Source organism: Glycine soja, chromosome 10 (genome assembly GCF_004193775.1).
Source record: "Glycine soja cultivar W05 chromosome 10, ASM419377v2, whole genome shotgun sequence".
In the NCBI taxonomy this organism is placed as follows: domain Eukaryota; kingdom Viridiplantae; phylum Streptophyta; class Magnoliopsida; order Fabales; family Fabaceae; genus Glycine; species Glycine soja.
In genome coordinates, this window is record NC_041011.1 from 2,707,204 (window position 1) to 2,995,561 (window position 288,358).

At 32.7% G+C, this 288,358-nt stretch overlaps 23 protein-coding genes, 1 long non-coding RNA gene and 2 pseudogenes across 32 annotated transcripts; 16 read left to right on the top strand and 10 right to left on the bottom strand.

Moving 5' to 3' along the window:
- The first annotated feature begins 4,603 nt into the window (after positions 1-4,603).
- On the top strand, positions 4,604-22,970 carry LOC114372363 (protein SPIRRIG-like). The gene is made up of 19 exons (XM_028329874.1): positions 4,604-5,582; positions 6,570-6,639; positions 6,747-6,832; positions 7,571-7,706; positions 7,799-7,855; positions 8,172-8,348; positions 8,679-8,870; positions 9,005-9,070; positions 10,191-10,305; positions 10,476-11,644; positions 11,842-12,541; positions 12,619-12,721; positions 12,819-13,930; positions 14,034-15,681; positions 15,844-18,900; positions 19,271-19,579; positions 19,927-20,233; positions 20,337-20,483; positions 21,147-22,970. Exons 1-19 carry the CDS (start codon positions 5,386-5,388, stop codon positions 22,323-22,325), a joined length of 10,827 nt encoding a protein of 3,608 aa, XP_028185675.1. The 5' UTR covers positions 4,604-5,385; the 3' UTR covers positions 22,326-22,970.
- Positions 22,971-23,793: 823 nt separating this feature from the next.
- Positions 23,794-29,103, top strand: LOC114371195. 2 transcript variants are annotated; one of them, XM_028328634.1, is made up of 3 exons: positions 23,794-27,577; positions 27,795-28,468; positions 28,786-29,103. In XM_028328634.1, exon 1 carries the CDS (start codon positions 24,640-24,642, stop codon positions 27,322-27,324), a length of 2,685 nt encoding a protein of 894 aa, XP_028184435.1. In that variant the 5' UTR covers positions 23,794-24,639; the 3' UTR covers positions 27,325-27,577; positions 27,795-28,468; positions 28,786-29,103. The 2 variants fall into 2 exon arrangements, with proteins under 2 accessions (XP_028184435.1, XP_028184434.1); XM_028328633.1 differs by lacking the exon at positions 28,786-29,103 and adding an exon at positions 28,539-28,559.
- A 5,303-nt stretch (positions 29,104-34,406) lies between these two features.
- LOC114370708 lies at positions 34,407-35,916 on the top strand. Its single transcript, XR_003657907.1, has 2 exons — positions 34,407-35,339; positions 35,539-35,916. It is a non-coding gene; the product is annotated as an uncharacterized LOC114370708 (long non-coding RNA).
- Positions 35,917-39,181: 3,265 nt separating this feature from the next.
- Positions 39,182-40,344, bottom strand: LOC114370188 (annotated as a pseudogene).
- Positions 40,345-44,852: 4,508 nt separating this feature from the next.
- Positions 44,853-48,088, bottom strand: LOC114371939 (2-methyl-6-phytyl-1,4-hydroquinone methyltransferase, chloroplastic-like). Its single transcript, XM_028329268.1, has 3 exons — positions 47,240-48,088; positions 46,599-46,905; positions 44,853-45,365 (listed from the first exon to the last, which is right to left on the bottom strand). The coding sequence occupies exons 1-3, from the start codon at positions 47,803-47,805 to the stop codon at positions 45,210-45,212; spliced, it is 1,029 nt and encodes a 342-aa protein (XP_028185069.1). The 5' UTR covers positions 47,806-48,088; the 3' UTR covers positions 44,853-45,209.
- A 2,004-nt stretch (positions 48,089-50,092) lies between these two features.
- On the top strand, positions 50,093-52,670 carry LOC114369766 (annotated as a pseudogene).
- A 2,341-nt stretch (positions 52,671-55,011) lies between these two features.
- On the top strand, positions 55,012-60,776 carry LOC114372346 (guanine nucleotide-binding protein subunit gamma 2-like). The gene is made up of 4 exons (XM_028329849.1): positions 55,012-55,484; positions 59,643-59,695; positions 59,982-60,026; positions 60,129-60,776. Exons 1-4 carry the CDS (start codon positions 55,338-55,340, stop codon positions 60,211-60,213), a joined length of 330 nt encoding a protein of 109 aa, XP_028185650.1. The 5' UTR covers positions 55,012-55,337; the 3' UTR covers positions 60,214-60,776.
- A 17,199-nt stretch (positions 60,777-77,975) lies between these two features.
- On the top strand, positions 77,976-81,219 carry LOC114372122 (protein LONGIFOLIA 1-like). 2 transcript variants are annotated; one of them, XM_028329535.1, is made up of 4 exons: positions 77,976-78,272; positions 78,358-79,569; positions 79,686-79,878; positions 80,396-81,219. In XM_028329535.1, exons 1-4 carry the CDS (start codon positions 78,129-78,131, stop codon positions 80,977-80,979), a joined length of 2,133 nt encoding a protein of 710 aa, XP_028185336.1. In that variant the 5' UTR covers positions 77,976-78,128; the 3' UTR covers positions 80,980-81,219. The 2 variants fall into 2 exon arrangements, with proteins under 2 accessions (XP_028185336.1, XP_028185338.1); XM_028329537.1 differs by having other exon boundaries at positions 78,358-79,566.
- Positions 81,220-101,284: 20,065 nt separating this feature from the next.
- Positions 101,285-103,049, bottom strand: LOC114369984 (histone H2A variant 1). Its single transcript, XM_028327264.1, has 3 exons — positions 102,891-103,049; positions 102,554-102,674; positions 101,285-101,875 (listed from the first exon to the last, which is right to left on the bottom strand). Exons 2-3 carry the CDS (start codon positions 102,665-102,667, stop codon positions 101,579-101,581), a joined length of 411 nt encoding a protein of 136 aa, XP_028183065.1. The 5' UTR covers positions 102,668-102,674; positions 102,891-103,049; the 3' UTR covers positions 101,285-101,578.
- An 8,772-nt stretch (positions 103,050-111,821) lies between these two features.
- Positions 111,822-113,933, top strand: LOC114372386. Its single transcript, XM_028329904.1, has 3 exons — positions 111,822-112,856; positions 112,951-113,143; positions 113,250-113,933. Exons 1-3 carry the CDS (start codon positions 112,470-112,472, stop codon positions 113,738-113,740), a joined length of 1,071 nt encoding a protein of 356 aa, XP_028185705.1. The 5' UTR covers positions 111,822-112,469; the 3' UTR covers positions 113,741-113,933.
- Positions 113,934-121,884: 7,951 nt separating this feature from the next.
- LOC114372197 (guanylate-binding protein 4-like) lies at positions 121,885-132,711 on the top strand. Of its 2 annotated transcripts, XM_028329647.1 has the most exons (17): positions 121,885-122,160; positions 122,998-123,100; positions 124,452-124,521; positions 124,628-124,666; positions 124,759-124,876; positions 124,965-125,022; positions 126,071-126,135; positions 126,325-126,331; positions 126,458-126,518; positions 128,071-128,130; positions 128,245-128,264; positions 128,362-128,427; positions 129,310-129,477; positions 130,102-130,359; positions 130,903-131,115; positions 131,485-131,756; positions 132,154-132,711. In XM_028329647.1, the coding sequence occupies exons 1-17, from the start codon at positions 122,069-122,071 to the stop codon at positions 132,287-132,289; spliced, it is 1,806 nt and encodes a 601-aa protein (XP_028185448.1). In that variant the 5' UTR covers positions 121,885-122,068; the 3' UTR covers positions 132,290-132,711. The 2 variants fall into 2 exon arrangements, with proteins under 2 accessions (XP_028185448.1, XP_028185449.1); XM_028329648.1 differs by lacking the exons at positions 121,885-122,160; positions 124,452-124,521.
- Positions 132,712-133,542: 831 nt separating this feature from the next.
- LOC114369974 (sec-independent protein translocase protein TatB-like) lies at positions 133,543-137,098 on the top strand. 4 transcript variants are annotated; one of them, XM_028327254.1, is made up of 8 exons: positions 133,543-133,712; positions 134,734-134,842; positions 134,943-135,064; positions 135,504-135,639; positions 135,753-135,811; positions 135,896-136,091; positions 136,645-136,753; positions 136,871-137,098. In XM_028327254.1, exons 2-7 carry the CDS (start codon positions 134,782-134,784, stop codon positions 136,743-136,745), a joined length of 675 nt encoding a protein of 224 aa, XP_028183055.1. In that variant the 5' UTR covers positions 133,543-133,712; positions 134,734-134,781; the 3' UTR covers positions 136,746-136,753; positions 136,871-137,098. The 4 variants fall into 4 exon arrangements, with proteins under 4 accessions (XP_028183055.1, XP_028183054.1, XP_028183053.1 ...); XM_028327253.1 differs by having other exon boundaries at positions 136,876-137,098; XM_028327252.1 differs by adding an exon at positions 134,406-134,581 and having other exon boundaries at positions 136,645-137,069.
- A 2,029-nt stretch (positions 137,099-139,127) lies between these two features.
- On the top strand, positions 139,128-143,905 carry LOC114372100 (transcription factor UNE12-like). The gene is made up of 6 exons (XM_028329506.1): positions 139,128-139,594; positions 140,778-140,897; positions 141,028-141,093; positions 142,345-142,410; positions 142,993-143,070; positions 143,149-143,905. Exons 1-6 carry the CDS (start codon positions 139,316-139,318, stop codon positions 143,374-143,376), a joined length of 837 nt encoding a protein of 278 aa, XP_028185307.1. The 5' UTR covers positions 139,128-139,315; the 3' UTR covers positions 143,377-143,905.
- Positions 143,906-146,453: 2,548 nt separating this feature from the next.
- LOC114372360 (protein OSB2, chloroplastic-like) lies at positions 146,454-149,077 on the top strand. Its single transcript, XM_028329868.1, has 4 exons — positions 146,454-147,088; positions 147,332-147,425; positions 147,508-147,611; positions 148,713-149,077. Exons 1-4 carry the CDS (start codon positions 146,597-146,599, stop codon positions 148,899-148,901), a joined length of 879 nt encoding a protein of 292 aa, XP_028185669.1. The 5' UTR covers positions 146,454-146,596; the 3' UTR covers positions 148,902-149,077.
- A 4,497-nt stretch (positions 149,078-153,574) lies between these two features.
- LOC114369691 (auxin-induced protein 22D-like) lies at positions 153,575-155,337 on the bottom strand. Its single transcript, XM_028326936.1, has 4 exons — positions 154,974-155,337; positions 154,471-154,676; positions 154,248-154,347; positions 153,575-154,125 (listed from the first exon to the last, which is right to left on the bottom strand). The coding sequence occupies exons 1-4, from the start codon at positions 155,186-155,188 to the stop codon at positions 154,053-154,055; spliced, it is 594 nt and encodes a 197-aa protein (XP_028182737.1). The 5' UTR covers positions 155,189-155,337; the 3' UTR covers positions 153,575-154,052.
- A 14,602-nt stretch (positions 155,338-169,939) lies between these two features.
- On the top strand, positions 169,940-173,095 carry LOC114369225 (auxin-induced protein AUX28-like). Its single transcript, XM_028326419.1, has 5 exons — positions 169,940-170,397; positions 171,323-171,549; positions 171,791-171,926; positions 172,444-172,505; positions 172,747-173,095. The coding sequence occupies exons 1-5, from the start codon at positions 170,114-170,116 to the stop codon at positions 172,782-172,784; spliced, it is 747 nt and encodes a 248-aa protein (XP_028182220.1). The 5' UTR covers positions 169,940-170,113; the 3' UTR covers positions 172,785-173,095.
- A 4,424-nt stretch (positions 173,096-177,519) lies between these two features.
- Positions 177,520-182,073, bottom strand: LOC114370162 (F-box/LRR-repeat protein 17-like). The gene is made up of 11 exons (XM_028327447.1): positions 181,435-182,073; positions 180,991-181,092; positions 180,154-180,298; positions 179,849-180,033; positions 179,312-179,416; positions 178,992-179,089; positions 178,690-178,907; positions 178,531-178,597; positions 178,329-178,414; positions 178,023-178,124; positions 177,520-177,754 (listed from the first exon to the last, which is right to left on the bottom strand). The coding sequence occupies exons 1-11, from the start codon at positions 182,037-182,039 to the stop codon at positions 177,689-177,691; spliced, it is 1,779 nt and encodes a 592-aa protein (XP_028183248.1). The 5' UTR covers positions 182,040-182,073; the 3' UTR covers positions 177,520-177,688.
- Positions 182,074-191,967: 9,894 nt separating this feature from the next.
- On the bottom strand, positions 191,968-197,479 carry LOC114372423 (glutathione reductase, chloroplastic-like). Its single transcript, XM_028329962.1, has 11 exons — positions 197,079-197,479; positions 196,237-196,462; positions 195,847-196,125; positions 195,585-195,761; positions 195,020-195,073; positions 194,782-194,930; positions 194,247-194,310; positions 193,969-194,139; positions 193,741-193,878; positions 193,237-193,333; positions 191,968-192,349 (listed from the first exon to the last, which is right to left on the bottom strand). The coding sequence occupies exons 1-10, from the start codon at positions 197,414-197,416 to the stop codon at positions 193,292-193,294; spliced, it is 1,638 nt and encodes a 545-aa protein (XP_028185763.1). The 5' UTR covers positions 197,417-197,479; the 3' UTR covers positions 191,968-192,349; positions 193,237-193,291.
- A 1,367-nt stretch (positions 197,480-198,846) lies between these two features.
- On the bottom strand, positions 198,847-200,146 carry LOC114372425 (photosystem II reaction center W protein, chloroplastic-like). The gene is made up of 2 exons (XM_028329963.1): positions 199,929-200,146; positions 198,847-199,311 (listed from the first exon to the last, which is right to left on the bottom strand). Exons 1-2 carry the CDS (start codon positions 200,020-200,022, stop codon positions 198,995-198,997), a joined length of 411 nt encoding a protein of 136 aa, XP_028185764.1. The 5' UTR covers positions 200,023-200,146; the 3' UTR covers positions 198,847-198,994.
- Positions 200,147-200,802: 656 nt separating this feature from the next.
- Positions 200,803-206,046, bottom strand: LOC114372474 (probable galacturonosyltransferase 6). 3 transcript variants are annotated; one of them, XM_028330040.1, is made up of 8 exons: positions 205,673-206,046; positions 205,533-205,567; positions 204,933-204,974; positions 204,658-204,805; positions 204,264-204,552; positions 203,083-203,440; positions 202,328-202,843; positions 200,803-201,960 (listed from the first exon to the last, which is right to left on the bottom strand). In XM_028330040.1, the coding sequence occupies exons 1-8, from the start codon at positions 205,782-205,784 to the stop codon at positions 201,697-201,699; spliced, it is 1,764 nt and encodes a 587-aa protein (XP_028185841.1). In that variant the 5' UTR covers positions 205,785-206,046; the 3' UTR covers positions 200,803-201,696. The 3 variants fall into 3 exon arrangements, with proteins under 3 accessions (XP_028185841.1, XP_028185842.1, XP_028185840.1); XM_028330041.1 differs by having other exon boundaries at positions 204,264-204,546; positions 204,658-204,811; XM_028330039.1 differs by having other exon boundaries at positions 204,658-204,811.
- Positions 206,047-209,333: 3,287 nt separating this feature from the next.
- LOC114369276 (E3 ubiquitin protein ligase DRIP2-like) lies at positions 209,334-215,247 on the top strand. Its single transcript, XM_028326471.1, has 8 exons — positions 209,334-209,548; positions 209,660-209,856; positions 210,540-210,639; positions 211,942-212,272; positions 212,426-212,868; positions 212,999-213,049; positions 214,073-214,145; positions 214,723-215,247. Exons 2-8 carry the CDS (start codon positions 209,739-209,741, stop codon positions 214,894-214,896), a joined length of 1,290 nt encoding a protein of 429 aa, XP_028182272.1. The 5' UTR covers positions 209,334-209,548; positions 209,660-209,738; the 3' UTR covers positions 214,897-215,247.
- A 1,858-nt stretch (positions 215,248-217,105) lies between these two features.
- On the bottom strand, positions 217,106-218,756 carry LOC114370340 (PRA1 family protein F4-like). Its single transcript, XM_028327653.1, has one exon. The coding sequence runs from the start codon at positions 218,583-218,585 to the stop codon at positions 218,031-218,033; it is 555 nt and encodes a 184-aa protein (XP_028183454.1). The 5' UTR covers positions 218,586-218,756; the 3' UTR covers positions 217,106-218,030.
- Positions 218,757-220,006: 1,250 nt separating this feature from the next.
- LOC114370959 (GABA transporter 1-like) lies at positions 220,007-223,854 on the bottom strand. The gene is made up of 7 exons (XM_028328359.1): positions 223,688-223,854; positions 223,004-223,126; positions 222,231-222,325; positions 221,863-222,049; positions 221,602-221,732; positions 221,116-221,331; positions 220,007-220,704 (listed from the first exon to the last, which is right to left on the bottom strand). The coding sequence occupies exons 1-7, from the start codon at positions 223,806-223,808 to the stop codon at positions 220,306-220,308; spliced, it is 1,272 nt and encodes a 423-aa protein (XP_028184160.1). The 5' UTR covers positions 223,809-223,854; the 3' UTR covers positions 220,007-220,305.
- A 3,146-nt stretch (positions 223,855-227,000) lies between these two features.
- LOC114370251 (signal recognition particle 9 kDa protein) lies at positions 227,001-239,988 on the top strand. Its single transcript, XM_028327550.1, has 4 exons — positions 227,001-227,203; positions 227,386-227,454; positions 239,260-239,353; positions 239,715-239,988. The coding sequence occupies exons 1-4, from the start codon at positions 227,132-227,134 to the stop codon at positions 239,789-239,791; spliced, it is 312 nt and encodes a 103-aa protein (XP_028183351.1). The 5' UTR covers positions 227,001-227,131; the 3' UTR covers positions 239,792-239,988.
- A 17,723-nt stretch (positions 239,989-257,711) lies between these two features.
- Positions 257,712-260,497, top strand: LOC114371999 (probable WRKY transcription factor 21). Its single transcript, XM_028329360.1, has 3 exons — positions 257,712-259,131; positions 259,218-259,343; positions 260,027-260,497. Exons 1-3 carry the CDS (start codon positions 258,224-258,226, stop codon positions 260,169-260,171), a joined length of 1,179 nt encoding a protein of 392 aa, XP_028185161.1. The 5' UTR covers positions 257,712-258,223; the 3' UTR covers positions 260,172-260,497.
- A 16,855-nt stretch (positions 260,498-277,352) lies between these two features.
- On the top strand, positions 277,353-278,813 carry LOC114369643 (histone H1-like). The gene is made up of 2 exons (XM_028326876.1): positions 277,353-277,642; positions 277,760-278,813. The coding sequence occupies exons 1-2, from the start codon at positions 277,463-277,465 to the stop codon at positions 278,471-278,473; spliced, it is 894 nt and encodes a 297-aa protein (XP_028182677.1). The 5' UTR covers positions 277,353-277,462; the 3' UTR covers positions 278,474-278,813.
- Positions 278,814-288,358: the final 9,545 nt, after the last annotated feature.

Consider the following 288,358-nt stretch of genomic DNA (forward strand, 5'->3'; position numbering starts at 1 on the left):
CCTCCTTTTATTCCTTTTTGGTTATTTGGTAGTTTTGGCTCCATCTTCATTGGGTTTATGGGTTTTCCTTCTGGTGTTTTAATTGTTTGGTTGCAATTTAAAATGAGATTGATGCATAAATATGTTAAATTCAAAATGATATAACAATAAATGGGGTCATAAAAAAGATCTATATTAAAATGTTAAAATAAATATAACATGTGAACTTGTCTATACATAAAAAACTTAATCTTATTAATAACTTCTATTATAGAAAATAAGAAGATCTATATTAAAATATTAAAATGAATGTAACATGTAAATTTGTCTATACGTAAAAAATTTAATCTTATTAGTAACTTCTATTATAGAAAATTCATTCTTAGATAGTCAGATAAACTATGATCGGATGTTTTATATATACATAAAATTGTGGAGGGAATTTCACAGTCTTGAGAGTTAAAACGATTTGGACAAATCAAGACACTGATCTCCCTGTAGAATATATTGTATGCACATTCTCAAATCTTACGGACTTAACACGTTTTCACTAGGTCAAATTCCTTTAGATTGATCGAATACTTTTTTACGCTTGCTTTCGGCATATTATTTATCTAGACTTATGATAAATCTCATCCTATATTCTACAGAAGATAAATAGGGAAAATAGAGAAAAAGAGAATTTTAAAAAAATAATAATTATGTATATTCATTTCGAGAGGATTAATTTATTTATAAATATAAAGATAATTGAACTGTTATAGAAGATAAATACAAATAAAAATAAATATAAATAACACGAATGATTGCAAGTTTTTTAGTCTTTAAAATTTAAATATGAATTTTTAAACAAAACAACTAAAATAGATTTAAAATAAACACTTGACAATAAGCATACTGATAACCTCTTCACATGGAATCACTGCCCCTCTCAGCTTTCTCATCTCCTGTTGGCTGATTCCACGGGTGTTATTCATATTAGGAGTTAGTTATGTTTCTATTTTTATTTTTGGATGTATAAAAAAAGATTTAAAATCATTTTTAACTTAATTTTAAAATATTTTTTTAACTCATTTCTAAAGCATAAAATTATATTTTATTTTTAATTATAAAAACAAGTAATTGATGATTCAATATAAATACATAATTATTATTGTCATCATTATCAACTATCAATGTTTTAATCACAGTTATCATTGTCAAATTTATCTTTATTTTAATGTTGTGACTATTATTTTTTCTCTTCATTGATTAGGACAGGCTAAAATCTCTAAAACCAAAAACCATGATAGAAGATTAGAAGTGAGAGATATTCATGTTTAGAGTTTAATGTGTCTTAATTTGGATTGCTAATGAAAGAAGTCACTTGGAAAAAATATTTTTTACCTTAAAAATATTTTCAAAACTCAAACCATTTCAATGCAAAAAGGCATATAAATGCCTCATAATAGAGTTCCACATCCCAAGGTTGTCACCACTGTACCTACCTATTATTTGTCGAACACACAAATAAAATATAATATAAAAAAATGGAAGGACGAGATTGGGAGAGGTGGAACCCAAACTTAAGATGAAGAGAGATTTAAGAAGACTATAATTAAATATGGCTATCTACACAATCCCATAACATTTTAACTCTTTATAAATAACGGTAGCAATGCAATCCCACAAAAAAAAAAATTAAATATGAACGATATGCCTATCTACACACATATTACCTTTATTATAAATATGGCTAACAAAAGAAATCATATTTCTAGTAAGCTCTACATTTTTTTCGTTTGTTATAGATATGTCATGGTATGATAAGGTCAAGTTCAAAAGTTGCCACCACTAAGGCAAAATCACATTCAAGCTAGAGCATGTGAACGGATGCATGTTCCAATCATGGGGGCAAATGCCCCCCTAGGTAAATTTTTTACTTGAATATTTTAAAAAAATTATTATTTTTGTCCCATAAAAAATAGGTTTTGTCTCAAGATATTTTAAAAAAATAAAATAATGTAAAAAATAAAAGAAAAAATAATTTACTATTAATTTTACTCACTTTATATTTTTAAATTTGTAGAAACTTAAGTATTTTATTATTTTATCATAAAACTGTATATTTTGTAAAAGCTTATATAATTTTTGGCAATAAAAATATTATGGACTGTTTTCTTTATCCCAGGGAAGACATTTTCTAGATCCGTCATTGAGCTAGAGGTACCGCCACTCTCTCGAAGCTATCTCGGTAGCCTTCGTTGCTCCAAAAAGTTAAGCATAAAGTACTCAAACCAAACCAACATAGTTAAATACAATCAATTCAAAAAATGGCTTTACCCTAAATGCAAGCCATGAACACTCCTACCTTTCAACTTACTATTTTATATGACACATTATAATTTAAATTGTTTACTATACATTCTAAATATAATTTACATATTCAATTTAAAATTATGAACTATAATTGCAATATAAGTATATATTTAAACTTTTATTTATTGTGGATTTCAATTATATAAAGCTAAATATTTATCTTGTGTTAAACAAACTAAAATATTCAGTCATTCAAAATTTCCCTGAACCAAAGTAAACTAACAGGCCCGTTTGTTTAAAGCTTATTGTTTTAAATTTTTAATAAAATAAACATTGTTTTGTTTTTTAGTTATTTGTCTAAACTTTTTTTTTTTTGGTTTTTTAAGAAGGAAATATTATCTTCTTAAAAAACAATGTTTTTAAAGCACTCTTTTAAAATTTTAACAAACTAACCCAATATAACATTCATAACTCCAACTATTCATCTAAAAAAAGTGTTCAACTATTAAATCAAGAGATATATATTATCTTAATGGTCATGTATACCAATTTTAAAATAAACTAATCATTTGAAAATATGTAATATAGCTCAAGTTATACATTTGTATTTACTTAATATTTTGAAAAGTATCCACATATAAAACCAATTAAAGAAAGTCAAGAAACATTATTTTTTTAAGAAAATTGAATCATATAACGTGGTAATTTTAGCATTGGTTGTTTATTTAAAAGGTTAGATTTTTTTTTTCTCTCTCTCAAGTGGCATGCATCCATTCAACATTGAAATATGTACAATACACCTAATAAATTGGAAGAGAAATCAAAGGAAATGAAGGATATTTCTTGGGTCTGGAATCTTAAGTTACCATAAAATATCCTTCATTTTATTTGGCTCACCATCCACGGTAGACAAGTGTGACAACCATAACTGGTCGACGACCAACATATATAAAGACTTCAAATGGAGTTTTATTCACAATGACTTGTTGGACCTTATGGAAGGCGAGAAATGCATTTATTTTTAACGACGAACCTGGAGTTTGTGGAACATCACCAGCCAAATTCAAACCCTTCATTTGGACATCAAGGTTGTTTGTCATCAATCCTTGCAGTAGCAGAATGTTCGATTTGTTAGCTGGGAACCTCCAATATTTCTAGTTATTAATTTGAACATTTATGCCTACTCATTTTTTGCAATGCTTCATGGTCTTCAAAAGGCATGGAACGACGACTACACAATCATTGTCTATGAAATTGATTCTAAGATGACCTCGAAGCAGGTCAACAACAATTTGGAAGTTTTTCATCCTTGGACTGGAATGTCTGCTTGCAACATACTCTAAGGGAAACTAGTTTTTGTGCAGATTGACTTACTAAATACGGGATCAATCATGAATTCATGATGATGATTTTCTTTCTCGGATGCATTGTCCTTTTAAAGTTTTTTGACGTATAAAAAAAAACTATAACGATTCATGTCAACTTTGGTTGTACATCCAAATGGCATGGGGATAATTCATGAGAGAAAAAAACAAACAACTTCTGATCGTGTATACAAAATTTAAATAGAAATGCAAAAATAAGGACTTGTAGTCTGATAATTAAATTAAAATAAATAAATAAAGACTTAGAGCTAATTGTTGTTCCAACCACAATTATTAATTCAAGTTTGATAGAAGATAGAACTTCCATTTTGAAAATACAAAAGAAGAAACGCAGAACATATACATACTTATTTTTTTATATAATGCAACAGGATTTTTTTGACTTGGCTGAGTTACAAGTCACAACTAAAGGGACAAACAAAAACAATAAAAATGTGAACGGGCAACAACTCTACGATCTTTCATTGTAAATTAGCATTTCTCCAACGCTAAGGAACCTAGCTAGGCTACGTAGTGATATATATTTGTCTTGGTCATTAAGAAAGGTAATGCAATACCTCAACGTGAAATGCCTCTCAAATATTCTTAAAATCCATTTTCATTACATACTATATTTTATTTGCCGAAGATTCATTTGATTATATTATACGATAAGGTATGGCCACATGGGAGGAGGAAAACGAACCAAAAATAGCAAACACCGAAATCAAATAAAATAAAACGAAACAAGAGGTGATCGGTCTGAATAGATTCCATTTCCTTAAATAATTAATAAAATTTTATGATCGAGATTAATCGTCAATAAAATTAATAATAATAAAAAAAATTAAGATAAAACGATTAATGAATTAAATAATTATCAAGATGTCCCATGTCTCAACCAAATGTCAAAAGAAGCATATCTAAAAGGAGGTATGATGATGAAATTGAATTCAACCCCATAAAGCAGACCAAACCGCATGAAGAAGACGGTGGAGAGAGGGAGAATGGGAGCGAGGAGGCTTTCACGTATTGCCCTTCAATCACGGCGTTCCACGTGGACCCTTCCCATTCGTGGACCCCACATGACGTGGTCGAGGTGTGTGTGCGCGAAAACTGAGAACTCACAGATTAGACTATATATCACCAAAACACACAGAGCAAGAGAGAGAAGAGAGAAGAAAGACTTGTTTATTGATCCAACAAAGCCGTCCAAAAGAGGCACACAAACGCAGAAATAGAGAAACGCGATTTTCAAATTATTATTATTATTTTTTCCGACTTTGCATTTTGCAACCTAAGCTCGCATTTATTTTTCTTTTTTTTTTTCCTCTCCAAAGCACTCATCGTTTTGTTCTTGTTGTTTCATTAGCTGCCTCCGCTTTCTAGGGCTGCAAACCACCGAAACATTTTCCGAAAAATTAGACAAAGCTAGATTGATCGAACTAAATTCAAATAAAAAAATATAAAAAATAAGGAAAAGTTCGGAAACGCGGAGAAGAAGAACTGAATTGACAAATCCAAAACCTACGAATCGCAATCCGGTAGATCTTGGTGCCATTTTTGATCGCATTTGCTTGCTGCAGCTGGTGGAATTGCAGATTGTTTTGTTTTGTTTCTTCTCTCGTTTCGTTGATTGGTTTTTGAATGGTGTTTTGGTTTTTCCCTTTTCGGAGGGAAATCGGCAAGAGGTAGTTGGTGGTGGATCTGGTGAATGTTCATCGGATGAGAGAGAGGTGTTCATATGTTTCAAGGATCGAAAGGGAAAAAAACGATGAAATGGGTTACATTGCTTAAGGACTTCAAAGAGAAGGTTGGCCTCACTCAATCGCCACCCTCTGCTTCTGCTCCTCCTTCTTCTTTTTCTCCTCCTTCCTCTTCTTCCCGCGACAACAACAATGCCTTTCCAGCTTCGCAATCCTCTGCTTCGTCCCCTACCAGGTACGCTCCCTGATATGTTTCTATATATATATATATATATATATTATTTTCTCTTTTGGGTTTATGCAACACTTAGTTCTGTGGTTAAGTTTGAGCAATATGAAAAATTAATATTCCAGTGGGATGATTTGAGTGTTTTGTTGCATTGGCTTTGATTTTGCTTGTATAAAAAAAAAACTAGAAGATAGAGAGAGGTAGGTGGTTGTAGTTTCTGTCTTTTCAACTGTGGATAGATGGAAATTTGGAATAAATTTTGGTTAAACGCAAAGTGTAGAGTTAGGTGGAGTTGCAAGATCCTATTAGTTTCTGTTTGCTACTATTCCTTTCCCAATCTGTGTGTGCTTTTCGTATCTTATCAATCACGATGTAGACTTTGTGGTGGATTTGCCCGGGATAGTTGTGTTTTGGTTGTGCACGAGATTGCCGTTATTTTCATGATGATGAGTTTTAACTTGTCCGCACGGTTGTTTAATTTATTAGCCTTTGTGGGAGTGTGCAACTTGCTTCATCTAAATACTTAATATATTAACTGCATGAGGGGTCATCTCTGCATCATGGGTAGCTCAGTTACGGAATGAGGGTTTGAATTTTCGGCAAGTTGGCTTTTCTGCTTATTTATTTGCAGCTGCCAAAACGGTCATATTTATTGATTGGAAGATTTAAGACTAGTAAATGGTTTAAAAAATGATTAAAAAACATCAGTTCTTAATTTCACACAATCCATTTATGTAAGCTGATGCATGATTCTGTTGTCACATGGCAGCATTGACAGATTTCTGAACATTTCTTGCATTGGATTAGTGTTTGGTATAATATTAGTTATACTGCATATTGAAATCATTTTATTTAATGCATCTAATTTCAAGTTCTAACGTGTTTCATAATTGGTGATAAGTGATAACTGATTTTCATAGATTGTTTTTTGTTATGACATGCCCTTGTTATGATGTTAGACGGGGATTATGACCTTTTATATCTTTAAATCAGGGACAAACATGAACTGGAATTGGACTTCAAGAAATTCTGGGAAGAGTTTCGGTCATCCAGCTCTGAGAAGGTTCTTGTCATTGCTTAGTTTCTTTTGATGGTCTCATGCAAATTTGTCATTTTGTGGTTGATGATGGTAAATCAGGAGTTTGCTTATGCTTTCTCATTTCCTTGCAGGCAAAAGAAGCGGCCTTGAATTTGAGTATAGATGCCTTTTGTAGATTAGTGAAGCAGCATGCTAATGTAGCTCAGTTAGTTACCATGTAAAGAAACACTTTCTCCTTAGCTTCATTGCACTGCTACCCATAACTTAATTTAAATGAACATTATTGTTGTGATTGAGTGGTAGGAAGAAATGTTTCGTCCTAAAGTAATAGAATTATTGGTTTTGTAGAATGATAACCCTAGCCGACCTCACCTAGTGGGATAAAGCTTTGTTGTTGTTTTTGTTGTAGAATTATAACCCTGGCCTACATCACACTGTCAGTTAGAAGTTGCAACATGCTTTTGTCTGTATTTACTTTGGTTGTCTATGGTGCAGTAATGCTACTCATGCTTAACTGTTATGTTCTAGTGATTTGGTATAAATAAGCATTGATGTAAGTGAAATGATGATATGTAAGATTTTTGTAACTTGAGTGGGCTTGAAGGTGAAGTGCTCTTGGTGATCAAGTGAACTTTCAATATCTGGTTGATCCACTTTATGGGTCAAAAGACTAAAAACATTTTATAAAAATATGGATGTTTTTTATTTTTGGTTGAAAGTGAAAAATTGTCTCATTCTGCCATGAGCAGATTTATAGATACTATTATCATAAAATTAACTTGAGAGTTGAGAGCTGGTTCGTGTCTTCCCATTTTCTTTCTGAAGATTTTCAAAAATATAGATTGCATCTTTCCTGCTTAGATATATATTCTATTCTTAAAAATGTTAAAATATGTTATTCATCTTGGTGATTGGAGTTTATTAACTGACTTCGGGTAATATTGATGGGGAACAGGTTAGTTGAAACCCATATATTCTCTTTTGTTGTCGGAAGAGCATTTGTAACAGATATAGAAAAGTTAAAAATCAGCAGCAAAACAAGATCTTTGGATGTTGCTCAAGTTTTAAAGTTTTTCTCGGAAGTCACAAAGGTTTGTCTTAGTCATTTCTTTATGAGTTTTGTTTCCTGCTTTAGTGCTTTTCTATTTGTTTTTAATGTTTCCAGAGATTTCCTTCTATGCAGGATGGAATCAGTCCAGGAGCAAATTTATTAACTTCAGTGGAAATCCTTGTCTCTGGGGTATGCTTCTTAAAACGTTTTTGAGCCAAGTCACTGTTAGGAGTTATAGAATACATGTTACTTTATTACATAAAAATATGCAATTGTGTTCCCATCTAATATCTGTTCTTTGCATTGATGGAAATGTTAGTGTAATTAATATTGGTGATCATGCTATTAGTCATTAGTGTTTAATTGTGTTAGGTTTGTTGTTTAGTGTGGTAAGCTGGTTGGTGTTACTTTGAAACCCGTTGTATTTGTATAATTGTATATTGTACATTCCTAAATTTTCTCATGAGCTTTAAGCAGTAGTTTTTATGTGTATATTTTTTTGCAGCCTATTGACAAGCAATCTCTACTTGACTCTGGGATATTTTGCTGTCTCATTCAAGTTCTCAATGCCCTTCTCGATCCTGATGTAACCATTCAAAGGCCAAATAGTACTACTGATCATGAAGATAACATTGTATTACAAAAAGATTATGATGAAGTTGGGCAAAACCGCCGGCTTGAGGTTCTGTTCTCTGCATGATATACATGCCTTCGATATCTATTTTTATGTTTTAACACATGTTTGACAAACAATTTTGTTTTAGAGAGTTCCCCCCTCCCTGTTTATGACAACCTAAAGCTTAGCTGGCAGGTTTTTGATAAATTGAATTTATTAGTATTTAATTGTAGACTTTAATTCTAATTGTTGTTTTTTAAAGCTCTATATTTCCTTAGTCAAAACCATTTCTATAGAGCATAAGCCATAAAAAAATGACTTGGTAATGAGTAAATAATTGGGATAATCTAAGATAACTTTGTGCATTTTAAAGTTTGAACTATTTTGCTTACGCAGGTGGAGGGAAGTGTTGTGCATATCATGAAAGCTCTAGCAAGCCATTCATCAGCAGCACAGAGTTTGATAGAGGATGATTCACTTCAGTTGCTTTTTCAAATGGTTGCCAAGGGATCTTTGATTGTTTTCTCTCGTTATAAGGAAGGACTTGTTCCATTGCACAGCATACAACTTCACAGACATGCTATGCAGGTAAACTGTGGTACATTTGTCTGCAGTGAAATTAGTATTGAAAATGATGTAAATATTGCATATGATAATTAGCTTGAGCTGATATTATTCTTCTGATGGTTGAATATTTATATTTTTGCTGCTTATAATTCTAGATACTTGGGCTTCTTTTGGTAAATGACAATGGAAGCACAGCCAAATACATCCGCAAGCATCATTTGGTATGTAATTTAACTTTCAAATCTTAATACTTTTTGTTTGTCAAATAAGTTGTCTCACAGAACTGGTGTTGTATTTCTTGTTTATATATTATTATCAAGCAGTTTATGTTCATCTTTATCACTTTGATAGCATATGTCAATGTTCAACAGCATCTGTGGGCTAGTTTGAAATGATACACTATTATGTTATGCAACTTATGTTTCCTAGAAAAAGAAGCTTAAATTATATTATTTTGCTTTCAGGCTTTGGTTCAAGGGGTGGGTTGGTGTGGTTTTAGCATTTATTGTGACAAAAGGATCCCCTTTCGGTCTCTTCTCTTTCAATCTCATGTAAAATGAATAGAAAACTAGTTTGCTATGCTCTCAGATGTTCTACTCTTTATGAGAAAAAAATGTATTCTGTAATAGAAATGCAAATCTGTTATTCAATGGCAAAATATTCATAAGGTCACGTCAGGCTCTTCCTTGCAAAGCTTTAGGGAAGTGCAAGGGAAAAAAATCTTATAAACATTAGGCAGAGGTGCTAACAATTTAGCTTGGGGGAGAAACTGTAAACAAATATAGAGTAGTTGGATTTATAGGAACAGTCCATACTGTTCTTGAATGGTTGATTTGGTTTTCTTGATCAGTTTGAATATTCATAAAAAGAAGACAAGGCAATTCGCCTATTTATATTGAATTAGTTGTGCATTTGCTGTGAAATATGGAACTAACCAGTTTAGAACTTGTAGAAAGATATCTTTACCAATCAACTGTCCAACACTATATTTTAACATAAATCTATCAATCTTTACATAATCATCATAAAGTCATAAAACACTACTGAAATTTTCTTTTGTTTAACAAAAGACTGTTCTGAAAGTTGTCATTTAGTTCATGAAATTGTTGTGGCGTGCTCAAGTCACATATTAATAAAATAGAAAAATTATTAAATAATCATGTCTTATTGTTGATTGTGTTGGATGATGCTTGAGGTCACTTACCAATTATGAAATTAGTGCATGCAGCTTTGGTGCAGTATCATTTTTGAACAATATTGCACTAATGTTGATCCATATTGTTCATAGTATTCAGTTTATGTTTTTGAAATTAATCCTGTGAATATTTTCCCCCCATGCAGATAAAAGTTCTTCTATTGTCTGTGAAAGATTTTGATCCTGATTGTGGAGATGCTGCCTTTACCGTAGGCATTGTTGACTTGTTACTCAAGTGTGTAGAATTGTCATATAGAGCTGGTAATTTTCTAATGTGTTATCAGAACAGGAATGAATGAGGTTCCCATAAATGTAACAGTATCATTGTCTAAAATCTGGTTGAATATGTTTCTTTTACCATGGGTGCTGCTAGTTATTTTTTAAAGGTTGCTAGTGTTTGATAGTTCTGATTTCTTATATTGATTCTGCAGAAGCGGCTTGTGTGAGACTTCGAGAAGATATACATAATGCCCATGGATATCAATTCCTTGTTCAATTTGCACTAACTCTGTCCAATATGTCAAAAAATCAGGGCTTTCAATCTACACGTTCTGATACATTTGATGACCAAGATATTGCTTCTGATGGATCCGAAAATAGCAGAGGACAAAATTCCAATGAGCAAGAACATTCCTCCATTCAGTATCTTTCACCCACATTATCTAGGTTGCTAGATGTTCTTGTTAGTCTAGCTCAAACTGGACCAAATGAGTCTCCACGTACTTATGGAGGTAAGGGTTCTAAATCTACTCAGAACAAGGGTGGTGGTCATAGCAAAAGTCGTACCTTATCTTCTGATTGGCTTGGTGATGAATTATGGGAGAAGGAAAATGATAAAATTAAAGACCTTGAAGCAGTCCAGATGTTACAAGATATTCTCATCAAAGCTAATAGCTGGAAGTTGCAGGCTGAAGTATTAAATAGACTGTTTAAAATTTTTTCAGGCCACATAGAGAATTATAGGCTGTGTCAGCAATTACGAACTGTTCCACTTTTAATCCTAAATATGGCTGGTTTTCCTTCTCATTTGCAAGAGATAATCTTGAAAATTCTTGAGTATGCTGTGACTGTTGTAAATTGTGTTCCTGAGCAAGAACTACTTTCACTTTGCTGTTTGTTGCAGCAACCAATAACATCAGCATTGAAGCAGACGATTCTTTCTTTCTTTGTAAAACTTTTGTCCTTTGACCAACAGTACAAGAAAGTTCTACGAGAAGTTGGTGTTTTGGAAGTTATGTTAGATGATCTGAAACAACACAGGATTTTGGGTCCGGATCAACTGACTGTTAACTCGGACCAGTTGGAGAGGAAAAATAGCTCAAACAATTTCAAGAAACGCCTGGACAATAGGGATGTTATTATTACTTCACCCAAGCTTATGGAATCTGGTTCAGGGAAGTTCCCTATTTTTGATGTTGAAGATACAATTGCTATTGCCTGGGACTGCATGGTATCTTTATTGAAGAAAGCTGAGGTTAATCAAGCTTCATTCCGCTCAGCTAGTGGTGTGACTGTGATGTTGCCTTTTCTGGTGTCTGATGTACATCGTTCAGGGGTCCTTAGGATACTATCATGTCTTATAATTGAAGATACCTCACAGGTTTGTTGATATTCTCCCAAAATTTTCTGTTTTTTATTTTCTGACTGGGTTTGTGCATTTATTTGCTCATAAAAGTGTTATTAATCAAAAAACAATAATTCTTGAATGTCTGGGGATGAATCCTTCCTACACAATTATTCATGCTGTTGTTTCACTTGAAATCATCATGATGACTATCTGATTGTAACTTTTACCAGGCTCATCCTGAAGAATTAGGTGTGGTGGTTGAAATTTTGAAAAGTGGAATGGTTACCAGTGCTTCAGGATCCCAATACCGGCTTACCCTTGATGCAAAATGTGACACTATGGGAGCACTGTGGCGGATCCTGGGAGTTAATAATTCTGCGCAGAAGGTTTTTGGTGAAGCCACTGGTTTTTCTCTTTTACTTACAACACTCCATGGCTTCCAAAGTGATGGTGGGAACTCGGATCAATCTTTATTGAATGCTTATATTAAGGTGTTTACGTACTTGTTGCGTGTTGTAACTGCTGGAGTATCTGACAATGCTGTTAATAGAATGAAGTTGCATGCAATTATATCATCACAAACTTTCTTTGATCTTCTTAGCGAGTCTGGCTTATTGTGTGCGGATCATGAAAAACAAGTCATCCAGTTGATGTTGGAACTTGCCCTTGAAATAGTGATTCCGCCTTTCTTAGCATCTGAGGGTTTGACAAAATCAAATGCAATTGAGAATGAGTCATCTCATAATCTTTTATTGGCTCCATCAGGTCCAATTAATCCTGATAAAGAGCGGGTTTACAATGCTGGTGCTATTAGAGTACTGATCCGTTCATTATTGCTTTTTACTCCTATGGTGCAGTTAAAACTTTTAGACTTGATTGAAAAGTTGGCCCGTGCTGGTCCCTTTAATCAGGAAAGCCTCACGTCTGTAGGTATGTACTAACATTGTTGTTACTTGCTACTCTTTAATGCTCAATTGATTTTTTAATAATTTTTTTGCTATATATAGGTTGTGTGGAACTTTTGCTGGAAACAATCCACCCTTTTCTTCTGGGTTCATCTTCGTTACTCTCTTATGCATTGAAAATTGTGGAGGTCCTTGGTTCTTACAGGTATGGTGTATATTCTTACTGCCGTTGTGCTAAAGTTATTGCATTTTAATCTACTTTTCTATTTATATTTGAATAACAATATGTTTCTGTTGATTAGGCTATCTGCATCTGAACTTCGTATGCTCATTAGATATGTTCTGCAAATGAGGATGAAAAATTCAGGTCATATAATTGTTGAAATGATGGAAAAATTAATTCTGATGGGAGATATGGCCTTAGAAAATATTTCTCTGGCACCATTTGTGGAGATGGATATGAGTAAGATTGGGCATGCTGGCATTCAGGTTTCCTTGGGTGAAAGATCATGGCCTCCCGCGGCTGGTTATTCATTTGTTTGTTGGTTCCAGTTCCGTAATTTTTTAAAATCACAATCAAAAGACACTGACGCTTCAAAATTTGCCTCTTCCAAGAAGCGCTCTGGTTCAAGTGGATTGCATGAGCGACATATCTTAAGAATTTTTTCTGTTGGTGCTACTAACAATGATAATGCAACCTATGCAGAACTTTATCTCCAAGAGGATGGTGTTCTAACCCTTGCAACCAGCAACTCTTCCTCCTTATCATTTTCTGGTGTAGAACTTGAAGAAGGAAGGTGGCATCACCTTGCAGTCATTCACAGCAAACCAAATGCTCTTGCTGGGCTGTTCCAAGCTAGTTTTGCATATGTTTATCTAAATGGAAAGCTAAGACACACTGGGAAATTAGGATATTCACCATGCCCACCTGGTAAACAATTGCAGGTCACTATTGGGACATCAGTTGGAAATGCTAGAGTTAGTGATTTGACGTGGAAACTACGCTCTTGCTATCTTTTTGAGGAAGTGCTTTCACCAGGCTGTATTTGTTTTATGTACATACTTGGTAGAGGATACAGGGGGCTCTTCCAGGACACAGACCTTCTGCAATTTGTACCTAACCAGGCCTGTGGTGGTGGTAGTATGGCCATATTAGATTCTTTAGATGCTGATCTGACTTTGTCTGCTAATGGTCCGAGACTGGATGCTACAAGCAAGCAGGGAGATCTAAAAGCAGATGGGAGTGGAATTGTCTGGGATTTGGAGAGACTTGGAAACCTTTCTTTACAGCTTTCAGGAAAGAAACTTATTTTTGCATTTGATGGAACTTCTACAGAATTTATTCAATCGTCAGGTAGCTTTTCAATGCTTAATCTGGTTGATCCTATGTCGGCTGCTGCCTCTCCTATTGGAGGTGTGTAACTAAATTTATAAATTATAAAGTTAAATGTTTTGTTCCTTTCTCTTATTGGAGTTGTTTCTTCAATCTCAGTTTTATTTTCATTTTGGGGGTGCAGGTATTCCACGTTTTGGACGTCTCTGTGGAGATATTTATATCTGTAAGCAAGGTGTGATTGGAGAGACTATCCGCCCTATTGGTGGGTTGGAACTTGTACTTGCTCTTGTTGAAGCAGCAGAAACTAGGGATATGCTGCATATGGCCCTTACTCTACTTGCCTGTGCGCTTCATCAAAATCCTCAGAATCTTAAGGACATGCAAATTTATAGGGGCTACCATCTGCTTGCGCTTTTTCTGCGTCGTAGAATGTCATTATTTGATATGCAATCTCTTGAGATCTTCTTTCAGATTGCTGCTTGTGAAGCTTCTTTTTCTGAACCGAAGAAGTTGGAGAGTAGCCAGACTACTTTATCTCCTTCATCTCTGCTGGAAACCAGTCTTGAGGATCATTTTTTGTCAAAGTTTCACGATGAGAATTCTTCACTTGGATCTCATGGGGACATGGATGATTTTTCTGTACAAAAAGATTCATTTAGTCACATTTCAGAGCTGGAAAATACTGATGTTGCTGCTGAAACTTCAAATTGCATTGTCTTGTCAAATGCAGACATGGTTGAACATGTCTTATTGGATTGGACATTGTGGGTAACTGCCCCAGTTTCAATCCAAATTGCATTACTTGGATTCCTTGAAAATTTAGTGTCCATGCATTGGTACAGAAATCATAATCTTACAATTTTGCGTCGAATTAACCTTGTTCAACATTTACTAGTGACCTTGCAAAGGGGTGATGTTGAAGTTCCTGTCCTAGAAAAGTTGGTTGTACTGCTTGGGGTCATTTTGGAAGATGGGTTTCTATCTTCGGAGCTTGAGAATGTGGTTAGATTTGTGATTATGACATTTGATCCCCCGGGGTTGGTTCCACAGCGTCCAATTATGAGAGAATCAATGGGTAAACATGTAATTGTCAGAAATATGTTGCTAGAGATGTTTATTGATCTACAAGTCACTATTAAATCAGAAGAGTTGCTTGAGCTGTGGCACAAAGTTGTCTCCTCTAAGTTAATTACATATTTTCTTGATGAAGCAGTTCATCCCACAAGTATGAGATGGGTCATGACTCTACTTGGTGTGTGTCTTACTTCTTCTCCAACGTTTGCACTTAAATTTCGCACCGGTGGAGGTTATCTAGGTTTAGTTCGGGTGCTACCCAGTTTCTATGATTCCCCAGACATCTATTATATTTTATTTTGTTTGATATTTGGCAAGCCAGTTTACCCAAGGTTACCTGAGGTCCGCATGTTGGACTTTCATGCCCTTATGCCAAGTGATGGGAGTTATACAGAACTGAAGTTTGTAGAGTTGTTGGATTCTGTAATTGCCATGGCAAAAACTACTTTTGATAGAATAAGCATGCAGGCAATGCTTGCCCACCAAACCGGTAATCTTTCCCAGGTTGGGGCAAGCCTCGTGGCTGAGCTTGTAGAGGGAAATTCAGATATGGCTGGTGAGCTTCAGGGGGAAGCTCTGATGCACAAGACATATGCTGCTCGCCTTATGGGTGGAGAGGCATCAGCCCCTGCTGCTGCAACTTCAGTTCTAAGATTTATGGTTGATTTGGCTAAGATGTGTCCCACTTTTACTGCTGTTTGTAGACGTGCAGAATTTCTTGAAAGCTGCATTGACCTATATTTTTCTTGTGTGAGGTTTGTTATGAGATAACCTCTCTGTATCTTTTATTCTTATTGCATCATTTAGTATTTTTCTAATTTTTTGTCCTACCAATAATCATTGGTTGACTACTTACCTGATCATCAGTCCAACTGAAATGAGTCCTTTTTATTGAACTTAACCTTTTGTGCTTGCAGGGCTGCACATGCTGTTAAAATGGCTAAAGATCTCTCCGCAGTTACGGAAGAGAAAACCTTGAATGATTGTGAAGATACATGCAGTTCCCAAAATACATTTTCTAGCTTGCCTCTGGATCAGGACCAGTCTGTCAAAACCTCTATCAGTGTTGGAAGCTTTCCTCAAGGGCAGGTAAGTACAAGTTCTGATGATATGGCTGCACCACCGAACTCTATGGCTGGTGAGAGACCTCAGAATAATCTTAGTGTATCTGAGCTGGAGTCAAATAAATCTGTCCGCGAAGAAATACAAACTGTTCAGAGCTTGGATGGTGATAATGCTGATCAAGGTTCTGTTGCTTCCAGTGCACATGAATTCAGCTTTCACAGTATCAAAGGCAATTTGGACATTCTCCCACCAACAGATTCCCAGAGTTCAGCATCTTTTGCTGCACTGGATTCTCCTGTATTTTCAGAAAAGTCCAGTTCTATAGTTCCCCTTACACATTCTTCGTCCCCTGTTGTTGCATTAGCATCTTGGCTGGGAAGTGCAAACCATAATGAAGCAAAATCTCCCTTAACTGCCACTCCTTCTTTTGATTCTTCCATGTCTGCTGCGGAGTTTGATACATCTTCAAATCTAAAGTCTAGTTCTCAAGGGCCATCTTCTACAAATGCTTACTTCACTGTAACCTCAAAGCTGCTTTTGGACGTAGATGATTCTGGATATGGCGGTGGTCCATGTTCTGCTGGAGCTACTGCCATGTTAGATTTCATTGCAGAAGTCCTTTCTGATTTTGTGACGGAGCAGGTTAAAGCATCACAGCTCGTAGAGAACATCTTGGAAAGTGTTCATCTATATGTTGATGGTGAGTCTGTGTTAGTTTTCCAAGGTCTATGCCTCAGTAGATTTATAAACTTCCTTGAAAGACGACTGCTACGTGATGATGAAGAAGATGAGAAAAAATTGGATAAGATTCGCTGGTCCACAAATTTGGATGCTTTGTGTTGGATGATAGTGGATCGGGTATACATGGGTGCTTTTCCTCAGCCTTCAGGGGTACTGAAAACTCTTGAGTTCTTGTTATCAATGTTGCAATTGGCAAACAAAGATGGTAGAATTGAAGAAGCTGCTCCTGGTGGAAAGAGGCTCTTATCAATTTCAAGAGGAAATAAGCAGCTAGAGGCTTATATCCATTCGATTCTTAAAAACACTAATCGAATGATATTATATTGCTTCCTCCCATCATTCTTAGTCAGTATAGGGGAAGATGATCTTCTTTTGCGGTTGGGTTTGCTTAATGAACCTATAAAGAAATTGTCCTCTACTTCCTCTCAAGATGATTCAGGAATTGACATAAGTACAGTCTTGCAATTATTGGTTGCTCATAGAAGAATTATATTCTGTCCCAGCAACATCGATACAGATCTTAATTGCTGTCTATGTGTGAATTTGATATCTCTTCTCTGTGATAAAAGACAAAATGTACAAAATATTACCATTGATGTGTTCAAGTATCTTCTGGTACATAGGAGAGCCGCATTGGAAGACTTGCTTGTTTCTAGACCTAATCAAGGGCAGCAACTTGATGTGCTCCATGGTGGTTTTGATAAATTATTGACTAGAAGTTTATCTGAGTTTTTTGAATGGTATCAAAATATTGAACAGGTTGTGAATAAGGTATTGGAGCAGTGTGCTGGCATTATGTGGGTGCAGTATATTGCAGGATCAGCAAAGTTTCCAGGAGTAAGAATCAAAGGCATGGAAGGTCGTCGGAAGAAAGAAATGGGACGGAAATCTCGAGAAGCTGCAAAATTGGATTTAAGACACTGGGAGCAGGTAAATGAGCGAAGATATGCACTGGATTTAGTTCGTGATGCAATGTCCACTGAGTTGAGAGTTGTTAGGCAAGATAAGTATGGATGGATTCTACATGCTGAGAGTGAGTGGCAATGTCATCTACAGCAACTTGTGCATGAACGAGGGATATTCCCACTAAGTAAATCCTCTTTCACAGAAGAGCCTGAATGGCAACTTTGTCCCATTGAAGGTCCGTATCGAATGCGGAAAAAACTTGAATGCTGCAAACTTAAAATTGATACCATACAAAATATTCTTGATGGACATTTTGAATTAGAGAAACCAGAGTTGTCTAAAGTAAAATTTGAAAATGGTCCTGATTCATCAGAGTCAAAACCTTATTTTCAACTTTTGACTGATGGTGGCAAGCAGAATGGTTCTGATGGCGAGCCCTTTGATGAACCTTTCTTTGAAAAGTTGGATAGCGTCAAAGATGCTTTTTCTGCTAAGAATGAGTGGAATGATGACAAGGCAAGTAGCATAAATGAAGCAAGTCTCCATTCTGCACTTGAACTTGGTGCCAAGTCTAGTGCAGTATCTGTCCCAATAGAAGAAAGCACACACGGAAGATCTGAAATGGGATCCCCAAGGCAATCTTCTTCATTGAAAATTGATGATGTTAAGATTGCTGATGATAAATCTGATAAAGAACTGCATGACAATGGTGAATACTTGATCAGACCTTTTCTGGAACCATTTGAGAAAATACGATTTAAATACAACTGTGAAAGAGTTATAAGTCTTGACAAACATGATGGCATATTCCTGATAGGTGAATTCTCTTTGTATGTGATTGAAAACTTCTATATTGATGATTCTGGTTGCTTTTGTGAGAAGGAATGTGAAGATGAGCTTTCAGTTATTGATCAGGCTTTGGGTGTTAAGAAAGATTTTACTGGCAGTGTGGATTTTCAATCCAAATCAACTTTGTCATGGAGCACACCAGCTAAATCATTGGTTGGGGGAAGGGCGTGGGCCTATAGTGGTGGTGCATGGGGTAAGGAGAAAGTACATAGCATTGGAAACTTACCTCATCCTTGGCGCATGTGGAAGCTTGATAGTGTTCATGAGATTTTGAAGCGTGATTATCAGCTTCGTCCTGTTGCTGTTGAAATATTTAGCATGGATGGATGTAATGATCTCTTGGTTTTCCACAAAAAAGAGAGAGAAGAAGTTTTTAAAAATCTAGTTGCCATAAATCTTCCTCGGAATAGCATGTAAGAATTATCTCCTTGGCTTTATTAATTTGTTTGATACTGGCTTTTGTCACTTTTTTTTTGTGTTTTTCATATTTTTAACATATCTAGCAATTGCAAGTAGCATATCTTTTGATATTGTTGCTAGTTTTTTACCTTAGCATTTATGCTGCAATATTGATGATGAGTTCTAGCATAAAAAAACCAAAGGACTTGAAATCTACTCACTCTGGTGCTGTTCTTTTTAAGTTGTTTAGTGTTGTACCATAGATTTGAGCTTTGCTTTTACGTTTTCTAAATTTGATTCTCATACCACTTTTCTTTGGTGTGTGGGCACATGTCTTCCCCTGTTTCATATGTTTTTGAATGTACTTTGTCTGCTTTGTATCAGGCTGGACACAACTATTTCAGGATCATCAAAACAAGAAAGCAATGAGGGTAGCCGTCTTTTCAAGATAATGGCAAAATCCTTTTCAAAAAGATGGCAGAATGGAGAAATAAGCAATTTCCAGTACCTCATGCATCTAAACACCTTGGCAGGACGTGGATATAGTGATCTCACCCAATATCCTGTCTTTCCATGGGTCCTTGCAGATTATGAGAGTGAAAATCTTGATTTGTCCAACCCAAAAACATTTCGTAGGCTTGATAAACCAATGGGTTGCCAGACTCCTGAAGGTGAAGATGAGTTTAGAAAAAGGTTGGTCTCTTTTGGTGCTGTATGATTTTGTCGTATGTTGCAATTTTTCTTTGATTATATATGGCGTGTTGTTTGCAGTGATGCATTACCTAGGGATTATTTGCTAAATGTTTTGCTGGGTTTCAAGAAGAACACAGACAGATTTATATGCATTAAAAAAGAACTAGAAATATGGGACTTATGCTAGAATTGTGTAATAACCAGGAAGGAAACATAAGAACGATCTTTACATTTGAAATTTTTTTTATCTATAATTTATACACTTATCTCTAAACTAAGATATTATAATAACTAAATTATAGTTTCTTCTCCTTCTGATGCACATTAACTTTATCATTCTTTATTAGATATGAGAGCTGGGATGATCCGGAGGTCCCAAAGTTTCACTATGGATCTCATTATTCTAGTGCTGGAATTGTCCTATTCTATCTTCTCCGCCTACCCCCATTCAGTACAGAGAATCAAAAACTTCAGGGTGGCCAGTTTGACCATGCTGATCGCCTTTTCAATAGCATAAAGGATACTTGGCTTAGTGCTGCTGGGAAGGGAAACACATCTGATGTGAAGGAATTGATTCCAGAATTTTTCTACATGCCCGAGTTCTTGGAGAATCAATTCAATCTTGACTTGGGAGAGAAACAGTCTGGCGAGAAGGTTATCCTATCGCAAATCTATACTTTTCTATTTTTAAATTCTCCAAGAACCAACTATGCAGGTGAAGTGACTAGTAAATTTAATTATTATGGTGTTTCTTCAGGTTGGGGATGTTGTCCTACCTCTATGGGCCAAAGGTAGTGCTCGAGAGTTCATCAGTAAGCATAGGGAAGCTCTTGAATCAGATTATGTCTCAGAAAATTTGCATCACTGGATAGACCTCATTTTTGGATATAAGCAAAGAGGGAAGGTGGGTGTCTTGTTTTGCTGTATAAATACTAGTCTCTCTATGATTATTTGGCTGTTCTTGTAATTTTTTAATAATGTTATTACATTGTTAATTTTTTTTCTTCTTTCATTTCTATTGTTGAAGGTTTTGCTCTACAATCTAATGTCACTTTCTTTAGTTGTTTACATGCATTTATGTATGTGGAAAAGTCTGATCTGGTTAATCGTAGGGCGTGGCCATTATGGACTCCCATGATGAAAGATGTTTTTATGCTTCATTTTATTATGAAATGTAGGGGAAAATAATATTTTTATGTCTAGCACTGCACAACCTTCTGTATAATCCCAAGTCCTATTTGCATCCATTCTGTTGATTGTCTTGATATGCAATATTAGAATAGTGAGTTGCATTAATTTCTGGCATTTAATTTTGTGCAATCTTATGCATTTGACACTTGATTTAACAACCATGATTTTTTAGTGATCACCAATCTTGTATTGCTTGATGATAAATTAAAATCCTTGGCCAAAACTTGGGGAAATTTCATCATGTGCCTTTTGGCATAGATTGATGACAGTTAAACTGTGATGTCTTTTGATGATTAAGTCAATAAATATGTTCTGAACAACTGTGCTAAATACACTTTTGTTCCTGATATCATTTTTTTTCCTGTACAATGGACAGGCTGCTGAGGAATCAGTTAATGTGTTCTATCATTATACATATGAAGGGAGTGTAGACATAGACTCGGTTACAGATCCTGCAATGAAAGCATCCATTTTAGCACAAATTAATCATTTTGGGCAGACACCTAAACAACTATTCCTCAAGCCCCATGTGAAAAGACGAACTGACAGAAAACTTCCTCCCCATCCCCTTAAGCATTCCAGTCATCTTGCTGCACATGAGATTCGCAAAAGTTCTTCACCTATCACTCAAATTGTCACTCTTAATGATAAAATTCTCATAGCTGGAACTAACAATTTGCTAAAACCAAGAACATATACCAAATATGTGGCTTGGGGTTTTCCTGATCATAGCTTGAGATTTATTAGCTACGAACAAGATAAACTTCTTTCAACACATGAAAATTTACATGGAGGCAATCAAATTCAGTGCGCTAGTGTTAGTCATGATGGTCATATTCTGGTTACAGGGGCTGATGATGGGCTAGTTAATGTATGGAGAGTTAGCAAGTTTGGGCCCCGTGCCTTACGTCGCTTGAAGTTGGAGAAGCCACTTTGTGGTCACACAGGCAAAATTACATGCCTTCAGGTTAGCCAGCCTTACATGCTTATTGTGAGTGGATCAGATGATTGCACGGTCATTATATGGGATCTCAGCTCCATGGCATTTGTACGGCAGCTCCCAGAATTTCCAGCACCAGTTTCAGCAATTTATGTTAATGACTTGACCGGAGAGATTGTTACAGCAGCTGGTATTCTTCTGGCTGTTTGGAGTATAAATGGGGATTGCCTGGCAATGATCAAAGCATCACAACTGCCATCAGATTCCATTCTCTCTGTGACAAGCAGTACGTTTTCTGATTGGTTGGACACAAAGTGGTATGCAACAGGTCATCAGAGTGGAGCTGTCAAGGTGTGGCAGATGATTCACTGCTCCAACCCAGATAACTCCCTTAGCAAATCAGGTTTTGGTGGGTCGGGAGGTTTAAATCTTGGTGGATTAGAACCAGAATACAAGTTGGTCCTACGCAAAGTGCTAAAGTTTCATAAGCATTCGGTTACTGCCCTTCACCTCACAACTGACCTGAAACAGTTATTGAGTGGGGATTCAGGCGGGCATTTGCTTTCCTGGACACTGCCTGAAGAGAGTCTGCGAGGTTCATTAAATCAGGGGTGAGACTGGTAAAAGATGGTTCGTTCTGCTGACTTCAGCTTTTGGCCAGCCTTTAATTTGTTGAATCCTACCATTGGCTTGAGTGGATCTCAATTGTTGAAAGATGGATTCATGTTCATAATTCGAGAGAATTGCAAAAGAATGCTGGCCAGATTGAAACAGAGCAAGCAAGGTTGCAAAAGAAAAGATGGTATCACAGCGTATAGAGGGCTATGAAACTATATGCGTGTAAGAGTACAATATATTCACTAGGTGGGTGAAGAAGCATCTGTCAAGTAAGATGGATTTTAGGTGGAAGAGGAGAAAGCAAATGTTGCCCGCGGTTTTGTATTTTGGGTGACTGGCGGAGAATATTTTGATTTTGCCAGAGAAGTCTACTGTTTTTTCTTTGATGTAAATATGTGATTTTAGTGTGTAATTAAGGTGTATAGTAAAAGGGTAGTCATGAAATGGATTGTGATTGCAATGATAGGCCCAATGTGAGGTATGATCGTGGCATTAGTGCAATCCTTTATCTGGAATTCTTTTTACATGTTGACATTGGGGCATTTCTTTTATTGAGCCCCTGAAAGAAAACAAGGACACTAAGAAGGTCATTGCCTGTGATTTGTACATTTTTTTTTTATAAATATTCCTCCCATTTAGTTATTTGCTTGTTGGCTCGCTTTTCACGTTTGCAGCTGCATAGTTTGGTTCAGCGTATGGAAAATTCACGCCAAATGAGATTTGTGAGAGTAGCTTATGTGAATTTTTACTTTTACGTGAGTTAAGGACGTGTAGCCAAACACAATTATGGCGTTTGTAATCGTAATTTCAAGAGTTGCATACTTTCTCAGATGCCACTCTGATCTCCTCATGTTAGAGGCATTTGACGTACATCATACTGATACACTGTAACAATAACATTATAGTATAAATTAAATATAAACAATTAATATTACTCACTTTAGAGGAGTTGAATCACATAAATCTTGGAGGTCTTCGATTAAGCAAGGAAAATTAAGTTTTTTATTTTTTAAATAAGTCTAACATCTAACAAAATTATTATGTTTTTTTTAATATTATATTAACGTACAATTAATAAATTGTGTATGTTCTCAATTCTATTCTCCAAATAAATATAAAAAATTGTTAATGCAAGGTGGTACAAGTTGTTAAGAATTCACAACCATCTTTCATCTTTCTGTTGGAGGTGGATCGTGTTCCCCTGACTTCACTTCCTGCTTGGTGGACCATCTTTTTCTTGCAGATCCCTTAGTACCCATGGACTAGTTGAATAATGGCAAGTTGACAAAAACTATTTGTGATTCGTAGGAATTTTTTAAGTGAGTCTCTATTGACAATCTCAATATGTCATTTGTGTCTTGTCCAATAATATTGGATGTGTTCCTCATTCTACCATAGTTGTAGATCACATTTCCCTAATGCCCATTTTCCCTGCTTGAAGTTGGTGGGCAACCCTCTCCTAAAGATCTCATGACGCCTAAGGGTTAATTAAATAGTTGCTATTAGGTCGAATTACTTGCAATTCAAACTTGTATAATGATTCTCTAGGTTGACCTTTGTTGGCAGTCTCATCATGTCATTGACATCTTGTGTGATTGTGTGATAGTATTGAGGTGTCTTTCAGTTCTATAAGTTTTTTTTTTTAAATATACATATACTGATTCGCAATTTTATATAGCACTACGTAGGGAAAAAAAAAATCTTTATTTATCACTTCAATTTGGTGTTCCGGTGTTCCCTGTTCCGCGTCTTATGTTGTTGGATTGCATGAGATCTTTGTTTAGGTGCGGCACAGTGCACCTTCACGCATGCACCATCACCATGTCCACTTCAATCCTCGCACCTCTTCCTCTCAATCCCATCTCCGTCAACCCCCTCAATCAAGGAACACTTAAACCCGCTTTTCAATCCTCAACCCTCCTTTCCGCTCACCCACTCGCAACCCCCTCTCGTCTCGAACACGCGCATTCTCTCCTCCTCGACCTCTGCGCCGCCGAGAAAGCCCTCCCACAAGGCCAACAGTTGCATGCCCGTTTGCTAAAATCTCACCTTTCGGTGTTTCTGGCCACCAAGCTCGTGCACAAGTAAGGAAAGTGTGGCTCTTTGCGCGATGCAGTGAAGGTGTTCGGTGAAATGACTGAAAGAACTATTGAATAAGTAAAGGTTACCCTAACATTTCTCACATATTAAAAAAATTCTAAAGCAGCAGTGCAGAGCGCGTGTCCTAGGTTGGCCATGGAGTGAGCCAACTCCGCCGCAGTGATAAAGCCGTGGTGGTGGAACATTCGGAGGTGCCGCCTCAGCGATTGCAATGGAACTCTCAGAAGAATGGAAGTCATTCTTCCCAACAGGAGCATCCACAGTATCCCCACTTCTTCTGTCCCGTTCCCATTCTCTCCCTCTCGGCCCCCTCCTCTTCAACCCTAACCCTAATTCCCTCTCCGTTCTCTTCTCTTCCCCCTCTCTCGTACCCTGTCTCCATCTCCCTCCCCATCTCTTTCCCTCCCGCTTCCTCCTCACTTCCCACCCTCACTCCATTCTCCCCTCCACCGCTTCCTCCGTCGCCTCCCTCTTCTCTTTCCCCAATCAAAACGACGCCGCTTCCCTCTTCCTCCGCAACCGCCTCCACCTCCTCTATTACCCTAACCGTCCAAACGCCGTCGTTTTCTTCCCCACTGGCGCCAACGACGACAAACTCGGCTTCTTCATTCTCGCCGTCAAGGATTCGCGCTTGGACATTCTGCTTGACTCCAACGGCGATGTTTTTCGTGCTTCCACCGGCTCCGCGCACCGCATCTTGAACATTTCGGTGAACCCCGTTGCTGATTCTGGTCTCTTCAATGAATCTCATGTTATCGGGTATCTGTTGGCTTCCGCTCTCTATTCCGTTCACTGGTTCGCTGTGAAGCACAATTCCGTTTTGGATAGACCTAGTGTGTTTTATTTGGGTGGTAAAACGTTTAAGACTTGCCCTGTGGTTCATGCTTGTTGGAGTCCTCATATATTGGAAGAGAGTCTAGTTTTGTTGGAAAATGGACAGTTGTTCTTGTTTGATTTGGAATCTCATGACACTACGGGTGCTGCATTCAAGGGGACTAGGTTGAAAGTACCATGGAATGACTTGGGTTTTTCGGTAAACAACACGGTGTGGTTGAGTTGTGAGTTTAGTTGGCACCCCAGGGTTTTTGTTGTTGCGCGTTCTGACGCTGTTTTCTTAGTTGATTTCAGGCTGAAGGAGTGTAGTGTGAGTTGCTTGATGAAGATTGAGACGCTGCGAATGTATGCTCCGGGTGGAAATGAGCGGTTTCTTGCATTATCAAGGGTTGGTCCTGACGATTTTTACTTTGCTGTGGCTTCTACCAGTCTGTTGCTTCTCTGTGACATGAGGAAGCCTTTGGTGCCAGTGTTGCAGTGGATGCATGGGATTGAAGGACCTTGCTTCATGTCTGTATTGAGCTTGTCTAATTTGAGGTCCCACTCGAGGGATGATGCTTTTAAGTTGGCTTCTGAATCTGGGTTCTGTATTGTGTTGGGATCATTTTGGAATTGTGAGTTCAATATCTTCTGCTATGGCTCTATATTGCCGTTTCGTAAAGGATCTGTTACTTCGAAGATTAATCCAAACATCTGTGCTTGGGAGCTTCCATTTGAAATCAAATTATCTGGTCATGAGTGTCATTGTGGGAGTTGTCTCTTAAGGAAAGAGTTCTCAAAAGATGCTCTTCCTGAGTGGGTTGATTGGCAGCTAAAGAAAGAGATAGTTTTGGGATTTGGGGTTTTAAGCAATGACCTTGCTGCATTACTGTGTGAACCGGATGAAAATGGGGGTTTTACACTCATAAGGCTAATGTCATCAGGAAGGTTTGAATTGCAGAGATATCATGCCTCTTGGACGCAGGCTAGAAACATGAAAGATTTCCATGATCAAGTGTTTTGTTTGGACAGACACTTACTGTATCCCGAGAGTGATGAGAAATACAAATTTCGGAAATATTTTCACTACTTAAAATTAGATTTCCTTTATGAATATGCAGGGGGTGATCTTTCTCGATTTCTGGTTAAAAAACTAGAAAAGAACTGTATGGATGCTCAGGACGAGGAGCCCTTTTGTGATGAAGTGCATGAGTTATTGTGTGAGAAATTAAATGCTTGTGGGTTTGGCCAATCAAGATCATATCCAGCAGTTACTTCTGTTTTTAATGATGTCAAGCTACCAGCAAGCTTACATGAGGTTGCTTTGAGAAGATTGTGGGTTGACTTACCTATGGAACTATTACAGTTGGCGTTTTTGAGTTATGCTGAATGTCATAAAGTAGTTGGAGACCTGGACCAAAATAAGATAGCTTTGGAATTTTTAGCTGTTCCTGACCTTCCTCAATTGCCTCCATTCTTTTTAAGGAAATCATCACCCCACGGCAATGAAGACATTGTGGGCCCAGTTATTCCTTTTCCTGTTCTACTTGTGCTTAATGAATTTCGCAATGGGTACTCAAATTTGGAAGGAGACGCATTTTCAGTAGAAGCAGAGCTTGGCCTCAAATACAAAGAAGTTATGCAGGTGGCTGGTGAGATCGCTGTTTCAGCTTATGGCCCTGCACACCTTGATGATCATGCAGTCTCCCTTGCTGAAGATGGAGAGGAAACCTGGGTTGGTTCTTCAAAACCAAAATCTTTTTTGTTATACCATCCAATTGCATTCAACTCATCTGCCACAGACCTTGTACGGGAAAAGTCTGTTTATAGCAATACAATTTATGATACATTCATTTCTCATGTTCCAGAGAAGAAGTCCAATGAGAAGACTGAGTCTGTTGGACAAGAGATATTTGATGATCTTTGCCCTGTTGAGTTGAGGTTTGCTGCTCCTGTGAATAAGCTTGAACCTCAAGGTTTAAAGGCATGCAATCTATTGAAGAGACAGATGTTGAAATGGCAAAACAATTTTGATTCATATAAGGAATTCTGTATTCAATCTAGATTTGAAAAAAGTACTTAACCGTTGATCTCTCCTTTATTGAAAAAAGTAGTTATGGGTTTTGGTTCTGGGAAGCTCCCTATTTATGAAGTTGGAGCTACAATTGATATTGCCTTGGACTCCTGCATGGTATCTTTGAAAAAAGTTGAGGCTAATCAAGCTTCAATTTGCTCAGCTAGTGGTGTGACTATGATATTCCCTTTTCTGGTGTCTGATGTAAATCGTTCAGGGTTCCTCAGGATCTTGTCATGTCCTATAACTGAAGATACCTCAGGTTTTTTGACATTCTCTCAACATTTTTCTGATTTTTAATTTTTGACTGAGTTTGTGCAATAATTGGCTCATAATATGTGTGTTATTAATCAGAAAATGATAATTCTTTAATGCCCTGAATTTCTTGGGATGCATCCTGCCTACAAAATTACTCGTGCTGTTGTTTCACTTAAAATCTTCATGATGATTATCTAACTATTAATTGTAACTTTTACCAGGCTCATCCTGAAGAATTAGGTGTGTTGGTTGAAATTTTGTAAAGTGGAATGGTTACCAGTGCCTCAGGATCCCAATATTGACTTTCTTTGATACAAAATGTGACATTATGGAAATATTGGCAGATCCTGGGAGTTAATAATTCTGCCCAGAAGGTTTTTGGTGAAGTCACCAGTTTTTCTCTTTTGCTTACAACACTTCACGGACTCCAAAGTGATAGTGGGGACTTGGACCAATCTTCATTGAATGTTTGCATTAAGGTGTTTACGTGCCTGATGCATGTTGTAACTGCTGGAGTATCTGACAATGCTATTAATACAATGAAGTTGCATGCAATTATATCATCACAGACTTTGATCTTCTTTTTGAGTCTGGCTTTTTGTGTGTGGAGAATGAAAAACAAGCCGTGCAGTTGATGTTGGAAGTTGGAACTTGCCCTTGAAGTAGTGGTTCCGCCTTAGCATCAGACAATTGAGAATGAGTCATCTCAATCTTTTATTGACTAAATCAAGTCCAATTAATCCTGATAAAGAGCGTGTTTACAATGCTGGTGCTGTTAAGAGTTCTGATTCGTTCATTATTGCTTTTTGCTTGTATGGTGCAGTTAAAACTTTTAGACTTGATTGAAAAGTTTGCTATGCTGGTCCGTTCAATCAGGAAAGCCTCATGTCAGTAGGTATGTACAAAATTGTTTGTTGTTATTTGCTATTTTTTAATGCTCACTTGATTTGTTCTGCTATCTATAGGTTGTGTGGAACTTTTGCTGGGAAAAAATCTACCCTTTTCTTCTGGCTTTGTCTTTACTTTCTTATGCATTGAAAATTGTGGAAATCCTTGGTTCTTACAGGTAGGGTGCATATTCTTTATTGCCATCGCGCAAAAGTTATTGCATTTAATCTGGTTGAATATATTTCTTTTTACCATGGGTTGAGCAAGTTAATTTTTATTGTTGCCAGTGTTGGATAGTTTTGATTTCTTATGTTGATTCTGCAGAGGCTGCTAATGTCCATGAATATCGATTCATAGTTCAATATCACAAAAATGTCAGGGCTTTCAATCTACTCATTCTGATACGTTGGATGTCCAAGACCTAGAAGCAATTTTGGAAAGTGTTTGAAGAATATCCATTTTTTTAATTAAATTTGACTAAATGTAATTAGAATTCAGTATTGAGATGAAAATTTAACTCTAATTAAATGGAATTAATTAGATTACTGGATTCATTCCGTATAATGAAACACGGTGTAACTTGTTTAAAAAGAAAGTGCCAATTTATTTGTATATTTGAATTAAACATAAGAGTTTAATGGTCATGATAATGTACACTCACATCCAATCATGCTTCATTCTCGGTATGACTGTTGTAACAATTAATAAATTATCATACATGATAGTTTATAATTGAATGATAGGGTAAAATAATTTTATATTATTAACAATATTTTTTTTAAATTTTTTTTAGGATATATATATTAAATAAGGGGACTAAATCACATTTTATCAAAAGTTTATTTGTATATTTTAGAATTATATTCGTGGAAACCTTTGTTACACGTTTTGGAATTAAACCATAGATATTCATTTGTTACACATTCTAAAATCAAACTTAAGACTTTTGAAATTTTAAATTTTGAAATAGTGAAACCAAACTTGCCTTTGAGGATGCTTTTAACGGCCAATATTGGTTGTAGTTAGTTTCTGTTAATGTAGACATTCGAATCTATGATCCCTCCCCTCTTTTTTCTCTTCATTGTCAAGCCAACTCTCATAACCCTTGTGCATGAGGATATTATTGAAAGAAAACTTCATTAATGGTCTTGAGAGAAGAGAAATAGAGTGAATGAAAATAAAATTGATGAGAGGGAATAGATGAGAAATAAAGTATAAATGAAGTTGTTTGGTTGAAATGAAATAGAGAAAAGATGATGAAAAAAATGGAGACCAGTGAAAATATGTGAAAAATAATACTGAGCAGGTCTCATATTTTGAAATCATTTTCACTCTAATCTTTTATACCAAAGAAAGCAAATAATTTCTCCCCCTCCCCTCATTCAATTTCTTCTCCCAAAAAAGAACTGGGGAGGGAATGCGGATAGCAATATAGGTAGTACAAAAAAGAATAATAAACTTGTATTCATGTTTTTCTTTATAGAAGTATGGGCTAAGATCCAAGGAAAAAATAACATAAGGAGACAAATCTTGGGAGAAAGGCCCATTACTATCACGGACTAGAAGACTACTACGATCAATCCACTCCGGTCTGTGAATTATTAAGAGTGCGTTTGGATAGAGAATTTTAACTGAGGAAAATAATTTATGAATTTTTGTAATTTAGAATTTATTGTTTGGATGCTTTTAATGAAGAATTTAAAATTTTGAAATTTTAAAACAGAATTTTAAACAACTAAAAATTTGGAATTTCAATTTTCTTCTAAAATGTGAGAAATTGAAATTCTTTTTCTACCGTCTCAGCTCCTAACACATCGATTTGGTGTGAGTATAGAGAAACACGTATAACTAACACATCAACCATATTTTCTTTTTTTTTATTTATTTATTTCATTCTCATAATTTTAATTTTTTTATCCAAACACAAAATTTTGAAAATAAAAAAATTTCAATTGAAGTATTTAAAATTCTTAGAATTTAAAATTTTTTAAAATTTTAAATTTCTCCATCCAAACACATTCTAAAATAAATTACACTAAACATTCTTAATATTTCATGAAATCACACAAATATTTTCTATTCTTTTCAACCATTACAGTAACCTCCTTAAATATGGAGTGTTAATGTAATATATAAGGGAGCCTTGGTCTAATGTTTTAAGAGGATTAGTTTAGAAATAGAGAAAAAATGACGTTATATATAATTTGAAAAGGCTCACTACAAGTATAATTTGCTCTTTTTTTAATAATTGTAGTCCTTTTGTCATGATAAAGGCTTACGTTGTTATGCGTGATATCAACTAACCATCTCTCTTCTTACAAAAAAAAAAAAACTAACCATCTCTCTACATCATAACCCATAATTCTGGAAGCAGCATGATTTACAGTAGCATCCCCGTTGATAATATGAAGCAATGCAATGGATAATCATTTTATATATTTGACTGTACTATTGTGCAACAATTCAAGTTTATTGTTTGTTGCACTTAAAAAAATACATTAGAATTTCCGCTAGTTGTGTTATTTTGGTGTGACAACATTGGACATTCGGAGTATTTAGCTGTTTTCATATTTGTGTGAACATCTCATATAAAATTGGGATCTCGAACGCAACCAACTGGAAAATTAATTGGATTGTCCATATGTTACAGGTCTATGAAGCTATACCCAGAGCTTGATCAGAGTTCACAGAACTTAGCTGTCACAAAAACAACTCTTTATCTTTATCACGCATGCAATGGCTCAGCTGTGAAATATGCCCTCACCAATTCGCGAAAGGATTCATACCTTAATTCCTCTACGGTTATAGCCTCTTTCTTTTAATAGAAAAGCATTAAATAAATACAAGAATTATCATTATCATGATAGTTTTTTTTTTCTTTTTTAATTTCCACGGGTATCTTTATCTTTCTTAGCAGATATCTGAACCGTGATTCACCGTATCTTGAACTTAAAGGAGTAGACGCGTGTTTGAATTAGCATTAGGTTCAGTTGAAGGCTAATTAATCTTTTGTGGGTGTAATTTTTAGTTAAGCGTATAATGAAAAGTGTAATTTAAGAAGTAGAAAAAAATTTAAGTAAATCCAACACTCTTTGGGGTTTTGACCATTAGGGCGCAATTTTTTTTTTCTAATTTATTAAATGGGACAGTTTTTTAATTACTTAGCATATCAGGGTAAGTCATATGTACAATTAAGACTTAAGATATAAAAGTTGTATGAATTTTGATACTTCTGTTTTTTTTTTAAAGGAAATCATATTCATGATCATGAATTTAGTTTTTTTTTTTTTAGGTTATGACTTTGAAGTTATATGATGGCCTACGAGTTCAAAGACGTGTATTTCCTTAAACTTCAAAGTTATCTTGTTTATCTTTTGTAATTATTTGTAATTTATTTATTTTCTATATTTAGTTTTTGATATTATTAATTATTATTTGCAAGAGAACTAAAAAAAGATGTAAACAGAATACTTAAATTAAAAAAAATGTAATGCACATTTTTTTAAATATTAAAAATGAAATGATGTTCTATAATGAGTTTTTTTAGATATTTGTCATGATTTTTCATGTAATTGTACTTGATTTATAGGCTATTTTTATAAAAATATTTATTGTATAGAACTGAAGAATATTATTGTAGCAATTGTCCATATAATTAAATTAATCATTAATATTGTGTGTATTTTCTATTTTTATGTTTGTGGATAATTTGTATTGTTCCGTTCATTTTAATATATTATGCTATTTTTATTTTAAGAAGTTTTTTCTTAAAAAAATTATTTTCTTATTTAAATTATTTAAATAAATGTTTTTATTTTTTCAGAATTGTCAAAATTAGATTAGTTAATAATAATGATCATTCACGACTTTAAGTCACAAGATTATTAGCTACTTTAAAATTATGTAGTCCTATATAATTTTATTATATTTAATTTTAAAAAATAAATAAGAATTAGTAAAATAAGAAAAATTATAAAATAGTTTACGACTTTATTAAAAAAATATTCTAAAAATCTTATAACTTTTGTATCTGAAACGTAATCTTTCATGTAACTTATCTTGGTAAATAATTTAAAAACTACCTTCATTTCTTAAATTAGAAAAAAAATTGCCCATAATGATGAAAAGGCCACGCTCTTTGGTACTATTTGCATGATAAAATGTTATTCTTTCTATTTCAAATTAATCGATTTTTAGGATTTTTTTAATATTGATTGATATATTACAACTTTATTTCAATTTTACCCTCAAATAAATAGTACAGTATTGTCTTGACTTGAGGCACTTAATAATATATTTATAGAAATTAATAAAGAAAGTAAGAATATTTTAGTTGAATAATTTTAATAACTATGTTATCTATTATTTTCAAAATTTGTGAAAAATTTAAAATGAAGAGAATAATTACAATTACAAAATGAATAACTATACGGTAATATAATAAGGAAATTCAATATTCTCGTTTCAAGAGAGAAAATGTTAGCCTTGTTGAAAATGAAGATGGTCAGATTTTACATCAATCTATATTTTGAAACGTAACGTGACCATATAATATTTCGTGTGGACTTTTTGTGTGAAAATTCTGTCTTCATTTGTATAGATTTCCTTCAAAATGTTAATCATATTTTTTATGAAAATTATACAAATTATTATAAATTTAATATTATTAATTATTTTTTAGTTTTGATCTTAATAAGAGATTATGAGTGTCATTTGTATAAATTTCCTTGAAAATACTGATTTCGCTAATGATTTGCGAATAATATTGTAGTCCAATGGAATTATTGTAGAATTATTAAAACATTCTCATGTATACTATATGTAAGACAATAAATAATAATTTAAGAGTGTTCTTGATTGAACTGATTTTTTTAGTATTTTTATTTAATATAAAAATTATCTAAAAAGTATTTTAAGGATAAATTATAAATATCAGCCATAATAAATTTAAAATTAATGGTGTCAATTTACAAAAGAAACAAAATTTAACAATTAATTAAAAAAATTAAGATTTAGAATATCTATTTTTAAAAAAGAGTAAAATTTAGAGGGGCCTAATACCCTTTACTCTAAAAAAAATATGAACAAAGTTACTATAGAATAATTAACAAATCAATAGGTTGTGTTATGGTTGATGTCTGGTTGACGAGGAGCAATGGATTGAAATCAAAAGGGTGGAGTGAGGAGTGAGCACAGTGTGATGATCGTACTAAAGGGAGAGGGATAAGTGTATTAATTTGTTGCTTTTCTCGATTGCTGGGAAGTGGAAACTGAAAAACAAGGATTGAATTGAAGTAACCCGAAACATGAATTGACAGCTGAGGTTGATCACACTACACTTGTGCAATAAACAGCCGGAGAGAGAAAGAAAGGAACAACCACATCCAAACCCAGCCAAATTTTTTGCATAGAAATTCTAAACCCACCCTCTCTTCTTTTGTTCCGCACCCCAATAATTGTAGTAGTCTAGTGTGTAGGGGCTCTGCCTTTTTGTCTCCAGCCACAACTATCAACAGTCAATTTATTTAGTCTCAATGAATGCGACCTTATTTATATTATACTACTATCTTCTCTTCTCTTTCTCATAATATATAAGGTGCTTAGCTTAGCACCTAACACACATGATATGTTGCAACATGTTGATATACAGTGAGATGATTAATTTCATTTATTTTATACATGAAAATATAAAATTTTAATTGATATAATATGAGACACACATAAAAGAAAAATGTTAGCGGTATTTTAATTTTTTTAAAAAATTCTCTTTATAAATGATTAAACTTTATAAAAAATTATCATTTTTATAATTTTATTTTTTATTGATGATTCTCTTCCATTATTTATATTAAAAGAAAAATAAAATCCTATTAAAATTAATGATTTTTAAGTAATTATAAAAAAGATTTGAGAGAGGGTATTAGAAAAAATACCACAACATTTCATAAAATATAATGCAGCAGAGGAAGAAAAGGCTGAGAGAGTCAGGATCCCTCCACTGCCATGCCGCCCTAGTAGCTAAGTAGCCATGGCTCTATATCTATCTATCATTTTTCTGACCCCAATAGCTAACCAAGACAACTCATCATGCATGTTCCCTTTCAATACTTTCTTAGCTGTGCTGTGCTCTCTCTTCATTTCACTGTGCATCTTTTAATTCACTGTTACACAAGATGGGTTATGTCTCTCAACACCTTCCCCCAACCTTTTCTCCTTTACATTTTTCAGTTTTCACTTTTTCCATATATACTCTACTGCACCACCATGTGGTTTTTGACATTACTGAGTTTAGTTTAGTTTTTTCCTGTCTAGCCCTTAGTTTATGTCCCTTTGTGTGTCTATATTTCTTCCAGCTATTCATCTCTTTGTTTTCTGCATTACAAGTTTGGAATGAAACCAATCTTGTCCTTTCACCCTCTCTTGGGTTTTCCTTCCCCTCCTCTTAATTCTCCTCCATAGCTTATTTTAACTGCATGGCTCAAGGTGTTTGTACTGCAGTACTACAGTGCATTTTCAAATGCTCAAAGTGTTTGATCTACATTCCTCAGTTTGTCTTTTGTGGTTTCCATGTGTTTCTTTTTTGTGTACAACTATATGTAAGTGGTGAACTCGGAGATTACAATGTTTTTGTGGTGAAAAAAGGGTCACAAGGGAAAAAGTGAAGCTGCCAGCATGATCTAGCTTTGGTTAGTGGGAGCCAGAGAGTGCTAACCCTCACTAGGTCATGCTGTGCTAGCCTCACTCCTTCCTATTTGGAGACCGATATATTCCTATCAAAATCTCAGACCTAAACAATTACACAAACCTAGCTATCTACCTAAAAGTAAAAGGTGAGTATGTCTGTAAAGCACTTATTTCACCGTGTTTGGAAGTACAAGGTGAGTATATCTGTAAAACACTTATTTCACCGTTTCTATTTTGTCAGGCACGCCCCATATAACTTTCTCTTTCACTTGCTTCTTTTTTTCCTTTGTATGTCTTCTAATCTTTCCGTTGATTTTAATGATGATTGGTTTGCTCCGCCATCACTACTAATATTGGTTTGGGAACCCTTTGGATTTATGGTTCCAACCACAGATGAAATGTGTGTAGCTGTTTGAAGTACCCCAAAACATGGAGCTGGAGATCTGCACAAGCTTTAGATATTAGCAAGGGTGGCGGTTGTATTGCGGTTTCATTGTGCTTTTTGATATCGCTGGAAATCACAGAAAAAATTGATTCCAATTGCGGTCGCCAACAGTTAAAACCTTGTATATTAGCTAGGGACTTGACACTAGAGGATGTTCTTTTCGTAACGGTTTTGTTGTGCTTATAAACAATGTCAACTGCGTTTAGCAGCTTCATGACATCCTTGAACATCTGAAAGTATAACTGCATAAATAGTATTGTTTTGTAATAATAGAGAATAGAACTTGCATGTTGATTTGCAATTTAGATTTACATTCATGGCTTTTATTTGTACTCTTATTTTAATGCATTGTTACCACTTCCTTACGTTGAAACGTTATGAACATTGTTACCTCACTTCGTACATAACCGTTAAATCTTGATGCTGCAACCATGTGATGTGAATTGTGCAGAATTTCTGTCTAGTGCATGACAAGTTAAGCGATTTGAGGCGTGCATGGCATAAACAATATTTTGTTGTTTCTGTATGGTGGGGGTTGATTTGTGGTTGTCGGTGCACCATGTTTGGAAGTACAATTTCCACTGGAGAATACGCGTTATCTTTTGTGTGTGAGTGATTCTAACAGTGTACAAGGGGGGCCTCAACGGACCTTATGATTAATATTATTAAATTGTATTCTATTCATAAATTACGCAGTTTTTTCTTTATCGGAATGAGCTAGAATTATTCTGGCCACATTGTCTTTTTTTATTCATCTTTGGCTACAATATTTTGTTTTATCTACGAGTTTGTGTTTGGATAGAAAATTTTGAGAAAAAATTTTAATTGAAAAAAGTAATTTATTAGAGAATTTAAATTTTTATAATTTAGAATTTATTATTTAAATGCTTTTTTATTAAAAATTTAAAATTTTGGAATTTTAAAATAAAATTTTAAATAATTAAAAATTTAAAATTTCAATTTTTTTTTAAACGGTGAGAAATTGGAATTTTTTTTTACATTATTCTTCAAAGAATATGAATTTTTAAAATATCTATCTAGTGTGAGCATAGAGAGAGGAATACATATAATTAGTATATTAATCATTTTTTTTTTATCTTCATAATTTTAATTTTTTTTATCTAAATATAAAATTTTGAAAATAAAAAAATTATAATTAAAATATTTGAAATAATTATAATTTAAAATTTATCAGAATTTTAAATTTCTCGATTCGATCCAAACACAAGGAAATTAAGTATCAAGAATTATATAACAATTTTCGCCATTTGTTCAAATAATGGAGTTAGATTTCCTTGGTCTCTTGCCACAATGTCTAAGATCGTGACAAACCAAAAAGTAAAATTAACATTGAATTAAACTTGAACAGTGTGCTCCTATATTCACTCGGTAATATATTTTATTTTTAAAGTTGTTATACAAATACAATAATTTATATAATTTATAGCATATCATTACTTTTTATGTCTACTTCATTCTCTTTATCATTATGAGATGTATATATCAATGATGTACGTGCATGAGAGATTAGACAAAAAAACAATTATACAAATAATACTTTTTATATTATACTAAATTATTATTATATTTTTATGGTGTTCAATTTGGATTTATATTTAAATTAATATAGTGTTACTGTGTTAGCTAATAATAAAAAAAAAAATAAACTCGCTCGAACGCGTCATAGGTTAGCAGTGATTAAATAAATTCAACTTTCAACTTTACTGGTGATAAGTGAAATTTGAATCCGTAAAAGTAAGTTCACCCAAAATAAACCAGTCTTTTTCTTATTTTTATTCTGTAAAAATAATCCAGTCTATTTTCTAATTTCCGCCCATTCATATAATTGACATACAGTTGATGGGATGATTAAAAAACAAGAAAAAGAAGAAAAGATCACGATTAAATCTTCTATTAATAAAAAATAACAAAACTAAAAAATATTTTTTAATAAAAAAATATGATAACATTTAATTCAATAACGAGTGTTACTGGGCATCATGGGCAATTGGGCATGAATATACTATAGAACTATTAAAATCAAGAGTAAATTAGTAATACGCTCTGGAGTTTCTTGAAATTACACGTAATACTCTTCATTTTTTTACATGAACCTTTTTAATTATTTGAAAATTATTAAAATATATCTTTAGAAGAGGTTTTTGTAATGATAAAAATAAAAGAGTCTATTTGTAATTTCAAAAAATCTCAAGAGTGTTGTTATAAGTTTAGTCTAAAATCAATGTCCTCTTAGAGATGATGTTCTTAGAATGTCTTCAGACTGTCAGAGACCGCTTATGCGGGTTCTGTTTATGTATATTGTTCTACCACAACTTGTGCAATATATATATATATATATATATATATATATATTTGCTGATAAAAAAATTAATGTCTTCTTTTATAACTCTAGGTTAAATAATTTGTTTGTCATCGAGAATCAAGGTGAAACAACACATGTCAATACTATTTCTATTGAATCAACACATGACAAAAAAGAATGTAATGAATCTATTTATAGTAATTTATTAGTGGTGCATAATTTAGTGATCTTTTTGCAGTAAAAAAAAATGTGATCTTTTCATCTCATTATGTCATAGGTAAAAAAAAGAATTCAACTATTAACATACAAAAATAAACTAGGCAGTAAATTTAGCTATTCGACTTCCACAAATTTTTTACTTTGTATAGAGAATAACTATTGCACAATTGATGAAACTTGAAACATATGATGAGGGTAAACCAAATCGTAGGCACTAACCTTTTTGCACGAAATATGACTATTCACTACTATATATTTTGACTTTTGCTAACATTCACTAACGTGGTAAAATACTACTATTTTTTTATAACATTTCCAACATAAATGTTACTAATTTTTGAATTATTTATTTTTAACTTTTTAAAAATGTTAAGTTTTAATCTTTGTCCAACATATGACGTGAAAACCTTAGGTCACGTCTGGATCCATATAACATGTAAGTAGATAACATGAAATTTTTGTCGTTCGTTGAAGTTAACGGTGTAAATGAAAATAAACACACAAGAGATATTTCCATAAAATGAAAGACCAAAATAGACCATTTAAATTTAAGGGATTATACAAAATCAAAGTTTAGCATATATTTAAAATATTAAAAATATATTTTGAGCCAACTACACAAGATTATTTCAAGTTAATAATAATTGGTTTAAGGTTTAATTCCTATCGCTTCTAGCATGTTTTCTAACACATGTTGACCGCACTTGACATGATTTAAAGTTTTGATTCTCCAAGTATTACAATCATGATTGATAAAAAATTTAAATAAATCACATTAATATATATGTTAGACAATACATTAATTATCACTTCATCATTCAATATTACATAAATTATACAATTATGATAAATATACAAACGGCACGTGGTTAGATGACGGAGTCAAGGCTGAAAGAGGAAGGGAATAAACATTTCCACAGTATTGTCATAATAATACAAAAGAAGAGAATGGTTTAAAGAAAAAGTCAATGGATCAATATAATTAATAAAAAAAGAAAAGTCAATGTGTCACTTTGTCCTCGGAGACTTCCAAATTGAAATGAGATGGATCAATTTAACGTCATAAACCTCAGAAATTTTTCATAGCTATCTCGACCATCTCCATCCAAATCTGCTTCTCTAATCATTTGTTCAACTTCTTCGTCTGTTAGCCTCTCTCCCAATTTCACCATTACTTGTCTCAGCTATAAAAAAAAGTCTCATTTTAGTCATTTTTTATAAGACAAATGTTAACAACGAGAACACTGATTAATTAAGAAAATAGAAATAGATTTTTGTTAAGATGAGTAAAATTATGTTATTCATAAATTTTTTTCCCTCTTATATGATTTTTACAATAAATAATCCTTAATCAGTGTCTTAATTAAGGAACTCTGGTTAGCCGACCCATTATATAAAGCAGGGTTATTTTAGTACGCATGCATGGAAGGTGCAGAAATGCAGATTGAGCTGCATGGCAAGGTTGTTTACCTCAGTTGCTGATATATATCCATCATTATCCCTGTCAAATACTTTGAACGAGTCTTTTAGCTCCTCAGTCAGATTTTCCTAACAAAATTGACAATTAATATATATCATGACCTTTGCTTAAGCAGTTATATATATTATCAATATAAATAGTGACAAATTTTCCTCAGTCATGTTTTTAATAATGACAATTAAATTGACACTTAATATCACGACATTTTATATCAAATTAACAACTAATAATGGCAGATTTTCCTCAGTAAGATTATCCCCCTCCCCACCCCACCCTTCCTTTCTTTCAAGTTTTTGACAGATTTCTATTTGTTACCTTTATTGTCCTTCCCATAATTTTCAAAAAGTCTTCAAAATTTACACTCAGGCTATTTCCATTAATGTCGACTTCACTAATCATTTCTTGAATTTTTTTCTTTTGTTGCGTTTCCTTCTAATGATCGGACAATGGATATCAGTTCGTCCACCGTAATGAAACCTAAACATCATCACAAACATTTTCAAAAGAAGTTAGTTAACTATATAAAAATGCCCTTTATAAATTAACCATCAAATGACATTAAACAATATATATCAACATTTATATATATATATATATATATATATATATATATATATATATATATATATAGGTTAATAATGTGCAGAAGAGCACACCGTGGGAGTCCTTGTCAACAACGTCAAAGGCTTCATGGAATATAGCCATTTGATCTTCTGTCCATGCATTTGCCATTGTATATATTTTGCTGAGCAGCTAGCTAGCCTCAACTGAAGTGGAAATTAACCACAAAACTCTAATAGTGTAAATTTGGTTATTGCAAATATGGAGAGCAATTTTAATTTTGTCTTGTAATGCTATGTTCCTTGAGTTTCACTTTGCTTTTATAGATGTGTTGTGGGGGCAACTTTTATAGATGAGTTTCACTTTGCTTTAAAGCACGTTCGCTAGAATTTCTAAGTATATTCAAACTGGAATTTTTCCAGAAGGGTGCACAGGATTCGACTATTGAATGTAAGAATTCGTCATGAAGTTTTTACGAACTTCAATTCTTTCTTGTACCAACTCCCAACTATAAAAGTAATCATATATGGTTGCACGCATGCAAGGAATGGTATCGGTGAGAATTTGAGCAACTTCTAATGAATATCAACAAAATTTATCAGCAATAAGTAAACCTCTTTTGTCCCCAAATGAATCAATATTTAGATTTGGGCAATTAGCCAAGAAAGAAAGTATTAATCTCCGGTGTACGTACGCACGTGCATACACGTTATTTCATTCGTATATAAGATTTTGGGCAATTACGCAATTTTCTTATATTTTATAATTAAGATTTTAAAATATTTTTTAAGTAAGAACTAATTGATGTTTTTTTTTTGTTTTATAACCTAATCATCATTAGAATTAATATTAAAATAACATTCTTGCCTTATTATATATATTAAGAGTAAGAATATTCTATTTAATTAAATGCAAGTAAAGAGTTAGTAGATACATTTGTTATTAGACATTAAAGTAGTTACTAAATTACATTAATATTTCATATTCACGTAAATGGAATTGGCATTATACTTTAATCTAAAATCTTAAACTTAAGTTTATAGATCTTGTATTTAATTATATGATGTTCAATTTTCTTATTTCTATATAATATGAGATTTCATTTCACACTTATAATTTAATAATAATAAAATTTTCATTATATCAAAATATGATGTAATATTTTTAAACAAATAAGGTGATTAGTGTTTTTCAAACAATTATAAGATACAGTGACTAGTATTTAGTAGGGATGAAAAAAAAAAGAAGTTTGTACAATCTCACATAACTTCATGAGTATCAATATATTTTGCTCAAATAGTTTAGTTAGTCCTGATAAAATTTGCGTAAAATCAGCATAAAACCAAACAAGTTTAATTTTAAATTGGGTAAACTAGCATAGTTGATGACAATCTAGTTAAATACGTTTAATATTTTCTATTATTTAATAAAAAATATCATTATTGGGATATTTCCAAACATTAGGTTAATAAAATTTATCTAGAAGACTAAATCCTCACCTTAAATAGACCTTTATTAATGGAATTTAATTTTTAACTTTATAAAGTTACGTTTCTTCAAAAAAAACTTTATAAAGTTATGTATATTTTGTTATTTTTTTTATTTAATGAAACTTAATGTTGACCCTTCTTTTGAAGTTACAAAAACTTAATGTTGAACCTTGAGTGAAATTGACTTTCAGCAATTTAATAACCAAATTGATTTTTAAACCTCAGTATAGAATATAGATACTAAAGTTGTTAATTATGCAACTTCAAATATCAGTCTTTCTCTGTCTTGGACCCTCTCCCTAAATTTCTTAGCACAAAAAAAAAATATGAGTCTTTTTCTTAAATATAGATACGAGTACAAGAACCCCTGATATCCATTCACACCTCCCACATCATCTTTCTCTACATTCTAGCTTTATAATGAATTTGTTTATATTTGTCCAAACTTAATTGCTTGCTCTTTTTTTAAGACTTGTGTATACTTTTATATAATATGAATATTATATATTTTTTTCTTTAATATAGGTTAATGAATTATATTAAAATTACAATTAACATTATTTAATTATTACAATTCAATACAATTAAACTATTTAATCTATGATCAATGCTTTTACTGACTCAATAACTTATTCAATTTAAGAACTTTAGTATATACGGATACCCATTAATACAAGTATGGATACTAAAATTATTACCCACGCAAGTTTTGAAACAATCTTTTTCTTAAATATAGGTATAATTTGAAGTATTACGTGGATAAAACTTGTTGAACAAAAATCAGTCCGATCCAACGGTGAATGAATCTACAGTTGTAATCTGAAAAACGTTGTATGGTGGGTATGCAAAAATCAAAATAATTTTCCATGTTCTTTCTTGATTTGTAACTGTTTACCCTCTCAAATGAGTCTCTCTCCTTAATCTTTCTCTACTTAAATAAGTAAGATAAAATGGACTTTTTCATTTCGACCTTTACTCCATAGGAAGGGAAAAAAAAACCCAACAAATATCTTGTTCAAACCTTTCACATTATCACCCCTGCATGCTAGGTTTACAATAAGTTTGTATACAACTTGTCCAAACATAATTGCTTGCTTTTTTGTTCATATTTATCATAAAGTCCTTAAATCAAATAGTGACGTGAATCCTTTTTTAACATGAAATAATCTTTATTAAGAATGGGTTTTGGAATTTGTAAAAACTAAAAAGTATCCATATGACACGATCTAAATTTTAAACTTGATGACAAAGATAATAAATTTGACTGAAGTTTTTTCCTTAAATAAAACAGGCCATTACTTTTTGTACACCTTTTTGTTTTGTAAGCATATCCTTTTTTTCCTTGTCAAATTTTATTAAGAACATTTTTATATACATAGTTGGATTCATCGTTCTAAAATTAAATTCCAGATATATTTATTTTTACATAATTCCGGAAACTATTTTCTAAACGTGTGAACTCTAAAACTTATTTTCATAAGAACATCAAAATGCATGTGCACATGGATTTGTACTTGCAGAAGGATTTATTGGCATTTATGTATTGTCTTTTCGTCGTTGTTTTCATATATGAACATCGACATCAAAATGTATGAGCCCATTTATTTCCACGTGATTTGCAATACTACGTCAGGTTTTGTTCTTACGTATCCTTATTTATAATGTCGTTACAATAATTTTTGAAACAGATAAAATTTCAATACTTCCAAAATGTAATTTCCATCACTATTCTAAGGAATTTCCAGAACCTAAATTCTGAAATTGTAAAAAATTTATATACTTCCAAAAACTAAATTCCAAAACAATAAAATCGAAGTCTTGTATAAAGGCGTAACTAGAACTAGTTGAAAACAGTGCCTTAACTATTTTTTTTATACTCCAATTTTGAATTGAAAGTAAAAAAAATAATTAAGAGATGTAAATAACTAGCATATTTAAGGAATTATCTTTTATAATAATCATCTGGTCAGAGGCAGTTCTTAGAATTAGTTAAAGGATAAAACAATAAAAAAATGTGTACACAAAATATAAGTATTATCTTTATTACTACTAGATGAGAAAGAGACACTTAGTGCCTCAATCTGTATTTTTTAAAATAAAAATAAAAAAAAGAAAAGTAGTTGAAGAATAGAATAACAGTTATATTTTGGATGTTTATGAAAAAAATGAAAGCAATTATATATATTGAAGAATAATTTAGAAATAAGAAATGGGTACACAAAATGGATAATTATTTTATTAATAATTAATAATTATAAATTACTTATTAGTATAGATAAAATTTACCAAAAACAAAAGAGCGTGCAAGAGGGCTCTTGCTAAATACACCTCCATGTTTGTGAAGTAAGCCCATTTCTACTCTTATTACCAATTATACCCTCTTAACTCGATTTCGATGCATCCCCACAACTGTGTTCTTCCTTTAAACCACTTTTTCACCTCTTTCTTTCATTGAACCCCCATTTTTGTTCTTCCTTGACACTCATCTTCAGACACAAGCTACTCGACCCCCTCATGTGCGTCGCTCGAAAATTCGCCATCATCAGCAAGACCTATGTCCTCGATGACTACATTGTCTTGGCGAAGATCCTCGACCTCGCCGTGGGCCTATAGGAGGTTTGAGAGAGTGGATGCACAACAGTGCCGTCATTGAAGAAGGGTTTGGTGTGGGGCGTGAGCAACAGTCGGGTTTGGGCTCAAAATCCCCAACTCGCAAAAAACTGACCACTACAAATACGACCCATCTCTAATTGTTTAGCCTTCAGATTATGGCGGGTCAGTTGAGTCGATTTCGAATGAGAATGAGTGGGTTTTGTCTAGGTTTGCTTCTTGTTTACAACTTTTTGAGGGGTCTCTTCAACATTTACTTTTACGATGCCATCGAATTAGAATGAAAGTGTATAATTGGTAATAAGAGAAGAAAGGGGGGTTTACTTAACAAACAGGGAGGTTTATTTAGCAAGAGCCAAGAGAGGGTGCAATAATTGGGCCAATAAAATACTTAGATAGGCCTGGCCCATGCCTACTTGGTTAGGTTTGTTCATGTTGCAAAGATGGTGAGTTACCCTGCTCTCTGTATTGCTCTCTGTTTTATCTCACTCAACTGGAGAAGCATAACTAATGTCAAATTATCATGCTTTCAGATTCTATTAGAGCAATATCTTCCTTAATATACTCTCCTTAAAAAGGTTAACATAAACAGACATATTGCATTAGTATCAGTTGGAAAAAAGAAAGGGATGTTAACCTCTAAACGACATTAACATCCTTATATAATCATTACATAAAACAATGTTGGAATAATTGACCTCTTAAGACTGCTGATGGACAGAACAAAATGACAAGTGGACGTGTACAATATGGTTGCATTCGGGCTTCCCGCCCAAAATTATCATAGCTTGCAAGAGCAGCCAGCAAATTTGAGCTCAGTTACGTAATAAACTACTTGACATTTGATCAAATTTCTCTTAATTGAGAGTACATTTGATGAAACTTTGAAAAAGATACTGATAAAGTATCAAAAGGATCACTAACTACTAATATCTCTTAGATTGGCTGACCTTTGGGAACAACTTGATCTTTGAGCCACATGTAAATTGGAACCAACACAAACCATGTGGCTGCCAAGGCACCCAAAACGAAGCGCAGTGCAAACACAAAAGGATTAACGGGCTTTTCAACATCTTCTTCCTTTGGACCAAGCTGCAGAAAATTGTAGAAACCAAAGTCAATCAGCATAATTTTCAAATTCAAGGGAATAATAATGTGAACTTTTTTAAAACAATTCACATATTCAATAAAACCTTAAATCCTATGACATTATGATGAATAGAAACATTTTGCAGTGAAGCAAGAAAACAGTGATTGGCATGGGCAGCAGTAGAAATGTTGGTGCTTTATTGGAAATCCAGACTCAACCAAAGTATTCACAGCATTCACTCAAAGAACCTAAAAGATAACAATCAGTTGAAACCCAGTACATTTGCTTGCCTATGTACAATAATTTAGTAAGCAAAAACTGTATTGTATCTTTGAACTTCAATTTATTCAAAGAATGAAAAACTTTACAAGTTGAAATGAAAGTGTGAAACTAGACCTAACCATGCATGTAAATCAAAATTGAAAGTAACCAGTAAAATCAACCTCATTACTTTGTTCATCAAGCTCTGTACAGTTATTTTGTTTTTACTTATAAATTTGGTTTATTGACACTTCTAAACAGTCAACCGTTTCCATGTTATACATCTTTTCCATACTACCAGTATACGACCCGGTCATCATCAAGCACAAGTGCACTGCAGCCGAGACAACTATCAAATATACTCATGATATTTAAGAGACATTTTTTTAAAAAGAAACCTCACTGTCACCTATACACTACAGCACAGCATGAAATGAATTTTTATCTTCAATTTCAAGATACTATATTCATTTGGCAGACATGTTAAGAAAGACTCATTCTAACCACAGAAAGTAGTACTTTGTTCATAAGTGCTTGCTACATATACTTTAAAAACCATCACAATAGAGTTGCAATGACTTTGCAAGATTAAGCTACGCCTAATCGAATTTGGATCATCTATTTTCCTGGAGACATTAAAGTTTCATTTAGAAAGACAAAAACAAGTTTGTGCCAGTGTCCAAAAATAAACTTGGGATCTAAATCATAAAAAATGGGATACACCCACATAAAAAATGGGATGTGCCAGTGTCCAATTAGGTGTCAACTTTGTTCGTGTTCAGTAAATCATAAAATGGTGGGATGTATCATTGCAAAAACAGACACACACCATCAAGGAGAGAGATAACTGATACGCTCACATAAAACCTGCCTATGATTCAAGTTAAAAAAATAATAACATCCCCCAAATAAAACAAGGGAAAACAAACATACAACCAAATATAGATAGATTAAGAAGCTGAGACGACAAATACCTGCAAAGGAGAATCTCCAGATGCAGGCTTAACACCGGTCACTGAACAACCCATAATCAAGCCATGTCGGCGAACACCACGGTACCATTTTGGGCCAATCCTTTTTAGTTGGACGTCCTTAAACCCTGCCTTCTGAAACCACTCAATATACTCTTCCTCCTTGGGGAAAAGCATCCAAACATCCGCAAAGAAACGTGACAACCAAAATGTAGGGTAGACCGGACCAATTAGACATGCCTTGGCTCCAAGTTTCAAAACCCTGTAAGCTTCCTTGATGCCACGCTGTGGATCCGGCCAGTATTCAATACTGAGAAACAAAAGCACACCATAATCACCTACTTAAAAGCAACCCATCGAGAAGTAAAGAATCATGTCTGGGATGTTGAAACTACAATTGTTAACTTCTTAAAATCACATCCGAAACATGGAAAATCACATGTGACATGTGCAATTAAACACACTATATACATCAATACACACATAAATGGCCAAAATGCAAAGTAACTACAAATTTATGTCACTGAATAAATTGAACACCTGAATAACAACAATGCAACTAAAACACAGCAATGCAAACTTGCCATCACATTCACACAATATCATCATCATGTAAGGACAGATGAAACAGCATAGAGCTGTACCTTCCCGCGGATACATATCTATCGGCATAATCGGTTCGAAAGGGGAGATCCTCGGCATCCCCTTCGATTATTTTGCATTCCTTGAGTGGTTCCTTCTGCTTGGCCTTAGCAAGCTGGTGGGGTGACTGGTCAAGAATGGTGACATTCTTGGCATCCACATGCTTGACAATACCAAGAGTGGTGAAACCGGTGCCGCCGCCGACATCGACGACAATCATGTTCCTGTCATTGAGATCAGCGGGTTCAAGGGCATCATCCCTCATGTCCTCGGTCCAATGGCCAGGGTTAATGACATGGTCATACACAATTGAGAGAAACCTATAGAACCAAAACGCCTCTTTTTTGTGCTGAATGAACCTTGGCTGCGAGGTTGGCCTCGAAGCAGAGACACTACACTTGGGTACTACTAAGCTCCTAAAGTTGGGAACTTTAGCACTAGTGGTGGCAACAAAACTCACTCTTGGAAAATTCTTACCGTGCAAATCTGAACCAGTGAAACCTAAGCCGTTTCCGGTTAGGGTTCTGAGAGTGAGCTTTTCAGTTCCACTGAGCATTACTGAAGCCATTGAATTGAATCAATCTACAAAAAAACCCACAGATAGGTTAGTTCAATTGAAGTGAAGTTTAATCCTGCAAGGAGTGTTGTTTTGTTATCCTGAAAATGAAAAGGGAAAAGTGGTGAAGGAAAGGACGAAACAAAAGAGACGAAGGAAATAGGCGAGTGGTGAATGAAAAGGGAAAAGTGTTGTTTTGTTATCCTGATTGAACGCCGTGGCGGTTGAATTGGGTGTCGTTCACAAAAATTTGCGATTTATTTCTCACCACTCGCCTATTTTCCATCATTAGGAAAGTGTGTTGGAGATTAGCTATTAGTTTGTCTTAAAATCCTCACAGAACATATTTTACAATATTATTTGTTATTTTAAATTTTGAAAGTTTAAAATTATCATAAATTCTATTATTTCTAAACAATTAACTTCGTTTGTCACTATGGAAAAAATGATGAGACGTTTCTAAAAATAAATTGAATGAAAAATATGATATATTTTATTATATTTATTAAAATTATTTAGATTTAAGTACATATTTTATTATCTAAGTTTTTTCATGCATTCTGTTATCATTTTTTTTAATTTTATACATTTTTATCATCACGTTCATAACAATATGATATTTTATAAAAATTGATGACAAAAATTATGTCATTTTTTTTATTTTTTTTATAGATAAGTTATCATTGGTAAAATACAAAAATAAAATAGAAAACATTATCATGTAATGTAATGCGTGAAAACAAAAATTGAGTAATCAAATTTACAAAATGAAGATACTTGATGATAAAATTTGTAATTAAATCAATTATTTATTTGCTTAATGCAATAGGGCATGTAATTTTTTAAAATGAAATTAGGTGTATTTTTATGAGATATAATTTACATCTTAAAATTAGATAGACAAAATGTTCACTTAATTTGCTGAAAATTATAATACTAGCTAAAACAAATTTTTTTATTTCACATTTGATTTTAAAAAATATATGAGACAATATAAATTAATCAAATGAAAACATAACAAAATCTCAATTTTTTATTACTCAGGTAAAAAAAACACACACATACTTTCACTTTTGAATCATTGCATCGAATTATTATTATTATTATTATTATTATTATTATTATTATTATTATTATTATTATTATTATTATTATTATTATCTGTTAGTTACAACATCTTAATCTCTAATATAATAATTTTATTGTATCATATATTTTTTCCGTTCATATGAAAGACACATTACGCCAACCGGCTCACCTTGTCAATCACAAATTCCAATCATATACTTTATATAATATTATAATATTAGAATATGGAGCTAACGACACAAATACATATCAAGACAGAGTTTATTAGTTTTATTAAAAAAATTAGTTAAAAAATTTGAACCGATTATCCCTTAACTTTTTTCATTTTCTCAAATACTGAATCAATCTTTTACAAGAATATATATATATATAAGAAATGAGTCGCCTACCATCAAACCTGTTGCCAGTTGATGGAAGCCCGGAGTGGATGAACAGGGGTGACAACACGTGGCAGCTGACGTCAGCTACTCTGGTGGGCCTGCAGAGCGTTCCGGGCTTGGTCATCCTCTACGGCAGCATAGTGAAGAAGAAATTAATGGGCTTTGAACTCTGCCTTCATGGCCCTGTACGCTTTTGCGGCGGTTCTTGTTTTCTGGGTGGGGTGGTGCTACAAAATGTCATTCGGCGAGAGGATCCTTCCATTTCTGGGGCAGCCAAACACGGCCTTGGACAGGGAATTCGTTTTTCGCCAAGCTTTTGCAGGGGAATTTCCCAACGCCACCATGGTGTACTTTCAGTTGGTTTTTGCTGCCATCAGGTTGATTCTCATGGCAGGGGCATAGCTTGCATGTAGGGATGGTAATAAGCCCAGTGGCTTTTCAAAAAGTCTTTGGTTAGACCTATTTAAGATTTGACTTAAGGTTAAAGTCAAATTATAAAAAAACCTTGTTTAAGTTTGACAAGTCAACTTATTTAAGTAGTAATAATAATAATAATAATAATATTATTATTATTATTATTTATACAATTTTTATGACATTATGAATGACAGGGTGAAGTGGCATAAATTGTTTAAAAAATTCACTTGTATGTGACAAAAAAATTTTAAAAAGAAAGAATCAAGTTAAAAGGATAAAGCAACCAGATTAATACTTTAAAAAAAAAATGTTTTGTAAAGACATTCAGACAATTTAAATATTTTTATTTGACTATATTAATATAAATCATCTCTAATTCATATATTTTTTAATATTAGGTTCTTTTTTTCATTTTCTTTTCATATACTTTATGTTTTAACAACTTAAATTCAATATGATTTTGTTTATCAATTATTTTTGAATTTGTACATTACTTATACGAAATTTTATAAGTTTTTTTTTTAGTTAGTATTTCACTAGGTTTTAAAAAATTAATTGATCAAAGACATCTTTAAACATACTTTCAAATAGGCTCATATGCCAAACCAAACTTTTATGTAAGTTATCTTTAAGAAAAGTCTTAAGAAAAAAAAGCTTATTACAATGAGTCAAGTTTAAGCCCTTGCATGTTCAACTTAAGCCTTCAATATATGGAGCACTCATGGATGGTTGTTCAAGTCGGGCCTCATTGATTACTCCGGTGGCTTTGTTATTCATCTTTCTTCTGGGGTTGCTGGTTTCGTCGCAGCATGTTTGCTATATAGTTTCTAATTATTTTGCATTATCTTTCATGCATATGATCTCCCTAATCAGTGTAATTTACTTTATTTTTTGAGAATACATGCAAGTATAGGGTGTTTGAAAATCACATGGATGCACTTATATGATATAGAGTTTTTCTTTTTTATCAATAAATATTAGTTTATTAATTTTATTAAAAATGTCAATGAAGAAATTATAATCCTACAAAACTATTCACCGATACAGATTTGTTAGGAATGAAAACTTTGTCACTTTTAATAATTCTAGCGGGTTTAATGAGTAGTTGCACTTTCTTATTTTTTAAAATTTATTAAATTTGTAAATAAAATTTTATATTTTCATATGATTTTATTTTTTATAATTTATCCTTACTTACTGATTTAGGGTTTTTATCCGCCACAGTCAAATAGGGATTACTTCTTGCAGATGTAAAAAAAGGGTGTTTTGAAGAGTTGTACCAAATTTATACAAGTTTAATTGGCATGAAAATATACTATAATTCTTATTTTGGCTTACTTTAATAATATTTTTGAAAAATAAGTTCATCCGTGATAAAATTTATTACGTAAGTTTGATGATAGCACATGGTGAATGAAGTGGGGATATGACTTTTTATGCAGGTAGGACCAAGGGCAGTGAAGGATAGAGAGAGGTTCCCTCCAAACAACATACTTCTGATGGCTTACCATGGATTCAACGGTGGAGATCCATACGCAGCCAGCATAGATGCATCTCTGGTCGTCCTTAACACCCACGTCTGCACGGCAATGAGCTTGTTGACTTGGCTTTTCCTTGACATACTCTTCTTTGGAAAACCTTCCGTCATTGGTGCCACTCAAGGCATGATCACTGGCCTGGTTTGCAACACCCCTGCTGCCGGTACCATATGCCTTCATAACCATATCTCACATATTTTATGAAACATTAATAGTTTCTATTAGTACACAAAGATTATGTGATATGATTATGAGATAACTTTTTCTTTTAAATATTTGATAAGAAATTTGATTATAAAGATAATACATACATAAAAAATATAATATTTGTCTAGAGAAATTAACTTCTTAAATAAATGAATTTTATTAGCAGAAGAACTAAAACTTAAAATTTTTAAAATTGGGGACTAAAACAAAAGATGACCCATTTTCATATATCAAAACTATAATTTCAAACATTATATTATATATTCTTATGTAAGATTAATTGAATGGTTAAGAAAGAACAGAACAAGAGGTTGAATCCATTCTACGTGACAAAAAATGACAGACTAATAATTAACCTTTATCCTTTATTTGATAAAAAAATTATTATATATGTTTTTGGTGTCATGAGTCATGACTAAAATGAATTTGTTAGGAAATCTGAAACTTGATTTATTTGTTTGTTTGAGTTTAGGTGTGGTGCAAGGTTGGGCAGCAATCATAATGGGAATGATGTCTGGAAGCATCCCATGGTACACAATGATGGTCCTGCACAAAGAAAGTAAGCTACTCAAACAAGTAGATGATACTTCAGCAGTTTTCCACACCCATGCCGTGGCTGGTAGCTTAGGTGGCATTTTGGCTGGTTTCTTTGCTGACCCTAACCTTTGTTATCTCTTCTATGGAGTACAAGATTCCTTGCACTATACGGGTCTTGTTTATGGCATATTCAATGGGAATCTCAAGACAGGGTTCAGGCAAATGGGGGTTCAGCTTCTTGGCATTGTTTTTGTAATACTTCTGAATGTCACCACAACTAGCATTGTGTGTTTGTTGGTTAGGATGATAGTTCCACTTAGGATGAGTGAAGATGACTTGCAAGTTGGGGATGAAGCAGTTCATGGCGAGGTTGCATATGCATTGTGGGGTGATGGAGAGAAGCTTGAGACTGCTGCTGGTGAGGCTTTAACTTCTGAAAAGAATCATGAATTGCCAACTGTGGAACTTATAAAAAGTTTGAGTGATGCTCCATTAATCGATTGAATTGAAGGGTAAGAGATTCTAGCTCTTTTGTTGGTTTTGTTATTGTTTGAGAGGGAAATACTAAAATAATAAGGATCAGTACTCATTAGTCTAGTAAGAAGAGAATTTGGTTCCTCTGTAATTGTTGTTGCAAAGCCAAGATGTCAATTGCAAGATGACCCCATTGTACATTTGCTTGAGGGAATAATGATGTTTATTTAAGTAAGCTTATTTTTGTTATCTTATATGCTTTAAACAAGCAATGACAAAAAAAAAATGTTTTATTTAGACTGGAGTAACTATATCAATTTGCCTAAAAAAAGCTATATAAATTCTTACAATTCTTGTTAACGTTTAGTTTTTAGAGTTGATTGTAAATGTCTACAAATGGTAAAAAAAATTATTTATTGTATTTAAAATGCAAAAGTATAATAAATATTTTATTCTTTATTAAGTATTAATAATAAAAAATTTCATTTTTATTTTATTTTTTCATACTTACCTTTTCAATTGTAAGATTGGCCTTAAGAAGAAAATGACGCAGTTCCTGTAAAGAACAGCACTAGTAAATTTTATTACTTGCTGACTCGGTGTGTATCACTCACTTTCCTTTTTCCTTTCTTTTGCTCACAAAGATTTTTGTGCGGTGTAACTAATTAATTTGTACATTAAGACACAAATAAAACTAAAAAGTAGATGTTTCTCTATGTCGAAGAAAATCACGTGTAGAAATATTTTAGGTTCTATTTGGTTTCAAAGAAAGAAATACTTTTTTTTGGTTCGTACGATCTTGAAGAGAGTAAATACTTTTTTTTTTGCATCAAAATTTATTTTTTAGAATAAAAAAATAATTTTCTTTGGTTTTTAGACAAAAAAAATGATTATTTAACCAAAAGAATAGATGTTTTAGCCAGGTATAAAAAATTGGTTTTCTAGACAAAAACATTGATTTTTTTACACAAAAAATTACTTTTGGCCTATTTCTCTTAAACTAAATAACATAACATATTATTTTATTTCTCATTCTTTAAATTATCTCTTATTTTTATCTAACTTAATTTTTCCTCTAAACCAAACACACCCTTAAAAATGGGATTTAATGTTATCTACCTACTTTACTTAAGATAGAAAGATTAGTAGAGATTACATTTAGAATTACTAGTACGATCACAAACCTAACTTACTAAATTTAATTTTTTTTAAATGGACTAAATTTAGTTAGGACAATCACAAACCTAACTTTTTTAGCAAATCACAAACTTAACTTATTCCATAAATGAGATAAAAAGTACATTTTTAAATAAATAAGACTATTTTCATAGCACGTTATCTTAGCATTTCATGTAACACGAAAATGGATAAAAATGAAAATAAAATATAATAAAAATAAGGGTTAATTGTGTTGTAGTATCATTGCTGCAAAACAATATATGCTATTAGGCTTCTCTAAAATTGTGCATAATCTTTCACTTCCCAGTCCAACCCAAGCATTCTCCTGATTTTCTCCAATAAAGGTTTGCATTTGCAATTCTCCACTCTGGCACCAAAAATGCCTTAAATCAAATAGCAGAGTCAATAAGTAACTATACTTTACTATACCCCAAAGATCAAGCAATCCAATGCACCCAACAACTTAGCAACAAAAGTTGTGGTGGATTTCAAGTGGACCAAGTTTCTTCAGAAACCTTTGACCCATTCTCCATCAGAACCCCGCACCAAGCCTCCAATTTTTGTTTGGACTCTTCTTCAGACCGAAAGAAGACAAAAAAAATATCCTTTTATGTGCTACACCTTTTAATAGATAAGGATGAAAAATTGTGTAAGAATAGAATATAAAATATACAAATTAGAGAGAAAATAAAATAAGATGTAAAAAGAAGGAGTATAAAAGAATTGAAACCTGATAAAGGGCTACCGATGAACATTGAGTAGGTTAAAAGAAATCACACTCTTTTAATACGAATAAAACAGTACATATAACTAAGGGATGAATCTTATATCACAAATTAATTTTTGGATATTTAAATTAAACTAAATTCAAATTTTATCAGCCTGCTTGTTTTCAGGCTGTTAATAAATCACCTAAATATACATAAATGTTATAAATTTTATGCTCAAAAGGTAAAATGTTTTAGCTCTTTTGATTTGTGTAACTGAAGAACAATTCTCAACTTTGGTCAAATTAACTCATGAATTAATTGAAATAGTTTATAAGCTATTAAAATGTTACCTTACTAAACTAGTATTCTTAACTGATATTATTATTTATTAGGATATTAGTGAAGAAATGAAGAGGAAAAAATATTTATTATAGAGATTATATAAGAGTGTGTAAAAATAATTATGGACAAGTAATTTGCTGTATTTCAATAATTTTTTTATTCTTTAATGAATATTGTAAGAACACTTATTAACATTTTTAAAATTTAATATTGAATTAATTAATATATAACCACTTATGTGGTCTCATTATGCAAGTTGTTGCTATTGGCTGCCAAACTGGGATGACCAAACAGACCAAGTGATCTAAAGAAAACAAAAGACCTTGGCAACAGTGTTTTCTTAATTGTTAGCACCTAAGCAGAGTTTAAAGGTATGAAAGGGACAGCAAGAGAGAAGAAAGAAAAAAAAGGCTCGCCTTTTGATGGCCTATATAATTTCGATTTCGATGGGTGCGCGGAGCACATGTAGAAAGAGAAAGGGCTTTTTTGAGTAATAGGATTATTATCAGTGAAAAGAGTTCCCTTTTTTCTCTGTAAATAAAAGGGTTGTTGTTATTATTATTATTGCCTAGTGTTTGTTTTCAGATCTGTGTCGTATTATTAAGCAGAACAAGCAAGGGTGCAAAGTGGGGGTGTTTTTTTGCTGGATGAGTGGTAGCTGACACTCACTTATGGCGTCTGAAACGGCGTCGTCGGCGGATGAAGAAACCGTTGTTGTTGTTTCGGCTGCTGCGGGTGCAGGAGGAACTGATAAGAGAGGCAAGCACCGGATTCTTGCCGAACTGAAGCGTCTCGACCAAGAATCCAAGTTTCTTCAGGTTACTTAACTACTCTTTTTTTTCTGTTTTTAAATTTCTTCAATTTTGGCAATGTAGCAGAATTACCAATTTCTGACTCTTTTTTGTATATAGTGTGCATGCGGATGTTTAGGTTTGATAAAAAAAACAAAAGGACTATTTAACGATATTTGTGTGTTAAGTGCAACAAAATATGATTTTTTTTGGATTTTGGTTAACGTAGGAGCACCATTTTGATCTGGTTTCTTTCTCGCAATGCATGTTTGGCTTTACAGAATTACAGTTCCCCCCCCCCCCCCCCCCCCCACATCCGCAATTTCCCCGTCTTTAGAACCGTAATTTGTTCTTAATAAATTCACACGTCCTTACCATTTATACTGATAAGTGATAACACGGGTTTACTGGTGGAAAATTGAATCGAACAGCCAAGTTATAAGTGATTACTTCTCAGTGATATGCATGAATGCTTTAAATTTTTCTCTTAGGGCCCTAGAATAATAAGAATATAGATGAGTGGCTAATGTCTAAAATATAGGACACGGGAACACCGCATACACACAAAAAAAGAGACATTCTAATGAAATGAGTAACATATAGCATAATATTTAAATGGATGTTGTCTTCATCCTTTTAAACCTGCCTTCTATAGTTTTTCAAGTGTTTGAGTTGTGTAAAGTTATCCCCGTAAGTGTCCAAGCCAACAAAAAATCAGGGTGTGTTGGTGTTTGAAATGTGTTTCTTTAAACAATAGAGGCATTCGTGCTTCATAGCCAATTAGTCACAATTCCCTCCCTAGTTTGTTGGTTTTGAAATTTCAAGTCATATGTGGACTAAATAAGACCATTCCTTTAGAAGTTTTCGTGTTTAGATATTTTTTAAGCACGTATAAGGAATTCCCCTGTTGGTTTTTCTGTTCAATTTCATGTTTGATATATCTTTGTAAAGGACTATCAATATTTGATGCTCCTCTCTTTGTTATTCTAGTGTAATAGCCATTTTCATTAATTTTTTGATGTTGAGAGAGAGAAATTTGGATCCTCTGTAATGACAGCTATCGAGTTCCTCTGTTAAACTTTTCTTAAGTAACAATAATACATTTATTATTTACTTGGGAAAGAGTACGGGTATAGATGTTATTAAATTAGTTTCACAAATCAACCAGTTCCAGAGCTTTTATATGCTGTTTCTTATTACTAAGGTGTATTTTTCTACTTAGTGTACAGCATATTTTTTATTCTACAAAAATTTGTTGCCCTATTTGAAAGTATCTTAAATTGTCCATGGTATGCAGACCACTAATTGCATTGCAAATTGACAAAACAATTTGAGAGAGAAATTTGCATCCTCTGTGAATGGCAGCAATCCATTTCCTTTGTTAAACTGCTCATAAATAACAATACATTTGTTATTTACAAGGGAAAGAATACGGAATAGACATTATCAAATTAGTTTCACAAATCAACCAGTTCCAGAGATTTTATATGTTGTTCCTTATTCCTAAGGTGTGTATTTTTTTACTTGGTATATTGCATACTTTGATGTCACAAAAATTTGTTGCCCTATATGAGATTATCTTCAATTGTCCACAGACCCCTAATTCCATTGCATATTGACAAAACAGCATATGCTTCTAATTTGAGTAGAACCCAATTTTGATGCATAATGCATTTATCTTCTGATAGATATGAAATGGACAGTTCATTCCTAGATGTTTCTCGAAAGTTCAAAAATATCTAGAGCCATATGAACTTTTTTTTTCTTGTGAGAAATCTGAGCAGTTAATTGAAATTTCTGCTTCCTTCTTTTTGTTACCTTCAAAATTTTAAGATGAGAAAAAGATGAAATGGAATAACTTATATTGGAGGAAGAATTATTTTTCATGTGTTAGACTTTATGACTTCCTAGCAAACAAGAACAATAACAATAGCCTTATCCCATCAAGTGAGGTTGACTATAAGGATCACACGACAGCCATTGAACTTGGTAAAAAACCAAATTCTCAGGAATATTATTCACTTACAAAGAAGGCCACTGGAAGCACCAGTGATGAGAGTAGATTGCATGGTTTTTAGTCTTCTAAAGAGGAGGAGGGGAAAGAGAGCAAGGACATTATTTGGAGGAAGTTGTTAAGAGATATTTCATGGTAAATATCTTTGAAGATTTGGTCTTTAATCAAGCCGATTGGTTTTGTGTGATCCATGTTGCTAAAACTTCACTTAGTGGGATAGGACATTTTTTTTTGTTTTTTTGCAAGGCAAAGAATGTACATATAATAAGTATAACACCAGGTCTGGACTGAGACACAAGGAGTGATATCGGTACCTGCCTTGCAGCAGTTATATCAAAAAATAAGACACCACAAACCAACCTCAGACTATAGCAACGCCTCTTTAAGCTTCACAAAATAAACAATCCCTTCCTATGATACCTATGACAAACAGCCTTCCCAAAAATAATGCAAACTGTATTCAACAAATATCCCTTCCCTGACTAAAGAAACAGAAAGCTGAACATCAAACATGGTAATCCCAAAACCCAAACCAGCATAAAGCTGTCTATATACCAAAAGAAGAAGAAAGCTTGAGAAAAATTTCATCTATTGGCAGCCTGCTGTAGACCAATAATGGGCTCCATCCTCCACTCATGCAGCGATACATGAAAACGGTTGTATCTTGATTGTTGTCTTTCTTGAATCCTTTTTCACAGGGCTAGAAAACCATGCAATTTACTCTCCCCACTGGAGCTTCTAATGGCCTTTTTTGCACATGTCTAAACCAAATTAATCAATTTTCTATCATCCATTCCTCAATAGTTGTCACACTAATATTTCCTTGTATACAATTATTTTGTATCTTGGCTTTTCTTGTGTGGTCATTCATCTATCTTAGTGTTCTCATTTCTATTACTCTCACTTTTTTCTTGTGTTATCCCTTTGAAGCCCAACAGTCACTACTATATAGTATAGTTGGTTGTATAATAGTACAATAAAACTCCCATTTGAGCTTGGTTAGTACTTTGCAAATTTCTATTACAAATAACCCCCAATGTTTTTTCATTGTAACCACCTAACTTGCATCTTGTGTGTGACATCTTCATTAATTTCCACATTGTTTTTTACTTAGAAACTTGTTGTGTGGCATCTCCTATTTTTACCTTCAAAGCATTTTCCTTTTGTTTCTTGGTAAAATTGCAATGCTATACCCATCTTACTCCCACTAAAGCGAAAATCCTTTTATTCCTAAGTATGTCTCCAAAGCTTAAGTTTAGAGTTAACATCTTTTGATTTTAAAATTTGAACTATATCATCCGCAAGTAGCATGTATTCGAGGATAATCTTTTGCTGTGTCTCTGGTAAACACATCCCATATTTAATTAAATAAGGACAAAAGGCTACCCTTGTAGAAAAGTCCTTAGTCTCTTCTCTGAGTTTTCGCACTAGTAGTTATCTCATTGTACATGTTTTGTATAGTCTGGATATAAGGCACAAGAACACCCTTCTTTTTCATAGCCTTTCACAATACTTCTCTTGGCACTCCATCATATATCTTTTTCAGGTTAATAAAAACCATACGTGAGTCTCTTTCTTTACATAAAACTCAATTGATTCTTTGTAATCCCAATCTCTTCCCTTTATCTATGCTCCACAATCTTTTCTCTTAATTCCATATTGTTCCTATCACATCCTAGCGAAAATGCTTAAAATTTAGTCATTTAGGGTCTGCTTGGTTTAACAATTTTTTTTTCATTTTTAATTTCACAAATAATTACCAAAGGAATACCACTTTATTTTTACTGTTTCCTATTTTCAAATGTTTGTACAAAAAAATAAGAAAAGCTTTTTACTGTTTCCCATGAAAATTTTTGAAGACGGGAAACAAAGTTGAAATAATGTAGAAGTTTGTAATTATTTGTGAAAACAAATCTTTTCTTACACAAAGCAAGTCCTTGGTTCCAACAAATTTGTTCTTGTCATATGTGTGTTACGGTTACATGAATGTTTAAGAAAAAGGGTTATATTGCTTTGTTTTTCTAATTGCTTGAATCAATGCTAGGCCATTTTACAAAGCTGAGTTTTTTCTTTTAGTGTAAGCCAATAGTTTAGCTGCTTTGGAAAATCAATTATCTCCCTTGCTGTATTTCCTGCATTTGTCATTTCATTTGTATTCACTCTCTTTCCAGGAAGAATTGGAAGAGCTTGAGAAAACAGAAAATGTGTCGACCATATGCACAGAGTAAGTATTGTTTCATTAGTTGTTTGTCTTCTGTGAAAGAAGAAATGAGAGTATCCTGACAAATAGCTCATGGGAGATTTTAAATTTTATAAATCTGAAACAGATTTGTTGGATTTGCCCATTCAGCAAGATGTATATTGGTGTTTCTCTGTTGGACCTTTTTGTCAACTTGGGGGCTGAATAAACCCTGCATGATTTTTTCGTAGCTTTGCCAAAAAGTTTATCTTATTAGTCGTTTTCTACAATATGCTATGAGGTCTAAACAATTTCACTTGACGTAGTGCAGATTGCTACAAAACATAGACACTAGGCCTGATCCATTACTCCCAGAGTAAGTGGCTATTACCTACATCTTTTACTTTGAATTTCATTTTGCTTGTAGACTTGTAACTTGTAAGTGAAGTGAGTACTCATCAGTTTTCTCTACTAACAGAGTCCATGGACCCGTAAATCTCTTATGGGATAGATGGTTTGAAGGGCCTCAAGATCCACAGGCATGTAGATGTTGGATACTTTGATTTGAAGCTGTGTGTCAATTGCCTTGCGTTGCAAATAGGATGCCACATATAACTGCATTAAAGTGACTCTGGAGTGAAGAAAATGTTTGATGACATGTTATACCACGCACACTAATTCTATAATGGATCCTTGCTTTTATTACATTAGATTCTGTTCCGAATACTGTTTATGTGTAATCACATTCATATACTGCATTCAACTGAGAAGTATCATTATTTGTGCTTGTAATCCCAATCCAACTGTTAATGCACCTGACCTTGGTGGACTTTCATGTGTGCACGAGACGTTAGAGACATTTTAGCATCATTCAGCCTTGAAGGTGGTGTGGCTTTTGGAAAGGCCTTTACAATGCAATGGTTTGACGAGTCATCAACTAGTCCTGAATGATAACGAGATTTTTTGGGCAGAGACCTCTTGGGGTTGGGAGAGCAAAGAAAGCTCATAATCCCTTGTTTGAGTCATTTCACAATTAAATGTTATGATAAGATTTTGTAATCATGTTACTTCTAAGCCTTTTTAAGTTTTGGTGTTTTATTTAACAAGCCATTACTTTTTGCGTGCCCTTGTCCCTCTCTTATTTTGCCCTTCCACAAAATTGCTGTCAGCTGCTATTGTATTTAACCTTTTAATTCCTTTCATGCACAACACAAACACTTGTAGTTGTAGCTGTTCTATTGCATAATAATTATGAATGTCCACCTCTTGTTTCAGCTGAAACCTGGTTTATTGCTCATGTATAGTAGACAGTAAATACAATTAAGAAAGGTAAATGAAAACAAGTAAACAAATTGAATGGGCCTAGTGACCTACTACTTATCAGCCTTTTTAACTAAAGAGGGCCTTGGTCTAAGTAGAAATTGTCTGTGTGCAACCTTGGGATACACTTTATTGTTATCATGCCAACGGCAGATAATGACATACACATCCACATCATGTGATCGGGCAATAGAGGCGATGTGAATGTTGCAGCAGCAAGAAGTTGAGGCATGGTGACATCATGTGATGGACATGGGTTCTAAGACAAATAGTAGCAACTAAATTGGACACATATAGTCAATTATAGTGCGAGTAATAGTGCTTAACAGTGGACACATAATTTTGTTAGATAGAAAAAAGACATTGTCTGTTCTCCATTTTTAAATTGTTGCATACTTGTGTTGTCTAAAATCAGCAATATGATTTTGCTCGCAAAGTAATCTAGAAAGGGATTCATTTCACTTTATTGTCTGCTGCTGGAGAAGTGTACATGTTTGGGGAAAGTTTGTGCATGTGATGGTTCCAAAATCTCTCATCCTCTATTTCTTATTAAATACTATTTTTTTTAACATTCTCAAATGTAAACTTTATTAGCCTAAACTATTGTTGTTTTGTCTTTTCCAATTATGAGTTTATGTATAGGATTAATTGACAACGTCATAAATTTAGTGAAACATATTCAGTTAGTTGAAAATTGTAAGATTTTAGCTTAAAATCAATTAACATTCCCCCTTCACAAATGTTTATTAGAACATCGAGTCTATTAAATGGGTTATAGGCTCTAATAGCATATTAGAAAATGGATTATGAATCTAACTTAATCCTACAAAATGAGTTTATTAAGTGAGAATTTTTTTTCACTTATATATTCTATATTGACATTATTTTTAGTTAATATGAGACTTCAACGTATTTTTCTTTTGTCCACGGCTACCCACCATAATGTGGGACTTCAACAAATTCCTTTACTTATGTGTGACCATAATTAAGGTGGTTTCCTTCCTTCTCACTCTCAAGACTATATACTTGTAAAGTGACAAATTCAGGATGCCCATCAATAGCTCTAGGAGGCCCATCTTGGCACAATATTAAGTTTGATGTGTGGCCTATTAGTTCTTGCTACCATACCACAAAGTGCATACATGAAGTGACAAAGAACGATTTCAAGTTAATCAGAAGTTTCAAGGTCAGAGTCCATAAAATACAATTGGGTTGAAAAATCTAAAGAATTTTACTACTCAAAATAAGTCCCGCTTGCCTCAATTCAAATTATGTGTATACATGTTTGGACAGCAGTGGTCCTAAATCAAAATTAAGTCGCAGTTTCTTCAAGTGGTTAATCTGCTGCATTTAACATGCTAAAATTCAGCATTTAGGCTGTATCTAGAAGCAAATAGAAATGTGATATTTGTGAACAAAAGGGCAAGCTAATTGAGCAATAATTGTAGGGTGCATAGTCTGCAAAGAGAAAGAACAGAAGTCAATGTTTTCTGGCGGCATCATCACTCGCTTGTCCTTGGATTGGAGCTAAACAAAAACAAGTATTGCGTTCTTATTCTCGATTCTGATCAATTATCTATAGTGCGCCTCGCCTCGCCTGCATGAAAGACTGAGACAAATAAATAAAGTTGTAGTGGCCGGCATGCCCGCCAACTAATTAGCATTCAAATTCCCCATATAAATCCAAACCTTTTACTCCATTTTCTACAAGGATTAGTTGGACTCTCGTCTCTATCTTGTTTTAAAATCACTATTAATTTAACTCTTAGAGTATGTTTGGATAGAGAATTTTAACTGAAGAAAGTAATTTATTAGAGAATTTGAATTTCTGTAATCTAGAATTCATTGTTTGGATATTTTTTTGTGAAGAATTTAAAATTTTGAAATTTTAAAACAGAATTTTAAACAACTAAAAATCTGGAATTTTAATTTCCTTCTAAAAGGTGAGAAATTAAGATTCTCTTCTTACAGTCTTATTCAAGAAACACCGTATGAGATTGTGAAATATCGATCGGATCTGAACGTAGAGGAACACGTATAACTAACACACAAATCATATTTTTTCTTTTTTTCATTCATTTTTTTTCACCCTCATGATTTTAACTTTTTTATCCAAACACAAAATTTTAAAAATAAAAGAATTTCAGTTGAAGTATTTGAAATTTTTAGAATTTAAAATTTTTCAAAATTTTAAATTCCTCTATCTAAACACACTCTTAAGGCCTCAGCTAATGATATTTTCTTTCAAGCAACACTTTTTAGAATGAATATGTATTTTTTATTATTGAAGACAATACTCACAAACCATGCTTAAATTATTTGCATGAATTGAACATAATACTCACAAACCATGCTTAAATAATTGAACTAGACTTTCTATGAATATGTATTTTTATAAGTGATTTGAGTTCAAGTGTGTGTGTGAGTGTGATAATTAGTAATAATCTTATCTAGTTCGAGTAGGATGTTATCACGAAAAATACTTTTAGTGTAACTCATGCCACTGACTTATGTGTCACTAGCAAATATTTTCAACGGTGAAGCTTGGCCATTAGGGGCTGCAAATGGCAATTGCAGATGTAATCTTACCAATTTTTGTTAGACAAGAGCTTGTTTGCATTTCTTTTGTATTTTATTATTGTATAACAACAAAATACAGATGAGAATTAATAAGCCATTTGGTACAAGAAACATGGCCCATAAAGAGACCGTTGCATCATCGTCGTCAGCATTACTGAACTCACAATAATTTAGGAATAAAAATTCATAGAAAACTTCAATTGATGTTTATAGTGGGGGGAGTCCTTGACCATAATCACGAGTCTTTGTATGAGTATGGACTATGGAGTGTGCATGAAGCATATGTAGGCATGTTTTGAATCCTCCAATGAAGTGCCCCCAAAGTTAGCAAAGAGAATGGTGTGGTAGCATCAAGCATGTGAGAATGGCTACTATCGATGAGAAAGAGCACTGCATTTGGCAAATTGGTACGCGTCCCAAGCAAAATTAAGATGATGGAGACATCCCCCCCTCTCACTAACCATATTTTTTGCGAACACATCATAATCTAAATCTTATCTCACGTATTGTACTCACAAAAAGGACCGTTATACATCATTTTCTTTTCCCTTTCCCCCAATCACTTTCACTTTGTCTTCCCCCATTTGCTTAATAAATTAAGAGTGTTGCTATATCTACATATTTTTAATGCACCAACTACTTGGAACAACGAGCCAAGCATACATATATTTACATATAACAACCCTCTCCCCTAGTATTAAATCCTTCATGTTATTGGCTAGTTGCCTTTCGTTCAAGGAAATCTATAATAATAAACACATGTCGAGGTGTCCTGGACTAGATAGAGACTTGTTTAGATTATTATATATCATATCATATACTAGTAGTAGTAATTAAATCAAATTCTATTCCATTACTATCTTATACCTAAACCCTATAATATATATGACCTCATTCGCAGCATAGGACTGACCTCTGTTCTGTGCTAGCTGCAATATTTTCTTTTTCTTCTTGATGAATGAATCAGTGGTCTACCCAACTAGCTAGACTAATCATAACATTCGCTTATAGCTATCTCTGTTATTAAAAAACACACAACCATTATTGATTTAAACAAGTTACACGATTTTACTATAGTATAACCTTTTTTAAATGTATTTTTTTTTTATCATTTCCTTTACTGTACGAATTTTTCTAACTTGGTAAAGTGTAATATGGTCATACATACTGTTATGAAAATTATATGTAAGAACAAGATCTAGCAGAAGACACAAAAACTGTTCCCCCCCGCATATCATGTGCTATAGATTCATCTTTTCTTCTTTTCGTCACTCATCATCTTCTTTTGGACTTGGGATCTTTAATTTCCCGTTTTTAGGTAAGAAATAAACAGAAAAGCAAATGCATGTGAATGTTAGGAGACTGCTCTCTTTTTGTGATATAAAAATAAATTTGACCCTTGTTTTAGATTAGGTCGTGCTTGTATTCCTATATATGTCTTATAGCGGTCAGAACATCTGTAGGGTAATTGTAGAATTAAATTCAACGCGAAAAAAATAACTAATCTTCCTCCACTAGATGCCAAGGGTACAAAAACTTTCTTTTCCACTCTTACATTATAACATGGTTAGAGATTTACATAATCTTTCACCTTAATTATTACACAAAATAACTCTCGTTGTGTTGTGGATTCTCTGATATGACTTTATACATACATAATAGTACTTGATTTGAATATAAAAGACTTTTCAGAAATTAAATAATTTTAAAGTAAGTAAAGTGAAATGGTATAATTTAAAATATGTCATGATCTTAACCAATGAAAAAATAAAGGATAAATATATCTTTGTTAATTCATTTTAAAACACGTTCATTTTTTTAAAAAAAGCCTCATCAAATTGAATAATAAAGAAAGATATAATATTGCATGAATTGAAAACCCCCACAACGGATATTAAATTCATACAATGAAGTAGAATTAATATAATTAAACTATTTTTTTTCCAAAGGAATCAAAAGACATATAAATTAGCTTCAATCATTTAAGTTATATCTCTTGATAATTAAATTGTTTTAAGTTCTTTAAAAATGATATAAATAATTTAAAATAAATTATATCTTAGCATCAAATTAATCTATAGTTAAGCAGGGATTGAATTTATGTATGATACAATACATGTATGATTTGAGGATTGGGTGGATTACTATTTAAGTGTAGGAAAGAAATTGTCCTATAATACCCCTCACGGTCAAAGGCAGGGTTGTTCTAGGTTGGTTGCAAAAGAGGGTGAGAAAGTGGCTCAGTCTTGATGAGGTAACATGGGTAATGGAATTGGATAGGAAAGGGGGAAAAAACAAAAGGTGCAGTGGGTGTTGTACCCGAATACAAGGAACAAATATATATGGCGAAGCATATAAAGATACATAAAAGAAACAGAGAATCCATGTGGGTGGGAAGGGAATAGCAGTCTTAGAAAAGATAGAGGAATCAGAATCCCATCTCACCTTCATCATTGATTCGGCATTCCTATATCCACTTCTTCTTTTTTCTTTCTGCCAATCACCTTATTTCTACAATGATATATCATCACCACAAAGAAAAGACCTTGTCTACACCATATAAATTTCCATGCTTCAACCACATATATCCCTTCCCTTCAAATACACTATCATATTACTTATTTATTAACACATGTAGTAGTAGTATTAATAAAATAAACAAACACACTCGCTACCTCTTAAATGCATGTTCCTTAAACAAAATTGAAACTACTACTGTATTAACACATTTTTAACGTCTTTTTTTTTATTAAAATGAATTATACTGACACTATAAAATTTTGTTAGATTGCACAATTTTTTTTATTTTCATATAAATTCTCTTTAATTATTTAAAAATATTACACTAATATTACTTGTACATTATTAAACCCTTTAATTATTTAAAAAATATTACACCTTGTCTCCCTATTAGGGAGGTAGCTATAAATGTTAAAAAGAAAAGACGAATTTGTGTAATTTAACAAAATGTTAGGGTGCCATTGTAATCTATTTATTTTATTAGCTAAAATTTAGTGAATATATATAAAATTATAAGTGAAGTTAAAGGTTTTATTTTTTCTATTTTTTAATTCGTGAAATGATGATAAAAGATATATTAAAAATATCTAATATGTTGTTAGTTTAAGTAAAATTAGACTTTAATCCTTTAAGTAAAATCTTATGTTTAAGCTTTACTAAAGATTGCATGTTAGATTTCTTTTTGATAGAAATTAATTATAAATAAATCTAATGAATACTAATTCACAAATATATCATAACAAAAAAAAATATTAAAAAAGGTGTCAGTAGCATTTCTCAAGATTAAAATGCTGGTTTTAGGCGCTTCATGACATGGTTAAATCCCTCGCACGCAAGAAAATGTTTTTTTAATGATAAACAAAACTTTAAAAATTACTATGAAAAACTAACACTTTAACTTTTAGTTGATTTCTCATTTTATCCTTATTAGTTAATTTAATTACAACTAAATATAATGAATAATTGTATACCATTTTCATAAGTTTACTATATAATAAATGATTCTTTTAAACAGTTAAAATGAAATAAATTATCTTAAAATTACTTTTCACATGATACGTGCAGATATAAAACTTATTTCATATAATTGATTAATTTTAATAATAAAATATTATATCTATAATCAATTATTAAAATAATTATTTTTCGAAACTAATCTAATTTGACTAATTATAAAACTTGTTTAATCGTAATAAAACTGTTTGATGAAGGAATTTATATTTGTAATATAAAAAAAATGTCATATGTTTAACCAAAATAGTTTAAGTGTGAGTCATATTTATATAAAGCTCGTGAAACAATAGGTCCTTCTAAAATGAGCTCAATTGATAGAATAAAAAAGAATTAAATTATATTAACCCAATCTCATATAATGGAGAAGGAATAAGAGATATAAAATTAGGGAATTAAAGGGTTATTTAGTTTAAAAAAATTCTCTATTTTTTAATATTTTATAGGATAAATAGTAAAAAAATTACTAATTTCTGTTTTCATTTTTTCTTATATAAACTTCAAAAATATAGAAAATAAAGTGAAAATACAAAAAGAAAAAAAGAAAATAATTTCTAAAATCAAATAACCCCTTATAACTAATCACTGTATTGAGTGATTTATAATAAGCAAAAATGCTTGACCAAATAAATAGGTAGAATAAGAAGATCCTCTCAATCAACAACTTAAAAATGGTTGCAAATTTTTTGTGAGAAACTTAGTTAACAACATATCACAAATAAGGTTTATACAAAAGGTTAACTTTTGACAGATATTTTTATTTCTCTTCCTTTAAAATACAACTTGTTTCTTTTAAAAATTTCGAAAAAGTCACAAAATAGGCAGCATGAACTAATGTGTAGCTTCGTTGAATAGGTATCATTTAGGAGACCGGAAAGAAATGAAAACAAATGAAATTGAGATAAATTTTTTGAATTAAAGTACAATGTAAAAGTATGAATCTATACCAAATTGTAAAACTTTCTTCTCATTTTTGCACAACTCAATGCTGCCATAATGGTTAAAATGTCTTTGAACATGATTTTGGATCTCAAACAATAATTTACTCATCAAAATAAATTTGTGTATCAAACAAGCTTAAGCAAGATAAGAAGAAGTTACTTTTTTATTAACTAAAATCATGATTTACAAATTATAATGCAAATACAGTCTTACATTTAGTTACTTCCTTCATCTTTAATTATAAGACTTTTTTAAAAAAAAAATATTTATCCTTTTTATAAGATATTTTTTTAATTTTTGAGATGCATTAATTATTTTTTTCTTACCTACTCTTACTTAATTATTTTCTCTTTAAATATTAATGAAAAATAAATAAATGAATAGAAAAAAAATAAAATGATAATTTTGAAATAATAATATAAACAATTAACAAAATTAATATAATAAATAAATTAATTGAAACAATCTTATAATAAGTAAGAAGTAATTATACGTCAATTTGGTTGCCAAAAAAAAGTGGCATTGGACGAAGAGGAAAGTGAAATGCAGGGAAATCCATGTTATGATATTAAGAAATGTGAACTGTGAAGTGTGCAGTGGGATCGAAGAAGAGGGTCGATGAAATAGAACATGGGAGTTTCAGGATTGGGAAATTGAGGATGATGGGGACCTTCACTTGCTCTTCTTTTTATTTTTCTACTTTTTTGCCCTTTTTCTGCTAAGCAATGTAATACTCCAGTAGCAGATTTTTTTTTACCGCCACGCCAGGGCATCACTTTGGCTAAAACAGACTTGCATGTGTTAAGTTAAAAGACTCACGCGTATCGTTGCAGTGTAACTCTGAGTCTGTGACTCCAATTTTGCATGTGTTTATATCAAGTCAGATAAAATGGTCTTTGAATCAGGTTTCTGTTATTGGGAATACTTGAAAATTGAAATGAATGTGCTTTTCAAAACTGAAGAAAAAGAGATTGCTGCCTTTATTTTCATAACGTGCACATACATGCATTAGTTATATTTTAGATTGGTAAATAGTAAATCTTTTCTATGAAATTGTAACCAGGTGATAAATTGGTTTTTGAAAAAATAAAAAATATAAATTTTATTTTTAGATATAGAAAAAATACAACAAATCAATTCTCCCATTAGATTTATGAGAGATCATTTTGTTATTAAATTTTAATATTTAAAGATCAAATCAATAATAAATTATATTTTTCAATGATCAATAATTTGATACTAAATTATTAAATTATCTATAAGATTAATTTATCATAACTTTTATACATTAAAAAAAGTAATTTTTTTTTATTTTCATGAATAAATTTATTAATGTCTCGTACTTTCAAAAACTAATATGAATATTTTCCTTATTTTTAGAATGAGTAGTATTTTAATAACTTATAACTTTGATGAGATTTACATGTTTTAAAAAAAGAAAAAGGGAAAGATGATGATGCAAGCATGTTTGCAGAAACGAAAATATATGTAATTTAGTGTTATGTTACTGTGAACCATAAATGTAACCAATAAGGGTTGAGCTGTGAAAGATAGGCGGAACTTACATAGAGTCACATGGATCAATCAGAAGAGAGCCAATGGGACAAACCACATGGGATGACAGCTTGACCGCATTTGTTATCATAAATAATAAGTATTATACACCACTTTCAGTTATCTTAATGAATATTTTAAGATCCTCTTTATGTATATAACTGAATAAAGGATCTTGTTCTTCCTTTCAAGGAATTAATATCTATCTGCACAATGGTTGCTTATTCCACTAACCACGCGAGTACGGGTTTGGTGGAAAATGGCCTCTACGAACGAAGAGGTTTAAACTATAAAGACATAAATAAACACTACACTGACCTATGACGATTACCGTTTAATTAACTCCTTAAATATATTCTTCACAAAACAAAATTCGTTCATTGTATTACAAATGCTAACCACTAAGGTTACTAGTTCATGAAGTTAAAGTAAATTTGTTTTTATTAAAAATAAAAAATTATATTATTTATGATTTTTTTACATTCTCATGCAATTTTTACCATAAACATTTTTTTTTATATAATGAACGAATTTTCTATCAAGTATTCTAAAGGAATTCATATGATATGATCATCCACTCGTTATTATTATTATTACTAGCATTTAGCACGGCACGCATAGGTTCGGAATTTTTAATATTTTTTATATTCCCTTTTTATGCAAACAACGACCAACATCTCTAAATTTGAATTGATAAATACTGCATATGTATAAAAACTGGAGTGAATATATGCATATCTAACCTAATTTTGTTTTCCTCAACCAACTCAAATACAACCTTTCGACAGCAAGCAAGATCATAGGTGCTCAAATTGAGGACTTAGTATCTCGTGCTTTGTATATAGGTTTGCCAAATATTATTGGTGTGCGGAATTTGCCCGTTCCCAAACAAGAATCCTATTTGCATAGCCAGTTGCCATTTTCCTCATAAATTAATGTCACTGAGCAATTTCTCTTGGATTCACTCATTGTAGCAGAATAGATAAATTGCAATATTTGTTAGGAGAGATAAATTCTTTCCTGAATATAATTATTTATTTAATCTCTATACATGCATAATTTTGTGTTTTAGTATTTATATATACTTAAAGATTTAAAAAAAGTATTTATACTTAAAATGTATTCATTTTAGTCTTTACAAATATAATTTTAAATTCATTTCAATTCTCGGGTCATTCAAAATTATAAAAACTAAAACAGATTAAAAGGTATATATGCAATAACTAAAACAAGTTGAAAAGTCTACCTGTAAGAAATAAAACAACTAATTTGTATTATACAAAAAGAAGGATCAGATGTATAATTAAACCTTTTTTTCTGAACTTTTTTTTTAATTATGGATATTTCGTGGATTGCATGCATATTATCTAATTGACCTTGCATAAAATAAATTTTTATTGGCATCGATACACCCGCAAGTAAAATTGACAATTGTTTAGATAACATAAGCATCTTATTGATTGGAGAAGCAAGCATGTATCATCATGTAGTATAAATTAATTTGAACATCATCTCAAGTAGACATAGCTTCCATTCCTAGTGCCGGTAGATGCAAGATATTAAGAACTATGGTAACAAGGTATTATTAATTAAGGATCCCCCAACAAGATATTAATTAAGGAGAAGCTGAAACCCTCCAAAAATGGATGCTAGTTAGATGTGAACTTAAATCCCTGCTCTAAAATCATAACAAACAAATTGAAAACTCATTACTTACACTAAATAGAATTTGAGCTGGCGATCTAGGAATGCAAGTCAGGCCTGCATTATTGAATTTATTTTCTTCGAAATTTTGAACTTGGGTACAAGACTACTCAATTGATCAGTCTCCATTCTTCAGTTCAGAACATAATTATTATTATTATTATTTTCAGAAATAAAATTGAATTTTAAGGAACAGCTTCAGGACTTGAACTATCACTTTCTAGTTGTAGCTGGATCAATTGTTATGAATAGGCCACAGGTCATAATTGTGATGAGGACAACAGTGAAATAACTCATCCCTCTTCACTAGTTTTAAATTGGATCACTCCCCCGTTTCCTAACTTCATTCAATGGCGTGTCCCGGACCATCTGAATCCATACATTTATGATCAATTATTCTTTTTATATTTCCTCCGTCGATCTTTAAATATGTGTTACTTTAATTATATGAATTGTTACTGCTAATTTTTATTTTAATTAGATTTTAATGTAATTACTTTTTTGGTGTACAAAAATGATATACATTTAATAATACAGGTGAAGGGAAATAAAGGCATATATATATATATATATATATATATATATATATATATATATATATATATATATATATATATATATATATAGTTAAACAAACCTAGGCAGTGTCTCCATGATTTGAAACTAGACATCTGCATCCTATCACGGTCTAGGCTTCCATAAAAGCACGTTTAATTTAATTCGTTTTTATTTTCTTAAAAAAAAAATGGCTTGAGTTCGGGGAGCAACATCTCTATTATGTAAAATGATGACGTGTCCAGTTTCAATGAACGTTGCTCATATCGTTTTGTAGAAGAGTAAAGCTATCCCTTTCGTTCAATGCTTTAGATGCGTGAGTTAGAGAGCCTGTAATTAAATTTGGTGGAATTATTGACCTGGCATTTATAAGCATGGTTGAGAATATGGCAAGTGAACTAACAGTACGCATATGATAAATAGAGTTATTATCTCCACGAGAATAATCATTTATTAACCATGTCATTAACTAATTGTCATTTGGTGGAGTACATCTTTCTTAGTGTAATTTTCTCTCTTTTAAAACTCTTTTAATCATGTTATTCACTTTCAATTTCTCTAATACTCCTTCCAGTATCGAACATAGTAATAAAAAAAATCATGTGTGTTTATTTAAATATAAATAAATTTTAACTAATTTTAGTTTATTCGATGAAATTGTTCCTTAAATATTCTTTATTTAATTGATGTTTTTTTCAATAACTCCCAGAAAAGGTTTATCTTTTAAATGCAAATAATATAATTAAATGATATTAAATAACTTTCATAACCAGTATAAATTGTTGTAGTTGTTTCTTTTTATGGTCATTAAGTTGACAAGTGCCCTTCTCTAGGTGTGTCGCCACTAGGTGACCCTTGTCTTGCATTGAACATGATCTTGTGTGTGCTAGGCATCATCATTTTCCTCGTGTGAAAATTACTTCCATTGTGATCATATGTTGTCCTATTCTCTTGCTCGTTTTTGCTAAGAAGGAGTATTAGAGAAGATAAACATTTCCATACCTAAGGCAAAGTAGTTAAAAGAGAACAATACCATCATCTCCTTCCTAATGGCCGCCAATTAACTACTTTTTCTTCATGGTGACCCATTATAATGCATATATATTCTTTTTCACCTCCTATCACATATGTGTCCATAGTTATTCCCGTATCTCTTTTTATTTCTTCTCCAATGGCCTGCAGGTTTTCCAAAAAAATATTAGATACCCAAACCTAATAGATAATATTAAAAATGAGAATTATGAAATTACACAGCATAAAAAAATCTAAAATAGTATGAGTTTGAATTGGTTCGGATTTTACATACTTAAATCCGATATTCAAACCAATATCATTGGATTTGTAATTTTAAAAATAAATGAATTGGATATTCCATATATTTTCAAGACATTAAAGAATAAAATATGCATTGTTAAAGGTTAAGTTCAACATAATTCAAACTTTAACATGCTAATTAGATCATTTTAGAATTAGTTACTAGCTTAGTCAGTCAAATTGTTTTTTTTTTTTGAAAAAATAGATGAAGTATATAAGTTTATATACATTAAAAATTTAGTTGACTATTAATTTAATTGTTTTTTAAATTTTACTGTTAAACTATTGCATCTTTGTTATGTGGTCTCTAAAGTAAGATAAACTACTTAAATAATTTCAGAAGCATAGAAATCATACTCAATAATTCTTTAAGTATTAAAAAATAATCTCTAAATTTTACTAAAATATATTAATTCAAAGACAAAAATAACGAATATTTGATATTTTGTGAATTAATTAAATAATTTTATTACTTTAAAAACTACATAAGAGAGAAAATAGTACTTCAAGTACGAAATTTATAATTTATTCTTAAAAAATTTAACAATCCGAGGAATACCTTTTTAAAAGTTATTGTACTGAGTTAGTTACACGTATCCGAAATCACAAAATGCTAGTCTGTATTTTTTGCCGATAAAATATGAAGAAATTCTGAAATTGCACAGACTTTTTCGAAACTGTTTATACGTGCAAGGATAAGTGCCCTAACAAAAAGGCTGAGCCAGGAGCGTGGCTCTTCTGAAGTTTTCCAAGTATGCGCTTGTTGGTTAATTTAGTGTTAGGGAAGCTATGATCGCTTCACCGCTTTTCTTTCTTGAACTTTGGAAAAGAGATTTGCAAGTTACAACAACAATTATATCAAAGTAAAAAAACAAACAAGAAGCGGTGCGATAGATGAGAATATGCGACCCAACAGAACAATCAACAATATTGTTGCCATAACATGATGTTAGATTCAAAATAGAGCACTATATATTGTGGTCATTAGTTAATTTATGGCCTACAAACTGAACAGCCATGGCCATTTCATGTTGGAACCGAGTGAACCCTTGCCTTTGTCTCACTTTCACCTCAACATGCACTCGCTGCATTTATTTATTCTTCTTTCCAATTGGCGTTGCCATTTGTCATACTCTCTCTATAACACTAATTTCAACAAATTCTTAGTAGCCAGTTGTCCCACTTCTACACTTAAATTGTTATTCGAGTAAATGGCTCGAAATTATTTTTTATCATCATGATATGGCTTTTTTTTTTTTTTTTACTTTAGGGTGAAGGAATGATTCGGATCATGTATCTGTAGTTTAAAAATAACTCGTTAATTAGTAGCAGATCATTGTAAACAAATTTGAAGCGAGGCCAATGAGCCATGCAATTATTATAAATGGAAAGCAAAAAACTTGTAAGAGTCATACATTGTAAATATTTAAGAATTTAAGGGATAATGATTCAATCCTAAAAAAAAATGACAGACATATGAAATAGTCTCATCCAAAACGTCAAACTTTTATCGGAACAAATGTCTTTCATAACAAATCTTTATCTTTTCGAATTTTACTCCATTGGTTACCCTTTAACATAGTCTTCTACCATTCTCATAACTTAGATAATTTTAGAGAGATAACACTTGCGTAATCCCTTAACACTGAATAATGAAATAATGAATGGCTTATATTACCTTGCCACGTTATTAGACAAAAATTGTTTAATTTTCCCTTCCCGAGTCCCTGGCGGACAGATTTTCCACGTTCCCAGGGGCATAAAATTATGAGGCAGCAGTAATAAAGTCATCATGGACTGTTGCAATGACTCTATGAAGGATTTGCATTTGCATTGTTCGGGCTTTGTTATTGAACAGAGACCTCTCTTGTAGTACTACAAGACAATGCCAATGGAGCAGTGTTGATGATTTTAACGCAGGGATAAGAGTACGTATGCAGGTTTTTGATGATTTGTACAAAAACTTTTGTAGCTTTTTACTTAAACTAATTACGGTTTGAAAAGAGTTGGAAATTAAGAAGCAAACATAGTAACATAATTATAGGATAGGCGTTTGATTTGAAGAATGAAGAATCCAATGGGTGAAAAGTGGTTGAGGGCATAGGGAAAAGAAAGAAAAAAAAATGAGAGATGAGGTTTCCAATTGAAAGAGAGTCTTGGCTTGGTTGAAAAAGGCGCAAAAAACAAGGCACTTGGCACCTGACACGCAGGCAGAGAGCATTGCCCACGGTGGCTATGTTGCAGGTCCTCACAGTAAAAGGAAAGGCATCGATTATCTAAGTGTAAAGTGGGCGCGCAGTTTTCTGTGCTAACCTTATTAGTGTAAAAGGGTTTAAATCCGCAAACCTCCACCCATTGCATCAAAATATCAAATTACCTCAATACTATGCTCAGTTCAATTTTTTATTTTCATTTTTATAATACTCTATTTGATTGATATGGACTTCAACTATGAACGAAATTATAATATCGTACATCACTAATTATAAAATCATTTTAATATATTTATTTGTTATTTTTATAGTATTACCTTTTAACTTCTATTTATATTAATTACTTTTTTCTTTCATATTCTTTTTTAATTATTTTTTTCAAATATTGTTGAAAAATAATTAAATGAATAGAGAAATAAGAAAATAATAATTTTAGAATAATAATATAAATAATTGAAATATTTAATGTAATTAATTTAATTAATTAATTTTCTTAAAAAATATAAATTAGTTAAAAAAATATTATAATTAAGAATGAAAGAAATGGTATTTGAATAACACACAGAAATTAATTTTATCTCATAAAATTATGATGACACCAAAAAATACTAATAAAAATAACTTATTGGTTGATCTGTCTTCATTAAAATTTAAGTAATTATTTTTATCATAAATCTAATTTAGGCATTATAAGAACATTTTTAATATGAGTGCTTATATGAGTTATTTAATCGTAAGTAATATTGTTTAATTTTTTTTACGGTAGCATATGACATAATTTTGTTTATATAAGCAAGTAAAACATAATAAATTTATATCATAAATAAAATATTTTTTAAATATGATTGGACTCTCAAAATCATTCACTTCAGCAATATTAACTTTGGAATGAATTTCATATAAAATATTTAAATTTATGTAGAATTGAAATGGCCCCTCACAATTATGATAATCAATCCATCTAAAACAATTATGTATTATAAATTCTCTAATTAAATTAAGCTGAAAAGTATTAAATCATGTCATAACTGAATTATAATTAAATTAATCAAATCTGTGTATATTGCAAAATCAATGCAGAAGAACCTAATAGGACGAACAAAATAATCATTCTCTCATTCAGTATAAATGTTATGTTTGGTGTAAAGAAAAAATGCACAAAAATTGCATCAAATTGAGATTAACAATTGCTAAAGGCCGATTTCATTAGATCCAATAATAATATTGATAAATTTGATCAGTTTTGATATCAATTTTCATTATTGTAGATATTATTAAGCGGAGTAAGTGTTTGAAACTTATGGGGTGAATTATTTGTCATTATAGAGGGTGATTGATTTAAAATAATTCTAAGAAATTAATTTAAAAATTGAGAAAGAACATAATCGTTTTTTTTTAGACATAGAAAGAACATAGCTTAGTATAAGTTTAAAGGGAAATGCTGAATTTTAAATAAGTTATCTTAATATTCTTAATTGATGTGCAACGGTGACGAATTTAAAATATACCATGCTAACTATTTAACTCTATTCGTGCAGTAAAAAAAAAACCTCGTATTCATCCTAGTGAATTATTCAGCATATCATCTTATCATAATATTCTTTGAGAATTTATTAGATTAGAATTTCAAATATTTTTTTAGGTATTTAATCAAAATTTTGAAATAATAGAAATAAGTCATCTGTTATTCAATCGAGATTATTTTATAAGATCTTTTAAAAAAAATACACATTAAATAATTTAATTTAAAGTCTTAAGATTTCATGAGACTTTTTTTATATTACACATTATTTTTAATTTTTTTTGTTGAAAGCAATAAATATTTATTTTTCTTTTACTCTTTTGACTAATGGTAAACATGTACTTAAACATATGATATGAGATATTTTTTTAATTATTTTAATTTGGAATGATATATTGACTACATAGATATTTTCCAATTTTATATATATATAAATATAAATATATATTAATATGAGAAATATATAATTTTAATGAACATAAAAAATTAACTTATAGATAGATGAATAAATATATAAATGAAATTTGACATAATTATTAAATATTTTTTTTTCGATGAAATTGTTATTATAAGAATGATAGACAACATTTCTTTAAAATAAGAAAACTAATTCACAACATAAATAATTTGAGATAATACAGAAAATCAATCAATGATCTCAATTAATGATCTAATATTAATGTGAATAGTAGAAAGGAATTTATTTCAGATTGCTAGCCATCAACAGCCTTTATCCAATGCATAAGCCATTTTAATAACAATATTTACATTCAACTTTCTATAGTTTTATCATTAAAATATTAAAAAATATTGCCGACTTTAAAATTATTCACAAATTATTATTATTATTTTGTGAAGTTCAGAAATTCACTGTTTAACGTCAGCAATGAAATTATAATTTTGTTTGTAATTAAGTTGATTAATAGTTGAATATTAACGAGGTTGAAGCGGAGCGATGTCCGAATGTTAAAATAAGCCGGAGGACACGGTAGTCATTTTGGATAAAGTGGAAGGACAAAAATAACCTTTGGGCCCTGTTCGTTGGCGTTTAATTGTGGCGACCCCGTTTCATAGAGCAGAAAAAGCGGGAGGGAGGGAGGGAGTGTGTGATAAATGCACCATCCCAATCCCATATCATGAGACTGTGTAGTTAGTTAGTAAGTGAAAAAATGAAAATGGAACAAGAGGTTTCAGTTTCACACTCAACACAAACCCAAAGCCCCAAAACAGAGTAAAAGAAAAAATGACGACGGCTATCGTACGCGACCAGAACCTGGAGAAACACATTCACAAACAGATGGGGTGCATGGCTGGTTTCCTTCAGATCTTCGATCGCCACCAGATACTCACCGGAAAACGCATCTACTCCCACAAACGCCTCCCTCCGGTAACACCTCCCACACTTCATTCACACATCACCATTCCCCTCTTTCCCACTCCCAACCTAACCCTGTTTCTCTTCTCTTTCGCAGGCCTCGCCGGAGCCGGAAAAACCCGCCGCCTCACCGACGCGTTCAACGCCATCGCCGCCCAGAGAGGTCGTGAGTTCAGAGCCCAAGGCGAGTGTCCCCACTCTCCCCGTTCTCGAATTCAAAGAAGGCACGCGGTCCTCGTGGAAGTTCGCGAGAGAAGCTCCGAGGCTGTCCCTTGACAGCAGAGCCATCGTGGACGCGAAAGGAACGCTACACCTTCACCCGCGCGGCGAGATCCCTCCCGAAAACGACGCTGACAAGCAGCGTCGTTCCACCAGTGTCATTGCCAAGCTCATGGGCCTTGAGCCCTTACCAGATTCGGAGCCCGAGCCCGGGCCTGGGCCCGTGGCCAAGCTCCAGAGATCCGCGTCCGAGTCCAGAGTCCCCAGAGATCTGCCTCTGCCCCTAACGCAGTGTCGTTTCTTCGACCCCAACAATTTTACCGCTCAGGTCACAACCAATGTGGTTCACGAGAATAATAATAATAATAATAATAATAACAGTTATTATACTAACAACAACGCTGTCATCGATTCACGATTCGTTAGCAGCAGAGTCGCCGCAGATCCACCGAAACAGAGGTTAAAGAAGAGTTTCTACGACTCTGCCGATTTCTTCCCCGAGCCAAAACACACCGTTTCGGTGTACGGAGAGATTGAGAGGAGGCTGCGGGTGCGTGGGATAAACGAGCCTTCCAAGGATCTCCACACTCTGAAACACATCTTGGAAGCCTTGCAGCTCAAGGGGCTTTTGCATAACAGCACCAAACCAAACCAATCTCCCATTGTGGTTATGAAACCGGTTCGATCTGTGAATCGGACCGGGAGTGATTATTCTCCCCGGTCCAGTCCTCGCCGGAGCCCCAGAGTTGGCAACGAGGCTCGGAGGAGTGAACAAAATGAACGGAATGTAAGGGGGCAAGGTAGAACACAGAGTTCGAGTCCGAACCGTAGGAAGCAGGAACCGCAGAGGAGAGTGGGTGTTGATTCGAGGAGGGTGTCTGTTTCTGTGTCTCCGGTTCATTCGCCCAAGGTGAGTCCCAGAAGGAATGCAAATGCAACGGGTCAGCAAGTGCCAAGTGGGTCGCCCAGGATGATGATGAGAAAAAATAATGAGCGTAAGGAGAAGGTGTTGTTGGGTGGGGCAGAGGATGAATCGTCCACCATTTCAGACAACAGCTTCAGCACTAGTTCATATCCCGATACAGAGGTAGTAGTATACTACTATTACTACCAACTGTTACTGTGCCTCATTTAATTTTAATTTTCTGTAATATATGTTCTTAATGAGTTAATTAATTACTATTTATGGGAATGGTGGTGGTGCAGAGGTACAGGTTGGAAGAGTACAAGGAAGGGAAAGATCTGCTGGATAGGTGCGATAAGCTTCTCAACAGCATAGCAGAAATAACAGCTGCCAACGAGTTGCAACCGAGTCCAGTATCGGTTCTTGACTCGTCATTTTACAAGGATGACTGGTCTTCACCATCCCCGATAACAAAACGCTACATTGATTACAAAGGTGAGTGAGACTGTTTTTTTTTTACCAAACTTATTAGCTTCTGTGTAATAATTGGAATTGAATTTTGTGGTGACGTATTATCTGTGCAATAGCCAAAGTTGGGGTACGTCATCTATTGTCTTAGACTCTAATGTTATGCAAGTAAATCTGTAGGCGTTTTATTTATTTTTAAGCTGCATGTTTTGTTTGCAACTACAAGTATGAGAACAGTGGATGGTTTGTTCTCTTAAAATCCCAACCAATGTGGACCAATCATTTGATCCCAGGGATGTTGACATGGCATGACTCAGTTGGGCTCATTCACTCTTACCTCAAAACTGCACTACACTGCGATGCGATGCGGTGCGGTGCGGTGCGGTGCCTGTTTTTTAATCGTACAATCACGTGGGACTGACTCACCTCGCTTCTTGAACTCTCATCGTCCCACCGAGAATCTTCCCATTTTTTAATTACTTTAATTCTTTTATTATAAATTTTTGTTAGTTAATGATAATGATGATTAATAATGACATTACAGATCAAGCGGCGGAGTCGGAAGATGATATGTGGAGTGCAGCATTGTGCAGCAGCGAGGAGGCAGCGTCCGAGGATTGTGATTTCGCTTACGTGTCGGAGATTCTGCGAGCTTGCACTTACTTGCCGGAAGACAGTGACATTTTTCTGTTACTGGAGAAGCAGCAATGTTTAAAGGGGAAAGATACCTCGAAGGCTTCGACGCTGCAGAGGCGGTTGATTTTCGACACTCTTCAGGAGATCCTGAACCGGAACCAGCAATTGCCGCCGTGGAAGGCGGTGTCGTACGGCGAACAGAGGCAGCAGATCTGGTCGGAGTTTCGGAGGATCCGAGAGAGGGAGGAATCGTGGGAGTCGGAGGACTTGTTTAAGGTGATATGCGGAGTGTTGAAGAAGGACATGGCGGATGAGATGCGAGGGTGGGGAGAATGGCCGGTGGAGATGGGAGATGTCGTGTTGGACATCGAACGTCTTGTGTTTAAGGATCTTGTTGGCGAAACCATTCGAGAACTCGCTTCGTTTTCACCTCAATCTCAATGTAACAACAAGCTACTACTACCCTCGCTTCGTAGGAAACTTGTCTTTTGAATTTCCAATCACAAACATCAAAAACAAAACGAGAAAAAGAAAGAGAGTCGCACGCATTGTTTAAATCTTCGCGCGCTTGCCTTTTTAATTTTTCTTTTCTTTTCTTTTTTGGCTTGCTTTATTATGATTTTTACTTTTAGTTTCTGTCAATGAAATCAGGAAATTTTTAATCTGAAATCTAGGCAAAATCTGACCTTGGCTTTCTTCAATATAGAGATGAATGAATGAAATGTTGGCCTATTTTTATTGTTTTTGTTAATTATTATTTTATGTGGGGGTGGGGTGGTGTCTCAGGTGTGGTTGATTAAAAGTTGGAAGGATAGAGATGTTGCTATTTACAATGCAACAATTCGGATGAGTATGATGTCAAAAATCAAAAACATAATGAGCCACGAGAGAAAAACAAACTCTTGTTTAATCGCAGCATAATGCCAAGCGGCAAACTACCACTGAACACAAATATCTAAAAGTTAGCAATGATATGGGCTTTTGCTTATTGGGGAGGTTGTGTTACCATAAACTTATTAAATTAATGATTAGAGGGTTTTTATCCTTAATTCTGGCAAGAAGTCCTACAACTACAAGGCAACTAAAAGGCTACGCCGCAATTTAAAATTACCCTGCAGCACGTTTGGTGACCACTTGGACCGAACAATTGGTTTCATTTTTTTTGGTGCAACTTGAAAATTGCACGCAACTCACGCGACTACCAAACTCTTCAGATTTATTTTAGAACAATTCGTAAGCTTCTCTATCAAATTCTTTCTGCTTTTTTTTTTTTTTTTACATCTTATACTTTCTGTAGTTGCTCAATGCTCACTCCACATTTGCAAGCATTAGCATATAATTAGAATTATGTGTTGGGATAGAAAAGAAAAAGGAAACAAAAAAATGTCTCATTTAGTATATGGAATTCATCCTATCCGATTCATACACAATTTGCCTATGCATTTACTAAACAGTAGTAGCTCGCTCTATCTATAAAAATTTCAACATATCCTGTTTAATGACTCAAATCTAAGAAATCTAAATTGGATTATCTAATAGTATTTACAAAAGGTACGTTTTGGACAATGTTAACTTATTTGAATACGTGAAAAATATCTTGTTAATTCATGGAGTAACCCCCATCTATCCAGTTTTGAACAAAAGATAAGTGCTTTATTTAAAAAAAAATATTTAAAATTTGTTATTAAAATCAATTTTTTTTATCCATTAAAATAAAATATTAACACTCAAACATCATATTTAATCAGTGAGTTAGATTTATTTGGCCTATGAAAATCATTTATCCGCAGTTAAGAGTGACAACTCACCTGGGAACTCAATGATGTGATAAGCTTCCAATCATGGACTTACCCCCTCAGTTTTGAACGTTTTATGTCAGTACCCCATTTTGTTTCCCACTATTTTTTCTGACAAGCGGATAATGATAATTGAAGAATGCATTGTTGCCATGATGGACATTTCTCTTGTTTTGAAATCATAGAAGTAACCTAGAGACAACACCTATTAAGTTGGTTTTGTCCAGTTTCGGAACTGCCATGAAAATGGTTTGATGCCGATATTTCCGATTGGGAAATTGCCATGACAAACCTGGATATGGAGGTATCAAGACTCTGGGTCCTCTGTGTCTCAGTCTCAATAGGGCCTACTCTCCCTGTCTTCGCTAACTAAGTCAGCCACGTGACCAAATACTATATACTCACATACATGGTGTGTATAATTGACATGATTGGTGCACTAGTATTGACCGTACTATATTCATAATAATGAGAATAATTTATTTAATGAAAGAATTTATATTTAATTTTTATTGTAGGTAAAATTTTCTTAGATTAACATTATGAATGTGATTAATATTTGACCTAATAAATTATAAAATACCCGTATTCTATAAATGGTGTATATCATAAGCATCCTTTAAAATGAGATTGACATAATTGAAATCACATATGGTCAGATATATATTATTATATTAGTTTGTCTTCATCAATGAAAATGTAACATCCGTCAACGAATAATTCATGCATCAATACACATAATATCTTTGGATGATGCATACTTGATTATTCTTTCTGTGCTGCTTTCTCCTATAGTTCTATTTTTAATTACATTCCCATCCTTAAGAAGTGATAATTAATCCAAATATTCGGCCCAATTAAGAAAACGTGACGAGAGAACAGATGAATAGAGCAAGTACCAACTGGCCCACAATTGCTTAATCGGCTCCTTAATTAGTTACAGGATAGTTACATTAACTACTTTGATGGCAACGCGTCATCCAACCTAACTCGTTGGATCTCAAATGTAGCATGACAACAAGGACGTACATGATGCAGATCCAATAATTCATACTCTTGTAATTTAAAATTTATAAAAATATATTACTTATATTTTTTTTTATAAAAATAAAATATTTATTTTAAAATCTATTACGTAAAACTAGAATCTTTATTTTTTAATATTTTGCTTTTTTACTTTTAATAACTATACAAGTAACTTTTGTTTGTTATATTTGTGTTTTTTTATATTGGGTTCCAAAGTTTACTAGGTGTATTAGTTTTACTTTGAGTAACTTTTTACTCCTGGATAATTGGGTTTATGTTTATATATTTCTTCCTCCTTCTTCCGCCAACATACACAAGTAGACAAATATTTTTGTTAGGTACTACGAACAATAATATTTTTTTCTATTTTTCTAAATTTCTTCTCTTCATGTTCTTATAAAAAAATTAAATTTTTTAGAGAAAAAACATTAATGTTAAAAAGATTCAGGAATTTTTTCACTGGCAAACGATTGAGCAACGAATTGTCGTATCTTCTCTTACCCATACAGTGAGGACATGTTCTCTCAAAGGATAATACCTGAGTATTTCAACCCAAACTATCTAAAAATTTTCCTCTAAATATTTATTTTCCTTTGTACTTATTTATGTTATATTGTATTGTTAACTCATGTTCAATCATATTCTCAAGTTATATTATTATTGTTATTTTTTATTTAGTTTGAGGCTTTACATTTTTTTAATTTTATTTTTTAAACAGCTATGCTATGCCATGATTCCCCATGGCTCCTTATCTTTTCTTTTTTCTTTCCTCAATTATAGGGCGATAGGAGGTACAACTTCGAATCTATACGTCTGCAATAAGTCATGTGCATTCCAAACCCTTGACCATGAACAGTCCATAATATTATTATAGCTTAATTTCTATGCATTTCCAATGTAAAATATTTCATACAGTTGAGTGTGAATCAATGAGAAAGCATAATTTGCATAATTTATAACTAATGTAAAAGTAATCAAATTTACATTATTTTTTCTTATAAAAACGGAGAGATATGGCGTCAATGACATGTTGGATTATATATGAGCGAATACTCACCTAGAGGATTATAAATTTACATGCCCAAAGCGCAAGAATTTCACTCCGTTATAGGTACTCAACTAATCTCTAGAAGAATTTTGGCCATCAAATAGGAAAATGTTGTCAAGAAGATTCAAATCCACATCTATAAAGATGGTGGGAGAGTTGGCATTAGATCTTTAACCACGATATCATTTGGCAAAATCGTATATATGCACTATTTTCTCATATTATTAAGCACCAAAGGTTCGGTCATGGTGGTGGGGCAGTGACAAGTGGGGAGCTATCTAAGCAGCATATGGTACCAGAGTAGCAGACTTTCCAGCCTTTTTTTTAATCCTACGTGGGCCTCTGTCTAACCCTTTTCTCTCATTTTGTTTTTCTTTAAGCCTCTTGGCCCATTGGCCAACCCCCAACCAAATCCAAGGATTAGGGTTTTGTGTCTCCTCAAAAGGGCACAAACCTAACCACGTACAAGGCTTGTGTGAAAGAGAAGTGGATGAGGCACATGCCACTGCTCCAAAACTCATTAAAAGTGTCCATTCCTTGTCTTCATTGGTTGTCATGGCTACTAACTACTGTTGTCTCCTTCCACGGCCTTGTGATAAATGAACTTGTTGCCAATGTTAAGTACTCCTTATTAATGTTTGATATAAGAGGATGGGAGGGTGGCCACGGCGTGAGAACAATACGGGACAATAATTGAAAAACAAGGAATACCGAGTAAGACAGATTTTTATTTTTAATTGTGTTGGATAATGCAAAGAGAACATTTGGACGATCCTTCATATAGAAATTATGGTTTATAAAAATCTAAATGTGTTATCCAATAATTAGACAGAATAAAAGAAAAATATAAGTATGATAGAATTGATGACATTACATGAAGAGAGAAATTGGAGATATTAATAGGGTGTTTAAAATAAAAGATGATTTGTGTATATTACTTTTTATAGAAAGGAAAATGTTGAAGATATACCTTGTTTTGGGGGTGGATAGGTGGTATTGTGATAAAAAAAAAAAGATAGAGAATAAAAGGTACATTCAACTGGAAGTAGGAAGTAACAAAGTAAATATCTTGAATTTTTTTTTTTTTAAGGAAATATATTTTGACCTTTAGTAAAAGCTTTAAGAAAGGGCTCTTAATCAAGTACTCTAAAAATAATACTATAGACAATAGTGGGCCGAATTATCTGCTAAACACCTCACCAAAAGGGCATGTGGGGCCTTGATTGAACTAAATGTTTGTTGGCATCTGCCTGTTGACAATTAGCCACTCCTCTTCCGATTCCAAGTTTTTTCGTACCTTTTCCATTCGGGTAAAGATACATTGAGACCATGTATGTGTTAGGCAAATTTTCCCATTTGGGGTTGTTTTAAAAATTTTTTCCCCAGATAGGTGCTTTTAAAACTATTTATCCAAAGAGGTTCTTTTGGACGTAAGCTGCATACATGGTTAAGCAAACCGTCGGTGGGACTGGCGGGTTTGCTGCTGGTGACTAGACTCGTCACTGTCAGTGGCGATATGCACATGTTTGACTGCAACTCGCCATTCGAAGTGGCGACATGTTACAGCAAGGGGAACCGTCAGTTTGACTGGCGAGTTCCCAGCACGTAGGCCTCAGGGCTAGGCGTCAGTGGCACAGGCCATGCAGCAAGTCATGCAGGGTTGCAGCTGCAGCAGGGTGGATTCGCCAATGAGTATGGCGGGATGCGCTTCACCGGAATCGCCAAGCTGGCTGGCGATTTGCTTTATTTCAAACGTGTCCATTATAAAAGCAGGAACTCAACTACACTTGCTACGCTTTCTTCTTCTTCATATTACTGCACTACATTGCTGTTCTTTTTGTTTTGTTTCTGGTAAGTATTTTATACTGGTAAATATATGTTGTATTATATATATATATATATATATATATATATATATATATATATATATATATATATATATATATATATTGTTAGGTTAGTTTTAGTTAATTTGATAATATTATTTTTTAAAAATTTTGTAAATTAGTATAGTATTAATTGTTTTATATATAGATATGCTAAGTTTGTTGATGTTAGGTGAAACTTTTAAATTTTAAGTAGTATGTTTAAATATGATTTAGTTGGTATATTATTATTTGTACGTTAGTTATAGTTGATTTATTAATATAATTTTGTTAAGATTTTTAAAATTTGCATGTTATTATTTGTGAAAATTATTTGTACGTTAATTTTAGTTGTTATGTTATTATTATTTGGTTTAGATTTATTAGGTTTGTATGATATTATTTGTATTATATATATGGTATTTTAGGTTTAGTTAGAATGTGAATATTATTTAGTTTATTGAATTATAGTTTTTATTAAAATATATGATACTTTATTAATTTTATATATACGTTCTTTAAATTTTTTATTCCATGAAATTTTTTTGATTTAATACCATTTTTTTGTGTATAATATTTGTTATATAATTTAAATTTTAATAATTGGAAAAAAATATGGTCATTTAATTAAATTAATGTAGGTATTTTAATATTTAATTTTGTTATGTGTAGAGTATTTTAGTTAATAAATTAAGTTTTGTTGTGTTAAATTTATGTACGTGTTTTATTTTATAATTTTATTAAGTACGTATTTTAATTTGGTCATTTATTTCAATTTATGTTGCTATGTTAATTTTTAATTATGTTATTTGTAGAGTATTTTAGATATTATTTTAAGTTTTATTGTGTAAAAATTTTGTACGTGTAACAATTTTTAATTTTATTATGTATTTTAATTTGGTTATATTTGTCGGCGATTGTGTCTCATCATTAGATAAATAATTTCCACATGATGTAAGCGAATTTGTAGAATGAAACATTGAACCACCAGCCACATCATGATCATCATCATCATCTTCGTGAAGATGTAAATTGCTCATATTTGTTGGCGGTTGTGTCTCATCATTAGATAAATAATTTCCACATGATGTAAGCGAATTTGCAGAATGAAACATTGAACCACCAGCCACATCCTTTTCTATGTAGAATTATAGAACTGACATTTCTTGTTGTTGTTTAAAAATTTTCAGCATCGTTACAACGTCTTTGTCATCGCAGATTTGCAAGGCAATATATTTTCCCGACACTAAAAATCTACAACTGATAGCAGAAATAATTTCATTATTTTGTAACTTTACCTTGTCTCCAATTTTTTTCTTCAAAGCACTAAAACTAATTCCACGTTTAATCTGAATCACTTTTTTACTGCCTTCAAATATTACACCATCATTATCTTCATATACCCTTCCATTGAAATACAACACTCTTATAACCGAATTCATAGTGTACCTACAAAAAAAATATTTTAATTAATTAATCATAATAAATTCAAAATAGTAAAATATAATCACAAAAAGTCTCTTTAACACAATTTTACATTAAAACATTATTCTATATAAAATTTATTAACTTTAAATATTTTTCATGGTAAAAACTTAAAAAAATAAACGATTCCTAGGTACTAATTTTAAAGCCCAAATAAACCATAAATAAAGTTAGTATTATTTATAAATAATTCATTTTCATAATAATAACTTCAACTTACATACTACAAATAAATATAATGGAAAAAAAAATTAATTTTAAATACCGTTCAAGTTAAATGCTCATAAAATAAATTTACTATAACTTTATATTAAAATAAATTTCCACACTAAAAATACTTATTTCGAATAATTATGATGTTACAAATTTTTTTACTTTTAGACACTTTTCACAATACACGCTCGATCAATTTTTAACACTAACAAAGTATTAATACCAACCTAATCTAATTAAATATATACTAAAAATTTCATATTTACCAATTTTTTTCGGGACTCAAATATTTTCTTTAGATAAATATCATCAAAAAAAATTTCTATTTTATACCCACAAAGAAGCATATCAAATATAAGACTAATTTAATTAAAAAATTATTAAAAACAAAACATTGAAAATGCTCTAAAAAATTACTTAAAAAATATTTTATAATACAAATTATTTGACTCAAAATTACTAACCTGATTCACAAATTTTTGCCTCAACAAATAAATTTCAAACCTTATACGCACAAATTTAAATCTCAAGAAACGCTTACAATTTTTGAAAATTGAAATGTAACTTTGAACGCACAACACCAACACTAACAACTTGCAATTTTGAATACACAACAAACTCGCTTTGGGAAAAAACACCAACACTGAGAACTTGCAGTTTTCAACACACAACTAAAATGCAGTTTTGATCGCTTTGGGAAAAAACACCAACACTGTGAACTTGCAGTTTTCAACACACAACTAAAATGCAGTTTTGAACACACAGCATGACTGAGGTTTTTTTTCGAGTTTATAAAGGCACTGAATCACCATTTCCAATGGCTATTTTCTTGGCCCTAAATCGCCAATTGCAATTGCAACTTGCCCTTAACTCGCCAATGACAGTTGCAACTTGCCTTTTGGCCTGAAAAAGCTAAACAGCACCTGCCACCTGAAAAAGCCTGAAAAAAGTTGGCCTACGAAACAGTCTGGAACTCGCGAGTTTGACTGGCGGTTTCCACCTTGCACCTATATCGCTAGTCTCACTGGCGATTTGCTCTCTTTGCATGTGCTTATCACCACTGGCAGTGGCGAGTCCAGTCACAAACAGCAAACCCGTCAGTTCCACTGGCGATTTACTTGACCATGCATGCAGCTTACGTCCAAAAGAGTCCCCTTGGATAAATAGTTTTAAAAGCACCCCATATGGGGAAAAAGTTTTTAAAACTACCCCAAATGGGAAAATTTGTCGTATGTGTTACAAGCACTCATGTGATATTCTTTATTTTTTTGGTTATCTTTCTTTTGGAACTGTATCCTCAACGTTCAAACCGAAAAGCAAAAGGATGAAGTTTTTTAACCAATGGTGATTAACTTTTGAAATGAAAATATATGCATAATGCTTTATTTTAATTTTAATGAGGATGAATCAATAACCATTTTGGGAGAGAATACATGTGTTTTGTGCACTCACGATCTTTAAGGGAAGTTAGTTATTATTTTCGGTGATGAATACTTTCTTTTTTATTTTTACTTTTAACCATAAATATTTTATATTAATATTATGGTTAATAAAAAAATAGAAAGAATCAAATTATTTTAAAAAGTTACTTTTAATATTTGTCATTCATTTTCGTAAAATTTAATAGCTAAGATTAGTCATTTATTAGAATCACTATATTTGTGCGGTTAAAAAATTAAAAACATTATTGTTGGAGATCAAGATTCTTTTTCTTTTCTTACATCATATTATTTATGATATCTAAATTTTCTCTCTCTCAATGTCAAATAAGATGGGCTGATGATGGGGTATCTATTTCATTTTTCCCCTCCTCGCTCCTTTTATTCCCTCTCCCGGTTTCCATTTTTTCAGGTATAAGCATTTCTCTTTTGTATAATTAATATAACAAAAGAAAAAGATGAGAAACGTGTAAACTAAAATAATGATGTCAAGAAGAGAATACAAAATATTATATGAATAATATACTATCCCTCTCTTATTTTTAGCAAATTAATCATAAACACATAGAGGACAAGTTTATTATTGTTTGAACTAATCCGGTATTTGATGAAATTATGGGAGGGTCTTGTCTTGTGCCTCGCTATGGGACGGTCCATCATATTGTTAGAGATGCCAATTCCATCACTCTGATGCAAGACACTTATTAGACACTACATTAGTTTAGTAATGAAGGTGCAATTCACCGAGGCATTTCTGGTATATTGTGTTTTTCAGGAATGTGCCCACTGCCCAGCATAATAATCAATCTCACTCTCGATTGTTTTGCATGTTGTTTGGTAATCGATCAAATTCTCTTGTTTCATTTGCATTATCCTTAGTTTTGTAGAAAATGAACAGGTGGAAAAGGTTTGTTTTAGTGAATAGAAAGAGAAAAAATTTGACTTAAATTTCGTGACGTATTATGCTTTTTGGTGCCTCTAATTAATAGACTTATCCAGGCGGCGTATTTGTTTTTTTAATTTTTGCAGATAAGGGGTTCATTATTAAGTTTGGACGTTGGATAGGTTTGGGAATCTTATACGATGTAATCTTTGACCAAGATGGCACACCTTGTGATTTTCTTTATTTTTGGTCTATTGTTTTTAATAATGCACATTCTTTCTGCTGTTTGAGAAAAAATCGTCACGGGATGAAAAGGAAGATGGGATGTTTTAAATAATGAAGTTCTATAGTGTCTTTTTTTTTTTTTTTGAAGTCTAGAGTGTCCTTTAATTAGATACTATTCCTTTACTCATGAATAATATACTAGATTAATTTTTTAAATTATAAATATTAATATTATTAAAAAAAAAGTAAATTTAGAGGCAAATTTTGACAGTTGTCAATCAATTCATTCTGTAAATGATATCACCAGTTCGATCCTAACACAAAATTTGATCCTAAGGTAAATGCTATTTAGTATTTGAAGACATTATGAAGGAATGTGATTAGTTAAGAAAATCACACAAAAACATCTTTTTTTATATAAACCCAGCATGTATGGTTACTTGTTCTTACTTTTTATGCTCAGTCTTGTAAAAATTTATTTGTACTAAATAGTAGCAGTATTACTGATAAGTTAATTTAGTCTCTAAATTTGATGATCATTGTCAAATTTAATAACTATCAATAGATCTCATAGTTATTATTGTTAGGAATCAAATTGATTGATGCATAATAAAGTTAGAAACTAAATTAATTCACGTGCATTAAAAATTAAAATTAAAGACTAAAAACAATTTATAATTACCGATTTAAAAGCTAAAATTTCCTTTAAGTAAAAATGAAAATTACAGTAATCAATAATCATTTATTTATTGTAACAATCATCCTATACTATAGCAATATATGAATTAAGAAAAAAAAAAAAAAGGAGGAAGAAAATGGCATTGGAAAGAACACTATGCCAATTCCAAATTACCAATGTATATACCATATAAATATTCCAGTGTCAACTTACTCTACTTCTGCATACTTGAGCGCCAATTTATAGCTTTCTAAGTATTGAAATGACGGAAATCCAATTGCAGATGAGACGTTAATGGCTAAAAGTGCATTGGACCACTTAGCTGTTTTCCTAATAAAAACGATGGGTGATGAGTCTCAGCTTTGTCAGCATATGAAAGGTGGGCCATTCTTGTTTCTTCCTTGCTGACCTGAAACCCTACAACAAATCAATCTTCAGTCAAAACTCAAAACAATTCTCACCCAAAAATGAAAATTAGTTTGGTTTATAGGGCACCTGTGATGTCATTCCCTATTCAATCCTAGTAAGCACATAGCCAAGAATATTCCTAGGCTCAGTTTAAACAAATTAATTAATGTAAACATTAAGAATTAATTCATACTGGAATTTTAGTAATGCTTCTCACTTTTCTACTAGAATTGCATATGAACAAGTTAATGTGACCATAAAAGAAACAAATTAAATTCATTTATTAACTAGTGTATAGTATTGAATGGATGTTTTCTGAAATTATTTCCTCACCTGCTGCATTAATTAATAACGAGGCAATTCGTTCCATGGCTTCTTTTTGCCTTGCCTGCATGATACATGAACAGACAATTTTAGTTACATTCTATTTGTCTGAAGTTATAACTAATAACCTTTTACATTAATTTGAATGTTTCTTAAATTTTTGCTATACTTTGAAAACTTAAGAGTAAATTAATGTAAGAAATATCTTACATAGTTTAAAACACGGCTGCTTGAGTGCTGGATCATCAGTTGATTCTGGGGGATCCTGGCCAAATATCATCTCACAACTCATGTCATCAAAATCTGTAAATCAAAAGACACAAAGTAACAATCAAAATTCTCTTTTCTCTCTCTCTCTCTCTCTCTCTCTCTCTCTCTCTCTCTATATATATATATATATATATATATATATATATATATATATATATCCATTTAATTTAATTAGTTGATTAATGAGGGTTAGTCAATCGTGTATTCATGTACTTGTAGGAATTTTGCTCGTTTACCGTGGTCAATTACGAGGTCCTGTTATCTGCGAGTAAAATAAGCTTTATTCCTCGAAATGACTTATGCATAATGTTGATTCTGTCCTCTTGATGTGATTTTCAATGCTTTTGGTGAATTGAACTCATTTGTTGCGGTGGGTTCATGAGAAATATGATGTCATGTCTAGGGGCTACTTTATGAAGTTTAAAAAGTATTATTTTTTCTTTCTTTCTAAAAATAAGGTATTCTTAAATATCCAATGTTAGTCTTCTAAAGAATTTTTTTTTAAAAGAAAAGCTTCATTTCATTAATTATTGATGATGTATCTCATATCTATATTTCGTTATATATTACTTTAAAATTAATATTGTTAGCAATATTAATAACATGAATTTTAAAGATCATAGTAAACACGTACAAATGAACACAAGATTTAGTGAGGTTTGAAAAGTGTATCTATATTATCAGAAGTAAAACAATTGTTTCAATTATTAATTGATAAATAGAGTTACGACAATATTTATAAAATAAAATACAATACAATTTTTATAATAACATCCCAGTACCGAACCGGTGTTCGTCCTTAGAATATTAGTAATGCACGATAAATATAATATGGCTTAATACTCGATATTCGGTATTCAATATTCAATGAATCTTTCAATGATTATTGAGTAATTGCTCTTCAGATGCAAATTAAATTCGTCTATGTAAACGTAGCTCTCTTTGGCCATGGGAATGTGCTCATAAAAATAGTTGTTAAGGAAACTTACTAGGGACCATGTTGACTGAAATACCCAGAGAATCCTTTATAAACGATTGAGATGGGAGTTTGCAAAGGTTGATACACATTCCTACACAATTTGTCTCTTCTAAGAACCTGCATATATTCACTCTTCTATTATAAATTTAAATCTTTACTCTTTAAATAAAGCATTTTTTTAAAAACAAGTTGTGTTCTTTCTTATTGAGTCATGTGTCTTTTTTTTCTTCTTCTGTCAAATATATCATTTTTTGCTTTAATGTTTATATTATTTTTTGTTCCTCTCAAAAGCTCCTTATGCATATTTTTTTTACTCTTATTTAATAGTGATAATGTTTTGTTTTATTTTTAATTTGATTTACATTAAAATAAAATGTACAAAGTTGCTAATTGTCGTTTAAACAAATTTAGAGCGGGGGAGGGGGAGATGTTAGATTGCTTGGGTGAAATCATTAGAATGATGGGAATGAAAAATCATGATTTTGGGACTGGCATTACCTTGGATAGTGATCATGATATATAGTCATAGTCTCAAATGGAGCATAATAATTGGAGTCCAGAGGGTGTCTTTAGGTTGGTGAATCCACGACAGTTCTTTGTTAAAGATAAAAGGTTCAAATAGAAATGAAAGCTAAACTGACCTGCATTTTTTTATGTGAACTACATTTCTTTCTCTTCTCCCCTCGACCTCCGATTCTCTCACCTTCACATGGTTAAACTAATGCGGTTAATCTTTTTAGATTCAAAAATGAACAAAACATAGGATAGAAAGTAAAAGGATATATACCTGCATATGCTTGTCCATTATGTTATTTATGCATGCAAAAATTGGGAAATGATTGCTTTACTACGCCTATTGCATGATGTCTAGGGTATTAATCAGCGCAACACGATTTTATATCATAATGCATAGTCCTTTTTTCTTAAATTTTCTTCAATCTGTTCTGTTCCCCATAGGACTGGAAGGTTGTTTGCATTTCATGCTTGATGGAATGTGCTCCAACTGTACCCTCCTCAAATAGTTAATAACTATAAGAAATCTTAAATTTATTTATCACCTCATTACTCTTCACCAAAAAAATAGTGAGCAAATAAAATAAGTACTCGTTTGGCAATAGCTTTGTTTTGAGAAAATAATTCATCTTTTTTTAAAAAAATATTTCAAGAAATTAAGCAAAAGTTGGATTTTTTTAAATAAATTGAATTCCACACATTTACGAATTTGTTTTCAAATTAATATTTAAATATTTAAAATTTCAAAAAAGTATATTTTAAGAATTTAATGGCTACACACTGAAGGTATTAAACTGTCACTCAATCACATATCAATGTTAGTATGCTGCATGACTTTTAAGGTAGTATGACTTTTCATAATTATTGTAAAATTAACAATTTTATTATACATGTTAGTTTTTAATTGATGAACTATATTATCTTATTTCACACTATCACTGCATAGTCTTTTTTCTATTATTTTAAAAACTAATATGATAATTAATTTTATTATTGAAAGACTAATTTAATAATAAAAAGTAGATATTTAACCTTTAAAATATTAGTTTAATAATCAATTTTTAAAAGGCTTATATAATGACCAACAATAACAATAATAAATATCACTTAATTTTAATTTTAAAACAATAGTAGTTGTAATTATAATTTAAAATAAACTTAATTTAATTTAATTTTAATTTTAACATAATAAGGTATTCATAATAGCAATAATTTAATTTTAAAAAATGTATATAAAATCTTTAAAAAAAACAATATCACTCACATAAGTTTTTAAAGATTATATAATGAGGGGGGATATAAAAAATAAAATAATTGAAAGAGGTAAAATCTCATTCTCAAAAATAAATACAATGTGCAAAACTACAATTACTGTTATTAATTATTTGAAAAATGGACTCTCAAAAAATCTTAGTATTAGTCGTGGATTAACACTCAGCGAGCATAAGATCCAGATTTTCCTTTGGGTTCACAACAACATGGATGTGGTTTAACTTATCCCAACTTCTATTGGGCCATCATCCTTCGAGATCTCCAATTGTACGTTCCTATTATGAAATCAAATTATTTCTCTTTTATTTTTTTGTATCAATAATTAAAACTATTTTTCCTAAAGAAAACAGTTATGAAAATAAAAATATTTTTATTATAAAATATAATATTTAATATTAAAAAGAGTTTAATTTAAATATATTGTTAGTGTAACACTCTCAAATCTCAATCAATTAAAAATTATCTTAATAATAAATAGGATTAGGATTTTATATAACAAGTAGCATGTGCTCATTATAAAACTATATATAGTGTGGGTTGCTTACCTCAGAGGGCCCAACTAACCAAGCAAAGAACAAAGTGGTGAAGACGGCAAACAATTTCCTTGCGAATTTAGATGGTGGTAGCAGTTTCCTTATCTGCCGTTGCTCATGCATAACAACATATAATTAATCATTGCTCACAATTAAACTAGTTTAAATTCCAACAGATTGGAAATTGCACAAGTGGACCAGAAAGACCTTAAACTAGTGTATTGTATATTGGAATCAACAACAAGGAAAAAGTACAGTTCCAAGAATGTACGCTATGTTCCATTTTTCTCCACTTCTATGATGCCAAGCAAATGGAAGTGGGAAGTAGTCATTTTGAAAGATAAGAAATATGGGAGAGAGAAAAAAGATAACATATACAAGAAAAGATCAAATCGAAACAACCAACCAGTTCTAACAAGATGAATATAGTTGATAGATAATTGAACTTCTTAAATATGTTAACAAAACTTTGATTCCATAAAAATATAAGATTGACTTGATGGTAAAGGGTGAAAGAAAAAAGGGATAAATGAAAGTGAGAAGTAGTTATTTTGAAAAGACACAAAACATGGGAGAAAAAAAAAAAAGATAACATATACAGGAAAAGATCAAATCAGAACAATCAACGAGTTCGGGCAAAATGAATGAGTTGATAGATAATTGAATTTCTTAAATATGTTAATAAAATTTTCATTTTATGAAAATATAAGACTGACTTGATGGTAAAGGGTGAAAGAACGAAGGAATAAATGGAAGTGAGAAGTAGTTATTTTGAAAGACATAAAACATGGGAGGAAAAAAAAAAGATAACATATATAAAAAAAGATCAAATCAGAACAACCAACGAGTTCTGTCAAGATGAATGCAGTTAACAGATAATTCAATTTCTTAAATATGTTAACAAAACTTTGATTTTAAGAAAATATAAGACTAACTTGATGGTAAAGTGTGAAACAAAGAAGGGATAAATGGTGAGTACAAATCTTCCCACTAACATAAACATACCAACTAATAATTAACATTTGTTTATAAAAAAAAAGTTTTGACTTCATAATTATTCAAACAAAAAATATTTTGTTAAAAGAAATAACTTACTTTAATAATTTCTACTATTCTTTATCTCATAACTTCTGCCTATAAAAATATCTTGACAAAGAAAAAAATAATCAAAGCTGAACACTAATGCACAATTCACCAATAAAAGCATTGGCTTGGGGAAGGCTCTGTCAAGGGATTGAATGACAAGTTGATGCTGTTCAAGAGGACTAAATCTCTGTGAAGCCACGGTAGCAGCATCTACCAGGCTCTCATACCCACTCTTATTATTTCTGACTCCTGCATATATTATAAGACTCAAAATGAAGAAAAATGACAAAAAGAATATTACTAATTACTCATTGAAGGGTAGTATGAATTAAAAGGGAAGCTAGGAACCTGTTGCCTCTTGAACGCATTTTGATAAATAGTTTATGGTTATGCGATCAAACAAACCATCTTTGTACACATGATTTGTTTTTCTTGCTTCTCCTGAAATCTCATCAACAGGCCTTGCCAGCACTCCAACCACCACACAAGGGTGTTTTGGTTTCCGGTGAGCTAAACTTAGTGTTGGACTCTTGCACTGTGCAACCAATTTTGCTTCCATTTTGTGTGAGAGAGAATGGGGAATGGAGGGATGAGAGGGCTTAATTAGTTAATTATATATAGAAAGTAAAAAGAAAGAAAAAAAAAAACAAACAGTGCATGGAAAGAATCTTCACACAAAGCTTATGCTCCTGGTTCGGAAATAGTGGTCTCGGGGGTATTACATGCTTTATTTTGTAGGTTATACGGAATTCGCGGAATGTGTTTGGATGGAGAAATTTAATAGGAGAATTTATTTTTTCAAAGAATTTAAAATGATTCATGATAAAATAGCTTGTTTGGATAGAGTATTGGAAAGGAGATTTAATTTTTGGTATTTTTATGAATCATTTTGATTGACTAAAACAGTGGGATTTCAAATTCTCTAAAAAAATATAGAATTTGAAATTCTTTTTTCGGAGATGCTCACTCTAACTCATGTTCTTGCTCGCGACTCTTTCTCGCTCAACACTCATAATTACGGGTGACCAAAGTTTTTACAGCCGATACCTACATAAGTTGTTTTTCACTAGCGCTGATCGAGGTTTTTTGGGTCAAAATTTTTTTTTATAGTATCAACCAAAACTAATTTTTACCGATATCGACTAAGATTTTTTTTAGATAATGTTGGTTAGGGTTATTTTCTCACTAACGTCAGTTATGGGAAATTTTTGCTAACGTCAGCCAAGGATATTTTTTTTGCCGTTGTCATCCAGGTTTTTTTAGTTGATGTTGACCAATGATTTTTTTAGCCGATGTTGGCTAGATTTTTTCTAATGACATCGATCATGGCTAACTTTCGAGTAGACACCTGTTAGGATTTTTCAGCTGACATCAACTAGATTTTTCCAGTCAACATCAGCCAAAGCTATTTTTTAACCAATATCAGCTAGAGTTATTTTTTAGCGGATGTTAGTTAGGGTGTTTTGCCTTATGTCAACTAGATTTTCTTAACCGACATCGGTTAGAATTTTTTTACTGACATTGACTAGGGTTTTCTGGCTAACATCAGTTATAGCTATTTCTTAACCACATTAACTAGGTTTTTTGGTTGATGTTGGCTAGGATTTTTTCTGTTAACACCAGCTAGGTATTTTTGACCGACATCGGGCATGACTATTTTTAGTCGACATCAACTAGGCTCTTAAAGTCGACATTCACTAGAGTTTTTTCGATCGACATCAGTGAGAGCTATTTTTTAGCCAACATCAACCAAGACTATTTTATAATCGATGTTGGATAGGGTTTTTTGTCCGACATTGGTCAGGGCTATTTTTTAGCCAACTTTGACTCGAGATTTTTCAGCCAACGTTGACCAATGATATTTTTCAGCCGACATCGGATAGGTTCTATTGGTCGGCATCGACCAAGCTACTTTTTAACAAATATTGGGTAGATTTTTTCGTCAACGCCTGTTAGGATTTTTTAGGCCAACGTTGGCTAAAAATAGCCTTGGTCAATGTCGTTCGGAAAGACCCTAGCCGGTGTCGGCCAAACAAACCCTAGCCGACGTTGGTAAAAAAATCAAACCAATATCGGCTGAAAAATAGACTCAACCAACGTTAGCAAAAAAATAACCTCGACTGACGACAACTAACAAATATTCCCAGCATACTTTGACAAAGAAATCATATTTGATGTTGACTGAAAAATAGTCTTGGTTGATGTCGATTTAAAAACATCACTGGTTGTGGTCAGGCAAAATAACCCTAATTAAAATTATCAATATTTTGTATTTATAAATTATTAAAAATTAAAATTATTTTTTAATTAATATTTCAAAATTAATTGTGTTTATTTTCTATAATTTTTAATATTAAATTTTCATCTATTTAAAATGTAAAATTAAAATTTTGCATATGGAGGAAATTGAATTACCCTATCCAAACAAAGAATTTAAAATGAAAGAAATTTGAATTGATTTATCCAAACAAAACATTTGAAAAATGAAAATAAAAGCAATTCAAATATTTGCCATTTGAAATTCCTCACCCAAACACAAGGTGAAGTCACAACTTGGCGAATTACTATTCTCATTTTTTTATTGAGATGTAAGCGTTCTTCATATAAAATTGCCTCCACTGAAAAATACCATTTAGAAAGGAAAAATAAAAATCTTGTTGGCTTATACGTTCTCCTAAGATGATGCAAATATATAATGAATTAATAATTCTATTGTTCTCTATTTCTATCTACATCGCCCTTTGGTGTTAAATGAAATACTTGTAATTACATGAATGTAATTCGTAATATCATTTTAAGTCTTTGTTAAAACTAATGTCTAGGATAGTTTTTCCTTCACTTGATTGTTTTTTTTTTTACAAACACCTTCACTTAAATTTTTGAAACTACAAAATAAATGTTAGATCCATCACGTAACTTGGCATAACAAACTTCATATATTTCATATAGTTGCCATGTCTAAATTGCGTATTCTGTCCCTTCAAAATCAGCTTAATTAAGTTCCAGAAAATGAATTGTGAATATATAAATCCAGTTTCATATAATGTACTTCATCTTCTCTTTTTATCGGATTCCATCTGTTTTTATTTTTTCATTATATTATTTCTCCTCCTCCGGCCCCACCACCTGCTATCTATAAAACCTCTCCCTAATAGAAAAAAAAAAAAAACAATTGATTACACGTTGAAATAAATTATAAAATCAAATTACACCTTTCAAAGTTTCATATATAATATAAAAAAAAATCTTACACATTGAAATTTTGTGTACATCAAAGGGTTTTTTTTAAAAAGGTTTTTCTTATCCAATAATTCAAGACTAATTCCTTAGGCTAAAGCATAGAGATTACAAAAGTAAATTTGTCCTCAACAAAACATTTTCCATAAACGTAGTTTAAAATATAAATATATAACCCTGATTGCTGTACTTAAAAAACTCAATTATTTTCTGACTGTCCGCTAGAATAAAATAAAATAAAACTATTGTTCTCCCTTTTTATAATTTACCCTAGAGGCCACAACTTTCCTCACTACATTAGTTACTCAGTTTGTCTTATTAATGTAAGAAAATACAAATGTTAAAATATTGAATTTAATTGGAATGCATAACATCATTATTGTAAAGGATTTTTACATTATTATCTATGTATAGACTCCTTTTTTTAGTTCACTAAGTATAGACTGTTGTATTTTGTATAATTGAAAGTATTTAATTTTTACAATAGTTACTTTAAATATTATATTAAAGTAGTTTCAAATTAGGTGGCGGTTAAAAATCTTTACAATAACAGAATATTAAAAGTAAACTGTACTTGTACTTTGATAATTAGCGAGAGGTCATTTAACAATATAATGTCAAATAGCTATTATAAATTGGATAATTGGCAAGAAATCTTTTAATAATAGCGTCATTTAGTTTAGTGCAGGGCGGTAACCAGAAGTACAGTATGAAGAACAAGATTTAATTCTCAACATGTTGGCAATTTTTTAGTTAATAGTCATTTTTTTAGTAAGTCAAGACTCACCTTTGAAGGACAAGATTTAATTCATGTTGGCAATTTAAGTCATTACTTATAACTCACCTTGGAAGTTCATTGGAAGGGGATTTCCTTGTGGTATCTTTCAATGACCTAATAGGGTCCAGCAAAAGGGATGAAGAACAGAAAAAGAGAAATTAAAATGAAACGTGTAAGCAAGAATTGAATCCCCATTCTTATTGAGTCACTTAGTTCTAAATTCTGATTATCTGGATTCTGGACTAACAATAAGATAACACATCAATTTTTGCACTCAAACCTTCCCCGCCAGGTTCTTATTTTTTGGGGGATCAAGACCTGCTCTTATACGGATTGAAAATATTGACCGTAAAAGAGATTGTATATTTGGGTAAAATATTATATTGTTTAAGTATGAGATTAGAGGATGCATCTGTCAATCTCACACGAGAAACAATAAACAGTTTACTCAAGAATACTATCTATCTAGTATTTTAAAAACTGAAAATCATGACCCAAAAAAACGTGAGAACAATATACGTATATGTAGGTAGAAATTGAATAGCGTGGAATTCTGGGAGCTGGGAACTAATTTCGTCTAGTAAACACCAGAGCAATACTTAATTTTATAATCAGCATCTTATCCGTTGCATAAATCCATCAATTGTTAAAATATTAATAGTTCTTAAAACATTTTAAATAACAAGGTCCTTAATAAATAACAGGTCACAGATCGCAAGATTAAAGTTAGAAAAACCATATATGAAGGGGTGAGGGGTCAATTGCCAACAAAGACAACAACAAATCACAGATTGCACCTAAAAGCAAGCATTGTCTAGCAAGCAATCCAACATGGTTAAAGCTCTAACAACAGACCCATTAAAATAGTTAAAGAAAGCATTGTCTAGCAAGCCATGTACACACTACAACCTGAGTTATAAAACTGTTAAAATAAATCATTCATACAAACCTACTACTGTGATCAATTCACAATAAACACAAACTTAGTTCTCAGTAAACAGCAACATGAAATCAGAAGGCCAAAGAGCGAGCTCAATCCTTGGCTGTTTTGTTGATCAAGGACTTGTGGATGTGAGGAATGACACCACCCCCAGCAATGGTCCCTTTAATAAGGGTGTCCAACTCCTCATCTCCTCTGATAGCAAGCTGCAAATGCCTTGGTGTTATCCTTTTCACCTTCAGATCCTTGCTTGCATTCCCAGCAAGTTCAAGAACTTCAGCAGTAAGATACTCAAGAATTGAGGCTAAGTATACGGCAGCAGTGGCACCAACACGTCCATTAGCTTGGACCCTTTGTTTCAGCTGCCTATGGATACGTCCCACAGGAAACTATATTTCCAATACAATAAAACAGTTATAATAATCTATCTATATTGAAGTAAAGAGTGAGACAACCAAATTTCTATTTTCAGATGAATTTCAGTAAATAGTAAAGAACATGTTCAGAAAAGCGTGTTAAAGAATAAGATATTGGTAACGTTTCTCCAATTATATTGTCATCATTCACAATTAACATATTCACTTATATAATAGATTTATTCATTTTTTGAAAAAAAAAATACATTAAAAGTTATATCTATCTAGTTGATTAAAAACACAAGTATATAAAAATTTAACAAAAAATAAAGGCCTGTACTCATGCAAAGGGCAAATTCCTACAACAATTGAAGAACATAAAACCATATCTACTCATACAAAGTACAAATACCAAGCAACTACAACAAAATCAATAGCACGGGAAGAACAAGCCTTACATTTCATTTATTTATCTGTACGAAATTTTCCGTACGCAAAACTAAAAAAGATCCCTACTTTGCTGTTAAATTGCAAGTGGGTAAATCTTGGAATTTCGTATTTATCGCCCCAACGCAGTGTTCCTTAAATCCCAGAACAAGTAAAGAAGGAATAAAAAATAGAATTGCGGAAATCTTCGAGAATGTGAAACAGATAAAGTAACTTTGAAATGTATAGCAGAGAGAAAAAGAAAAAGAAACAAATCATTGTTACCTGGATTCCGGCACGAGATGAACGAGAAATAGGTCTCTTCTTGTCCTTGTCTTTGTCCTTGTTAGCCGCGGTGGTTTTCGCTGCAAGAAGCCCCTTTCCTCCTTTCCCCGCCATTGCTTAACTACACTTTTCAGTTTCAGAAAACGGAACACGGAGAAATAGAAGAAACAAGCCAAAGAAGAAAACGATTTTGAAAAGAAAAGAAAAGAACTTGGGAACAAAAGGTAAAAAAAAAATGAAATTTTTGGTTGTGAAACGATGGAAACATAATCGGAGAACATGTTTCTTGGTTGCAAAGAACAACACTCGTAACAAAGGGTGAGAAAGAGAGAGATACCTGTGAGTGTGAGTGAGGGAGTTAGAGAGAAAGGCTGAAGCTGATTCTGAGGATTAGATCTAAAAGGGTGCCTATGATGTCATTAAATGTGGTATGTGTTATGTTTGAACTTTGAATTCTCAATTTTCTCAAATCGAGAGGCGCGCAACCTTGCGTGGGAAAACACTTTTCATTCCCAATTTCAAAAATATTTCGCACTCTCTTTCCTTTTTCCTCTTTGGGCCTCACTGGCCCACCATGCATTTCATTAGAATGGCCCAAATTCTTTAAACGGCCCAGTTTTTGGTTGTGAACTGCAAACTGCATTGCTCTATTTATTAAGAGTGTATGATTCTTATCTTCCACCGACTACCATCATTTTCAACCTCCCTGCTAGTACTTTTCTTTCTCCCCCACCTCACTTTCCCGTATCTGCAAGTTTTCTTCTCATTGAAAGTTCAATACTGCTTTGGATTTTCTATCCAAAAGTTGGAAGAGAATTATCCAGGTTGCTATCACAGATAAAGTAAAACCATACCATCATTAAACGAGTGGCAGCGCATTATATTATATCAAATTCTAAAAATACGAATGTCAATTCATTTAATACTCAAAATTACGAAAATTTCATTTGAATTCTTAGGGAAGTGAAAAATAGGAATTAAAATAATTTATTTTTACTAATTTTAAGAATTAAAACTATTTTTTGTGAGAAAAAAAAACATATTTTCATTACTAAATTATTTAACTTAATATTTCCGAGTTTTATTAAGACAAGTGTTAATGCTTTAGGAAATTTTATCCCGCTAAATATTGGGGTTTTTTATTTTGTGATATTTTTACTTTTTATTTGTATATTTCATTTATTTTTCTTTTGGGTTTATTTTGTTAAACCTATTTGGGTTGGTCTAATTAGTTAGTAAGTTGATTTTTGGTTGGGATTAATTAGATTAAGTGGGTTCTACAATAAATTGGGCTGCTTCTGAACTCTTTTGGTCCAGATAAATCTAGGCATTTGCTATATGGGACATGCTGGTGCACCCAGCAACATTGCTGGTGCACCCAGCAATTAGGTAAATGGGCAAAATTGTTCTTGTGTTAAAAAAATAATTCCTTCTTCCGGTAGAACAATATTCTACCGGAAGAACTTTCTTCCGGAAAAGCTACTGGAAGAAGTTTTTCCAATAACTTCCCCAGAAAAAGATTCTTTCAGATGAACAAATTGTTCTTCTGGAAAAACCTTCTTCCAGAAAACTTTTCGGAAAAAGGTTCTTCCGGTAACACAAATTGTTCTTCCGGAAGAAGGTTCGTTCTTCTGGTAGAACATAAATTGTTCTTCCGAAATAAGGTTCTTCCGGTAAAACACAAATTGTTCTTTCGAAAAAAGGTTCTTCCAGAAAACTTTCGGAAAAAGAAATTATTATTTTTAATGCAAAGACAATTTTGCCCATTCACCTAATTGCTTGGTGCACCAGCAATATTGCTGAATGCACCTAGCATATCCCTTGCTATATCCACTCCTATCAAATGCCTAAATCTATTGAAAAAATATATTGGGGATTGCTACCTCCACATGAGTTTTTACTCTTCCCACCTCATACCTTTACAAAAATCATAAAACATTTTTGGACTCGGATACATAACAGAATCTTGAAGGTGGTGGAAGGAGAGAGGGGGCAGTAGTGGTCGAAAGGGAGGGTGGCGATTGGAGGTAGTGCGGCGGAGATGGGATCTGAAGTGACGGCGAGTATAAAAACCATCTGAATCTAAAGTTGAGATGAAATTTGTAATGTAAAAATTTTAATTAAAAAAAATATGACCACTAAAAACCGTCCTTATGTCTAAATAATTAATTTACACAATGTTATAATTTTTAGTCATTACGTCAAATTAATTAATTAAGTTTTAACGAAAAACTGACAAAAATAAACTAAAATATGTCTATGAAAACATAAAGAATTAAAATGAGTCTTTTGAAACATAAAGTATCAAATTAGAAAATACAAAAAAAAAATATAAGTAAAATGATATTTTAGCCAAATAATTATATTGCACATTATCATTAAAATTATAATCTAATATTTAAACCGTAAAGATAATATATTATGTTAGATTGTATATAAGTAAAATTCAATATTATACTAATTCTAATAAGTTAATTATTAAAAAAGAAAATCTAGCCATGCATTGCACGGACCTGGTAAATCACTAGTTAACATAAGTGGTGGTTGTGACTTGTGATTGCATAAAAAAAAAAAAAAAGCCTGGAAAAGGGTATTATTCAGTTGATACTTGACATTTGCAGGAAAAAGAAGTAATGAAATACTATAGTGGCGACAATTGGACAATGTTCTGATGCTTGGAATGAGGTGTTATTGGGAGAATGATCAAAATCGGAGGTTACGCAGATTTGTATCTAAGGATTTTGTTGTCTGCCACAAACACAAGCACAACTAGCTACACAATTGGTTGCACAATACGGCCAACTCGCAAAATGGGGCAAGTCTACTACACTAACACCACCGCTAACAGCATTTTTTAACTGGGATTCTTGAATTGGACTCTTCATTTCAAGAATATCAGTTCATTAGATTTATTATTATTTTTCTTTAAGAATTTTTTATGTTACAGGTTGAATTTAGAGAAAAACTTTCTAATAATTTCACTTTTATAAAAAAATTATTTTTTAATAGCATATGAGAAATAAAGAGAGATTCTAATTTTTTCTTCTCTCTGCAAGTAAAATCCAAAAATTTAAATTGGGATTCTACCATATTTTACCATTAAATTAAAAATGACAAAAGTTTTTTATTTTATGTTATATTATGAGACCCACCAAAAGTTTAAAAATTTAAAATGAACTTTTCTAGTGCTCTAAGTGTAACCCGCAAATTTTAGATTCTACCGGTGATAATTAGGATGTGTTTGATTTAATCTTAGATTGAATATATATATATATATATATATATATATTTTGTCACATTAGGTTAGAAATAAGAAATAAAAGTTTTGATTTAAAGATGTTTGAGATCTTTCATTGAAAAAACAAACAGCACTTAATTTTATAGTCCATTAAAAGGATCAAAGGAACGGAATAGAAAGAAGGGGAGAGATTGTATCGAAAAAAACAAACACCTTAATTAGTTACGCAAAAATTATACGCGTGATAATAAAAAAATATAAAAAGTGTTATAAACATTCGGTTTGTAAAGTATATCACTATTTTCCAATATTGAAGAGATGGATATTTTATCTTGTAAAAAAAAACTGTTTATAATTCGGCCCATGACACTATTTCATTGATACAACAACGTTTAGGACGATTATTAAGTAAAAATAAATAAAAAATGCTACCAAGACAGATGTTATTAAAATCATTGCATAAATCTAGAAATTTCATGCTCAAATTTTAGTATAGTACTTTCACTACTTCTCCCTTCTCATTTTGGATAATCAATTAACAGAACTTAAGTAGCATACAAAATACAACCAACAAAGTCGTAGGACCAAGTCATACTTACCAAAATATAAAAAGAGGCCGTGCCATTGTGGCACCAGTTACTTATTTTTTTAAAAATTACTTAAATCAATTCCTCCAACACCATTTTAATGTGAATTTAGTATATTGTATTAAAAGTTAAACTAAAAACAACTAAAACCTTGTAAAGGCAGTGCTGACCAAAAGATTGGATAATTCATATTCCTATCAGATAGTCGAACACTCTAATTTTATGATATTTTAAAAAAAATACTCTTCCTTTGTTTAAGAAAAATAAAAGTGTGAATGATATATTTTTAGCACATTTTAATATATTTTTATTAATAAAAATATATTAAAAATTATAAAATCATAAATTAAACTCGTTAAATAAAAAATCAGACTCACAAAGTTATTTTTTTTAATAAATTTGAACTAATAATAAAAATATATTCAAAAGAATATATTAAAAAATAATAAAATAGATTCAAAAGTAATTAATATCAAGGCTACGGTGGACAAGTCTTTTAAGTGGCTCATCATGAACAAATTTTGTTAACCGTTGGATTCATTTGATCCTTATGGTTGTACTCTACGCTCTCCACACGTGATCCTTTTTCCTCCCCAACTCTCTTCTTCTAATAATCTCAATTTATCATTTTAGGGGTACCAGTATTTTTTGTGAAAGAGACGATGGTGGTCAAAGATTGTTGAGATGGGGAGAAATAAATCCAGTGGGGATAATGTAAATTGCAACTACATAAATAAGAAGAATCCAATGGGTAATAAAATTTGTTTCAAACAAATAATTTTATTTTTTATTTTTTTTTAATTCAAATTTCAAACTTTTTTTCATCTCTTATTTTCTTTCCTTCCAACAAAACGGAACTCGTAAGTATATATGATCATGAGTTCCCAACGTGTGTGTATACCAAGTTGAATGAGGCAAAATAGGATTGGCTATGGCAAGATGTCCCATCAGATAAACTAGGGCATAGGGAAGTATATTATGGGCCTTACTTTTACTATATTGAAAAAAATGTAAATTATATTAAATTAAAAATGATATAACAATAAATGAGACATACCCTATATCTAGATAAAATTAAAAGTCTTCTTAATAAAAAAAACATAATATATTAAGATGCTAAAACAAATAGAATAAGTCCCCTTATTTATACATTAATCATCATCTTTTCTTTTTTCCACTGGACCCCACTTTCAAACTTCAATTTCTTCATTACGGACCACCATTTATTACCTTCTCCCACCGCTTCAAATGTCCTCCTCCACTTCTACCAGATAAGGTGATACTAAAAGTAAATCCCTCTTTTATTTTGATAAAAAAAAAATACAGTATTTATATATTTTTTATTAACTAACTGAAACTTTTAACCGAAAATATTTAAAATAGGTCGATTTGATATATTGCTAGCTCTTCTTTTAACTACTTCATAAAATTATAAATTTTAATTGGTAAGATTAAATTTGTTAATATTTTATACTCCAAATTATTTAATGTTGCCTTTGAATATTTTGAAATTTCACTTAATTAATTATTATATTTTTACTCAAGAATTATAAACAAAATAATTAATTTAAAAAAACGGCCTTTTACAAAAAAGAATCTTATAGAAAAATAAAGATAATATCATTACTACTACTATTATGCAATCGTTATCATTCATTTGTCCTTTTTCTCAAAAACAATTTTTGTCTATTTTCTAGTTTACAATAATCATTGTCTAGAAATTTCCCCTCTCGTTTTCTCGTCGAAAAAGACACTTATCTTTGTTTCACCAAAAGAGAGGAACACAATTACGCGAACCCAACAGTTTTAAATATTGTAACTCTTTTTTTTTTATTAATTATGCTTGCTTAAAAAATGACTTGCGTGATTTTCATTTCGCAACAAACAATCCAACAGCTTAAAACTACAATGTTACCCGTGGCGTCTTTTGAAGGGCATGTCAACGTCGTGTTCAAAGAAGGGCCACATTCCCTGCATTATTATTTTTTTCCAAAAACAAATGCAACTGTATTTTTCCAAAATAGCCCAATATCTCAAATAACAGAGAGTGTCGATTGGAAGGATTGATTCTAGTAAAAAGAGTTAATCTTTTATAACATATAAATAATTGTTCAAATTTTTGTTGAAAGAGATATTTATATTTAATATTCAATCATGACTTTGATTGGATAACATCCGAGAAGGAGATATGTGGGAAAAAAAAATATACCTGAATGTCCCCTGACTAAAATTAACTTTGAACTTTGGATTTTTTTTTCCTGGGTACATTGGACATTTATTTTGCAGCATAGAACATAGATCTCGCTTTGTTCCCTTTTTACCCGTTCACTTTTTCTTTCAAAATAACATCCTTTTCTATCTTCAAGTGGGCTAGCAAGTGGCCATACTCTCGAGATTTTCAATTTAATATGTTTCTAATGTTCATGAACAATACTTATTGTTAAGTTGTTATTTATATATACGGTGAAGATTAAGTTATTAGTTCAATGATTATTTCTGCAAAATTAATTTTAATGATCTAACCATATAATATTTTGTTATATATTGTCTTAATTATTATATATACCAAAATTTACATAAACTAGACATGTGTAATTAGGTAACTCTACGTTTAATATATACTTCAATTTTTTGAAAAAAAAATTGTTAATTGCTATAACTTCGTGCTTTTTTATTATTATTTATTATTGCTAATGTTGACGAATCTAGCTAGCAAATGTTTTGAGTTTTTTTTCTGAATTAATGGATGCAAATGAAGGATTCTTTCAGTCTTTTTTAGATAAATCAACTTATAATTTTATACAATCTCAAATGTTGTCAAGAAATTCACTTTCTTCTCATTTTGTTATTCTTAAAAAAGGATTCGAAAGAGTTTTACATCACTCAAAGTGACTATAGTTGTGTTATCTTGATGAGTTATTTTGAATAAGTTGACACATCAAAGTTTAGTTTGTGTAAAAAATAAACTGTCTCAGCTACAAGACATGCATATTATCACATGTTGTTCCTTTGAGAAAAACATTCATCATCTTTTCCTATCTTGTTTGATGACAAATCAAAATTGAAATATATTTTATGCATGAATTGATCATTTTTTAGGTCTTGACTAATCATATTTCAACCCATTTTATCTAGTTTAGTCATCTCTTGTTATTTGATCAAGGAAAAAAGTTTTATGGTATCCATACTTTTTTGACATGTTGTGCTTTTGTCTATTTAGATCATGGATAACAATAACATATTTCAGAGTGTTCATTTTTACTTCAACAATGTTTAGGACTTGATAAAGATCATAATGTGGACTTTATTTCAATACTCTCCTTTTCTTAATAGGGTATTGATTTCAGATATTGTCTTTGTTTATCCCTTTATTATGACGTATTTGATTTTGAATATATATTGTACTCTATTTTTCAATAACCTTTAGGTGGGAAAAAAAAAACTAATTAAGGGTAGTCTAGACATTTTGTTTGGCGTTATTGATGTATATATATTTACTCAAATTTTGTGACTGCATTAGGTGATACAATAGAAAACCTATCCATCATTGTTTTCAATTCTGTCTTCTTTATGGTTCTCATGTCTTCTTCCTTTCTATTTTTGTACATTGCATTGCAAATCTTGACATGGTATAAAGAGCAAGTATCTTTACAATTTCCTATATTGTATTGTAGCTTTTTGGTGACTCATTGGCAACAATCGGACGATTAACTTGTTTTTAGCAAATTGTATAGTCGGCTTGGAGCTATCAAATCCCATTGTTATTAGTATTTGATTTGATCATATATTTTTACATTATCTGTGTCGATAATAGTAGTAGAGTTAGTGCACAAGCAAATACGCTAAAAGTTATTAGTGTGCAATTGGAAAGGCAAAGTAATCATACTAGAGTTATGTGTTGAAGATTCCTTTTTTTAAGGCAAGAGAATGTGAGGTGTATGTTTCTAGAACCATGGTTAATTAATTAAGTCCAAATATTTTTTAAAAATGAGAAATATGGTAAGTAAGTTAGGAGTATGGAAAGCAAACAACTATAAGTTAGTCACTTGAATCACTTATTTTAATTTTCAATTAGTAAAATATAAAAAAAAAAGTTTGGGATCATTTGAAACTGTTGCGCATGCACTCAATTTTTGTAAAAGAATACAATTCTAACTAGAAATAGACAAATTCTAGTTTCTTAGTAGACATGATAACCATACAAATTAATGATAAATTTGACTTTTCTCAACCTCGCAAAAACCAACATGACATTAGAGGCTTGGGTTTAAAAAAATCAGAGGTTAGAAAACATAACCAACCCTAATCCCATTGGGTTTTGTCAAGTAAATTTTTAGAAAATTACATTTAAAAAATAGCTTATATATTTTTAAATAAATATACATTAAATTGTTTATTACATTTTAATTTATCCAGTATATATAATAGTAAATAAAAAAAAAGAAGAAAATAACAAAGATCTTAAAAACAACATTTACACAATAAAACAGAGAAAATTAAACAAGGTAAGATTCTTAATGAACACGAACTATATTTTTTAATATTGGAGTCCAAAATAAATACTCTAACATAGTAATTTTTTTATGCGACAATTATTTATTACTCAACTTCTAGGAATGCAAGCCATCCATATTATTATATTTTTTTAAGACATTGATTAATGAATTAAAAAAATATATTATTAACAACGATTCACCCAAATGATAATAATTAATATTTTTTAATTATATAGTTCAAGATTTAAATATTGATTAATCATTACATATAAAATAAATCTTGTTGGCAAGAAAATATATATCTTATATGCAATCAAACAATATAATTTTATGATTATAATAAAAAAAATTATTTAATTTTTTTTAATTAGTGTTAATACTAGTTATCTCTCTAAAGAAAACACTAGTTGTACTTTGCTCTATAAATAAACTTTGGTTAACGAGATACTCTCTGGCCCACATTTCTTAGTACTATTTATTTAAGAAATCGATAAAAAAAAATAGAATAAAAATGGTTTTTTCTTAGACAGAATAAAAATTTATTTTTCTTTCTTGGTTAATACAGTATAATTTTTTTAATGCTCTGAAATATCCATCATTTTGAAATGTTTAATCTATAAAATATTAAGAGAATTGGTAAAAAAAAAAATTGAGAATATATGATTGCTGAAACTAATAACACAGCATAAATGGTTTTGGAATTGCCCCAGGGCCATGCCACTGTCGTGAGCCTGTCCGCATCACGAGGCTTTCACAAAGGACGACCACCCACACCTCCGTAACGTGGCTCCGTGGGCCGAGATCACGAACCAAAACCCGCTTCAAAAACACACTTCACCATGACGCTTCTCCAATTCCGCCACGTAGGATTACAGGTGGCACTTTCTTCCCACGTCATCCCATTTATTTTTTTGTCTTCGTTGCCTTTAAATAGTCTTCGCTTTCTGATCTGCTCTTTATCCCTCTCTCGCCGTCTCCTGCACGAAACCCATAACCTCACGCAACCACACACGCCTTAGCTCCTACCCACCCTCATCATCGGAAAATTCAACCACCACGCCGTGAAATATGGAGGCTCCGGCGGTGGCTGGCGGCGATCTTGGGATCCAATTGACGTTGTCTTGCCGCTACTTGTTTGGAAACTCTAAGCGTATCTGCTAGTACAACTACAAATACAAATTACAAAACCTAAGCAAAAGCAACTTTACTTAGCATAGTTTTCAAGTTATTCCATGCTTCATCTCATAACCCCGAGGCAGATTATTATTATCACTATATAATAATACGAGAGGGAAAAAAAATCGAAGAGGCTTGCTCTGATTTCAGCGTCTACAGTTTTGGGCAGAGAACATTAATTTTTTTATATTTTATTTTTTACTTTTTCCTTTTTCTGGATTTTTCTGACTTTCTCCGTCCTCAAATTTTAAAAACGAAGACGGAGAATCGAGAAAGGTGATTGCGCAGAACTTAGAGGTTTAATTGCTTTTTACACAGTTTTTGTCTTCTGAGTTCTCAAGAATCGGTAATGGAAAAGACGAACAAGTGAGAGTGTGAGTTTCAGTTCTAAACCATTGTCGTCGTCGTCGTTATCGCCGATGCATTTTCCGATGAAAATTCAGCCAATTGATTCCCAGGTTCCGTCCGAAGGGACTCGGCTTGAGCTAGCCAAGCCGGTTGTGAAGTCACGACTGAAGCGGCTCCTCGAGCGCCAATTCTCTGGCGTTCTCAGAAATTCGGCGCCGGAAAAGATTGCCGGAGGCGATGAACCGCTTAACGGCTCCAATGATTTCGAGCCGAGCTCGGCGTGTTTGGCGAAAATGGTGCAGAGTTTCATCGAGGAGAGTCACGAGAAGCACTCCGCTTCACACCACCGCAACCGATGTAACTGCTTCAACAGGAACTACGACGACAGCTCGGACGAAGACTCGAACTCGTTCGGCGACTCCAATTTCTCCTCCGGCGAGGCCTGCGAAACTCTCAAGGTAAACAATAGTTCAGGCAGGTTGTGTAATTGAAAGCGTTCTCAACAGAGGACGTTTCTGAAATCTGAAACACGTTATTTTCCGTTTTTGACAGGGTTTGGTAGCGTGCGCGAGCGTGCGCGATAGGAGTTTGCTTGCGGACACTGCGAAGATAGTTGAGAAGAATAAGATCTGCAAGCGCAAAGACAGTTTCTGCAGAAAAATTGTCACAGACGGATTGTTAGCCCTCGGATACGATGCTTCCATTTGCAAATCTCGCTGGGAAAAATCTCCTTCATATCCCGCTGGTACTTTAATTTCTCTAATTCACTTTGGATTATAGGTTAATTAATTGTGAGGAAATTTAACCAGCGTAGAGATTTAATTTAAATTAATGTATATGATTTTGTTCAGGGGGATATGAATACATAGATGTGATGATGGGGAAAGAGCGAGTTGTTATTGACATTGACTTCAGGTCAGAATTCGAGATTGCTCGATCCACCAAAGCGTACAAGACGATTCTCCAGAACCTTCCCTACATATTCGTTGGCACGTGCGAGCGGTTGCAGAGCATCGTGGCGCTCGTGTCGGAGGCAGCGAAGCAGAGTCTGAAGAAGAAGGGAATGCACGTGCCTCCATGGAGGAGAACCGAATACGTGAAAGCGAAGTGGCTCTCCCCTTACACGCGCACTCACGATATCAAAGAGGAGAAGAAGAAGGAAGAAGAACAACAACAGCTTTTTAAGGACAATTTAAACACCGCGGAGTCAGAGAGTTCCGGCGAAGATAACACGGCGGTTGTCGAATGGAAGCCACCGGAGTTGAAACCTAAGGGTTCGCTTTCCGGCGTGAAGGTTGTGACTGGTTTGGCAGTGGTTTTTCATGATGACAATAACCCATAAAATTTTGAATTTTTTTCGGCTTTTTTTTTTCAATTTTAATTGTCTAAAATGAGGATTAAAATCTATATGACTATATAACTGTAACAGTTCTGTGACTTCTATCCCCTTCTGTTTTTTTTCTTACATATGGGGTGGATTTTTACTGATATCAATAAAATAAAGCTGAAATACAGTAGTGATACATTAAGGTGAATTTTTCTATGTTTGGTGTTGTAGCTTATTACTGTTTCTGATGAGTTAGGAGACAAGTTGTTTGATTCTGTTTGTATTGAGGCTTGAATTCTGGTTCGGCTTCTTTCCTTCAAGATGAAAAAAATGTTAGTTGATGGAGAAATTTGTTGGTGGCTTGGTGCAGATTTAGGTGCCTTCGTGAAGAAATAAAGAAAAAAAATAATAATAATTATGTGTAATGTGTTACCATGGTTTACGTTCCTCAAATCCATAGTTCACGCAATGAATTTCTGGATCATTCAGCATTTCAGTTATCTTATCTTAGTTAGGTTTTTCTTTGTTCTCTTGGGTTGTTGCCGTTTGGCAGCCTTGTTTAGAAAGAAATTAAAAAATTATAAGTATAAAGTAATGTTTATAATATTAATCGTCCGTCAATATTTTTGGCCATGTGCATCATTAACAAAATTAACATGCATGCATGAAATCATTTTAACATCAACAAATGATGCACACAAAATCACTTTTTCATGATAAAACTAAATTGCACTTTACAACCATCCCACCTATTTCAAATTTCGTCATTATAATGTTTAGAAGTTATTATTAATCAATTTAAGAAGAAATATGGATAGAATAGAAAAGACTCAAAACAGTGACACTCAGAACTCTTTATTTTGTCTTTTCTTTTTATATGCGAAATTATTGTAAAATACTTTTCCTTTTTTCAGGCCTGGAGTCGTATTCATACTTCAGGATTCTACAGTTTCCACCGTTTAATGCAACTTATTCACTTCGATGTGCTTTTCTTTTCAGTTCTTATAATTTTTAAACAGATGCAGTTTTTTGCCTTTTAAACTTTTTTTGATGTTTGTGCGCCTCGTACCAAATCGAGTGGATCCACGTAGTGCTCCAGAATTGAATCGTACTCATCTTTTCATTTATTTATTATTTACTTTAGTTATTATTTATTACGTTATTATTTGACTACAGTTCTGTACAATTGCAGACAATTGCAGATAATTAATCTTCTTATAGTAATTAATTCCAGATCGAGCACATAAATTTTTCTTTTTCATAAAAAGAATAAAAAACTGCATATTCTTTTTTTTTTTTCCTTCAAAGTAATAGGTAGGTGTGCTAGCTCTCTGACTTTGACACACACAAAAAAATACTATTGTATTATTACAATTAAGAATTAACATTTGGTACTAGTATTTGGTAGTTGGTACTAGAACTATCCATCTCTCGCGTTACAAAACTATTTTAATACCAATATCACCAAGTTGGAAAAGTGAAGTTATTTTTTTATAAGGAAAAATGATACTTTGTATACTACTCCATCGCACATCTATATCTTCAGAGATCAAATAAAAGAGGAGAGAGTGAAATTATAAAACCGGTATTGTAACAACAAAGTCAAAATAAAAATAGAGATAAATATGAAATGTAAAAATATTTTCTCGATTCTTATATATAAGACTTCATTATCTAATTTATTAAGATTAAGGAAAATTATTTATTTAAATAATAGAAATAAATTTATTTTAAATTTATAAATTTTTGCAAAATTATCTTTATTATTAATATTTTTCTTTCTTTTAATAATTTATTAATATATTTTTATTTTTTCTTTTAATGAAAGATATTTCTTGTCTAAAAATAATTAGTATTATAAATATTATAAATTAAATCTTATAAAAAAATAAATATTGTTTTAAATTTAAGTGTTATATATGGAGAGAAAAAAATCATTCTCGGAATAAAATTTTAAGCGAGTTCTAAGTACAATTATAGAATTTGGCGACTCTCCCTCTATTATTTTAAGAATCATTAATTACCTTCCGAAAGAAACATCTCACCTACTTTATTTAACGACCCGTATTTTTTTAGTATTATCGACCCATATAACTAAATATATTCCCAAAGATTCATAATTATACATAAATAGTAATAATTTTCTTAAATTATTATTATTATTATTATCTCAACAAACATAATCTCATCGAAAATTAATGAAGAGGAAAAAAATTTATTAAGAGGTCCTGTATCTTTTTTATAAGTCTTTAGTTATGGGTCAATCTTTTAAATTTTCAATGTTGAATTTGATCTAAAATATATAATTATAAGTATAATCAAACAAACTAATAATATGCATTAAATAAAAGATGTTATAAAAAGAAGAGATGAACATTGAATGAGAAAGGTGTCATAGGAAGTAAAGAATATCATTGAAGGAATTTCCTCTATGGAAGAAAAGAGGAAATATTTGAGAGCATTATACTAACTCAACTCATTGATTTGTGAAAGGGAGACTTATGATATAAGGGTATTTACAAGTTTTCATTCTTATTATAACATACAAGTTTTGTATTTATAAAGTATAATTTATAATTATCCTTAATCTTATAAATTTTTATTAAATCTTTATCATCGATGACTTTGGTCTTCAATATCTATCATTGATGATTTTATCTTTAATTTTCATTGTTAATAACTTTGATATTCAATCTCTACTATAAATAGTTTTATCTTCAATCTTTACCATGCATAATTTTAGTCTTCAATCTTTATTTTTTAATAATCAAAATATCCAAAAACTACCATCACAAACATAATTATGTTAACACTTATACTATTGGACGGAATTTATGACACAATCTTAATTTTATTATTAACTATTCTCTTGCATTTATCTTACAAATCTTGTCACAATTATTAAAAATTAATTATTTATTTATACACATGTCAAAAGAAGTTTGAAAATTAATTATACACATGTCAAAAGAATAAAACTCGATCGTTAATATTAAAAATTTATAAATAAGAAACTTGATAGTCATTTTTCTCTTGATTAAAATACTATTACTCAACTCTTGAAAACACCGATCACACTTCCAAAAACATACATTATGAATTTCAAGGTGATGATGTATATGTATTTGTCACATTCTCAATGTGAAATCTATTTATGCTTAATTTACTTTTATTGTACTTTTCTCTAAATTATTAATGTCTTTTCATTTTCTATTTCTTCTCAATTTTTTTTTCAATAATCTAAAAGAAATATTTATATCACTATAATAAATATTAGCATTATTATCGAAATAATAATCAATATTTTCGTTAATATACGAGTAATTGTGTTAAGTTGAAACTAATAGTTGCTTGTTTATCACATAATTACTAAGTATCTGTTAGTGCTATTATCGTATTAAATTAATAGTATTTGTTTGTTCTTGTTGAGAACAACGAGGCTTAGGGTATAAAACAACTTGGGGTATGAAACGTTATAACTTTGCCGTTTCAAGGCTGAAGGTATATGAAACGTTGCTATTTTATATACTAATAATCTCCTAAATCCTACTAACCAAGTTTGTTTATTTGCATAGAGATTTGAGAAGCCGGAGGCTATGAGATGGAAAGACGAGCCAAAAGGAATAACGTGCAATGCAATCAATTGGCACCATCAATTTGGATAAAATCATCATAGTTATTTTTTTATATAAAAAAATAGTATCTTATACTACTATAATATATACACAACTACAGTATAGTAACATTTATTTTGTATTGCAATAAAATAAAATAGTTCTTCAAATTATTATAATTTTTTTATTATATCAAAATCTTCAAAATTATTTGATTTTATGATGATTTTTCACATAATTATTAGTTTGATAAAATTTAATAAATGTAAAAAATTACTAAATATAAAGGTTCTTAAATCTTGATACCTAATTCTAATTAATCTTATTTTTCATATGGTAGAAATTTACTTACTTCAAAGGTAAGTATGGTTACACTTCATTATTTTTTTAAGAATATTGAGCTTCATTAATCCAATATTATTTAAAAATAATAGACTAAATCAGATAAATAAAATATTACATAATTTAAAAATTAACTGATACGTCATTTGTCAAAATTATTTTAACATGTAATATTAAAAAATATCAATTATAAAGCTTCACATTTAAATATTTGATTTATCTAAAATTTGATATGTATAATTATTGAGATATTAATGTCTCGCGATAACAGGAAGATTTATTAGATTGGTGTTTTATAAAAAAATATTAAGTAAAATAACCATAAAAAACATACATATAAGATAAGGAATATCATACAAGTATCAAGAGAGCAAGTCTTTCTTATATTATTAAATCTTATTATAAATTAAAGCATATAAATAATGTGCATGATTTTAACAAACTTTTAATTCTAGTTACTTTTATATGTACATGAGAGGGTCATGGAAAATATTTAATTTATTTGAATAACATATATTACATGTTTAACTTCAAATACATCATAGAAACGTGGTTAAATTGAACAAATCTAGATGGTATGCATCATGCATGTATGTATTTTCTTAATGATCATGTGTTGTAAATATGCAAGATGACTTTCCTCAAAGCTGTCAGGTTCTTTCTCTAGCAGTTAAAAGAGATCCAATTTGAACTTGCCGTGTCTAAGGCATTGAGAGTTCCTTCAACTTTTCTAAAGGCCGAAATAATAAGGTGCTTGCCACACAAGTCAATCATTTTTTCAAACTTGTAACTTTAATTCACTTTAGATAGACTATAAAGTGAAAATGCGTTCGTCCCCACTCCACAAATACTATAAATTAAAGTACCAAATGTATAGACTAAAGAGTATATATTGACATTGTTAACATGTCTAAAACTCAATTTTCTTTATAACATTAACGGAGTAAACAAGTAAAGAATCAATTACTTTTGTGACAGAGTCATAGAGACTTCCGGGAAGAATGTTAACATGATATAATATATGATTTATATAGTGTTAGTTGTTGAACATTTTGATTTTTCACGGAAATTATGAGGTATATTTCGCAATTTTTTTTTATTAATTATGACACTAATATTTGATTTGATGATTAATTATACTTAAAATTTTTATTTTTTTCAAATAAATATATAATGTGAAGATGAAACAAAAATATTTTCCCATAAATATAATTTATTGTCAATTAATCTACACTCATTAGATAACTGTTGAACATGTTATATCATATATTTTTTCTAATCTCCATTCTTATTTATAAGAATAAAATTTAAAATATTTTTTTTGGACTAAAAATACCACTGATTTAGAAAAAGAAAAAATATATTCACAAACACTTGAAAAGAAAGATAACTATTAATTATAAGAATAATTTTAAAAAAATTATAAATTTAAAATAAATATATTGTTACTAATCAGTTTTTTAAATTTTAATGAATTAAATAATTGAGTTTTGTAAATAGGAAAATGGACTATATATATATATATATTAGTAATTAACATTACTTTCCATCTTTTATATTGTAAAAATAAAATAATTAAAATATAATTAATAGTGAGTGCTTATTTGCGTGTTAACTTGACATTAATAATATCTGAACCTGTGCATACATGCATGATTACACCGTTGAATGGGGAGCAGTGGACCACAGTAGACAAATAGACCTAACCTAATCTAAAGCAGGATGAGATCAGTACTTCACTGCTATGTTAATTTTCTCAAGGAAAAAAGGAGAAGCATTCTTTCCCGTGACTTGACACTTTCAAAGCTCTCTGTAACAAGTGCGTGTAAGCAAGATTGAAATTATAAGTTTGTGTCGGTGCAAAACACACACGAGAGTCGCGTTTTATGGTTCATGATGACCATGTTTTGTTTTTGTGATTCTGCCATTACACTCTTTTGTTCCCTGTAAAGCACCACACAGGATACAGTACGGATATGGATATCTGTAATATCTAAAATATAAAACGTAGTATGAGTATCGTGTCGGTGTCGAACGAACACTGACACAAACGCATATCGAACATCAGACATAATAAGGGATTGGAGTGTCTGTGCTTCATTTGTTCAACCTTTCCAAGTTTCCATTATTAACAATCTAAATTTACTGATAAAAATAAACCTTTCATCTTGCTCACATTTTCATTTTTTTTTCCTCTAGTAAAAGATTAATTTTGTCACATCCTCAAAGACGAGATAAATCTGGAGCAAAGAGAGAAAATAAGGAACAAGCTTTGTGATACCAAAAAAAATAGCGTAAATTTATATTTAAGATATGTGAATAAATCACATGACATTATTAATATATTAACAAAAAAAATGATAGATATGTACTTTATTTTACTTAGGAGTACTTGGTGACCACTGGCACTGGGCGTTGTAACTTGTAAGTATGTTCGGATTGAAATATTTATGACTTATAAATATCATTATTGATACCAATTATTCCTGTTTTTATTTTACCATTGGATGTGGTCAAACGTATCTGGCAATTTGCGTACTTAGGTGCAGAACTGTAATACAAATTTTTAGGGTGAAATACGGATTTTAACGGAACTGTACTGATTTTTTCTGAACATAATTTTAACAGCTACTTTTAAATTTTCAACGAGTTTGGAGGACCACCATCTCCTTCATATCTTCAATGCCATTATGGTGAGGTAGTTCTGTCCTGAATTTGCATTTAAACATGACAGAATAAATTATATACAGCTTTTGTTGAAAAACTATTAGAAATACATTTGAAAATGAGAGTAAAACACAAAACAATTTTACCATTAATGTATAAACAGTATGCACTTATTAAGGAATGGTCCAGTTTTTATTCAAGTTCAAGTCGTGGACAAGTGCTGGCCCAAGAAAAATAGGAATAAGCCGTTTCTTTGGAGCCCATGAAAAGACGGGACAATTAAAAATTGTTTTTTTTTTTCTCTGCATTTTCGGAAGTGCAGAAAGTAATTCGGGAAGTGCAGAAAACAATTGTCTTTAAAATATTAACCACACTGCCCGCCCCAAACTGAAATATTGTATGTGTTTGGGCAATTTAGTGTTTGTTATAATTATAGTTTATAAAATAAGATCGGTATTGACTTGGTCGAAATATTGGATTAATGAATCACTTATCAAATTAGTGGATTAGTAACTAAATCACACAAATCAATATAAATAAAATAAAATATAATTATGTATTAAGTGAGTTATAAGTTTAATAATTAATCATTATAATTAGGTGATGAGTTGATCACTAAATAAATGAGTTGTATATTATAGAAATAGAATCCACATCCTACATAATTAGTGAGTTAAAATAAAGTACTCGTAGAACATAATTCATATAATTAAGTATAATTCTTATACAATTTTTAGTTTTTTTCGGCTCTCAACTTTTAGTTTAAGTTTTTAGATAACTTTAGAATTTTACAGTTAGCTTAGAAGTTAATTTTTCCAAACACACATTCATGTAAAATAATATAAATAACATATTTAATTATTTGGTCATAACTCTATATAAACGATTGTGTAATCATATTATTTTATTTTTAATATTTGAATTTACTTACAATAGTTTATCATCTTAAAAACTAGTGCACGAATTTTAAAATAATATATCATAAAGGAGTGATGAAGATGTAATAATTTTCTTTAATATTTTCTGAGTATAGCAATCTATTAGCTTTTGAAAAAAAAAATAGAACATCCCAGTTGTTTTATTTTTTTGTGATGTGTTGTTTTCTTCTTTTTCACCTAAAATTATAATCTAGTAAAAAAAAGATAGAGAGAGATTTTAAGTAAATCAAGGAAGCTAAAAATAGGGGGAAAAAAAAAGTAGCTTATTCTCTCTGATGGTTTTTATAAGAAACAAAGGAGTCTATTGTTTTGGTCCTAATTATAAGAAATATGAACTCATTTTAAGATGTATTAATGGTTAAATTCCTTTTATACCCTTAAAAATTATAAAATAACATTTAAAAATAAATAACTAAAGTAAGTTGAATTATTAACTCACCATAAACTAGTACTAGAATAAGTTCCAAAGATTAATAATTGTTATAGTAAAGTACTAGAATATTGTTTGCTTTTTGGGCCGATCTACATTGGTCTCTCTTTCGTGTATGTATTGGGCCTTGGATTTCATTCTCAAGGGTTGGTTTTAGCGCTGACAAAGAAAAAGAAAACGTATTCCAATCTGGAGGACTTGTTCAGATCCCAGTTTTCCCATTTCTGACACATTCTTCCCTTGGTCATGAATAATACCATTGCTTCCACACTCCTCCAACTTCTTCAACTTCAATCCCCTTCCTTTCAATTCCGCACATAGGCACAAACGCAGACACCTTTCTCTCTGCATTATGGAGTCTCCGTTTCTTCTTCTGCTTCTTCTCTTCCTCTTCCTCTCTCCCACTCCCTCCTCCTCCTCCTCCATTGACAATTTCCACCAAGCGTGAGTGAATTACTAATTTCTTTTTCGTTTCTTAACTTTTCTTCCTATGTTCAACTTGCATTCAAGTTTTTTTAATTTTTTTTATGTATTTTCGAGATCTCGTTACCGGTAACCGTTAGAAACTCCCAAACTTTGTTTTTCGTTGACATTTTTAGATCCTCGCTGTGCTTTCGTTGTTTTCCTCATTCATTACGCGCCATGAATTTCAATCAGTGCTATCAATGCTAACATGGTTTCACACACACGGAAAGAGGTCATAGGATGAGTTTTTGTCAGTAACATGGGAGATATGTTGTTAATTGTACTTTGTCTTGTACGCTTTTTTGTTTTTTGTTTTTTATTTTATTTTATCGGCAAATGTTAGTTGTTAGTTTGTTAGTTTTTGTTAGGGAGAGGAATTTGAATGCACGGCCTCAATAGTTCAAAATATGAATAGAGGAAAAAGAGATACACTATAGACTTATGGCCACGGCGAGAGAGTATTTTCAGATTAATACTTGACAATGTTGTGTTGATATGTGTAGATTCAGTGCGGTATTCTCTTTATGTTAGAATGGTGCCAATGATAACATTGTACTGTGTCTATATTTCTATTTCTATTTGTTTGAAGGTAGGTGTATTTTGAGTCTGGGACTATGTTTGTTGTTATTGGTGTGAATAATGAGCAAGTTTTCTTTATTGCTTCTATTATATACTGCATATTCTGTTCATAAGCATGGTTTTAGTGATCTCTTCTAGGGCTTTGTATGCTGGAGTTTCTTTAGTTTTCTGTGAAGTGCTTTTTACTTCAAGTTGGGGCGAGCTTCGCTTATTCCTGCCCAATTTCTGTATTTACAGCTTTCCCATCGTGGAACCTGATCCTGGTCACACGAAACTTCGTCTTTCACGAGAAGGTTTGGAGGCTATTGAGAAAATTACCAACCCAATTGCAGCAGTGGCAGTATGTTTGACTTAAACTTCAAAGCTTGCTTTATCTGTGTTTTTGGATTCCACCTGATGTTTTTAATATGAAATTTCATGAAATATGGGATGGACTGATTGATTCATGATGGAGGGATTAGCTAATGCTATTATGTTGATTAACATTATCCATGTTAGCAATTTCTCTTTCTCCATGTTTGTCACTGAATGCTGATTGCTTTGTGAACACTTGCTTTAATTTGTTTGTTCTAACACAATAACACTGGATAGGCAGAAGCAGGCTAGTGGTTGGTTCAACTTCAAACATGAATGTAAAGTTCAAGGCTTGCTTTAAAGCTTGCTTTATCTGTGTTTTTGGATTCCACCTGATGTTTTTAATATGAACTTTCATGAAATATGGGATGGACTGATTGATTCATGATGGAGGGATTAGCTAATGCTATTATGTTGATTAACATTATCCATGTTAGCAATTTCTCTTTCTCCGTGTTTGTCACTGAATGCTGATTGCTTTGTGAACACTTGCTTTAATTTGTTTGTTCTAACACAATAACACTGGATAGGCAGAAGCAGGCTAGTGGTTGGTTCAACTTCAAACATGAATGTAAAGTTCAAGGCATTTGACCTCTTGCACTTGAGACAAAGTGTGGCCATATAAACATATTCAAACGAATTGGCCTTTTATGGATTATTACAATGCAAGTGTTTTCCGAACTGCAGAACTTTTGATATTTCATAGTTTAAGAGGATCATTTTCTTCCCCAAATGATGAGAGAAAAAACTTCATAAGAGAGATTAAAATTTATGGTAGTTTAAAAAAACTACACAAGTTGACGATCCAATCTCTCCCCATCTCCACATAGTGTGAATCTTGGTATTTGTTCTCTCAAATGGTTTCAGTTTTTCACTTCCTCGTCAAATCAGGATCATCAGGTCATATTATGAGAGAAAAAGGACACAAAAGCAATTATACTAAGACCCACAGTCATTTTATGTAGGGGTCCATTAATTTTGCTTTTGTGGTTTCTCTTTCTTATAACACGAGTACATTACATGACCCTTCCATCTTAGTAATTAATACGAGAGAGTCCTGATCGTTTCTCTTTCCAAGAGTGTCTAAATAGTTTACAAGTTAGATAAGTGTAAATCTATTAGTTCAGGACTGAAGCCTTATTTTGTGAAGATAAGTTCATCTTCTTTTCTTTTGTAATTGATGATTTTCTTAATATTATTGGTAACCCCGCTGTCATATTAATTTGATTGGTGATTCACATTGATGTAAACTTGTGCAGTATTGAAGAAATGTTGTTAATTCACTGTTTACCTGTTTATGGGCTCAGCTTTTATCATTTTATGGTTGTTTTTATCAGGTGATTGGACCGTATCGTTCTGGAAAATCTTTTTTGCTTAATCAACTTCTCTCTCTTTCTTGTTACGAAGGTGTATCTTTTATAGCTTCTAGATTTTACCCTTATTACCCAAATTTTAGGATTGTTTTGGTGTAAATGTTTGGTTGAAAGGTTTAATGAGATTTTTTTTTTGTTAGGGTTTGGTGTTGGGCACATGCGTGACACAAAGACAAAAGGTAGATAGAAATTACTATCTTTCTCATGGATATGCTTATTTGGATATAATATTTTACAACATATTTTTAAATCTTTTGGTTCACATCTCCAGGAATATGGGTTTGGGGAACACCTATAGATTTGGATATTAATGGAGTAAGAACTTCTGTCTTTTACCTTGATACAGAAGGATTTGAAAGTGTTGGGAAGTCCAATGTATATGATGATCGGTAATTGCTTTCAGATCATGCATTCTGTGTTCTGTGTTGAATCATATATGATTGTTTAGTTGGCTTTTTCTTGTGTTTGCTTTTGCAGGATATTTGCTTTGGCAACTGTCTTGAGTTCCGTGCTCATATATAATTTGCCCGAGATGGTTAGTTATTGTTGTCACCTCCCAATTTCTGGTTTATTCTGTTGTTTATCTTTTTGTAACGTTAAATGGACAAAAGAATTGGTATTAGGGATGATTTTAAAGCAAGGGTACTGAGTATGGATTGGAGAAAGGATTTGGTAATCCATGAAGTTAAAGCTTGTTCAGTCATTAAAATAATTTGTGAAAAAATAAAATAGTGGACAAAGCTTACCTCATGATTTGATGACTAATTCTAATACTATAAATAGTCCTATGATGTGCAACATTGGTTGTTGTTAGGGCTGTACTCTATTTAGACTTGCTATATTTGCTAGGATTTCTAGACAACCGAGACAAACTAATGTTAGAAACTTGACCCAATGCCCAAATATCAGCAGTTGTTTTTAATATACTCAGTTGACGACTGTATTGATAGTTAGTTAGTTAGTTAGAACAGTGAACAATGTACATTAAGAATAAGAGGGAAACAAACAATAGAGGGTAGGTTTTAACTTGGAATAGAGAAAACTAAGTCTCTCAAATACCTCAGAGAGAGAGAGAGAGAGAGAGAGAGAGAGAGAAAGTATCACTCTTGGCTTCTGGTTCTGTGTGACTTCAAGCTGGGAGAAGAGATAAAATCTATCTATTCACTTTATTTTTGGTCCACTTTTATCAACAAATTACCTTGGTCTGATGTGGACAGAATAAATCTACCTTGTACTCACAATTCTAAATTTGTAACAAATGTTGGGTTACCGTTTGGCTTTGAACCATTGAACAAATCATTTTTCTTATAAAAAAGCTGATAGGGATTTGAGTATTATGGGGTGCCTAAGTCTCACATCGAGTAGTCTGGGATGCTCGGTGGGTATTCAATTGCTTGGTTCTCCCACTTAACAACTAGCTTTTAAGGCAGGGTTTCCCAAGTGGTTGAATGATTATCAGAATTTTACTTATATCTAGTTTCAATTTACTTGGTAAAGACTTAATAATCTTGAACCCTTCAACCAGCATATTTCATTTTATTTGTTTTATAGGTTAGACTGAAATGTTATCTTTGTGTATTCAGATACGTGAGGCTGACATCTCTCGACTCTCTTTTGCGGTTGAGCTTGCTGAAGAATTTTATGGGAGGTTTGCATCTTGATGAACTTTTTATTTGTTAATAATAGTATTATCTTGAATTATCAACGTTGCTCTCCTTATCCTTTTAATATTGCTTTGTAAAACATCTTTTGGGGGATAAATTGTAGTTATTAACTTTGTTTGTTTGATTCACAAATTCTGCACATACTAAATTTGCAACTACGGTGTGTTGAACAGAGTGAAGGTAAAAGCTAAGACCTTAGCGTTGTTACCATTGATCTAATCTTCCTTTCTTTCTATTTCTATTTATTTTTTATGCAAACTGTCATTGATAATTTGATTTTTGTTTGAATGTTCGGATATTTTATAGGGTCAGGATGTTGCATTTGAACCTGCTAAGCTCTTATGGCTCATCCAACGTGATTTTTTGCGTAAGTTAACCTGAGACAAATTAGAGACTTTGAATTAGGGAAATATTTGCTTGTGAGTTGAGAGTCAGCCCTTCAATTATATAGATATACTGCACAAGAGAGATCCCCCAAGATATGGAAAAAATCATACATAATCAGGAAAACATTCTAGCCTAATTACCTATATTATGTACAAATAATAAAAGGAGATATTTACAGCAATCAAAAAATATTCTTACATCATGTCAGCCTATATCAATCGTGGGGTGAACCTGGTGTTGAACCCATGAGAAATAAAAACCTAGAGAAACAGTACCCTCACAAAGAGGGGTTTGGACAATTGATCCCTGAAATTGACAGAGGAAAGGCTGATGAGGTGAATGGCACTGGCAGCGAGTTTGGTGGTGGTGTCCCAGGGAGAGGCTGATTTGCGGTTCTGAACCTAGGGCCAATGAAGGGACAATAAGGAGATGACTGGACTTGGGTTCTCTTTGGTGAACAAAGATTTTATTTGGCCCACTGAACATGTACCATACCAACTTCAGACAAAAATTAGAGACTTCGAATTGAGGGAACAACTTGCATAAGAGTCAGCCCATCAACCTACAATTATATAGATACATTGTACAAGAAAGATCCCAAAAAATATAAAAGGAATCATACAAAATCATAGAAATATTCTAGCCTAATTACCAATATTATACAGATAATAAAAGGAAGTATTAACAGAAATCAACGAATAATCTAACATAATCTCAGCCTATATCAATGTGCAGATTCTTTAGCTAACTTTGCTGTATCTAACAGGAACTCTTTTTGTGGGATGATGTTCCCGTATTTTGCTCCTCTCATTTTGCCTGTAATTTTAAAGGGCTTCCTCAGTATTGGTTTGCCTTACAGTAGCATGGGTATTGGTATAGTCCCCCCATGTGGTTTTTTGTTTCATCTCTTTTGGATATATAAATTTAGGTGGGGTGGGGGCATAGGATGGGATGTGAGCAAGGTGCCAACATAGTTGGGATGTTGTTCATAGCCCCAATGCCTTTCCTTCCCCCCTTTTTCTAAAAAAAAAAAAATCATATCCACAACAAAATCTCAGCCCCAACCTCTCATAATTTAGATAGAATCTGAACAAGTTAATAATTTTGTTGCTTGTGTTCTATTATTTTTTCCATGCCATGTCTTTTATTCTCCTTTTCCCAGTTTCTCACCTACCATCTATTAAATGCTTGGGTTAGTATTGAATTCTACGCATTGCATCTGTTGTTGCTGCACTTGTCCATTATTAGAGACATAATAAAACCATTCGCGAGTCTTCACCTAACAGATTAATCTTTAGGAGGGTTGGTCCTGGACATGATATTCGAGCCTCTGTGATTAAGTGGTCAAAAGTTTGATCCTTGCGATCCATTCCTTCAAATAAAAGTTGAATTCCAACATATGGTAAAATAGGCTTGTGCATTGACTATGCTTCAAACTCAAAGTGCTCTTGCATGAGTAGGCCAGTTAGTCGACCTTGACATCTATCATGTGCATTTTATTGGATGCTGATATGTTCCTTAATTATTTGCAGAAGGGAAATCGGTGCAAGAAATGGTGAATGAAGCTCTGAGACGAGTCCCCAATACTGATGGTTTGTACCAATTTTTTCAGCTTTGCATGAAATTTACTTTTTCCACTGTATGGTTTTCCATTTGTTTTAAAGCAAATGATCTGATGGAAGGCTTTGTTTACTATTTAATTGCAGGGAACAAAAATATTGATATGGTATTTTATCTTCTAAAATTCAATTTCCGATTATCAGTAAAATAGTACTAGTCTGGAATTGAATATGTTTTATAACACTAAAAGTCAACTTCGTCAGGTCAATCAAATCCGAGATTCATTGGCTGTTATGGGTGACAACAGTACTGCCTTTAGCTTACCGCAAGTATGTGTCCCTTGGTTCAAAATTCAAATTCTCTTTAATTTCTTATCCTTTCTACTGTAATTTGGGTTTCATTATCTGGATTTCTGATATATGGAGCTTTGAGTGTAAATAAAATGATATCAAGATGAAACTTATCTTATTTATCAATTGATTTCCATTGAAGACAGAATGATTTTTAACTGTCATTGTAGCAAACCCTATTGTCAATCATATACGTGGCAAAGAAAAATAACAATGTCTGTTAAGTTATCTGACATTAACATGTTGCCTGGGTGGCTTTCTTCATGCCATCACAACAAAAATCTTGGGTCGTCTGCTGGAGGACACATTATTAACTTCTCATTCCATTGTCAAAATTTGGGATTAGAATATAAACTTATAAATTCTATTAGTGCCCAAACTTGGCTTGCATTGAATGCTGCAATCCAGCACAAATTACAATTAGTCACTCTTCATATTTATAGACATGCTAGTATTAGGTACAAAACCATTTTTGTAGCCCTTTTGTGTTGCTTCTTGTCTACTACTTAGTTCTGAAATGTGCTTGAGAAACGCCAATGGCAGGTTAAGCTAATAAGGCATGTTAAGACTGAGTTATTTATTTGTATGGTGATTTAACTATTCTCCTTATTAAGGCTGTGTCATTGGGAAAGACCTTTGACTTTTTTGGTCATGAAGAATGATATTGTAGTATTGTTATTTAAATTAATAATTTCTATTGTTTTCTTCGCATCTTTAATCCACCTGCCTAGCATAGTAGCTGCCATGTATGTATTCATATTTCTTAATGGAAAGTTTTGCAATATTAAATGTAGTTTTCAACTTTTGTTAAAACCATTACATTAGTTGATATAACTGATTGTTGAAATTTGACCTTAACAGCCACATATCCAGCGGACAAAGCTTTGTGATATGGAGGATGTGGAGCTTGATCAATTATATGTCAAGAGAAGGGAGCAATTGAAAGAGCTTGTTGCTAGCATAATCACTCCAAAGATTGTACAGGGAAAGACTCTAAACGGGAAGGAGTTTGTCTCCTTTCTGGAGCAGGTACTTTATTTTGGGTGTTCCAATTAGAGGAGAAATAATAAAATTAATCATAGTTGGGTATGGAGTTAATATTGAAACAGTTTTCCACAGAATGATACACATTTCTTTAAATCATCTATGGAGAACCTTTACAGAAGAGTCTGCAAGTTCTCTCATCTCATAATTATTGTACAATAGAATCAGCAGATCTATTAAGTAGGACAAATTTGGCTGAATCTCTCATAGTGCTTTATCTTATTGTTGGTTTTCTTTGAAAAAAAGATTAGAACAGCTTGTGAAGCAGTTCTACTTTTGAATTTAAGTTTTTGTATGGACAATCTAATGATGAATAATTTAAACAATTGGAAACCAAATTTTTGAATTAGACTTTTGCAATTGTTTTCGTATGTGAGAGTAGAATTTATTTGTTCCTAGTAATACTTTTAACCTTGACACTTAACAAGGTGCTCATAATTTTACCTTTTTCACTTTCTGTTATAAGAATTTTCTTTTGTGAATATTTCACTCTTGTCAGTTCTAATATGGCCAGATTTAGACTAATGATTAAATAAAATAATGCTTTTGATGTGACTTCATTCTGTGCATCTCCATTAATTCACTTTGATTTTGACCTTTCAAATTTAGATACTTGAAGCCTTGAACAAAGGAGAGATTCCATCAACAGGCTCTCTTGTGGAGGTTTTCAACAAGAATATTCTTGAGAAATGTCTGAAGTTATACAGTGAAAAGATGGCAAAATTAGTTCTACCTCTTCCTGAGGAATCTCTGCAAGGGGCCCATGATAGGTCTAGAGATGAAGTCACAAAAGTCTTTGATCAGCAGCATTTTGGTCGTCACCATGCTAAGAAATCATTTATGCAGCTGGATGAAGAAATACAACAGGTATTGTTTGAATTATTAATTTATTATAGTAGACTAAGAACTCAAAATATCATTGGTCTGTTGTGAATTCAGTTAGCAACTAAAGTTATATTTGCCAAAGCTAGTTCAGTGATTTTCTATATCAAATATATTTTGTTTTAGATACAAAGTCTAAAGGTTCTTTGCAAAATTAACTGAATTAAGTTAATAAATAAATTCTCTTTCCTGGTATTTGATATGTTTGGAAGATCCTGTATATGATTTTTCATCTTGTTGATGGAGTTTTCAACCAAATTAGATAGAGCAGCATGTCTGTCTAGAAAATAGCTAAGACATGCTACTAATTGAATCTTACCATGGGGTGCACAGTGGGAGAGTCAGAACAGTGAGATTGTGAGAAGTTTTGAAGAATCATGTACTTAAGCTTCTCAACATCAATGTCTGATGATATCATATCAGGATTATATTTGTTGATTTGGTGATCTTTGGACCTTTGCTCTGCTTTGGTCCTGGAATTTGAATATGATGATCTATACTTCAAATTTACTGGGGAAAATTATGCAGGTGTATAAGAATGTTGTTTTGCAAAACGAGTATCAATCTTCAAGGCTCTGTGAGGCGCTGTACACCAGATGTGAGGACAAAATGGATCAGCTTCAAGTTCTCAAACTTCCTTCCTTGGCAAAATTTAATGCAGGTTTCCTGCAATGCAATCGTAGTTTTGAGCATGAATGTGTGGGACCTTCAAAAACAAATTACGAGTTACGCATGATGAAGGTCTGATACAATTAACAGTGTCTTGTCTTATTCTAATCTGTTGTGGGGCTTATTCTTTGCTATGATTACCTTTTGTATTTACTTGAATATCAGAGTTCTTGGGGCCTCATCTCACTACATAGAAATAATTAATTTCATATTTCATGTGTCTGTCTGCATCTCTCTTTTCATAGTGGAGGTGGGACAGTATTCCTTACATATTCCAAGTTGACCTTTGTTTGGCCATACAGTGGGCTTATTTAACATTAAAAATGGAGAATTGTTTCAATTCTCCATGAAGTAAATAAATTATGCCAATTCATAATTTTCCTGAATTGAAATTGGTTCAAATTCTTAATGTGCCTTGGTGTGACTAATGGATATATGCAGATGATGGGGAAGTCTCGGTCTCTGTTTATAAAGGAGTACAATCACAGGCTCTTCAATTGGTTGGTGGCCTTCTCCCTGGTTATGGTAGTGATTGGCCGCTTTTTTATAAAATTCATTTTAGTTGAAATTGGAGCTTGGGCGCTCTTTATATTTCTGGAGACATACACAAGAATGTTTTGGACGGCAGAGTCACTTTACTATAACCCAGTTTGGCATTTTATAGTTGCAACTTGGGAAACTGTTGTTTACAGCCCAATCCTGGATCTTGACAGGTAATTTGAACTTTTTCCATTGGCACTTCGAATTGAATTTATGTTAAAACCTTTGCATCAGTTGCTTTTAAAATCCATTTTAGATATAATTGATTGGTTGGCATTATAACAGTTGGTGTTAAACTTCTGCATTTTGATTCATGTATCTCACACAGTGACTTGTTGAAATCATCAATGGCCAAGTAAAACTAAGGGTGGTAAAAAAATGTGAATCCCCCCCCTTTTTTTTGTCTAAATTCCACCTTGGTTCCTTATTTTTAAATTTTTTATTCATGTTTTTTTAAACCATGCTCACCTGACAATATCTTATTTAGTTGTGAATAGTTATGAGATGTCATGGAATACTGGTATTTTCATATCATTATACAATATATAATACTTTTGGTGATAAAAACAGATGGGCAATTCCCCTCGGTGTCATGGTGTCATTGTTTATTCTTTATTGGCGGTGTTATGGAAGAAAAAAACATGGATCCCTATTACCTTTATACAGAAGCAATAAGAATGGTCCTAATCGACCGCGAACAGACTAAATCTATGATGATGGTGGCAGTTGCTGGCATGTTTCAAGAGTTTGGCATGTTGCTCGGCAATTCGTCCTACACGGCGAGCTTCTTTATTTATTTTTTATTTTTTTATTTTTACACATAGCTCACTGGCCTGTCCCTTCATCTTGAAAAGGTTCTTCTGCAGAGTGTAAAAAGTTGAAAATAGGGTGATTGACCTCTTCGGTAGCTTCTACAAATTTAGCGCCTCAAAAATGTTCTTTAATGCCACAATGGGCACTATATTTGATTTTACTTGTAACTTGTGTATTATTTCATAATAACTTACTATAGGATTTTAGAGTAAATTAAATGTTATACTTTGCTGTGCCACAATCATGTATGGACGTGAAAAATGGTAAAGTTAAAGAAGAAAGGGAAAAGATGTTGATTCTTTGTTCTCTTTTCTAGTAGGTGAGTTAGGTTTACTAGTGGACATAGAATAGATGGCCTTATGTTCCCTAATAACTTACTTAGGTTTACTAGTTTTATTATTTTATGATTATTCTTTGGTAGATTTTAATATTTTTTTACCGTTAATATATTTATTAAATTTTTCTTTTACCTTTTTAAATAAATCATGTCTTTATTTTTTTTTATTATTTTACACTTTTTAATTATTTCAATAGTTACTTTTATCAAATACTTTTAATAATTTAATTTTTTAGTTTTCGACTAGTTTTTCAGTTAATTTTATCTAATATAGCCTTAACTTGGTTATCTCTCTTGCTGGAAGCAATGTTATTATAACAAATAACCAAAAATTGAACCAAATTGATTCCTTTTGAGATTTTTTTAAAATCGACAAGTTTGATTTGATTTATGCTTTGAGTTTCTAAATGGAATTGAACGAAACTACAACATTTACGATATTATTAACCTTATATCACTTTAGTATTATATATTTTATTTATATATCATTTGAGTTTTATGATGATTTATAATATTATCTATATGAAACTTATATAATATATATTATTTTATGTTTCAGACAACTTTTTTAAAATAAGTTTGATTTGAAATGGATGAAAATTTGACAAATTTTTATTATAAAAAGTTTAACAAATTAATAAGTTTCGTAAATTGTTATTAATAATTTTTTAATATAATTTAATTTAAAAAATCAAAAAATATATAAAATTTAATGAATAATAATTTATTATAAATCGTAAAAAAAACCGAATATAAAGAAACCGTAAAATATTAATAAAAATAAAGAAATTAAAATTCTTACTTCTCTATCGTACACGCGCGGGATTATGAAGCAAAAATTACGCGCGGGTTTTACTCTCGTGTACCTCTCTCGCTGCAACGCTCAATCTCTCGACTGGTGCTCGTTGCTCACTTTCTCTGTTCTTCACAATCTCTCTCTCTCTCTCTCTCTCTCTCTCTCTCTCTGTCTGTCTCGTTGGTAGGTTGTTTCTTTCTATTAGTCGTTGCTCACTTTTTTTTTTTATTTCATTGATTTATTGTTTAAATTTTGATTTTATTGATTTTTGTTTCGTTTTCTATTTCATTGTTTTGTGTTTCGTTTTCTATTTCATTGATTTGTGTTTCATCGATTTTGATTTTGAGTCTGCCTGCATGTTTTGCCTATGAGAACACATATCTATATGCTTTGCCTGAACATGCACTTCTATATGGGTTGCATTTATACGTTTCTGAGTTTGGTTGCAATGTTTAGTTAGAGTTTACTTGGATTTTGGTTTGACGGGGTTGGAGGAGACTACTAAATTTGGTGAAGTTGCTCGTGGATTTGTCTTGGTGGGTTTGAGGTTGAGCTAGGTGGTGAGCAGCATGTGTTTGTGAATATGCACGAAAGAGAAAGGGAGAAATAATTGATAGATTGGTGGTGTGATATTGTCTATTCTGGTTTAGGAGAATGTGTGTGAGATTATGATATAATTAGAAAGAGAGGTTTGACCCATAACCCACATTCAAACACTTGTACCTAGTTCCAATATCTGTATGTGTTCAACAATAGCATCTGATAGGTTTGATGGTTTCTGCTCTCTAAGTTCCAGCAATTTCTTTGTAGCATATCTAACAGTTGTATGAGGTTTGCTTAATTCTGGATAACTATAAAATTTGTCTACCAAAACAGGCTGGTTTAGAATAAGAAAGCCAAACTGAGAACACCATTGAGCATCTTCAGGGTCAGTCCTCCAAGAAGAGACACACAGAACAATGGCTTGATTAAAGAATTCAACTTAGACAAACAACCCCTCTATATCCCAACCACCACCCCACCCAGCCTTCACAATCAAATTCCAAACCGGAGTATGCAGTATCAATTGCAAGTTATTTGGAAAATTTAAATTACATTATCCAAACAAGGCATTTGGAAAAATAAAGGAAATTCAATTGCAAATTATTCAAATGTCATGTATTTCCATTTTCCTAAGTTGCTAAAATTCTCTATCCAAACACAGGGTTAAGGACTAGAGAATTTCCATAGGACTTCAAGAAGACAGTGGGCAATGCTGGGCTTTTCATATGGAGAAATATTTCTGTTGCTTGGAGCTACTGCTGCTCTGATAGGTTGGGTTACACTATTCTTACATCTGTTTATGATATAGAAAAATTATATTAAATATAGTTCAAATGTAAAGTGTTTATTAGGCAAATGGATTTGTAATAGGGCCAAAGGATTTACCAATCATATGCAGAACAGCAGGAAGGCTAGCTGGTCGAGCTATTGGATATGTACAATTGGCTCGTGGTCAGTTTGACACTGTTATGCAGCAATCTCAAGCTCGCCAGGTATTCCCTTTCTTCAACCAACGTTATATATTTATAACTCAGCCTCACAGGAATTAGTTTCATTAGGATTTTTTAGATTCTGTTTTTGTTTTCTTGAGTTGGCATGAATTCCCATTGCTTCAAATGAAAAAGGCAATATTTTTCTGGTAAATATACATTAAGCACTTTCTCTACAGAAAACCAAACACACACCGAGTCATAATATAGCATTTCTTATGTTAATTGGAAAAAATGACAATTTGGCTTTCTAGAATCTTAACATGTGGTTCACTTTGAATTTCTTGGACAATAATGTCAAATAGGAACATAAAAGTTAGGAAAATATTTGTGTTCTATCGAGGAATGCTTATCCATGGCTCCATGCAAGGACTTGGTAATGACATTCCATTTCAAAAACTACATAGTACATTCTATTGTATTAACCTATTTTGACGTTTAGGTTCATAAGGAACTGCAAGACACAATGGCTCAGCTAGATGCCATTCGCCATGAAATTCGAAGTATATCAATCATAAATCCTGGCCCTTTGACGCGGAGGCTTGTGGATGATCCTGACCAGACATCTATCTCAAATGGTATTATTTACATGATGTGTTTTGGAATTTGGATTCTACTGTAGTTTTCTAATTTTTTACAGATGCAATTGCTGAGATTCTTTAAATCCTATTATCTTCTGTTGATAATACAGAAAGTAGGAAACCAGAAGAATCTGGACAAGAGAATAGCTCGATACCCACTCTTATGAAGGTTTATGGACTAAACCCACAACTTGAGACAATTATATACTGGTAGAGGAACTGAGTGTGCTTACAGGTTTATAAATATTTCCAGGATTCAACTTCAATGTCATCCAATTCATGCCATATGCAAAATCAAGCAACCATTTATTCCAGATTGGTAAACTCCCCTGCCATAAAAAATGAGTTGTCAGCAAGTAGAACCGAAGTTGAGAAGATAGAAGACAAACTACAGCTTACTGTCTTACCAATTTCTGCTGAAAATGCTGGACTATTACCAATTCGTGGGGGTATGATATTTTTATGTTTTATTGTCTTCCCGTGTCATGATTGTGTAATCTCTGAGTTGGATAATTATGGAACTTTTTACTTGGTATTTTTATGTTTTACAGTTTGTGCACTATATATTGTGGTCATGCCATGTTTATTGCTTATCTATGTATGCCAAATACATGCATAATTGCATATGCACAGGCTCTAAACTCTAAAGTCTAAAATATGTAGCATCTTGTTACTTCACATCACACACACACACAGATATTTCAAATGTGAATTAGTTAATCTGTATACTTCTTCATTTGGACTATATTTGGTTAGGCTGAAGTAAAGATTGTTGGCTGAGCTTCATTCATTGTTAATACTGTGGTCCATTTGGTATGGACTTGGATATTACAAAAACTGTTATTTACTTCATTGTGAAAGCCGTAAATTTATTCTTTTCCCTTTTCTTCTTTATAAATGCCTGGTAGCTTTTTGTCTTGTCTGTTCATGATTGAGGGATTGAAGGGATTCTGTTTTTTTTTACAACATCTCATATGAAACAAATTATGATTGTATTAACAGCTGATGTGAAAGGATCTGACATAGTTCTTGAAGCAATTGTGGAGGCAGAGGTCGCTCATAATGCAAAGGAATTCTTTTCACAGCCCCAAAATCAAATATGATTGATATGGTAATCCTACATAGTACCTTAATTTTCTAGATGTTAAAATTTGTGGCATTTGTAAATACAAAATAATAGGTTGTACCTTATATTTGTAGGTATTGATTCTTGTTTTTTCTTTTCAAGTTCAGGCTAGAAAATCTGTCGGAGTCTTTGGGTTCAAGAGATTATTAATTTTTTCTGATTTGAAGTGTTTCCTCACTCAACCTTCCCCACTTTCCCCTCGATAATAAAACAAAACCCTCAAGCTAGTCTCCTTAACGAATAACGAGGTTATGACAAACTATTTGTATAAAGTTTTCTGCTATCTTCTATTTGCTGTATGGTTGATGGTTGAGCATGCATTAAAAAAAATAAGAATTTTGAATTTGAATATAAAATATTTGATAATTTGAATTGTTTAAAATATTTGATAATTTGAAATTTTATACTCATCAATTATAATATGCATTTTTTTTATACTTGACCATGTTTTCATTAATTATAATATGCGCTTATGATCTTGGTTTTTGTATCTTTATCATGTTTCCAAAAACTAAAAATAAAAACTTCACTCATAAATAATGAGATTCTTATTGATTTTTTAAAATTAAGACAACACTTGGGAACAACATTAAACAAAGGCTCATCATGAAAGATGACAAATTGGCTAGGTCCGGAATAAATATAAGATTGGATTAAGATACAAATTATTATAAGTACAACAAGTATCTAGGGATGACAGCGGGCGTGTCAGGGATCACTTAGGTCATTTTCCTTTCTGTCCCCATAAAAGGTGGGGTGGGTATGAATATAAAGGAAGTGGGTTTAAAATTTTAATATCCTATTTTATTGGATTCAGGTATATGTACAAGTAATTTATTTTATTTTATTTATAATTTCACTCTACTTATATATTTTAAATAAATTATATATTAAATTTTTAGTTGTATTTTAATTCGTACAGAATACAAATATAATGAAAATAATAAAGAAATTAAAGTTAACAAAATTAAGAATTCAATTATATTTTTAGTTAAATGTATATTTTTAAGTTTGTTATTTAATTGTTTAACTATTAAGCTAATTGGTTTATATCTTCAAAAATTATAATAATAAAATATTTAATATATATTATGTATATATGCTGGAATAAAAAATTATAATAATTGTTGATATATGTATGAATATAATTTGATATTTATCTCTATTTAAATAGTTCAAATAATACACGTGTTTATACACATATCTAGTCAAAATGATATTTTTTAATTAAAGTTGGTGTGGATTCAGGGTTATATCAGCAGGTACCAGAGGTTATTTGTCATGCCTAGAAGTATCCATATTGATTTGCTGTCACGTGTTCAATAATTAAAGTTGTACTTATAACGATTTGTATTTTACTTTAGTCTATTATCTATGTCAGTACTAGCCAATTTGTTGCCTTTCATGATGAGCCTTTCTTTAATGCTAATTTAGGATAACTCTCTTAACAAATGCTTTCCAGCCTACATAACTTATATGATTGACGGGTTTATTACCGAACCATAAAGAAGTTTTGATATATAAATTTTAAAATCTCTGTATTATTTTTTTCCAACAAAATCTTTATATTATAAAAGCTTAAATATTTTTTTAGTTACTTAAATTTGGGATAACTTTAATTTTAGTTCCTCAATTAAAATTTACTTTTTAATGTCTTAATTTTAGCAAATGTTATTTTTGATCTTTCAAAGTAATTTTGAGGCACAACATAAAAGGAATATATATTTTTTGTTTTAAATTAAAGTTGACGGACTAAACAAAATATTTTTTAATTGGAAAACCAAAATAAAAAATATCTCAAATTTAAAAGATTAAAAATATATTTAAGTAAATTGTGAATTATATATTTGTGCGTGCGTGTAGGACGGAGAGTCTACGATGCATTTTTTTTCCTTTTGGTGAGTGAGTGTACGAACTACGAAGCATTTGTGCATTACGGAAAGACGCTGCATCGCCTCGTGGAACGGAACAAGCACAAAACAATCTTTTGAGCAGTCACTTTAAGCTGTTTGATTTGAGAAAAAATAAAATATTTTTTCTTATTTATTTAAACAAAAATGTTATAATTTAAAGACAGTATAAAAAAGATACTTTGTCCTTAAAAAAAACTTCTTTTCGATAAAAAATTAAAAGCAGTCTCTGGGGGCAGAAGACATTTTCAATCTTGTATTTTCTTCAGTTATGTTTGGTTACATTTTATAAGATTTGAATTTGACTAGTAACTTACATAATTCTAAATGCCATTATTGAAGTAAGTTTTCAATTTTAATTAAGAAGTATGATATTGTTTTCATTAAAGTTAGCAAGGTTTGCTAGAAAAGACAAGAGGATGGGTGGGAGCTGTAAATTTACGAAAAGCGCAGTCCATTTTATAAAAAACTGGAGCGTTATTTATTTTCTTCTTAACCCCTTCTTCCTCTTGCGCATCGTCTCAACTCAACTGGCATTTCTGAACACTCTAAAAAACCAGAGCCAAACCCCAAACAAAATTGTCTTCTCTTCTATTTCTCCAATTACAACTCGTTTCCCTAACTCGGCCGAGTCATCATGGCGAATCACCCTTCCGAAGCTCCCACCGACGACTTCCTGGAGCAAATCCTGGGCCTCTCGACCTTCGCCTCCGCCGACCCCGCCGCCGACGCCTCTCCGATGATGCTTCAGCTCAACTCCGGCGACGCCGCCACCCACCTCGCCGCCTTCCACGCGCCGCCCTACCAGCTCGGCCTCAGCTTGGACCAAGGTAAGGGACCATTCCTCACGCCCGAGGACGCTTCTGGAAGCGGCAAGCGCTTCCGCGACGACGTCGTTGATACCAGACCTAAAAACGTAATTTAATCATCTTTTCGTTTTCATTTTTTTATTTTTTATTTTCTCCTCCTATTATCGTAGATTTTCCTAAATTATAATTTTACGACTTAATATATACTTTTTTTTTGTTTCCTTTCTTGCTCTTTTGGGGTATGAATCATATGATCATGTGTTATCGAGCTATTTGTTGAGTTCGATTTTTTACGTGTTTTGTTCCATTTGTTGGTGGAGTGGAATGAGAGAAAATGGAAAGTTCTATTAGGCAAGGTTCGTCGCTTACTCTTATCCAATATAATACAAATAAATGAATATATATATATATATATATATATATATATATATATATATATATATATATATCTGTGTGTGTGTGTGTGTGTGTGTGTGTGTGTGTGTGTGTGTGTGTGTGTGTGTGTGTGTGTATTTTACAATTTAACGGAATTAATGCACAAGCGGTGGAATGGTACCTTCTTTGCTAATAATTAAATCTCACAAGTGAGAAGAACTTGTGGTCTTGTTTGGATTAACTTTTCTATAATGGAAGTAAGAAGAATATGCATAAGTGAATTTGTAAAAGCTTTCTCATTTTAGTTTCTCCAGAAGCTGATTTTTAACTAGTGCATAAACTCGGTTTTTCTTCTTATTTATTTCTCTCATAAGTGCTTATGGAGAAATTTATTCGAAAATGGCCTTTTTGGCTTCCTTTTGTTGATGCTTATAGCATCAAGCATCAACAATTGCTCTTATTGAAATTCTGTACTTCATGAGTGGATAATCCTGGTAATACTTGACTTAGGGTATAAGTTTCAGATAAGAATTCAAGTTGAAGATGTATGATTCTGATTAGATATTTATGGACTGTGAGATAGGAACCCAATCTTTGGTCGTATCAGTAAAAGGCCGTTGAAAGTCTTTAAATGATTTTTTTTTTTTTAACATTTCAGATTATGATATAGTGGAAAATAGGCTCTACTCAGGCCTTGGCATTGGTACTTAGGGTTATTTTTCTGTTTTTTTTTTAAATTCTTAAATCATATAGGATATGCTATATTTGGTTTAAGCTTATCTTGTGAATAAATGCTAACTTTTTACATATTGTTTTATTATTTTTAGTATATTTTCTGCTTTTCAGAGTGCTTGGCGGAAAATTGTCGATCAAAGATTTTTTCTTTTCTCTAGCTGATATATAACCATTTTGCAGTTTTTTCATGGACAACCCATGCCTACTACTGTTCCTACTGCTCCACATCCACCAGCAGTGCGACCTAGAGTGCGGGCTAGAAGAGGACAGGCTACAGATCCGCATAGTATAGCTGAAAGGGTGGGCACTAGATATTTCCAAGAATACATACTTTCTTATTATGGTGCTTAATATTCAAAATTATGACAAAATCACGTTATTTTTTATTAGCTAATTTGTTTTTATTCTTCATGTTTCCGTTCAATGACAGTTGCGCAGAGAGAGAATAGCAGAAAGAATCAGGGCTTTGCAAGAACTGGTCCCTAGTGTCAACAAGGTATTTGAATTCTTGGACATGCCATTTTATTACTACATGTAGTTTGACACTTATCTATGGAAGTTGTGAAATTCTGTCCTTGGATAAGTAAGGGATTTTCTTTCATGTTTAACCTGACTCTATAATGAGTCCATGACACACTTCATTAAGTTATGGTGTGTCAATTGATACTTATTGTCAATTACTACCAAAAATAGAGTGCTGAAAATGTATATTCCCAGGTGTGTGTTTTTGCATATTTTTATGGAACCTTGTAGATATTTTCATTATGTACTTGCTTATATGTTAGAACTTGGAAGTTGGAACAATAACCATCTACAGTTCTACACTCTTACAAAATTGGGTGTTTTTGCATGTAAAATATTCTTGAAATATAATGCTTAAATTCATTAAAATGTTGAATACTTTTGGTTTATCTAGGAACTTTGCTTTTCCCCCTTTCAAATTTGATTCCTAATAAGAATAATGAATTGCATTAAATTGAAGTGAGTGACCGCCGGACAGTGTATTAATCTGTGGTTTTTGAATGCAATGACTGGAATCAAGTGTTAATTTTTGGACTACTCTTATTTGGGTTGTGTTTTTTTTTTCTTCCTTCTTTTGGGAATAATAGCTAGAATATAGATTAAAAGATGGTTGGTTTTTTATTGATGCTTAATAGTTTTTTTTTTGCTTTTGTTTTCCCTTGTTAATGCATGTTTAGTAATTCAAAGTTATGAAAAACATAAGCCTCTATATGAAAAGGTGATTCAGTTCTTGAGACTTCTGCAGTTCCACCATTGTGGGGTCTGTGGAAGGTCAGATGTTCGGTAGTATGGGGCTCTATGTACATTTTTAAAATCTACCTCAAAGAATGATTTAATGCTAATGTATTGTGTTTGAGTTTAGAAAGTGGCCTACACATGGACCTATATATTGCTTAAATCAGTTATGAATAGAGTTTGTACTATTAAATAAAATCTCCTGATAGCCATGCCTGACATGTTTTTTGTTTAACAATTAATATTTGTTTATTGCAATATAATTAATCAAGGAAAAGTCTTCTATCAAAGGAGCTATATATAGGAAGACATTTGCATATGTCCTGATTAGGTGTGCTGCAAATGTAGAGAGTTCTTGAAGTATTGAACAAGTCTACTGTATTTCATGATGTATAAAGTTTTATTACTGACTTTTGTGGTCTGCTGCATTTCTCTTGACCCTCTGCAGCATCATTTTTTCCTGTTGTCTCTGATATTATTATTTGTTCAGACAGATAGAGCTGCCATGCTGGACGAAATTGTGGATTATGTCAAGTTCTTGAGGCTTCAAGTGAAGGTTAATGCTCTTGTGATCTGCATGGATTTCATATTTCATTTCATTTGATTTTTGTTCTTATTAGGTCTCAGTTTATAATTAATGGCAGCTTCTAGTTTGATTTGTGGTTTACTTTGTTAAACCTGTTAAGCTTTACCTTTTTGACTACTCATCTTTTCAACGTGTGCTTATCAACCCTAAGAGCCACTTTGGATGAGTACCCATTAGCCCTTGGATTTTATTCCTGAAGATGAGTGAATATCTAAATACAATCAAATGATGGAATCTTCACACTATTTTGTGCTATAACTACTTTAACTATTAACTATACAATAATATCGAAGGGTCTCAACTGTGGACTGAATTGTTGTCCACCCATGGAAAGTATGTTTTTCAATATTTGTGATTGTGAATTGTAAAACCAATTTCTACAAGCACAGCAACCAATTTCATTACTCTTGACATGTGTGTGAGTACATATTGCTGTTTGGATATGAAAGTGACAGCAAGGCATTTCAAAGGATCCAAATTTGTCAACAATATGAAACTAGAGTGCAAACAGACTTTCAATGACTTCTGAGTGCTGCTTCATCTGCCTTTCAGGTTTTGAGCATGAGTAGATTGGGTGGAGCTGGTGCAGTGGCACCACTGGTAACTGATATCCCATTATCGTCAGTCGAGGTAATTACTCTACCTAATGTATAGTTGGCACAAATTTGTTTCTCTCCAATTTATCAAATTTAGTATCTATCTATTCAGGAAGAAGGCGGTGAGGGAAGAAACCAGCCAGCCTGGGAGAAGTGGTCAAATGATGGCACAGAAAGACAGGTAGCCAAGCTTATGGAAGAAAATGTGGGTGCTGCCATGCAGTTTCTTCAATCAAAAGCACTCTGCATCATGCCCGTCTCACTAGCTTCAGCAATATACCAGTCACAACCCTCAGGCACTTCTAGTATAGTTAAGCCTGAAACTAATCCTCCTTCATAATCATAGTCAGAACTCTGGCACAGATGCACCATCCAGTGGTCCCATCAAGGGCTCACCTAACACTGCTAGGACCCACGTGTAATTTGCCTGTTTCAAACCCCCTTAACCTTAGTCATTGGTTCGCATCAAGTTGCATTCAAGGTTGGATGCCATAGTCTTTCCTTTTTGTCGTTCTTTCAACTTTTTTGTCTAGACAGGGTTTGATGTCAATGCCCTTCAAAACACAAGCAAACCCCATCTTGATAAATTTCATGTAAAGGGAAAGAAATTGTCGAAGTTCACTTGATATGCTCTTCCTTTTTGTATCAATTAGTGGGGGTTAGTGGAACGTGATGGAAGCGCTTTTATAGTGGGGCTTGGTTTTTTGTAGTGGGCAGTGGGACCTTCTAAAAGGTTAGGGTGGTGTGTATATTTTATTAGTGATGTAACTCTTAGGGAATTTGAATTGCAGAGCTGAAATGGATAATGATTGCTTTAACAATGCTGGGTGTTGCTAGTCCACCAGAAAATGATATTGCTTTTTTTTTTATTTGAGGTGTGCTTTAGTTATTTATTTAAAAGTAATTTGGACTCCTTTTTTCTAATGGAGGGAGAGATGGAATGGAAAGTATGGTGCTATCTTAATCCAAATAGTTTCAATCAGTAAGCTGCTTTGTTCAAATCTCAAGTGACGGAAACTGTTGCTCTGAACTCAGTGCGTATAGAAAAATGTTAGACCAAGGTCTTCTTGTGCGTGCGTTGAATTTTGTCAATAAAAGTGACGTGCTTAATGACTATTAGATGGGAAGCGATTCTTGCCAATCCAACAACCAATCTTAATTTTTGAAAGCTGAATTTTTGCTTGTGTAGTTTTGCTTACTTTTGGTACAATAGGATGGTAACAATGAGATTAAAATTATGAAAATAATTTTTGTACACTTCATATCTTGGATGTAAAATATGAAAGAAAGAAAATAAAAGTAAAATGTTAGGGCTTAATGAGGAAAGTTCAATTTAAATGACTAGTTCATTAGGTGGACGAACCTCTTAAGTATCACATATTTCTCACTTGTTTAAAAAGTCTCATTTTTTTTAATGAAAACACTCTTGAAAATTCAAAATTTAATTATGGGTATGAGAAAGTATATGTAATATTATTAGTTCTCTTGTGTAAGGATTTGATTATTGTGTTATATCAAAAGTGAGACATCGGTGAGATAAACCACTCCTCTTTGTGTGTAGTAGTAAGTTATTCACTTTATTTTAAATAAAATGAATGAATTTTTTTGAGAATTATGTTTTAGTGTCCTCTTTAATATTGTTGTCTATATTTGTTTTCTCAAATTCTATTTTTGTTGTAATCAGTTGTTTTTACTGTTTTCTATTTTGTTATTTATATTATTAATCTGTTAGATAACTTCCTATTATTTATGGACGTGTGAATAGAAGTTAGTTTTTTATCCGTTAGTTATCCATGTTGTAGGTCATGTAAAACGTGGATCAATTATTGTTTCTTGTCTTAATAGTGTAAAGCTACTAAGCCAACAATTGTTTTTATGATTCTGAATACACATTCTCTCTAAAATTTGTGTCAACTTCAACAATTTTAACATAGATTAGAAATATTCTACCGTAAAATAATCATTTACATTTTTTCTCTCATATTTTTATTGTAATCCGTGTCAATATGTTTAACCACAAGAAAAATGCAAGTTAATACAAATGAGTCTTTTACAAGTTGAATTGACCTATATATTTACTCAAGTCCAATGTTTACCAAAATAAGTTTATTAGTTTTTCCAATACATGAGAAATGAAGAAGAGGAATGGTTGGATCTGAAACCCCATTAAAGGAAAAGGTGAGACTTTGAGAGCGAATAGAGAGAAAGAATGATCCTAAAAAAAAAGGTGATTAGCATGTTTCTACATATTAAATAAAGTGTATAACCTGCTATTACATGTAAAAAGAATGGTCCACTCTGGTGTCTCACTTTTAAAATAATTCACCTTAATGAAACCCTTAAAAATTAGATTTTGAGTTGCCTTCCTAACTTCTAAAATCAAGCCATCACCACATTTGTATTTAGATTTTAAAATTATTATTCTATGACCCACAACTTGTTTGTGTTAACATACATCCTTTAAGCTAATTTTATTAAGAAAGCATCATTAATCTTTCTAGTAGAACACACTGCTAATAGACCTTCCATTTTGGGTTGAAAAATATATCCCAAGTTAGTATATAAATTAACTTTCCTCATGTCATTACTCTCCCCCCAAAGGAATCTCTTTCACATTAGTGCATGCATGGATTTAACTTAATAAATAACAAGTTTTTTCTTCTCAATTCATACATAGGAATGCACAATTTTGCATTGTAATTCGCAGAAGTATTTTTGTAATTATAAACCAAACATATATATTGAATCAGAAATACAATGAGAAAAAAACTCTATCTTCCCAAAACAAAAAATCAGCACTCGCTTGATTTCCAATACCCCAATTGAATTTTTCGAGAAATCAATTTTAATTTTTCCTTACTAATTTATTGACCTGGACTTGAGAAAAAGTTATTGAGATAAGCTTGAATGACTTCCACTTGATGTATGCTATCCTATTGTAATGCCTCAGCAAATGCAAGAAAAAATATCTTTGCCCCCTCCCCTCAAAAATAAAATAAAATTGTACGAGTTACAATTAGACATCATCAACTGTGAAAGTCTTTCTAGACATAACACAAAGAGATAGTGTAATGGATGATCTCTCCAAGAATTATTTTCCCTAACAATATGAGAGAAAGCAAACATCAAATTTATGAATACAACACCAGAGAAGTTGTGCGACTTCCATAAATGAGAGAATACTCAATTAAAAAGTGACTATCACAATAGATAAACAAGGTCCAATACAGTTGATAATTGCTGGTTTCTTTAAACTTGCTGACAGGTATTTAATTTTCTGTGCGTATGAAGATATAAAACTCACTTTAATAATTTCTCTGTTTATAATTTCGACGGTGTGGATACCTTATGTACAGAAGAAGAAGAAAAAAAAAAAGACTATAATCAAAACAGTCAAACAAAATTAATACATGGGAATGGGGGCTAGTTTATTACAGTCTACAAAACTGGGCTCCAACCAATGGGCCGAAACCCAACCGTTCTGTCCGAAACCGATTACAAATTTTCCAGTTCCCTTATCTATCCGCGCTGTGGAAAGAACGAAGACACGGGAAAGAAAAATGGTGCTAGAACAAGCAGTATCATCATCAAGCACCTTGAGGAACGTTTTCACCAATCCCAAAACCCTAATTTCAAAACCCCAATTCCAAGTCGCCGCTTCCCCTTCATGGAAACCACAGCAGCCGCGCTGGGAAGGGTGGCTGGGGATAAACTTGAAGTGCTCCATGACAACAACAACAACGCCATCATCATACCCTAAGCCCTCGGAGATTCCGTGGCAGAAGGAACTCTGCAACTCCGTCAACCTCATCGGCAACGTCGCCGCCCCCGTCGAAATCAAATACCTCCCCTCCGGCAAGGTCGTCGCCTGGACCCGCCTCTACGTCAAGAAAAGCGCCACACAATCATCGCCCATAAACCTCACTTTCTGGGACGACCTCGCGCATGTCGCTTCCCAGCATCTCCAGAAAGGTCACCAGATTCATGTCTCTGGTCGCCTCATTACCGACACTGTTGAAACGGAGGAAGGAAAAAGCCAAACTTACTACAAGGTTTTCGTAACCGCGGCCAATTGGTTATGATATAGGGTTTAAGGTTTAGGCTTTAATTAATTGAGTTTGATGCCTATCCACTAACTCTAAAACAAACTTACACCATACGTGTTTTGATTGGATCACTTTGTAAAACTTTTTACACTGTTAGTGCATAATTCTTCTTCTCTAATTAGAAATAGATGTACATTGTGGCCGCTGAAAAAACAGTTATGACTTGTTTTGTTATTTGAATGTTGCCAGGTTGTTGTTCAACAGCTGAATTTCATTGAGAGGAATTTCTCTTCGGTGTCGTCATCGCAGGGTCAAGAGTTTGATTTTGCGATGGCTGGTAGTGGTAAGTTATGTGTTCTGTGGTATGTTGTGTCAACTTGGCAGGGTTTTTGTATTTTGCTGAATATTTTTGCTTTTTGTTTCAGGTAGGAAAGTGAGCAATGCTGCAAACAGTACTGGTTCTGTGGTGGAAACATGGAATGCGTTCTTTGCTAACCCAGGGGAGTGGTGGGACAATAGGAACAACAAGGTGAATTCTTGATTAATTCTGTGAATTAAGACAATCTGCATATCTAAGCTGTAAACTGTAATGTGTTATTAAGTGATTGTTTCAAATGTTTTAAAAACTGTCCGGCAATGCTCAAGGTTGTTGGGTTATCCGAGTCTGCAATTGTGTATGCATTTGTATGCAATTTTCCACAATATCAAAGATTGTGGTGAAACCCGAACTGCAACGGTAATTTAGAACTTTGGTTTGAAGTATTGCGTGCCTATCGAATATTGCTAATTTTCTGTTTTGTTTATGGAGTTACTTCTCTCTTTTAGATCAATATGATATCAACCAGACTTTAAAAAAAAAAATGATATCAACCATATGATTTCAACTTGCCTTTCAATGATTCCCCATTAATTTTTTTATGCAAGATAGTTTAGGAAAGGGTATGCTGCCCCATTTCAAGGTTGGAGCATGTCATGTGCCTTGGCAAGGTCTTATAGTGACAGATGATTTCAACTTCTGTCATTGCTGTTCAATCATCTGCCAGTTAAACCTACATCATTGACTTCCCATTTCACTTTACTGAGAACCAAGAAAAGCCTTTTATCCTAAGAGTTTAATTTCTATGCATTGTTAGTATAAAATTGGTAGGTATGACTTTTAAGGTTGTTATGATCAAAGTCAATAAACTTATCATATATGTAATTTGTAACTAGCTGATAATATAAAAGTCCTTTACACTGCCAGTACACAGTACATGCATTAGTGTTATTTACTCTTATCATAATGATAATAATAATAAACCTGACTAATGTTTTTAGGCATTCTGTTTTACATTTGTTTGCCATTTGTCTTCGCCTGCATGAAACATACACCCAAAAGTGAAGGGAACAATCCCAAGACAATACAGCATGCATTATATTCAGTCAACAATTTATGTTTATGGATCTTGATCAATTTCTGAGTAATAATTCAGTCAACTATCCTCTGCCATTTTGTATAGCCATGTCTTGCTCAGTTCATAATTGACTGATGAATGTGATTTTCCCCTCAAGTTGTATCCTCCATGTTCTTTTAAAGCCCTTGTGAATTTTCCATTCCTTTTATCTTCAAATATGTTTGGAAAATTTGCAGAGGAATCCAAAAGCTCCTGATTTCAAACACAAAGATACAGGGGAAGCTCTGTGGATCGAAGGCAGATACAATCCGCCATGGGTCAAGTCTCAACTGGAAATACTAGACTCAAGAATGGGGTCGTTTGCTAGTCAAAATGCTAGGATGCCTGTAGGTATGGTAGCTGCAGATGAAATTGTGTCTTTCTAATGGCTCATGCCAAATCTCGCCCATGTAATATTCAATTTTAACTGTGAAACTTCTTTGTACAGTTTACATTTTGCCCCTAATTTTAAATTGTATGTATGTCAGTACTGATAATGGTTAAGTTTGCCCTTGAACTATACTTAGTGATCAAGTGATTGTGTTGCATTCAGCATTCTCTATTCCTGTTGTGCATTTACTGGAATCGATAAAGCACTAAAAACTATTCAGTCTTGATGAGCCATAACAAGGTCATCATTTCAAACAAATGTTAGTCTTGTTGTTCTTCTAAGTTTTGATAACAACTTGACCGTTTAGATAAATTAACAATATTCAACATATGACAACATTAAACTGTGGATATAAAGAGGCATCAACAATGAAAGCGTGTGATTTTCAGTTCACAAACTTCAAACCATGATTTGAATAAAAGCCATAAGAGACGAGTTTTATTTTTGGGTCCTCGAAATAGGGTCGGAAAGAAGTTGAGTCGAGCATGATTGGCTCAACTCATTTAATAAGAATCAATTTATCTTGAAATTTGAATCGAGTTTGATAGGAACCATTTTTTAAAGTTCAAATTTGGTTTGATTTTAGGTTGTGAACAGTTCAATTCAATTTTTTAGCTCTAATTGCATAAACTAGTAATAGTTAAAGTATTTAGATTTAGTACTCTTTATAATTTTAATAATAATAGTATAGTTTTGTTAGAAAGTTAATGATATAAGTTTAACAAAAGTAAAAATAAAATATTTAGTTTATGTTTAACTTAATTGGTTCCTAAACTAAGTTCAAAAGATAAGGAAGGACTTGAATGTCTAACTATATATCTGTGTTGGTTTAGGTCATTGTCAATTTTGTTTCCAAACACCTAACTAATCATGCCAGAAGCGTGTAGGCCTTTTCCTCAACTTTGCACAAGTTGTGCTTCTCTTGTATCCTTCACAGACTGATTCTAGGGTGCACAACTGGTGTGGATCTTGTACCATGCACAAGTAGGAAGGACCGTTGGATCTGGTCTGGACTGGCAGATCTGGTGCCTGTGACGCATGTATGTAAAACTGACCCACAAACCACAACACACCTGATTGAAGTTATAAAGGCAGTCACCTGATGCTCATTTTGTTAGTCTGAATTTAATATATTAAAAAAACAGTCAGAAGCTTAGGGACCTTTATCTCTCTTCCAAAAAAAAATAGTAGTACCTTCGCCGGATGGGTCATTATAGCATGAGCAAGTTTGATACTTCTCCATGAATGGGGACTTTACCTCTGATTAGAGGTTATTTCCAGTTATGAAAAATTATATATTAACTCCAACCATTTGAAAGTAATATAACTTAATGGTTATATAAATTTAGTTAATAAATTTTAAATTATGATAATAGATGAATAAAAATAGAAAATTATTAAATCGAATTAAATTAAACCGTAAAAATTGATTTATTTGGTTTGTTTTTAATGTTATATTTAAACTAAATCAAACAAATCATGTTTTTATTTTGTGTTTGATTCACATGAATTTTTGTTCCAAAATCGAATTAAACTACACGGTTTAATCATATTTCACACCAACAACCTTATTATTACAAAAAAAAAATAACACATCTAGACAAGAGTGATATCTTAATTTGCTCCAAAACACTTAAATACATCTTAAATTGCCAAAGTATTTGCCACATTCTTAGAATCATGTGGCAAACTTAAGTGACAAAGTCTATTTCTTTAGTTGTTTTTGACTAGTACCATTATTTCTAGAATATGAAATGCCTATTTGTGTATAGAATAAGTCAAATTTTATTGCAAATAGGTGGATCATACATTGATATGGTGAGATTCACCTATTTGTGATAGAATTATGTTTATTGCACGCACAATATTTACTATAATTAATTTTATACTATAATTATATCCATTTACTTGTAATGACTTATAAGATAAAATTAATCATATTTATACGTCTGCTTTATTAGCATGTGTCACGGCGTGTGAATATATGCTATTATGCTGGGTACGTAAATAATAAAAAAAAACTTGGCAGTGTGATAATCTATTACCGTCACGGAACACAGTTTGTGCAATGTGTCACAAAAACAGTTTTGTTAGCATTTCTGTTGTAACTATTACTTGTTGAAACCCTTTCTACCTATTATAAATCAGAAGAAATTAAGACGTATATCAGAACTCAGAAGAGAAGATTTGACTAATTGCTACTGCATAATTTGTTGGCTAATGGAGGTGATATATAACAGTATTGGAATTGTGAAGCTAATCAGTGACAGTTAGGCACGCCAAACTCTCAATTCGTATACAGTGTCACACACACCAACTTGCTGCATGCACAAATGTGAAACGAATAAGATTCTTGGAGGAAAAGATGCTAATAAGCTAATTGATGAAATTAATTAAATCAAAGCGTCTACGTCATGGAACTGGCGAAAATGGCAGAATCCTATGGCACCAGACAAGCTAGCAATTAAAGCAAAGTTTATCGGATAAGGATTCCTGTATAGTAATCTTCTTTACTTTTTATATATATAGATTGATGAATTTCATGACGTAACCATGCCTGCCAACTACGAAAGATCCTAAGCTCCTGTTAATATTGCACTACCACAGGGTATGGACACTGCCCCCACCACACAACTCAATGGGTTTTGAACTCAATCATCTCTTCAGCAATAATTTTGATGTCACAGTACACATGCACCCAATTAAACTCTATATATGATCATGTCTTTAATTTAAAGAAAACCTGCTTTCTTTTTTATTAATATACAACTTCACGTGCAACATTATAACTTCTAATTAAGTTTCTAACAGTACTGTAAATTCAATCGTTGTCGATTCTAAGTTCTAGTAGTACTGTATATAAATTCACGCGGATCTTCATTTAGTTCATCTTAACTAGGTTGAAATTATAAGTACTAGCAAAGAAAAAAGATGTTTTGACTGAACGGCTTCATCAGATGAATTATTGTTACTAGCAAACAGCCAGATCCCGGCCCGGAGGGCTGGTGAGATCTTGAGTATCTTCTAGAAAAAAAGTGAGAAAAAATTGTCACCATATTTGATGACAGTTGTGTTATATTGGAATCTTTAAACCACTTTAATTTGTTTTCTTAAGTAATCTTTAAACTAATAAAACTATATAAATAATTTTTCAAGATATTGAATATTTATTAGTTTAGTTTTAAAGTTGATATATTAATTTTCAGAGACTAATTTAAAATATTTTTTTTAATATTTGGGGACTCCTCATTTATAATACAGTAATACTTGGGAGATTACCTATTTATTTCTTATTATTTTAGAAAATAGTTACTATTTAGAAGAGAGCTGAGAATAATTGATCGAATGATGAAATTAATGGTTTATTATGTTATATATACATTTATTCCGATCCATTGAAGTTGGAAGATCTAGGTTGAAAAATACTTGTGCATATCAAAAAAACAGTGGAGACATTTTCTTGATCACATATTTTTTTCTTCTCATGTTGAATAAAATTTTCACATTAAAAATAAAAATGATTGATGCCCACATTTGCTCTCTTTATCTTTATCTTCTTCAACACTCTTATAACATCTCACATGATTTGTTTTTTCCCTTACAAATACTAAGTACTAATTATATATAACAAACAATTATATTGGAACAATAAATTGATAGAAATTATTAAAACATCATAATATTGTTATGATGTATTCTACTATTACTACAAATTCACAATTTTCATACTAATATTTCAATAGTAAAACTTCTGTTAAACAAGGTATATACTCACACAACTAATTAAGATTTTCTTCTGTTAGTACATGACATTTATTTTTGCAGTGTATTAAAATACTTCAATTTATCAGTTTATCTTATCTTGTGTAAATAGTGAACATCCGTGGTTCTGTGATCGAAAAAATATGAATCCATCTATAAGATGAAAGGGGTCGATGTAGCTAGATGTTTAATTTAGAAATGGTTACCCTACCGACAGGATCCTCATAATAAATTTGACATGAAGTTTTGCGTGGATATCTTCGAATTCAAGAAGAATTTATTCATCTCATGATGGCTCCAGAAATATGCTAATACTTTTGTGAATTGACATAATAATTCTAAGTATTTTACGCATTAATTTTATTATTCATCATCAAAATTCTTTAAAATATGGGTACACTTTCTGAAACTGAATTAGAAGAAATAGCAAATCTTACAGAACATAAATCCTTGAAGATGAATTTAAAATTTGGTTGAAATTAAAATTTACGAGGACTTTAAACTAATATACGCGGACAAGGCACGAGTTACTATTTAGTTCTTGTAAAATAATGTGCGTAAAGTGAAAAAAAAATTAAAAGAGATATATTTATACTTATTTTTCTTATTATTTAACTGAATTAATTAAGTTTGCAATTTATTTTATAATTTAAATCAAGAGTTATATACAGTTGTTTGTACTTTTTCTCTTGATACCTTCTTTGACTTTATAGGAATTAAATTCAGAATTGTCATTCTTACGAGACGACCCATGTTCAAAAACGGGTGGCCTTACCCTATTTGATCTATTAATTGTTTAAGTGGGTAATAAAAAAGATCATCCTGAAATAGGATAATTGGCATCAAATAAAATTTGCCGTAATTAGCACTTAAAACCAAGTAGAAAGATAGATTAGATCAAATTAATTAAATGCAAGAGAAGGAGAATGAAAGTTCCACCTTCTTGATCCCTTTGTATATATAATATTTTGTACGTAACCCAGACACATGACAAATGAAAGTAGTTTTTCATATATATGTTTATCCTCTATATATATAGTCTATACAATTAAAATAGCATTTTTGCTTTTTATTTTCTTCTCATTTCATCATTACAGTTTTCAATTCTGGTTTAGGCATTGAGAATTTGGAATAGTATACTTAATTAAGCAGGTCTAAAAAGTCACCTAGCTTTTGAAATAAACAAATAAAGGGAAAATAAAATCGTGTATGTGCATCTCTCTTTTTAATAAGCTAAATATAACCATTTCACAGAGGCCAAGTGCCTAGCTCTTGCATATTCCAAACAGAAGAAATTCTCTTGGATGACGTCACTGAAAATTGCTTTGCTCCATGTTTTGGATATGGGCATGCATGATGGTCCTGCTTTGTTTTTTTATTTTGGTCAAAAACAACCCAACCCCTTTGCTTCTGATGCTTTCATAATTCTCAGTCTCTTGCAGGATGACACAAACATGCTACAATAATAATTAACATAAGCTTAGCAAAAACACAACCTTTTAATATATATATATATATAATAACAACAAATAATTACTACTAGTTAATTCAAAGAACAGATTTAGGAGAAGAAACTTACTTCCATGGAACATCTCCAACCAGCATCCAATCCCCATCCTTGTCTTCATAAGTTGGAGCATATTCAGATCCATTGTACCCTTCCCTTTCTGAATATTCACCTGGATCACAAGCAATTACAACTTTATTCCTCTTTTCAACATACACATATATATGCCAAATTAATCTTAAGAAAGCCAAAAAAAATAATAAGAGATTATTTAAAACTTGTTCTAGGTTCTTACCAAATGTGCACTTGAACATATTTCCCAAGGCCTTGAGAAGTTCTGGGTAGCTCTTGTAAACATTTAGATCTATCTTCCTCAAGTAAGGTGCACCTGCCATGCTAACTTTCACGTACATCCCAGACCCTTCACCCTGTTCCTCTTTCTTTTGTTGTAGAGTATTCTTCCTATATGATCGAACCGGTGGCCATCCCACTACTTGTGCTCTACATACATCACAATATTTTCATTATTCATTGTTCCAAAGTTTAATCATAATTCATATCAAACTCATTCATATTTCCAAACACGTGATTAATTAGCATTTTTCTCTATGTTTCTATTTATGATATATTATACGTACCATGCATCTATCATATTTATATTTTTTCTGCATATTTCACTAACAATATTAACAACTATGAATAAAAAAAAATATCATTTATCATATTTATATTTTTCTCTCTATCTCTCACCATCATTTTTTAAAACTAAAAGGATATATGTATATATATATCACTTACTTTGCAGGTGGCACAAGGTTGTCTTGGTCATCACTTGTGATATCAGAACCATTAGAATTCATGTTGCCCTTGCTTATGCACTCTTCCTCGCTTGCTTCTGTTGAAGATCTCTTATTGCTTCTAACAATAGAACGTTTCCCAGGCTCATCGCTTCCAGGCAACCCCAATCTCAACTCTGTAGCCTCGAGATTAAGCTCTTTTTCGTACTTTCCCATTGAATTATCAATTTCTTGATAGATCACTTGAACAATTTCAAATCAATCACAAGTCTGTTGATGAATTTCTTGGGAGAGAGAGAGAGAGATCTAGATGGAGATGTGAATAATAATGTGAGAATTGAGAAATGAGATGCAAGTTGTGGTGTAAAGGCTAGTGGGTGGCTCATTAAGTTTTATAGCAACAATAGTGTGGGACAATATCTAGGTGACTTATTCTCATGGGTGCATGAATTTTACACAAAATCATGAAGCGCGAAACCGACCACCTTCGCCTGTGATACGCGCTCTTTTCACGGACCAATCAGATTCCGACACGGACACGATGTAGTCTTTCGTTGTGGGGTCCGCACCACACGGTTGAAAGGACCGCGTGACGTGGGGTTTCCGAAGGACAGATATGAGTGCCGGTGACATAAGGGACAATGAAAGAACACGTTGTAAGGGTGAGAGGGGGACAAGGGGGGAACAAGGCGGGGGCAACGGTACTCAACAGCGGGGACCACGGTGGGGCTGCGTTGATTGGGACAATGAGATGTGAGGCGCGAATCGTGGAGCGTTGGATCACGAGGCGTTGCTACATGTGAAATGATAGGGGTCCCACGTGGATGCTGTTCATTGGATGGTCATAACCATGTGGGTGTGGATGATATTATTATCGTTGGAAAATTGTCATGGGAATTCAAATCCCGTGGGCTGTGGGTGCAATGCATTATGCATGGACTCATTCACTCACCCACCTCTTTAATTTCTACTACTTAGCTTCTAAGTAACAATATAATGATAAACTTTCCCCATCTGATGTTCCTAATTAATTTCCACCTCCCCAAGATTTATCAAAGATGTGAAACGTGTTTTAAGTTGAACATATAGCCACAAACAATTATTACTTATGAGTACTCAGTTGATCTTTGAAGGAGATAATTTACCTATGAGTTTTAGTAGATCTTTGAAGGAGTTTAAAACTCCAGATAACTAACTAACATAGCCATTGTTTTGAATCAATTTTTGGATAAAAAAAATCATCTAATTTGATCATAAAAATAAAATATAATATGACCAATTCAATTAACAATAGCTTGAACTACATTGAATTATTCAAATTTTATATCTTTATTTCTAAACACAAATAATTAATATTCAATAAATCTAAAATATATAGTAATCATAGCAAGTGTTAATACGTACGTGGAGTATCGATGATCACGTCTAAATTATAAATATTAGTCAAAATAATTTTAAAATATATTAAATAAATAAATAATGAAAGTGATGCACATCATAGTTTTTAAGATATGATTAATAATGAAACTAAATTTGCATAGTAATTTCATAATCTTTTACAAACACTAACACCAGTACAAAAAAATTTAAATCATTTTTCTAAAAAATCGATATATATATATATAGTTATGAACATTATGGATTAGTTGCTATAGAATTGATGTAAAATTTTTTTTTTAAATAACTCTTTATCAATTGATATATAATTTTGAAGTCATTTGCAAGTTTTGATTTTTCACAAGACTTCCATATATATATATATACTAATAATTAATTGATCGGTTCTTAGTACAATTTATCCAATGCTAGTATCTTTTGTAACTTTTGAAATTCTTTACAAGATTTTCTTAAGTATTTGTATTAAGAATCAATCTAGATAAAATATTTTAGATGGATTTTTAGTACAATTAATCCACAAACGTTCAATATAAGTTTCCAAATTTTTAGTAACACATTTTTGTTTTCATTCTAATTATCAAACTCTTATTCTCTAGTTTGACGAATCCAAGATGTATCGAGGAAAGTGTTTTCAAGATATTAAAGGCACCTCTTCATGGCTTTTTCTGTCCGCCAAAATAGACATCTTGATGGCTTTCTTATAAGTATAACTTTAGTCTTTGTTTCTTCTTTATATAATCTTCATTTGTTCTCTCTAAAATTTCTCTGTTCTCAGTGTGTTCATATTTCAAACTCTAACTTTTGCTCATTTATAGGTAATCTTCTATCTCTAATTATAACTTTATTTTCAAACCCTAACTTTATCTTTATGTCTCTTCTTATAGATGACGTGTGTGTGTGAGAGAGAGAGGGCTCCAAATAGTGTGTTTGAGAGCTCTTGACACACTATTATTGATTGACTCGCTTAAGGCATTATACATAATCACAATAATTTTAATTTGAGAAATTTGATTAAATAATAATATAATTTCTTTTACAATATTAATATATTCTTATTAAAGTTTTTAATTTTTATAACTGTTCTATACAAGTGATCATTTAGATTTCAAATCTCTATAGTATAACACTACAATACAGCAACACTAAAAAATGAAAATGAGCATACTCCTTCCAAGGCAGCACCATTTCCAGATACAACACCTAGGCTGGCTTCACCCTCGCTTCCATTATTGCCGACAACTAATGTTACTCTTATACCTCTGTTACAAACCACAAACAATCGCCGCCACCCCTTGTGTAGTGAACCATCATCATGTGGTGTTCATCGTGTTTCATTTCGTTTCTTTCAAGATAACTCACTGTTTTTGTTCTTTTCTTCCCCTCCTCACCTCAATTCAAAATTTATCATGTATGGAAAAGTTGTTTAAAAAGTAAAAATTAATGAATATATAGCTAGTAAGTTCAAACAAATTTAATGGAATGGCATGTGCTATTGATATATTATGTGAAATTTACGTATCCATTGAGATAAAATGATTGTCCAAGATGTTTATATGTCAAATGAATAAAGTTTTAAAGGGTTTAAAATAAGTTATTTTGTTTAGTTAATTAGCCAGTTATTTAAAGTATGCTTGACAAACACTTTAACTAAGCTTTTAAGTTTTTTTTATTAGTCAAAAACTTGTTTGATTATGTTAGTAGTTTTTGATAAATAAGTTTATTTTAACAGTTTGTAGTATTTTGTGAGACTTAATTTCAAGTAGTGTTTGAACTATTTATTGTATTTATTTTGAAAAATCTTATTTAATTACTTTATATATTTGAATAAAGTCAATTTGATTATAAATGGGTTTGGAGATAAAGATTTACTTGCTTTTATGTTGAGGTTTAGAATATAACAAAATAATACTTTTTCCACAAAATGTTGTTTTGATAAAGATTTCTGAACATAGATTTATTTTATATACATATTCCCACTATTTTCATTTTACATATCTCTTATAACTTTGTTATCATGAGATAAGTGGATTGGTACAGACGGTAGATTTGAAGTGAAATTACATACATTATTTAGGGTTAAACTATGAAACTAAATCTTTGAAAATGCATTATAACTCCGAAATGAATGTCTTTCCTTTGACTTGACTTGAGAAATAATTATCGATGGCATCAAAAGCTAACTCAACATCACCATCTAAAGCAGAAAAGGCCAAAAACAAACACATTATTAATTTTATACATATACGTTTCTGCCTAACATTTTTTTGACAGTATTAAAAACATCTGTCGAAAAGATTTTTTTTTAAAATTAAACATGCGTGGTAACGTTATAAAAAAGGTTTTGATCAATCACCAAAATGCAAGACACCCAGAGACTCAAATAAGCTAGCCATTCAGGTATATGTAATGTTTTGGACCACATAACAAAACCACAACCACACGACTCTAAAATAACAACTCATAAACAAAGAAAGATGTCCGGTATGTTCACTTAGAAGAGATAGAAAGAATGGCCAACGGAGCATATATATATATATATACGTACAAGTGTCACGTTAACTTCTTTTTTTTGGTGAAGAGTGTCAACTGTCACGTTAATAACTGAAGCACCGTCTCTGCTAATAAAACCTAGACCATTCCTCTTTTCTCGATCCAACTCAGCTTCTCTTCGATCCAGCTTGAATATTTTGTTCTTGAGGAATTTATGTTTAAATCAAGATTAAAACATTGTTCTATTTTTTGTGCCAGCTCCTCCATTTTTCAATTAAAAAGATTCGAAAAATATGTGCAGCACGAAGTATATGCAGTTGGTATATATGGTTTACAACTTTATGCATAGAGTATATCGAGAATCCGAATAGAAGAAGATTTACACTACTATTAGGTAATGTAAACATGTAATATTTGAAACCATATATAGGCACTAGGCAGGTAGCTAGGTAGCTATAGCATCTTGACATTTTCTTATCAAAGCATGCACACACGTGTGGGGTGCATAATGTCGATGGTGATATATTGTGGACTTTGAGCCACACGTGGAAAGATAGAATCGGAACCTTTTAGATATCAAAGTAGGTAGGGAATGAAGGCCCAAAATTAATTATGTAGGTTAAAAGAATTAGTCCCCACTCCCACGCCCTAATTGCTTCCTTGTTTGCCTTTATGCCCTAGTACTCCATGTGAGTGATTGTTTTGGCCATGCATTGGGGCCACGAAAAAATGCTATTGTTATCAATGCGCCTTCCTTTAAGATATCATGATCATTCATCAATAGTGTCCAACAGATACAATAAAGCAAGACTAACACGTTCTTCTTTGACTGCTGGAGCTTAACTGTTACATACAGCTAATAACTTTGGTTGCTTTGCATGCCCTCAACTTATTTTGATTAATTTCACTGCTGGGCTCTATAGCTATAAAGATCCCAAGACAAAAATTTCATAGGGCTACTTTACGTTAATACCCCTAAAACAAAAAAGTAAAACAACATGCATCTTGCAATTTAAGTAAATAACTTTGAATTGTGTGATTGATAGTGAGAGGTCGTCTTCGATATCCTGGAAAAATGCACTATTGGGAATTATAATAATCTCAAACCTCAATGATTTAAAAAGGTTTGGAAATACCCTAATCGAGGACTAGACTCCCAAAACAGTAAGAGGGACAAAGCATAAAAAGAAAGTGATGAACCTGAAATGGATGTCCCTATTTACCTATAAGGAATAAATAATCATTAGTAATTTTTTAAACCTAATAATTAGACTAGGGCAGATTTTTACCTTTCCAAATACACCGGATTTTATATATATAAATTAAAACCATTTTTTTAAATATTTTCAATCAATTAAATTCATAAAAAATAACATTTAATTTGTTTGAAATTTGAATATAATAGTTGATAATTGTTGTGCATGTCTATATTTTAAATCTAAATTTACAACGATAATCTCACATTATTGTCATTGTTTATGGCTGTGTTTGCTCTTGTTAATTTTAAGTTAGAATTCACATAGAATTAGGAGTAATTTAATTTAGTTGAAATTTAGGGATTTATTAGCTTTTATATCTATTTTGTAGAGGTTAAATAAAACCGGAAGAAGAATTGAAGAAGGAATCTCGAAAACTACTCGCTCAGTGAGCTGATCAAATCACTTAGCAAGAATGCAAATCCGGAAAAGGATACATGGCATACTTTGACTAAGCAAGAAGTTCTATTCAATTTTCAGATTTCACTTGAAGAGGTCACATCAGCATCTACAAGGTCGTTTTAGCGAGGACATGCTCGCTAAGCAGATTTACCTGTCTAGAAGGAAAAAAAATATATCTCAAGTGAGTTTTGCTTAGCAAGCTAACCAGCTTAGTGTCTTTATTGAGATAAAATAATACAAAAATTTTGTGCAACATACCATAAGACAAGAAATATTAGAGCATTTAGTGCATTCTATGTTTTATCCCATCCAACAATCGCTAGCTTCATCTATTTAGATGAATTCTTCGTCTATATCTTATTAAAACACAAAATTAGGTTTTTATTATTAATACTGAGGGGTCATGGTTCGTGCTTTGTTCTAACACCGGGGTTGTCAATGGTCGTTGTTGCCAAAGAAGATATCACTAGATTTATCAACAATTTGCTTTGAAAGCTAGCCAATTTAGGTCTCCACATTTCTTATAGAATAGCACCAGTGGCCTAAGTTAATTGCTTCAATTGATTTTACAATGTAGAAATCTTGTAATTTTGTGGCTATTGTGGGAAATGTAAATTTGATTGGGAAATATTTCATTCAATTTTCTTGCCTTCCTTTTAGTGGAAATTGGTGATATAAACTCTCCTCTAGATGATTGAAGAATGAATCCCTTTAGGTAGAGTTTGGAGCCAATCTTTCGCGTCTTCCCTTAAAGAGAAGGGAAACAACCTCATCTTGATGGAATCCTCCATAATGTCATTTATCTTTAATGTCTTGCAAATGCTTAAGATGTACTTAGAAATATGAGTATTGGGATCTTCCATCTTGTTACCTGCAAACTTATTTTTCCATTGCACTTTAATAAGTGTTGGATTGATTTCAAATTAAAACTGTTGGCAGTAACAAGAGGATCGAATACTTAGTCTCTAATAACCTTTATTGTTTCAATATAATTGCCAAGAGTGTTCCTAAGTGGAAGCTTAGGTGGTGCTTCTTCAGCCATTGGTTCTTCAATTACCTCCTCAACAAATTCCTCAAAATGTTGAGAGGAAGTAGTTTCACCTTCTTTGGCTATAATTTGCTCTTGCATGTCGAGTTCTCCCCACGGTTTTCTTGTGGTTATCCTTCAATTTATAGTAGTTTTTTTTTATCTCCGAAACAAACATGAATACATGAGTTCCTTTGACCCTTTATCTCTGATAATTAAATTCCCCCTCTATCTCCATAAGTTGAAACAATGAAAATGGTTAGAATTAAGGATTAATAGCACAAAGCCAAAGTGATAAAGAAAAAATGAAAAAAAAAATAATGATCAATAGTGTGGTGGCAGAAATAGTGATGTCAAAGGCAATGGAATCAGAGGGGGGAAAAGACTTGTGAAAGTAATTAAGCTCTAGATAACATTAAGAAATATATTGAAGGGAATAATTTTACTGCAGTGAATTGAATATTATTGTACAGTTACATAGAATTACATGAATTCAAGAGATAACAGAAAAATTAGAATGGATGAAATAAAAATTAAATAATAACGACATAAGTATAAGATAATAGTAATAGCTAATAACAAAGGATAAGATAACAGGAGCTGTGTATAAGACTCCAGTAGTCGTAGATATATGATTACACTATTTGCAATGATCAATGATTAAATAACCCTTTGCTGCTTGCTGATAAAAATAATAATAATAAGAACCATTTCTGCATAATATTTTTCTCCTTTCCTCTGTTTTCTAGCTATTACTGCATCACTTCTTTATACTTTTAACAAGTTCAATTATTTTTTTCATTCTTGTCTCTCTAAACCAGTGATGTGTAAGTGTAACTCCCCAAAACCAAAGAAAAACTGTCACAAAGTGATGAATTTCATGCAATATAGTAAAATCCATTATCATCTCCTGAGAAAGGGGGAGTTAAGGAATCGTCATTGTTTTCAATGTTGCCTTTGACTGATCCCCACTCCACCACGTGTTTGCGGGGGTTGAACTCGGATACCTACAAGTCCAAGTCATGGAAAACATTTGAGTATACTCTATTTCTTAGATCGGTAGACCGAACTAATAAAAAATTAACACACTATCATTTTATATATTAAATAATCATCATCTAAATCTTTGTTACAGTAACATGTGTTGACAGTTAATTGGCACAATTATAAATTATTTCCTTCAGAGAAGAAGAATAAAATTCTTAGCACTTAGTAAGCTTTTTGTTAGTTTTATTTTATTCTAGGCCCAAATCCAATCCGTTGAAGGGGGTTGAGTAATGAGTTCATGTGTTGTTTGTTCCCCCAAATACATTAGTCTGCGCGGAGCATTGACTTTATAATGGGCGACACAGGACATGTGTTATTCAAGACTTGGGTATAATGCCTTCATGCCTCCTGCTTAAGCTGTCCTCTTTAATTTACTATTACTCATATTTTTCTATTCCACTATATTAAGTTCAAAATGTATAGAATAATGAATTCTAAACTTTATGTAAGTATTTATGTAAAAATTGTTTTTATAATATAACTAAGTCATTGAAATAAGCTCTCATAAACACTTACATGAATTTGAAAGGCATTTTTTAATGTTTGTTTCCTCCATGCCAATTAATGTTTGTTGATTAGTTATTTTTATAATGTTAAAAAATCAATTTATATCTATAAATTTTAAATTAACTTCGGTTGGAATTTTTCACTGTTCATGATTCATTGGTGACTAATATGTTTATAGTGCATTACATGAATATTTCAAATTTAACTAATATTTATAAATAAAAAATTAAATATATTAATAAATATTTTAATATATTAAACAGAAATAAATTTAAGGACAAAGACTTTTAAATTCAAAAAATTATGAAAATAAATTATTTAAATTAAGAAATACTACTATTTTCATTTATAAGATATGTCAAAAATAAAATAAAATTAAATAACTATATTTTAAATGAAAAAAATTGTAAATAAATAAATTTATATACACGATGTAAGAAACAGTAATATGATTTAATGATAAATAAATCATTAAAAAAATGTGGGGTTAGATTTATATATAACATAAGTAGGTGGTAATTACTTTAATTAAGTATTTGTAGCTTAAATAGTCTAATATGTTTTCAGGGATTTGATAATGGAATACATTAAATAAATAAAATAGTCAACTAATTTATAGTTAATTAAAATTAATAGTTAATAAATATTTAAATAAAATATTAATGATCATAGATACTAATTTTTAAACAAAATAAAGTATTTAACTAATATTTAATTAAAACTTGAGATGTAATAAATATTTAAGTAAAATATTTAATGAATAGATTACAATTCTGTAAATAAAACAAATATTTAACTGAAATTTAAGAGTTAATAAATATTTAAATAAGATACTAAGAAATAATACAGAAGTAGTTAAGTTAAAAAATTGAAAAATAAAAAATAAATTACAGAACAATAATTAATCTCGTTAAGACTAAAAGAAAAGAATGTAAATAATGAATAAAATTATAAAATTTAGGAAATCTTGATTAAAGTATAAACTACTACCTCCGATTTTTTTATTCAATGATTGTTTAGTTACATGCCTACATAGAGATATTTTTTTCATAATTTTGACAATGAAAATATGAAATGCGTGGAGGGAAGTTATAATTTATAAAATTAAAATTACCTATATATTTTTAGATTTTTTTTGTCATAAAATAATATATTTTATGAAATAAATTATAATATTTTTTCTATGAAAATATTGTAAGCTATTTTCTTACTTTCACTAAAAAAGTATTTCTTCATCTGTCACGGTTGGTTATATCTATTACTTTGTATGTAATGTAGTCATTTGATCTCATATACCCCAAAATAGAGTATATATATGGGTTATCATTATCTTGTTTCTTTTCCCTATAATCTCATTGGGGAGTAAAGAGGCCCAAGTGAGAAACCCATTAACCTAAATAGTTATGTATTTCCCAAAGATAACTAACATTTTTCAGTATTTTGATGGTTTCTTATCCGCTAGCTAATATTACCATAAATGGTGGAGAAATTTGGAACGATGACATGTAAGGAGATCTTGTTGGTTCCTTTTGGCTTTTGCGCTCAGCCGCCATTGAGGGTATCAAAGCAATTTCCACTCTCTCAAACACTCATCTGCAAAACTATAATGCTTTAAATCTTCTTTCTGTCGTTTATACCAAAAACAAAAAAGTTGGATATGTTTGGATTTCCATAAGCTCAAACTACAAGAGAATCCTACTTATAGTATCTGTTTTCGTTTACTTGTGCACTGAATTTTCTAGCATATGTTTTCTATCTTCTTAACTTTATTTTCTATGCAAGTTTTCTTTGTTTTCTATATATATTATTTATAACAACATATATATATCTCAAGTTAAATGTGACATATATAGCTAAGAGAAGTGCAAGAAGGGATTGATCAGGTTGGGAGGTTTGCCCTTTGCACCCACCTCATGAGCTTAGTACAACATTACTCTCTTAGCATAGAGTTGATTTCAACATTAGGATCAGTCTTGTTTTGTTCTTTTTGGTTTTCTTATGAACAACAAAAACAAAGGGAGAGAGACAAAACATGTGGAACAAGGCTCCTCTTATACGAAAAATGAAAAAGTTCTCTTGTTACCCTTAATTTATAAAAAAGAAACATGCATGTCGCACAAGTCAGCAAAGAGACAATGGTAAGGTTAAGTAAAGGACTAAGGCTTTGTTCATGAAAGAGAATATGTAACTTGCTAGATCTATAGTCTGCATAGCCAAATATGTGAGTTATATGCATGTGAATAATAATGAGCCTAGCTAGCTGGTATACAACAGAACTCAATTAATTTCTCGTAGCAGTGCCTATATTCTGTGTTGTGTTTTTGCAAATTAAAGTCGACCCTGGATAGCTAGTACCCGAAACCAGTGGCATGTGCATAGTACTGACACAAATAGTATCTGAATTTTTTTTCAAAAAGAACCACATCATGGAAATTCTAAGTACCATGGTTATTTAGATTTGGTGGGTGGTATATATAATCAAGAGAAGGAAACCCTTTATCGATGTGTGCACACTTTTAGTAACAAAGGAACCGAATTTGAAGTTTGTCATAACCTCAACTGAAAGCACCATATTGGATATATCTATATCATTCAGAATAAGTAAAGGAACCAAACTTTTTACGTTAGGAAAAGCAAGTTAATTCTATATAAGCAGATGATGTTATGTTAGCTTGAAGGTCACGAGGTCTCGATCTCTTTGGTACCACAAATAATATGATATGTGATATGTTATGTAACTTTTTAATTAATCACTTTCTGTTCTTTTGGTTTTTCTGTTCCACGCTAGATCATATTAGACCCTATCTAAGAGTCTGACCTCTATTGTTTTTTCTTAGTGTTTAAAGTTTAAACCACCGGCGTGTGAATAAACTAGCAATATCTAAGATCAATGAAAATAATTAATCATTGAGCAATTATTTTCAACCACAACAAAAGGCAGAATAAATCATTTTTGGTTACATGATCTCTTTGTGTGTCTTTCCGCCTCCCTCTTTAATTAATCATACTTGTTGGTGCTGATTGCTGAAGGCATATGCTCATCGTCATATTGGAGGAATATTTCAAGGATTTTATATTGAACAAATAAGCGAGGGAGAGAAATGCAGGGAAAGGTTTGGCATAAAGTATGATTTGTTTTTGCCCCATTTGTAGGAATCATTGTTCTTGTTCATTGTTGATGGTTGAGTCATATGGGCGTTAGAGATATCTAAACAGTAATGTAAAACTTATATCGATATAAATAAATAATATTGTATAATATGATTGACAAATAAACATTTTATTTAAATATATATGATTAGAGATTTCATTATTAGGTTTGTATATACGAGAGAATAAGAAAAAGATTAGATTTAGAAGAGAGGATGTTGAGGGGGATTGAAGGGGAAGTGAGTGGGGTGCCCTGCAGCGGCGCACATGGGATAGGGTTTGACCCTTAAGGGTGCATACGGCCAACAAACTCACATGGGCTCTTTGGTGGGCCCTCACACTTCATCCACCTCTAGCCAATGAATCTTACCACATGGCTTTGTTACCCTTGGGTCCCACTTACGGCCTCCACCCTTCCCTCTCAAATCTCAATACCACATTAGGGGTGATGCTGGAAAATGGTAAGAGGGAAATAACTTGCTTCACCATTTTTGGTACCTATCTTCAATGCTTAATCGTTATTCTCTCCCCCTCATGTTATTTCATACTTCACGGATGATCTACCATTGTTTTCCTTCCTTGTGTGAAACTCGTGTTTAACAAAAATCTTCTTCCATGTACACTTTATTTTACCCTTGAGAAAAATATATATTAAACCAAGATCGAGAACTTCGAGCTCTTTCTTTTTACTTAATAATAGTGGAGGACCACCCAAGCTTTTGCATGATAAAGGTGATGAAAGCCGTATGAAAACATTAGAACAAAGTATTAATTAAAGAGGCCAAAGACTATTCAAAATAAAATGCTCTTGCTTTATGAGAAAATTACAAAAATATGCCAATAAGCTGGATAATTAAAAATGGATGGTTTTATCATATTTATTGATTAACTACTTGGATGAATTTAAGTACATTTTGGCAGAATATATATGTTCATATTAGTATAAAATAATTATGATTTGCCTAAATCAAGAAAAAATATTACAGCACATACTCTGAGATTATTATACATAATAGCACTAAAAAAGAGATAAGCACAACAAAATTACTATACTTAATTAAAACATGATATATATGTGGCACAAAAGTCAAATCATTGATTAAGCCAAGTATTTAAGTTGAGAATATATCATTCGTTACCGTTTTGGTATAGTAAAGTGATGTTAGGATATGGAAATAAAGTATTTGGAGCTACAGTTCATAAGAATTTTTTTATATATATAAAAATTTAGATGAGATGATGTCCCAAACTAAAGTAAGGAAAAATAATTTTTGGATTTGAATGGCGCTTATAGAAAAACTAACATGTTTATTTCACCCGGCCTTAAAGAAATGGGTGAGACTCAATATAGGAGATCATATTTTACTCCTCTCAATCCCATTTGTGTTAAAAGAAAATGTATTAAATGAGAGTTTTCTTTACATCAGAATAAAAAATATTTTTTAAATTTTATTGTAAATAATTAAATTTAAACATAAATAAATACTAAGAACATATTCTTTTAAGCACATAAACTTTTAATTAATTTTTTATTTAAAATGATAAAATTGTGTAAGTTTCACGTCTTATTTAATGTATTTTTTAATTTTATAATTTTTAATAAATTTTAATCAATAAAAAATAATGTGTTAGAGAGTTGTCAAGCATTTCTCAGCATAAAATTATGTAAGCTTTTTTCAAAAATAACATTTTTAAAAAAATGATTATCACGTAATTTTAAATAACCTTTTATTCTTAATCTTTCATAATTATGTATAAATTTTATTTGTTTCTCTTATACACACATGTATAAGATGCTTTCACAAGTTATAATCTTCAAAATTTAAAAGTGGTTTTTTTTCCTCTACTAGCTAGATGCTAATGAACTCGATTACTGATTACATCATTGTCCTTCAGAAGATGTCCCTGAATTTTAATTATATAATGAGGATCACAGTCATCCCACAAATCAAAGCCATGGCCAAACAAGATTTTGGTGTTTCTAACACGGGGTGTAACTAATTAGCTTGGCTAGGAAAATCTTAGACATGATCTTCAGTTTCTTTTATTTTTCTCACGTTCGTCCAGTTTGGTTTGCCCTAATGTTAAAGGGAGGCCATATATGTGGGCAAGGTCAACTTGTCCTCGTACATTTCTAAAGTAACATCTCACGTATCAATATTCCACAAAATCCAGTACACATGCACGCTGTAACAACAAACAGTTAAATGTGCCTCTCATATATCTACTTTTGCTCCCACAATTTCTGTTGTTTAACCATCTTCAGCACTTAGCACATCCCAATATAAAAAATTTTAACGTGTCCCAAAAGAAAAGCATGTTTAAACTATGTGAGTAACGTATTGATAAAGTGGATTATTATTAAGAAGGCAATTAACAAATGGGATGCATAATTATTTGTGTCTAAAAACTGTAATCACTAAGTGTACTTAAAATGCAGGCTACACGCCAACCCAAAGCTTGATGAATTTCATTTTATGTAGATGATTTGCTTCTGTGCCACAGAACATGAAATCTGAACTTCCATGGTTCTTAATAAGCGACGTGTCCTATTTCAGAAATAACTAACGCATTAAGTTTGATAATTACTCCTACGTACCCATTAAATATAGATTCTTAGTTAAAGGCATGTGAGAAATACATACTACATATTTATAACAATCGCTAGAACAAAGTTCTCCTTGTTAGAGATCAATAATGGTCATTTTCAGTAGTAATTTATTTTGGTTTAACTAATATGTATTCTGTGCCTATTTGGCTACTACTCTCATTGACAATTAAAGCCATACTGTACTAAATTATGTATAGCTAGCCTACTAGCTAGAGAGAAGAAAGAATTAACTACACAGAAAACTGAGATGCATGAATATTAATTACAAAATAAATTATCTATTTCTGAATTATAGTTTTACATATACTGAAAGTCATTTTTTCAAAGCACCAGCACATATAGGAATCTTCTTGACAAGTGAAGTCCTTGAGTTTAGAGTCTTGTTGACTGGTCCCAGAATAATCACGGATCCCAGACCGACAATTAATTAACTGTTGCTAAGTTTAAAGATGAAAATACTAATGCAGTTCACAGATGCCTGCAACAACGATGATCGATTTGGCTCGACGAAGAATACAAGAATGCAATGTACATTTAATCCCAAAATAATTAATTGTCAGCACAAGGAAAGATACATAAAGTACCTTCCATTTTCGTTTTCCTCAAAGAAGAAATTAAAAACATTTACAGCTGCCAATTCACATGTTTCTATTCGTGAGTGTGCATGTGCATGCGCATGCAGTAAAAGATATCAAAAATGAAAAAAACTTATACATGATACATATATAGTTATTGAATGATAAACTCATAAACGGAAGAAAATAGAAATAGTAAGTAGTAAATTTACCGTATTGGTGAAATGAGGAAACCCTAGGGAGTGATAATAATAATAATACAAAGAAAAAGGAAATAGATAAGCAAGAAGCAGTGGGCAACCACTTCCACTTGTTCCACTCAACAATCATAGGATATAACATGACAATGTCGTTGCCTATCCCAACAAGGTCGTAAAGGTCTCGGTCGCACATTCCTCCACGTGGCACAAGCCCATTGCTCCCATGGACTCATTAAAATGACAAAGCACCCCATGCATCCTTGTATTAATGCCAACCTCACCCAAACTTTAAGGGCTCCCCCCCCCCCCAACTCCAACGTAATAACGTGCCTGCCCCTATACCTCACCCCCACCCACTATTATTATTGTACTACAACACAATCAAGTCCCTGAATGCTTTTTAGAGAGAGAAAGAGTCATAATAAAGTGAAAGAAAAAGAAAAAGGAGAGTAGTGAAACAAGAAGAAAGGAGAAGAAGATGGTGTTTGAGGAAACTGAGCTGAGGCTTGGACTGAGACTAGGACTCCCTGGAAATGGAGCCGCGCCAACAACTGAAGCTGCTGCGGAATTAGGAGTGAGGAAGAGAGGGTTCTCTGAAACTGAAACCGATGAAACAACCTCCGTTGATTTGATGCTTAACCTCTCTCCCAAGGAAGCTTCTGCTGCTGCTACTACTGATGGAGCAGATCCACGTGAGAATCCAAAGACTTCGCCGAAGGAGAAGAATCTTCCTCTTCTCGATCCCGCAAAGCCTCCTGCCAAGTAAGTACTAGTTTAAAATAATTTAATACAGTAGCATACAAAAAATCAATAGACCAAGTTAAGCTTAGTGACGGAAACTGTTTTTTGTCACTAATTCTGAACTTACAAGAAAAATTGTGGCATTTTTTTCTTGCATATGCATGTGTAAAATTGAAAGAAAATGAATTGTCGTGGTAAATTTTCTATTTGCAATTACTTGATCTTGCATGGAATTAAACATATAAATATAATTAAGGATAATATTGTGCTTATATTTATTATATGGCTAATTTGGGGTGCCCGAATGGAAAAGAGATAGAAATGGAAGCCAAAAGGATCGAAAGATCATGAGAAATAAAGAAGAAATTAATGACACAGACTGAAAAATAGATTCGTAAGAGAGAGAGACAACCAAGAATACTAAAACTCTAGATGCCTTCAGCTCTCGGATACCGTTTTTTTGCTAGAAATACGATCTACATGCCTTCAAATAGTTTGGGTAGCTAGTTATATATGTACGGATGATAATGCCAACAGTCTTATAGTTATATACTAATTCTATAAGTTTTCATTATATGTATCATATATGTATATCTTCTTTCGCGGACTGTTTAACATGCGATGTATGAAACAATTAAGCAAATCCATATCTATAGATGCTTATCTATTTCTATGTGTAAAGAAACAAATAGAAAATTGGATTAACAAATCCATAAATAGAAACACAATTTTCCTTTATCCTCAGTCTTGATGTGCAGCCAAGTTATAAATTTCAAGGCTAATCAACTAGTTCTTCAAGGAAACTAATTAACTTCATGTGTGTGTAATTAATTTATTTAATTTTAGTTTCATTATATGCATAATTTCATCCCCAACCCCTCCAATTATGAAGTGAATCAAGTGATTTTACGAATATTAATGAATTAAAACAAAATGAACATTTTAGGGCGCAAGTGGTGGGATGGCCACCTGTAAGGTCTTTCCGGAAGAACATGTTTGCAGCCCAAAAGAGCAGCGGCGGAGAGGAAAGCGAGAAGAACAGCCCTAATGCAAGCTTTGTCAAAGTTAGCATGGATGGAGCACCTTACCTCCGCAAAGTTGACTTGAAGATGTACAAGAGTTACCCTGAGCTCTCTGATGCCTTGGGCAAAATGTTTAGCTCCTTCACCATTGGTAACTATAATTAATCCATAATTTACCATACATTAACTTTTTTTTATATAGAATTTAATGACTGATCATAACTTTTACGTATCAGTATCTAGTTTGTTTTCTCTTTAATATAACTACCAAAAGATATGGATCTTAAATTTGATTTTGTAGAAAGTTAACTAATGGTGTATGTGAATATAAAATTGAATCGTGCAGCTGATTCGATGGTATTAATTATTGGTGTGTTCTTGATATATTTAAGGAAATTGTGAATCCCAAGGCTTCAAGGATTTCATGAATGAGAGCAAGTTGATGGATCTTCTGAACAGCTCCGACTATGTCCCGACCTATGAAGACAGGGATGGCGACTGGATGCTTGTCGGTGATGTGCCATGGGAGTAAGTTTTTTTTTTCTCCACTTGATGACCCGATCGAAATTATTTTGGTTGCAATAATTTGACCTTGTAATAGTTTCAATGAAAAAGAATATGGAACACAAAAGGCAGAAAAAAGAAGACAGGAGCTTGATATGCACATCACAATGTTACTTCAAAACTAGTCCTTATCCAAGAAACTTTGCGTAAAATATTATGCATGTTCTAAGGAAATCATGGGTTATCATCTTGATTTTTTTTTATCATGTCCATGTGCATCAGAATAAGTACATCCTTTTATTGTGCTAACCAATTAGTGATGTTGTTTTGGTTAATTATTGGTACACCAAGAGTCATAAAAATATACAATATGTCTTTTGAGATGTCATTTTTTTTTCCAAGATGACAATGAACACACAAACTATAGCATTGATAAACCATGGAAAATTTTCGAAACAGCCTCCCATATATTTAGAGTATCACCCCATTACTATGTAATTAGTTATATTAACATGAAATTTTTTTTCTTTATGTCAACCAGGATGTTTGTTGAATCATGCAAGCGTTTACGTATCATGAAAGGAAAGGAAGCTATTGGACTGGGTTAGTATCTTAATTTCTCTTACGTACTTAAACTTTTTCTAGTACTTTTTACATCAAAAAGGAAACCCTACTTATTAGCCATGATTCCATGTATAACTAATCCTTCCATTAAGTCATATGATGACCATTAACATGTTTAACATCCATGTTGGTAAGGGATTGTGCCGATTTAATTAATTCAAAGAAATTAAATTAACATGCATATTCTGAAAAGAAACTCGTTTAATTTATTGTGCTTCAGCACCAAGAGCCGTGGAGAAATGCAAGAACAGGAGCTAGACTAGTAGTAATTTCCAGTCCAAAACCTGCTCCATCATCGTTAGTGGTGCCCAGTAGATCGACTTAGCAACTGAAGAAGCAAGGTTAAGCTGCAGCAGACACAGATCGACAGAGCAGGGTGTTAAAAATATAGTTAATTAAATCTGTGTATCATTAATTATGGTTTGTTATGTAATATATATTTCAAACAAAGTTGTGAGATGTCTTAAGTATAAATTATGAACAGAAACGATATAATAACTCTAAATTATGTTGCAAGACTTTCTTATTTATTTACTTGTTGTGTGCTTGCATAATAATAAGTTTAATAATTTGCTTGTCTGTTGTAGTAGCTATATATTTTTCATTTTCTACTTTTCAAGTTGTCCTTTTTTTCTCTCCCCGTTATAATTGATTCCTTCTATATTAATCAAATTTTTTATTTGTGTAATATTAAAAATGTATTGCTTGGACGTTAGTTTTTTGTTTTAGGTATAGAAACCGAGTAGATAGTACTTGAAATGTTCCCTAAACATGATGGATTGGGGGACAGGATCATGTGCACGCTCAAAAATCATTTATGCATGCTCATTAATATAAGTTAACTTTATTATTCTTTTAATTTCATATTTATATATATATATATATATATATATATATATATATATATATAAACTATAACAATCTCTCTATATGAACTTACTTTTTCTTTTTATTGTGACACATTTAATAACATATCTCACATTATTTCTGTCTTCTTTTTATATTTCTCCTTATGTATAAAATTATTGTAAGAGTAAGAAGAAGATAGAATATTAATGTAAAATAAGATGGTTAATATATATGATGAAATGAGATAAAGAGAAAAAATAATGATAAATTATTATATAAATTTACTATATAAATGATATTATTCTAATTTAAAATATCTTACATTCACAAATATCAAAATTAAACCTGAAAACCACTTATAATTAGACATAAGAGGAAAAAAAAACTAGCTAGTTACAAAATTCAGTGACGAGAATTGCTTTCATCACTAATACAGGGGTCATAAAAATTTTGGTGCCAAAAGAGGAAAAATAAAATATGTAGAGTTAAAGAAAAAAAAAAATATATATATATATATATATATATATATATTCGATACAAAAAAAAAGTTGATCCAGTGAAATAAGATAAGGTCTAATGACTTGAAAAATCATGTATCTAAGCCTTTATTTTCAATTATAAATGTAATTCTTTTCATAATATTTGTCTTTAAATTAATTTAAAGGTTTTATCTACTTTGAATTAGGATAACATTTTTCCCCTAAAATTCTTCCCATCAAAGAAAATTTTAATTTTTATTATCACTCCTGATTACGAAAACTCATTCATATTATTTTTTATTTTCCTAAATAAGTATTTCTCTAAAAAAAAAAATACTATCCTAAGTATAAATGATCTTTCACACACACATACTTTTTAATGGAAAATTCGACCGGTGATGGCTAGTGTTTATGCTATATGATCGTTCATTTCTCTTAAACACACGTTTTTTAATGGAAAATTCGGTGATCACTAGTGTATGTGCTATACATGGTTTAAAAAGTTAGTTCGATCCGGTCGGTTAGACCGGTCTAATCGGGATCCGATGATATAATTAGACCGATTTGGTTATTGGACCGATCATGCATCTGATTCAAGACGACCAGATCAGACCTGATCAAATCCAACCGATTTGAGATAAACTCGACGACTCGGATCGTTTTTTAAAATCCGTTTCGCATAAAAAAACAAAAAAAAAAAAAAACATTCCAAGAAAAACTCCATACTGGTATAATTATATTATTGAATTATTATTTATAGACTTATATTATCAACTTTAATACTTCAATTGTTATTTTGGATTTTAAAATATAAATAAATTTTTCTTCATCAAATAATATTAATTAAATACTTATATATATATATAATATATATATATATATATATATAATTTTAAATTTTTTAATATATATAAAGTGAAATGCCAATTAGTGTCCATTTGCAGGAGGCACGTATCCCTTCACATTTGTATACTTCTATTACATTTAATTAGTAAATGAATCCCTAATATGTAATTTAATTTTCATTGTGCTACAAATAAGTATTGAGAATTTGAGATACGTGATGTAATAGTAACATTTTTCGCACTTTTAGGTAGGGTAAAGGATCTTCTGACCTTACAGTAGTGTTGTTAATGAGTCAATGTCACTGAATTAATGACTCTTTAACACAATAATGAGTCACCGTCGCCGAATTAATAACTATTTAATACGACAGTGATGTATTCTTCCGACAATTACTTTGCGAGAAAATATGCTTATATAACTTCAAATTGTTGCTTTCATTTCTACCTGATTACCAAACGCAGATTATTTTTATTTCAGAATATGTCATGAAAACTACTACTTGCCATGTCTGTTTGTGCAATGAAATAGCAATGTGATAGTCTGAACCACAATTGTTGCTTCACCATTTTGTGGAAGCTTGTTCAAATCCACTTTAACTTGCCAAGCTATTAAAGGAAACTTTGTGAATTTCACTAAAAGAAAATTCCTTTTCTCTTTATTAGGTACGTGGTGATTGAAAATAACGCACAGAAACTGGCCATTATCATATGGTTTGAGAAGCTATTAAAGTCACTATACTATAATACTATACTTCTCCATGGGAGCAACTGAGCAAGGGACACAAGGGCCTGCTTCTTTCACATGGAGAATTATTTCTTATGACATGTTCCAATTTAAAATCTTCAATTAAAATTAACGTAGATATAGTTTAAAATTACTATCTCAGTTTTATTTTATTGATCATTTTTGGAGAAAATTTTGGATAAATATCTAATTTAGTACTTAAAATTGTAAAGCTCAGTTTTATTTTATTGATCACTTTTGAAGAAAATCTTGGATAAATATCTAATTTAATCCTTAAAATTGTAAAGCTGACACTTAAGTCCCTAAATTATCAAAAAATAAAATTGTTGCTCGATTTATAAAAAGTGTAACAAATTCATCCCACCATTAAATATCTCTGTTAATCCAAATGAGCGAATATATGTGGCATTGTTGGACTTTTTTATAGTTAGAAATTTGTTAGGTGTGTTGTTGACTTGAATAAACTCAAATGTCATTAGGAATTTTGATGGACCAATTTGTTAGTATGAAGAAACATTATTTTTTTTTACAGCTTAATGCCTCTTTCGAAAGGTTCTCAAGATGGGAAGTTTTCAATTAGTAATGCCTATCACTATTTATCCACTCCTAATGATCCCATTTCTGTTCCTGATAATTTACATTTTCCTAGTATCTGGAAGTGACAGGGACCTCAACGCATTAAGCTCTTCCTCTAGAAACTCATGCATGCTCGTCTTCTGACTAATGATCTTAGAGTTAAGAGACATATGACGAATGATAGCCTTTATCTGAGATGCAAGACTGATGATGAATCCATTATGCATACCCTTTGTGATTGTGAGGAAGTGTGGAATCAATTTATTCATTAGGATCAGTGGGCTAATTTTTTTAGCCTTGGTCTTCATGATTGGATTGCCTTTATCTTAAAGAGCAAAATCTCAAGGCCCCTGTCGGTTCCTAGTCATCCTTTTTTGGGATTATGGTGTATCACCTCTAGAATGATAGGAAAGGAAGAAGTCCTATGCTACAATCTGGCTTGATTTATCAGGTCTTAGCCCAAACCATTCAGGCGCATAAGTATCTCACCTCTTGTCATCTTTCTATCTTTGCTGATGGCACAAAGGATGAGACTACTATTTGGAAGCTTCCTCCTAATGGACCAGTGAAAATTAATATTGATGGATCTTCCTAGCCTGATTCGTACACGGGAGCCTATGGTGGGATCATTCATGATTTGAAAGGAAAGATTCTGAGCTATTTTTCCAAACGGCTAGGCTATTGTAGTGTTATCTTAGCAAAACTTTGGAGCTTGAAGTATGGTATCCAATCTGCCTTATCCAAAATGGATGTGCTTGAGGTTGTGCAAATGGTTGAAGGGATCAAGAATGCTCCTCAATCTTTGAGACCTTTAATCTTGGATATTAGGAGGATGCTTCTGGCACATGGGAGGCTTTATTCTCTTGTGCACATTAAGAGGGAAGCCAATTTTGCTGCTGACTAGCTGCTAAATTTGGCCGTCTAAGAAGTTGGACTTCCTTCCTTTTGGATGAATTACCTTGTGCTTCAACAGCTCCAGTTTCTGATGATGTTAAGAGAGTTGTTGCTATGCCTTAAGGCTCCCTAAGTTTTTTTTCGTGGTTTTTCCCTAGTACCGAAAAAAAAAACCAAAGCCACTAAAAACTCCTATAAAATTACATATCTCTTGTTTAGTTTGAAGACATGATTTTAATCGTGGTATTCACCACCTTCAAAGACTCTAAAATCATGCTATTTATCACCTTCAAAGACTCTGAATCATTATATCCATCACCTTCAAACACTTATCAAAATACCAATATTATAAATAATAAACTTAATCAAGCACTCAGACTAGCTTTTTTACTCCCTAATCTATCTAAAATAATACGAAGACTCTACTCATTTTACATCACATTTAGACGCCAATGTTATGACTCTAGCTCGTTTAACCTGTAATCTACTCCTGGATAATCTAATGTTAACACACGTAATGAGTTAGTGATTCATATTAGGGAATATCAACAATAACTGTTGAGAATCTCACACAACCATCCCCTTTACCCAATTGGAGGACCGACTATCAAAGCCATAAGTAGAGTAGTGATGACTTTGAACCAAATAAAAACATAAATATATCCCGCACCAATATTCCTACCAGATCACTTCTATTGATTGATAAAGATTAAAAAAAGAAATGAATTTTATATAAATTAAGAGTTCAATAAAAAAATGTGGAAGCAATTATTATCAGTCCAGAAGCACATTACAAAGCTGTCTCTCGATCTTTCTCCGTTTTTTTTCAGGTTCAGGGAACTGCAAATAAACAAAATTGAAAATAAAATCAGTGTGTGTAACAATGCAAAACATAGAACGAGTTAAGAAAACTATGCTATTTCTAAATCAAAATCTTCTTTTCTAAGGGGATTGAAACAAACACCAATTCACTTAACAAGTATATGATCCTTCTGTATTATTGATGCACAACCTTACTTACTGTATGCCTAACACAGAAATAAATAGCTTCCTGGTGCTTTTAACACACAAGCCAAGAAAAGTTGTATAGTAAAACATGCTATATTACCTCTTCCTCACTAAGTAAATGTGGAACCCGAATCCTTTTGGAGCCATCAGGTAGACGTTTAGATTGTGAATGGTTTTCCATCTCAGCAGAAGCATCGTGGACCTGCAAACACATTAAGAACATATATCAGAACCGAAGAGGCCTGGAATCAAACCATTTAATTTAGGTAAAAGTAAATATGTTTATTCACAAACTGCAATTTTATAGCACCATCTATTTCTTCAGATCCAGTATCGATTCATGAAGCATACATCTCAGCAAATTAACTTATTATGGAAGAATTTATCTGGAGAATTGCTTTGTTACCTGACTTTGGATGGCCCCTATTAACATATCCTGACAACCAGATGCATGCACATTTTCCAAATTGGGGCACTGGAGCAACAGTCTCCCTGAACCAGTTAATTTAATGAAAATAATCAATCTTACAATTGTAAAGGAAATCTTGATGTGCTGAATTAAATTTTCACATGATAATTACTAAAGAACAGGAACATGAAATGATTACCTGGATGCAAATTTGAACAAGAATTCAGATTCAGATCAATGAGTCGTGGGCAGTTTAAGTATAGGGCCTACATATTAATTGAAAAGAAAATACAAGGATTAGAAGCCTTGGAAAGAATAGCATAAAGATCTTTACTCTTCAGTCTAATATAAAACTCACATCTAAGCCAGTGCAACCCCACAAACTGAGTTTCTTTAAACGGCTATGTTTGATGATTAGCTTTTGGTTTATTAGGTGTACATTAACGCCAGATGTCTTCTGCAAATTGCAGTTGTTTTCGTCAGCAGTTGGATTTTCCGTATTAGGATCACATATGGTCATGCCACAGTCCATAATTTCAAGGTGTGGCAACTGAAATGTAGCAAATTGAATACCACCTGAATCACATAACAGCAGATTAGAAAGCAGAAGCATAAGCTAGCATGAAAGTTTTGTAGATTAATTATGTAATAGGAGATTACTTGAAGTCACATTAGGGCAAAGAGCAAGCAGGAGTCTTGTCAAGGTATCAGGGAACACATTGCAAATCATACTAATGCCACTGTCACTAACACCAGATCTGTGACAAAAATTTATCTGTTATACATGATTTCTAAGGGATAAACAACAAAATTAAGAACAAAAATGCATACTTGAAATATAAATTGTTTTATTATAATTTCCATTATATTTGCAGGCAGCATTGAGTTTCATATATTCTTTTCTTGGTCCCCAAGGATACTACAATTTCAAGACTCCTATGAAAAATTTGATTGCAATTAGAATGGGTACAGATACATACCCACTGAGATCAAGCAATTCAAGATTTGGATAGCTTGAGGCAATGGCAGCAACAGATGCATCAGTGATTTCAGATCCAAGAACAAGAGAAAGCATTCGCAGCCCCCTTAATTGTATTAAAACAAAACTTCAGTAAGCTCATCATAAATAAAAACAACATTTACAATGATTATATAAAGGCATTCCCGTGGGATTTCAGATATAAATATTAAAGTCAGGAATAGAATTAAATTTGATTGTTTTCCAGTTATTCGTGTGTGTGCATGTGAGGGTGTATACATACTAATATTGTAGACATGTTATTTGTTTCATTTCCTTTCTTATGCACCATTTTCAGTGTGCAGTAGAAATTGGACTTGATCCTACTCAGTCTAATAAAATGTTGATGGTTATGAAACAATGAACTCATACAGATACAAAGTTCAAAGCATTGTAGATTGCAATCTTGAATTTCAAGGGAATCAATCTCAACATGAAGGGATATTGTCAATGATGGCTGAAAAAGTAGAGATTAAGATGCCAAAAACAAATGACAAACCTCAACTGAGCAGCTGTAAGAGCAAGCACAGCGGAGTGTGAAAGCCGTATCGAAGCTATATGTATGTTTTGCAATCTCGGGCAACTCCTTCCCAAACCTTCAATCATAGTTTTGAGATCCGTACTATCATTTTCTAGGCAAGAAAACTCCAAGGAAATCTCTCTCAACTGGGGACAATTAAATACCTACAATTTAACGCATCTGTTAGCAACTAGAGTTCACACAGAATGCCAAGCTCAACAGAATCAATTTAGTTATTGATCACGTCATATAATAACATAGGAGAAAGAAAAGGCAATAATCACCATCTTAGAGAGAGAGTGCAGATCTGATAACCAGAGTGTAGAAAGACTAGATGAACAGAGGACAAAACCCCCCAGGTTAGAACAACCTTCCATCTTGAGGCTTTTGAGACTTTTTTTATCAGCAACAAATCGGCCTAATTCATCTCTGCATTTTCATAATTGAATATCAGATAAAGCTAAAAAGCAAAACACAGCATTCTTTGGCTAAACTTGAATATGCTTATCTAATCTCATATAAGCATAGAATGATGACAATTTGACTGCATAAAAGATTGAACAGAAATCAGATAACAAACTTCGAACTAATCTTCAAGAAATTAGTATTTGGTACAATAATTCTTAACAGAACTGCCAATATAGTTAATTTTATCCAAACAGAGAACAAAAACTATCTTCTGAAATATAAAGCTGTAATGGGACAAAAAAAAAGTTACATCACCAGCCAATAAACGCAGAGTAACAATCTATCACATGACAATGTGCCATCAAGACTTCAACCACATACAATCTGATATAGAGTAAAAATAACTCACATTCACCCCATAGAACAATGTCAAATACACCAAAATTCTGAAACCTTAGGAGGAATCATTAAATCACTGGCATTAAATGGTTCAACACCGCACAACGGTCATGTTGTGCACTTGTTTAAAATCATACCATTCATAAATTGCATAATCAGGTACTCAATTACTGAAAAACTTAATTCTCCATAGAAAATTAGAAACTAGAAAAAAATGTTTAAAAATTAAAAAGAGAATCAAGTACAATTCTCCATAAAAAATTAGAAACTAGAAAAAAAAAACGTTTAAAAATTAAAAAGATAACAAGTAATACCCATTGATCCGAATGATTGCAGCATCAAACGTCAAGATCTTCATACACTCAAGATTAGGGCACGAGAAGGCAATGCAAGCCAACATAGTTGAATCAAAATCACTGCAACGCAATAACAGGTTAGATTCATACAAGAAAAAAAAACCTGCCTATTAATAAATTGGCAATGCAATCCCAATCTCATTCCCATTCCCAAAATCCAAGCCTTTTATTTTTTGGTGCCCTAGTTATCTAGCATCGAGATTCGAGACTAATCTTTCAAGGCATGGAAAATCCATTCAAGGGGTTAAATTTACCACATGTTTAAGATACCACCCGATATTGGTATCGTTTTCATGTTGTCTGTATCATTTTTATAAAAATCATCAAACAATTTCTGAACAATTCATATCATTTTTACTCATCATTGTTCAATCAAAACAATATCGCAGATCTAGATCCTACCTCTCCATTCTAAGCGAGAGTCTCACAATCCCAGGGCACTTTTGCAACATCGAGGCAACAAATCTGACAGGAACGTTAGCTGGAACCCTAATTTTCAATTCCTCCACCGCTCTCCACAGCCTCTTCGTCGTATCCCTCCATCCCTTGCAAACCTTTGCGGCGGACAACAGCCCCGGCGGTGGCAGCCTCCTCATCACTTCCCACATGAGACTCGCCGGTAGTCCCCCCGCATCGGCGTCCAGATCCAGATCCGGATTGGTCTCATCGAACACATCGGAATCCACTTTTTCATCTGGTTCGTACCGATCGACAACAAGAGCAGGTTCATCGAAATCATCGAACGACAACGCGCGACCGAGATTCGACGGAGACTGTCGGAGACTTGGCACAGCGGACGAGGAAGGTAAGGAGACAATGGAGAGGGACGAATCGGGAGTTGCCGCGGCGGTGGAGGCGGGAGTTTTCACGGTGCAGTTGTGGCCCTTCTTCGGGAGGCCGCAGCGGCCGCAGTTGTAACTGCCGCGCTTCTTGCCGCGCTTGGCGGCATCGGAGGCGTCTCCGCCGTGGGGGGCTGAGAGAGCGGCCGCGATATGGGAATGATCCATAGTGTGTGGGAGAAAGGTTTGAGATTGGAGGATGTACCAAGGGATATATAAGAACCCGCGCGGGAGACTTGGCGCGCTTCTTTTTGGTGATTTCATTTTTTTTTTTTTTAAAATGAGTCGGGTTTATATAATAAATACTAGACAGTTAGTACCCGGGTAAATTTTAAGGGTTTTTCTATTACAGATAAAATAAAATTATATTAATAAATTTATTATTTTATAAAAAATTATTTTATATTTAATTTAATTAAAACTAATATATTATTAAAAAATGGATTTAACATGATTACAAATATTATTATATTTTTAGAATTTAGAGTTTCAAGAAATTTTGTATTTTTTAAAACTAATAAATTTAAAGTTTCAATATATAATAATAAAATTTTATATTTTTTATTTTAGTCTATTTCCTCTTTATTCAATTATCGGGTACAACAATATTTTAAAATTACTTTAAATAAATTATTAAAATATATATTATGCAAGTTTTTTCTAGCTATATATACTATATAGGTTAAACCTTAACAATTAAAATTAATAGGTGTACCATAATTATATAATTTTTAAAATGTTTTGTGCATGCAAAGTAAAACATTAAAATTACTTTAATTAAAATATTCAAATTAAATTATATGAGGTTTTAAATTATTACAAAAATAAAATATATTTATTCACGTAAAATGATTAAGTTAACAAACAACTCAAAAAAAATAAAAAAATAAAAGATGCAGTGTTATCAATCCACCCATAGCACAATAATTGAAATTCTAGAACCTCATATCCCAAAATAAGGCCAGAGCTTTCAAACACTTTATCGCGCTCTTTCCACACTTTACCCCTCATTACACTCATCCTGCACTGTGACATGCAAAACATTGCATGTGAGAAATGAGGCCTCTCGAAAGTACAAACATGACAGAACTATAGAAATAGAAATAGAATTGCCACGAAAGGGAGAACCCAGTGAGATGAAGTGAATCAAAAATATCAAAATGCGAAGAATTGTACTGTACTTTTCTTGAAAAGTAATTAAATTGAGGGAGAAAGAGAATGGGGAAATGTGTTTTACATGGTAATTTGGAAGGAAAAAAATGAGAAGGGGAGTCTCCTTTTTCAAGATTGTATGAGAGGATGAGAGGGACCAGAATAATGTGTTTAGTGGGATAGTCTAGGTATAAAAAATGAGGAGGGGAGTGCATTAGTGTAAAGGGGAGTGAATATAGCTATTCCCTAACATTTTACTTAAGATGAGAAACAAGAGATCTTTTTTTTGTTAACATGCACCGCCATGCAAATTAGTAGACAAATTAGACATTAGTTCAAGGCCTAAAAAAATATATTTTTTAAGTTCTTACAAATTTTTTATTATTAACTATTAACAAATTTTAACTGATCAAAATAAAATAATTTAAAATCTCTCTCTTCCCTAAAAATTAGTCAATCAATATCATTTTTTTAAAAATTAACCAATATAACAATTAATGTCATTTAAAGTATTTTATTTATCCTAAAAAAGTAAATCTCTATTAACTTTTCTTTAACACGTCTCAATTTTCTAACTAACGTATCTCACTCTCCATACTTCATTCTTCACATTTTTTCATCTCCTCATCTTCTCTTCATAAAAAAAAAATCTATTCTTCTCCTTCCCTTGAATGAAACCTATTGTCTATTGATCAAACTTTGTCTCCACGGCTTAACCTCTCTGGATTTGACATCGTTTGGATTCTGAATGCCTATAAACCGCATATATCTCGGCGTATACGGAGCCTTTCATCTCCATCCTAGTGGATTGGTGAAACAATTCATTTCACGGGCATGACTCTAGGTACGCAGCAATACAACACGTATCACGTAGCACCCTTACGCCTAACACAACATCTAAATAACAAAATCTCTGTCTGTTTCCAATTCCAGGTTCTATCGTGTTATTTATCGATCATCATTTTCTATATTTATTTTAAAGTTTAGTTTATTTAGATTTCTTTAATATTTAGTTAATTTTTTATTTTGATTATTTACAAAAGAAAATGTCAAATAGAAAGTATGAATCTGGTTATAAAAAATTGAAGAAAAAATGAAAAATTGAAAAGCTAATTGAATTTCAACGTGGTGCCCTTGATAAATTTGTTATTATTCATAAAAATGACGCAAAAGCAAGTCCAATAGGTGAAAAATGTAATAGAACAACCACTAATACATCATACTGACAATAAGGAAAATGTTATAGAACAATCACCTATAGATAATACTGATTTTGTAACTAAAAAAGCTAGAAGATTAATATAAAAATTGATATTTTATATAATATACTAAGTCTCTTTAAAATTCTTGTAAAGAAAAAACCTCTTTAATATTTTGGTCTTAGGCCCCAAAATGTCTATACACGATCTAGTTAACATGGATAGATTTTTTTTCTAACATGTGAAACATTTTTGCAATGTAAAAATTAATAATATTTTTTATTAGTGGGTATAAAACTTATATATTTTAGTTATTTTACTCTTGGATTAGTATTGTAAGTGAAAAAGATCTCAATTTAAGTATTTAATATAACTGTATATATGTGACTTAAACTTAATAATATTACTGTAATGTCAAGATAATTTTGTATGTCACTTGTACATTAATCTAGCTTAAATAAATTTCTATATCACACATATCTAAAATTTCACCAATAATTAAGTATGAAATGAAAAAATATTTAAGAGAGAGAATAATGAATGTATTTTGTCCTTTATAGATGATATTATTGATAAATCAATTATTATAATATTAACATAATTGAAGAATTAATAAAATGTATCAATTTTCAAATAAGTTCGACAGAAATAACTTATAATATTACTTATATTTTGTTACACATAATTTATAAGTATGTCACATTTTCCATATCATCTAGAATGTCCATGTTTCTAATTATTATATAGGAAGAAAACTATAAGTTGCTTCTAAAACATTTTATTTTTAACCATAACTTCACCAAAAAATATTAATAATTTATATAAATTTTTTAATAATAAATACACATAATGCCCTAAAATCATTATTGCTTATAACAAAAAATTTATAATAAATTATAAATTAATAAAAAAAAATGTGATATAAATATTATATTTTAAATTAATATATGTATAATATTTACATAAATATGTGCAACACATCATGATTAGAAAACATTTTTAAAAACTATGAAACACATTTTTGGGAAGATACAGTGGATACACATGGTCCACAATGAATTATGTGTTTTAACAAATCATCTACGAGTCTAAACCACGCATGCATTTGAATGTGATGGAACCCCAAACTCTCCCCACCCCATTTCTATTCCACCCTCTTCCACCACACTGAAGACTTCCAAGAGTAGCATGTTATCAACAAGGGCAACCATACTCTTCGAATAGGGAAGAAATTATTTTAACCCTTACCAATGGTGACACCGACAAGTTCACAACGACGATATCATAAATGATCTTGCTTATCAAATGTCTAAATTATTTTAATTCTATTATTACCTATAGACAAATAAGTCAAATACAGTACAATTACATGATAAAAACTTGACTTGATTACTAAAAACTGCAGTAGAATATTTCATGAGACAAATCTTAACCATTAAATTTAATGCAAATAATAGATATGGTGGTCATTGAAAACTAGATTACCATGACAGCTTAAATTCATTGGTTTTCACTATAAAAAAAAAAAAAACTTAAATTCATTGGTCCACCGTAGCCCAGGTCATTTTTAACCAAAAACTTAAACTTTCACATGAAAGTAAGGAAAAGTTTCTAACTATCAATAAATGATCATTTCTTCAATGAGTCACAACTTCAAACACGTGCATACACATTAATTATAATAACTTGATTCAATCATTCTAAAAAAACAAAATGTCTTAATCTCATTCACTACCATAAAAATCTGTCAAATTAATATACTAATAAATAATGGTTATTCATGGAGATTTCATTTTTATTTATTACAAAATCTCAAATGGTTTCATTTCTTCTCTCCGTGTTATAATTATATAAACATGATTCAAGGACATAAATCAATCATATGTGTAAGTGTGTTTGACAAAATAAATTATGAGTTACAAAGGACCTTCCAGCATATGTGTTTGTGATAGGTTCGACCAAAACAGAATGTTGATGGACAACGTGTATATGGTCTTGAAAGTAAATAAGATATTCATACATGTTTTCGGGTAAATATATAATATAAAAATGAGAATTAGATAAACAGGATATTATTGTGTTATAAAATAATGAATAGAAAATAGTTAATATTTCTCCATGTTTTCATTTTAGAAAAAATTAACCATATTTATTGATGATTTAATATATATTTTGATAAATTATTGTCAATCTCGTCTCGGACATTTTTTGGGGCCGGAACAAAAATTAAAAAAAGGACCCCTAAACAACGGAAATATATTTTATAAATAATTCGTCAACAAAAAATTTCATGAATTTATAAATTTAACCATAAAAAAATAATACACAAAATTTTTATATATTAAAAAGTTCACCAAAATAAAGTTAATATTTTTTTATATTTTTTAAAAGTTGTGGGCACCCTCAAAATGTGGGTTCTAAGCTATTGATCGCCTTACACGTGTCCGGGACGATATTGATTATTGCCATTAATAAAAAAAAATTATAAAATTAGAGACCTTCTTTACCTTTTTTCCCCTTTACACTAATTATTTGTATATCTTGATTTTATACTTCTTTTTTATGTAACATGCATCTTGAAAATTCTCACACTTATTTCATAGGAATCTTCTTGTTGTGAGCCTCTAATTAGGTCATTTGTCTTTGTCAAAACAATATTATAACCTTAAAATATATATTTTTTAATTCCGCTCATCGGTTATGTTTTGAGAAAAAGTATTAATTACTAAATAATTCATGCAATTTAGAAAAGTTGTATCCTTTGAAAAATAACTAATAACAAAGGGAAGGAGTTATCCTTTGAGTGAAATATCATGTTTTGAATTTAAGATTCCCTAGTTGACTTTACACTTATTTGATAAACATAGTCACCCCATAGTTTTTTTTTAACATATTTAGTTTCACAATGTCAAGTAAAAAACAAGTGATGCAAAAGAAACATGGAAGCTTGTAGTTAGAATTACAACCCTTTGTTGTATCCATACCCCCTAAAACCAGGGTTGATTGAAATGGTCTTGATGATGGATGCAAATGTATCATTAATTTTTTCATGCTAGCTTTTGACTCAAATATACATTTTTCATGCAAATGCATCATTATTTTTTTTTCATGCTACCTTCTCATCTAAATATGAGACTTTTTCTCAAATTTATATGTCCTTTCTTTTATTTTTTTCACTAAATTTGATAATTTTTATAAGACTATTTTCATGATGTCTTTTACATTAATTATTTTTTTACCAAAATATCTTTAATTACTTTACGATAAATGTATTATTTCTCTTACAAGGATTGAGGAGGAAGAGTAACATGTTAATTAAATATAAAGTAATTACGTGAAAAGAGAGACATGATGACGGTAAGTAGTTATAAAAAAATATTAAAAAAATAATATAAATTGTTAACAAATTTAATGTTACATATTAAATTAATCAATTTTTTTAAAACATATGAATTAGTTAATAAAGTTTTATATTCAGAGAAAAAGTTAGTATTGGTTATCTATGTGGAAGCTATTCACCTTGTTGCATTTTACATAAGTTAGGGGCACGAGATACAAGCGGTGGTAAAAAAAATAATCTTGAGTTGGTGACATGAAAGTCAAAGCACAAAGAAAATAATACCTATGTCATGTTGAATTTTAATGTATTGTGCAATGAATTAATGACAATATATGACCTGTGAGACTCTAACCATCTGTTCAAGTTGTAATTCACAAGCAGTACCAACCCACAACAACAATAAGATCTTCTTGAAATGCCTATGTATGTGTGTCAATTTAAGAAGTTTAATGACATAGTTAGTTGTAATTCGCCTATTGATTTGTTAGGAGATAAAGTTTAGATATTGCTCATTATTTTATATTTTAATTCACATATAATAAGCATAAAATCCTAATATGCATAAAAAATTATTCGTACAAATGTGGTTGGAGCTTTACATGAAATTAGACATTTCTAGCCTAACTCAAATATATAGAAGTTGGTTTTGGGTCTTCTTATTTATTTAGTAGGTTCAATTTTGGGTCTTCTAAATAAACAAGTGATCAACTTTTTTTTTAACATATACATTGTATAATATTTTAGTAATAAATTAATTATTTATATTCAACAGATGTACAAAAGCAATGAAAATAAGTTTAAATGCCTAAACCTTGATCCAAACAAAGAAAAGGACACATTTCAATTTTTTGAGAACAAAAAATGTACTAAAAATTTTATAGAAACAGATTTTTAATATTTTCATATTTTAGGATGAAAATTATATTTTAATTATCTATTTATGATCTATTAAAAATTCATAAAAAAATTATTGCATCCATGATCCTTTTATTAAAAATCATCTAATTTATCCATTAATAACTTTTGTGTAGATGTAGATAAATATCTACAATATTTTTATTGTTGCTGATGATTTGGTACAAAGTAGTTCTGATCAATCTTCATCAAATAATTAAGTACATATAAGATGGATATTTTCCTCTTTACATAATTTATTTTATATTTAAGAATTAACTAAAATTTAAACTTTAGACCATTTGATTAAGAAACAAACTTATGTCAAAAGGTAGGATAGATATCTAATATATCCTTAAAATTATTTTTAAAACACAAAAAATTATTAATAGACAAGACACCGAGTGCTTGTTTACTCAAAATAATATATATATATATATATATATATATATATATATATATATATAATTCAATGAGTTGAATAGATAAAAATCACTATAAGGAACATCAAGGACGGTTGTATCATCAAAGTTGCAGGTTGTTGGAGCAACCATGTACCATGTTCCTTCAATTGTGACAGTGACGGAGAACTGAACTGTTGTGATTTGCACACACCATTCCCTGCAAATGAACTGAATCAGATCTCATTTCCCTTTGTGCATGCATTCATTACCATCACAGCACACACCATATTTTGCCCAATAATTTGTTAATTTTACTAATTAATTTAGTATTCACCGAATAAATATTAATTATTCTGAACAATGTTTGGCATGTGTTTAATTATTTCCACATAAATAGCATCTTTTAAATAATAGCATTTTCTTGATTAGTTGCTCTTTTTCTGAAGTACTAGTATTACTTTTAAATTAGAGTAACAGGTTTGGAAAAAGAATAAAATTTATTTCCATTTGTTTGCAAACAATTGTAAGCTTAAGCTTAAGTAAGTAAAAATATATAGGTGAGATTCAAGGCATTAAGATTTTGTAAAGCGATAAGAGAAAGTTGATTGGGGTATTATAGACGAATTGAGACCAAGAAAAATCTAATGGAATGCACAAGTTTAAACCGTTAACAGTTTTACTCATTTATTCAACTAGTTCCTAGAGAAAGATTTTCATCAAGTGAAACTAATTTTGGACAACTTTAAGAAAATTGAAGTCACGCTGAAGAATCGAAGGCAAAGTTTTCCACGAAATCCTTAACCATTTGTGCTGATGATCATAAAATTTAGTGTAGTTTTGCAAGAGTTTTGTTGGTATTATTTTCAATTAAAATTGAATATCACTTATAAATAAACAGCATCAATATATATATATATATATATATATATATATATATATATATATATATAAAAGTTTTGTCCTTGTGGAAAAGCCATGCTAAAATTTAAGATTGAAATCAATTATCTGTCTTTTTCTCTATGTCCCTCATTTCTGAAAAAGAAACAACATTAATTTTTTTATTGATATAAGAAAAACATATTTCTTTGGAGTTATTTTTCTTCTGCTGAAGTTTTATCTTTTTAGTTAGGGTAAAAGGGAAAAGAATCAACTTTGATTCCATTTGTTTTTACACCTAAAGTAGAAAAAATAGTAATATATTTTTACACCTAAGGTCACGACTCATGAGGTCCTGAAATTTGTTTAATTTGTCACCGTCACACGTCTCGAGTGGGTGGCGAACCTCATGGATTTCCTCAAACCAATCTCATCAAACGGCGTCCCCTGCCCCGATCACACCGTCAAGGTTGAATCAGGGTTCTTGGAAGAGAGTTGCAGTTATGAGGGATAGTAGGGATGTTCCGATTTCGGTGATGTCGTTTTCGGGGTCGAGGTTGGAGTGAAGGTGTTGAGGGTGGTGAACATGCATGGCGTGGTGCCTAAGGCGCTGGGGGTTCTGTTTAACGAGCACTTGCCGCCGACAGTGATGAAGGTGGCGGAGGGGCTGCTGTGGAGTTAATTTTATAAGAATCAAAACATTATTTAAGCTTCTTTTTTTTATTCTGTCATTGCCTTTATTCTTTAATGCAAATTAGAATACTTATTGATATCATTCTCGGTCGATCACATGTCTACTCTTCATTTATTTGCTACTAGACAAAGTAACCGACTAATTAAGGGTTGTTTGAGAAAATAAGTTAATTATATGTTTGATGAATAAATATTTATTCATAAGTTAATTTCATAACCAAACAAAAAATATAGTTAAATTCTTTTCATAATAAGTTGTAAGTTATTTTCATATGTTATTCTCAAGAGCGTATTGAAATATTCTCAAGAGAAATGATGTGTTTGGTTTTTTTTGTTAATTTGATAATTTATTTTTTAGAAAATACATTTTAGTTTTTTTATCTTTTTGAATTGGTTCAAGATGATTCTTTCATCCATTTGAAATTAACGTCATTCATATAATAAAAATATTGATGACTAAAAATCACCACAAAATATAAGTTATTTTCTTCCTCAATTTTCTCATCTTCTTCCCCTCTTCTCCTTTCTGTCATTTCGTCTCCAACTTAAAAACATACATAAAAAATTCATAATACTAATCATGCCTACAATCCAAAACAAAAATAAATGGTCTCAAAATGATAAAAAACTAACATTAATTTGACGGATAATATACATCTTTTGTATCATACAATAACTGTTATATCGTGACTTTCCTATCAATTCTTTATAGCCAAGAACATGAGGTGCTCCTTTTTCATTTTTAATATTTTTTTTATCAATTAATGTTAGTAGTTAATTGTTAATTTTTTATTAGTGTGAAAAATCAAACTGACCATCTTTCACTTTTTCTCTTCTTTTTTCCACAAGTTAATCTTATAACTCATCCATATTTTATACATATTACCACATTGGGCCATTGCATGCACATTAAGGAGGCTAATGCAAATCCTTTGGAGTAAGTTATTTGAAGGAAAAAAAACTTTTTAAAGTGAATTTTTAAAAGATTTTTTCTTAAGCAAATATTACTTCTGGGAAATAATCTAATTCTAAACAAGACTTGTTATGAAGGGAGACATACATATAACAAAGGAACATCAAAGTGCAAACACCAAAGTCCTCATAAGAAAAAAGGTGTAACACCAAAGTTAATTGGCAAGCGGCCCTATGTTTCATGCATGATAGCAATAGGGAACTGAATTATATACCGTAGCGATTTGCACATCATTAATCCCCTGCAAAGTTACTGAATCAGATCTCACTTCCCTTTACGCTCTCATTATATACCACTTACAATATTATGTTGCCATTAATATGTTGATTTTACTAATTAATTTATCATTCACTGACCAATTTTTTTTAATCATTATGTAACCAAAAACATTCTTTGACTTACGGAATTAAAATAAAAACGGAATAACATTAAGAGAATAACACCCTAAGGCTATTTTATAATTTAACTACCCCTTAATTTGATTTCTTTTTGGCATATTTGAGCCCTATCCTATCATTCTGTGCACCACCAAGGATGGATAAATTTTGCAGCTGGAAATTGCAGATACAGAGATGAACAACGTTATATATATTAGAAAAGAAAAATATTTTTCATGCTGACCATTGCTGTTTGTCTCAATTCCAACTAGTTCAAATTCGATAGAGATTATTTAAAATCAAAGTCCCACACGGAATTTCCTTTTATTTCTGTACATGAAAGGACTGGCAAGTTAAATTACAAATGGCAAACAATGGCACCAAAAATTCCACTCGCCCTTACCAGGCTCCCCAACTCTGATAATTACACTGCAAGACTTGAGAAGTATGACACGACCTCAATGAGATATTCCATGTATTGCTCTGAAAACTCAGTTGCGGAAGATTGTTCTGAATGTCTTCCCAACAATTTGACAACCACGCTAAATTCAGTGACAACCCGCCAGGTAACTGAAATTACATATCATTTCGTAATTTTATGTGATATTATGACACTGTTAATATTAGAACAGAACAAGAATTAATAATGTGATGTGAGGGCAGAAACGCAGAAAAGTTGCAGAGGTAAATATCAGATCTACCAGCTTCAAAAAACTTTTCCCCTGCCTCATTGAGCTAAGAGTTTCATTCATACAAGCAAGCAAACACAACTCCCTCCATTTCTCTACCTATCATCTTATAGAAGAAAATTGCTTCTTTATTTATCCATTTAGAAGTTCAAGATACAAATTATTAACTATTCTTTACAATTAAGCCCTCATATCTCCTGATATAAAGAAGGCCTTATATCTACCTAATTCTTTAATATTTTACAATTTACATACTAATTATAGATGAGATAAACAAAAAAATGTTGCTATAAAATGATGATATTAATTACATTTCTTAATGTGCTATCTTTCTAAGTAAACAGATAAAAAGAAACAAAAAAAATGACAAAAGGGTAATGTAGAGGGGGAGGGGAGTAAAACTGTAAAAGGTTTCAAATGAACACAATGCCCTGTGCTCAAGGAGAACAAATGAATCACACACAGCTATGATTGACCATGGAAAAAGCTACGAGTGCGTTTCTAGATCAGTAATAAACAAACCTCTTAATAAAAATTTGGTATTCTATACAGGACTAGAATTGTATTTTCTTTTATACTTTATCATGCAGATGCAGAGTGTCAGATGTATTATCTATATATAATTAAATGGCAATACTGCACGCACAAAATATTAATATCTACTGATATATTAAAATATCGAAGTCCTTAGTCACCATTAAAAAATTAAATGCAGTATGTGCCTAAGTAAAAATTGTATTCTTTTAAGAAACAGAACTCCATCCTTACCTTGAGGCATCAGCTGGTTTCTTCAAGTATAACAATTGAAGCAGTGTAATGCTGTTTAAACCCCTGCTGCAGTTTTTGCTTCAGAACCCGACTTTCCCTGTTATGTATATATTAAAAAGAACAACTATTACTCATACACAAGTTTATTATACAAATTTACAAAACTAGTGGTTTGAAATTAGAAAGTGTGCACGTATTATCAATGATGAACATTATAGACTTTCAGCCCAAATGAATGAGTGTCACGTTGCTAGGACCTAGGTGGGGAAATACAACAGCCAGGCTGTTGATTTGATTGAAAATCGTGCATACATGCCAAGCACAGGGCAACCCAAGCTATGTTTTATTTTGTTGTTTTTCAATAAATCTGGTGCCCTTCAATTCCCAGGATCAAAGTAAGGATAGTTGATGTATTTTATTAGTCATTACCACTTAAATCATCAAATGCAGGATTTTATAGACAAGTTATCAATTAAAGACACAAGCTGAGAATCATTGACTTACCTCAGACGATTCACTCTTTCGAATCTTCCTAGTAGGTGTCCTCATGGTAACAAATTCCTCAGCGGCACTTGGGTGAATGCCTACAGTGGCATCAAAGTCAGCCTTGGTCAAGCGAGCTTTAAGAGCAACTGCAAACCCCTGGGTATCAAGCAGATGTATAACAAGTGAATTGAAAACTCATGTATCATTATCAAAGCAATACAGAGCAGCTGTAGCAACTCTAAAAACCTGCACAATTTCAGGAGCATCGTCTCCACACATATGCAAACCTAGAACTTCGTTTGTTTTTGCACAGACTACTAATTTCATAAAAACACGGTCTGGAAGCCCAGAGAGAGTAGCTTTCAGTGGCCTAAAATTTGCAGTGAAGATGTCAATATCTCCATATTGTTGTACAGCCTGTGCAAATCACCAAAATGTTAGCAAAACATTAATCTGCACAATTCATTAAAATATTTGGAAGACCATTTGAAAGCATTAGAATCAGACACTCATAATTCTCTCACCTGTTCCTCAGTAAGACCAACTTGTCCAATTGGTGGTTGAGAAAATACAGCAGAAGGAACAGCTCTAGATAATGAGGAATATAACAGAATCAGTTGGGAGGCTATGAATTACTAAAACACAGCAGAGTATAAGCTACGATGAGTACCATCCAATTTCATGGGCATGTTCCGGAATATGAGTGATTATTAACATTAGGGTAACAGAAAGCTAGAGCATAAATATATGCACTAACAAATGATTAAAGAGATGATTTACTAGCAAGACTGTTTGAAACTTTTCCATAATTTCTGTATTATTGAATAATGGGTGAAATCCTGTGGGTCCCAGTATCATTATACAAACCTATATTTTATACAAACCTTATAAGCAATCCTTATTGTCACAGGATATCTTTCCCCCCTATCAGTTATTTTAACAATTGATTATCAATGATATTTGTTTAAGAAACTCATCTGTACTCCAGCTTAATGCGAATAAAAAGTTAAAACTAAACTTTAGTTCAGCATGATGCATAATGCATTATGTATATAATACCTATAATCAGGTTTTGTTGGGTTATCCTGAAACAGTGTTTTTACTAATGCCCCTCCCTCCATCAAAGCAACTGGGGTGAGATTTATCCTGTTTGTAACATCTCCAACTGCCCAAATTGAAGGAACTGATGTTTGAGAGTATTCATCAACCTGGGTTGAAGAAGAGTTTTAGGAAGTATAAGTGAGACCAAGATCATACGAATATATATTAAATAAAACCAATGATAAGCTTAAACTACCTCTATAGCTCCATCTTTAGCTATTTTCACACCAACAGACTCCAGGCCTAAGTTCTGCAGTAAAATTGCAGTTCATAAATATACTCACTATGTTTTTATCTCTTTCTGTTCCATGTATAAAAATAAGAAGACAGTTGCAAAGAAGAAATTGAACTAAATATTTTAAGAACATGCAACCCTTAAGGAAACTAAGACAAATAAGAAGCATGTGCAAAATACAGAAATTAGTATGTGACATCAGCACAGATTTATTCAAAGAAAATTAGGCATGCAACTGAATTTGTAATGTTTGAGGAGAGACATTTTAAGTGAAGTGTACTTAGGGAAGATATAGGCACTTAATAGAATATATAAAACAATACTTAACAAACTATTTCTATTGATCTATTCATTAATGTAAATTGTTAACATGAGTTTTCAATTGAAAGTCAATATCGGTAAGGCCAATTGAATGCCTCACCTCTAAATCATTTTCTAAGCTAAAAATTTTCATTGTCAACACAGATTTATAATATTTCAAACAGATAACTACAGAAAAGTAAAACAATATAATTGAAAATAATACCTGAGTATTAGGTCTGCGTCCTGTAGCAAACATAATATGAGAGAAACCATCCACTGTACCTTTGTTGGTCTTTAAAGAGAATGAGCCATCAGCTGACTTTGTGATAGCTTGGGGAGACTCCTCGGTATGGAATTCAATACCTCTTACAGACATTTGTTCTGAAACAAAATCTCTAATCTGCAGACATAGTTCACAATTTGAATGTGAAGAAAGTTCATTAAGCTGTAAAAATGCAATATTTGTATCATCCATGGTTGCATACCTCTTCATCAAATCCCCGCAAAACCTTCTTTTGCCGTATAAATACATGAACCTCGCTTTTCAAACCATTAAAGATACCAGCAAACTCCAAGGCAATGTAACCACCACCCACAATGGCTATTTTCTCAGGTTTTGTTGGTAAATCAAGGGCAGCATCTGAATCTATTGCATATTCCTTCCCAGGAATATCAGGAATGAAGGGGCGACCTCCAACGGTAACTAAAATGTGTTTGGCTGAATATAGCTTTCCATTAACATCAACTGTGTGAGGATCTATAATCTGCAGGTTCCAAAAGCATCATCACCTTAAATAAAATAAATAACTTAATCTTTTAATTCATATCTAGAAAGCTATAAGCTACTTGGAAATGGATCCAGAGCATCATCCAACCTTCCCATGGCCTTCAATCAGCTTGACCCCAGCATTGTTCAAAATATTCTTGTAGATGCCAGTAAGACGCTGCAACTCAGCATTTTTATTAGCTATCAAACTACTCCAATCATGCTTGGGCTCACTGTCATATCTCCATCCAAAACCATTACTTTCTTCAAATTCATGAGAAAATTTAGAAGCATAAACCAGCAACTTCTTTGGCACACATCCTCGTATTACACAGCTGCAAGGTAAAGACAAAAAATGACAAGTTAAAAAAAAAATAGGGATGCTATTAGAAAGGAACAAAAACTGAACAGCACGATCAATGAACACAGTGAGAAGGCCCTAATACAGGAAAAATTAACAACTGGAAAAGCTAAGTTGTAAACATTTATTCATATAAAAACCATTATCGGTTGAATTCAAGACTCATTCATTCTAATGCTAGCAGAAATACACTAATGCCCTGTTTAGATAAATTTCCCAATAAACACTCATAGGATAAGAAAATAAGAAGAAAAATGAATTAAACTTCGCCAATTAGTTAAAATTAATTTATCCATAATCAGCTTCTAGAGAAGCTAAATGATAGAGCTTCTACAGATTAGCTTACTGCATAAACTAATTTGAAAGAAGCTTAATTCATTGTCCTTCTCTTATAAGTGCTTATTTTTATTACGTTTCATTAAAAGGCAATCACATATCTAGCACTGTAGCTTGTTGAAAAAGCTTGGTTAGCCTGAACCCTACCGAACCAGTCTTCAGAAACACGAAACACTGTTTCACTGGCCTCCACAGTGACAAACCCTAGTTCAATAAAAAGTGAAATTGGAAAACATTGAAAATCAGAAACTCACGTTCCGCCGACGCCTCCGGTGGTTTCGGAGGAGATAGTGGAGAAAGGAAGCTCGCAGATGGCGACGGAAGCGCCGTAGTTGGCAGCGAAGCGAGCGGCTCGGACGCCGCCGCTGCCGGCGCCGATGGTGAAGAGGTCGAAGTCGTAGTGTGCGGGGACGGCATCGGCGCCGTTTTGGGATTCGGCGCGGACGGCGAAGGTGCGGCGGCGCGTGGAGAGAGAGAGGAGGGATTTGGGGAGAGGGAGAGAGAGAAGGGAGGGACGAGATAGAGGAAGCGCTTTGGCGAAGAAGAGAGTGTTGAGAGAGAGAGATGGCGAAACGGAGAGCGATGTCGCCATTGTTTTTGTTTACCCCCGCTTTGCTTGCCAATATGCAAATTTTTCTCTACCGAATATCGCTTTATTCTTTTCACTTTTTTAAATAGGAAACCCTAAATATGTGGTTTTTATTTAAGAATCATATACCAATTCATTAAAAAAATAATCATGTATAGGAACTTATTAAATAATTAGAGGAAGAGCTTCGTGACTCCTAATAATCAGGAATGTATCTGACTCACCTCTAATAGGAGATACATGTGGTTTTTTAAAAAAACTATATACCAATATTTCAAATCAATTACGAATTCAAAATTAATTCTAAAAAATTTTCCAACTTAAAATTAAATATATAAAAATATATTTTTAAATCAATATCTAACTTACAATCAATTATCTAAATTGAAATCAAACACGCACTAAATTAGTTCTTCAAATTACATCAATGTTATCATTTATCATATTTATTTAAAAGACTCGTTGAATATTAATAAATTTATGTTGTTAAAATTTAAAAGATTTTATTTATTAAAAAAATTGATACATATGAATTTGAAACCACTTTATAAATTTTAGAAAGCATTAAAAAAAACTTAAACAAACGGATCTGCATGTCATATCAAAACCAAGTCTGGCTCCACATTCCACTTTATTCTATTTCTAATGAGGCTTGAACTTTTTCAACAATAACAACATCAACATATTTCATTTTTCTACTACTATCAAATTCTCCCGCAATATCTGTTGTTGCATTGAACTCATGGCAGAGCTTGAGGGATTCTGTACAACACTCCAAATTACTCATTTCAAGAAGAAAATAAGTCAGTTAATCGGCTAGTAAACTATGGGCATTAGCATTAGCTAATGAGAGGCCCAAACATGTTTGATGATCTTCCTCTTGGGTTCGGATTCTTACTTTGACACGATTTCGTTGGTGCCAAATTTCCTCGTTGCATAGTTGTTTACTTTAATGTTTAGAGCCTTTGTGCCCCTAGGAAAGAAGAAAAATATTGAATCTACCCCATCTTAGGCACGAATGTTCATGAGTCATAACTTATTGCAATCAACAGTTATATGCACATATTTTATCTTTTAAATTACACTAATTTATCTTCTAAATCACATCTACTGATCTACACTTCAAAGCCAAATTCATACATAAAATGGATGGCATAATGATGAGCCTTAGACGCAATCGCCAATGATCATAGACCTTAGCAATTGCAGCTAATCCAGAAAAACAGATGCAATTGGTCTAGTGATTGGGAGGACGAATACAAAATACTTGGCTTGTACTTTAACTCGATTCTTGGTTAATTGTGTTTTGGGGAACTCATATATAGATTCTTTAAGGCTTAAGCATCACAATTGCTTTTTCTACTCGTCCATTTGCTAGGTATCGGCACATTGCGTGTTAGTGTTATGAATTTAAAACAAACAACTGAAACAAGTAGAAGCAAAGAAGATTGGGAGTTGAAAGAAAGAAGAGGAAATTAACCACACTGGTTTTTTTTTTAACAACACAGAAGATGAGTGGACTCTTTGCGATTTCTACAATCCATCATCATCATCATCACCCACCCTACAACCCAGGATATTTTAAAGGGACAGTCCTGACTCTTCATCCTCTTCAAGAGAGGAAGTGTAGACAAAATAGAGAGCCCAGATGAGTCCGAAGACGCCGAACAGGATCCAACCGAGAAGGTTGTTGCTGAGGCCGAAGGGTAGCCCGGTTCCTTCAGTGCTAAGTCTCTCATCCACCAAGGCCATGGCTGGGCCTGACATGGCTGCGGCGCTGGCCGCTGCCATCAAAGATGCCCCCATCCCCAACATGCTTGAGCTGCTTTCCTTCACAGAAGAAGGCTTTTCCTCCATGGAGCAACTCACTCTTCCCACCTTACCCATTGCTGGCAAACCTATATAAATACACAACTGAATCCTTAAGGAAGAGAACATAAGTTATGAACTCAGAATGCAAGTTTACATTCTCATTTCAGCACAAACCACTACTGTATATAATAAAAATGTCCAACTCAGTGTTTTGTGAGTTTTATGTAAACTTCTACGAATAAAAAAAACACCATTATAATAAATTTACAATAACTACCTTAAAATGTAATTGGGAGTAAGAAGGTGATTTTGTGATTGGGCGAAAGATCATAAGGGTTTTGGAATGATAAAGAAGTCATGAATTCGAATCTTCCACTAAGATACCAGACTAATTATTAACATTTGTCATAAAAAAATAATGTAATTAGATTGATAGCAGATAACCGTTAAACTCTTTTAAGAAAATGGTTGATTGATCAACCAACATCATCCATCAACCAAACACGTATCTTAAAATTCTCATACTATATAATCGCTCTCAACATTCCTTTATCCCTTTCTTTTTTCTTTTTTTTATCGTCTTATTGCATGACATGTTGAAGAAATATCAGACATTGAAAGAGCTTATATATATTTTACTTGTGTTCCAGAAAGATGATTGTCCTATTTCATAATGGCAAATTAGAAAGAGAAGATAACTAACCAAGAACGGGAGATGAGAACCCAAGAGAACGTTTTTGCACTAGACATGCGCGGGTGATCGATGGGGTTGTGATAGCAGCGGAGATGGTTGCCATTTTCTTCAGTAACTATGGATGATTATCGAAATGAAATGATACAGAGTATGACTAGGCTACTTACACAGATTTCTTCCTAAGCTTAACGTTAAAACTAATATCATCGCTGCGAAGACAATCCTATGCACCACAAAACATGGATAGATTCTTGGCCCCATGTTAGATATCCTTATCTGCAGCAATCCAATGATTTTCATCCATGTGTCAAATGATCGGTTTCATGACCAATATTCCCCTCACACAATCTAAGGTGATGTTTGGAAGTTGTAACAATTTTTTTTCCGGAATAATAATAATTATTTTATTTCTTTCAAATACATTCACGCACTGAGCTTCTTCCCTCTCTCCACAGAAATAATTAGAGCGGAAGGGAATAAATAATAGACAACAATAATTAGAAATAAGAAACTCAAACAAATTGCAGTGAAAAAAAAAAACTCAAACAAACATAATGTCAATTGGTTGTGAATTACACTTCCTATTTAATATATATATATATATATATATATATATATATATATATATATATATATATATATATATATATATGTTCTAACATTGAATCACAAATTAATATGTATTGATTTTTAATTGCTTGATTATGTCAAATCTTTTACATAGAGAATATATTCTATCATATTATAGATGCAAAATACTAGTTGTATTTGCTAATGATTAATCTTTATTAAATAATTTAATAATCACTTTTAATAAGATATCTCCCTTTTAATCATGTTATTTTTATCCGCACATTGATTGATAGTGTAATATCCATTAAACTCATTTAACAATTCTCACACATGATTTTATAAATATTAATAACTTCCCTCTGAAAATGTATAATTAACTTTCCTCTCAAAATACCTGAAAATTTCCCTAGAGTACCTTCCAAAAACTAGAGGGATCATGACACATCCACATGAAAATAAAATAAAAATCAGCATCTCAAACAAATAGTAACTCGGTATAAATGGTAATAATAGGCCTGCCTCTTCCTCCACTGTGATTTCTGAGCCTTCCTAATAATACCCTCCTGTCCAATTTAACTTCTGATATTCCATAACTACCAGAGAAAAGAGAATGAAAAACAGCTAGATCTTGGCTATGGGAAACACTATGTAGAGAAGTGGTCATTCCTTTCCACTTTGTAAAGACTAGAGATAAATCATCCTCACGGAACAATTCAAAACACAGCCGTAATCTCTAATTTGGAACTTTGTTCTTCAAATAGGCCAGCTCCCAGTCGACGCATGGAACTAACGATTTGCCTCCAAATTCACATTAAAATCTCTCAAATAACACAAAAGAAAGTATGAGTTGCTTCAGCATGAATCACATCCGGGGGCCTTGTGACAGCCCAACCAAAATACACACTAAAGGGCAAAGAATGTTGGCATAAATTAAGAGACGCCAAAGATTATATACACAACAACCAATTGCATCTGCAAGCAGGTAAAATGCACGTCACTGACTCTTCATCTTGATTGTAAGTTGTAACGATAAATATGCTAAGTTTCGAGAAAGAAGTGCATGGAAATTTTGGGGTGGTCAGAGATATGGAGAACTTTAATCGATTGCAGAAATATTAACGTGAAGAAAGTCATGAATGTGCCATCAAGCTTGTCGACAACAGAATCCCCGTCATGTCAGGTAGAGGGAACTTTGAATTTTGAACTATGCCTGGAGATTGCACTGTTGCAAAAAAATGTTGTCAAAATTCAAGAATTTGGTCCAATAACTTTTATATCTTCCCATTGCAATATCCAGCCACGGCTTCCTAAGCCCATCATAGTGTATAACGGAAGCCTGCTCAATCTCATTTCGATCAACATCCGAACTATAGCCAAGGCCAAGAACATGCCACTGTCTATCCAACAACTCTGTCTTATTATAGAAAGTCAGCCAGCCTAAAGGTAGACTTCCAATGTTCCACAAACCCTGCAACCGTTAACCCAGACAAATACATTAGACAATTTTATTTTAAAAAATGAAGTTATTGGGGAAAGAAAAGACAAGTTGCTCTAACAAATTAACATTTCTGCTCCATCTCAAACAGTAATTTGAATGATAAGACATATTCCCTAATGTGATTCAACCGCCAAATTAGATACATGAAGAAAACGCCAATTTGAAATGCAAATCTAAATGCCATGGTGATATAAAATCTTTGACCTGATAATAGTCTCTATTTCAGGTCATTCATAGTCAGAAGAGTTAAGGACATTTACTTGGAGAAATTTGATTGGGCTATATAATATAGAAACACCACAAAATTAGTACAAATAAAGACATTTTTTAACCATACCATTTGCACATAATTCTGATAGACAGCAGTTAAATTATGTCTCCTCCACTGTTGCAAATCAAACAAGTTCATCCCAAATGCCCATGTGCAAGCATTGGCATCAAACCGCTTTCCAATTAATGGATCTGACAAGTTTATGAACATATCAATCCTATAAAATGGGATTTTTCCTTCCTGACAAGTTCCAACAGCTCCAATTACGTTTCCCTTCATATTGATATTCCATAGTTCACTGAGATCTTGTTGCACCACCACATCATGATCCAAAAGTACAATCTTATTTAAAGCAGGAAAAATGTCTGGAAGGTAGAAATGCAGGTAGTTCAGTTCAGAAGTGAATCTTGGATAGCTGGAATTATTTTCCTGGTAGGTATTGTACTTGGACGACCATTCAAAGTTGTCTATGCTCAGTATGTGGACTGTAGCTTTGGCAGGAGGATTTATTAAGAACCACATTGAGATTGCTGGTAAGTTGAGTGATTTGGTCAATACATGGAAAACAAGTTTCTCCTGTTCCTGCAATTTGGAAATCATTGTCAATCTTTCTCGCCACTTATATATACAGACTTAATCGTTTGCATTGGAGATTTGTAGTCAATAATGAGAACTGTTAAGAATTATAGGTTTATGGAATAATGGAAAAAGAGTGACAACGAAAACATCAGATCAAAAGTAAAATTAAAGAGTGACAGTGTTAAAAGAAAAAAACAAAATAAAAGGAAGCTAATCCACATAATAAAAAAGGTATTATTTACCTTGGCAGTAGAGATAGTAGAATTAACAACCGCTGCACATGCCAGAACATTGTCAGAGAAGACAGCATAATGATAAAGGTCAGGGTGATAAATTTTATTTTCATTTGGAAGCTTTCTCTCCTCAGGCCTCAAGGCAAAGTATTCTGCAGTCAACCGCATAGAAAGACAGTGTAGGCCTTTTGGGGCAGTCCTTGCAGCAAGATGAACAAGATATGTTGCTTGATGTCTCTGAGAACGGACTTGCTCTTCAGCCTGACGCAGCATTGTATGAAGCTTAGCACCCAGAGCAGAGCAGTCTGGGAAAGCACGATAGACTTTAGACAGGGAAGCCTCCATGTGTCTCATTTTCTGCAAAGCACTGTGAACTTTGCGTGTTTTCAGATTGAAAAATATTGTCAACTTTTGTTAACAATTTATTTCACATCAAATTTCTACATGAATTTTTTTCTATATGATTATTTTTGTACTGGAAAATAAGCTATCACTACTCACTACTTGCTAGTTTCTAACGTATTATAAATTTATAATTTGAATTTTTGAGAAAAAACTTGTGTGCTGGTCCTGGAAAAATAAAAGGTTTCTTAATGTCATCTTTCCATTTCTAAGTCCCTCAATTAAATCCTCCTTGTACATTTAATTAGCTTCAACTAATCCTTCTGTATAACCTATATATATGCTCAGTCAGTGATGAGGATAGGAAGGACCAGCATGAAGCAAATTAAAATAAATAAAGAATGCAAAGATTCAAGTATTCAACTGAAAAAATTAAACTCCGCCTATGGTATCATTGCCGCTCCCAAGCCTGGGTAAACAAGGAGGGTTGTGTTAGACCCTTGGTAGTCAATGTAAAACTCGTTGATATACCAAACATGGATCATCCATGACATATTTGAGGATTTGGTCTTTAACTGAACCCGATGGCATTGTGTGATACATGTAGCTAACCTCACCTGATGAGATAATCAGATTGTAATAGCTTTCGGTGTTGTATTCAGTTGAGAAAATTAGCAATCAACATTGTGGGGTGAAATGAAGTGTCAAACATACATTTTACAAGGACCAACCAACACATTAGTAATTTTCATTTGAAATTTCTAGATTGTAGTAGTTAAACTGTTAAAGGGTTAAATACACTCTTTTCTGAACTAAATGCAAACATAGACTTACATAGGAAATTTTACCTCGTTGACAGATCCGAATCCTGGGTGGCTTCTCCAACTGCTAATTCCATCTCTCTCGTTAGCTGCTCCAAATCCCTCAAGCGTAAATTGCTGCTTGGTGGTGCAATTTTCAAGTATGCTTTGGCTAAAATAACTTGATCCTTAATCTCTTGAACCTTCTTATTTGTAACTTGAATATTCTTCTCTGACATTCTCTGTGAATCATGTATGTTCCTACCTTGAGCCATGAAGGATAATTCATTCTGCTGAGCTCCCTGGCGTTGTCCTTTATCTGGGTTGAATCCTGAAACTTGACAATAGTGCACACTTCAGCCAGTCCCACATAGTTGATTACTTAAGTGGCATTACGTAAGCCCAAAAGTAAATAGTAAAATGTAAACCTATATATACCAACCATTTCTTTCCAAAGTGGTAGTTCTGTAACCTGCAATTCCAGATTCCTTAAAATCATTATTCTTTTCTGAATAGTAACTAATTGTTGAAGCAAAATCCTTTTCCGTATAAACAACTTGATTTGGCTCTTCTAATCCGTCAGCACCTTCCTGAATCTCAAAAACAGGCCGAAAATCACAAATTATATTCAAAATTATTTATCTGTCAATTCACTTGGGAAAGAAAACAAGAATTTAACGAAAAGAGGAAAATTCATTATCAAATATCCTGTACTACCTGTTCTACAGCATTTAACTTCAAAGTATCTCCCCTGTATGTCTGCAGCGAAAAACAAATAAATACATAAAATAAAATAAGGGACAAAACTTATATATAGTTCCAAAGTGCTATTGGTGTCATTCTCCAATAAGAATTGGAGATTTATCTCTGTAATACACATCAACATTTGATGGAAATCTCATTATGCAAATTATTGATGTGAAACTCCAATTCTGATCAGAAAACAACACGAAAAAACACTTCTCGAGTTGTATCTAAGTTATATCCCAAAATAAATTCAAGTTCCAAAGCAGAGCGTAGAGTTCAACTGGCTGCTTTGAAAGCAGAATATATTTTCCTCCACTAGAAATAAATGAATCCGAAGTATACAGATTATCCACAACTAAAATCCGAGAGAGAGCGAGAAATTCCATTGACTAGTCCACTCACCGACACTCGAAATTAAAATTAAAATCTACTAAAAAAAAAAGAAGCTTAACTACATTTTCTCCAGCTCAAACTCATTCCTAGAAACCAAGAACAAGGTGAACGAGAAACACGTTCCAGCAAAAAAAACAAAGAAATAATCAGTTCAAGCTCGAGAATCAGAAATCTTACAGCGCGATATAAATCTTCGAGAAACTCTCTTCTCCCTGAAACGCCGGTCACAGAAACGCACATAATCAATCGGAGAAGTGATAACATGAGTGATAAAAAATGCAAAGCGGCATTGCAGTTTGCATCATGAGAGAGATTACCGAGAAGAGTGAGAAGGTTGAGGCGGTGAGAGACGAAGACGAGAGGAGCGACGACGGAGAGAAAGAAGAGAGAGAGGAGGAGAATCCTCTGGCAGAGACGGATTTTGCTCATTGGTGAGTGTGGTTCTTCTTCTTCTGGATCCTTCACGAGAAGAAGAAGTACATTACATTTCGCAGATTCAGATCCCGGAGAGGATATGATAGTTCCACCGGAATGAGCACGTACGTAGGATTTCACTTACTCTGTGTTTACCGTGTTACTGTTAGCGAGACAGAGAAGAAAGATATACAGAAAGTGAGAAAACGAAGCTTAGCTTTGTCCATGTTTATCGTTCCGACACGGCTGTGTCAGCTAACCTGTGACAGTCGGTGAGAAAGAGCCAAGTCAAGTTAAATTGACCATGAAAGTTACTTTTTTTTATATAAAAATAAAAGCATTATATTTATTTTATTTTATTTTCTAAAAAATAAATTAAAATAATAAAAAAATACTTCTTTATTTTTATATTTTTTAGAACAAAATAAATTGGAATTTTTCAATTAAGAATAATAAAAGCAAACAGAAAATTGGATCCGTACGTTGCAAATTAAAAATAAAATATCCTGCTGTAAAATAGTTGAGTAATTATTTTTTAGAAAGTAAAAAGTAGAATTGATTAATATTTATCTATAAACATTTAAAAATATATATGAGATATCATTTAAAATAGTTCATGACTTTTTGTTTATAAAATAATTCATTATTTTAATCAGATTTTAATTTCAATTATCTTATGATTATTTTGAAAAGTTAAAATAAACATATAGACATTTTAAAAGTGATTATTTTTAAAAAAATAATTTTCATGAAAAAATGTAAAAAAATGTCAAATATTTCTTTTTAAAACATGTCTTAATTTTTTAAAATTATTTTTCCTTTTCTATGATCATAGATCAAATATAATAAACAATTTCAAGTATCTTGAGATTACTTTTTGAAAATAAAAAAATGATTAAATCTTTAACTGGAAATCAAAATATAATATCATTTTTAAAGGTAATTTGAAATAATGAATTTAGAATAACATATACTCCAAATTTTGAATGTTAAAAATAAATTCAACATACTCTTATTAGGATCCTAATATCATGTTATTTGATTAAAACATACTTTCATATCATTATTATCTTATCTTATCTTGCTTTATCTTACCTAAACTTTATTTTAAGGTTGTTTCTATTTAAATTATTAATATTTAATAGTATTATATTATATCATCTTTTTCTTGTTGTTGCTTCTACTACTACATTGTTACTATTGTTGTTGTTACCTTGGTGTTAGAAACTAATAGGAATGAGATAATAAGAGAACAATCAAATTAAACCTAAAGAGGGACTAATCCCATAAGTCACGACTCACCCCGTGTCTATGAGAAAGGAAAAAGAATAAGAATTAGGTTTACTTGTTAGAAAATAAAAAAGATAGCAAAAACAGGAAAGGATGGGCGAGAAAAAAAGAAGAAAAACAAGAGTTTGGAAACTATGTTAGAGCTTACCTTTATGCTTTCCCGTATGACTCCTTTACCTTTCATATGCTTTTTCTTTCATATTTACTTTTACCTTCATTCCCACCATGCCTCTAATATTAATGATAGGGTTTATAAAATGTGTTAGAATGAACTATTTGGATAAACACATTGATTGTATTTTTGGATTGAATTTCATGAATTAGTGGTTAAGCATGTTAGCAATCATGTTTTCCTATGTATCCTGTGATTTGTAATGGTTGGGATAGGTTAAGCATTGACTGTATGAGTTTAGAGGGAGTATTGAAGTGTTTAGAAACCTTTAAGGAAGATGATTTGTGCAAAAATCACAACTTTGTGTAGAAATCACAAATTTCATAAATCGCAAATATTGGGTAATGAGTTTAGGACAATTTTAGGAGAAATTTGCTTAAACAAATTTGGCTCGCTTAAGCAAATTTTAGAAGTTGAATAGTCCTTAGATGCCTTCATAAGAAATGTAGCTTTAGATGTTAGCTAGCCAATGACTTTGGTCTCACCCAAAGATAAGGTCCAGAACTCAAGATATGGTGGTTTTACTTAGCAAGGGTTGAGAGTTGTCAAGATTATGTGGTAAGTTTTCCTTTTTCCTAATTTTATAAATTATGGATGATAAAAATAGATCTTAAGGTTAAATAAAAGTTATAGATAATTGTCTTAACTTTTAAATAAAATGAACATTAACTTAATAGAATTAGTACAACCCTAAACATTACTATTACACTTAATGAAAGTCATGCTTAAGTGAGGAGAATATGACAATATGTTATATACGAATCAAAATGGGTATGCATGATGCTAATTTTTTAGCTATATATATGTACGTGATTAGTGTATATTCTGAAATGTGTGATGGTAAATGTATAAAATCCCGAAAATCTTGAGAATAAGTTTGCTTGTGGCCTTCTGAATATATACATTGCATGAGTCTTGTAATAGAGATTGAGAATGAGATGCAATTGGATACCTTTAGGGCAAGTGACCTAACCTATGAGATGGCAAGAATGGACTTGAGTGGTATGTTAGTAGTGAGTAACCTAGCATGTGAAAGGTAAGAATGGGCTCACTATTTGCAATGGAAGTCCAGTGGGACTAGTGTTTACTTTGAGATGTGACATAATCATAACATTTGAAAGTTGATGAATAGATATGGATCAAATATAACATATTGCCATATTCTCCTCATTTAAGCGTAACCTTCGTTAAGTGTAATAATATTGTTTAGAGTTATACTAACTCTATTAAGTTAATATTTATCTTATTAAGATATGATGGGGGTTATGAAAAGTTTAACTTGGACCTTAGGGTTTTCAAAGACTTGGTGTGGAAGCTCCAATGACATGAGTTGATCCCATGGAGTTACAACCTACTTGTAAAGTTGGATATTGTAGTCATATGGAAGGTATCGATGTTGATGACATTTTTTATGGATAGACCAACACTCCTAGACTATTCCTTTGAGTTAGATATGATAAAATATGTGCATTGAGTAGAGTTTGATGGACAAGACATACATATGCATAATGTTACAATATAATGTGTTGGATTGTGTTATGAGATTATGTGAACTCAACCTCTCAAGATCTTAGTATCTAGTTGGTGGAAGTTCATCACTCTTTTTCATTGAAATTGAAGATCTCAATTCATTTTATCCTTATTATATTGATAGACTTTTTCTATTCATCTAACCAAATCTTGTCCTTAACATTTTTTTTCTCTCCTCAACTATTATATTGTTTATTTTCTTTTGCTTTTTAGCTTGAGAAGGTGGTGACACAAGTTAACTTGGAGTTAAAGCTAAATTTTGTGAATTTAATATTTCAATATAATATATGTTATTTTAATTTTAATAAGGGACTAAAAGTGCGGGAAAAAAAAGAGTAATACAAAAAAAAAATTAGAAAGAGCGAGGCGCAGGTACACCAACCCCGTGATGCACGCGAGCGCAGATAAACCAAACCCCCCTCCCAACACTGCGCTCACACGTAATCTAGTAATCTAGCTAGAGTGCGCATCTTAAAGTAGGAGAGCGCCACGGTGCACGTTATCTCCGCCTCCGACATCACTCTCCATCTGTTTCTGTTCGAACAAAATAAATACAAGGTTTCTTTTGAGAGAAAAAAGAATAATAATAATAAAAAGACAAACCTGTTTGTGAGAGCGTTGGTTAATGCCTTTTTTTCCTCTCTCGATTGAGATCAACCTCAACAACACCAACGCTGTCCGAATCCAACAATAAGTTCCACCTAAATCCACGTCCAATCTCACCGACCCATCTCGTTTAATTTTTCTTAACACTCTTCACCGATCCTCACATGGCTACACTACTTAGGTCCCTTTTCTTAATTCCTTTCTATCTATGCCACATAGTAATATGTTATTATCTATTTAGCGTTTGATTGTTGATTTTGGTTGTATGTGGTATATGGTGGTGTTAATGCAGGTGATTATTGTAGCTAAGTGGACGTAAATTTGCATGCAGTGATAAGATAGGATTGATATACGTGGGTGAGTGAAGGTTGATGAAGATGAAGAGGTTGGTGAAAGTGAAGAGGGATGCGATTGCAGCATGCATGACTTGCCCGCTCTGCAATAAGTTCCTCAAAGAAGCCACTGCTATTTCTCTTTGCCTTCATACGTGTAATTAACCGCTTTTCCTCCTTCTTAATTCATCTTTTCTATACGAATATGACTCTTCTAATATATATATTCGTTCCCTTTTGTTATTCCCCCCCCACATTCTCATGTGAATTTTCTCTAATTTTGATTGTTTTCTGCGTTTTAATTTCCCTTTCATGGGGGTGGTTATTGCGTTTTTTCCATTTGGTTTTGCTGCTTCTTTTACTCGCGATGGGGGCGTATTTGGTATTTGTTTAATTATTACAGATAAGGGTGTTTCGTGTTTGGTAATTAAATGCTTTTGAAAATTCTATTTTCACTCCTATGTGTAGCCATGTCACACACCATCGAGAACGTGATTGTGAGCAGTACTGTGACTATTTTCTTGTGTCTTCACTTTTCTAGTGTTGTTTTACCTTATAAACATCACCTATCCGTTTCTTGCATTTTAGTGCCTAAAAAGATATAATAGGAAATCAATCGTATTCAAGTCTACAAACCATTCAATAGAGGCCTTTCTTAATTTACTTATTTTCTTATGCCAATAAGACTTAGGAGTATATATTGTATGGAACTATGCCTGATGGTTTTTCCCCTGGACAATTTTCAAGCTAATTGTTTAGAGTTCGATGATGTAAAATTTGTGTTCCTTGTGAATGCTTTATAGGTGACTAGACATATTGATCCTATGGAATTTTATACAGTTTGCAGGAAGTGCATTTACGACAAAATTGCAGATGAAGAATTGGAAAATTGTCCAGTATGCAACATTGATTTGGGCATTGTTCCGCTCGAGAAAATGAGGTCAGTTCCTTCAGACAATTTTGTGACTCACCCCTCTCTTGTTGTACCTTTTCTTCAAAAAGAAGAGAGAGGGGGGGGGGGGGGTAACTATAAAAACCCCTCTCGTCTATTTTGACATGGTTGTGAGTTGTTAAATATGCATGAAAGGTGTTGATTTAACTTGGTATGTTGTACCAACAAGAGATTCTGTTTTGCAAGTCAATTATCATTTAAAGGCTGCTAAAATAGAGATGTAAGATAGAGCATTTCTTTGAAGAAACAAATATATTGTTGATGTGTCTAGATGTGCACTGTAAAGCTGTCTAATGCCACTGATTGCTCAAACATTTAGTGAAACCCCATAGAGAAAGAAAAAGGAAACAAACAGGTGTATTAGATTGATCATGCTGCAACTAGATCTTCCACTAGGTTGGTATCGTGCCGCAATTGCAACAATGAGAACTGTTTATGTTATGATGGTGCTATCAAGATAAAGTCATTGATTTCTTAAATTTATGAAAACTTGCTCCTGAAAAATCCACTTGTGGCATCTTAATAACTTGTCATAACATACATGTATGTGCACTATAACATCCAGGGAAATAAAATACATTCAGTTTGACATCCATAAATATTTTACCCAACTGTTTTTATAGTATGTATGCAGTTTAACTTCTGAATTTTTTCCGTTCATACATTTCATGTGTCTGATATTTCGCAAGAGAAAATATCAAAGTATTTAAGATGTATGAAACCAAAAATTAAACCAAAAGAAAATTTTAACAATCGTACTTTACCTTCATTAGATTGCTTTTAATAAAAGAGTGAATTACACTAACACCCCTATGGTTTCTTGAGATTGCACACACACTCCCTACTTCTTTTGATGTTTACAGCAACCTCCCATCGGGATATGCAGTGTAATATTTTCAAACAATCAAGGGGTATCGGTGTAATAATTTTCAAAAACTTAAGGGGGTTAGTGTAGGAGTAAAAGAAAGGAGAGTTATAAGGTGAAATTTGATGAAATCTCAAGGAGTGTCAATGTAATTTACTCTTAATAATTTATCATCTGAAATATTAGCTGGAATCAGAATAAGGAGGAACAGCATAAAAATAGTTCTAATCCAATTAATAGGATTGAGAACTGTCTCAGGCAGATATGATAAACTGGTAAAACTTAAGAAGGGTAAACTTTTCACCACTAGTATTTATATGTATGGCTTTGACATTGAAGCACACAGCTAAGTTTCTGTTAAAAAAATATTTTTTCTCTTTTAATTTGTTTCATGATAAGTTACATGTCTTGGTTCCTATTACCAGGCCAGATAACATTTTGCAAGATTTAAGGAACAAAATTTTCCCTTTCAAAAAAAGAAAGGAGAAGGCACCTGTATCTGTCTCCTCAGCACTATTACCAGCTAGAAGAAAGGAGAGATCACTTTCATCTTTGGTTGTCAGCACTCCAAGGGTATGTACACAGTCAACCATGACAGGAAGAAGAACAAAACCTGCAAGAAAGGCTAGTGGCCTGCAGGGATCTAGTTTCTCCATTGAGAAGCTCATTAAAAAAGAAGAGGAATTACTGGAAGATCACCAAGATAATTCATGCTCGCCTGACACTTCAAACAAGTCTGCTAAGAATGGTGGGCAGGTAGGAAAGGCAATCAGGCTGTTCTCATTGTGCTCGCCATGTCATATATGGTTCTGTTTACTTTGGTTTATTTTTTCATTATCTTGGTTCATTTGTTTTCTCTGATTGTATTGGAATTAGTTTGTAATGTGCTTGTACTTTTCATCGGTGTAGAGTTTGTCACCTTGTAAAAATAGCCAATCCATATGCAATAGAGAACCACAGAATGGTGCTGAACCACACGAAGCAAAATGGGATCTTTGGAAAACTTTGAATTATTTAGCAGAGGCTGCAAGTAGGAGTAAGCCTTTTAAGTCTAATGTGCAAGCATCTGATGCTAAACTAGAATCCATGAAAGTGACTGACAGTGATGCTAAAGTGCTGAAAGCCAAAATTAAGGAAAAGAAGCGCAAGGCAAAAGTCGAAGATGAAAAGATTATCACTGATCATGTCTCTTCTGATACAGCAAAACCCAACAAATTGCGAAGAGTTCGCCCAAGAAAGGAACCTGTTTTTGGAGAATCTAGAATATCACCTCAGGCTGTTCTGGATGCTACTGACAGAAATCTCTTATGGAATGATTCAATTTGGTTCTCCTTAGCAGCTTCTGAAAACCAGTGAGAAGACGTAGCTTTGCAATTTGAATTAACAATTTCTATCTTGAAATCCTGTAATAAATATATGCATTTCATAAATCATATTTTGAATATTTTTTCTATTTGTATTAATTTTGGACTAATGTTTCAGGGAAGGAGATGCACCTTTACCGCAAATTCCTTCAAATTATGTAAGAATAAAGTAAGTCCCTTCACATTTACTGGACCTCTGTACAGACTGTCACTACTTTATTATATGCTTTTAAACAAAAATATTCTGCTTAGAGCAATGTAGGACATAATTCTCTATCTTTTTTTTCTTTCTAAATTGAATATGTGATTCTATACATAGGTATTCATAAATATTTTTGTTATGCCCATCTGCACAGAGTAAATTTCATGCAACTTACTAAATCACATAAAAGGAAGTAATTGGTTTGACCTTTGGCTGATTGTACCTCAGTAGCAATGATTTATCATTCCATCAATTAGACAGGAAAATAAATCACAGAACATATGCAGATCAAGGTTGGTAGGACTGGGAGTGGGTGCTTAGACTTAGATGGAAGGCCCAAGATTTGGAGAGTATATGTTAGAAGGAACCGGGGTGTAAAAAGAGGAGGTGAGGTGGCAAGTGGCGTAACTGTTTTGCCAAGTGCATGAGAAGGGTATTGGGATATATAGGGAATGATTAGAAGAGGGAGGGGGTATCTTTTGGGATCATGAATTCTGTTATGATCAGAGGGCAATAGCCTTTCTGTAGGGGCCTAGCTCTGTGGCAGTTGGATTCATTCCTTCTGTATTTTATTTTCTGCGAATAATACAACTCATTCCCTGATTTACATTTTCATTTTGTTCCTTGTTTTCTGGTCCCTAACAAAGGTGATATGTAAGCTATTTTAGCATAACACTGTAACTATCCCAGGAAAAGAAAGAGGCCATGAATGCGTGAAATGATTGGCCACGTGGATTTTAAAGTATGCTTTCACCAATTCTACAGTCATATGGCCTATAGGCATGCTTCCCCTCCCCTCCCATCAGTAAATGTAGTACTAGCAGTATATGATGTCTTTCGTGTTCTCTCTTTGAATTAGTTTCTATTTACCCATCTGGAAATATGCCTGAGAAGCTGATTTTGCTTAATATTTGCTGCTCCTATGGCTTTTTAAATATAGATCTTACTGAGCTCTGATTTCTCATGTCTGTCTATTCATTTTGCTGACAGGAATGGAAGCATACCTGTCTCGTTTATCCAAAAATTATTAATGAAGAAACTAGGCCTGAATAGTGAGGATGAGGTAATTTCTTTGTTGGATATGAAATACACTCATGTAACTAGGGAATAGCTGGGCGTCAAAGACTAGTATCTTGGTGCTATACTTGGATTAATTTTCATCGAACCTTTGGTGTGTTCGAGCTAAGTAAATGTTGTGTTATAGCATCCACAATTTGATTGTCATTAAAGTTTTTCTGCTTGTCTCTTTAGCCATTGACATGTTGCGTTATTCTAAGACATGCACTTGTAATTATATTCTGAGACACTTTTCCCTATTACAATAGTGTGACAAGCCAGCTTCTATAAGCATCTTAATATTCATCTCTCATTTGATGGGGCAACAACTTAGCAGTGTCCTTTTAAGGTTTTATTTCATTGTCAATTTACTTATTATACAGTCATGTTTTGGTATTTAACTGTACATAATTTGTGGTAGCAACTCAGAACCACATCACAACATCACTCTTTTTTGTTACTTTTGGTGCTTCTGGGGGTGAAAACTATTGCTAGTTGTTGGCTCTAATAATTTCAAAATAGGCAAACTGTGCTAGTCTACATGTTGCTCAGTACTAACTCTTCAAGTTACTTTTTTCTTGTAGGTTGAGATTAAATGCATGGGACATCCAGTGCTTCCTTCACTGCAGGTGCAAAACTTGGTTGACTCATGGCTTGATATGGCGGCTTCAGGACATAGAATTCCAGCAACCATTGGATCCTCGGGGAAAGATTTTGTCATGATCCTAACCTATGGTCGGAAGGTCCTACACCCTTGATTGTGGTTCCCAGTTCTTCCCCTTTCACATTTTTATTATAGCATGAAAAATCGAAAACCTTCCCAGAATAATTGCTTCCTCGTCAACTGGCTTTCTTATGCCACTGTTGCCAATAGGAATGCAGTTATGAGGAAATCTCCTCTCCTGCTAGACTGTTGAATGTAGAGTAGCATGCCCTTTGTTTCTATACTTGTTGCGACTGATGGTTTCTTGAATATTTGACATTTCAATTTAGATAGCCTTTTCTTATTATTTTGACGCGAGTAGAGATATAGAAAAAAAAAGAAGTTTCTTTTGTGCTGAAACTCACAATGAATCAATGATCCTGACAAAGAAAAATCCACAATGGTAGCTTCTGATGTGTAGCAATTATATTAAAATTATGAACAAGTTACATTGATATCCTCCTGAGATTTTGTTTGGAAAATATTACAGTTACGTTACACGTACCCCTTTTAAAGTTAAAAAAACAGTCATTGTAAGGGGAAAAAACATATTCCCTGGTTTCTTTAAAGAAATAATGGATTTTCGCCTTTTTGGTTCAGGCAAGAAATTCTATTAAAAGCTAGGCATTACTCCATTTTTATTTTTTGGCCAAATAAAATTTAGGGAATGACGCAATATGGCCACATCAACCAGCACTGAAGTACATTCCATATTCCTGTGATTCATGGCCTCAGGCAGGTCAGCAATCATAAAATGAAGGATTTTGACAACAGCCCGTTGTTACACAAACGAAATTCTTTTTTTCCCTGACAACCCCCGTAGACCCTAACAATTTCTGGATTGATATGCAAAGCTTTGCTCGTACTGTTGCCGTCTGATTAGGCATGCATTTCCATTCTCAATTGGAAAGAAACGGCCGTTTTCACTCATCAAAAACAAATAAATTATGTCATAACCAATGTTTTTAAAATTGGATGGTGACTGAACCAATCAAGACATAGTTCATTGTTTCTAAAAAGGTCCGGTATTTTGGTCTTAACGAACTGATCATCAAACCGTTCCCGATTGAATAGGCCGGTCCAATCCGATGTTAAAAACCATGTCATAACAATGAAATACAAGCATGGATTCTCTCCCTGCTTTGTGAGATGTGCCATTAACTGGTAGGCATCTATCCATCTATTCATCAGATAAATATCTGAAAAAGAATTGGTAGTTCACTCTAATGGAATATAAAACTTGAGTTATGACAATTTCTTAACCATGTTTCTATCAGAAGGTGGTGATATAAAACCATTTATATGCCTTTACCAAATAGCACAAGTTATTGAAAGAGTTGATTCTTAACATGGTATTAGAGCCTTCACGCTCAAGTGCTCAATAGTTAAACAATTGCTATCCCATTTTTAATAATTAAGTTAAATTTCTGCACAAGATAAGGAGTATGCAGGTGCAAGCCCCTTACTTGAATAGACGTGAAACCAATTCCAGAAAAGCTAAAGCTTTTTAGGTAAAACCTCATGTTTATTAAACTTTTAACATGCCCTTTCAGACAAACTGTTGAACACTTAGTCGAAGACATGTAAATTTGAGGTTATATATCAAAGTTAAACCAACTCTCCTAATAACTTAAGCTATTAGATAGTGAAAAATGTGACGGGAAAAGACTAGAGAAAAGGACATGAAAAAGAATGAAGAGTGTTTGTATGAATATAATTCCCCTAAATGATTTTATGTAATTAACATGATTGTTCATTTTTCATAAATCTGTCGAGGCATAATTTTCAGGTGAAAGAATCGAATTTTCCGAATAGAATAGTCCAATCAGGAGGCAAGTGTGTAACAGGCTTTATAAGATATACCACAATAAAATATTATATGACACATGGAGATACCAGATAGTATACTAATTCTAGATAACCAAGAAATATTTTGGAAATTTAAGAGCCTGGTTTAGTTTGGGAGTAAAAATGTCAGTTTCATTTCCTGTTTTCACCCATTAATACAAAAATACTACCTTATTTTCACTCTATTCTTGTTTTTGAATAATAATTGCACAAGAAATAGTGAAAGGGAAGCTATAAAATGTTTGCACCATTTCTTATACACATTTAAAAACAAGGTGGCAATTTTATAGTTATAAGTAAAACAAGAAATGAAAACAAAAATGAAAAATGTTTTTTTACAAATCCAAATGACTCATGTGGTGTAAAAAACCAGAAAATCTATAATCAAATTCTGAGAAAAGAACAGAGTCAAAGAGTACTCAAGAATAAAAGAGGGAAGAGTTTCACTACTCAGTCTGATTGCATATGGTTTACAATCTGTTCCCATATACATGTTTTGTGAGATCAGATCTCAACTTCCACCCAACTAGCCAACTGACTAACCAAAAAGCGGCAACTAACATTGAGTAAGTTGTCAGCTAATTGCAGCTAAGCATTTAAGCAGTTACTTCGACATATTGTTCATCTAGAGAATGATGAATTGGGATTCCATGGTTCTCTATTCAATTCTCTCAAATGTTGTACACTTGCAGTAATTGACTCACAGCAGACTAAAACAGGCTCTGCAACACATCTTCGTAGCATAACACAAGCAAGTCTAATTCAACAAAATCGGATCTCTAAACAACAGCAACCCAAGCCACTCCAAAAAGCACAACATTATATTATATAATGTTCTTAATTTGATCATGATATTAATCTACTAAGAAAAAGAAAATGGATAAAGAGGGTAGCTAGCAAGCAGGATAGGAAACTTAAATACATATGGTCATTAAAACTAGAAACCACAAATGAATAACCAAAATGATTACATCTTCATTTACACTTGATATAAAATAAAAAACAAACAAATCTTACCAACTATTGCTAAACCTATTACAAATGCAAAAGCATACCAAATCAAACTAAACAATACATTGATTGGAACTCTAAATACACAAATTGAATGCTTCAACCTATGAAAGAATTTACATGAGATTCTAAAAACATAAGAAAAAGGGATCAAACAACAAGCAAAAAATCTATTCCAATTCCAAGCTAACAACACGGTAAGTAAAATCTATCATATGGACACAATTCACATTTCCGCATAACCAAAACCTCTATTTTCTTCAAATATATGCAACGCGAATAACACAAAAAACGATAAAACGAAAACGAAATCAGTTATATATCTCATAACTATATTCTAGTGGACCCTGTTCGTTTCGTAGGGCTACCACCAACAACCGAAACCAAACCTCCATCGGAAACTTCCAATTCCTCCACGTACAAATCGTCGGTGCTCCGAAGCGCCGCATGCACAGCCACCGCCGCCGCTGCGACGAGCAGCGCCACCACCACGTTGAGCCAGACGCCGGTGAGGACGAGGGCCGCAACGGTGACGGCGGTGAGCGCCGCGAGGACGAGGCGGTCGTCGAGCTCGTGGCGGAGCACGACGACGGGGCCGTCGCGGAAGAAGTAGAGGAAGAACCACGCGGTGAAGACGGCGAGGAACACGATGAGGGAGATAGGGTGCCAGAGGAGGCTGAGGAACACGACGAGGAGCACGGCCATGGCGTAGTTCACGCGGAAGTGGCCGAGGTTGCGCTTCACGCGGAGCGAGGCCTCGCCGAGGGTGTAGGGGCGCGTGAACGAGTGGAGCGCGAAGAACTCCTCCCATGGCCGGCGCGTGGCGAAGCCGGAGGGAGCGATTGCACGTGAGGTGGAAGAGGGTGAAGGGTTAATGAACGACATTGCGTCGAAGTTCGAAACCCTAATTCCCTAACCCTAACCGGAACGCGAAGATGAAGTCGGTGTTTCGGGTATGAGTATCGGGAACGAACGTGCTTGAATGTTGTTAGGTGCTTCGTGTCGTTTTGATGTAACCGCGTTTGTGACTGCGACTAAGTTCTGTTAAGTATTAAACTCAACGACGTTGGTAACGGGGTCTTGCCATCTATAATGGCGCCAAAAAGCCAAAAACATTAATTAAGTAGCTTTTGATTATTATTTGTTCGTTGATCATGATTTTAGTATCAATTGGCTCATCGTAAATAATAATTAATCTTTATCAAAAATTATATTTAAGATCAAAATTTAAACCTTAAATTGTTTAATTAAAAAACATAAATTACTATCACTTAAAGCTAATTATTTTGTTAGTTTTGACTACCATTTGTGTTATTTGAAAAAATAGTTTTTATATAATCTCTTAACATTTTTTTCGTAAGAAATTGATGGCTTATCTTATGTCAAGATTTTAACCAATCACAACATAAATATTAGTATAATTGTATATAGTGCTAAATAATGTCACAATCTGCGTCCATCTATAAAGTCGGGGCATGAAAGATTGTTGAGTAGTGAAGCGTTATGGCCCCATTGTGCATGTGTCGGCATGACAAGTGACCAGGTTTATGGCATCATATTTATTTTATTTATGGCTAAAATATAAGGAGTGGGCGGCAAAGAAAAGAAAATCAAATGCCTCAAACGATGTAGCAAGTATAAACTAATAGCTATTGTCTATATTTTGACAGTATACTTAATAGTCTTGTTATCGTCTATAGTATTTTTTTGATTTCAGTTTTGGAGTTATGTTCACCCTTTGTTTGATTTTGATTACTTCAAAAGTTTTTTGGTCGTAAAGCTTTTAGTTAGCTGAAATATTGCCAAACAATTGAAACTTTAACGTTTGGGATAAATAAAGGTCATCACTTTTCAACCTTTTTTTTTCTAAATAAATGAATTAATTAATTAAAACATGCATTTCAATCATGTCAATCTTGTATGATAAAACATAGATAGCTTCAGCTGTTGCGAGATACATATGTAATAATATAAAGCTCAGATGGTTTCACAGGTACATAAGATTGCAAGAGAGCTCTATTCAACTATGTTCGGCAAAAGAAAAATAAAATAAAATACTCTTTTCTCTTCGGAATTTTTTTGTTCAAATCCAATTTTAACATCTTACATGTACAATTGTAAGGAAAAAAATAGGTAAATTGTACTAAAAACATTGCATATGATAATTTTCACTTAAAACTGTTTAATTCTATCGAACACATTGATATTACACTTGCTGCCTGCTGGTGGTTGAGACAATGGGTAAAGTTCAGAAAGAGGATTAACAGGAGAAAAAGGAATTCTGTATGTAAACAGGAGACAAGAAAGCACCAAAATAGACAATATATCATGTTGTACTTTCGTTAAAGAAAATTATTACATGTGTAGCATATACATGACCTATTCATCACCACTTAAATGAAATTACCAGCAACCGTGATGTTTCTGAATCTTTCAAGTGGGATCAAGACCATGAAGTGTATATGTATTTCAAAACTGAGGGTATATAATGTATAATTTTATAGTTTCTGTATTTATTTGATTTAGACAAAAAAAAATGTGGGATAAAGTACAACTTACCCAATGAGAAAAGGCTGAAAAGAATTTCTGGGGTAGTCCAAAATTCTCACATATCATGGAAGAACTTGTAGTTCTTGATATCTACCACTATGAATCTGACTGCACCAATGCAACCCAAGACAGCAACAATTGAAAACCAGGTAGCTATTAAAATATTTAATGGTCGCATCAAAAGGCCATGTTTGGAGTTATTGGTCGTTCTTCCAGCCTTAAGGTATGCTAAAGCGGGGAACACAAAGTCCAAAGGAGTGAACCCGATTGCCCCACAGATGGACACAAAATCTCCAAAAAAGGGCATAGCTGCAGCAATAAGAGTAACAAGAACCATGTATATGGAAGTAAAAATAAGTCGTGCCAGGCGATTTCTAAGGGAAAATTGGCTAGTAGATTTGTTGGACTGGGACCCAGTTTCCTGAAAATAGGCATATGTTGGCCTGCAGTATATCTGACAAATGATGAAAGCAAGGAACTCCATTAGTAAAGGCATTTGAACCATAATAGTTTCGTGTCAGGAATAACAAGAAATTATTAGGTAGCATGAGATCATCATAATCCCTACTAAAATACACATGACATATAATTGAATGATATTAATTCTTTATCGTAATTTAAAAAAATTGGATACAAGTCGCATAAAGATTGTTGGGACCATAGACAGGTTATGGTATGAACTATCTAATAATTTATTCAGAAATAGCCTGGATCATGAGATTTACAGATGACTAATGCAACATTCACCACTCGACTCTTTCCCTTTCCCTGTTTTCCTTACCCGCAGAGAAAACGAATATTAAATGATGGCCACAAGAAGTTTCAAACAAATTCATACTCTTATATTGAGTGCTAGAGAAGGTACCTGAAAGCATCCTGATATTTGAATCGCTGCAAATAAATTAGCCATAACAACAGTCCATTCTGGGATAGACAATGAAGCTAAAATATAAGGTTGGACTTCTGATCCGAAAGCCCAGTATCCAGAGAAGGCCAATTGCCAGTAGGTCAAAACAATGACAGTATATGCTGCTGATATGCTTTTGTACATATTCCTCTTTGCAGGTTCTCTCAACGTATTCTGGAAAAGGAATGCAGAGTCACAAAATGCCAAGTTGTCATGATACAATCAAGGTTTTAAAAATCCGTCTACGACTGTGATTTTGGCCACAAGCCTACAGCATCAAGGTTTTTTTGGAGTCTCTACAATCACAATTGTTGTCAGCCACATATGTCCATAAATTCCCTCAATGTCAAGGATCAAGACAAGACCGTGACTGCAATTTAAAACCTTGTTTACAATTTAAAAGAACATGTGTAGCAGTGTAAGAGACTTAGAAGTATTAGATACCTGTATTTCTGGAAGCATTGCATCACCAAATGAAAAGGCAATGGTCCCAAGGGCATTAAATGCTTTGAAGGACTTAGAAGCAGAACTACCCTGCAAGCTATAAGTTACTGATGACCTATCAATCTTCTTCCCTAAGAGATGTTGGAAACCAAAAAGTTAAATATGTTATCGCCATAAGATAAAGAGAAGGAATCAATTAGGTGTTCAGGCTTTGACAGACAAGAAGAAGAAGAAGAAGAAGAAGATCCAGCACCAGCTTACCATTGTAAATGGTAACACCAATGGTTGTACCAGCAAAACCAATTGTGCTGAAAGTACACAAGGCATTTACCCATCTCAGTGAGTGAATATCCGGAAGCTGAGAGAGAAGTAGTTCAAAGATTCCAAAGAAAATAATAAAGTGTTGCAGGGTCAATGTTCCATTCTCATGATAGTGCTTGTAAACTGCCTGTACAAACATGTAATTAGAACATTCCCACGTCGACCAAAAAATGGAAACAAATGGTTTTTGTTGTCTATTAGGAAGATTTAAATGAAAAGACAGAAGATCATAGAAAAGCTGAATAGAAATGATGGAACATTTATAATATTCGTCCTATCACTCCACAAAAACTGGGTAGATGCATAACCTTAAGGCTGCTGCCAGCTGCAATTTGGATGGCAATGTTATTTCCCAAAGAAGCTACCTGCTGAAAAAAGGCAATAGACCAGTACCCCCAGAATCCTTCAGGAATCAATAAACAAAAAGTCAAGAATATATTATGAACCGTGGTCGTGGATAATATGGAGTGCAGCTAGCACAAAGCTGCAAAGAAACCATTAGACTATTGAATATGACAGTCATTATAGCTATAAATACCATAAGCAGAGAAACTAAACAGTAAATACTATGTACAAAATAAGGGCTCTGCATAATTGTATGTATGCGTAGGTAATATAGGTTAAGGCCCTATTTAGAAAATCTTCTCTGTTAGTAAGAGAAGAAAATAAGTTGTTTCCTTAAGTTAAAATCAACTTTTACAGTTAACTTTTATAGAAACTCACTGATTTAACTTCTCCAAGAACTGAAGTACATAAGTTAATTTTAGTTTATAAGAGAAATTCAATTCATTTTACCTTCTTATTTTATTCTCCAATAAGTATTTTTGAAAATAATTATCCAAATATAGGGCCTAATAAATCTGTTTTTGAGCACAGTAATGCATAAATAAAACCCAAATATCTACACTTGTTGAGCCTGCCTTCATTTTACACTCCCCTATGGACTATGGAGGCTAACTGAGTATGGTTTGCATTACAGATTAGTAAGAAAAAAATTTAGGAACTTGACAATGAGGAGGCAACTATTTGCAGTCTTTTTTGTATAACAGTAAAACCAAATCAATCAATGTATAATACGAACCGAAAATACTATGTGCAAGATGTCTATAGGTAAGGTGCTTCTCCCCGTTCCATTTCCACAGCGAAGCGATCAAAAAGCTAGAGTACCAGGTGACTAGTGTTGCACTCACCAGACTAGTCACACCTGAAACCATTAAGATAGAGAGTAACACCAACACAAACCAGTTAATTAATTGTTTAACTAACCAAATAAGAAAACTAAGAAAGTGGCTTCAAAAGAAATGAACAAAATATATAAAATAAAAAGGAACAGAATCCTCGCGGAGACAAAACCATATTCTATTATTTATACCAATAAGTGGCTTTCCCTTATCATAAAAAGGATATCTCTTTTTTGTACTTATGAGATTAGTGAGTATTCATCAACGAATGATTAATCTTCACTGAAAAATCTAATTGATCATTTTAGTAGAATTTTCTTTTCCAATTAAGTTTTTTTCATCTCAAACTCAAGATTTTTACTTACAGGTTATAAATTTCAGACGAACGATTTGTTAGTTAAAAAAACAGTATTTAATGTTAAGTAACCTGATTATTCTATAAAAAAAACAGTAATATATTATATATCAATAACAATATGATTTAATATTAATTTGTGCATAGTATTGTTTACAACTGTGATGATGATCCACAATTAATAAATAAATAAATAATGTTTGAGAAAGAAAAGAAGCAAGTAACTAACCAAGAGGCCAACCGAGAGAAGCAAGAGCGAAGGGCAAAGGGGCATAAGCAGCAGGGGTGGCAATAGTGGTGGCAACATGGAAAGCAGCGTGCTTCCATGTTCCTTTACCACTTTCCTCCATTCTGTTTCTGCTCCTATCACTTTCTTTATTCTTTTCCCACTCTCTATCTTACACTATTATTCTGGTTAGTGGTTAGTGATGTGTTCATAAATAAGCTAAGTTGAATATTACATAGATAGTTCTTCTCCACGTTTGTTGACATTTCTTTGCCTGTAGCCGGAATCATGGACGCATAGAAAGCGACATGATGCAAGTACGTGAAATCTTAAATGGCAGTTAAAAAGCAAGAAAGCGTTTGGAACTATTGGTTTTCATTTTTCGTAAATATAAAAGTTGAGTTTAAGCCTTTAAGGTGTTCAAAAACTGTTTTTAAAACTAAACAATGAAACATTTTTTTCATCCACTCCACTCCCTTCCCTTAATACAAACATAGCCTTAAGGTTTATAACTTCATTTGTCTTTGCAAATCAAGTTGAAGTTGAAGGCTCATAAATCCTCACCTTTTTTAAGCTTACTACAAACGCAAAAGACACGCAAGACTCCTCGTTTCCTGAGTCGTTAGACATGTCTAGCAATGGGAATTGCCTCGTCAAGCTATAATAAAGTCAATAAAAATGACTCTTTTAAGAGCATGTTTAGTCCTTTAAATCGCGTCTTGAGACCGAAAAAGCAAAATCATTTATTTCATAGCAACCGACCTAACCATTAGGTATGCATGTTTGAGCCATAACAAAATTTCCGGGGATTCTTATTATTTCGAGTTTGGAACTAATTTCCAAATATAGGTGGGGACTTTTTTTACTTTTTTTCATGTTCAAAGAGTATAATACGTGGGAGGTATTGTATATTGCTTCTGTTTTTTTTTTTAAGTTGGTAAAGTGTTTCAAATATAATTGTCTTTATACTATTATCTCTTTTTTTTTAATATTTTTCTATTATCCAATCACAAATGATAAATTTATTGATTTTTGTAATAATTATCTTAGAAGATATACTAATACTAATTTTAATTGGTTAAAATTAGCCATGCACATTTGGTGTATGTTTGGATATGTATTGATGCCAAATCAATTGTTTTTCCACCAATGAGGCAATTCTTTGCTGCTTCCAAGTTTTTCAATTATCACACGATCATCCAAACACGCATTAATGGTTGGAAACAATCATTTCACACTCATGTAATATAACCATTCTAAATAAGTTTTTTTTGTTCTTAATAAGAGATTATCAGTGTCGCTCAACCTATTAAATTAAATATTAATCTTGTTTATGGTGTGTGACTATCATTGGTTCAAGAAAATTTTACACATAATGAAAATCGAACATAAATTCTCTCGTTAAATATGTCCACATTGAAGAAGGACATCTAACAAATATCACATTGCACCCAATAAAATTCAAAGGAGGATGAATCAACTACGTCTAGGTGTTAAGTTTTCACCAATGGCAAAAAATAGTGACCCTCTTTATTCTTAGGCCTTCAAGGTAGCGGTGGGTATGCGGGTTGGTTTGTCTATTTAAGGCTCGACCCGTGAAACTCATGTTTAAAACGGACCAAGTAAATTCATTCTACGAAACAAATGGACTTTTTTGTAGGTTCGTATCTAATCCGCCAAGCCTGCGGATAAACAGATCAGTACGTAAGTTCAATCAATAATTTTAAAAAAAAAATAAAAAATATGTTTTTGGTTGTTTGACACAACCACAAGCAAGAGAGAGACACAACGTAATGAGAAATGTGGCGTGCAAGAGAGAGGTGCAATGCGTAGAGAGGGGCGACGTGCGTGAGCCGAGAAGGAGGAAGTGACCTCACGCAATGTTTGATCGGGGTAAGGGAAGCACGACATGGTGCTAGCCAAGGGAGGGAGGTCATGCACAAGCCGAGGAAGAGAAAGTGACATTTGGGCCTCGCGACAGAGTGAGGGTCGAGGAAAAAGACACAGGGCGAAATGAGGCAGGGGAAGGAGATGCACATCGGGGTGAGAGTTTGAAATGAGAGGTTCCAAAGTCTAGTCTCAACTCTCAACTCAAATGCTCAATTTGTATAATTTTTATTTTAAAATTAATTTTGTCTTATATAGGCTATCCACAAGCCCATAGATAAAATTTGTTAAGTCCGCCTACTTAATGAACCAAGTTCAAATATTACTTATAATTATATAGATTTGTAATCCACTCGGTTCGCAGACTTAACAAACCAGCACGCAGAACTGAACCCGGATAATCACCCCTACTTTAAGGTAAGAAATTATTAGATTATCTCTTATTTTTATATTATTAGGAGGGTCTGATTCATTGTTAGGAATTCCCCCGATAAAACACCGATGGATAAGCATGATTTGGAACCACTCCATTTCCAACCTGTTGGGTACTGTAGGAAGAAGCTGTATAACTGCAACGATTCACAGATTAACAATCCAAAACTCAAGCAAAATGTTTCCATCGTCATAAGGTACAAACCAAGACAAAAACAAATCCATATGTGGCAACCTCATAGGGCTTATAAATCTATTATTGAGATGAGGCCATGTGATTCTCTATTCAATTACATTTAAATTGAAACTTTAAATCATGCTACCTCCTGCCTTTTTATAAGAAATAAATTTTAATATATTTTACACTAAAAATTATTTCTTATAAAATATCGGAGAATCATACTTAAAAGCAAATTTAAAATATAAAATTTATCCAAATAAAATAATAAATACATAAATTTAAAATTATAAGTAAAACACTTTTTAGCTATTACAAAATTAAACTGAAATGAAATTTAAAATGTGATGATGTTGGGGTCGTGGGCTGAGACATATATAATACTTCTTGCATTATTATTTTTTAGATTAAAATGCTTATAATTAATTGTACTGAAAAACAATTAAAAGAGAAGAAAATATTAATGATAAGAGTAATTTTAGAAAAAATAACTATTACTATCCACTAAATTAATCAATTTCTTTAATCATAATAAATTAAGTAATTAAGTCATATTTTTTGTTAGTCATGATATTAATTTAAAGTATCAATAGTTTTTTTAATGATTAATTTTTACTAAAAAATTTAAATAATCATTGGTGGGATTTCCACTTATAAAGAACCTGATTAACAACATTTAAAGAATCAAACACGATATCAGTCCACCAATAGTATGTTGGTTAATTAAGTCACTTTTTTTTAATCTAAAACATAAGTATCTTGTACGCAAAATAATTCTGTTTGAGTACAATATTTAATAAAACTCCATATTTAAGATATGGAACTCAAAAGCAGCTTCACCTTGACATGAGCTACTACCATGGGGTCCACTCCAATGACTTTAAATTTAAACCCAACCCAAGCTTCACAGAACCCTGTGTGAGTGTGAGCGTCAGCTACAACGCAACGCAATGGTTTACATAACTTCGTGGGATGAATTCGTGGAGCGATCGGTTCAGTTGTTCCGTGCCGATCCTGATTCTGTATGTTCTTCTCTTCTGCATTTTTACATTTCTCATTTCTCATTTCTCATTTTTCTAACCATTTTGTCTTTTAATTTCTCTATGGTTTTGTCACTAACTCAATTCTGTTTCCTTATTTTATTTAATTTTATGCACACTCCCAAATTCTTTATCGTATCTTCGTTTTTTCACACCTGAAATAGACGCGGTATTTGATGAAGTACCGGCATTGTGAGGGCAAGTTGGTACTCAAGGTCACCGATAATCGACAGGTACTAATTATTGTTGTTGTTGTTTTTGTTGTTGTGTGTTTTAGGGTTGAATGCCATTTTCTCATGTGTTCAATTTGTTGAAATATTGAAATCAAGACAAGTCAATTCTATGTAGTTCTTTCCCTGAAGAATGTGATAGATTTTAAGGGTAAATACTAAATAGAGATGAGTAGAACTGGTTCGAACATTCCAAATTGTGGATACCCTCTGTGATGTTGTTTAACAGAGCCCTAATTACCTTTGCCACTCACTCTAATCTAATTGAGTTAAAGATGCCCATCAATGTGCTTATTATGTAACTTTCGCTTCTTTAGACTTTCAATTTACATATGCTGCTGCTGAGGAATTGTGCCATATGAATTCAGCATTGTGGAAAATGATTTTCATTAGTTTACAACTAATTACACAGGGCGAATAAATAAGGAGAACAAAACAAAATTTCTACTGCAATCTAATCATAAAAATCAGGAGCCATAATCTCCTTGGAATCTATATCTGCTAAAAAATGAAAAACAGTAATACAATTGATCCTGTAAATTAAAATAAATCATTAATTCCAAGCTGTATATAAGGATCAATTATCAAACGATCCTGATTAATTTTGAGAGAGAACACATCTTGTTTCCCAAAATACTCCACCTTCAACAAGCATATGTCTTTTGAAACAAGCAAAATGCTTGCTGGAATGTCATTGTTGATTGGTGCAATTCCTACATCTCGGGGTAAGTTGTTAAACATGTACAAAATAACATCCGATTGCAGAAATCCAGAAACAACATCCCTGTGGGATACTTTGACTCGTTCTTTGGCAAAGTAATCCTTAAGAAGGATGCAGGAAAGTTGAAGCTTTTGTGGGATGCTAGTTTGGCCATGGGCATGGATGATATTTTATTAAGACTCACATTATGGCCATGGGCATGGACAATATTTTATCAAGACTCACATTTTGGCCATGGGCACAAAATTATAATTCATCTTTTAGATAACATACAAATTAAGACTACATGTTTGTTCATGGTTTTGTTATATAGGGTCACGAACATGGTCGTTGGAAATCAGTGGGATCACTGTGTTGGATCATGGAATCATTTGGTGTGGTCAATCCCACCATCCCTCAAGATCTGTTACCCCCCATCTGAGACCCATTAAGGGATATGATGTACAATAAACTGCTTAATCAACACTTTCTCTCTAACAAAAAAAACATCTATCTCCATATGCTTCGTTCTGGCATGGCGAACAGGATTATGAGCAATGAGCACTTTGATTGTCGCAAAATATGATGGGAGTGTAGAAGGGAACTTGAAGTTCAGTCAACAGTGTTTGGATCCATGATATTTCAGCAGTGGTCTGAGCTAGACTACAATATTCTGTCTCTGTGCTAGACCTACCAACCACTTGCTGCTTGCGGGACCACCAGGAGATGAGATTTGAACTAAAATAGATTGCTGCACCAGAAGTGGATCTTCTATCATCAATATCCAAAGCCCAATCTGCATCACAGAGTGCCCTTAGAGTGTAAGGCTGACCTAAGGCATCAGGCTTTAGATGCAGACCATGAAGAACAGTACCCTTCAAGTACCTTAAAATTATCTTGAAATCCCGTGAGGTTCTGATGGATTAGCCATAAATTGACAGACTTTATTCACTTAGAAACTGATCTCTGGTCTAGTAATAGTCAAGTATTGAAGAGCCCCAACCAGATCTGTATAGAGTTGGATAAAAAAAAGGTTCTGAGTCTGATTTAGTCAACTTGCAACTAGAAGCCATAGGAGAAGCAATGGATTGAGCTTCTGCCATACTGGTTTTTTGCAATAAGTCTGATATATTTGCTTTGAGTAAGCAGTATTGATTTGTCAGCCAGAGTCTTCACCTCTATTCCAAGAAAATAATCTTAACAAACCAAGCTGTTTGAGAGAGAATTTTGAGTTCAACTGAGAGGTAAGATGTTGAATTAAAGGAATAGAACTTCCAGTAATTATAATATCATCAACATACACAAGGAGATATACAGTGTGAGACTTGGTCTTGTAAATGAACAGAGAGAGATCACATTTACTTGCCACAAACCCAAACTGAAGTAAGGTAGTCTGAAGCCTTTCAAACCATTGCCTGGGGGCCTGCTTGAGACCATAATGAGCTCTATTAAGCTTGCATACCAGAGAAGAATTAGTGTCTTGAAATCCTGGTGGTTGAGACATATACACTGTCTCATTCAGTAATCCATTCAGAAAAGCATGGATGACATCCAGCTGAGCTAGTTGCCACTGATTAGTTAGAGGCAAAGACAAAATAAGTCTGATTGTTACAGGTTTCACAACAGGAGAGAGTCTCAGAGAAATCAAAACCAGCCACTTTGCAACTAATTGGGCTTTGTACTTGTTAATAGAGCCATCTACATTTTCTTTGACCCTGAAAACCCACTTACACCCAATTGGTTTTCTGTCTGGTGGCAGAGGAACCAGACTCCAGGTATTATTCTTCATCAAAGCTTCATACTGTTGCTGCATGGCAGAGAGCCAATTTGGATCTGTTAAGGCTTGCTTGACAGACTTAGGTTTGCAGTGAGCCAACAAAAGTGTGGGATTAATTCTTGGCAGATGATTTCCAGATTTTGATCTGGTCTGCATGGGATGTGTGTTTGTAGGTCTTTGAGGTAAGGGCGAGGAAGAGTGGAGGATGCGAGTTCTGGACTGGTTGTTGAATGAGAAGACTGTTCAGTGGGAACAGCTGTGGATGGTGGAGATGTATTGGCTGCTGAAATGGAAATATCAGTATTGGACTGGTCTGTTTGTGACTGAATATCAGTATTGGACTGGTCTGTTTGTGGCTGAGCATTAGTAGGGACAGACTGAGGAGTGATATCAGCAGAAGAAGACTGAGTTGGGATAGGTTGGGGTAAATTTGAGGGTTGGAAAATGGGAATAGGAGGAAAGTAAAGAGTAGATGAGGAATTAGACTGACTGGAAGAAACAGTGGACTAAAAAAGATCAGCATAAGGGAACTTGGACTCATTAAAGACAACATCTTTGGAAATGTAAATTCTTTCAGAGGGAGATAAACATTTATACCCTTTGTGAGAGGTAGAATACCCTAAGAAAATACATTCATGAGACCTAAAATCCAACTTGTGTTTGTTATAAGGCCTGAGCAAGGGAAAGCAAGAACACCCAAAGGTTTTGAGAAAATTGTAATCAGGAAATTTGTGAAACAGCATATGGTAAGGTATCTCAAACTTAAGAGAAGCTGGAGGTAACCTATTTATTAAGTAGATAGCTGTGCAAAAGGCAGAATCCCAAAATTTGAGGGGTAAAGAAGCATGATGAAGCAAAGTAAGGCCTAATTCCACAATATGTCTGTGTTTTCGTTCCACAACCCCATTTTGATGATGGGTGTGGGGACAAATCAGTTTATGATGGATACCACAGTCAGGTAAGAAAGCTGTTAGTGGCCTAAACTGATGCAAGCTCCATTGGAGCTTGTAGGCCTAGGATCTTCTTCATCAATGGATTCCTTTGCTTCTTGGAAGATGAATGGCAGCGGAATGGAGAAGGAAGAGAGAGAGGAGACGCCACTTCAAGGAGAAGATGAGTCTAGAAGAAGCTCACCACCATAGGAGGCCATGGATAAGAGCTTGGAGGAAGAAGGAGATGAATGAAGGGAGGGGGAGAGAAGAGCACGAAATTTTGTGCTCCAAATGAGCTTTGAAATCTGAAGTTTAATATTCAAATGATCAAAGTTGAAAAAAATGCACACACATGACCTCTATTTATAGCCTAAGTGTCACACAAAATTGGAGGGAAATTCAAATTTCACTTGAATTTGAAATTGAATTTGTGGAGCCAAACTTTGGAGCCAAAATTTCACTAATTATGATTAGTGAATTTTAGTTATGGTTCAGCCCACTAATCCAAGATCAATTCCAAGATTCTCCACTAAGTGTGCTTAGGTGTCATGAGGCATGAAAAGCATGAAGGACATGCACAAAGTGTGACTATATGATGTGGCAATGGGGTGTAGTAAGCAAATGCTCACCTCCCCCTCTAAAATTTAATTGGATTGGGCTTCTACCAATTCAATTAAATTTATTTTCAACCACACACATCAAATATCCACTTAGTGCATGTGAAATTACAAAACTACCCCTAATACAAAAACTAGTCTAGGTGCCCTAAAATACAAGGGCTGAAAAATCCTATATTTCTAGGGTACCCTACCTACATTATGGAGCCCTAAATACAAGGCCCAAAAATAATGAAACCTTAATCTAATATTTATAAAGATAAGCGGGCTCGTACTTAGCCCATGGGCCCGAAATCTACCCTAAGGCTCATAAGAACCCTAGGACCTTCTCTTGCATCTCTGGCCCAATCTACTTGGAGTTTTTCTATCCAATGCCCTTGCGGAGTAGGATTGCATCATTCCCTCCCCCTTGAAAAGGATTTGACCTCAAATCCTGAGGTTCTTGATACTCTGGGCTCCTTCCCTTAACACCTGTAAAAAGAACAAAAACATATGTATTAGTGGTGTTTAGTATGTTGAAGTAAGGTAAGGTCTGAAAACTCATTTCCTGGGCATCTTCCCATGAAGGAACATGGTTCCTCACCAACTCAATGAGTGGTGCTACAAGTATAGAAAAATATGGGGCAAACCTTTTGTAAAAGTTTGTTAAGTCTTGGAAGCCCCAAATTTTTCTTACACTTGGTGGAGCAGGCCACTCAGGAATGACCTTTATTCTCTTAGGGTTCATGGGAACCCTTTGATCACAATTTAAAAAATTAAGAAAAGTAAAGCAATAGAACATACCTTTTTCTGTATTTTCATGTTGATTATTCCTACCAAAAAGTATGACAAACCTAAGGTGTCCCATATGAGTGCCTAAGTTTGTATTGAAACTAAAAATAAGAACAAACCTACCTAATGAGTCCCTATGTACACAAATCATGAAGATGTTGGGTGCATGAGTAATTTTACAAAAGAGTGTTGCACCACCCAAAACATTCATCACACCACCTATTTTAGGGATTTGGTGCCTAATAATACCTATTTTGGGCACCAACAAAGCACAAGGATTTAATCTCTTGCGAAGCAAACCCTCATCCAACAACTCCTTTACTTGAGGAATAAACTCAAGCCTAAGAGATGTGGCAATGCTAACAAGTGTCTTTTTACAAAGGAGAAAATGTGGAGGTTGTCTAAGAAGGGAAATTTCTTTAATATTTGTCTTTATTTCAAAATGTCTTTCCTTCTTAGCTAACCTCTTGGAGGAGACACTTACCTCCTTACACTCCTCCTTAACCATTAAAGGTTGTCCTTCTTCTTGGGGGTAGATCTCTTCACTAGATTCTTCCCCTTTTGCTTCTTCACTTTTACTAGAGGAAGGTGAAGTAGTAGCCTCATCTTGGCTACTATAAATGTCTTGGCCCCTCATAATCATGGTTTTCTTGGTGGGGCATTGAGAAGTAATGTGTCCTCTTCCAAGACATTTAAAGCACTTCATGGAGCTAGTCTTCTCTTGCATACTAGCCTTAAGGGGTTGCTTTTCTATTGTCTTCCCCTTATCATCTTTGGGCTTAGAAGGTCTCACCCCTAAGATTCCTTGACCTTGGTCTTTCTTTGGATAAGAGTGAGAGCCATAAGATTTTGAAGTAGACTTCCTTTTAAGTTGTTGCTCTACCCTTATTTCCCAATCTAAATTGGCCTCTACATTGTCCTTCCCATGGAAGTATGGGAGTTTAATGTTAACCTCTTGAGGCTTTCTTTCATTTTCTCTCCTATGGGAGTGAGGTCTAAGATGTGACCTATGCCTTCCTTCATAATAGTCACGAAGTTCTTCACTTAGGCTCTTGCAAGAGTTATGACTACTATAGGAGACATGTTTTTCTCTTTTCAACCACACACATCAAATATCCACTTAGTGCATGTGAAATTACAAAACTACCCCTAATACAAAAACTAGTCTAGGTGCCCTAAAATACAAGGGCTGAAAAATCCTATATTTCTAGGGTACCCTACCTACATTATGGAGCCCTAAATACAAGGCCCAAAAATAATGAAACCTTAATCTAATATTTACAAAGATAAGCGGGCTCGTACTTAGCCCATGGGCCCGAAATCTACCCTAAGGCTCATAAGAACCCTAGGGCTTTCTCTTGCATCTCTGGCCCAATCTACTTGGAGTTTTTCTATCCAATGCCCTTGCGGAGTAGGATTGCATCATAAACTCCCCTCCCCAATTAGCTTGAAGGTTTTTTATTTTTGAATTAAATTGTAATTCTGCCATAGCCTTAAAACCTTTGAAAAACATTAAAGGTTTCAGATTTGTTTTTGAGAAGATAAATCCATGTAAACCTAGAAAATGCATCAACAAAGGTTATGTAGTATGAAAACCCATTAGTTGAAGAAACATGGGCTGGCCCCCATAGGTCACTGTAAATTAGCTCAAGAGGAAAAGTATACACAGACTCAGGGAAAAGAAGGAAGTCTGTGGGACTTGCCCACTGCACAAGCTGAACAAAAACTAAGAATTTTTATTAGATGTAGGTATTTTACGGTGTTGCAAGACTAATTGCAGTACATGAGAATTAGGATGACCTAGACGATCATGCCATAGAGAACTAGTTCTAGTACATGAATTTACAATGGATTTTTCAGACTTATTACATGAAGTCAAAGAGGACTTTTCAGCAGTTGAGATACAAGCAAGAGCTGAAGATGCAGACCAAGGATGTTGAAACTTGATGTTGGAGAAGCTGTATGGACCATCAGGACCAACATTGCCTTGAAGTAAGACCTTATCTTTGGCAAACTGGCTGACACTAATAAGATTTTTAGTGATATTAGGAACATGCAATAAATGCTGAAGGGACAAAGAGACTTTAGTGTTATAAGGAGAGATGAAGGATGAAGAACCAGAGGTGGAAATAGGCAAACCTTGATTATTGCCAATGAAGATTTGGCCAGGTCCTTCAAAGGGCTCAAATTGAATATTTTGAGACTCTCCAATTACATGAAACAAAGCGTCTGAATCTGGAATCCAATTATTGTTGGCTGAGAAGTAACATTGGTCAACATAGCACTAGAATTGGAATTATTCCCAGCATTAGCAGGCTTATAATTGTTGTCAGTCCAGACATTTGAGGGACAAAAATCACCATAGGATTTCCCAGAATTAGAGTTGAAACTACTCTAACCAGAGGTGCCATTGTACTGATTCTGAGGGCCATAATATTGTGAGGTGGGATCCTAAAGAACTAAGGAGGAGTTGGGCTGGGGATTTCCATCAAAGCGATAATGACAAACGGATGTTGTGTGCCCATACTTGTAACACTTGGCATTGAAAATTTGCAAATCGACTAGTACCTTGTCCTCGGCCGCCATCGCCACTACTGCCAGCACCAACACTGATGCCACCATGACAATCGTTGTTGCAGTTAAAACCACCATTGTAACCTCCTCCACAGCCAGACCCACCTTGAAATTGGAGAAATTTTCAGGATCCTGCTTGTTTGGCACCTGAGTTAGGTTAATTGAGGGAGAATCAGAAAGAGATTTCTTGAACTTGTTCAAGCGAGATTCATGAGCTAATAACGGCACCTCAACTTGATTGATAGGTTGATAATCCGGTGAGAGGTCACATGTGTGTTCTAGGGTCTGAGTTGCAATCATTGCCCTAACTCGTTTCGCGAACCCAAGTGCCTTATGGGTTTGTATAAATAGGGGCATGGGACTGCAATGGTCCCCACCCCCTTTAAAGAACTCTTTCTCTGTTACTGTAATCGGCAAAGGTGCTATTTTTGTTGCAGTGAGGCAATTTTTGGTATGACGGAGTGATTTTTGGTATGGTGGTGTATGCTGTTGTGGTGGCAAACATTGGTTCAAGTTACTCCGCGGTGGTTAAAACTTGCTTTCAATAATGGCTATGATCGGATGATAATTCAGTGAGGGACCTTCAAGAATGGAATCGATATGCTCCTGAAGCATAATTGGACTTCCAACAGAGGCAAGAGAATCTGCGATTGCGCAAATCTGCAACAGGAACTCGTGCATCGACTTACCCGCAAGAGTCGTTGCTCGAAATTCAGTGCGAAGTTGCCTTGCTGTGGTGATAGTTTGTTTGTAAAAATAGTCATGAATGCACTCCCAAACTTCATAGGAATGTGTGCATCCTATAACACTCGAGATAAAATCAATGTAGAATCATCAAGCTTATGGGAAATAGAATTTGGAAAAGAAGCGGAAAGAAACGCATTATGTTGTGATGCCATTGATGATCGTCACCAAGATCTAGATACCATAAAAGTGTTCTTCACAAAGCTGAAGAAGATAAAAGCTTAAAGAGAGAAAACTTTAGAATCAAGTATTGGGGTTCCTGTTTTCTGTTAAAAGAGAATTATATATAGAGCTCTAGATCAGTTGGTTAAGACGAACTAACCTTCTAACCAACTCTTAACTAACATTGATTCTTAACTAAGTAACTAACATAGTTAAGTGAGTGTGCAGTTGAATACTGCACCTCCCTTTATATTACTCTAATAGGACCTTGTGATTGATGGTGAGAAGTCTGGAAGTTTTCAAGCAATTGCGATTTTTTTCTATAACAATGTCATACTATTCAATGTGGCCAGAAGTGTAGAATTTCCTATAATGTGGTCAAGTATTTAAGTCACCATCCTATCATGAGATTAGAGTAAAGTATTTGAAGAAGGAACTAGAGTTGACAATAGAGATTTTGAAAGTACATAGAGCTGAATAGAAGCAAGTTGGGTGTACCATAATGATTGATGGTGTAATGACAAGAGGAGAAGGATGATATTGAAATTCTAGGTGAATAAGCCCTAAAGAAACGGTGTTTTTGAAGTCTATTGGTGTATTTTAATAGACCGACCAAGTCTTTAAGATGCTTGGTGGTGGTGGTGTTGAAGAGATTGGCGAGGAAAATGTAGTTCAAATTTTGACATCTTGGTATTTGTGGTAGTCCTTAGCTAGAATGACAATTGATAAGATTACAAAAAATTGGTGAGAGTCTTATGAAGATGAATATCTGGAGTTTCAAAAATTGCTTATTAAGCTTGACATGTAGTTCCTCTGGGTGTGAACATAACTAGAGTGCTTTCAAGATGGTATGATCTCAAAGAAGTGAAAACAATTTGATCTCATAATTTGGGTTTGAGCCTAACTCAATCTTATAAAACCGGTTTGTAAGGTGAGGACTAACCAAGCCTTATAAACTCTTTTTGGCCACAATCATAAATTACAATTCACAAAGCATTTTCATTTGTAGTTCTACTTAACACTGTGTCAATATTATTTAAAGCATATTTTGTTGCTCTACTTTGTTTAATTTGGTTTTTAGTACCATAAATGTTTGTTTCGACTAATTTTTCATCTATGAGAACATTGAAGGCCATAGATTCATTCGACAAATCAACAAATTGTATCTTTAAATTTTTGTTTTTGACAGACTTCATAAAGCTTTGTCACTAAATGTTTTTATACTATGTCTGGATTAATTAAAGGTTCAAGCAAATCTTTAAAACTCTTTCACACAATATCAAAGCAAGAAACCCCTAAAACAATCCTTTCTCAATTTTCTCTCTCCTAGTGCCATAACTAACAACCATGGAAGCGTGTGAAGACCAAAACGCGATTCTCCCAGAAGTCTCCAACAATTTTTCCAATGATGAGTCTCCAAGTGACTCTAGTGATCTTCCAAAAGAGACTAAGGATCATCTTCCTCCGCTACCAAACATTGACAAAGTAGAAGCGATTCTTAAATATGAGTTTAAGAATAAGTGCTTATTGGAAGAGGTCTTCACTTACACTTCCTACCCTAATGATAAGTGATTTTCCTTCAAGTGGTTGGAGTATGTTGAACACCAAAGGATCTAGCAGATATCGATGAGTCCACTGTTGGAGCTGTTTTTATTGATTGTGGTTCCTCCATTGACATTGTTTCGAAGATTTTTAAAGGTTTGCTTGAACCTTTAATTGATCCTGGCATAGTACAAAAGCATCTGGTGACAATGCTTTATAAAGTTTGTTAAAAACAAAATTTAAAGATACAATATGTTTGATTTGTGGAATGAATCTCTATCCTTCAATATTCTCAAATAAAAAATTAGTTGAAGTGGGCATTTATGGTACTAAAAAATAAATTGCACAAAGTAGAGCAACATAAGATGCTTTAAATAATATTGACACAATGTTAAGTAGTAGAAAAGGTACAAAAAAATGTTGTGAATTGTAATTTATGCTTGTGGCTTAAAAATAAAACCTTACTTTACAAATCAGTTTTGTGAAGTTGAGTTAAGCTTAAACCTAAATTTTAAGACAAATTATAACCCTCTTTATAAAATTACCTAGTAGTCTGCTACTTGTTCATCTTAATTGTATTTTCTTGGGTCCACACCAAAAGAAGTAAGCTAGGAAAAGGAAGTATCTTGAGCTAAATCTAGATTATGTTTCATCCAGCAATGAGCGGATTGTGGAAAATGATGATGGAGACAATGAAGATTTGGATGTGGACAACTTGGATGGGGATGTTCCAAAGATGATGAAGATAATGGACCAAATGATGATCAAATGGAGGACAAATTTTTTAATTAACACAACATTTTAGATATGATAAATTATATATCTTGACTTTGACCTGTGTGTTTGAGTTTCAAAAACTTGATATTTTGTGTTTGGTGTTGTTAATTTAAGTTGTTACAAGTATGAGTTATGATGACCATCTTATGGATTATGAATTTAATTGAAGCTAGTGTTGCAGTGATTTGAAGTATTTTTTTTATTCTTATTTATGATATTTTATATGCATATATATATATGCACTCAAACATATTATCAATTTTTTAGGATCTTATGATCCCGTAGTTTACAATCTTTGGCCTCCTCCTTAATCCCAAGTAGGACCCCAATTTTAACTACCTTTGTCATGGTCATTGAAAAATTCTTAGTTGGTTTAAGTATTTTTCCACGCTTACACCCATTTTACTCTCTACTTAGTAGCTTCTATGTGTAGGAATTGAATATTTATTACTTGTATTTTTAAAACATTTATAATTATGAGTTATGTGAACGTAAGGAGCAGAGATTCTATTTGCAGGGTCCCCCCTCCCCCCCAACATCATGAAAAGTTGTTAAACACAGGCATGGAAATATTGTGATTAGATATTCATTTGATGCTTCTTTTTCTTATTTTTTTACCCTTCTTTTGACTGACGACTGAAGAGTGAAGACAAACTGAAGATTTATACTGCATCTTATGCCTTATACTAAGGATGATGACATTATGCTATCTCTAGGAATCTCCACTGGTGAAGGAATTAATTCAGTGGCACTAGTTTACTGAAGCACTAAATATCGTTATATTCTTTTTGCCTTTGGGCACTGGTGATTGATGGAAAGTTGTCCATTATTGGTGGTTCTAACATGTTCCTTTTCTATTGATGTGCCAGAGGAAACTAACTTTACCTAATGGAGAATCATCATAGGTGCCCATCATAGTTTACACAATCCAAAACTTGTATTTGTTATAGGAGGAAGCATAAATATATATGTAAGCAAGATGTGATTCCTTGCATCAATGAATTTGTCATGACTACAGTTTTTGCTGAGCCTGTTTTCTTGTATAGAATATAATTTGTCACTTGTGTGAAGCCAATTGATGCAACGATGTGCCATAAGCATATTATTACATGCACTCGAACAAAATCTCTTTCTTCTCTCCCCCATTGTTGTCTCGGTCACACATCTCACATATAAATGTTCCTAAAGTTGATTGTTATTGTTTTTGACCAGTGTCTGAAGTATAAGACAGACCAAGCACAAGAAGCCAAGAAGATGGAAAAACTTAATAATATATTCTTTACTTTGATGGCTCGGGGACCAGAAGGTATGTCTTTTTTGTTATTCTTTGTTGATCACCATACATTTGGGCACTTATTTGCCGAGGGATATATTTGCATGAGAAATGATTTTGAATTTTTTTTCCCTGTAATACTAGAAAATATTGAAACCATGGGAATGAATATTAATTAGAACTTTAAAAGTTGAGTTCACGTTAAGTCAGCTTAGGATATGCATAAAATTTTCTTTCCTCCAAGTTTTAATCTTATTAAAAGTTACAACAGTTCCGTGGCATACATACATTGATGATACATTTAGGTTCTTTTCCTGTCTCATATTGCCCACTGGAATGATCTCCCACTCTTGATTTGTTTAAAAATAATTTAAAAATTCTTCTAATTCTGCAGTGGATCTATCAGAAGTCACTGGGAAAGAACCAATGGATACACAAACGACCAAGAGGGGAAGGGGAAGAAAGCAATAACTAAATGTATCTAGCTGACAAAATAGTCTTCATGAATCTTGGGAAATCAATAATGACTTGATATTTTCCCCCCCAAAATCATATGGCAGTGTCTTCATTGCATTTACAATTTTTTTTTTGTTGTTTTCTGAATTCTTCTTTCTCCAATATTATTCTTGGGTATGGTTTTACCTACAACAAAGTTATTGGCTCGTTAACCATTTTGTGTCATTTTTACAAACAAAATATCAAGATGGGTTTGATAACATTTAACTGGCATAGGGCACTTTTGACCAATGATTGGGTCAAAACCGCTACTCCAACTAGCAAGTTTATCACAGCGTGATGCATGACATATTATCCTTAAACATGCTACTCCTAGTAACAAGTTTATGAGAACCTGACATGTGGTTGTCTCCTTTGAACTTGTTACTCCTAGTAGCGAATTTATGAGAACTTGACATGTGGCATGTTCCATGCTTATTTTTTGTCAACATATTTAATATAATTAACAAAATATTACAGCATAATTAATACACATATGACCAAATCAATTACTTTTTTCATTTATTTTATATATGTCCAAGCAGCAGGATAGGGTTTGAGCCAAAAATCTCTTGGGCTTGCGAGCTCTTGTTTCTTCCTAATATTAAAGTGAAAAATCTTGCCGTGGGCTTCCTTATGAACTTGTCTATAAATACACTCAATCTGCTATTATAATTATATATTATATACTAAAATTTGCATGCATTTTGGTTTGCTTCAAGCCCTTTGTGAAGTGTTGTTTACTAGAATCGCTAACCAATTAACTAACTGACACATTTGTATTCTAAATATGATGGGATTTTCTTCATTATGAAAAGTTGGACACGTTGTGGCGCTTCAGGAGAGATGGCTAAAAATGATGACACTTTCCATTAGTATACATGTCAGTTTAATGTAAACCAAAGTGCAGACCAAGAATACTCCCTAGTGAAATATCAGCAATTGAAGCTAGCTTTGCTTTTAAGGCATTGATTTTATATTTCGGTGAACCCAATCGTAAATCTTATAACTCAAATTGATAAATTGTGGGTCATGGCATCAGTGATCACAGGGAATTATACAAGTATCTCACCACAGGTTCCAATCATGTTCGTACCTGAACAGTCCTACTAAACCTGTTTCACCAGATCCCAATCTTGCGTATTTGCTTTTACATGCTACGTTGGCCCATTAAAAAGTTAAAGCGTTTAATCCATGTGCCATGAAAAAAAGCTTGTAAACTTGTATCCTTTTTTCCCCTCCCATGAAAGATTGTAAAGATACAAAGGCAATTTGGAAAATATTCTTCAATCAAATAAAGGAAAAACAGATGGACAGAATGTTTTTTTGGTGGGTAATGAGCCAGGACAAAGTGCATACATAACTTTGCTTTTTTATTTTTCTTGTGATTCGTTCCAAGTTCAGTGGGGGGCCTAATCTCCAATGCCGAGGGGACTTTGGCCACTACTAGTAGTTTAGTATCAACCACTGTTGCTTCTCTATTCCAAGGTTTATGCCTCATTCAAGGCTTGGATGTTAGTTCCATGATCCTGCAACAAGAACAACGCAATGACGAGAGAATTAAATTTAAGAATCAAGGCTTTTTTAGGATTCCTTTTAAGGGTAAAAAAAATGTGAGAAAAAAGAAAAAGACTGGTGGGAATTGAAGGTAATTATGATTTTAGTTGAAGGAATACTAGAGATGCTCCTTGATTTTGAAAAGAATGATGATCAAGAATATGCTACTTTTTGCCACAAATAATAGAAAAGAAAGGCAAATTGAGAATATGCTGCTCTACATATGGATGATGTTGAGCAATGGGTGAATAACTCAGCAGCATGCAGTAGTAGTAGTAGTGCTTAAAGGCAGAAAAATATGTTTGTGTCAGTTCAACACATGGTGAAGTAAAAAAAGGATTTAAGTCTTTCATCACTGTACTTTTTAGAGTAAAGTTGCCTTTTGGATTTTATATATCTAATTTTATCTTAACTGGTTCAAAAGACTTGTGTGGTGGTGTCATTGTCTTTGTTTTCTTATCTGTTGTTGATCTTTCTATTGTCAATTTGAATTTAGTCCACGAATCCACCTTTGAAGGTACTTGGTAAGAAACTTAAAACTAAATGAATTAGAGAAAATAAAATAGGAATGGAAGTTTTTTTATTTATTTATTTATTTAATACATGGTAAAAGAGTACATAATATAATTAATTTCATCTTGTTTTTCATATCTTCATTTTTCTTGAATTAAATATGTATGAAATGATTCGTGTCCCAAACTATAATCGATTTACTTTCACGGTCCCCATTTTAGTTGTCATGTAAGAGTTGAGTATTGAAGAACGATGGCATAAGTTACTTTAGGCTGATGTTAACATCATGGAGTGTGACAAATTTTTGTTTGAATTCTCCAACTTGAGGTTCTTTGACTAATAAACATCTATGAAAAAAGCCAGGTAAAGGACAGAAAAAAGTTAAATATTTATCCTCTCATTTATTACCCTTTCGTTTTTCATTTAAACGACCAAAATTAGTCCTAAGATGGGAATGAAATAAACATTGTAGAGTTGCTTAACTAGATTGCGTCCTAGAAGGTGAATTAATGGATTGTGCTTAGTTCATTTGAATGAGAGACAGATCATTCATTGATTGATTGGTTCTAGTAAAGCTGTTGTGTAATGTGCTACGAAATCTCCCATTTGGGTGGGTTTTGCATTATGACAAAATGTGGTCTACGAGGAATGGTATCCTTGTCGGGCTCCAAATGGAAGCAAAATACAGCTTCAATTGCAAATCCTTCATTGTTTAGTTGTATTGAAGAAAGAGTCATTGCATCTACTGTACAAGAACTGTGCTTCCGCTGCCTATGCCGTGCAAGGGACTCTACCATTTTGCATAATTGTAGAAGGTTTGATTCAGTCAATTTAGATAGACCTTTCAACAAATGTTTATGAGAAATTAAAAGAAAGAGAAAATAAATTAAATCTAATATAAGCTAAAATTAATTTATATACTTCAACTTTTATATAAATTATTTTGTTTAAAGTTTCCATATAGTATGTTTAGATACTCAGTGTTGACAAAAAAAAGGATGAAAACAAATTTTGAACATTCAAAATCAATTGACACTTTGAGATAGATAAAGACAACAAAAAAATATTAATATGATAGATGATGAAATGTGATGGGAAGACATAAAGAAAAATAAAGGTTGTTGATGAGATGTTTGATATTTAAAGGTGATCAAATATAAGAATTAAAAAAAACATAATAAAACTAAGGTAAGAGTAAAAAATTACATTAAAAAAACATAATAAATTAGAAGCAAAATTCTATGGTTGGTTTCTTTCACCATGAAAAAATAATTGCTTTTATATCATTATAATGTTAATCCAAACATGCTAATAATCATTTATAAACTTAACAACTCAAATTTTCTTAGATGAGCTTCACCTGTAATTGTAAAGGTTAACAATTAAAAGCATTTCATAAGCTAGAAGTTAATCCAAATTTGGCTACATAGTTTTTCTCTTCCATTCCCTTCTAATGGAACAAGAACAACATCTAGATTGACAAGTTATGTAGTTTAAACCTTCTTTTATTATGATCAAAAACTTTTTTGACCATGCCAAACGTTCTTTTCAAAATGAATCCATATATAAATTAATAACTGTATTCAATATAAAAAAAAAAGTTTATGAGTTGTGCAAATTCTGCTTAAACTCATTCTAACAAGCATTTTCGTCCTGGTTCAAAGAATTAATAAGAAATTAACATTTTTATACCCTCTCAATAAATTAACACTTGAGATTATAAAAAAAAGGTAAAACTAAATTCTTGTATCGTGTGGATTGGCATTTGTTGATTAATTATTATTGCTTTATTTGCATAAGAACTAAGAAGAAAGATTTTCACAAGCCTCCTAAACAATGCGTGCACTTTAAAATCAAACAAACTGAACATAAACTCGTGCATGTGCATGGTCAGGTAATGAAAGTGTGGCATATTTTTCAATCTGTGATCTAGTAATAAAATTCTAAAATAAAAAATGCTACAATTAAAATTATAGACAATATGTGCTTGGAATTTTTACTTGTTTGATAGTATATTGAAATAAAAACTTTTTTTTACCAAATATTCAAATATAAACTCAACATTCAATTAGGAAGGAAATCAAGCATCATTTCAATATTATAATAATGAAAACCAACATTGATTTATAAAAGGCTTTATTTTATATGTTAAAAATTGAAATCCATAACTATAAATATAAATAGAGAGAATATTTTTAATAAAAAAATTAAATAAAATGAGAAAGGTAAAGCTAATAGTTTGCCATAGGAAGTATTCACTAATGTTTTAAGTGAGAGAAATAAAGTTGATAGAATAACTAATACATCAATGCTACAATTTAAGCTTCAAATTAGTATATTTAAAAGCTTTCATTTTTAGATAATATTTAAAATTTCGTAAAATTATAAAAATATTTTTTATTTTTTACTTGTATTAAATTTAAAAATTTAACATTGTACGAGAACATTTTGTATTTTATTGCAACATTTTTTTTTTACTTTTGCCAACTTGGTGATGTAAAATTACTAATGTAATATGGTCAGCTGACCCAGATTAATTTTTAATAAATTGATTTTATTTTTTGAACTTGATTTGATTATTTACTTTAAATTTGAATTTCATTGTGGTATTTATTTATATGATTATATTATAAAAAGTAATATTAATTATCTAGTTATATTTTCTTTTTAAGATGAAAATTTGTCATATCTATAATTAATATCCTTTTATATATTTAATAAATGTAGGTATGTTATAGTATTAAGTAAAAAAAATGTACCAAAAAAGTTAAAGTATATAAATCAAACTTAAACAAATATGTCATGACGACAAAAAAAAAATACAGATAAACTGTGGTGGGTTGTATTAACTCATATTTTAGAAATTATTGATTATACATTGATAAAGATCTCCTTTTCTTGATTTGTAAGATGAAAGAAAAGTTAAACCATAAAAAGGACTCTCTGTGAGTCTCTGAATGTTGAGCATTCTAATCTAATCACCAAATTCATTCTGTTAAGAAGGAGATCTTGCCTTGATAAAGTGATAGCATTAGCATGTGCCATTTGTCAACTAATTGAAGAAAAGTAAGGAATGAGGCAATGATTAGTTGGCAAATGCCAAAGTGGACTGAACCAGAGAAGAGCTTGGATGAGATGGACAACCCACAAAACATATATTAACAAGTAACAAAACCAACATAAATCTAGAATCTAAAATATAATCAAACTTAATAGAAGCATTAGTCAATATATCATATAGTGGGGACATATTTATCTGCTACCTTTTTAGGATAAATTTCAATCTATTGATTGTACAAACATAATTAATTAGACAATAGTTATAAACTTGTAATCATATCATCAATAATAAGACAAATCTTGCTTGTATAGCACATAAAATAAACTAGTCATTAATAATAGTATCATAGAATCTATTCTATTGCAACCGAAATAAATTCAATTAAGCTTATGTCCGTTTCAGTTCTCAAATGAGACAAAAACAGTGACCCGAAGAGAACTATGCTTTTTAACTACAAACATCCTAACTATCATCCAATTATCCAAATTTACTAAATATCATTAGGCACCAAAGTTTATGTAATCTTAGTAGTTAAGTATTTTCTTTTGACAAACTGTAAAATACTATCCCTAATTTCCTAGCGTGGTTGTTTCTCCCGTTGGAGCATGTGCTAGTGACCTAGCTAGCTTTACCCATAGCCTAATGATGGAACCAATCTTTCCTCTTTTACTTTAACCAATTAATTAATTGATCAGATTTAACTAGTAAATAACACAATAAAATATCAATTTTCTCGGATTAACTTTTTATTGTTTTTCTATATGTGATGATAATCAATTTATTTATATGCGTGGAATAGATTAAAAGCGTGTTTGAATCACTAACGAAATTGATGTCGCATGAAGTACGAGACAATTTCAACGTAAAAGCAAGAAAAGAAAAACTTGTTGTAAACAGAAATTGGATGCGAAGGGAAATTGAAACCATGATCCGAACACACATTAAGATTAGAAAGAAAGTGAATAATAAATGAGTGAGCAATGACTAAGAGTTAGTGCAAGATTGGTCTAATTCAACATAGTGTGATGGCATTGGAGAATGTAGAATGAGGAATTTGGGGTTATCGAAAATTAGATAATTAGATAATCAAAGTAGTTAACCACTTGATTACACAAACCCACTTTACCCCAAATGCAGAGGCTGTGGTAACAAAAAAGTCAACGAGTGGGCCCTGACGTTGAGAATGGGTGTAGGGTGTTCCCACGGCGCACGCTAGCAGTGTGCGTATGCTGAGGGCAGTCAAAGAGAAGCACTAACTTGGGATACGCGTGGCTACCTTTTACTCATGTTTGTGTTTAATTGGCTGCTTTTTCTTTTTACACTTATTTTTTCTCAAAAGAGATTATTCCTTCCTACACATGCATGTTTTTGTAAGACCAATTTTCATATCAGTTGCTACATCACAAATTTCAATTTTTTAATTAATTAAGTAAAATTCCAAAAAAAAAAATCTAGTAAAATATCATTTATAAGATATCGGATGATATTGTAAAATAGTTTTGCATTATAAAATTGTTAAAATTAAACTCATCTTCTCATAAAAATTGTTGGATGCTTTCATTTTATATCAGGTTTTATATGTGTGCGTGTGTTTCGAGTTTACTTTGAGTTGATTCCAAACTTTATACATATATGTTTAGATAATAATTTAATTTTTTTTATAATAATACTTGACTAAATTAAGGATTTTGTGCTTACAACTAACGGGTCTGACTTAGTTTTTTTAAGCAGTGTTTATGAGTTATTATAAAATTTTTTATATTTAAGTTTGACTCTTTATAGATAAATAAATATTATATGTTTATAAATCATTAAAAAAATAGACAATATTGCTGAAAGAAAAAATAGATATAAAATTTATGTGCTAATATTCACAATTATGAATTGCTTAAATCTATGAAAAGGAAAAATAATTTTATCATAATTTTAATCTTTTTTTCAAAAAAAAATATTAAACATACTTGTATGAAATATGACTAACTTGTTGAAACACTTGAGATGAACAGAGAATAGAAAGTTACAAACTTCTCAAAAGAATTTACTTACATGAGTTTAATTTTAATAGACCCTTAATAATTTTTATGGCATCAGCTAATAAAAAACATTTTAGATATAACTTTTAAAGTAACTAGAAGTTTAGAACAACACCATACTGTGCGTACGTAGGGTAAGAAAAAATATTATATATAACAAAGAGCCTGTATTTTAGTATGAGAGTGAAAGTGAAATGCACTAAAAATTTGAAACAAAGAGCGTCTAAGTCCATAGTTTTGAAATTCACATACAATCAACATGTGGATAACCAGAATGGAGGCTAAATAGTTTTTATAGTATTATTATTTTTAACATAAACTACTAAATTATCATATATAATAATTTATAATTTTATTATGTTATTAAATATTCCCATGTGTCTCTTTTCATTTTGAATGTCCTTTATCTTCTTGGTTTTAATTATAATTTATGTTTTGTTTATTTAATCACGATGCTTTAGTTGTCCAAACACATGAATCTTTAGGTTTCATTTTTTATTAATGACTTCAATTGATATTAATTGCATCTAGTTTTTTTCTAAAACAAATATAAATATATTAGTATAAAATATCACTAAATTGGTTTAAACATTTAAGTAAGAGAACTAATAAGGATTATATGGAGAGAAAAATCCTGTGTTTAATGGATGTTTCCACTAGAAACAAGAAAGTCAGAACACCTTTAGGTGTGAGACTCACAATATTGTATCTTTTTCTCTTCCACTAGAAACATTCAGTAAGGGAGAGATTCAGACTCGAATTAGATGTAACAAAAAGAATTAATCTCTCTTAAAATAAAAATAATTATAGTTTGAATCTTGATCGGAGAAGTTCACATGTAATGTTCGATTTTTCCTCAAACAAACTTAATTCATATATACCATAAAAAGAGGAAATAGGTTATACACTAACTAAAGTGTAAAAAGATGTTTTATAGTATTATTTAATCATAAACCATCGTATATGTTAAATTTATTAATTTTATGATAATTATTTTAAAAATTATATGGATAAATATTTCCAACGGTTAACAATGTAAAAGTTAATACTGTGGATGATCATTAAACTTTAATGTAAACTTCTCTAAATTAAAATTAATGTGAACAATTAGATAGTTTTTCACTCAAATTACTTTGAACTCTTTTTTTAAAAAAATTGTCAAATGCGAATTTATAGAAGTTCTAAAAAGTGGAGCAATTTATCATACACAAACTAAAACCACTATTGTGCTGGTGCTTAGTATAATAAAAAATATTAAATATAATAATTTTTAATTGGAGAATTGAGATTAAAAGTGTAAATTTGTAAATAAAAAAAATAAACCTTCTTCCCCTCAGCTTCGTCTTCAACCCTCTCCCTCCCCCACCTCCACTGGCGGAGATGGTGTGGATTGTGGATCGTTGGCGACTATGACAAATATGATGAATGAGGTTATTGGCTTCCAAAAAAAAATCCAAAATATCCTTAGTATACTGAAATCTAAATTCACAATTTTGATATCATATACACCACCTTAAAAAGTAAAAGTAAAAGTAAATTTTATTTAATAAACAAAACATTAAAAAAATTGAATGAGTTAATTTTAATAGTTTTTTTCGGCTTATTTGTCCCTTTATTTCAAATTTTAAGATTGTTATAAAATATATTTTTAATTTCATTTTTAAGCCTTTTATTTATAATTTTAATTTTGAAGTAATTTTTATGATTTTAATAAACCAAATTAAACACTAAACGATACATACCAGTAGATGAAGATTCTTTGTAATTTCTTTTTAACTGCAATAGATCTAATTCCTTGAAAATATGTTTTATAGTAAAATATTAAAGTAAATTCTGTTTACAACAATGTCGAGCATCAGATTTCAAACAATATAGTACAATTATTTCAAAACTCAAAAAAGATCATTATCCCTTGTTAACCTATTTTATGCATGTATGTGACTTGCCATTGCCTCTTTCTTTTTTTTCCCCTAAGTTTTAATTTTTTGTCTCTTTTCTTCAGTTTTGTTTTCTTGGATAATAGGTAGTAGGACTTCTTTTCTCTTTGTAGGCTTAATATTCTTTAAGCTCATTTGAATTATTTCAGTTTTCTTGGCATAAAGTACATCTGGTCTGCATGTTTTCCCATGTGTGCCTGCCTCACTTATAATTCGAAAGTCAAAAGCGTTATCAACTACATTTGAATTTGGAACTAATAATTTCAATGTACTAGTTAATTTATGTTATAAAGCAGCAAAATATTGAAAAAAAAATCTGGTAATTAATAATCCCATTAACTGTAATATCCTTAGAGCATATCCGACGGTGAAATTTAGGCTATTCAATAAGGTATTTTAATTATTTTTTAATTTTTTAATAATTAAAAAATTTATTTGATTATTGGTAAATAATTTTTTTTAACTAGTTTCTTAATTGTTTATGGTTATATTCGGTAAAATTAGATGAAAAACTAGTTGAAAGCTAAAAAATTTGCTTATTAAATTAAAAATATTCGATAAAACTAAAGATTGAAATAACTAAAAAGTATAAAATAACAGAAAAATAATAAAATCATGATTTATTTTTAAAAAGTAACTAGGAAAATACATAAATATATCAAAGATAAAAGTGAAAGAAAATATAAAAAATTAGAAGGTAGAAGTTAATGTTTTAAAAAATGTTATAACATTTTAAAAAAATGTTAGAAACTACTAAAAAAAACTTATTTGTCTAACAGATAAATGAGCTTTTCAACTATGAAAAAAAATCAGATACTAACTGAAATGTCTTCTCAAACGTAACCTTTAGCATGCATTTTTTAAAACGTTAGTTTAAATATTATTTTTTAAAACGTTAATTAATAGTTTTTAGCTTTTATATTTTCTTCTCTTTTTATTCTTAATATATTTATCAAATTTCATGCTAATCATTTTTTAAATAAATCATCATCTTATTATTTTTCAGTCATTTTACATTTTTTATCTACTTCAATAGTTAGTTTTATCAAACACTTATAATTTGATATATTAATTTTTCAACTAATTTTGCCAAATATATCTTTAAGCAATCCATTTTGAGTTTTTTATTTTATGTTAATTGGTCCTTGCAATGTCACGTTATAATTAAGCAACTCGCATATATATATTTTGCTCCAACACTATAATTTTAAACAACTCTTAAATTATCATCTTAAATGATTTTTAAATGACAAAAAGAAAATTGACTCATAAACAATGATTATTTATATAAGCAACCTAGACTTAATTTTAAATCACCTAATAAAACAGCAATCTCTGAAAATAAATAACTCTTTAAGCAATAAGCGATGCTCTTACTACGCTTGAGAAAATATCTTTCGGATACATTTGCGTAATTTCAGTTTTTTTACGTGTTGAACCATAATAATTTCAGTTAATACACTTGAAAAATCAAAGAGAATTATCATATCAAATATAATATCCTTACAACGCTTGAGAAATTATCTTTCAGACACATTTATGTAATTTCTGTTAATAGTTACTTAATACACTTGAAAAATCAAAGAGAATTATCCTTGACTAAAGTAGGAAATAAGAACTACTGTAACGAACTCAAATAGATTATTACAAGCCAGTGGTGTTTAAATATTTAAAATCTCTCTTGGAAACCACCAAATTCTGATGTTCGATCTTTACAAATTGCAATTTACAAGAGATTTCTGCGAAGAAATATAGCCCATACGAGTTAAATAAAAAAAAATTCATAGTTTTACTTGTCTTTTTTTTTTTCAAATGAGTTTTTTTGTAACATAAATTTTATCATTAAAAGGTACTTTGTTTATTTTATTTAAATATCTTCAATATGACGACTTTTTCATTTGGTCTCTATTTTAGAGGAACTAAATAGAAAAATGATAGCATTTAAAGAAACTAAAAAAAATCATAGTATTTAGAACTAAATAAAAAGTAAAAATACATTAAAATCGGCACACACAAAGATGACACAGGAAAAAACTATTTTGTAAAAAAAATAAGAGTGACTCTGTTTAAAATATTAAATTATCAAATATGTATTATTAGTTACAAAAAGGTCTAATTCAATTGATGTGTGAATGTTATAAATCCTAGTATGATATTGTTTTTAATTTCTATAAATATATATACTAGTATGAGAGCCTGTGCAATACACGAACAAATTGACTAAGCTTTTGAATATTTAGTTGTGTTTTATGTTTTCTGTAAATCATAATTTTTTTAGACATTATTTTTAAATTTGTAGAATTATAAATAGATAATGCAATTAGATCATAAATTTAACTGTTTTGATATCTGTACTTATACACATAATGAAAGTTTCAAATCTATAATTTAAATCAAACAAATGTACCAATAACAATAAGCAAAGGATACCAAAAATTAATTACCTCCAAAACAACCACAAAAATTGAAAGTATCCCAAGCATGTAGTTTGCAAGGAATAGTATGGAAAGAAATACATGAAAGACAAATGTAATAATATTGGAATATATAGCATGTGTTGTTATAATAAAGATGTTCAAATAGCTAATAACTTTACAAAACTATAGAAATATAATCTAAAGCATCATGTGTGGTATCATAAACCACCAAGAGTTATAAATAATATGTGATTGGTATAGTTTATCCAAAAGTTTTTTAAATACTAATTCAGAATAGAACAAAGTTATCTTCTGGATTTGGGAACTCAAAAATAACTTCTTGGCCAGCTTGTAAATTTTTTTCAGCTACAAAACGCCTTCATCCAGAGCCTATTTTTGCAGTCGTTCTCTAATGATTATAAATAATGTTGCATTTTGCAATCCCTTTCAAATTGACATGCATAAAATTTGCATTTTTTATGAATGAATACATAGAACTTGGCACATCTTGAAATTAAGATTAAATTGATGTAATATATATTAAATATACAGAGTATTGAATGTAAGATTGTTTATAAATTTAAAAAATTTCAGAGTCAAAACTATTTATTATATAAAGCCTTGAATGACTTACCAAACTACTACAAGTTACTTTATACTAATTCAATAGGACTTTGAACTTGACCAAATTAGGATTTTGATAATATAACGAATGTCATTTTGGAAAAGCTCATGGTTGTGAGTTGCTTTTGAAGATAGTCAGCAGGAAAATTGATAATCCATATTAGGTAATAGTTAATTGATGATTGTTTGTCAATCCATAAAAATCTTTGAGCTGAGTCTAGCCAGCCACTATAGTTGGGCTCTGAAGATTTTTGTTGTATTTAACAGAATGTATGTTGCCATCTTTGTCTAGAAGATGCCAAGTATCATCTAAGTCATCTTTCCATCTGACAGCAAAACTCCTACTAACCTCACGATAACACTACATATAAAATAAACTAATTTAAACAATATTGATAACTAATATAAGTCATGAATATTTGAGAATAGTATTTAAATTGTAACTTGATCCTTAATGTGTACTGTGTTGAACATGTCAATTTCTTTTTTGTTAATTTTCATTATTAATTTAACCATGTCTTTCCAACACTTTTGATCCTCATCTATCATTCATAATTTCCAGCACAAATAGAGGATATACACATAGAATGGTCAAGCATAAATAAAGATGAAAATGCTCAAGCATTGCATAAAATAAAGTGTGAAACTATTATGCACACATAATATGTTGTTGTCTCAATCTATTATCAAACCAATGCATAATATAAGGATACACACATAAAATGTTATGTTTGTCATTACAACATATTCTTGACATTGCTTTCAGATACACACATTGCACCCACCTATTGTTCTTAGACGAAAAATTAAAAATTTTAGGTTGAAAGGATCAATTTTTTTTTCACATTCACAAAAATCCTTAACTAATATATTGATGTTTCTATTTTTTTTAACAACTTAATGCACAGACAAATGTAACATCAATTGAATAATCTCTGAAATCCATAGAATTTTGGAATATCGTTTGCATGTTTGATCCTATAGTAAAGTTTGAATTAAAAGACACAAATTGCATATATCCATTTTTGTTATTGAAAAATGATAGGTATAGATTCAAAGTATCAGTTTTGTGTTTCAAATTAAAAGCTCGGATGTTGGCTTTGTGACATTATAAAATTTATGTGAATCCTCACCACATTCAATATGTTTGGTTACCTACATTTAGGTTTTGTCACAAAGGATAAAATTTGTAAACATACAATAGAGTAGTATGAAGATGCTTACCAAGTGGAATGGATCGTGGCTATCTATACACAATGATTTAACTTTGAATCAAATAATGACTCATACAACATAAATTATCTTATGTTGTTTGGTTTCACTTTCACCATTTAGTGTGTTTGGTTCCCCATCCTCTACCATTGAATGCATGCTTCCTTTGCTCAAATGTGATGAAATTCGTTGACCAAGATGTTTTTTTTTTGTGTGCATGTGTGTGTTTAATGATCATGATGTGCATGTCAAAGGAACAGGTGGTGCACTGAGAGATTTGTTTGTGATCCCAACTACATGAGCCGTATGTTATTGGTCTACTATGGACAACTCAATTTTCTAAAAGATCCTTTTGAAGCCTTCTCACTTTAGAGTTAAATTCTATAAGGCAACTCACTAATTCACTTTTAGCTGCATTTCATTTTTTTTCTTGATTGTAGAGAATTTCATCTTTATCCTATTAAGTCTCTTATTACTATGGATATAATGTTAAGTGTTGGACTTGCAATTTGTTATTTATAATATTCAACATGTACCATTTTACTTGTAATATTTGAATGTTTTATTCAACACTCCTGTTAGCGTCCAATAATAAATAAGACTTAAAAGTGAATTTTAGGAATTTTTTAACTTCAAATAAAAAAGTTATATATACTTTTTTCAAAATATGTGACTTAAGTTTTATTTATTTTACCCTTAGATGTGATTCCTATCTTATATATGCATTAGAGTTGTATTTCACATTTATGTTGAAGCTAATTTGGTTGAAATAGATTATTATGCAAAATTGCCTAGTTTTGGCAAAACACAAAATTTATAATTTTTCCCATCTTCTTTCCCAACCATACTATTTAAAGATTAGTCTTTAAAATTTGTTTTATAAAATATTTTCTAGAAACTAAAAAAACGAAAACACAATCTAACACATAATCAAAGAGTTTGATTGTTTTTTTATTTGATTTTAAAAGTGACTACAAAATAATGCAAAAAAGAAAAGACAAAACACAAGATAAAAATAAAATTGTCTTACACGATAAATTAAAAATAGCATTTTGCCTCGCAATTGGAGGACATTTTTGACTCGTTGAATTGAAGAATGGATTGAGTCTTGAAAAACAATAGAATAAGATAGGTAAAATCCAAGGAAAAGTTGAAGAAAGACCAAACTTAAAGTCGTGGCTAGTTTTTGAGTTACAACTCAATTATATTAGGAAGGTGTAAAGTTTCACAAAAGTTCAAAGCCTTAAAGTAGTGTCAATATTGACATTTTTTTATTATCAAAAAATGATCTTCAACAAAGTATTGAGAAATAGTCTTTTAGTAGATTATTTTAACTAAATGTCAAAATATAGTCTTTTGGCTAATTGGATGGTGATAGAAGATATGAAGATTTAGAAAATATTAAGATGTGGAAAGCATCAAGACATTAAGAAATATCAACGGTGAAAATTAAAGATACAAGTCATCAAGGATGAAGATCGAAGATAAAAGTCACAAACAGTAAAGATGACAATTGGAAGTTATTTGGGAAATTATTGGTAATTAGGAATTATTATCTATAAATACTAGTTTGTACCATTATAATAAGGGTTGGAACATGTAATACCCTTGTATTGTCTTAAGTCCATGCGACGCTGATAAGTCTACGCGATGTTTATGGATTAACGGGTTAGGACAATATTTTCAACAAATATTTCAATTTCAATTTTTATTTTTCTTTAAATCCTTCTACTTTTTCCAATATTCATTTTTTCTTGAAACTTACTTTTTTCAATCTCCATTTTTTTCTCAAAACTTTTATTATTTCAATCCCTACTTATTATTATCGAAATTTCTATAAATTTCTATTAGAACTATTATCGAAATACTATTAAAATTATCATTGGAGTTAATATTATTGAAACTTATCACTCTTTTATTTATAATTTGTTCTAATGATTAATCTTTAATATTGATAAAAATTTAACCTACAAACCCATGATGAAAAGTCTACTAAGAGGATAAAAGATCTCTAAAAAAATTATCTCATTTCTTAAATATACTTATGAAAATATATTTGTTAACGAAAATAAACACAAATTTTACCGGTTAATAAGTAGTTATTAGAAGCTGTGAGAAATATAGGTCACACCATAGAAAGAGTTAAATGAAACAAGTCTAGGCAATTTCAAGTTTGTTTGAAAAGTACAGTCCAAGTAACTAGTTAAGTAATTGAGTGAGTCATGTGTCTCCCTATAATGGTTTAGCTTTTAGAATATTTTGTCTAAAGATGCTAGTTTAGGCCACACGAAGTTTACATATTTATCCTTAAAAAATTAATTGATGAAATTGGAAAGAGAAATGCTAAAGGTGTGGAATACTTGTGTAGAAAAAGTAACCGAATCAATCAAAAGTTGACATTTGGCAAGGTAATCTCATAAAATCAATTAATAAAATATTCCTTCCTTCTTTCACGTTGGAGTGGAGGAGAAACCATAACTTGCTATCACGTTGCTCGTCGCGTCGATTTGTCTCCTCTCCTCCTCCTCTCTACAGTGGTTTCACAATCCCAGTTCTGAGAGGCACAGAAGGTTATATTTGGAAAGGAAAAGCTTCTTAAGAGATAAAATCAAAATGAATATTTGATCATTAAAAGAGTTGACAGTTGTCAATTTTATGTTGTTCGTGTGAGAATTCGGCTTTTTTGGTTCGACACCTTTAGCATTTCTCAATTGGAAACAATATTTGAAGTTCCAACACTTCTTCAATGCAAAACTATGTGTTTATTTTTTTCTTCTTGTTTTTTGCGTTTCACCCTCCTTAAAAAAAAATTATGCTTCTGTGATCAATTCATTTGTCATCCTTTATTGTTATTTATTGAATATGGGCTGTTTATGGTGGTCTTTATATGCTGAAAACTTCTTTCATAAGTTGTTTATATATTTATTTTTCTATATTTCATTTAATTTTCATTTTTTATTATTAATCAAACTACAATACTTCTTTTTGCCTCGTGTTGTTTTATTTCTATTACATTTCTTATTTGTGTCACACTATAGACAATATACACATGTCAAATAGATGATTCCTTTAAGGACTAGATCTAAGTCTTAGATTTTTCATCAAATTGAAGTGCCAATACATCACCATCAACACTCATGGATGATAGTATTATAATGACAAAAACAATTAGCTTACTCTAACACTCTTGACCCTTTTTTTCACATCAAATATGTAACCATTAGTCTATCATTTTATTTCTAGCCAACTATCATCACTGTTAAATATTATTATTATCATTATTATCACACTATTATTATTATTATTATTATTATTATTATTATTATTATTATTATTATAACCATAAATTACTTACAACTATGATCCGCATTGTATAATACAACAGAACGTATTGTATAATACAAAAAGTATTATAATAAAAATTCCTATATTTTATTCAATGCTTATGCATATTAAACACAATATAACAAAAAAAATATTTGTGCCAAACCATTAAAAAATAAAAAAATATATTATGACTTAATATGTGTTTTAGTTGGAACCAATGAAATGTCAATTTAACATATTTTTTTCTTCTATGTTCTTATAGTGGAAAGTGAAAAACTTTTGTTCAATGTCATAAAAACAGATTTTCAAACACATTCAATTAGATAATTTTAATGACTTTTCTAATAATTTCTAATGACTTGATTATTTTTTGTAGTCATTTAAATTTAGGTCAAATTTATTTTTTATCCTCAAAATTTAAAAGTAATTTTTTTTAGTTCTTGTGTTCTTTTTTTAGTTCATAACAAGAATCAAAAGTGGGTTATTTTCATATTAGAGAACCAAACTTATATTATCTTTTAATGCATTTATAGTTTATATATGATAACTTTAACTTATGCTTAAATAAGTTTAACTTATTTTATTATCTGTTAAGATGAAATAATATTTATGTCTTACTGTCCACATCAAAAAGAGATGTCTTATTGAATTTTGACAACATCAGATTTCTTGTTATTTGTACCCAAAAAATCTATAAGTATTTTATTTTTTAAAGGATAAATCTTTGATTTCTCAGCAGCATATCCAGTGCATAAAAAGATGTAATTAAAATTTGACATCCACGGCACAGGTAATTTACACAGTTCAACCAAACAAACGGAACGGTGCAATTCAATTTTTTTTAAAAGACGTTACATTCATTCAACAAATTTGTAATGTTTCTACGCGGAAAGCACGCAGGGCACAAGGTAATAAGTCCAAAATTCGAAAGAAAAAAAAATCTGAAACTGAAACACAGCGAGGAATTGAAATAAATATTGAATAGATAAACGAAAGAAAGTAGTAGAAGTAAAAGTGAAGCTGAAATGGGTAGGTCTAAGAAAATACATTAATTAAAGCTGAAATAAGGGATGAAAAAGAATAACAAAGGTCTTCGTGTGGGACCCACCTTCAAATCTGTGACAGAGACAGCAGTTTCATTACTCTGCTCCTCCTCTTCCTTTGTGCATTTTGCTTATTTAAACTAACTCCTCCTCTTTCTTCTTCTTCTTCTCTCTCTCGCAAGAGCTACAAACAAAATATAATAATAGTATTTTTTTTTCTTCTCTTCCTGCTTAGGACTTTAATTAATTATATAATATGTATATAGTCTAAAGTTGGAAGCTTTGTATTCTTGTGTATGATGGTTGTGTTGTGTGAGTTCTCAAGGGAAGCAAAGTCCTCTCTTTCACACCTTTCAGTCTCAAAACCGTGGGAAGAAGAATCTAGGGTTTAACAGCACCACCCCGAGTCCATCAAGGTCTGTGCTTTGATGCTTTTTTCTTCTTCTTTTTCACTGGGAAATTCGGTCGTTTTTTTTTCTGAAGGAGGTTTTGCTGCAACTTGTGAGGCACCCTCAGTTTGTTCTGATTCCAAGGTTGTTCCTTGTTGCCAAAAAACATGCCTTTTTTTCTTCATGATTTAAAATTTTGAGACTTTAACCTGAAATCCTGTTTTTATGGCTCCTTGTCTGGTGAAAAAATGGGATTTTTTTCATCTGGGTCGTTTTATCTGCCACATAAGGCTGAATGTCTCGTATGTTTGTGGATAAGTGGGGTGGTTTTTTAGTATTCTGGTGTTCCTTGGTTTGGTTTCTTTTTTCTTCCCTTTTTTTTATAAATTTTTTAGAGGCTAACATGGAGGAGGTTGAGCAAGCTAATAGAGTAGCTGTTGAAAGCTGCCATAGGGTTCTGAGTTTGTTGTCTCAACCAAGGGATCAGGTTCAGCATAGGAATTTAATGGTGGAAACCGGTGAAACTGTGGTGAGGTTCAAGAAGGTTGTTTCCATGCTTCACAATGGTTTGGGTCATGCAAGAGTGAGGAAACTTAAAAACCCTCAAATCCCCTCTTCCCACCAAAGCATCTTCTTAGACAACCCCAATTGCAAAACCTTAACCAACAACAACAACAACAACCATCACTCAAAAAAAAATCTATACTTTCCCCAAACCAGCTACCCTGACAATTCAGTTCAGGAACATGGTTCAACCATTAAGAATTCTCTCTCTCTTGGACAACCCTCTTTGGAATTGAGCTCCAATGGGAAAAGTCCTCTTCACCTCACACAGCAGGGTTCATCAAATCACTATCACTTCTTTCAGCAGCAGCAACAGCAAAGGTTGTTGCAGCAGCAGCAGCAACAACAACAAATCAAGCATCAAGCTGAAATGTTGTTCCGAAGGAACAATAGTGGCATAAACCTGAATTTTGACAGCACTAGCTGCACACCAACAATGTCATCCACTAAGTCTTTTATTTCTTCCTTGAGCATAGATGGAAGTGTGGCTAACTTGGATGGAAGTGCCTTCCATTTAATAGGAGCTCCACACTCTTCTGATCAGAATTCGCAACAGCCTAAGAGAAAATGTTCTGCCAGAGGCGATGAGGGAAGCTTGAAATGTGGGAGCAGTGCTAGATGTCATTGCTCTAAGAAGAGGTAAATTTGCATTAATTTCTGTTACTTAAAAAGGTTTTTATTAGTCCTTCTAATGTGTCACTAATAATTCTGTGTGTTCTCCACAGGAAACATAGAGTGAAGAGGGCAATTAAGGTGCCTGCTATCAGCAACAAACTTGCAGATATCCCTCCTGATGATTATTCGTGGAGGAAGTATGGACAGAAGCCAATCAAGGGCTCTCCTCACCCTAGGTATGTTCTAGCTCTACTTTCATAGATTTGATTGATGCAAGGGACACCACATGATTATAATTGTGCTATATTGACTTTGTAAAGCTTCTGAACTATTTTGTTATTTCTGACTATTATGCTGTTTGGTGTGCATTTATGATTCTGTCTTTCTTCTTATAACATTGAACTTAAGTGCACACAAGGAAGGTATACTAATACTAGAGCCTGTAGAGCATTTTTATTTTGGTATTCTTTAATTTTGGGCGTGTGAATATTTCACTACTATTTCGATCGGATTCCTCTGTCTGTAAGTAATTTGTTCTTACTTGTATTCTGGTTGACGAGAACATCATAGACTCGGGATGATTGAAATTGTCCTTGAATTTTCATATGTGATGTCTGCAACTATCTTAATTCTCAACATTTTCTAGTACAAATCTTGCATCCACAGTTCTAAGTAGTACCTTGATATAGATTAACTACAAAACTTTTTTCATTCATGGCTCTTCTATTATGTGTCTTGAAAACATGTTTGAGAAGTTATTCTTGCATTTGGTAGTCTTGGCATAAACACCTTCCTATAGATAACTGTAAGGTTCATGCTCTACTATTTGCACCATATTGTTAATCAGGTGAAAGGTGAAGGTAAACCACATGTTTTGTGTTTGAGGAAAGTAATCTTATTTCCTTCTTTTTATTTTCAGGGGATATTACAAGTGCAGCAGCATGAGAGGGTGTCCTGCAAGGAAGCATGTTGAGAGGTGCTTGGAAGAGCCTACCATGCTAATTGTCACCTATGAAGGTGAACATAACCACCCCAAGTTACCAACACAATCTGCAAATGCATGAAACTATGTGGAGAGCTTAACCAGATCAAGCCAATCATTCAATTCGTCAAATCCTCTATGTGATTGGCTTGAGATGCTGCTGTACATATTTTTAGTGATGCAAACAAGCAGGGATGGATAATATTGTTGGCGCAGATTTTGTCTTTTGGATAGTTTGGCTATCCAGCCGTTTTATTTAGAGGGTGAGGATGAGGATCACTGATTAAATGAACAAAGTCTGTAAAATTAGCTAGTTTCAATTCCTAAGAACTATTTAATCTTTCTTAAGCCTGTTATAAACATCTCAAGGTTTTCTAAATGAATGAAAATGCCTTTGAAAAATGGTAACATCCTTCTTAAAATTTGAGTTTATCCTCACATTTACTTACTATTTTGGTTGAGATTTTCAAAACACATTTTTCATTTTAAGGACTCGGCATCTCAAACATGAAGTTTTCATGTTTGCAGGTTTGAATATTTATGGATGAAGTTTGCAGGATTGAATATTTATGGATGGTTCCATAATGAGTGCCTCAATAGCAATTATTAGGATAAGGTGATAAGTGATACTTTTGTATGTTACAACAGCCTGGGCCAATTCAAGGAAAAAACATGGTATGGCACCTGCTAGTGATAATGGATGGCAACAAAGTTTGGTAACTACCGATATTCCTTTTCATCTACTACTTCGTAGGTTGAAGCTGTTTTAGGACCATCAAGTCCCTCGATGGAACATGGATGTCGTGTAATAATTTCAAAGTTGGACTTTTTTTTAACAGGGTGAAATGAATGGCACACCCTCTCCTTGATTTGCACTATCTACATGCAAAGTTTCATTCGGTTTGTTACTTCTCCTAATAGAAAGTGTATCTTGGCTTATGGAAGTTTCTCAGCAGAGCATGTGAGTTGTGAGGGGGGACCAATATGGGCATTCATGCTCGATCATTGTTTTCTCGGGTCCAATACCAACTGTGTTATCAACGTTATTAGAGAATAAATTCCATCTTTTGCCTTCAGTGCCCATGAACCATTGGCATTTTATAATCAATTACTGCTTCCAATATTATAAAAACAAAAATTAAGGGACGGGGAAAATATACTTGGATTATTGGCTACATTTTAGTATTAAGTGATTAGGATCAAGTATCAAATAGTTTAGTCTCTTGTAAATGATCTATAATTGGAAAAGGGGTGTTACTAAACATTCTAGACATATATACTAAAAACTTCAGTTATTGTGTAAAAGACTCAATCGTGATAATTGTAACAAGTACAACTTTGTGTTATTTTTCAATTATTAGAATTGAAATTTCATCTTAGTAACTTATGTGATCACCATTGAGTGTGAGATTTAGTTTTTGGAATTATTTTAATTTAACTTGTAATATTGAATTCAAATTTGAGTAGACTGTTACATTAAATATTTGGAGAGATAATTAGGATTTGACTCAAATAAAATTGTCTGTATATTAAAAAAAGGTTGGATTTTTTATGTAAACCTTAATTTGCTCGTATTATGAATAGAACTCTATTTTTGATTGGAAAATCAAAAGTAATTAATAAATTACATTTAAGCTTTTGTCTTGTAACAACAGTTAAACTAATCTTCAACTAGAACACGCGTGGTGCAAGGTCTCAGCTGACCTGCTCAACTCAAGAAAAATGGAGGCCGTATAATATGGTTCAATTCTAATCTAACATATGATGAATGGTGGTAGACTTTTTGTTTCAACAGATTGATGATGATTTCCTCAAAGTTTCTAGTCTTTGAATTTGATAGAAATAGAACAAGTAATATGTGTAATGTGTCAACTATCATTGGTAGTGGTAGACTAAACGAGAATACTCAATCGGTCAAATCAGGAACCACCACGCAATACTCGCATTAAGGCTTTCATTACACGATGACGCAAAGAGAAGACCGATTGGTATAATTTATTGCCAACTTTGCTTTCTTGATCTTTCAGTGCACATAAAGACATTTTTAGTTTTTTAACCCTCACTTCTCCAAAATATCTTAAATAGTTTTTTTTTTGTACATGAAATATATTAAATAGTTTTGCTTAAAAAAATGCTTTCTATTTTAAAACTTTGTATAAAAATATTGAAAACAAAAATTAATGAGAAAAAAAATCATTATTTCCTATATAATTTTTTTTCTCAAATCAACCAGAAAGCTCGACTTTATTGCGTTTCCATTTCAGTGAATTGGGTTGAGTCCATTGGGCTGAAGCTTGAGTCTTCTTCTTATATTCACATCAAGTCTTTCTATCCATTTCCCATTAAAGTTTGCTCTCAAGCCTTGAGCAAACATTAGTCCATGACTACTTGAATACTATTATTATTATTATTATTATCTATTATTATTATCTTAAAAATCAAGTCCTTATATATCTATGAGAAAATATGTCATATATTGATAGTGTAAATTATGTTTAGAGGAATGCTAATGACATTCTCTCTGACGCTCTCTTTTTAAGACTCTTTTTATAATTAGTTAAAATTGATTGAAAATTATTATTTTTGAAAGGATTTGCTTATCATTTAATGATTATCTCCTAATTTATATTAAATGAGAAGCAAAATCTATCAAAATTGATGATTTTTAATAAATTTTAACCAGTCATATAAAAAATCTTTGAGGGAGAGTTTCACAGAGAGTACAACTAGTATTTCTCTTATTTTATATTATTACCTGATCATAAATTATCAAGTATTTTTAATTGATTGACAATGTAAAAAAAATTACACAAAAAATGATACATAACCATTAAAAGCATAATTAACCATAATAATGACACATAAAAGTAGTGATTGAAACAAATAATGTAGAACTTAAAAAATTCTTACTATTTTGTCAAAATTAAAACAACCTATTGTAAGCATAAATGTGACCTTGGAAACTTTTTAAAAGTATGGTGTTTCTATACTTGCTCAAAACATGACTTCCAATGCTAAAAGTGACTTGGATGTCATCTTGATAATTAGAATACTTGATATATTTACTAAGAGCATCTTTAATGGGTTCTTGAACTCAAGAAAATTTGACCATCATATTTACTACTATTCTTACTCAAGAGTTCTCCATCAAGAGTTCTCCATGTTAGAGGTTGGGTTCTAGGATAAGAACTCTCAAGAACTTATTTTTTTTCAAAAAAATATTTTTTTCCTGTGCAAGTAATATCCAAAAGCCCAAATTGAGTTCTACCACTAGAGCAAAAAATAACAAAGGTTGTTGCATCTTATGTGGCATCATGAGACTCACAAAAAATGATCTAAGAACCCAAAATGGATTCTTCCACTAAAAATGCTACAATCATTCTTCCTAAATCATTAAATCTATAAGTACATTATACATAAATTTTATTTTGCAGTATATGTCATTTTTTATTTTTAACCCACTGTAAATCAATCCACGTTAGATTAATCATTTTTTTAAAATTGGACCAACTTGGGCCAAAATAATTTTGGATTTGAATTTATTAATGGCAGTTGCTATAATTGCTAAGTGCACTCCCTTTTTCTTTTTTTTTTTTCTCCAATACTCCCTTTTCTAGCAGAAGTGGCAAATGAGTTAGTGTTTGGAAATTGGTTTTGTGCACTCCCTAAAATCAAAACAATCAACAATGTGGTCATTGTTGTTCCCCCTATCATGCTACTCATTTTGTGCTTTGTCACCAGTTACGTGCAACACATGCTCATTTTTGAAGTCACATTCAACGTTGTCTACATCCTCTACCTCAAGTTTTATTTGTGGTGGGGGCAAGGAGTGGTTTTCATGATGAGAGTGATAAATCTAGTGAGAAATGCAGTGAAGAAAATAATGATGATTGTGCAACTCACAATGATGCACCTTAAATCCATGTACTTCTTTTTTTTCTATTCGTCGGATCCTAGTAGCCAACTTTGTTGAGTCTCGTCCAAGGGACATGGCAACACAACCTTGTCCAATTGTTGCATGTTTTGGCTTTGCTCCTTCTCCATCGTTTTGTTATCCAATAGATCATTTCTACCATACATACTCATTTTCTCTCAAACAATAATGCCACAGACACCACACCACACCACACCACATTCTCTTTCAATAATCGAGTGTTTGCTAAGTATTAGTAGGAGTGTATTGTGTTGGTGTCTTGTTGTTTCTTTCATTTCATATTTTTTACTATACTTGTATTGCTTTTTAGCAAGATGTTTTGTGTTGGGAGAGGAGGTAGGGTTTGGCATTGGTTATGTGAACAAAATGTTTTTGCTTTCCCTCCCTCGTAACTTATGCATTTCGTTACCCTAATAATACTCACATAAATTAATTTCCAAAAAAGTTAAATATAATTTTTGAAACCGTTACTCATTTTCCATTTCAGCCAAAAAAAGGATATCATTCGAGATTGTTTTTAAGGTAGGGAGGCTTTTTAGGTCTCTGCTAGGGTTTTATTTCACATTAGACTAAACTTATAGGTCAAGTGTAACCTAATTAGGATGTAGTAACTGAACTATTGTTCAAGTCATCTTCCGGAGGAATAAATGAGGGATTTCATGGAATTATTTAACTAAAAACTTGGTTTTTATATTTTTGTTTTGTGATTGTCACAAAACAAATAAGATAAACTAAATTACAATAAAAATTAAATAATTAAGTAAAGATAAAAATACTAGACATGGATGGTGACATCGATCTTGATGAATGAATGTCTAGGTTTTGACTTCAAATTCACTCAATCCACTGTAACTTCACAATTATTTACCCATTTCTCTTGCTCATCCCTAATTCACTAATGTATTTTACCTGAGCTCCCGCTCTCGCATGGTTGCAGATTCTGAACTACTTGCCTGATACCCAATCCCTTTGACATATCAACACAAGCAAGTAGTTGATGGCAAACATTTAATGTTGCATTAAATGCTTTAAATGGTCAACAGACGCAAAAAGAATATTGTTTAGAAACAACAATTACTTCATCAACCTGTGTACAAATATTAAGAGTTTTTAAGTGCTTAAGTTTCCAACTCTGAACAAGACCATTTTTCAAGCTTTCAAATTCTCTACACCTTTTTTCAGGTTGTAAAAAGCTTTCAAAATACCTTGAATATCTTAAGAGAAAAAGATAGTGAGTTAAACTTTTATATCCATATATAAGACAATAAACATAGTCTATGTGCATCTTAAACCTCAAACAAATTTGTTGATTTGTGTAGAGTCAAAAGTGGCTTGGTATGAAACAATACTTGAGTTTGTAGTTTAGAGAAGCTAGTGTAAACATTTCTCAGGAAAAACCAAAAGTGGCCAAGTGTAAACAATAATATTTTTTTTATTTAAAGATAGTGAAAACTTGATGGGTTGTCAAGAGTTAAACTCAATCTTAGTGGTAGAGACAAACTAATATAAACTCTTATGTTTATGCTTTCTTTTCTTCACATGTTCATTTGACCTTGGGTTATGATTTCTTCTTATGAAAAATGTGTTTTAATATTTGCCTTCAAATTTTTTGTCTAATATCTTTCATTCAAATTTTCTTTTTGAAATCATTAGACGTAATAACATTCTTGCGAAAAAGTTTGTGAATTTTTTAAAATCCTAATTCAATCATTTTTCTTGTGATTTTTTCCTTTACAGAGATCATCAAAGTTGTTGTCTGGATTTGTGTACCGGAATTTACGCTTGAGCTTTATAATAATCATTTTCTTTGGCGAGATTTATCGGAAACATGTATGATTAACCTTTGGTAAGGGAAAAAAGGTAAACCTTTATGGAGGGCGAGGTTTATGGCACAAAGGATTGATGTGGCATCACAACTAATGGAACAATTTGAAGATTAGGGAAATAAGGAGAACCATTTCATTAGTAATGAGGAAAATGAGTCCAACTTTGGAGCATAGATGTTAGTCAGATGATTATTTCACAATAAAAAATTTCCAAATATTTGGGAAAATGCCTTTATGGCTAATGATAAAATTTCAAAGAACTGGAAGGGAGTAATGTTAGGTTCAAAATTTGAACTATTGTCTTAACTAAAAGTGACTATTGTAGTCAAGTCCGACCTTGTGGGTTGTTCGGAGGGGCGACCGCACCGAACCCAAGAATAAAGGGGTGCAAAAAAAATTATTGTAAGAAGAAAAACAATTTTAAATTGTTTGGGAAATCATATGTCTATTTTTTTAATGGAATATATGTTTAGATTTTAGGTTTACATATAATTTTGGCCTACCTATTTTGCTTAATATGTAATTTTGGTCTTTTCATTTTAAAATAAAGACATTTTATTTTCCTATTTTAGGCCTATGTTTTGTTTCTTTATTTTGGTCCAACTGAATCCTAGACATAACACATTCATTTAAGCTACCATAAAGAAATGATTTAATTAATTAAAATTTAATAAATAAAATAAATATATGTAGGCAAAATTGAGAATATGACCAAAATTACAAATTTTCTAAAATAGGGGGACCAAATATCTCTATTTCAAAATAAATAGACCAAAATTATGGATTTGATAAAATATGAGGACCAAATTATATTTAAGCCTGTATTTCATAATAGGCTTAAGTATGTTTTTTATCCTTCAGATTTGGTTCATTGTTGCATTTTGTCTCCAAAATTGCATTTAAACCTGTGTGTGTGTGTATGTGTGTATTACAATAAGAGGGTCTAAAAAACATTTTTTTTTAAATTAAGAGACTTAAAAAAGAAACTTAAATCTAGGGAACAAAAAACAACAGTCAACTAAATTTAATGGACTAAAAATATATTTAAACTTAACAATACTTGTTTATAAATGGTCCTTGTATATTTTCTTGCCCTAAACCCTCAAAATGCAAGGATCAACTCTGATTGTGACACATAATGATAATGTGTGGTCCAGAAATTTTAGTCCCCAACTTTTAGAAAATCCACAATTTTAGTCGAGTATTCAATTTTGCATATATTTGTTTTTTTAATTAATTAAATTATTTTAAAATTGATAAATCTTAATTTTCACCTCATTACAATACTTACACATCATTAGTCAACTGTTAAGTTAAATAGTCAATGTATCCTAAATTGAGAATTTTCTAAAATTTGAGGACTCAAATTGCGAAAAAAAGGATTTACTATCTATTTAGTCCCTAAATTTTTTAAGATTTATGTTTTTAGCTCTAAAACTTTTTTTTACTAGTCAATTTAGCTATTTTTTTTTTGTCTTTACTTTCAATCCTTTTACTTTTTTTTTCCAATCTTGACTTTAAGTAAGGATGAAAAAAATTAAAGGACTAAAAATAGTAGAAAAAAAGTTCCTGGACTAAAAAAATAGTAAACTTAACAAAATTTAGGAGACTAAAATCACAAATTAGGATGAAGGGAACCAAAATTGTAATTTAGCCTTTTATTTTTATAGTCCTAATATCGAAGGGTTTGGGAGTTTAAAAAAACTAAAAGTCATTTTAATTATAGCAATAAGCTTTACAAAAAGCTAAAGTAATTAGAAGTGAATTTAGACAAGTTATGATAGGTAAAGATAAATTAAAATATGAGGAGAAAAATGCAATTTAAAAATTTATAGTTCAAAATATAGTATAAAATATAGGGAAAAATTAATATACAGTAATTAAGTCTCGAGTAAAAGTTGATGAATTTTTGGAGCCTAATATAATGGAATCAACTAAACTATTAATATAAAAACCTAAGGGCAAAATGGAAATTTCATTGCTAAATGTTCATGATAAATGTTAGTTTAAGGAAAAAAATGTGTTTTTGGTTCCTGTACTTTGAGTTAAACTTGGTTTTGATGCCCAAACTTTCAAATTGATTAATTTAGTCCTCTAACTTCATAAAATACGGGAATTTAGTCATAAATCCAACTTTGTTGTGGTAAAAATTTGTCAAAATGTTACTAAACTCAATATGGGTCAGTCTAATGTAGATTGTGGGCTATTATGGCTTAGACTAAAAAGCCTGAATTCAATATAGAATTCTAACCTTGGTGAAAAATAATAACCCGTTCTATGACTGTATTTTTTTATGGAGTTGTCATGCTATATTCATGCATTTTGACATTTTTTTGTTGCAAAACTCACAGTTTGGTGTAAGTGTGTGAAAAACAAGTGTTCAAGATCTTCCATGAGAAAAAAAGCTAAAAAGAACACAATTTTGGAGCATTGGAGCATGACTAAGCTAGTCACCACGATTGTAGTAGGTTGACCATGTGCATTGACCATGGTCGTGGTGAGCTTGGCATGATCGAGCTAGTCACCATGATTGTAGGAGGTTGACCACTACTCTCAAATCAACCCCAACAACAGTCATGACAATAGCAACACAACCGTGATGCGCTTGTGCTATTTGTGTCTTATTTAGGTCATATAAATAGCGATTGGTTTTGGCTTTGAGTTATCTTTTATTCCAGTTGTGTTTTTTAGGGTTTTGGGAAAAATGGTCGTATGGGAGTCCTTAAGCTTCAGAGGAATGTGGAGATCATGATTGAGATGAATTTTTGTCAAGCTTCTTTCTCTTTTGTCACTTCAATGTTCTTATTTGGACTGTCTAGTTTTGTCATGGCCATATGAGTGATTAGTTTCTCTAGTTCAGGATTGTGATATAATGAAATTCTCAATATTATCCTATCAATTAAATTTCTTCTATATTTCTATTGCTATTTTAGAATTGATAATTCTAAATCATAATTAATTGATTGCCACTTGTCAATAAGCATTCAATTGTAATTGATTGACCTAAGAAGAAATTGTTTTTATATGACTTGCATGAACAAACTAGTTGTATCAATTCCCAATAGATTAATTGTTTGATCACCCTTGTTTGGAACTTAATTCTTGGACCTATTTTGATAGTTCTACGATCAATTGAGTATTAAATTAGGGCAAAAAAATTATTAGACAATGAACAAAGGCTAATAACTGAATTAAAGGATATTTGTAATTGAATATTAATTGAAGGTTTTGTTAGAATTAGAAATGAGGAAAAAAGGTATGAGCAAAATCACAATTCTATATTTTTCATAGCAACTATTTTCACACCAACTTCATTGCTTCAATTCATATTTTCATAATAGGGAAATTGAACACAACTCTTTCTCATATTGATTAAAACTTTATTTTCTTATTTTATTGTGAAATTGATTATTTGGGAATATAATTGATCATCTAGGTACAATATTTAGACTTAGGTCCACTATTATTACTGTGTTGGGTACACTTGCCCTTGTACATTATATTTTATGCATCAATAACCTTTTTTTTAGTTTTTGGTGAGTTTTGGTGAAGCTTGGATTGAACCATGATTGAATCAAGCTAAAAAGAAAAGTCTAGATCTAATTCGAGCTCAAAATTTAAAGTCTAAGTCTCATATTTTATTTTATTTTTTCTTCAATCTTATTCTCTCTCTCCTTGTGAGAGGTTTTCCTATTGTTATGATCATTGATCCCTTTCTATCATTTTCCCTACCTCCTTCTCCACTGACCTACCACCAAATCTGAACCTAACTTGGAAAATCTCAACACTGAAGATGACCCCACTAAAATGGAGATAAACATTGCACCACTTGAATCACAAAAGAATGATCTCTCACTTTGTCTAGTAGGCATATTTCTGATGGATAAATTGATATGTGTTTCCATCATGAAAAAAGAATGGCCAATGTTTAAAGGCCATTAGAAGGGATGCACATCACTGAAATAAGAGCACCCAACTTCTTTTTCGGCTTCTACTACAATCATGACCACAACTGAGTTCTGGATGGGGGCCCATGGAGTTTTGACAAACTCATCCTTATACTAGGTGCTATAAAGGAAAGGAAGATCCTACATTGATTCCTCTCTTTATGATCCCTTATTGTGTTCAGGTGCACAATGTCCCTATAGGGTTCATGTCTAAGATTGTTGGCTAGAATCTTAGTAACTACATATGAGACTTTATGGAATACGATGGCAAGAATAATGTTAATTATCTACGCCATTTATGTGCATTCAAGTTCTTATGGATATCCTTAAACCTTTGAAGAGAGTTAAGAAAATCAAAAGACCTAGAAGAGATTTGAAGGAAGTCTCGTTCAAGTATAAGTGCCTTGGGTCTTATTGTTATCTCTGTGGATTACTTGACCACACAGATGAATTCTAGAGGAAAATTCTCTCACTACCCAAGGGTGATGGTTATCAGGGTTGGGGAATAGAGCTGAGAGCTGATCCTTGCCCTTCAGGTAGCTCCAACAACTCCAAGTTGCTTCGCGATGATGGATAAGCAAGCTAGTGGAAACCCCCAACATCCACCGAAGGCATTAATGATGATGTTAATTACAAAGATTATAATGTAATTAATGCCAATGATGAAGGGATTTTACAATAGAAACAAGTTATGGTTGACATTTTCCGTAATTCAAGGATAAGCGTTTCAAAATTCATGCCCCAATCTTCATCACATTATGAGCTATTAACGGATGCAATGAATGTTGAAATAAATGTTGATTATGACCTCATTTTTTAAAAGAAGAAAATGCATTTAGGTAATTCCCACTCTAATGAAACAACTAATGATGACCACAACAACAACTTATCCCCACATTCAACCCTCACACTGAACCACTCTTAAAACCCTAGGTTGGTTGCACCTAGCCCAAACCATATCACCCCAACTCATACCACACCCAATCCAACCCCACACCTCACCCCCCTTATCCAACCTTGTCAACTAGAATCGCAAATACACAAACCCAAACCCTAACCACTTTACTCAAACAACAACCCTTGCTTTCTCCACTCTAAACACAAGTTCTCCTTCTCAAACCCTAGACCATCACACTTTTTTTTAATGGTGAGCCCTAACGACTAGGGCTGCCTAGGGTTATGAATTTTCTTAGCTAGAATTATCAGGGTTTGGGCAACCTGCAAGTAGTTCCAACCCTCTCTTATCTTGTTCGAACATACAATGTTGAAGTTCTTTTTCTTTTTGAATCCTTCACTCATTCTTCTCGTGTTGAATACATTCGTGGCCAATTTAATTTCGATTCTTGCTTTGCAATGGACTCTAATGGTAGAAACAAAGGTTTGGCCCTGTTTTGGAAAAAGCCATTTGACTGCACCCTCCTTAATTCTTCTTCAAATTTCATCAATGTCATTGTCCACCATGTCAGTTGCCATGACTAGAGATTAACTAGATTCTATAAATTCCCAGAAAGAAGAAACAAAAAAAAAATCATGGAATTTGCGTTGTCCCTCTCAAATGACACCTTTGTTCCTTGGTGTATTTTTTGTGACTTCGACGACCTTCTATCAAATGATGAAAAAATGGGCTTGATAGACAATCCATCATGGCTCATTCACAGATTCCAAGAAACAACTAGTGACAATAACCTATATGACCTTCCTATGAAGGGTCACCAATACACATGGACAAAGCAAAGAGTAAAACATGATAATGTTGAAGAGAGGCTCGACAAATGATTTACTACTTTTGATTGGTTGGATATTTTCCCAAAATTTAAACTCTCCAATGGTGTGGTTGCCAAGTCCAACCATTCTCTCATATTGCTTCAATTGGATGCTTCTAAAAAGGTTTCCTTTTGCAAAAAAATCAGGTTTGAGAATTCCTGGCTGCTTGAACTTGAATTAAATGATGTCATTCACCATGGTTAGGCCAAAGTTTTGTCACTGGACATCATTGAAAAAATCAATAAATGTTCCGCAGTGATGAACACATGGGGACGTAGACTAAGGAGGAAGTATAGTGATCAAGTCCAATTTTGCAGACAAGAACTTAAATCCATTCGTCAATCTAACAATTTGAACATCTCTTCCAACTATGTTGAAGTGAACAAAAAACGCAATCTGTTGATTGCCTAGGAAGAATATTACTAGAAACAAAGGGCTAAGATTTTCTGGTTGAAAGATGGTGACGTTAACTCTAAATTCTTCCATTCCTCTTCTAATTCCAGGAAAGCCTCCAATATGATCCACTGCCTAGAACATGATGATGATGATATTGATTTCAATAAAAAAAAAGAAATTTGATGTTGCTACCTCTTATTTCAATACCTTATTTCAAGCTTGCAACAATTATACTTCTTATCTTCCAGTCATTGATAATATACCTCATTGTGTTTCTCCTTACGACAATGCCCCTCTATTGGCCTCTTTTACTAAGAAAGAATTTAGAATTGCACTTTTCAATATGAACTTTGACAAGTCCCCTAGCTCTGATAGTTTGAATCCAATTTTTTACAAAAAAATTTGGCACCTATGTGGATCTGAGGTCTACCATTCTGGTATTACTTGGCTTGAAACTGGCTCCTTCCCCATTGAGGTAAATGCAACAACCATAGTTCTCATCCCCAAAATCAGTAACCTTACTTGCATTAAAGACTTTCGTCTAATGTCTCAGAAGTCCTTGCGAATTGACTAAACCCAATTATTCCTCACTGCATCTCCCTTGAACAATCAAGTTTTGTTGAGAATCACTTAATCCTTAACAATGTTATACTAGACTTTGAAATTATCCATCACATGAGATGTAAGAAAAAAGGCAAACAAGGGGAAGTTGCCTTAAAAATTGACATTAACAAAGCTTTTGACAGAGTGGATTGACAGTATCTTTTGTCTGTCATAGAGAAAATGAGATTTCATGAAAAATGGATTGGATGGATGAAACTTTGCCTTCAAATTGTTCACTACTATATTATGGCCAATGGTGAAAATGTGGGAAATATTTCTCCAGAGAGAGGACTTAGACAGGGTGACTCACTATTGTCCTACCCTTTCATTTTGTGCACACAAGGGCTTCCTGCCTTTTTAAAAAACATGAGTTAAGAGGAAACATCTATGGAGTGAAAGTGTGTAGAAATGTCTCAACTCTCACACACCTTTTATTTGTTGACATTTTTTCTTATTTTGCAGGACAGATGAAGAAGAAACAAATCCCCTTAAACAAAATTTTTGACATGTATGGGACAACATCTAAATAATTAATAAATTTCCAAAAATCATAAATACTTTTTAGCACCAACACACCTTGGCACAACAAGGAGTGACAACAACCATTGGAATAGGAAAATATCTAGGCCTACCATCTATCATAGGGAGAAGGAAAAAAGTTATTTTTGGGTTCCTCAGGGACAAATTGTGGAATCGCATCCACCATGGGTTAACAAAGTTCATTTGCAAAACGGGTAAGGAAATTCTGTTAAAGTCAGTAGCACGGTCTATGCCAACATATTGCATGAGTATTTTTCTTCTTTCTTCTACACTTCAAGAGGAACTAGTGAAAATGATGAACTTTTTCTGATGGAAAAACATCAACCAGAACAAAGGAATCCATTGGTTCACTCGAGAAAATTATCCATGGAAAAAGAATATATAGGGAAGAGATTTTGACACCTTCAAGCTTTTTACCTTGCCATGTTAGGGAAGCAAGGTTGAAGATTGAAAACCAACCATGATACTATAGTTTCTGAAGTGCTCAAAGCAAAATATTATTCGTCAAGGGATTTTTTGGATGCTTAACTCGGCCATAATCCAAGCTTTATATTGCATAATATCCATGCTTCACGTGTAGTGGTGAATGAAGGATTGAAATGGAAGATAAGCAATGACAACTCTATAAAGGTAAGGTCCCAGTCCCAACCTTGGTTAAATTCATCTAAAAATTTTCACATAACTTCTCCCATTATTGCTGGTCAAGAAAATCTTCTTGTGAGTGACCTTACTGATAAAAAAACCCATTCTTGGAAAACTGAATCTCTCGAGACCATGTTCTCCAATGATGATGTTACATGAATCCTCACAATTCCCCTTATCAACACGACAAACGAAGAGAAACTCATTTGGAGGTTCTCACAAAATAGTTTGTATAGTGTCAAAAGCTCATACCACTGCATCATAGATTAAGTTATTGACAATGATCATCTCAAAGTACTAGGTAATTGGAAGTTAATATGGAGGCTTCATATCCCCCCTAAAGTTAAACATTTTGCATGGAGGCTCTTGAGAGGTTGTTTACCTATCGGGCAACACCTATTCTAAAGAGGAGTCCATTGCCCTCTTCACTATTCTTTCTACTCTAGCAATGTTGAATCTAAATGACATTTATTCATTGACTGTGAAACTGTAAAGAAGTTGGCCTTTGGACTGTTCTTAAGCAGATAATTGACCAATCAAATGACTTCAAGAGTTTGCTCTTCAATCTAATGAAGTGGCTAAATGACCACCACCTTCTGCAAAAAGCTAGGATTGCGTTATGGACAATCTAGAACATAAAAAAATGAATTCATCTGGAACGGAAGCAACATCAATCCTACAACCTCATTTAGCAATTCATGACAATTCATTCAAGAATGATAGAATGTAAGGAGGAAAAATTCCTCATCTAGTACCACATTCTTAGAGGATATTTAGCAACAATAATGGTAGAAACCACCAGCCTCATCTTTCAAGTGCAACTTGGACGCCGCCATATTCTTTCATCTCAATACCTTTGGCCTGGGCTTTTGTATAGGAAAAACCAACAAACTTATTGGTATCCCGAGGCCACATGAGGGGAAAGCATGGGCACTCTACTCCAAGCTATAAGATGGACAACAAACTTGGGTTATCAGAAGATCATCTTTGAAAGCAACTGCAAGATGATTGTGGACAACATCACAAGTGCAACAATTGTAATATTTGATTTTCATGTTTCAATGTCTAAGTGTAGAGAATTGCTTTTAAAATTTTCAAATTCTAGGGTGAGTTTTGTGAGGAGACAAGCAAACAATGTTGCCTACACTTTAGCTAAGACATTAATGTTTAATGTTTGGAACCAATCCTTTGACTATACCATTGGCATTTAATCTTTTATTGTTAATGAAAAGTCTTAATTGCGACTTTCCTTAAAAAAGTCCTATATTTTATTAGATAAGTTCACCCTACCCTAGATAGTCTGATCTAGTTGTCACATTTATCTTTAGTAATGATAATCACATGAAAATAATTAAAGAACAATTAAATTGAAAAAAATAAAATAAAATGATATGATGTGTATGAAGATGAAGAGTTAAATTTTGAGTTACTAATGAAGATGTGTACATGAAATGATTGATAGTCATTGTATGAGGAAATATCGTGCATGATTCTAACAAATTGTAAATAAATATGTGCATTTTTTTAAAAAAGAAATGAACTTTGAATTTTCAAATGTTTGACTTTTGAAGCATATACTTTTTAACAATTGAAATTACATATGTCTAATTCTAGTTTTTTTTAATTAAAACACATTTAAGCACATTATTGTTTGAAATATTATTTTTTTGTTGATTTCTTTTAGAAAAATGACACAAAACACAAATTTTATGAAAATTGTGTTATATATATATATATATATATATATTTTGGATCAATATGTCTATTTTATATGGATTTTTGTTGTGGAACTATTATAATTTTGAGGGCTGGAGTTATGCCTTGTAGGTGCAATAGGTTGAGATTGACCCAAAAAGATATTTAAATGCACTAACTCAAGACTTGAAACTTTTGTGACAATTAATTAAAACTTTGTATTTTTGCCAAAATATTGTGAGATTGTCAAGTAAATATCAAATAATGAAAATATTGTATTTTATATAGTAACAATACATACAACATCCAATCATCTAAGAATATTGAGTAGAAGTTGTATTTCTATTTCATAGAATACACATGTAAATAATAATGTGATATTTAGTTTTTAATGATATTTGTTATCATAATTGTCTAAGCCTTAAACGGCTCACATACAATTGATTGGAGTTTCAACTAAAGATAAGTATGATGAATAATTCATATTAATAGTCTTTATATTTTGTCAATTGAAGCAATCTTAAATCCCATGAAAGATGTTTGAGTTGCTTTAGTAGCATAAGTTAACACCATAACATATTTTCACAAAATGAAAGTTGAATAATAATACAGCCAATAGTAATATTATAGAAGACCCAAATCTTATATTTCAAATAGAGATAGACATAGTCATATCGAGTCATGTTGGATGACAAGACAATATAAAATATACATGATAAGTATGCATATTTGGAGCAAACTCTTAGGTTACTAATATATATGCATATGGTTGTATAGTAAACTTGTTTAGACTAATATTGTGTATATAGTATATGGTGTTTATTTTTTGTATAAGATAGGATAACATGTACTTTTATCATGAAAAACATTTATAAATAACAATAACTAAATATAAAAGAAATTTCAAACAGTTCATGTCACCAATTCATAAGTGAATAAAGTTTCTAACCTTTCACATCAAGTATAACACAAACTTAATTGAACATATCAATGCCTATTCTATGTAGATCAAACAATGTAGCACCGTATATGCAACATATTTGTAAAATTGTATAATTCAAGTATGAATTGAATCAAATGAGTGGAATGGTGTTGGACAACAAAGTAGCTTTGTATCAAATCTGCATAGTCTTGCACAACAAATCATTTACTTGCCTTTTAAAGCATTAATACCAAGAAATCAATTTTTTTTTTGTGACAACGGAAATTTTGGATTGGAATTACCCTATCATTAAACACCATTTCATTGTTGAAATATTGAATTTGAACAAATGAATGACAATTAAGCATAATATATGAGAAACAACAATGTTCTAGACATAATAGGTTGTTGCCACACATGTTCTTTGGTTAGACTTTGTTCAACTTCAACGACTTTGTAAGCAATCATTCCATACCCAAATCTAATCCGATTTGGATGATTCTTGATGCAACGGAAACCTCTGTTAACCTATTTTCACGAGTGGTGAATTGATCACACCCCCAGCCAAAGTATTCCCCTCAATTAGATAAAAACCTTGATAACATCACAAGAAACCCTACTCATGACCATTGCGCCTTCAAAACCAAATTCCTCCCAAACCACTGATCCATTAGCACGCTGCACCCCTCATCAGAAAGCTCGAATAATAATCTACAAGTCTCAAAAAACCCCTTTCAAATTCATCAACCAGAGCCCGAGAAATTGGCAAATGAATCGAGCTTAGAAACACACACCAAAAGCAAGCCATAGCTCCCCAAAACATTCCAACCAGCCTCTCCCCGTTGGAACAACCGTTGATAAAAGCCACATCCAATGGTTCACATTCAAATTAAAACAAGGCTTCAATCCGTGTGAGGGTCCCGTGGACCAATCAGAAATAAGTATTTGGATATAGTCCTTCACACACTTGACTATTTAAACCATCAAAATTCGTTCATCTTCTCTCACAACAAAATTTGCCAATTGCCATTTCAATCTTTCTTCAACGTTTCCATCATACACAGATCCCAATCCTCTCTCAAACCCTAATTTCCCCTCATTTCCATGGCCACAGAAGAGCCCACTGTCGCGGTGGAACCCGCTCCCGAACCTGCCTCCGCCGATCCTCCCCCGGAGGAGAAGGAGGAGACCAAACCTGAAGCCAAGGCTAAGAAAACCAAGGAGCCCAAACCTAAAAAGGTTTCCAGACCTCGCAACCCTCCCACTCATCCTTCATACGAAGAGGTTCGATCCGAAACCATAATTCTAATTCTAGTTCTAATAATAACTCTAATTCTAATTCTCTTACAATTTTTGTGATCTGAACTTGGATCTAATTATTTTGATTTATTTTTTCTGCAGATGGTTAAAGATGCAATTACCTCGCTGAAGGAGAAAACCGGTTCGAGCCAATACGCGATTGCGAAGTTCATCGAGGAGAAGCACAAGCAGCTTCCACCGAACTTCAAGAAGCTTCTTCTCTACCATTTGAAGAAGCTCGTCGCCGCCGGAAAACTCGTCAAAGTCAAAGGCTCGTTCAAGCTCCCACCTACCAGACCTGCTGCATCTTCTTCTTCTTCTTCTTCGCCGGCAAAGAAGAAAAAGCCCGCAGCTGCCAAGTCCAAGCCTAAGCCTAAGCCCAAGCCCGCTGCGAAAGCCAAGGATACTAAGGCAACTAAATCGAAGGCACCAGCTAAGCCCAAGCCAGCTACTAAGCCTAAAGCCAAAGCTCCAGCCAAGGCCAAACCCGCTGCTAAACCAAAGGCTTCTGCTGCTGCCAAGCCCAAGCCTGCTGCCGCCAAGCCCAAAGCCGCTAAACCAGCTGCCAAGTCCAAGCCTGCTGCTAAAACAAAGGCTGTTCCTGCCAAGCCCGCGGCAAAGCCCAAAGCCAAGCCCGTCAAGGCTTCAAGGACGTCGACGAGGACTTCACCAGGGAAGAAAGCAGCTCCTGCTGCTAAGCCCGCGGCGAAGAAAGTTGCGGTGGCAGCGAAGAAAACGCCAGTGAAGAGTGTGAAACCGAAGAGTGTAAAGTCTCCGGCCAAAAAGGCTACGGCCAAGAGAGGGGGTAGGAAGTGAGAAAGAGTGGTCGGTGGAGTAGGGTTGTTTTGGGGTTGGTGTTGTGAAGTTCTTTGTCCTCTTGGTGTAGTTGGGGGTTACAGATGATGTTCCTATAACAGATGAAATCTGATTTTATGAAACCTTTGTTATTTCCCTTTTTAGTTTTGATTTTTTTTTTGGTTCGACCTAGGAAGTAGATAAAAACAATGTTTCTAGCTATGCCTTTCAGCTAAATGAGTTAATCATAAAATGTATCTTAGAGTGTGAGGTTTCTTTGCGTTATAGTACCTTTGATGGATCAATGTAGTATAAGCACCTTTTTCACATGAATGGATTTGTAGTATATGCTTTCTGTGTATTTAAATTTTGCCTGATGCTGTTAATATCTATATGATGATACTAGTTGATGTGCCTGCTTGTGCGTGATTGACCTTCCTGTGTGAATTGATTAGCAATTGATTGTTTGCATCTCAACTTGTTTAGTTGGTTGCTTTATTTACAATTTCTATAATTTTCAATGCATCCTGGATGCTTGAATGAGTGACAATGTTATGGGTTGTGTTTAGCTGTTTGTTTTAATGATATAATGGAGTTATTCTGTTCTTTAAAAAAGTGTTTGTGCAATGTGGTTGTAGCTTATTCAGTTTAATAACCAGAATGAAGATGGTTTTTGGACTTCGATTTATCTGAAGATGTGTGGTAATAAAGGAATTGGTTGAGTGATTTTCATGTTGATGTGGTAACCACCTAGTGGAATGACAGAAGTAGTGAGGAAATAATTTAAAGATGGTTTACAGCAAAATTCTTATCCCATTGCTTTGGTACGATTGTTTAGACTTGGGTGTGGAAAGTTATAGAAAGTGTGTTCAGATTGTCTTTTATGCAATGAGGAAGAGCATAATTAGTATCAAGCATACAAAGATGAAATTGAAAGGAATGCGCAAATGGTTGATGTTTCTATTTCCATTAGGGGGTCATGCTGTGCAATTTTAGCAGGTCATTCACTTTTTTTTTTTCTTTCTGTATTTTAGTATATAGCAGATATGCTTGAAGAGTTTTATCACAATGGGAGGTGATGAAACGTCTACACACTGATGGTTTTAAACAAACTTTCAGCAAAATTGGCAACTATTATGACTCGGAGGTTTGTTCAAATTTTTTTGAAGACAGGAATAGCAATGAAATTATCTTTAGGGGATTACTCATGATTTCTTCGGGTCATTGGCTTTTGTTTCTGATGGATGGGATTTCTTTAGAAACAGTAAATGAAAATCTTAATTTGATGATTATTCTCTTAACCGGACCTTCTCTCTTAATGCTTTTTACCTTACTCCTGGCTATTGCATATCACTTGTAGAATTAATCCCTTTTTACAATGTCTACTTGGTGTTGGACTACATCTGGATTTTTGTGTTACTACATTTTGATGGTACAGAAAGACTGCATTAAATCAAGATTTGTTATGCCTTAAAGTGATGTGGTTAGGAGTTAGTCATCAATTTATGTAGGTTTGATGTTTTCTGGTATTTAAGAGTTTTGGGGAAAACAGGATTGTGAGGATTTGTGGTTGTGTGGGTGTGGGTGTTACTGTCAATGGAATGCATTTGCATTTCCATTGAGAGGAAGGTTCAGGTGAAGGAATCAATATGCGACGGTAATTGTCTAAATGACTTTGATTCTTGATATGTGTAGTTATATAAAAACTTCGTACCCCACTGCCCAGAGGCTCTTCGCTATGCGAAGGTATGGGGGAGGGATGTTGTACGCAGCCTTACCCTTGCATATGCAAAGAGGCTGTTTCCGGATTCGAACCCATGACCAACAAGTCACCAAGGCACAACTTTACCGCTGCGCCAGGGTTCGCCCTCTTGATATGTGTAGTTATATAAGACTATGAATTGAGGACATGCTCTATTGTGTAGATTTTTTGGTGGTTTACTAAATATTTTGCACTGTTTTTGTTGGCATGTTTGCTGATTTCTGCTTTGCTTCATCTTGCAGCAGCATGAACCTCTGAATGAGCTTCCTTTGTTAACCAAAGAACATTCCAGCCGGAAGCAATTCATGGTCTCCATCCCTATCTCGCAACTACCTTCCAGCAAGAGGCTTCATCTCCATCGGTGCTCCCCTGCTCTTCAATTGTCGTGTAAGTTTACTATTGTTTCACTCCATAAAGCTTCACATTTTTTTTTCATACTAATTTTTTTTTTATAAGTGAAGTTATTGTTCCAAATCTTGTGAAGCTTTTTTGTGATCCCATATTTAATTATGTGTTTTGTATCACTGAATTGTTTTATAACTGGAATCTGTATGTGTTTTCGTTTTTGTTTTAATCTACATGCTACTTCTTAGTTAATTGTGAACCACATCAGAAACTAATTAGGCTTGATAAACATCATCATCAGAAACTAATCTTGATAAACATCATTTATTAATTTCTGAGCAATGATATGATATATCTAGTATCGAAATTCCAACAAGTCATTCTGATATTATTCCCCAAATCCCAAGGCCAAAGTGAATCAGTTTACAACTAAAAAAGCTTGAAATGTAGCAATTATGCATCCATATTTGTCTTGTCGGCCTCATTATATGAGCAAGCAATGTCCTGGTGGTTGTCTCATTAATACATGAACAAAATGTTATGTATAGTTGTTAGGGAGTGCATATTATTTCCATTGTAGTGTCAGTCTATGTAAGCTTTTGACATTTCTTTTCTAGGTAGTGTGTGTTGTTCACGCTAGAGAGCACCACCCACTGATGGCTTCCTATAGATAGATAGGGATTCAAGAAACCTCAGCCAGCCTATTCTTAGATGCGTAAACCTTGGGTGTAGTAAGAAGGATACTACACCTATTTATATTATGGTGCCCTATAGTGGTTAGTGTACTATGATAACAATGGTGGTGGTCCACCCTCTGACATGTCAGGTGGCGGTGTCTATCACCTTGTGGATATGCATGCATGCTTTTGGTGGTGCTTGCAACCATGATATGTCAGAGTGGTGTGCCCTTTGCTGTTGCCTCAAATCTGAGTCCACGTCTCTAACATGTCAGAAGGTGGTGCGTCTCTTGTGGTGGCCATGCATTCATATGTTGATGGGTCTCGAAGAGCTTTAAGGTTTCTATTGTTAGGGGGCACATTTCTTGCTGTCCAATGTTACACTCGGTTTGTTGGCCCAGATGTAGGGGTAATGTTCGATCCATTTGATCAACAGTTGCATAGAAGGCAACCATGTGGACGAGGGCTTGTGACACTAGTCGGTCAGCACAGGCCGAACGAGTGATGAAAGCCAGAATGTGACGTAGGGTGCCAAGAGGTGCAAGTACTTGTGGATGGTCATCCCGTAGAGGCCGGATGGTTCACAGTCCCTCAAGTGCTAAACTAAGAGGCGCGAGGCAATGGTTGGCCCATAGTAGCTGCAAACTTCATGTGTGTTTTAATATTTCTACTGTTAAGGTTATATTTCAGTCCCACTTAGCATGTAAATGATAAATGATAGTTACTAATAATAAAATTTTTTTAGTAACAGTGTTGGTCCTTATTGGTGTGGGTTTCTGTCATGCTGACAAATGAACAGGAGAGATAGATGATGAAGTATAAGATTTGCTTGAGGAATAGAAATCATGTACTGCAAGATGGTGCATAAGTCTAGAATTGCGTGAATGCCAAGTTCTATGGCCTAGGCCACTCTTTCCCCTTAGCCTTGACTGGGGGACTTGTTTCTGTATGCCAATAGACCCACATCACTTAGGAGTAAAGGCCAAAGGTAGTTTATAAACACTCTTCCCTCAATCTATTGAGGTGCCTTTTAATAAGGACAAAACCATGACAGGCCACCGAGCACCAAAGTGGACAATAACTCGGATGTGGTTACCCTAACGATCTTGGTAGACTTGAGGTCGGAACAACAAGCATTATAATTTCAGATGACATTTCCAATTTTAGTGGCTGTCTGTTGTTTCATATACTTATGTAAATAAGAATTTTGGCTATTACAAAGTTTCCATCTCTGCTAAACTATTTTGAATAATGTCCCTAAAAATATTCATATGAAAGAGCCAATAAAGAGGCAAAAAAGTGGGGTTTCTCTAATTAGACAAGTAGGGACTAGATTCATTTACCTGCCCCTTGGTGACAGCAGAAGCATGATGGTTATCTGATAGATTGCTAGCTTTTTGCACATGGAGCTCAATATTCTGTTTAAGAGCCTGTTCTTTAGCTTTAATTTCTGTGTCATAGTTGTCAATCCCAAACAGTGGCATGGAGCGACCAACCTTGAAAATGTTATCGAAGGTTGGAGGATGGTTGCTGTTCTAACCAATTAGAATTAAAAAAAATTAAAGGGTAAACTTAGAAGTTAGAAGAGAGCAAAGACAGTGAGATGAGATACCTGTGTTGAAGAGATCACAAAACAGAACAACGCAGGGACAGAACAAAGCAAAGCAGCAATCGTGTCACGGTTGGCCAGGAAATGCCTCCGAAGATCTCACGAATGATCATAAACTATGGAGAGCCGAGGTGCAAAGGTTGGGGGTCACTGACTGTCACAGCTGGCAAGAAAATTTTGCAGGGAAGGATGAGTGAATGGGAAATTAGGGTTTGGTTCTGATTCAAAGGTGTCAGAATCCCAAATCGATCCTCTAAAACATTCCTAGGCGATGCTGCTTTAGGCCGCTTCTTGGTTAAAATGGGATTTATGTGAGCCACTTTAGTAATAACCGTGCCAGCTGTGATTTTGTCGGCTATTGCAGCTGCGATGGCCGTTACTTCAAATTGTGTCACTTCAATTTTTGTAGCATGCTTCATCAGCTCAATGTCGTGATTTAATGACAGCGCTGTAATATGGTGCTATTGACAAGTATTTTCAATGTAAAGAGTAACTCAATCAATGTCAATTTCTTTCTTGACTACTCAATGCTAAGATGGGCCATCCTGTTCCATTTCCTTTCTTGACTACTCAGTACTAACTAGAAAATACTATCATGGAACAGAGTCAGTTATGAGGCAGCACACTTATTTTCACATTTATAAAAATTTTATGCTGTGTATGGATTTATCTTGGCATATGTCAGTGGAAAGATTCAAGGCTAAAACTAAATTACCATGAAATTGTTTTTAAACTATGTTTGGTATGGAGGAGAGAAATTCAAGGAGAAAAAAATTTAAAATTTGAATTAAAGGGAAAGTGGAGCTGTGGAAGGAAAGAAATTTTTTTATTTGTCTTTGGAATTCAACTTTTCTCCTTTTTATTTTCACTTTTTCCCCAACTAAACAAAAGAAAATATATGCTTATTTGTATTTTTTTTCCTCTTTATTTTCTTTCCTTTGATTCAAACATACCATAAATGTGATCATAATTGTGAGTGCTTTTAGAATTACAGACATCATTGTTAGATCTTCTGTTGATTGCATGGTTATCAAAATTGCAAGCCAACTCAACTCATTTGTAAACTTGTTTTTGAGTAAGCTCGTGCAAACTCATGTAAAATCGTGAGTTTAGGGGTGGTTCAAGGAGCTCAGTTGGGCATTAAAATATAGCCCCAAGCCACACCGGTTGTGTGCATTTCTGGACCTAGGGGTGATTTATGCAGAACAGACCTAGGGCAGGATTTGTGTCGCAAAACCTGATCTGTGATGGTGATTTCCCAGCTTTGTTTTGGGCCTCAATGTTCTCTCATTCTCCTCTGTTTTGGTGCAACCAAATTTGCATCTGTGGTGGTGTTTTTTCCCAGCTTTGTTTTGGGTCTCAACATTCTCTCTCGTTCTCCTCTGTTTTGGGGCGACCAGATTTTGCATTTGTGGTGGTGTTTTTAATTTTTTAGTTTGCTATATTTCTATATTATAGAGTTTACAGAGCCTTCATGAGTTTATATAAACTCTTGAGTTGATAACATGGGTTGATTGAATATTTCAAATGTTCAAGTATTCTTAATTTGACTGGTAACTAGTGTGGTACTGGTATTATTGACTGCTTCTGCTCTTTTGACCAATTACTTGACTTCTTCATGGGAGCTTTTATGTGCGTTTAGTTGTTCAGCTTTTCTGATGAATTTCAAATCCCGCAGCAGCTTGTGCCTTTAGGATCTTCTCACTTCAGAGTTCAGATTTTGAGGATGCGTAGAGAACTTAAATACTTATCAGTAGATTTCAGTGGATGACTTAATATGGCAATGAAGGTTTGTTTATAGAAATATTCGTTAGAAAAGATGACGGGAAGCCACATCATAGAATAATGCTATCGTTAATTGAACCCTAGAGTGTGTTTGTTTTAAAATTTATAAATTTCTTCTGGAAATGTAAAAATGGAAATGCAATTTTGATTTTTGACTACTATTGTAGTTTATGATTCATATTGTGTTTGGTGATTCATTGTGCTCTCTAGAATTTTCAGTACAAGCATAATGCGATTCTTATTGAAGCAAATTTGGTATTGATAATGATGCATGCTGAATAGAGATTTCTTTGTTTTACTTCATTTATATTTTAATGGTGAGGGGTGAGAGTTCCCCTAGGAGTATGAGAAGTTTTTTTTTTAACTCAATTATAATTTCCATTTCTACTCTTTTCTTTCTAATTTGCTTTTAAATTTAACAATTTGAATTTTAAAAAATATTCCTAAGAATATTAAAGTCGCAACTTTCTTATTTATAATTTCTGAGAATGTTATTTGTGGAAATGCAATGTTACAGCTTGAAATAAATGTCACCTATATCATGTGGCTGATGTAGCCCTTCTGGCTACTACCTTGAAAGGAGGAAGCAACAACGGGTTATATACGCTGAAGGCAGAAACTTCCATCTTCATCAATTTCGCTGCTACCAAACTAGTTTTGCTTTTGATATGTTAACCCTTTTAGTGGTTTGATTTGATTTTAGTTTGATTTTTCCAAAATTCAATCCATGCCGATCACTAATGGAAAAGTTCACATTAGGTACTCAAGTAGTACCGTGATTGATTTGTGAAGTTTGAGGATGCAGCAATGGGACAGGAATGATGAATACTATATGGAAACGTCTCTTTGGGTGTAGAGTTTAGAGGGAAAGGGAGGGTAAACAGGGTAGCTTGTGGCTTCTGGCGTGTCTGTATGTGATAAGAGCAGAGGTCGGAAGGAGAGAGAGAGAGAGTATCCTTGCTTCGAGGGAAGGAACCTCCTAGGGTAAGGATTACTTACGTAAACTTTTTGCATGCATTTTATTATATGCGTTTATGTATTTATACATCAAGGCTTGGTACAAGGATCCTTCGTTATGGGTTTAACAGTTTAACAGTTTCGTAACTACCCTAACGAACTTGGTAACTACTATCTAACGAACAGGGGTGGCGTTATTACAGTTACAACTCATAATCCTTCAAGTAACCGGGCTTGGTGTTCATTCGTTTGGGCCTTACTTCTTCGGGTTCCAGAGCTTTGGAGTCGTGATGGCTATCAATACCCTCGCCCGTGAAATGCACCTTGTCCTCAAGGTGATGAAGATCACGGACTTCTGACCAAAGTTCCCACGTGGTGTCTTCTGGTGGTTGTCCTTCCCACTGGACCAATACGAGGCGTGTAAGGGGTTGTGTCGAAGTATCGAGTTTTGAGTTTAAGATACATAGTGGACGAGCAACTGGTTTCTGAGCCACAAATTGTAAAGGAGAGGTATCCGTTGGAGACGGAGGTGGGCCGTGGTGTTCCCGGAGCAGTGAACAATGGAACACGGGATGGATCCGTGCTTCCTCAGGTAACTTTAGTCGATACGAAACCTGCCTCACGCGTTCAGTGATTTGAAAAGGGCCGAAATATCTTTTGGATAACTTGGGGTGAATATTGCCGGTGACTGAGCGTTGCCGGAATGGCCGTAGCTTGACGTAAACCCATTGGCCGATGGTGAATTGGATGTCGCGATGCTTAGTATCTGCCATCTTCTTCATGGTTTCTTGTGCCTTATGGAGTTGTTTCTGTAGTTTCTGATGAATCTCTTGTCGAGAAGTCAAGACAGAATCCACAGCTTCATTTGCCGATGTACCCTGAAGGTATTGAGGGAACGCCGGGGGTGGTTTTCCATAGATCACTTCAAATGGTGTGAACCCAGAGCTTGAATGCAGAGACGTGTTATAACACCATTATGCCAAGGTGAGGTATCGATACCAGGTGGCCGGTTGTGCATGGACGAAGGCCCGGAGGTATTGCTCCAAGATCCTATTCATTACTTCGGTTTGCCCGTCAGTTTGAGGGTGATACGCCGTACTCATGCAGAGGCGCGTCCCACTTAACCTGAAGAGCTCGCGCCAGAAGGAGCTGAGGAAGAGAGGGTCTCTATCGGAGATGATACTCTTTGGAAACCCGTGATGCTTGCAGACAATATCAATGAAGAGAGATGCCACCTTGAAGGCTGAGTGGTTCGTGGGTAAGGCTCCGAGGTGGGTTCCCTTGGAGTACCTATCTACTACGACTAGGATTACCGTGTAGCTGTGAGATTGCGGGAGCTGGGTAATAAAATCCATGGAAATGTCTTCCCAGACTCCGGTGGGTGGTGGAATGGGCTGTAGAAGGCCGGCGGGTCACTGGGTATTTGCCTTGGTCTGCTGACACACAAAACACTCCTTGATGAAGCGCTTGACATCCTTACGGAGAGAGGCCCAAAAGAAGCTTGATTCCACCCTGTGGGTTGTCTTTGCCACGCCCAAGTGCCCACCTAACGGAGTTGCGTGAAACTCGAGGAGGAGAATGGGTATAGATGGGTTGTCATTGTTCAACCAGATATGATTCTTAAACAAGAGTAGCCCTTGGTGGATGCGATAGTCAGAGTGTTCCTGAGATTGGTCCCGTACCTTGGAGAGCAGTGTTTGGAAATCCTGACTAGCGTGGAGAGTGCGTCGCAAATCATCCATGAAATCGAAGTTGGGCACTGATAAAAGGAGGATCTCACCGGAAGTTGGTGTTGATCGAGATAAGGCGTCTGCAACGGCATTGGACGATCCCACCTTATACTGGATTGTGTAATCGAAGCCCAAAAGCTTGGAAAGGTAGTAATGTTGTTCAGGTGTTTGGACCACCTGTGACATGAGCTCCCGGAGGCTTTTATGATCGGTGAAGATGGTGAAGGAATGGCCCAAAAGGTACTGTTTCCATTTTCGTACTGCTGCAACGATCGCGTGGAGTTCTCTCACATATGTGGATGGTGGATCATGCGTGGCCCAAACTGCTTGCTAAAAAACGCGAGTGGATGTCCCTTCTGCATCAGGACGGCGCCCATGCCGGTGCCTGAAGCATCTGTTTCTAGCGCAAATGGTTCGTCGAAATCGGGTAGTGCAAGCACGGGAGCACTAGTCATGGCTTCTTTTAACGTCTCGAATGCAGATTGCGCATGTAAGGACCATTCAAAGGCATCCTTGGCCAAGAGTGACGTAAGGGGGGCCGCGAGCATTGCGTAGTTCTTAATGAATTTTCTGTAAAACCCAGTGAGGCCGAGGAAGGATCTGAGTTCTTTGGGTGATGTCGGCGTGGGCCATTGTATGATTGCTTGAATCTTGGAAGGTTCAGGCTCGACTCCTTTGCCTGACACGATGTGTCCAAGGTATTCGATTTGAGTTTGAGCAAGGAGACACTTTGATCTTTTGAGGTGATATTGGCCTTGGAGTAGGGTTTGGAAGATGATCTCGAGGTGCTCCAGGTGTGAGGACAAGGTCTGGCTGTACACCAGGATATCATCGAAGAATACTGCTGCAAATTTCCTGAGGAACGGCGTTAGCAGGGTGTTCATGGCCGCCTGAAAAGTAGAAGGCGCATTACACAGTCCAAAGGGCATTACACGATATTCGTAGTGCCCTTGATGTGTTTTGAAGGCTGTTTTCTCGACGTCTGGACCATGCATTAGGATCTGATGAAACCCCTGCCGGAGATCTAGCTTCGAGAACCAA

What these genes read in the sequence shown, in the direction of transcription:
- LOC114372423 (XM_028329962.1), bottom strand. Translation starts at nt 197,416, where the DNA reads ATGGCGACATCGCTCTCCGTTTCGCCATCTCTCTCTCTCAACACTCTC. An exon ending in GACGCAGACCTAATACTCAG is followed by an intron (nt 195,074 to 195,584) that starts GTATTATTTTCA and finishes ATTTTACTGCAG; the next exon opens with AACTTAGGCCTGGAGTCTGT. An exon ending in CTAAAGATGGAGCTATAGAG is followed by an intron (nt 194,931 to 195,019) that starts GTAGTTTAAGCT and finishes TCTTCAACCCAG; the next exon opens with GTTGATGAATACTCTCAAAC.
- LOC114369974 (XM_028327254.1), top strand. Translation starts at nt 134,782, where the DNA reads ATGCTGGGCTTTTCATATGGAGAAATATTTCTGTTGCTTGGAGCTACT. An exon ending in AGCTACTGCTGCTCTGATAG is followed by an intron (nt 134,843 to 134,942) that starts GTTGGGTTACAC and finishes GATTTGTAATAG; the next exon opens with GGCCAAAGGATTTACCAATC. An exon ending in CGATACCCACTCTTATGAAG is followed by an intron (nt 135,812 to 135,895) that starts GTTTATGGACTA and finishes AAATATTTCCAG; the next exon opens with GATTCAACTTCAATGTCATC.
- LOC114369643 (XM_028326876.1), top strand. Translation starts at nt 277,463, where the DNA reads ATGGCCACAGAAGAGCCCACTGTCGCGGTGGAACCCGCTCCCGAACCT. An exon ending in CTCATCCTTCATACGAAGAG is followed by an intron (nt 277,643 to 277,759) that starts GTTCGATCCGAA and finishes TTTTTTCTGCAG; the next exon opens with ATGGTTAAAGATGCAATTAC.
- LOC114370959 (XM_028328359.1), bottom strand. Translation starts at nt 223,808, where the DNA reads ATGGAGGAAAGTGGTAAAGGAACATGGAAGCACGCTGCTTTCCATGTT. An exon ending in TGGTGTTACCATTTACAATG is followed by an intron (nt 221,733 to 221,862) that starts GTAAGCTGGTGC and finishes AACATCTCTTAG; the next exon opens with GGAAGAAGATTGATAGGTCA. An exon ending in AAATATCAGGATGCTTTCAG is followed by an intron (nt 220,705 to 221,115) that starts GTACCTTCTCTA and finishes ATCATTTGTCAG; the next exon opens with ATATACTGCAGGCCAACATA.
- LOC114371195 (XM_028328634.1), top strand. Translation starts at nt 24,640, where the DNA reads ATGGAACTCTCAGAAGAATGGAAGTCATTCTTCCCAACAGGAGCATCC.
- LOC114372425 (XM_028329963.1), bottom strand. Translation starts at nt 200,022, where the DNA reads ATGGCAACCATCTCCGCTGCTATCACAACCCCATCGATCACCCGCGCA. An exon ending in GTTCTCATCTCCCGTTCTTG is followed by an intron (nt 199,312 to 199,928) that starts GTTAGTTATCTT and finishes GTATTTATATAG; the next exon opens with GTTTGCCAGCAATGGGTAAG.
- LOC114370340 (XM_028327653.1), bottom strand. Translation starts at nt 218,585, where the DNA reads ATGTCGTTCATTAACCCTTCACCCTCTTCCACCTCACGTGCAATCGCT.
- LOC114372122 (XM_028329535.1), top strand. Translation starts at nt 78,129, where the DNA reads ATGACGACGGCTATCGTACGCGACCAGAACCTGGAGAAACACATTCAC. An exon ending in CATATCCCGATACAGAGGTA is followed by an intron (nt 79,570 to 79,685) that starts GTAGTATACTAC and finishes GTGGTGGTGCAG; the next exon opens with AGGTACAGGTTGGAAGAGTA. An exon ending in ACGCTACATTGATTACAAAG is followed by an intron (nt 79,879 to 80,395) that starts GTGAGTGAGACT and finishes ATGACATTACAG; the next exon opens with ATCAAGCGGCGGAGTCGGAA.
- LOC114369225 (XM_028326419.1), top strand. Translation starts at nt 170,114, where the DNA reads ATGGTGTTTGAGGAAACTGAGCTGAGGCTTGGACTGAGACTAGGACTC. An exon ending in GTTTAGCTCCTTCACCATTG is followed by an intron (nt 171,550 to 171,790) that starts GTAACTATAATT and finishes GATATATTTAAG; the next exon opens with GAAATTGTGAATCCCAAGGC. An exon ending in GTCGGTGATGTGCCATGGGA is followed by an intron (nt 171,927 to 172,443) that starts GTAAGTTTTTTT and finishes TATGTCAACCAG; the next exon opens with GATGTTTGTTGAATCATGCA.
- LOC114372100 (XM_028329506.1), top strand. Translation starts at nt 139,316, where the DNA reads ATGGCGAATCACCCTTCCGAAGCTCCCACCGACGACTTCCTGGAGCAA. An exon ending in TTGATACCAGACCTAAAAAC is followed by an intron (nt 139,595 to 140,777) that starts GTAATTTAATCA and finishes ACCATTTTGCAG; the next exon opens with TTTTTTCATGGACAACCCAT. An exon ending in TGGTCCCTAGTGTCAACAAG is followed by an intron (nt 141,094 to 142,344) that starts GTATTTGAATTC and finishes TTATTTGTTCAG; the next exon opens with ACAGATAGAGCTGCCATGCT.
- LOC114372474 (XM_028330039.1), bottom strand. Translation starts at nt 205,784, where the DNA reads ATGAGCAAAATCCGTCTCTGCCAGAGGATTCTCCTCCTCTCTCTCTTC. An exon ending in TACCACTTTGGAAAGAAATG is followed by an intron (nt 204,553 to 204,657) that starts GTTGGTATATAT and finishes ACTATTGTCAAG; the next exon opens with TTTCAGGATTCAACCCAGAT. An exon ending in CTACTATCTCTACTGCCAAG is followed by an intron (nt 202,844 to 203,082) that starts GTAAATAATACC and finishes TCCAAATTGCAG; the next exon opens with GAACAGGAGAAACTTGTTTT.
- LOC114369276 (XM_028326471.1), top strand. Translation starts at nt 209,739, where the DNA reads ATGAAGATGAAGAGGTTGGTGAAAGTGAAGAGGGATGCGATTGCAGCA. An exon ending in GTTCCGCTCGAGAAAATGAG is followed by an intron (nt 210,640 to 211,941) that starts GTCAGTTCCTTC and finishes TCCTATTACCAG; the next exon opens with GCCAGATAACATTTTGCAAG. An exon ending in GCCTGAATAGTGAGGATGAG is followed by an intron (nt 214,146 to 214,722) that starts GTAATTTCTTTG and finishes TTTTTCTTGTAG; the next exon opens with GTTGAGATTAAATGCATGGG.
- LOC114372386 (XM_028329904.1), top strand. Translation starts at nt 112,470, where the DNA reads ATGCATTTTCCGATGAAAATTCAGCCAATTGATTCCCAGGTTCCGTCC. An exon ending in AGGCCTGCGAAACTCTCAAG is followed by an intron (nt 112,857 to 112,950) that starts GTAAACAATAGT and finishes CGTTTTTGACAG; the next exon opens with GGTTTGGTAGCGTGCGCGAG. An exon ending in ATCTCCTTCATATCCCGCTG is followed by an intron (nt 113,144 to 113,249) that starts GTACTTTAATTT and finishes GATTTTGTTCAG; the next exon opens with GGGGATATGAATACATAGAT.
- LOC114372197 (XM_028329647.1), top strand. Translation starts at nt 122,069, where the DNA reads ATGGAGTCTCCGTTTCTTCTTCTGCTTCTTCTCTTCCTCTTCCTCTCT. An exon ending in CTGCCTTTAGCTTACCGCAA is followed by an intron (nt 128,428 to 129,309) that starts GTATGTGTCCCT and finishes TGACCTTAACAG; the next exon opens with CCACATATCCAGCGGACAAA. An exon ending in TTGTCTCCTTTCTGGAGCAG is followed by an intron (nt 129,478 to 130,101) that starts GTACTTTATTTT and finishes TTTCAAATTTAG; the next exon opens with ATACTTGAAGCCTTGAACAA.
- LOC114369984 (XM_028327264.1), bottom strand. Translation starts at nt 102,667, where the DNA reads ATGGCGGGGAAAGGAGGAAAGGGGCTTCTTGCAGCGAAAACCACCGCG. An exon ending in CATCTCGTGCCGGAATCCAG is followed by an intron (nt 101,876 to 102,553) that starts GTAACAATGATT and finishes TTGGAAATATAG; the next exon opens with TTTCCTGTGGGACGTATCCA.
- LOC114371939 (XM_028329268.1), bottom strand. Translation starts at nt 47,805, where the DNA reads ATGGCTTCAGTAATGCTCAGTGGAACTGAAAAGCTCACTCTCAGAACC. An exon ending in AGATATGTATCCGCGGGAAG is followed by an intron (nt 46,906 to 47,239) that starts GTACAGCTCTAT and finishes TTTGTTTCTCAG; the next exon opens with TATTGAATACTGGCCGGATC. An exon ending in CTGGAGATTCTCCTTTGCAG is followed by an intron (nt 45,366 to 46,598) that starts GTATTTGTCGTC and finishes AATTTTCTGCAG; the next exon opens with CTTGGTCCAAAGGAAGAAGA.
- LOC114372346 (XM_028329849.1), top strand. Translation starts at nt 55,338, where the DNA reads ATGGCGTCTGAAACGGCGTCGTCGGCGGATGAAGAAACCGTTGTTGTT. An exon ending in GTGTCGACCATATGCACAGA is followed by an intron (nt 59,696 to 59,981) that starts GTAAGTATTGTT and finishes GACGTAGTGCAG; the next exon opens with ATTGCTACAAAACATAGACA. An exon ending in CCTGATCCATTACTCCCAGA is followed by an intron (nt 60,027 to 60,128) that starts GTAAGTGGCTAT and finishes CTCTACTAACAG; the next exon opens with AGTCCATGGACCCGTAAATC.
- LOC114370251 (XM_028327550.1), top strand. Translation starts at nt 227,132, where the DNA reads ATGGTTTACATAACTTCGTGGGATGAATTCGTGGAGCGATCGGTTCAG. An exon ending in TCCGTGCCGATCCTGATTCT is followed by an intron (nt 227,204 to 227,385) that starts GTATGTTCTTCT and finishes CACCTGAAATAG; the next exon opens with ACGCGGTATTTGATGAAGTA. An exon ending in AGGTCACCGATAATCGACAG is followed by an intron (nt 227,455 to 239,259) that starts GTACTAATTATT and finishes GTTTTTGACCAG; the next exon opens with TGTCTGAAGTATAAGACAGA.
- LOC114371999 (XM_028329360.1), top strand. Translation starts at nt 258,224, where the DNA reads ATGTCTCGTATGTTTGTGGATAAGTGGGGTGGTTTTTTAGTATTCTGG. An exon ending in TGTCATTGCTCTAAGAAGAG is followed by an intron (nt 259,132 to 259,217) that starts GTAAATTTGCAT and finishes TGTTCTCCACAG; the next exon opens with GAAACATAGAGTGAAGAGGG. An exon ending in AAGGGCTCTCCTCACCCTAG is followed by an intron (nt 259,344 to 260,026) that starts GTATGTTCTAGC and finishes TTTTATTTTCAG; the next exon opens with GGGATATTACAAGTGCAGCA.
- LOC114370162 (XM_028327447.1), bottom strand. Translation starts at nt 182,039, where the DNA reads ATGGATCATTCCCATATCGCGGCCGCTCTCTCAGCCCCCCACGGCGGA. An exon ending in GAATTGCTTGATCTCAGTGG is followed by an intron (nt 179,090 to 179,311) that starts GTATGTATCTGT and finishes TTTTTGTCACAG; the next exon opens with ATCTGGTGTTAGTGACAGTG. An exon ending in TTGCCCTAATGTGACTTCAA is followed by an intron (nt 178,908 to 178,991) that starts GTAATCTCCTAT and finishes TATGTGATTCAG; the next exon opens with GTGGTATTCAATTTGCTACA.
- LOC114369691 (XM_028326936.1), bottom strand. Translation starts at nt 155,188, where the DNA reads ATGGGAAAGTACGAAAAAGAGCTTAATCTCGAGGCTACAGAGTTGAGA. An exon ending in AACCTTGTGCCACCTGCAAA is followed by an intron (nt 154,677 to 154,973) that starts GTAAGTGATATA and finishes TGATGTATGTAG; the next exon opens with AGCACAAGTAGTGGGATGGC. An exon ending in TATGTTCAAGTGCACATTTG is followed by an intron (nt 154,348 to 154,470) that starts GTAAGAACCTAG and finishes CTTGTGATCCAG; the next exon opens with GTGAATATTCAGAAAGGGAA.
- LOC114372363 (XM_028329874.1), top strand. Translation starts at nt 5,386, where the DNA reads ATGTTTCAAGGATCGAAAGGGAAAAAAACGATGAAATGGGTTACATTG. An exon ending in TAATTGAAGATACCTCACAG is followed by an intron (nt 11,645 to 11,841) that starts GTTTGTTGATAT and finishes AACTTTTACCAG; the next exon opens with GCTCATCCTGAAGAATTAGG. An exon ending in AGAAACAGTCTGGCGAGAAG is followed by an intron (nt 20,234 to 20,336) that starts GTTATCCTATCG and finishes GTGTTTCTTCAG; the next exon opens with GTTGGGGATGTTGTCCTACC.
- LOC114372360 (XM_028329868.1), top strand. Translation starts at nt 146,597, where the DNA reads ATGGTGCTAGAACAAGCAGTATCATCATCAAGCACCTTGAGGAACGTT. An exon ending in AAAGCCAAACTTACTACAAG is followed by an intron (nt 147,089 to 147,331) that starts GTTTTCGTAACC and finishes GAATGTTGCCAG; the next exon opens with GTTGTTGTTCAACAGCTGAA. An exon ending in GGGACAATAGGAACAACAAG is followed by an intron (nt 147,612 to 148,712) that starts GTGAATTCTTGA and finishes GAAAATTTGCAG; the next exon opens with AGGAATCCAAAAGCTCCTGA.